The sequence below is a fragment of the Tursiops truncatus genome, chromosome 8 (assembly GCF_011762595.2).
Source record: "Tursiops truncatus isolate mTurTru1 chromosome 8, mTurTru1.mat.Y, whole genome shotgun sequence".
NCBI lineage: Eukaryota > Metazoa > Chordata > Mammalia > Artiodactyla > Delphinidae > Tursiops > Tursiops truncatus.
Window position 1 is genome coordinate 58,488,880 of NC_047041.1, and position 243,793 is coordinate 58,732,672.

At 46.0% G+C, this 243,793-nt stretch overlaps 4 protein-coding genes across 9 annotated transcripts; 2 read left to right on the top strand and 2 right to left on the bottom strand.

Annotated features, from left to right (window-relative positions):
• Window positions 1–32,816: 32,816 nt before the first annotated feature.
• CLPB (ClpB family mitochondrial disaggregase) lies at window positions 32,817–195,934 on the top strand. 3 transcript variants are annotated; one of them, XM_073808531.1, is made up of 18 exons: window positions 32,817–33,287; window positions 36,777–36,828; window positions 68,417–68,503; window positions 89,031–89,134; window positions 95,253–95,342; window positions 109,105–109,233; window positions 138,809–138,906; window positions 151,088–151,202; window positions 161,594–161,671; window positions 162,929–162,984; window positions 170,017–170,061; window positions 170,437–170,598; window positions 176,271–176,427; window positions 177,192–177,265; window positions 177,434–177,553; window positions 177,772–177,876; window positions 178,264–178,494; window positions 195,795–195,934. In XM_073808531.1, exons 1-18 carry the CDS (start codon window positions 32,885–32,887, stop codon window positions 195,867–195,869), a joined length of 2,181 nt encoding a protein of 726 aa, XP_073664632.1. In that variant the 5' UTR covers window positions 32,817–32,884; the 3' UTR covers window positions 195,870–195,934. The 3 variants fall into 3 exon arrangements, with proteins under 3 accessions (XP_073664632.1, XP_033718261.1, XP_033718265.1); XM_033862370.2 differs by lacking the exon at window positions 195,795–195,934 and having other exon boundaries at window positions 32,818–33,287; window positions 178,264–183,445; XM_033862374.2 differs by lacking the exons at window positions 95,253–95,342; window positions 195,795–195,934 and having other exon boundaries at window positions 32,819–33,287; window positions 178,264–183,445.
• A 2,044-nt stretch (window positions 195,935–197,978) lies between these two features.
• On the top strand, window positions 197,979–216,378 carry PHOX2A (paired like homeobox 2A). 2 transcript variants are annotated; one of them, XM_033862385.2, is made up of 8 exons: window positions 197,979–198,008; window positions 202,212–202,263; window positions 202,835–203,118; window positions 203,245–203,414; window positions 206,761–206,818; window positions 209,046–211,853; window positions 214,065–214,252; window positions 215,212–216,378. In XM_033862385.2, exons 6-8 carry the CDS (start codon window positions 211,637–211,639, stop codon window positions 215,662–215,664), a joined length of 858 nt encoding a protein of 285 aa, XP_033718276.1. In that variant the 5' UTR covers window positions 197,979–198,008; window positions 202,212–202,263; window positions 202,835–203,118; window positions 203,245–203,414; window positions 206,761–206,818; window positions 209,046–211,636; the 3' UTR covers window positions 215,665–216,378. The 2 variants fall into 2 exon arrangements, with proteins under 2 accessions (XP_033718276.1, XP_033718277.1); XM_033862386.2 differs by lacking the exons at window positions 197,979–198,008; window positions 202,212–202,263; window positions 202,835–203,118; window positions 203,245–203,414 and adding an exon at window positions 207,214–207,364 and having other exon boundaries at window positions 203,436–206,818.
• Window positions 216,347–230,686, bottom strand: INPPL1 (inositol polyphosphate phosphatase like 1). 3 transcript variants are annotated; one of them, XM_033862381.2, is made up of 28 exons: window positions 230,285–230,578; window positions 227,392–227,455; window positions 227,149–227,299; window positions 226,798–226,918; window positions 226,409–226,549; window positions 226,072–226,165; window positions 225,875–225,964; window positions 225,596–225,694; window positions 225,332–225,482; window positions 225,136–225,242; window positions 224,695–224,797; window positions 224,415–224,611; window positions 223,994–224,111; window positions 223,291–223,387; window positions 222,851–222,989; window positions 222,635–222,734; window positions 222,444–222,532; window positions 222,125–222,206; window positions 221,904–221,993; window positions 221,234–221,347; window positions 221,007–221,095; window positions 220,476–220,563; window positions 220,228–220,383; window positions 219,904–219,982; window positions 219,678–219,818; window positions 217,661–218,333; window positions 217,293–217,426; window positions 216,347–217,171 (listed from the first exon to the last, which is right to left on the bottom strand). In XM_033862381.2, exons 1-28 carry the CDS (start codon window positions 230,479–230,481, stop codon window positions 217,081–217,083), a joined length of 3,795 nt encoding a protein of 1,264 aa, XP_033718272.1. In that variant the 5' UTR covers window positions 230,482–230,578; the 3' UTR covers window positions 216,347–217,080. The 3 variants fall into 3 exon arrangements, with proteins under 3 accessions (XP_033718272.1, XP_073664631.1, XP_033718273.1); XM_073808530.1 differs by lacking the exon at window positions 224,695–224,797 and having other exon boundaries at window positions 224,415–224,495; window positions 230,285–230,686; XM_033862382.2 differs by lacking the exon at window positions 226,409–226,549 and having other exon boundaries at window positions 230,285–230,685.
• A 2,676-nt stretch (window positions 230,687–233,362) lies between these two features.
• FOLR2 (folate receptor beta) lies at window positions 233,363–237,711 on the bottom strand. The gene is made up of 5 exons (XM_019939557.3): window positions 237,592–237,711; window positions 235,665–235,826; window positions 234,419–234,607; window positions 234,171–234,306; window positions 233,363–234,021 (listed from the first exon to the last, which is right to left on the bottom strand). Exons 2-5 carry the CDS (start codon window positions 235,812–235,814, stop codon window positions 233,735–233,737), a joined length of 762 nt encoding a protein of 253 aa, XP_019795116.1. The 5' UTR covers window positions 235,815–235,826; window positions 237,592–237,711; the 3' UTR covers window positions 233,363–233,734.
• Between the last annotated feature and the right edge of the window lie 6,082 nt (window positions 237,712–243,793).

Here is a 243,793-nt window from a genome sequence, read left to right on the forward strand (position 1 = left end):
GAACACCACTGGCAGGAATGTCTGTTTCCCTAGGTACCAGAGTGGGGACCGTAGAAATGCTGCCGACCTCTGGCCAATACCTGCAACAGCACCTTTGAAATCTGTGCTAATGGTCACTTCATATGCACAAGTACTTCAGGGCTGTAAATGAAACCTGCCCTCAAAATGTCTTGATGCAGTTAAAGGCCAAAGAATTTCAAAATGTGGCACATATTTCAAGAAAACAATTTGAAGAAGTAAGCTGTAATAACAGTTTGAAAAATTAAAGGACATGCCTGAAAGCTCAATTTCAAAGGATTATGAGACACATGCAAATCCAACCACAAAGAGATATCAGCTTACACCACTCAGAATAACCATCAGCAAAGAAACTACAAATGATCAATGCTGAAGAGGTTGTGGAGAAATGCATACCCTCAATTTGAAGTGGGATGTAACCTGGTAAGAGCCACTAATGGGAACAGAATGGAAGTGCCTTTAAAAGGTAAACATTGAGCTACTATATGATCCAGCAGGCCCACTCCCCGGCCTATAACCTAAGAAGACAGAATTGGAAAGACACAGGCAAGCAAAACTGCACTGCAGCAGTATTACAATAGCCAAGACATGGAAGCAACCAAAAAGTCCATCAAGAGATGAGTGGACAAAGAAGAACTGGTACATGTAAAGATGGAAGTATTAGCCACGGAAAAAAATGAAACAATGACATTTGAAGCACCATAGATGAGTCCAGAGGTAATCAGCAACTGGTAGTAAGTGAAAAAGCGAAAGACACATATCCTATGATATGACTTATAGGTGTTACCTAAAAATTTATACCAATGAAGATATTTCCACAGAGAAATGCAATCACAGATTCATTAAGCAAACTTATGGGTCACCAAATGGAAAGGTGTGAGGATTGGATACATTAGGATATTGGGTTTAACAGAGGTATGCAAACACATGTGAAATATGTAATCACGAAAGACCTATGGCATACCAAAAGAAGACTACTCAACATTCTGTCATAACCTACATGGGAAAAGGATCCGAAGAAAAATAGATATATGTATATGTGTAAAAGAATCACATCTTGCACAGCCAGAACGCACAAAACATTGTAATCAAATTTGCTCTGATACAAAATAAAAATTAAATTAAAAAAACGAACAGCAAGTAATGAGACATAAACTTAAGGGGCTTTTTCCTGGCACATTCTATTCTAAATTACAACCTACAACACAATTTCCATTATGGCTCTGTTTCCCTAGTAACCAGATTTGGTAAGGAGAAGTGCTGCTGCCTTCTGGCCGTTTCATACAACAGCGCTAATGGTCACTTAATATTCAAAATAATTGCACGCCTGTAAATGACACCTGCCATCAAAAAAAATCCTGGGGTCGTATATTGACCAGAAAATTCAAAAGACGTCAACATTTCAAGAAGCTAATTTTAAGAGGCATATTTTACGCACATTTTGTCTTTTCTCTTTTTTCTTTAAAATAAAAGGGAATTGAAAAATGCTCAACATCTGCAATTAATAAAGCCAGACAAATGCAATCTACAGAAATGTTCCCCTCATAGCCATCAGAATGATCTTCAGCAAAAAGTCTACAAAGAATAAATGCTGAAGGGGTTTCAGAGAACTGTGTACTCTCTAGCTGCTGGGAGGATGTAAACTGGTAACAGCCAGTAGTGAGAACATAATGGAAGTCCCTTTAAGGGTAAAAATTGAGCTACCATGTGATCTGGTAGGTCCTTTGATGCACCTATCACCTGAGCAGAGCAGAATGGAAAAGACACAGGCTGGCAATCCTACACTGCAGGAACATTTACCATAGATAAGACTTGGAAGAATCCAAAATGTCCAGCAACAGAAAAATGTAAAAGAAGTGGTCCATGTACACAATGGAATATTAGCCATGGAAAAGAATGAAACTGTGCCGTTTGCACCACCATAGAAGGACCTAAAGATCATCACCCAACTTGAAGTACGAAAGAAACTGAAAGACAGATATCCTATGACATCACTTATAGGTGTTACCAAAAAATTGATACCCACGAACTTATTTCCAAAACAAGGAAAAGCATGGATTAAGAAAACAAAATTACGTTTAACCAAATGGAAAGGTGTAAGGAATGGATGAATTAGGATATGGGGGTTAAGAGACATGTGCTAATACATATGAACTATATAATCACAAAACACCTATGGAATACCAAGAAAGGTCTACTCAACACTCTGTAATAACCGACATGGGAAAGGATCCAAACATGAATAGACAAGATACATGATATAATGAACCACATTCTGTACACCTAGGAGAAAGAAAATATTTTTTATCAACTTTGCTCTGATAACTAATAAAAATTAAATTTAAAAAACAAACAAGAAGGAGATATAAGCTCTTGGGGGTTTGCCCTGGCACATTCCACTCTAATTCTCAACCTACTAACACGATTTCCAGGGAAGCTCTCTTGCCCAAGAACCCAGAGTTGGAAAGGTAGAAATGCTGCCGCCTTGTGGCCATTTCCCGCAAGAGCGGCTTTAAGCCCACAGCTAATGGTCACTTAACATTCACAAGGACTCAGGGCTGTAAAGGACACCTGCCCTAAAAAACTGTGCTGAGGTAGGGAAAAAAAATTCAAAACAGTCAAATGTTTCAAGAAGATAGTATGAAGAGGTAAGTTTTACTCACTCTCTTTAAAAAAAAAAAGGAAAATGGATAAAAGCTCAATCTCAGGAATTATTACGCTCATGAACATCTAATCTACAAAAAGTTTTCAACTCATAACTGTCAACTAACGATCAGCAAAAAGTCTACAAACAATAAATACTGAAGGGGTTTTAGAGAAATATGTACCCTCTAGCTGCTGGTGAGATGTAAAGTGGTAACAGCCAATAATGAGAACAGAAAGGAGCTGCCTTTAAAAGTAAAAATTGAGGTACCATTCAATCCAGCAGTCACACCACTGGGCCTCTCACCTGAGAAGACCAGAAGCTAGAAGACCCGGGCTGCAAAAGCTACACTGCAGCCTATTCGCAATAGCCAAGACAGTGAAGTTACCAATTTGCATCAACAGATGAATGGATAAAGAAGAAGTGGTCCATGTACACAATGGAATATTAGCCATGGAAAACAATGAAACACTGCTCTTTGAGGCACCATAGATGAGCTTGGAGATAATCACAGAACATGGGGTAAGTCGGAAAGCAAAAGACCTATATCCTATCATATCACTTATAGGCGTTATCTAATAACTGCCACAAATGAACATATTTCCACAGAGAAAGACACGCACAGATGTAGAAAAAAACTATGCTTATCTAAACGGAAAGGTGGGCGGAATGGATAAATTAAGATTAGCATTCCAATACGTATACACATACATATTATATACATATATCAAAAAGACCGACCATATAGCAAGGGAGGTGTACAGGACACTCTGTAATATTTAACACGGGAAGAGGATCTGTACATGAATAGACGTATATAATGTACAAATGAACCAGATTGTGTACACCTAGGACAAACAATATTCTAATCATTACTCCGATTTAAAAAATTTTAGAAACCAAGAAGTAATGAGACAAACTTATGGGCGTTTCTCCTGGCACATTCCATTCTAATTTACAGCCTAGGAACACGACTTCCAGAAAGGCTCTGCTGCCCTAGTACCCAGATTTGGTAATGGAGAAATGCTGCCTCCTTGTAGCCGTTTCCCAAAAAAGCAGCTTTAAACCCATTACTAATGGTCACTAAATATTCACCAAACTCACAGGCCTGTAAATTACACCCGCCCTCCAAAAAAATCCTGGGGGCAAAAATCGACCAAAAATTCAAAAGAGGGCAACCTTCCAAGAAGACAATTTCAAGATGTATATTGTACTCACACTTTTTTCTTTGTTTTTTTAACAGAGAATAAAAAGGTGTGGGAAAATGATGAATTTTGGAATTTTTAAAGACATGCAAACCCAAATTACAAAAACCTATCAGCTCACAGAAGTCAGAATGGCCATTAGCAAAAATGCGGCAAACAAGAAATGCTGAAGGGATTGTGGAGAAATGCGTACCCTCGGTTCTAAGGGGGACGTGGTAAGAGCCACTAATGAAAACACAGTGGAGGTGCTTTGAAAAGGGAAACATTGAGCTACTAGTCAATCAGTCACACCCACTGCTCGGCCTATCACCTGAGAAAATGAGAATCAAAAAGTCACTGGCTGGCAATCCTGCACTCCAGTAATATTTACCATAGCCAACACTTGGAAGCAACGAAAAAGTCCATCAACAGAGGAATGCACCAAGAAGAAGTGGTCCATGTACACAATGGAATATTACTTCAATAAAAAATATAAATTAAATTTCAAAAACAAACATAAGTTAGGAAACATCAGCTTTGGTGGGTTTATCCGGGCACATTCCACTCTAATTTATAACTGAGGAACACCACTGACCGGAAGGTCTGTTTCCCTAGTACCAGCATGGGGAACGTAGAAAGGCTGCCGCCCTCTGGTCATTACCTGCAAAAGCAGCTTTAAAGCCTGTGCTAATGGTCACTTCATGTGTACAAGTACTGCAGGGGTGTAAATGAATCCTGCCCTCAAAATGTCTTGAGGGAGGTAATGGCCAAAAAATTTCAAAATGTGACTCATACTTTAAGAAAACACTTTGAAGAACTAAGCTTTATCAGTTTGAAAAATAAAAAGGACATGCCTTAAAGCTCAATTTCAACGGATTATGAGACACATGCAAATTCAACCACAAAAAGGTATCAGCTCACACCAGTCATAATATCCATCCACAAGAAAACTACAAACAATAAATGCTGAAGGTGTTGTGGAGAAATGCATACCCTCAACTTTAAGTGGGATGTAACCTGCAAAGAGCCACTAATGAGAAGAGAATGGAGATGTCTTTAAAAGGTAAACATTGAGCTAACATATGATACAGGAGGACCACTCCTGAGCCTATAAGCTAAGAAGACAGAATTGGAAAGACACAGGCAGACAAATGTACATTGCAGCAGTATTACAATAGCCAAGACATGGAGGCAACCAAAAAGTTCATCAAGAAGTGAGTGGACAAAGAAGAACTGGTACATGTACAGATGGAATACTAGCTAGGGAAAAAAATAAAACAATGCCATTTGCAGCACCATAGATGAGTCTAGAGGTAATCAGGCAAATCGTACTAAATCAAACAATAAAAGACACATATCCTATTATATCACTTATATGCGTTAGCTAAAAATTGATACCAATGAAGGTATTTCCACAGAGAAAGGCAATCACAGATTCCTTAAACAAACTTATGGTTCACCAAATGGACAGGTGTGAGGATTGGATACATTAGGATATTGTGGTTAACAGAGATATACAAACACATGTGAAATATATAATCACCAAAGACATACGGAATACCAAGAGAAGACTACTCAACATTGTGTCATAACATACATGGGAAAAGGATCTGAAGAAGAATAGATACATGTATATTTGTGAAAGAACCACATCTTGCACACTTAGAACAAACAAAACATTATAATCAAATTTTCTGTGATAAAAAATAAAAATTAAATTAAAAAGAGAACAAGAAGCAATGAGACATAAACTTAAGGGGCTTTTTGCTGGCACACTGCATTCTAATTTACAACCAGAACACAACTTCCATTAAGCCTCTGTCATCACTAATAAAGCAGCTTTATAAGCAATGTTGAAGGTAGCTTAAAAGAAGTCTCACTAACTATTGATAGTAACAAGAAAACAAACAAAAGTAAAAATCTCACTGCAAAAAGTATACATAGAGTAAGGGTAGTAGATCAAACACTTATTAAACTTCTGTAAAGAATAAAAGACAACAGTAGTATGTTTTTTTAAAAAAAGAGAGGGCCCAAATAAATCAGAAATGAAAGAGATGATGTTACAACAGACACCACAGAAATACAAACTATCCTAAGATAAACACAGGTTAACTCAGGGCTCAGATTGGACAGAGCCCTCTCTCCATTCCCCTGTACATGACTTACAAGGAGCCTCAGGAACTGAGGATGGAGTCCCTGACAGGAGGCACAAGAGAGAAGATGTTAGGCATTAACATTACTGCATTCATCTTAAACGTGCCTTAACTACATTCACACGAGATGATTTTGTCCTCTATGTACATCGCACCTCTAGTCGGAACTGCAGATCGTTGGCTTCACCACCTCTACTGACAGTGTTAGCTTCATCTGCTGTGGACCATCTCCTATAGGATATCTAGAACCACAAAGCATCGAAGCTTCACAGGACCCAGAGTCTGTGTGACTCCATTCAGAGTCTCAGAGTCTCAACTGCACTCAGAGACTCAGTCTCAACAGAGACTCCACTCTTGGAGGGCACACACAAAGTAGTGGGCACATCAGGACCCAGGGGAAGGAGCAGTGACCCCGTAGATGAATGACCAGACCTACCTGCTAGTTTTAGAGGGTCTCCTGCAGAGGCGGGGAGTGGCTGTGGCTCACCGTGGGGACAACGACACTGGTAGCAGAAGTTTTGGGAAATACTCCTTGGCGTGAGTCCTCCCAGAGTCTGCCATTAGCCCTTCCAGGAGCAAGGTAGGCTCCAGTGCTGGGTCACCTCAGGCCAAACAACCAACAGGGAAGGAACCCAGCCCCATGCATCAGCAGACAAGCGGATTAAGCTTTTTATTGAACTTTTATTTAATCCACAGACAAGCAGATTAAAGCTCGGCCCACCAGAGCAACACCCAGCTGTACCCACCACCAGTCCCTCCCATAAGGAAGCTTGCACAAGCCTCTAAGATAGACTCAATCACCGGAGAGCAGACAGCAGAAGCAAGAAGAACTACAATTCTGCAGCCTGTGGAATGAAAAACACATTCACAGAAAGATAGAGAAAATGAAAAGGCAGAGGACTTTATACCAGATCAAGGAACAAGATAAATCCCCAGAAAAACAACGAAATGAGGTGGGGATATGCAACCTTCCAGTAAAAGAATTTGGGATAATGATAGGGAAGATGATCCAAGACCTTGGAAAAAGAATGGAGGAAAAGATCGAGAAGATGCAAGAAATGCTTAACAAAGACCTAGAAGAATTAAGGAACAAACACCTATAAGAATTAAATAACAAACAGATGAACAATACAATAACTGAAATGAAAAATACACTAGAAGGAATCAGTAGCAGAATAACTGTGGCAGAAGAACGGATAAGTGACCTGGAAGACAGAAAGGTGGAAATCACTGCCATGGAACAGAATAAAGAAAAAGAATGAAAATAAATGAAGACACCCTAAGAGACCTCTGGGACAACATTAAACACAACAACATTCGCATTATAGGGGTCCCAGATGAAGAAGAGAGAGAGAAAGGACCCAAGAAAATATTTGAAGAGATTATAGTCAAAAAATTCCCTAGTATGGGAAAAGAAATAGCCACCCAAATCCAGGAAGCACAGAGAGTCCCAGGCAGGATAAACCAAAGGAGAAAAATGCCAAGACACAGAGTAATCAAATTGACAAAAATTAGAGACAAAGAAAAATTACTGAAAGCAACAAGGGAAAAATGACAAATCACATACAAGGGAACTCCCGTAAGGTTAACAGCTGATTTCTCCACAGAAAGTCTACAAGCAAGAAGGGAGTGGCATGATAAATTTAAAGTGATGAAAGGGAAGAACCTGCAACCAAGAGTACTCCACCCAGCAAGGATCTCATTCAGATTCAACGGAGAAATCAAAAGTTTTACAGACAAGCAAAAGCTAAGAGAATTCAGCACCACGAAACCAGCTCTAGAACAAATGCTAAAGGAACTTCTCTAAGTGGGAAACACAAGAGAAGAAAAGGACCCACCAAGACAAACCCATAACAATGAAGAAAACAGTAATAAGAACATACATATTGATAATTACCTTAAACGTGAATGGATTAAATGCTCCAACCAAAAGACACAGGCTCACTGAAATGAATACAAAAACAAGACTCATATATATGCTGTCTACAAGAGGCCCATTTCAGACCTAGGGACACATACAGACTGAAAGTGAGGGGATGAAAACATATATTCCATGCAAATGAAAATCAAAAGAAAGCTGGAGTAGCAATACTCATATCAGATAAAATAGATTTTAAAATAAAGAATGTTACAAGAGACAAGGAAGGACACTACATAATGATCAAGGGATCAATCCAAGAAGGTATAACAATTATAAATATATATGTACCCAACATAGGAGCACCTCAATATATAAGGCGACTGCTAACAGCTATAAAAGAGGAAATCGACAGTAACACAATAGTAGCGGGGGACTTTAACACCTCACTTACACCAATGGAGGTCATCCAGACAGAAAATTAATAAGGAAACACAAGCTTTAAATGACACAATAGACCAAATAGATTTAATGGATATTTATAGGACATTCCATACAAAAACAGCAGATTACACGTTCTTCTCAACGGCACACGGAACATTCTCCAGGATAGATCACATCTTAGGTCACAAATAAAGCCTCAGTAAATTTAAGAAAACTTAAATCATATCAAGCAGCTGTTCCGACCAAAATGCTATGAGATTAGAAATCAATTACAGGGAAAAAATTATAAAAAACACAAACACATGGAGGCTAAACAATACGTTACTAAATAACCAAGAGATCACTGAAGAAATAAAAGAGTAAATCAAAAACTACCTAGAGAAATATGACAACAAAAACACGATGATCCAAAACCTATGGGATGCAGCAAAAGCAGTTCTAAGAGGGAAGTTTATAGCAATACAAGCCTACCTCAAGAAACAAGAAAAATCTCAAATAAACAATCTAAACTTACACCTAAAGGAACTAGAGAAAGAAGAACAAAACCCAAAGTTAGTAGCAGGAAAGAAATCATAAAGATCAGAGCAGAAATAAATCAAATAAAAACAATAGCAGAGATCAATAAAACTAAATGCTGGTTCTTTGAGAAGATAAACAAAATGATAAACCTTTAGCCAGACTCAAGAAAAAGAGGGAGAGGACTCAAATCAATAAAATTAGAAATGAAAAAGGAGAAGTTGTAACAGACACTACAGAAATACAAAGCATCCTAAGAGACTACTACAAGCAACTCTATGCCAATAAAATGGACAACTTTGAAGAAATGGACAAATTCTTAGAAAGGTATAACCTTCCAAGACTGAATCAGGAACAAATAGAAAATATGAACAGACCAATCACAAGTAATGCAATTGAAACTGATTAAAAATCTTCCAACAAACAAAAGTCCAGAACCAGATGGCATCAGAGGTGAATTCTATCAAACACTTAGACAAGAGCTAACACCCAACCTTCTCAAACTCTTCAGAAATTTTCAGGGGAAGGAACACTCCCAAACTCATTCTATGAGGCCACCATCACCCTGATGCCAAAACCAGACAAACATTACCACAAAAAAAGAAAATTACAGACCAATATCACTGATGAATATAGATGCAAAAATCCTCAACAAAATCCTAGCGAACAGAATCCAACAACATATTAAAAGGATCATACACCATGAACAGGTGGGGTTTATCCCAGGGATGCAAGGATTCTTCAATATACACAAATCAATCAATGTGATACACCATATTAACAAATTGTAGAATAAAATATGATCATCCCAATAGATGCAGGAAAAGCTGTTGACAAAATTCAACACCCATTTATAATAAAACGTCTCCAGAAGTGGGCATAGAGGGAATCTACCTCAACATAATAAAGGCGGTATATGACAAACCCACAGCAAACATCATTTTCAATGGTGAGAAGCTAAAAGCATTTCCTCTAAGATCAGGAACAAGACAAGAATTTCCACTCTCACCACTATTTCTCAACATAGTTTTGGAAGTCCTAGACACAGCAATCAGAGAAGAAATAAAAGGAATACAAATTGGAAAAGAAGAAGTAAAATTGTCACTGTTTGCAAATGACATGATACTACACATAGTGAATCCTAAAGATGCCACAAGAAAACTACTAGAGCTAATCAATGAATTTGGTAAAGTCGCAGGATACAAAATTAATGCACAGAAATCTCTTGCATTCCTATACACTAACAATGAAAGGTCAGAAAGAGAAATTAAGGAAACAGTCCCATTCACCATTGCAACAAAAAGAATAAAATACGTAGGAATGAACCTACCTAAGGAGGTAAAAGACCTGTACTCAGAAAACTATAAGACACTGCTGAAAGAAATCAAAGATGATATAAACAGATGGAGGTATAAACCATGTTCTTGGATGAGAAGGATCAATATTGTGAAAATGACTATACTACCCAAAGCAATCTACAGATTCAATGCAATCCCTATCAAATTACCAGTGGCATTTTCTACAGAACTAGAACAAAAAAATCTTAAAATTTGTATGGAGACACAAAAGACCCCGAATAGCCAAAGCAGTCTTGGGGGAAATTAAAAGAGCTGGAGGAATGAGACATCCTGACTTCAGACTATACTACAAAGCTACAGTAATCAAGAATATATGGTATTGGCACAAAAACAGAAATATAGATCAATGGAACAGGAAAGAAAGCCCAGAGATAAACCTACGTACCTATGGCTAACTCATCTATGACAAAGGAGGCAAGGATATACAATGGAGAAAAGACAGCCTCTTCAGTAAGTGGTGCTGGGAAAACTGGACAACTACATGTAAAAGAATGAAATTAGAACGCTCCATAACACCATACACAAAAAATAAACCCAAACTGGATTAGAGATCTAAATGTAAGACCAGACACTATAAAACTCTTAGAGGAAAACATAGGAAGAACACTCTATGACATAAATCACAGCAAGATCCTTTTTGACCCACCTCCTAGAGAAGTGGAAATAAAAACAAAAATAAACAAATGGCACCTAATGAAACGTCAAAGCTTTTGCACAGCAAAGGAAATCATAAACAAGACAAAAAGACAACCCTCAGAATGGGAGAAAACGTTTTCAAATGAAGCAAATGACAAAGGATTAATCTCCAAAATTTACAAGCAGCTCATGTAGCTCAATATCACAAAAACAAACAACCCAATCCAAAAATGGGCAGAAGACCTAAATAGACATTTCTCCAAAGAAGATATACAGATTGCCAACAAACACATGAAAGGATGCTGAACATCACTAATCATTAGAGAAATGCAAATCAAAACTACAGTGAGGTATCACCTCACAGCAGTCAGAATGGCAATCATCAAAAAATCTACAAACAATAAATGCTGGAGAGGCATTTATTGGACAAAAGGGAACACTCTTGCACTACTGGTGGGAATGTAACTTGATATAGCCACTAGGGAGAACAGTATAGAGGTCCCTTAAAAAACTAAAAGTAGAAGTACCATACAACCCATCAATCCAACTACTGGGCATTTACCCTGAGAAAACCATAATTCAAAAAGAGTTATGTACAACAATGTTCATTGCAGCTCTATTTACAATAGCCAGGACATGGGAGCAACCTAAATGTCCATGCACAGATGAATGGATAAAGAAGATCTGGCACATATATACAATGGAATATTACTCAGCCATAAAAAGAAACAAAACTGAGTTCTTTGTAGTGAGGTGGATGAACTTAGAGTCTGTCCTACACAGTGAAGTAAGCCAGAAAGAGAAAAACAAATACCATATGCTAACAGAGATATATGGAATCAAAAGAAAGTAAGTTTATGAAGAACCTAGGGGCAGGACAGGATTAAGGACACAGACGTAGAGAAAGGACTTGAGGACACGGGGAGGAGGAAGGTTAACCTGGGACAAAGTGAGAGAGTGGCATGAACATATATACATTACCAAATGTAACATCGATAGCTACTGGGAAGCAGCCACATAGCACAGGGAGATCAGCTCGGTGCTTTGTGACCACCTAAAGGGGTGGGATATGGAGGGTGGGAGGGAGATGCAGGAGGGAGGGGATATGGTGATATATGTATATGTATAGCTGATTCACTTTGTTATGCAGCAGACAATAACATTCCATTGTAAAGCAATTATACTCCAATAAAGGTGTAAAAGAAAAAAAGAAAGAAAGCCCAGAGATAAACCTACACACCTATGGTCAACTAATCTATGACAAAGGAGGCAAGACTATACAATGGAGAAAAGACAGTCTCTTCAATCAGTGGTGCTGGGAAAAATGGACAGCTACATGTAAAAGAATGAAATTAGAACACTCCCTAACACCATACACAAATATAAATTCAAAATGGATTAGAGACCTTAATGTAAGACCGGACACTATAAGACTCTTACAGGAAAACATAGGAAGAATACTCTGACATAAATCACAGCAAGATCTTTTTTGATCCACCTCCTAGAGTAATGCAATAAAAAAGAAAACTAAACAAATGGGACCTAATGAAATGTAAAAGCTTTTGCAAAGCAATGGAAACTACAAACAAGATGAAAAGACAACCCTCAGAATGGGAGAAAGTATTTGCAAATGAATCAATGGACAAAGGATTAATCTCCATGCAGCTCAATATTAAAAAAACAAACAACCCAATACAAAAATGGGCAGCAGATCTAAATAGACATTACTTCCAAGAAGACATAGAGATGGCCAAGACGCACATGAAAAGCTGCTCAACATCACTAATTATTAGAGAAATGCAAATCAAAACTACAATGAGGTATCACCTCACACCTGTTAGAATGGGCATCATCAGAAAATCTACAAACAACAAATGCTGGAGAGGGTGTGGAGAAAAGGAGCCCTCTTCCACTATTGGTGGGAATGTGAATTGAAACAGTCACTATGGAGAACAGTATGGAGGTTCCTTAAAAAACTAAAAATAGAATTACCATATGATCCAGCAAGCCCACTACTGGGCATATACCCAGAGAAAACCATAATTCAGAAAGACACATGCACCCCAGTGTTCACTGCAGCACTATTTACAATAGCCAGGTATTGGAAGCTATCTAAATGCCCACAGACAGACGAATGGAAAAAGATGTGGTACATACATAAAATGGAATATTACTCAGCCATAAAAAGGAATGAAATTGGGTCATTTGTAGAGACGTTGATGGATCTAGAGACTGTCATACAGAGTGAAGTAAGTCAGAAAGAGAAAAACAAATATCGTATATTAATGCATATATGTGGAACCTAGAAAAATGATACAGATGAACCGGTTTTCAGGGCAGAAGTAGAGACACAGATGTAGAGAACAAACGTATGGACACCAAGGGGGGAAAGCCATGGGTGGGGGGGGGAATGAGTTGGGAGATTGGGATTGACATGTATACATTTATATGTATAAAATAGATAACCAATAAGAACCTGCTGTATAAAAAATAAATAAAATTAAATTAAAAAAATTTTAAAAATGAAATTAAAAATAATAAAACAGAAAAAAATTCTTCTCTTCACATACATGTATTTATATGAATGAATGATTTCCATGCTTATATCTATAAATACAAAAGAGAGGAATAAAATCTACCTTGAACCAAAAAAGAAAAAAAAAAACAGAACCCACCAGTTATACAGAGGAAAACCCTATCAGGGCACTTGCTCCAGTGGTAAACAATTCTGAAGTTGGTCAGAGGTGGGGAATCGTCTCCCATGCAGCCAGCAACCCCCCCGCAAGGAGCGTCCTCATTGCAAAGCTGGGGGACTGTGCTGAGACGTCTGTGAGTAAACGTGAGCTGAGCCCCAGGCCAGCTGCTGCTGAACTGTTCCCACCCTTCCCAGGTAAAACACCTGAATAGGTACAAGGACTTGAAAGCCTATAGGAAGGGCCATGCAGCCACACCAGCGACAGCACACAGGCCGACTTGGTGCCTGCAGGCCAGCCAGGATGGTCCTGGCCCCAGGCGCTCTTCTGGAAGGTTTCCATTTCCCTTCCTGAGATACCCCTCCTGTCCCGGCCCCCACTGCTTTTCTCCTTCCTCACCTCTGCCTGGGGAGAAATTCCAGCGGCAGGTATGGGTGACACATCCTCTTCTTTAGCAGGTGGCAGCTTGGCAACTCCTGCAGAAAGTCAAGCAGAGCCCCACTCACACCGGGCCACCCACAAAGCCGTGGCCCCTCACTCCCTCCCACCAGCCCAGCCACGACATTGCTGACAGGGCAGAGAATATGGCGTCAGGCACAGCTGCAGGGGCTCTTGCTTCCTAGAGCAGTGTTTATATTGACCTCAACCCAGGCACACCTGGGGAGGGCTGCCCGGCAGGGTCAGGCTGCCCAGGTCAGCCAATCCTCACCCCTCAGGGGCTCACAGTTGCAGAAAATGGACCTTGCTGAACAGGCCAGGTCCAAGGAACAGGTGTGGGCTCCTGAGAGTCAGGATAGACAAGGGGCTGCAGCTCTGTTCTCTAATCATTTTATCTGGCCCATGAGTGGGAGACAACTTCAAGAAGACCCTCTCCTAATGAGAGGAACCCAAGAGTCAGGGAGAGGAGGGGTGGTGGGTGGAGACAGAGGCCTGGTGCCCCAACTGCAGTGGAAGTCTCTGGAAGACCAAACGGAGGGAGGCCGCACAGAGTGATGCCCAGGGCCACAGACCTGTCAGAGCTGCTGTTTGTTAGTTCAAGTCCTGCTCTGAGGTGCTCTGTGTCAGCTCTGAGCGACAGGTGAGCTGGGGGTGCTCTTCAATGAGGGCTATGTGCACGGTTCCTGTGTGCCCATCCCTGCCAGGGTACCTGCCCAGGGGAGCTCTGTAACCTGGGAGGGGCCTGATCACAAGAGCCCCATGGGCTGCTGGCAACCTGCCCAGGTGAGCTCCATATCCTGGGAGGGGCGTGACCACGAGAGCTCCGTGGGCTAATGGGGACCTGCCCAGGTGAGCTCCATATCCTGGGATTGGCCTGACCACGAGAGCCCCGTGGGCTGCTGGGGATCTTGTAAAGGATTTCAGGAGAGTCAGTGAAGTCACCAAGAATATACATCCAGTAATTCCTAATTCCTACACACTACTGGACATTCTACCATCCACCAGAACATGGTATTCTGTATTAGACTTCAATGATGCCTTCTTCTGTATTCCATTAGTCCCAGAGTCACAAGAAATTTTGGCTTGTGAGTGGCAAGACTCAACATACAACAAAAACAATACTGCTGGGCCGTCCTGCCCCAAGGGTTCAAAAATTCCCACACCATCTTTGGGGAAACGTTAGCTAAAGACCTAGAAGTTCTACCTCTGGAAAAGGGAACCCTTCTTCAATATGCAGATGACATTCTGATCTCCAGCCCTACTAAGGAGGCCTCTGAACTACCTAGCCAATAAAGGATAGAAGGTGTCCAAGAAAAAGTCTCAAATATCACAGACTAACGTGACCTGCCTGGGCTTCATTCTCACAGAAGGTCAGAGAAGCCCATCCCAGGACAGGGAAGAAGCCATTTGCAGCCTTACCCGTCCTAAAACTAGAAGACAGCTTAGGGGTTCCTGGGGAGGCCGGGGTTTGCTGCATCTGGATCCCTAACTACAGTCTAATAGCTGGGCCTCTATATGAAACACTGAAAGGAAAAGATGATGATCCTTTTGAATAGAATCCAGAAGCGGCCTTTCAAGAATGGAAAGAGCAGTCAATTCAGACACTTGCCCTGGACCTCCCTAATTTAGCTAAACCCTTTGACCTTTACATCTCCATAGAAGGTGAATCGCCCTTGGAGTATTAGTGCAAAAACTGGGACCACTTGAAATGGAACAACGCAAGAATGCCCTCCAGGTAGGAGAAGTTACGGTCACCAAGGGCTTGGCCCGCCGCCCCATCCGGCTAGGATACTGGGGGTATCTAAAAACCTGGAAATCAGCAGCCTGCAAGGTCAGCTGCCTCCTAAGGGAAAAGGACCCCACGTGGTGATCCTAACCACCCACCATGCCCTGCAGTTGCAGGGGTCACTCCATGGGCACACTGACCTCGAGTGAGGAGGCCCTCCAGCTCCAACCTCCAGAGACAACCGGGGGCAACGGGCCCCCATGACGACTCGTGTGACCATCACTTGACCTGGAGTTTCTCTCAGAAAACAAGAGTGTGCCCCAAAAGAGCAGACTACTGCTTGCAGGACGTACTGCACCCAGAGGGGAGCTAATAAGCTTGGCGGGGGAACTGTTTATCACGCTGTCACGATAGAAAAACCTACAGACACCGCAGTGACGGCGGCCATTAAGACCGGCTGGACTCCTGGCTACTTCAAAAGGACGTTGATTCAGTGGCCATCATGGTCCTGGATCACCACCGACCCTGGATTGTCTGGGAGTTGAGTAGGCAGGGCTCTGACACCTGGTGCTGTTTGTACGTTAATTCAGGGGCCTAATTGAAGAAAGCACAGACTACAGGTCAGAGCATCTAGGCTGGCAGAAAACGTCAGCCTAAGTAAGGTGGCCGAACAAATGTGGGGCGGGGTAAAACCGCCCCCCCCCCCCCCCAGCGTCTCTGCACATCTCTTTCCTGGACCCTTAAAGGTCATTAGAATTTATAACACTTCCAATGCTGGTGCGCAGGCGGACGAGCAGTGAGGCAGGAGGTCTGGGGACAATCAACCTCACCTGGAGGCTGCTGGGGGAGAAGTTCTGCCCCTCCCCCCCCGGGTATGAGGACTCCCAACTCAGCACGAAGCAGTTACAGAAGAGGGGTCTGCACCCTCAGCACCCCAAGAATGAGGAATGGGACAAAAGGCAGAGGAGGGGTTTGTCACCGGCAAAGCCCATGAAAAATTCCTGGGAGATAAAAATAGAATCTGGGCAATAAAATAAAGTCTAACCTTTTTTTCCTTTGTGTTTTGTCTAATTTCACGTGCTCCTAGGGTTCCGCATGCAGAGGTCCCACACCCGGCACTTCAGACCCAATTTCCTAGTGCAGAGTGGCTGGGCCGACACCTCAGCTCGCGGGGCCCCATGCAGACTCCGCGACATAGAGCCTGAGCTGCAGCCAACCCGGCGCTCGAGAGCTCCGCCCCTTCCCTCCCGCTGACGCTGCCGGGTTCCCTACACAACAGCCCCGCCCACAGCCCGCGGGGAGTGCACGCTCTCACCTCTCCATTTTCTGATCAAAATATAAAGTTTCCTTTGCTTCTGAACCAAACTCAGTCTCGATCTGTTGGCTCCAATGACACTGGGCAGGGGGACCCTTGTTGGGGCCCACTCTGGAGGATCAGTAACAGAAATTGAGAATATTGTAACTTCAATGAACAGATGTGTGAGCCAAACTGTAATTAACATAGAGCAGTGTATAAGGCTCGGGTAAAATAAGATGTTTGTAACACTTCCATTGGCTATTTCCATCACTTTATTATAAGCAAGTTCAAGAGGTTTGTCTTATTTGTCAGGTCAACATTAGAGAAATGAAGTGATTTCTTTCCAAGGATGTACATCTAATAATCTTGGCTAAAGCTTCAATCTTGTTTTGAATGTTTTTCCATTGAAAATGATACCTCTCTTTCAGCTCCCCCATTTTTGAGAAGTATAAAATCTTCTAATTTATTATTACCAAAGGGGAAAGGTGGGAGGAGGGATAAATTAACAGTTTGGGATTAACACATATACACTGCTATGTATAAAATAGATCATCAACAAGGAACTACTGTATAGCACAGGGAATTACACTCAATATTTTTCAATAACCTATAAGGGGAAATAATCTGAAAAAGAATAGATATTTTTATCGACATCATCTATCAACGACAGATAAAATGTAACCTAAGGGAAGCCGATGGTGAGCGCTTCTGACCCTGAAGACTTCAATCATCTAAAGTTTGGACTCTGCCTACTCCCAAGGCTCTTAATGAACATACGTGTAGCCGTAGCTTAAAAAGTTCCCCAGTTTGGGGTTCGGGGAGACACTGATTTGGAAAAATCCCTGGTGTTCTCCTTACATGCACGGGACCCTTCCTACAGCTAAAACATTCCTGTCACACCCAGAGGATGGTACATCATTTGATCGGGAAGAGTTTGGAAAAGGCACCTCATCTCCTCATCTCCTGGTGCTCGGGTTCACCCCTCCAGCATCTTTCCTAACAATCTCCCCACTTGGGGATGTCAGCACCGTCAACATCCTGTTGCACACAGTTTGGAATTTGTCCAGAGGATGAAGCGTAAGGAGAAGAAACAATGAGAGACAAGTCCTAGGTGTTCGGACAGGCACATGTCACTCTAATTTCCAATCAGGAAGATGAATTGACCAAAGGCAGGATTGCCCACGGAAACAGAAAAGGCTTGAGGAAATCCCGCTCTCTTGTGGCCAGTTCCCAAAAACACAAGTTGAAAAATGAAACTCAGGGACACTAAAATTCACGAAACTGCAGAGTGGAAAATATCTATCTCCGAAAAATGTCTTGAAGTAAGTCACCGAAAAGGACTTGTAAGCAAGGGAGAATGGCAGGAAAGGGATTTGAAGAGGTAGAATGGACTCGCCACTAAAGCACAAGAAAAGAGGCTGAACATCGCCTACGATGCAGTTGGCCAAAAAAGGCATATGCATTTTTTCTGAATATATTCAAGAAAAGGGCATACACCCTTTTTAGCCAACAAAACAGGTGGGCACTGGAAATCAATACTACAAAAGGTATCACTTCGCATCAGTCAGAAGAGCCATCCCCATAAAGTGTAAACACCAGAAATGCAGGACAGGGCGAGGAGAAAAGGGAGCCCTGCGAGGCTGATAGTGTAAATATAAATTGCCAACGGCCACACTGGAGAAGTGTATTGTGTTTACTAAAGCATCTAAAAAATGAGCTACAGAGCATAGGGCACTTTCACTCATGGGCATATATCTTGGGGAAAACAGAAATCAACAGGACACAGGCACCCCAACGTTTACCGCCTCTCTGTTTAAAAGAGCCTCGACTTGGATATAACCTAAATGTCCCTGGAAGGAAAAAATGGATAAAAGAGATATGATACTCATGTAGAGTGGAATATTACTCAGTCCGGAAATCAGTGAAATAAGGCCAGTTGCAACAACTCCAGAGGAGTTACGTACGATCATTCTAAGTGACATAAGTCAGAAAGAAAAAGACACATATCATAAGATATCACTTAAGGGTGGAATCAAAAATGGCTACACATGAAATAAATTACAAAACAGAAACATAGTCAAATATGTAGAAAACACGCGTAAGGCTGCTAAAGGGGAAACGTGGGGAGGGGTGAGGCATTATCCAGGAGTTTGAAATTAGCAAAGATACCATTCCAAATACCAAATTGATAATCAACAAGGCCTACACGGTAGCTCAAAGAACTGCACTCAGCACACTCAAGTCACCGGAAAAGAATATATACGACTGGTAAGAATCTGAAAAAGAATTTATTGATGTCTCTCTGCACGTGAATCAAGTGGATGTACAGCAGCAAGAAACAGAGCTTTGAAAATCAGCTGTAACCAATATAATAATAAATTAAAAAAAATAAAAGACGATGAGACACAGAAAACTTCTTACAACTTTTTCTCAGGGGCTGTGATGCAACATGGATTGAACACATCTAGACCCACAGCAGGATGAGACATAAGGCTGGAAACTGTTCGCGCTAAGAAATTAGTGAGGTTGGATGAGGAAATGCAGACCCTTTAAAGTAATACTGCCGGGTACCCATTCCATGGGTCCGAAATCTGCAGGTTCAAGAGAATCTTCCTACAGCTAAAACATGCATGGGAAACCCAGAGGACTGTACACCGTGTGATGGGGAGATGTGTCTAAAATGCACCTCATTTATCCTCTCCTGGTGCTCGGGTTCGCCATTCCAGCCACGTTACTAACAATCTCCCCACTTGAAGAATCAGCATCTTTAAACTTCTGTTTCGCACAGTTTGCAATTTGTCCGGAGGATGAACGGGAAGAGGGAGAACCAATGAGAGACTAGCTGTAGGCGTTTCGACAGGCACATGTCACTCTAATTTCCCATCGGGAAGAGGAATTGACCAAAGGCTCAGCCTGCCGCCCCAGAACAAGAATAGGGCCTGAAGCAATCCTGCGGTTTTGCAGCCAGCTCACAAAAAAGCGAGGTGAAAAATGGAGCTCAGGGGCACTGCAATTCACAAACCTGCAGAGTTATAAATGACAACTATTGTCCAACAATATATTGAGGTAAGGCAACGAAGAGGATTTGAAAGCAAGGCAGAATTGCAAGAAACAGATTTCAAGAGGTAGATTGGACTCGCTTTTAAAGCACAAGAAAACCGGCAGAACTTCGACCATGATGCAGTTGGCCAAAAAGGGCGTATGCATTTTTTCCTGCATATATTCAGGAAAAAACGCATACGCCCTTTTTGGCCAACCAAGCAAGCAGGCAAGGCAAATCTGCACTACAAAGAAGTCTCACTTCCCACCGGTGAAATGTGCCATCCGAACAAACTGTAAAATCCAGAAATGCAGGACAGACCATGGAGAACAGGGAGCCTTGTTGCTGATGTGCGGGGTGTAAATTGCCGAGAGCCACTCTGGAGAAGTGTATGGTGTTTCCTAAAACATCTAAAAAACAGAGCTACAGAGCATAGGGCACTTCCACTCACAGCGCTATATCGTGGGAAGACTAAAAATCAACAAGACAAGGCACCCCAAAGTTTAGGGCTGCTCTGATTCAAGAACCTCGACTTAAATATCCCAGGAAAGAGAAAAATGGATAAAGAAGTTGTGGTACTTATGTACAATGGAATATCACTCAGCCATGAAATCAATGTCATAAGGCTAGTAGCAGCATAAGGAGCGAATTTAGGTACGATGATTCTAAGTGAAATAAGTCACACAGAAAAGGAAACTTATCATAATATATCACTTATAGAGGGAATGTAAACATCGCTACACATGAACTGAATTACAAAACAGACCAGAGTCACACATTTAGAAAACACACTTATGCCTGCTTAAGGGGAAAGATGAGGTGGGGCGGTGCATAAAACAAGAGTTTGAAATTAGCACAGATACCGTTCCATAAACCAAATATGTAATAGACAAGACCTACTCCTTGCTCAATGAACTGGACTCAACACCCCCTATTCACCACAGAAGAACATATCTCACTAGTAAGAATCTTAAAACTTATGTATTGATATCTCTCTGTAAGTGAATCAAGTGTGTGTAAAGTGGCATAAACACAGCAGTGAAACTCAGCTAAACCCCATTATAAAAATAAATTTCAAACACAAAACACAAGGACAGTGAAAGAGAGAGAAATTTTTACAAAATTCGTTCAGGAGCTGTGATGCAACCTGGACTGACATCTATACCCACAGCTGGATGAGATATAAGGCTGGACACTCTTGGGGTTGAGAGGATTGGTGAGGTTGGGTGAGCAAATGCAGACTCTTTACATTAATACTGTGTGCTTCCCATTCCATGGGTCCCAACTCTCCAGGTTCAAGGGAATCTTCCTACAGCTACAAGATGCACAGGAAACCCAGAGGATGGTACACCGTGTGATCGGGAAAGGTCTCTAAAATGCACCTCATTTTTCATCTCCTGCTGCTTGGGTTCGCCATTCCAGCCACTTTACTAACAATCTCCCCACTTGGAGAATCAGCACTTTTAACCTCGTGTTTAGCAGTTTGTAATTTGTCCAGAGGATGAACGGGAAGAGGGGGAACAAATGAGAGACTAGCTGTAGGTGTTTGGACAGGCACATGTCACTCTAATTTCCCATCAGGAAGAAGAATTAACCAAAGACTCAGCCTGCGGCCCCAGAACCAGAATAGGGCCTGAAGCAATCCTGCGGTTTTGCGGCCAGCTCACAAAAAAGCGAGTTGAAAAATGGAGCTCAGGGACACTGCAATTCACAAACCTGCAGAGTTATAAATGACAACTATCGTCCAACAATATATTGAGGTAAGGCAACGAAGAGGATTTGAACGCAAGGCAGAATTGCAGGAAACAGATTTCAAGAGGTAGATTGGACTCGCCTTTAAAGCACATGAAAAGCGGCAGAACTTCGACAATGATGCAGTTGGCCAAAAAGGGCGTATGCGTTTTTTCCTGAATACTCAGGAAAAAACGCATACGCCCTTTTTGGCCAACCAAGCAAGCAGGCAAGGCAAATCTGCACTACAAAGAAGTCTCACTTCCCACCGGTGAAAAGCGCCATCCGAACAAACTGTAAAATCCAGAAATGCAGGACAGACCATGGAGAACAGGGAGCCTTGTTACGCTGATGGGGGATATAAATTGCCAACAACCACTCTGGAGAAGTGTATGTTGTTTCCTAAAACATCTAAAAAAGAGAGCTACAGAGCATAGGGCACTTCCACTCATGGGCATATATCTTGGGAAGACTAAAAATCAACAAGACACAGGCACCCAAAGTTTACGGCTGCTCCATTTATAAGAACCTCGATCTGGTACAGCTTAAATATCCCAGGAAAGAGAAAATAGTATAAAGACGTTGTGGTACTTATGTACAATGGGATATTACACAGCCATGAAATCAATGTCAGAAGGCTAGTAGCAGCATAATGAGTGGATTTAGGTATGATGATTCTAAGTGAAAGAAGTCACACAGAAAATGAGACTTATCATAAGATATCACTTAAAGAGGGAAGGTAAACATCGCTACACATGAACTGAATTACAAAACAGACCACAGTCACACATTTAGAAAACACACTTATGCCTGCTTAAGGGGAAAAGTGAGGTGGGGCGGTGCATAAAACAAGAGTTTGAAATTAGCACAGATACCGTTCCATAAACCAAATATGTAATAGACAAGACCTACTCCTTGCTCAATGAACTGGACTCAACACCCCCTATTCACCACAGAAGAACATATCTCACTAGTAAGAATCTTAAAACTTATGTATTGATATCTCTCTGTAAGTGAATCAACTGTTTGTAAAGCAGCATAAACACAGCAGTGAAACTCAGCTAAAACCCATTTTAAAAATAAATTTCAAAGACAGTGAAAGAGAGAGAAATTTTTACAAAATTCGTTCAGGGGCTGTGATTCAACCTGGACTGACCACATCTACACCCACAGCTGGATGAGATATAAGGCTGGACACTCTTGGGGCTGAGAGGATTGGTGAGGTTGGGTGAGCAAATGCAGACCCTTTAAAGTAATATTGTGTGCTACCCATTCCATGGGTCCCAACTCTCTAGGTTCAAGGGAATCTTCCTACAGCTACAAGATGCACGGGAAACCCAGAAGATGGTACACCGTGTGATCGGGAAAGGTCTCTAAAACGCACCTCATTTTTCCTCTCCTGGTGTTCGGGTTTGCCATTCCAGCCGCTTTACTAACAATCTCCCCACTTGGAGAATCAGCACCTTTAACCTCCTGTTTCGCACAGTTTGCAATTTGTCCGGAGGATGAATGGGAAGAGGGGAACCAATGAGAGACTAGCTGTAGGTGTTTGGACAGGCACATATCACTCTAATTTCCCATCGGGAAGAGGAATTGACCAAAGGCTCAGCCTGCGGCCCCAGAACCAGAATAGGGCCTGAAGCAATCCTGAGGTTTTGCCGCCAGCCCACAAAAAAGCGAGTTGAAAAATGGAGCTCAGGGGCACTGCAATTCACAAACCTGCAGAGTTATAAATGTCACCTATAGTCCAACAATATATTGAGGAAAGGCAAAGAAGAGGATTTGAAAGCAAGGCAGAATTGTAGGAAACCGATTTCAGGAGGTAGATTTGACTCGCCTTTAAAGCACATGAAAACCGGCAGAACTTCGACAATGATGCAGTTGGCCAAAAAGGGCGTATGCGTTTTTTCCTGAATATATTCAGGAAAAAACGCATACGCCCTTTTTGGCCAACCAAGCAAGCAGGCAAGGCAAATCTGCACTACTGCCGAACTCAGCTCAGGTGTCACTTCCTTGAGGTCTTCCCTGACTCACTACTCAGCCTGCTGTGTGCTCCCAGGGACACCTGAGTTGTCTCTGTTAGAGCACTTGCCATTCTGCACTGATGTTTCCTGTTGACTGCAGGCCGTCCAGAGTTCCATACCTTGACTGCCATTTCAGTACCTGGTGCCTCACCGCTGTTCAGTTAAGTGAGGTTGAGTATTATTGAAACTGTGTCAACTTTAAAGGGTTGGTTTGTTGGGTCAGCTTACCCATAAGCATTCAACAAAGAGGAACGGAGGGGGATGGAGTGAAGTTGAATGGAGTGGTGAAAACTCTGATTATGATATTTAGCAGCATTATCTTAAAAGTCCACAAGATGTCAACACAACCTTGTAAAACAACCATACCCCAATTAAAAAAAAAAAAATTGAACAGAAGGTGGAAAAAAAAAATAGTCCACAAGATGTCAGGGTTTCTACCTGAGAAAAAAGAATGCAATAGTCTGAGATAAAGAACACTCTCACTGATGCCAGAAATTAATTTAAAGTGAATATTGGTATAGAAATAATAGATTTATTTAATTGAATAAGCAATATATGTCCATGCTACAAAATTCAAAGTGTATACGTGGAAAGTAAACTCTTCCTCCCTCCCTACTTCTTTCCCTGATCCCCCGCCCCATTTTGTCTACCCCAAGGGCAACTATTTTTATTATCCTTCCAGAGATATCCTAAGTGTATAATCATATAAATGTATTTTTTTCTAAATAACACCAATGATTGTATACAAGTGTTCTGTGCCTTGGTTTTTTCCACTTAAAATACCTCAGAGTTTTCATATTAGAAGAGATAATATTATTTATATCTTATTATTATTTATACTTTATTATTTATATATTAATATTAAAATAATAATATTTTTACCTGTACTAACATATTTACTAAACCTCCTATTATGGATATTCAGGCTGTTACCAATCTCTTGCTATTACAAATATCCCCAAACAACAGGCCTCATCTTACATATGTGCAAGTATATCTATATTTTAAATTCCAATATTGAGATGTTGTCAGCCCTCCATTGAGACTGTACACATTTACACTCCCACCAACAATATGAGTGTCTTTTTCTTCACAAACTTGCCACAGTTATACATAATATATATATAGTTATATATATAAAACTTAATATATAACTTAAGTGTGTGTGTGTGTATATATATATATATATATATATATATACTGTAAAATATATTTAAAATATATTTGCCGATCTGATAGGTGACTCATATCTCATTACAGTTTTAAAAAATGCCTTACTGGAGTGTAATTGACATACAGTAAACTGCACATGTTTAAAACGTAAATTTAGTCAATTTTGACCTGTTTACCCATGTGAAACCATCACCACAATCAAGATAATAAACCTATCCATCACCCTCAAAGGTTTCCTTGTGCTCCTTTGCAATCCCTCCCTCCTACCAGCCTTCCTCACCATTCCCCCATGCAACCACTGGTGTGCTTTGTGTTACTATAGTTTTTATTTTCTAGAATCTTATATAAATAGGGTAATACAGTATGCAGTCTTTTTTTTTAATCTTACTTTCACTCAGCATAATTATTTTGAAATTCATCCATGTCATTGCGTCTATCAGTAGTTCATTCCTTTTTATCAGTGAGTAGTACTAGGTTGTATGGACACACCACAATTTGTTTATCCATTCTTGTGTTGATAGACATTTAGATTGTTTCCAGTTTGTAACTATCACAAATAAGACAGTCACTTAGAAGCCATATGTTTCTGTTTCTCTTAGGTAAATACCTGGAAGTGGAATGGCTGGAACACACAGTGGGTGTATGTTTAACTTTTAAAGAAACTGCCAAACTGTTTTCTAAAGTGATTGTACCATCTTGTGTTCCTATCAACAGTGAATGAGTGTGTGGTTGCTCCATATTGTCACCATATTTGGGGGTCAGCCTTTTTAATTTTAGACATTCTAATAGATGTGTAATGGTAATTCATTGTGATTTTAATTTTCATTTTCCTAATGAGTAATGATGTTGAGGGTCTTTTCATTTCACTCTGATGAAGTGTCTGTTCAAATATTTCTACCATTTTAAAATCGGGTTGTTTTCTTATTATGGAGTCTTGAGAGTTCTTTTTATATTCTGGTACCAGTCTTTGATATATGATTTTCAAATATTTTCTCCCCTTTTGTGGCTTGTCTGTTCATTCTCTCAACAGTGGCTTTTAAGGAGCAAAGTTTCTCAATTTTTTTTTTTTTTAACATCTTTATTGGGGTATAATTACTTTACAATGGTGTGTTAGTTTCTGCTTTATAACAAAGTGAATCAGTTATACATATACATATGTTCCCATATCTCTTCCCTCTTGCGTCTCCCTCCCTCCCACCCTCCCTATCCCACCCCTCCAGGCTGTCACAGAGCACCGAGCCAATATCCCTGTGCCATGCGGCTGCTTCCCACTAGCTATCTACCTTACTACATTTGTTAGTGTGTATATGTCCATGACTCTCTCTCGCCCCGTCACAGCTCACCCTTCCCCCTCCCCATAACCTCAAGTCCGTTCTCTAGGAGGTCTGCGTCTTTATTCCTGCCTTACCCCTAGGTTCTTCATGACATTTTTTTTTTCTTAAATTCCATATATATGTGTTAGCATACTGTATTTGTCTTTTTCTTTCTGACTTACTTCACTGTGTATGACAGACTCTAGGTCTATCCACCTCATTACAAATAGCTCAATTTCGTTTCTTTTTATGGCTGAGTAATATTCCATTGTATATATGTGCCACATCTTCTTTATCCATTCATCCAATGATGGGCACTTAGGTTGTTTCCATCTCCGGGCTATTGTAAATAGAGCTGCGATGAACATTTTGGTACATGACTCTTTTTGAATTTCGGTTTTCTCAGGGTATATGCCCAGTAGTGGGATAGTTTCTCAATTTTGATGAAATCTAATTTATCTCTTTTTTGCAAATGAATGTTTTTTGTGTTTTATCTAAGAAATCTTTGCCTTACTCAAAGTCACAAAGATTTTCTCTCTGTTTTCTTCTAGAGGTTTTAGAGTTTAGGTTTTACCTTAACCCATTTTGAGATCATTTTTGTATATAGTACAGGATGTGGATCATTATAGTTTTGATTTGTATGTTTCTTATCACAGGTATTGATTATATTCTCATATGTTTAAATATAATTTTTTCTTCTTGTGAACTCTTCAGTCAAGTCCTTTGTTCCAGGCTGCCACGATTGGATGTGCAGTTCATGTGCTGCTCAAAAGCCTAAGCCAACAGGACTAATGGAAGCAGAAACCTGGCAGCACACTGCTCACTGAACCCCTTTCCATAATTCACCCCCAGGAAGACCCTGCCTTCACTTTGCACAAGGAGTGGTATAAGCTAGCACAAGCATTGACCCTGTCCATTTATTTATCTCTTGTAGGCGTTCTTTGTATTACTTAGCCCTTCATCACTGTGGTGCAAATATATTTTTCCCAGACTGTCATTTATATTTTTCACTGTTTATGGTATTTTTCCATCAGGATTGCATTTTACAGAGTCAAATGTATCAGTCTTTTCTATTGTGGATTCTGAGTTTTGTGTCATGCTTAGAAAGTTTCTCTACTTCAAATTCATTTCAAAAAAATACTTTATGCTTTTTCTAACATTTTTATGGTTTCTTTTTTCACATTTCAACATTTTGATTCAGTAGGCATTTATTTTGGTGGAAGAGGTTAAGATAGTAATCCAATTTTTTTCCAATTGGCTCCCCAGTTGTCCCAACACCATTTACTAAATAATTCATCTTCAGGTTTTCATAAACAAAATTCTCATCTTTAGTGTAAAAAGTAGCCATGTTACTCTGCCCAGAGGCCACGTACTACACTCTGATTCTGTGGTAAAGAGGCAGATGAGAAGTAAAGGAGGTGATACAAGAGATTTATTCTGCAAAATATTTTCCATGCGTGGTTTGGGTTAATGCTCAAGATTTCTACATTTACAACACGGTACAAAAAAAATCTGTTGTTATAGCAATAACCTTGATCAGGAAAAGGTTAAATTATATTCACTATCTGCTGTTTGTTAATACAGGAAAGTGGGCAATGTATTTTATTTGAGAAAAAAATAATGCAGAATATTTTTCACACACACCCCTACAAACATAGATAGAAAACACACACACAAACACGCTCACACATTTCCTTCCTCAGAATGGTGTAATGGCTAAGAGTTTGGACTCTGAGTCGGGCAAATCTGGGAATATTAATAGTATCTAACTCATAGGGTTAATGCAGGCAATTAAGAGAGTTTGCTCATATAAAGTGTTTATTAGCACTGACTGACTCAGAATAAATCTCAGCATTCAGTACCTATTAACTTCTTCTGTTTTTGTAAGATGCTTAGGTAAGTTTCTCCAAGATTTCTCAGATGTAGTTTACTTGTTATCGTTGGGGTATTGTACCTTCATTGACTAGAGAGATCACATGAAAAAAACATATTCAGCAAAACCTGGGAGAAACGTATCTGAATATTTATATAAATAATAGATGCAGATAGGTTACTTAGCACAGTGGCTGGAACATAGTAAATAGTTAATAAAACTTAGCTTCTATTATTACTAAAAAATCCATTCATATCACTTATTCCAAAGAGCTGTGGGAGAGTGGGCACTGAGGTAGGGGTATGATAGTATCCAGCAGGATCCGCAGGAAGTGAATTCTGTTTCCAGACCCTATTCATTAACCTCTAGGTATGGTGCTAAATATACTTTAAAATATCTTTGAGTAATGAAGGCTAACCAAAATGAACTACTTATCAGCCACTCTTGATACTTGGAAGAATACCTTATTTTAAAATTATATCTTTTGCTTCTATTAACTGACCATATAACTTGTAGAAAAAAGTTGTTTTCAAAGGTTTCCACTGGAATGCCATGAGAGGATCTGGGGCTCTAGCCATCATCTTCCACGCAAGCATGAAGATTCTTTGAGAACTCACATATTTTACCTTCAAAAAAATCATGTAAATTTTGTATTTGAATTCATACCATTGAATGCTCTTTGAACTGAATGATGCCTATCCAAGATGGAGAGCAGCATGATGTGGTGGAAGGAGGCTTTGGAATCACACAGACCTGGGCTGGCGTCCTAGAGCCATTACTCACTAGTTTATGACATGGACAAGTCACTGAACCTGTTTCTCCATCTGAAAAATGGGGGCAAAATCCTACCTCATAGTTATTGTCAGAATTAAATAAGAACATACATGCCTTCTCTGTGCCAGCCACTGTGCAAAGTGCTTGGGATACATAAATGAGTAAGACATGGACCCTATCCTCAAGGAGTTGACTCTAGTAAATCACTTAACATGGTATCCAGCATATATTAGGTGCTCAACAAATACTTTGTTGAAAGGACTAATAAATGAATAGCAGACCCTTAATACATGTCAGTTTCTTCTTTATTTCCCCTGCCTATCCCAACTACCAACTGATTTGAGGGAGAAAATAGACTAAAGTACATTTCCCTTAAAAACATTTTATTTTGAATTAATTTTAGACTTACAGAAAGGTTGCAAAAATAGTACAAAGAGCTTCTTTATATCCCCCACCTCACTTTCTCAATGTTAACATCTTAAATAACCACAGTATAGTGATCAAGAACAGGAAATCAACATTTGTACAATATTACTAACTATAGAATTTACTTGAAATTCACCAGTATTCCCACTAATGTCCTTTTTTTGTCCCCAGATCCTATCCATGATCACACAAGGTATTTAGTTTTCATTTCCTTTCATCTCTTCCAGTCTGTAGCAGCTCCTCAGTCTTTCCTTATCTTTCGTGACCTTGACTTTTTTTTTTTTTTTTTCCGGCTGTGCCGTGTGGCATGTGGGATCTTAGTTCCCCAACCAGGGATCTAACTCGTGCCCCCTGCAGTGGAAGCACAGAGTCTTAACCCCTAGATCACCAGGGAAGTCCCATGACCTTGACACTTTTGAAGAGTACCACAGTAGTCAGAATTCTAAGGTGACCTCTAAGATTCCCACCTCTGGGTGTACAGGCCTTGTGCACACATTGAGAGAAAGAAGAACCTATGAATATGATAAACTATCACTCCTGTGATTATATTACTTATCATTTGACATTGATTTATCAAAAGAGATATTACCTGGGTGGACCTTCACATTGACTCCTGTGTTCTTTTGACAAGCCTGTATCTGGTTTTTCTTTCCTTACTTTCTGGCCCACAAGATAGTCCTGGGTCATCTTGTATTTTCCCTACCTCAGTTCTGAAAATAACCATTTCTCCAAAGAGAACTGGTTCCTTTTATTGGAGGATAGTGTTTAGATCTGGGTGATATGGTGTATTCAGTGTTTAAGGTGTCATTGCTTCTAGACCTTCTCAGGAGACACAGAGAGGGAATATATGGGCTATACTAAACCATACATACTTACATATCTATATTTCTGTATTGATGTATCTGTATATAGTTTATCTATTTATTATTTTTTTTTTATTTTTGGCCGAGCCATGCAGCTAGCAGGATCTTAGTTCCCTGACCAGGGATTGAACCTGCACTCTCAGCAGTGAAAATGCAGAGTCCTAACCACTGGACCGCCAGGGAATTCCCTATCTGTATATATTTTGTTTTATTTTATTTTGTATATATTTTAAAACTATGAGTTTATACTGATACCCCTAATTCCAATCCAATGCCACAAGGTTCATTTTAGCTTTCTCTCTTTCCTTACTTATAACTTCTTTCTCTAACAGTGAAAAATCCAGCTTTCATTATCAACCATATATTTAATTATTTGTTTAAAAATGAGTGTGTGTGTTGTTGTTTTTCAGGAAAAGTTTTTTCTTTAGAAACCTATAGAATGGTCTCCAACTCTACTCCATCAGTAGATGACCCCAGCAACTGCATTGATCTTTCACTTTCCGCCTCCTCCTAAACCCCACTCCAATATCTCTACTAACCTAATTACAAATTAAATGAAACTGGAGTCCTCTGTGCCCCAACCCAAGAGCTAGAAGCTCGGGGCCCAGGTAGGGTAACTAGAACCTGATATAAATCCTTGCTTTCTGAGCAGACCAAAAGGAAGTCTTCCTGAATTGAAGATCTTTTAAAATGTTATCAATGAGACCTAGGGGGGTTTGAATTGGTTATTGGAAGATCTAGAATTCACTGAGTCCTGGCTGATTCTAATGGGTGATTCCATGCTCCCTCACTACTTCTCACTCAGCCAAACATTGATCATTTAACACTCTCAGTACTCCCTACCAAATGCTGATAGTTATTCAACACTGCCTTTTTCCCTTCATAGATGTTATTTGTGAAAATCAAATGAGAGAATCAATGGATATGTGCTTGGAAAGTTATGCAGTTCTAAGTATACTGAAGGGCCCTGGAAAGTGTCTGCAGCAGGGGGGTTGAATTCTGCACACTCAGATGCTCTCCATCTTGTGACCCACCTGGTAATGGGAGCTCAGAGACCGCCCTTCCTGCTGTGACCAACCCTAGTTGGGAGTCAGAAGTCCTCTAAGAAAACAGGGAGGGTGAAGCTGCTATAGTGAATAGAGTGGCTAAAAAGACAGGATATCCTGGGAATCTCTTAAAATAGGGAGGTCAAAATGCTTTGACTATTGTACTTTTAAAACATTCATTCATTCATTCAACAGCTATTTGCTGAGTGCCTTTGCTAAGGGATGGGGAGATGAGAAACCCCATCTCTGCCCACAAGAAGTTTAGAGTAGGGAATCCAATAAACCCCTAGTGCAGGCAATACAAGAGCTGCCATTTCTTGAAGACCTACTGTGAGCCAGGAATGGTGGTGGTCTACATATTATCTCATTTAATACAACTGATTGTCTTGAAGGTAGGTATTATTACCTTTGATAAAAATGAGGAAATTAAATATCAGAGAGGCAAATAAATTTGTCCAAAGTCACACATGTAGTAAATACAAGAGTCATAATTGAAATCCAGGTCTGCCTGGACTCTAAAGCTCATAGTCATTCCCCCACACTAATAAAGTGAGAGTAAGCCATTCACTGAACAAATATTTATTGAGTACCTCTTTTTGTTCCAGATATTGTTCTGGGTGCTAGTGATGTGTGAAAGTGAAAAAAATAATAAAGTCCTTGTGTCGTAGGTCTCACGTCTACTGGAGAAAGACAATAAACAAATAAGTATTTAGTATGTCAGGTGGTAAGTGCTATGAAGAAAATGTAGGCAGGATAAGAAAGACAGGGGAAGGAAGATTATTAATTTAAATAGAGTCATCTGGGAAGGCTCTGATACTGTGAAGTAAGTGCAGGAGCAGGAGCTGGAACTGGCATAAAGAAGAGCTTCCTCCTTTGCCTACCTGTGGGTTCACTCTGGAGAAGAGAGGGCAGGTTGGGGGTGCAGGTGTTAATGGAGAGGATGGGCTTGGAGTCAGAAGACTTGAGCTTTATTTATTGATTTATTGACAAATCATTTCACTTTTGAGCCTAAATTTCCTTCCCTGTATACGGGAATTATAGTCCTTGCCCAGGTTCCCACATGCAGCTACCATGAGGATGAGATGAGATAGCCCATGTGAAAGCCCTTTGAAAATAAGACAAGCAAGATTAGGCGTCAGCTTTTCAACCGAAAGGAAGCCTGTGTAGGAAAAGAAAAGGAATTTCTATTTCAGGTGCACCAGTTACCTAGATATCTTTTTGAAAAGCAGTCCCAGGCTGAAAAGAGATATAGGCTAAAAGAAATAAACATAAGTTTCATAATTGGCCTTCACTGAAGATTCCTGTTTAATTTACAATCGTTAGAAATTGCTTTTTTTTTTTCAACCTTAACTCTCGATCGCTGCGCCCCTACTTGGTTGTTTCCCTCCTTGCCACGCCCCCCCGCCCTATCTCCATTTCCCAACATGCCTCGGGCTCCCGTAAGCCGGCAGTCATTCTGGCGCAAGTTCCAGAGCCTTCTGGGAAGTGTAGTTTATTTTTTCCTCCGCTGCGTCAAGATCTAGGGCTGTGGACTACCACTCCCGTGAAGTAGTGCGTAATTCCACTACGCGGCGTCTTCGAACGCGCCGCGGCAGCCATGTTGGACGTGGCCAGTACAGGGGCCGGCACCAGGGGGTTATCGAAGCAGCTGTCACGATGCTGGGGTCCCTGGTGTTGAGGAGAACAGCGCCGGCGCCGCGGCTGCTCCTCCAGCTGCTTAGGTCCCCATCGCTCCGGAGCCGTGGGAGTGCCACCGACCGGAGTGTGACCACCGGGGGACGCGGGGAGCCTCAGCGGCTGAGGGCAGCCATCGGGGGGCGCCCTGGAACATCGCCGGCCTTACTCACAAGAGAAGGGACAGCCACTGGGGGGCGCCAGAGGGGAGGTACCGAGACCCCCTGCCTCGCAGCCGCCACGTGGGGACGCCTTCCTAGCCCCGAAGACACTCTGCCTGGACAGGACAGCTGGAACGGGGCCCTCAACAGGGCCGGAATGGGCGTGTGGGCGCTGGCAACGGTGCTGGTGGTACACTGTTACAGCAAGAGCCCGTCCAACAAGGGTGATTATCGGGACAGTATGGGTTTGTGGAAGTGAGAGGCCGGAGGAGTGTCCTGACTGCGTATCTTTGGAGGGTGGGAGTTGCATATAGATTTAGACCACCGGAGCCTCAGTCCTTGTAGGACCTAGACATCATCAGGTAATAGAGCAGGCCGAAGAGTTCAGTGTCTCTACGTTGTATAATTTCCCAAATTGTACAACTATTATTGTATAATAATACAGTTATTACAGGTCAGCCTCCCTTCTTTGAGCATCACTTTGTCCATCTGTACGATGGGAGCATTTTCTCTACCGTATCGCCTGGTTCAATTCCTCTTTTAAGAGGTCTCCAAGGAACCGCGCGTGTTTTAAGGGCAACCATTAGATGGTTTAGAGAAGTTGCCCTCCATAAGGTGGCCTGAGAAAGGAAGAGGAGACTTGGTTTCAATGCCAGCTTTGGCCCTGCTCGCCCCTTGCTGCTCTCTAGCTTCAGTTTCCCCATTTATACAGTGAAGGATGACTTCTCAGTACGCTTACAGTGCTGTTATTTTGACTCCTCTTGGAGTTCAGCAGCGTGGGTGTATCCATCAGGGAGACTCCTAAGGTTTTGCTGTGCCTGGTCTCAGGCGTGAGGTGATCTTGCTATGTGGGGCAGTTGGCAGGAGAAGGAAGACAAGGAAGTGGCTCTGTAGAGCCCCAGAGCAACCATGGGGGCTGGCTGACCAAGGTTGGCATCCCCCCTTGGTGCATGGAGCCGAGCAGGGACTGGGAGAGCAGGCAGAGAGCTAGACTTCTGGCCTACGTGAGTCCAGCTACTCAGGTTCTCAGCTTTTCCTCAAGAGAGAAGACTAAGGCATGGTGTTCCTAGATTCCATGCATCCCAAGCTCTGAGATTTTGGACCAAGAGGAGGGACTCCCTTGACATTCATTTGTTTATTCAACAGATGTGACCAGCTATAAAGGAAGGGCCTTGGATGGGGAGTAAGGACACCTGGGATCTTGTTTTGGTTCTGCCTCTAACTCCCATTGTGACTTTGGAGTTTTGTTCCTCCTCAGTGGTCCTCTGTTTTCTCATCTACAAAATGAGGGTGTTGAAATAGAACCCCTAAGGGCTCTTCTAGCTTGGGCATGCTATGATTCTATTACTTCCAATATTTTTATAATATTAAAAATTAAATTATATTTTTATGATTCTATTACTTCCAATGTTTTTATACTCTGTGTGTGCCTACTTTGGAGCTCAATGTAGAACTCCTAACTTAACACAATGCCAGTTAAGGGGACAGTGCAGGCAGTTAGACCTGTAGGTCTGGTGAGTGGTTTGACAGTGTGTTGTTGGGGGATCAGAAGGCCAGCAGGGTCGGGAAAGCCTTCCTGAATGATTGGAGACCTTCCTGGAGGATGGGGAATTTGAACTTGAGTTCCGAAGGATAAGGCAAAGATGAAAAGGAGAGTGAATATTGTGAGTTCCATGAGAGCAGCAAGTGCATCTTGATATTTTCAGGTTGATGCCAGCTCCTTTCCCTAATACTTTCACGTTGTTTGTCCACCATAGTCTCTGGTATTTAGTATAGGTACTTAGTAAATGTACCTTGAGATGGTTTGTATTCTACGCAGAGGTTTCCGGGAACAAAGATAAAGTAGTCGCAGGTCAGCATGGCATGTATAGAGGCTAGCAGAATGTCCAGCCTGGTTAGAGGACAGGGGGTCTTTGGAATGAGGTGAGAGCAGATGGAGTGGGGTCTGGATATCAGGCACAAGGGTTTGGAAAGGTTGGAATTCTCCTGTAGGCAATGGAAAGTTGATGAGCAGGGAATGTTCCGAGGCCAGTATGTTTAGAAGGATTGGGGGAAGGTGTCCAAGGTCTTGCCTTAGAGCTTTTGGGAGGCTCCAGATTGGACTTTGTGGCATATGAACCCTAGCAAAGAGACTAGGGTCTGTTCACCAAAATAGATAATGACCAAAACCATGACCAGTTCAACCTTTCTGACCTGCCAGTTACCCTGTCTCCTTACTTTGAGTTGTAAGCTGAGACCCTCAGTGCAGCACAGTCATTACTGCCCTTTAGGAGCCAGGAGGCCCTGGTTCTAATCTCAGCCCATTCTTCACTCCCTCTGTGACATTGCAGAGGCCACTTCTTTTTGAAGACTGAGGGGAGAGTGGATACAGCAATATCTGAGGAAGGCTTGTTTCCCTTCTAGCTAGGGGCTGCCCAAGCATGCCTGGGTGTGTGTTGGAAGAACAACTGGGGAAGGTAACCAAGGAAGACCTGGCCCTGCAGTCTAGGCCAGGAGGTGAGGTGGAGGCATATGCATAGGTCTGAACCACAGGACTGGTTTGCATATGCATGATAAGGTGGATTTTGTACACATGAGGAAACTGAGGCTCCGGAGGTTAGGTAAGTTAGCCAGCTCATACAGAAAGTAAGTGGCAGAGCTAGGACTGGAGCCCGAGTCTGCTACTTCCACCCGGCTCCAGTGCTTCCTCTCATGTTTTACTGGGTGACTCTCTTGGCTGGACTGAGAGCTCCTTGAGGCAGGGATGGGTATGAGTCTGTCCAGTGCCCATCAATGGAGCTCAGGCAGGACCAGCTGGGCTCAAAGTGTTGCACCGGCCCAGGAAAGAATTGTGCCTCTGCTGACTTTTGAGTTTTTTCGAGCCAGGCAGCTTTTCCTATGGCCACAAGGTGGTGCCAACAGCCTACAGGCTGCCCAGGCCAGGCCAGACTTAACATTGCCTTTCTGCTAGGCCTGGTGATTCCTAAAGGATTGATTGGAACCCTCTGCTTTGGATCTCCCTTTGTTGGGCTTGGCACTTGGGTGTTTGCAGATTTTTCAGCCATTATTTCATTTCTTTAGCATCCTTGTGAGGCCATCAGGGCAGGGATTACTGTCTCTGCTTTATAGTCAGGGAAGCTGGGGTTGAGAGGGAGAGGGGCTGCCATAGCACATGGTGAATAGCGGGCAGAGTGTATTGGAGCCTGGCCTCCTGGTCGAGGCTGTCTCCACTCTCAGAGGGGTCCACATCCCTGCCTGCTCCTCCCTATCCTGTCCCTCTTGCTGGGCTTGTGACCTGTGACATCAAGATTCAAGACTAGGCTGAGAAACTGAAGTGGGGGGAGAAAGTGGGGCAAGGTAGGGGGATGGTTAATAACAACAATGATAATCACATAAACCTGCAGAGCTTTATAGCTAATGAAGAGTGAAGGAGTTCACACACTGAGTGTTTACTGTAGGCCACACGTGGTACTAACACGTTATTTGGATCACCTTTGTGATGAGAGTGAAGCGTTTGGGCTCTAATAGAAAGATGTGGAAGACAAGTTGTTAACAGAGGCTACCACGTAGGCAGGGGATGACTAGCTTTCTCTTTGTATATCTTGGCGCCCTTTCACTTGCTAAAGCCCATGTTTCTGAAGTGCCTCCATTTCCACTGTCTTACTGGGCCCTCCAAGCAGCCCTGAGGGGTAGGTCCTGGCCAGGGATTTGACCAGTGCCCCCTCTCTCTTCAGATGCAGCCCTGGTGGAAGCTGTTCGAGCCAACAATGTCCAAGAAGTCAACAGGTGAGTGTCATACCCCAGGCCTTGCTCTCCCGTGCAGGAGGGCTGAGCGGGATGGGCCCCTTGCTCTGGCGGTGGCTCTGCCTTGGAGGAAATCCTCACAGTGAGCTGGGAACTGAACGCTGTGACTTCCTTGTAGTCACCGAGTCACTTGGGCTCCTTTGGCCCAGGTCAACCCTTAGATATTTTAAGGTAGAGAATCAGTCCCTGTGTCTTCTTTCTGGCCCCAAACATCCCCGGATCCTTTGGCTGTTCTGTTCTTTGAAGGATGTGGTTTGGAGTTCCTCTGCATCCTGTAGGTTCTTCAGTGAATCTTCGAGTTTGTTCTTGTTTCTCTGTGGGATCGGTCACTTGTAATTGCTTGTTGCCTGGATGGGGTGCAGGTGGGCACCAGTGGAGAGGCTTGGAGATTTGAGAGGGAGCTGGAAGAGACCTTTCTGCCAGAGCAGCCTGCCTGCAGGGCTGGGTGCACATGCTGGGCTCCTGCCCAGGGGCTGACTGCATTTCTAGCCTCCCTGGCTCAGCTGTTCCCCTAGTGACCACTGGTCAGTTAGATCTGAGACTTGTTCTTGCTCAGGGACAGGACTTCACTCGGGCCTCCGCCTGGTGCCCAGGGCAGGGCAGAGTCTGTGTCTTGGACGGATGCTCAGACATAGGGCATCAGTATGGGGCTGTTATTCAGGGGCAGAGGCTTCATTCTTGGTGAAACTAGTGGCCCGCATTAGGCCTAACTTCGACCATTTTTTGCCTTTTGTATAGAGCTAGGTGGCCATAGGACATCCTCCCTTCCCTGCCACTATGTCCACATTTTAAACAGGAAGTCAGGTGTTTGGAGAGGCTGTCACTGCGCCCAGCGCTGCACACCCGTTGGTGCGCTCCCTCACTCCAGTTGCCTGAACATACAAGAAAGTGTTGAAAGGCAGTCACAGCCCCCATCAAGACTTACTGCTTTGATTCCCTTGCATTTTATCTGCAGCATTATTATTGATTCTCAAGGGTGCTTTTGAGTATTAATGTTCAAGGCTTAGTTTTTAATAAACCACTTTTGGAAGTATGGGCTGGGAGTTGTTTCGTAGCCAAATAAATATTATGGAGCAATAGTTTAATAAACATGCGATGATGCATCTTTAAAACCAAGCACAGATGTCAGCTTGTTGTTATAAGAGCCATTCATAACTCCAGGCAGTGCGTGGCCAGAAACAGATGAGCCTCATTTCCTTCTGCTGCAGTACGATGGCATGAGGGGGTGGAAGGTGGCTGTGCCCCGTGCTTTAAGGCTTTTGCTGACCCTTTAATCACCTGTTGATGACTGCTGAGGTAACTGCTGCTTTCCTCTGGTGAGCCAGTATAGGCAGTGCATTTACAGAGCAGCAGTGCTGTGAATCCACCTTTCCATCACCTAGGGGAGGCTGAGTTTACCCTGTTCCATTGAGCCCCCAAGGGTTGATTGATTTAGCTCTTTCAAATACACATTTTTCTCATTAGCAGGTAAACCCCTGCCACAAAATTACAGGAAGTGATTGAATTTATGTTGTGTGTGTGATTCACAACATTCATGCTTGCCTGTGTGGATAGGGTCTGTAGGGACTTTCCTGTGTGTCACCAGTCTCTAACCTGCCTTTCTCCTGCCTCCTCTTGTCCTATCTCTCTTGGTCATGATGACTCAATCAGAATCTCCCTTCACCCCTCGTGAGGGGGTCAGAGATGAGCAAGGCACAGACCCTGCCCCTCAGAATTGACAGTCTCCCCTCTCCACCACCACCTGGTCTCAAGGAAACAAACATGTAACCTACCAATCACAGTTCTTCCCACTCAGAGAGCTAGACCTACAGGTAGGAGTGGGGAGAGCCCGACCACCCTTGCTAGAAGGAAGCTTTCTTGAATTCCTACTGCAGGTCCTTGTTTAGCCTTTTTACGCCCTAGACTCTGCACAGGTGCTTAACGCTACCCCTAATTTCTTCCTCTGTGTGTCCTGGCCTTTAGTTCTGCCCAACAGACCTGCCGATACCAGGATAGAATTCCATTCTCAATTTTTAAAAGATATTTACTATAGTTTATACGTGGTTGGGTCACCATGTGTATGATGTGTGATTAAATCAGTATTTGGAATAAAACTCAGACCTGGTAATAATATTGTCCTCTACCCTCCTTTCCTTCTTGCCCTCTCTGGATTCTATGCTGTGTGTGTCTCTGCCTTGATGGCCCCCTACCTTCCGCTGGCCCCAGAGCCTTGGGAGAGCTCTGGATAGTGAAGGGCAGCGATCTGAAGCTCTTCTGCTCAGAGGCGGGAAATTTCATCATCCTCTTTAAGGATACTCTGGAATCTGCAGTTCCTAGGTTCTAGGTGTGGACCCTCCACACAGATGACTCTCTGTACACAGTGCTCATTACCCTCTGCTTAAAGCCTCCCAGCGTCAGCTCAAGTCCTACAGCCCTTGTGAAGACTTCCTTGACTCCTCCCAGCTGAGTGTGATCTGCCCGTTGCCCCACACCTGCCTGCTGGTCTGGGAAGGTACGTGGGTCATCTAGGAAGAGCCGTGTTAGCCATGGCAGGAGAGGAATCCTTTGCTAGAAGAGAGGTTGGAGGTCAGGTGGGAGAAGCAGGACTGAACATCAGGACTGAGGAGGCACTCAGCCCATGAACAGGAAAACCAGTGCGGTTCCCATGCTGCCCAAATCAGGAACAGATGAGGAATCCTCACGCAGCAAGCCAACAGCTCTGGACAGCCACCTGAAGTATGGGCACTGTTGACCTGTTTTATGTAGAGCTGGCTAATCGTTTGTGGTATGGGCCTGCCTGGCTAAAGGGGCAGGGAAGGTTCTGCCACTCGCCACACTCTTTTTTATATTAAGAAGGTTTGGGCTAGACTTCACCTTAAACCACTGGATTGTGTGCCTCCCCAGGGCAGGGACAAGGTCTGGTTTCCCACATGTCTTATCCTCTTCTCCAGCACAGTGAAAGTTGGGGAAAGCTGCTTTTTACTGACTTTTCAGCAAACCTGAAGTAGACAATCCAGAGTCTTATTTCCATACTCCCATTGGCTATATCAGAGGAGGGTTGGGTCCCTTTTTCTTCCCATTGTCCTCTCCTCCTTTCTCCCTGTGTGGCAACTGTTTCCTTCCTCCCCCAAGGCACTTAAACCTTGTTAGCAAGTTCAGGTCTCGCTCTTCAGGAGTGGAAGCCCAGTCCTGAGGCCCCTGTCCCACCTGTCAGCAGCATGAGCAGGTGGCCCTGCTTCTGGGCTTAGCCCAAACCCAAGCCTGGCTTCTGGACTCAGGATCCACTCACCCGAAACCTAGGGCACAGGGCAGTCTGAAGGCACATCTGTCCAACCTCGAGCTGAGCCATGTGAGGAGCTGTCGGGGCTGGCAGAAGTGAGGCCTCCTGTTCTCCCAGTGGAGATCACATTTCCTTTCGAACAAACTTGGGTGAAAGACTATACCCCTACCCACTTCCCTTCTCCCGGCAGGGAGCTGGGCCTTTGCTGAGTGCTTTTTCTGTTAGTTTTTTTTTAATTTATTTATTTTATTTTTGGCTGCGTTGGGTCTTTGTTGCTGCGCGCAGGCTTTTCTCTGGTTGCGGCGAGCGGGGCTACTCTTTGTTGCGGTGCGCTGGCTTCTCATTGCGATGGCTTCTCTTGTTGCGGAGCACAGGCTGTAGACGCGCGGGCTTCAGTAGTTGTGGCTCGCGGGCTCTAGAGCGCAGGCTCAGTAGTTGTGGCACACAGGCTTAGTTGCTCTGCGGCATGTGGGATCTTCCCAGACCAGGGCTTGAACCCATGTCCCCTGCATTGGCAGGCAGATTCTTAACCACTGTGCCACCAGGAAAGCCCTCTGCTGAGTGCTTAACTCAGTTGTTTCCATCCGCCCAAGCGCTTTTTAAAAGAAGGAAGTCTGATGGTGTCAATCTTGGACTGCAGACTGCCTACCCTTTCTCTCCAGGATTCATTTGTTCATTTGACAAAATTTTACTGAGCACCTGTCATATGCTGGGTTGCATACTTGGCACAGGGGACATCTGACCACTCATGATTCCTGCCCTCAGTGAAGGAGTCTGGGGAAGACTGTGGTAACACAGTGTGATCAGTGCTGAGACAGGAGGCCAGGATATACCACTAATCAACCTGGGGGACCAGAGAAGATGTCCTAGAGGAAATGACACCTCTCAGACATTTCCTAGTGAAAAAGATTAGAGTCTTAAAATGTCAGGAGGGCTTAGCAAATAGAAGGAGAAGGCGTTCCAGGCAAAGGGAACAGTGTAAGTGATAGCACTGAGGCAAGAAACAGCCTAGAGTGTGTGGTGAGGAGGGGAAATTACTGTTTGGTGTTGCTGGATCACAGCCTGAGGCCAGGAGAGACTGGAGATAGGAAGGGACCTGGTCGTGGAGGGCATTGTCCATTTGTCCCTCAGTCACTCATCTGTCCAGCCTGTCCATTGTGCCTAGCCCTGAGCTGAATTTGTGTTGATGGCAACAAAATGAGGAAGGGGAAGCAGTCCTCGCTCTGGAGGAGCTCACTGACCCTCTTCTCAGGTGAAGAGGGAGCACATTAAGTCAAAAATCGAGAACCAGCAAAACAAGGCACAAGTTGCCTAACTTCTGTAAGACTAAGTAACATGGAAATGATAGTACCTATAACTTACAGAGTTGTTGAGTGTTCATTATTAATAATAGAATTATTACTTAATTCAACCAATATATATGACTGCTTATTAGGAACTAGGCGTTGGACTGAGTGCTGGAGGTAGAGTGGTGAACAAGATTGGCACAGTTCCTGCCCTCTTGGTACTTACAGTCTAACCGGGAGCCAGGTGACTAATTATGCAATTATAATTATGTACTTCAAAGTGATGAACAGTTTGTCTCTTCAACAGATGGTGCTGGGACAACTGGATATCCACATGCAAAAAAATGCAGTTGGAGTCCTCCCTCACCTATACACAAAAATTAACTCAAAATGGATCATAGACCTAAATGTAAGAGCTAAAACTATAAAACTCTTAGAAGAAAACATAGGATTAAATCTTTGTGACTGTGGGCTAGGCAAAGCCTTCTTAGATATGGCACCAAAAGCATAGGAAACCAAAGAAAAAATTAGGTAAATTGGACTTCATGGAAATTAAAAACATTTGTGTTTAAAGGACACTTTTAAGAAGGTGAAAAGACTCTCCCACAGAAAAGGAGAAAATATTTGCAAATTATATGAGATTTGCATCCAGAATATGTAAAGAACTCTTACAACTCAAGAATAAAAAAGTTAACCCAATTTAAAAATGGACAAAGGATCTGAATAGACATTTTTCTGAAAAAGATTTTCAAATGACCGATAAGCGTGTGAAAAGATGCCAAACATCATTAGCATTAGGGTGATGCTAATCAAAGCCACAATGAGATACTGCTTCTTACCCATTAGGGTGACTGTAATCAGAAAGACATAATAGCAAGTGTTGGTAAGAATGTGGGGAAATTGGAATCCTCATATATTACTGGTGGGAATGTGAAATGGTGTAACTGCTTTGGAAAACAGTTGGCAATTCTTCAAAATATTAAAGATAGAGTTACCTTATGATCCAGCAAGTCTACTCCTAGGTATGTACTGCAGAGAAATGAAAACATGTATATTAATGTACTTGTACATGAACGTTCACAGCAGCATTATTCATAGTAGCCTAAAGAGGGAAACAACTCCAAAGTCTATTAACTGATCAATGGATAAATAAAAATATAGTATCGCCATACAGTGGAATATTATTTATCAGTACAAAGAAATGAAGTACTGCTAGGTATATGCTACAACATGACCTTGGAAGCATTATGCTAAGTGAAAGAAGCCAGACACAAAAGACCACATATTATATGATTCAATTTACATAAAATGTCCAGAACAGACAAATCCATAGAGACAAAGTAGATTGGTGATTGCCAAGGACTGGAGAGGCTGGGGTTGGGAGGGCACAGGGAGTGACTGCTAGTGGGTTCAGAGTTTCTTTCTGGGCTAATGAAAATGTTCTGAGGTTAGTAGTCAAGATCACACAACTCTGAATCTACTAAGAACAATTGAGTTGTGTACTTTTAATGGATGGATTTTATGGTATGTGAATTATATCCTTTTTATTTCTCCTTTTTTTTTATAGAGGAGAGTTTTTATTGTTGTTGTTGTTTTGTTTTGTTTTGTTGCGGTACGCAGGCCTTTCACTGTTATGGCCTCTCCCGTTGCGGAGCACAGGCTCCAGACGCACAGGCTCAGCCGCCATAGCTCACGGGCCCAGGCGCTCCACGGCATGTGGGATCCTCCCGGACTGGGGCACGAACCCGTGTCCCCTGCATTGGCAGGCGGACTCTCAACCACTGCGCCACCAGGGAAGCCCTAAAGGAGAATTTTTTAAATATTTATTTAATTTATTTTTTGGCTGTGCCTCACGGCATGTGGGATCTTAGATTCCCCAACCAGGGATTGAACCTGTGCCCCCTGCAGTGGAAGCACGGAATCCTAACCACTGGACTGCCAGGGAAGTCCTGTGGATTATATCTTAATAAAACTCTTTAAAAAATGAAGTACAAGACACTTGGGAATCTAACCTTGAGTATAGGAGGGGTTAGGGGTGGGGGTATGTGGTCAGTAAGGCAAACCATCTGAGTGAGATTGAAGTGAACTCTGAAGGATGAAGAGAAAACTAGAACATTGTGTTAGAGGGGCAGTAGGTAGAAGGCCTTGAGTCAAGCAGAGATGTGAAGGAATTAGAGAAGGCCAGTATGACTGGACTCTAGAGAGTAAGTGGGAGAGGGTGTGAAGTAAAGTTGGAAAGTTAAGCAACGACCATATCACACTGGATCTGTTGGCCAAGTTAATGATTTTTATTTTTACTAAGAACAGTGGGCAGCCATTGAAGAATTTTAAGGTGTGTGTATGTGAGAGAAAAAGACACATACATGGTGACATGATCTAGATCTGTAATTTTAAAAGATCACTCTGGCTGCTCTGTGGAGAATAGATTGATAGAGCTGTGGTGGATGGAGAAGACCGGTTGAAAGTGACTGGAGTAGTGCAGACCAGAGAGGATGATGGCAGGTGGTGACTTGAAGTAAGATGTCAGTAGCAGAGATGGAGGAGGTAAGCTAGACAGGACTTGGTGTTGTGTAGAACAGTGTCAGTACCTGGTATGTAGTAGGTACTCAATATGTGAATCTTGAATGAATGAATGAATGAATGAATAGAATTGGATATGGTTGATTAAGGAGAAGAAGGTATTAAGAATGAATTTCTGTTTTCTGGCTTGATCCGCTGTGGAGATGCTGTTACCATTCGCTGAGATGAAGATCCTAGAGGAGGACTGGATTGGAAGAAAATGATGAGTTCAGTTTTGAACATGCTGCGTTTAACGTTTCAGTGAGATATTCAAGTGGAGAGGTCAACTAGGCAGTTGAATGGGTCTTTCTGACTCTTCCCGCTATATATAGCATGCTGCCTCAATGATTGGTTTAGAGATTGTTTTGACATCTTGTTTTGATTTCTGGTTTGATGGTTTTAGGCAATAAAGTACTTCATACCAGTTAAAAGTTTTTTACTAGATACCTTTGGGAAAAAGTCTGGTTTGATTTGCAACACAGGAAAGAAGAAAGGGTTGGGTTTTGTTGAAGGCTAAACACATTTATTCTAGCTCTGCATTGATGGCTTGGTTTGGTTCTTGTCCCCAGATGCCCCAGCTTGGGGCTTGAGGCGCTTGCTGTCCACGTGCCAGGATTAAGGTGTCCAGAATGTGCTTAGCTACAGTATAGGTAAATGTTCTGCATATTGATCCAGGGATTTTATCTAATTAACAAAAACCCTGGCTGGTAAATACATTTGGCTGTCTCGGGGCCTCAGGGAGGCTGTCTGTCTATTGATTGTTGTATCATTTTGGCTTGATGGGAAGATATTAATGATGGCATCAGAGCAACCAAAACATCTGACTCTCTTAACCAGTAAATATGTAAATGTTCTTGTGGCTTGCAGTAGGTTGAAACAAAAGCTTTATCCTAGGCCAAAAGTCAAGGCCTAACTGGCATCACTCTTGTAATTTGATGCTTTTTGAGAGCATTTTTTGGATGCCAGGGTATAACCCACACAGGTTGTTTTGAATTCTGGGATGTTGGAAGGCAGCATAATGTTACAGAAAGAATACAAGGTTTTTAGGATTAGAAGACCTGGGTTCCCATAATTCAAAAAGAGTCATGTACCACAATGTTCATTGCAGCACTATTTACAGTAGCCAGGACATGGAAGCAACCTAAGTATCCATCGACAGATGAATGGGTAAAGAAGATGTGGTACATATATACAATGGAATATTACTCAGCCATTAAAAGAAACGAAATTGAGTTATTTGCAGTGAGGTGGATGGACCTAGAGACTGTCATACAGAGTGAAGTCAGAAAGAGAAAAACAAATACCGTATGCTAACACATATATATGGAATCTAAGAAGAAAAAAAAAAGGTTCTGAAGAACCTAGGGACAGGACAGGAATAAAGACGCAGATGTAGAGAATGGACTTGAGGATACAGGGAGGGGGAAGGGTAAGCTGGGACAAAGTGAGAGAGTGGCAGGCATATATATACACTACCAAATATAAAATAGATAGCTAGTGGGAAGCAGCCACATAGCACAGGGAGATCAGCTCTGTGCTTTGTGACCACCTAGAGGGGTGGCATAGGGAGGGTGGGAGGGAGACGCAAGAGGGAGGGGATATGGGGATATATGTATACGTATAGCTGATTCACTTTGTTATGCAGCAGAAACTAACACAACATTGTAAAGCAATTATACTCCAATAAAGATGTTTAAAAAAAATAACAGCTAGCAGTAATTGAATACTTGTAATGTACCAGGCACAATTCTAAGCTTTTTAAGTATATGCTTATAACAATCCCAAGAGATAGATATCATTACCTCCACTTTATAGATAAGGAAACAAGGACAGAGAGTCAGGAAGAAGGCCAGCAGAGACAGGATTTAAACCTAGACCATTCTAGTTGCTGCATTACCCTGGAATTACTAAGTTCATTATTATTCAGGAGACAGAATGAGTCGCTGATAGAAAAGTTACTAAAGTTTGACTGAAGTTATTAAAGTTTGCCACTGAATTTGTCACTAAATACCTGGCTTGGATTTTAGAGAGAAGAGCAGTATGTATTTAAAATATATTACAAACCTCATCTGTTAACGTCGTCACATAACTTTAAAGATGATATTTTTTATTTAAAATAATACTGTCAGAAATTAATTCTCAGTGGTTCTCTTATATAAATAATTGGCATTAAAGTGAAGATTATTAAATAAAGAAAACAAGACCTGGGTTCCACTTCTGTTACAGTAACTGTCTCTATGACCCTTAGTAGGTAATAGACCCTCCCTTTTTGAATCTTAGTTTCCAAATCTTGTTAATGGGCTTCCCACTGAGAACTCTGAAATATAATTCTCAGGGTTAAGCTCTACAGAAAAAAACTGAGCCCTTTGGGGAGGGTCCAAATCACACACTAAAACACCAGGGCTTGCTCAAGTGGACCTTCACCAAACAAGCAATTTTGCAGAGTGGTCCAGGGCCTGGCACCTTTTCTGAGGTGTGGACTTACTGAGTCTCTGGTTGCTTGCTCCCTGGTGATGGAAAGCAACTGGGGAAGATTGGGTTAGCAGCTTTTTATGAACTTCGAGAGTAGGTGAGTTGTGGAAACAGCCAGTCAGCTGCTGAGAACCCCAGCAGAGTCAGGTGGTTGGCCAAGCCGAGGAGCAGAGAACAGCCAGGGCTTACTGGGGTGGCTTGGGGGAAGGAGGGATGCCCCTGAAGGGGAGCCCAGCCCTGGGATTGAGCCTCTAGTGCTGGCCCCACTGGTCCTTGGCTGTATGGCCTTGAGCTGGTAGTCCCTTAACTTCCTCAGTGACTTCGACTGTAAGATAACTTCACAGGCCACCCTCCCAGGATCTCGTGAGAGTTCCAGGCAGGTGAACTCTTGTGGTCTAGAAAATTACCCATCCTTTGGTTCATCAGTGTCACGTCTTCAGGGAAGCCTTCCCTAGCCCTCCAGGTAGCACTTATCACCCTCTTTTGGGATGGGTCATCTGTTTCCTTCTTCCTCTCTCTCTCTGTCTCTCTCTGTCTCTCTCCGTCTCTCTCTGTCTCTCTCTCTCTCTCTCTCTGTGTGTGTCTCTCTCACAGTACTGTGAGTTTTGGAGGTGGGAGACCATTGCTGTGTTGTTCATCTCTGTTCATGTAAACAGTTAACAAATACTTATTGAGAATTGTAAAAGTGTTTGGTGAATGGTAAGAGTTAGGCAGACGTTAACAGTTATTTACAGTCATAATAAACCTGTAAATGGAGGAACTGACATCCCCTAGGAAAAAAATAAAAATGGTGAATTAGTTCAGTCATTTATTCATTCAACAAATAGTGCCTACTGTGTGCTGGCACTGTGCTAGGCCCTGATGGATCAGTGGTAAGCCAAAAATGTACAGACCTCACCTCATGAAACTTAAAGCCTAGTCAGACGTTAATCATGCAAATATGAAATTACAACTGTGACAAATGCTGCAAAGGAATGGTATGGAGAATCCTGAGTGCCTCTGAGAGATTTACTCTGGTCAGGGAAAGCTTCCCAGAGGAAGCTTGAGTCCGAAGTGAAGGAGAGGAAGAATTAACCTAGGTGAAGAAGGATAAAAAGAGCTTTCCTGGCAGAAGGAACTTTTGTTTATAGAGGCCCCGTGGCAGGAGGAACAACAGCAGGTGTGAAGGACTGAAAAAGGCTGATGGGACTGCAGCTCAGAGGGGGGTGCCAGGAGCTTGGAGAATAAGCAGGTCTTGCAAGGCATTGGAGGCTGTCTATAGTAAGGAGCTTTGTCTTATTCTAACAGCAGTGACAGCTGAGTTGGGGCGGGGCAGGGGTGGTTGAGAGGGGATTGATGCGCTCAGCTGCTCAGCAACCATTCTTTTTTTTTTTTTTTTTTAATTCCTAGGTATTTTATTCTTTTTGTTGCAATGGTGAATGGGATTGTTTCCTTAATTTCTCTTTCTGATCTTTCGTTGTTAGTGTATAGGAATGCACGAGATTTTTGTGCATTAATTTTGTGTCCTGCAACTTCACCAAATTCAATGATTAGCTCTAGTAGTTTTCTGCTGTCATCTTTAGGATTCTCTATGTATAGTATCATGTCATCTGCAAACAGTGACAGTTTTACTTCTTTTCCAATTTGTATTCCTTTTATTTCTTTTTCTTCTCTGACTGCCGTGGCTAGGACTTCCAAAACTGTGTTGAGTAATAGTGGTGAGAGTGGACATCCTTGTCTTGTTCCTGATCTTAGAGGAAATGCTTTCAGTTTTTCACCATTGAGAATGATGTTTGCTGTGCGTTTGTCATATATGGCCTTCATTATGTTGAGGTAGGTTCCCTCTATTCCCACTTTCTGGAGAGTTTTTATCATAAATGGGTGTTGAATTTTGTCAAAAGCTTTTTCTGCATCTATTGAGATGATCATATGGTTTTTCTTCTTCAATTTGTTAACATGGTGTATCACATTGATTGATTTGCATATACTGAAGAATCCTTGCATCCCTGGGATAAATCCCACTTGATCGTAGTGTATGATCCTTTTAATGTGTTGCTGGATTCTGTTCGCTAGGATTTTGTTGAGGATTTTTGCATCTATATTCATCAGGGATATTGGTCTGTAATATTTCTTTTTTTGTGGTAATGTTTGTCTGGTTTTGGCATCAGGGTGATGGTGGCCTCATAGAATGAGTTTGGGAGTGTTCCTTCCTCTGCAAATTTTTGGAAGAGTTTGAGAAGGATGGGTGTTAGCTCTTCTCTAAATGTTTGGTAGAATTCACCTGTGAAGCCATCTGGTCCTGGACTTCTGTTTGTTGGAAGATTTTTAATCATTTTCAATTTCATTACTTGTGATTGGTCTGTTCATATTTTCTATTTCTTCCTGCTTCAGTCTTGGAGGGTTATACCTTTCTAAGAATTTGTCCATTTCTTCCAGGTTGTCCATTTTATTGGCATAAAGTTGCTTGTAGTAGTCTCTTATGATGCTTTGTATTTCTGCGGTGTCCGTTGTAACTTCTCCTTTTTCTAATTTTATTGGTTTGAGTCCTCTCCCTCTTTTTCTTGATGAGTCTGGCTAAAGGTTTATCAATTTTGTTTATCTTCTCAAAGAACCAGCTTTTAGTTTTATTGATCTTTGCTGTTGTTTTCTTTGTTTCTATTTCATTTATTTCTGCTCTGATCTTTATTTCTTTCCTTCTACTAACTTTGGGTTTTGTTTGTTCTTCTTTCTCTAGTTCCATTAGGTGTAAGGTTAGGTTGTTTATTTGAGATTTTTCTTGTTTCTTGAGGTAGGATTGTATTGCTATAAACTTCCCTCTTACAAATGCTTTTGCTGCATCCCATAGGTTTTTGGATCGTCATGTTTTTTTTGTAATTTGTCTCTAGGTATTTTTTTATTTCCTCTTTGATTTCTTCAGTGATCTCTTGGTTATTTAGTAACATATTTTTTAGCCTCCATGTGTTTGTGTTTTTTACGTTTTTTTTCCCTGTAATTTCTAATCTCATAGTGTTGTGGTCGGAAAAGATGCTTACTATGATTTCAAGTTTCTTAAATTTACCGAGGCTGGATTTGTGACCCAAGATATGATCTGTCCTGGAGAATGTTCCGTGTGCACTTGAGAAGAAAGTGTAATCTGCTGGTTTTGGATGGAATGTCCTATAAATATCAATTAAATCTATCTCATCCTTTGTGTCATTTAAAGCTTGTGTTTCCTTATTAATTTTCTGTTTGGATGATCTGTCCATTGGTGTAAGTGAGGTGTTAAAGTCCCCCACTATTATTGTGTTACTGTCGATTTCCTCTTTTATAGCTGTTAGCATTTGTCTTATGCATTGAGGTGCTCCTGTGTCGGTTTCCTCTTTTATAGCTGTTAGCATTTGTCTTATGTATTGAGGTGCTCCTTTGTCGGGTGCATATATATTTATAATTGTTATATCTTCTTCCTGGATTGATCCCTTGATCATTATGTAGTGTCCTTCCTTATCGCTTGTAATAGTCTTTATTTTAAAGTCTATTATATCTGATATGAGTATTGCTACTCCAGCTTTCTCTTGATTTCCACTTGCATGGAATACCTTTTTCCTTCCCCTAACTTTCAGTCTGTATATGTCCCTAGGTCTGAAGTGGGTCTCTGGTACACAGCATATTTATGGGTCTTGTTTTTGTATCCATTCAGCGAGCCTTTGTCTTTTGGTTGGAGCATTTAATCCATTCACATTTAAGGTAATTATCGATATGTATGTTCCTATTACCATTTTCTTAATTGTCTTGGGTTTGTTTTTGTAGGTACTTTTCTTCTCTTGTGTTTCCCACTTAGAGAAGTTCCTTTAGCATTTGTTGTAGAGCTGGTTTGGTGGTGCTGAATTCTCTTAGCTTTCGCTTACCTGTAAAGGTTTTGATTTCTCTGTCGAATCTGAATGAGATCTTTGCTGGGTAGAGTAATCTTGGTTGTAGGTTCTTCCCTTTCATCACTTTAAATATATCATGCCATTCCCTTCTGGCTTGTAGAGTTTCTGCTGAGAAATCAGTTGTTAACCTTATGGGAGTTCCCTTGTATATTATTTGTTGTTTTTCCCTTGTTGCTTTTAATAATTTTTCTTTGTCTTTAATTTTGTTCAATTTGATTACTATGTGTCTCGGTGTGTTTCTCCTTGGGTTTATCCTGCCTGGGACTTTCTGTGCTTCCTGGAGTTGGGTGCCCATTTCCTTTCCCATGTTAGGGAAGTTTTCGACCATAATCTCTTCAAATATTTTCTTGGGTTCTTTCTCTCTCTCTTCTCCTTCGGGGACCCCTATAATGCGAATGTTGGTGTGTTTAATGTTGTCCCAGAGGTCTCTTAGGCTGTCTTCATTTCTTTTCATTCTTTTTTCTTTATTCTGTTCTGCAGCAGTGAATTCCACCATTCTGTCTTCCAGGTCACTTATCCATTCTTCTGCCTCAGTTATTCTGCTGTTGATTCTTTCTAGTGTATTTTTCTTTTCAGTTGTTGTGTTGTTCGTCTCTGTTTGTTCTTTAATTCTTCTAGGTGTTTGTTCTTTAATTCTTCTAGGTCTTTGTTAAACATTTCTTGCATCTTCTCGATCTTTGCCTCCATTCTTTTTCCGAGGTCCTGGATCGTCTTCACTACCATTATTCTGAATTCTTTTCCTGGAAGGTTGCCTATCTCCACTTCATTTAGTTGTTTTTCTGGGGTTTTATCTTGTTCCTTCATCTGGTAAATAGTCCTCTGCCTTTTCATTTTGTCTGCCTTTCTGTCAATGTGGTTTTCATTCCACAGGCTGCAGGATTGTAGTTCTTCTTGCTTCTGCTGTCTGCCCTCTTCAGCAACCATTCTGATTGCTGAGAAACATTAGGAGCCAATCTGAGTGCCTACCAGCTTGTGTGTGCCAGCGTCTTCTTGGGCACTGATCTAGCCATGGAGGCAGTGAGACCACAAAACTGCTGTGCCCCAGGGCTCCCCAGCAGGGGCAGCTGTCAGGCTGTATCTCCCCACCACCATTGCTGTGGCCCAAGTGCTTCTTCTCCAAAGTCCCAGCTCAGTCATGGTCATAGCACAAATCCTGTCAGCATGACTGGAACCAGTTGGATTTTTTCCCGTGGAGTTTTCCTGGAAACTGAGGAACATAGAGAAATCTAAGAATATTAAAAATAGTCAAACTAATATGTTACTGGGCTTACCATATTCACTGTAGCAATTTACCTCACAGTTCTGCTCTCTCTGTCCTGTTTGAAAAGCCTCCTCAGAAAATCTGACTTTCGAACTTTAAGGCTCTTCTACATCCTGCTTCCTTCCCTCTCCTCTCTTTGGAGCAGTGGTCCCAGGCCCAAAGTCCTCCTAAGGCCATAAGTGGTTCTCTTCTTGTGACTCTGTCAGTGGGTTTGCTGGAGAGGTTTTCATATCACTGGCAGGAATCCTGTCAGTAAGGAATTCAGAATCTGAGAAAACAAGGTTTGACTCCCAGCTGTCAGTCTGAGAAAACAAGGTTTGGATCCCACCTGTGCCATTTGTTAGCTCTGTGACCTTGGGAAAGTAGCCTAACCTCTCTAGCCTTAGATTTTTCATCTGCAAAGTGGGATGATGATTGACCTACCTCACACCTTTGCTGTGAGTATTAAATGAGAAAATTAAATGAGAAAAACCAGCGAGTGCTGTGCCTGGCACATACCAGGTGCTCAATACATAGTAGGTGTTGTTTTTGAGTGTTGTTAATTACACTAAGTGTTTGCCCCTGAACTAGCAAAATAAATTAAGATAATGGGTAGGATTTTCTGGATAATCTATTTTTACCCTCTTCATTTTTCTTAAGCTCCTAGTGTGCATTCAGAGACCCCAGCGAATGAACACAAGGTAAATGGATATTAAGGTGGAGCAGAAAGGCACCCAGCCTATCATGCTTAGTTTTACTACATTTTTTTAGAACCCATGTATATTCAGAGTTTTGTTTAATGTTTGTAGCATATTACTTTGACAGCATACTTTTGTATATTTTTTACATATATTCATTGTATATGTATATTATAAAGCACATAAAATAATAATATTTTAATAACATTATTAACTATTACTAATAGTGACCAATGTTTATTGAATGCCTTTTTAGAGATAAGCATTACGTGAGACTTAAATCACTAAATCCTTAAAACTGTGTAAGTAGTATAGCCCCATTTCATAGATGATGAAACAGAAATTTGGATTGTTTGAGTAATTTACCCAAAGTCGCCCCCTTGGAAGTGACCCACCACTTCATTTTACAGATGAGGAGGCCATGAGGCCGGAAGCAGAATGGAGCTTGCCTGGGTCACAGTTTCCTCCCAGCACTTTTCCAGGCTCAGGGAGATATTTTGTAGCTCAACGGAGAACCATTTCAGTCTGCCTTACTGGGAGTCTATAAGGTTCCTGAAGATAAATGTCAAATCTAGATCCCTTATCTGTCCTGCCCTCAACTCTGCTCTTCATTGACAGGCCCCACCCCACCCCTGCATTCCTCCCAGCCAAGCCGGCTCCCCTCTGTCCCAAGAACCCCCATTCCAGTCAGAACTGGCTTCTCTAGCCCTAAACACACAGCTTACTTCTTCCTACCTGTGAGCCTTTGTAGCACTTCCAACTCTACCCCTGTTCTCCTCACACCCCTATCTAGATCCTGTTCGTGGTTCATTGCCCCCTTCAAGCCCTTCCTTTTCCAGAAAGCTCACCCTCCCTAATAATAATAGCTGCCATTTATTAGATACCCACTCTATGTGAGGCAGAGTACCAGATACTGTATATGTATTACCTTCATTCTTTGCTGCAGTATTGCAAAACAGATTGCGTTATAATCATTTTCCACTTGAAGCTCAGACAGATTTAGTGCCTACTACCCTACAGCTTGTAAGAAGTAGAGCTGTGATTTAAACCGAGTCCCATGTGAATGCAAAGTATGTGCTTTTCTCACTGCAGTTCACTGCTAGTTCCAGCCCATGTTGATCTTTCTTATCAACATTTCCACAGCCTTAAAGTCTGAGCCAAATGGTATCATGTTTAGTTTTCACCTCATTGTCTTTCTCCTCAGTTGCTTCATGCGTGTGTCTCCTCACCCAGGCCATGCTGTCACAGCCAGGTAGATGGCATCTCCTCCTGCCTTCACCATAGCTAGTCACACAAGGCTGACTGGGCACTCAGAAAGCACACAGTACAGAGTCTGGCCAGTTGATTGACTGGTTGAATAAAACCTTGTTTATTCTCCAGAGTCTACGCAGCAGGAGGGTACAGCAGCTGGGCAGGCTGACTGGTCTCCAGGATCCTCCATTCATGTGGATGGGAGGCCCAGGAAGGCTGCATAAGAATCCCTCTCTGAGGCTGAGCTGAGGCTTCCATCTCAATGCCCTTTTGTTTGCGAGGATAGCACCCAGGCCTCCCGGGAAGTCTGTGTATTTGACCAGCTTTTGCAGATAGTGAGCAGGGACCGAATGTAAAGCACAAACAATTGGAGGAGGCCCCTGAAATTCCCAGGGGTTCAGAGTCCAGCAGGCAGAGCAGTATCCTTCCCAGGGCCAACTGGGACTCAGGTACAGCCCCCGAATGGGTCTGTTAGGACCCAAGGCACTTTTGTCTCCAGCCTCACTTCCTGTCCAGTATTCATGTCTCCTCTTTAGGTTCTCTGATGGGCAACATCCAGCCCTCAGTTAGGCACCTCTAGGTATGAGGCACACTCTCCCTCCTGAATGATAAGCAGACTGATTGGTCAAACATTTACTCATTCATTTTATTTTTCCTTTTGAGATATAATTCGCATATCATAAAATTCACCCTTTTAAAGTATACAGTTCAGTGGTTTTTTAATATAGTTGTAAGATTATGCAACCATCGCTGCTCTCTAATTCCAGAACATTTTCATCACCATTTCCCCCCAAAAAACCCAGTCCCATTAGCAGTCACTCCCCATTCCCCCTTCTCCCAGACCCTGGCAACTGCTAATTGACATTCTGTCTCGATGGATTTCCCTATATGGGTATTTCAAATAAATGGACTCATACAATATATGGCGCCTTGTCACTGGCTTCTTTCACTTAATATGTTTTCAGGGTTCATCTCTGTTGTAGCATGTATCAGTACTTTGTTCCTTTTAATGACTGAATAATATTCCATGTATAGATATACTACATTTTATTTATACATTCATCAGTTGACGGACATTTGTGTTTTCACTTTTTGACTATTATGAATAACACTACTATGAATATTTGTGTACAGTTTTCGTGTGAATGTATGTTTTTATATCTATACCTAGGAGTGGAACTGTCAGGTCATATGGTAACTCTATGTTTAACATTTTGAGAAACTGTCACACTAGTTTCCAAAGTAACTAAACCATTTTAACATTCTCACCAGCAATATAGAATATGAGGGTTCTGATTTCTCCACATCTTTGCCAACATTCGTTGTCATTTTTATTAGAGCCATCTTTAGTATGTGTGTAGTGATATCTAGTTGTGGTTTTGGTTTGCATTTCCTTGGTAGCATCTTTTAATAAGTTTTTTGGCCATTTGTACATTTTCTTTGCCATTTATTCATTCTTAAGGCCCATCATGAGCAGTATGCCCCACTTGGCATTGAGGAGGACCATAAAGATGTATCCTCATGACCTTTGCCTTTCAAAGAACTTTCAGTCTGGTAAGAGAATTGTAATTAGTACATATGAAAAGTTAAGGCTCCATAGACAAGGGGGCATTTAGTCTGGGCCTGGAGATGGGTAGTATTTGGATACAAGGAGCTCAGTGGAAAGACATTCTGGGCAGTTGGAATAATGTAAGCTTAAGCACTTTGTAATTAGAAAAGTATTATATTTTATGTCGTGGTGAATTCTGACGTAATACTGTGAAAGCACCTGGCATAGCACTTGACACGTGGTGGGCTGCTGTTATGGAGTTAGCGCTCTCTACTGCTCCCCTCTTTGGTCCCTGCTTTGTCTTCTAGGACTACACAGCTCCCTTTTCCTGTTCCAGACTTTTAAATATTAAGAGACAGAACTCCAAGCCAAATAACCCTTGGTTCTCTAAATTGTGATTTCAAGTCTTGTCCTCATCCTAGTCATTTTCTAATGAAGTGGCCACAAAGTTTTTGGTGCCCCTTCTGAATTCCAGTGTGGCATGACCATTATTGGGAGGAGCAGGGCAGTGATCCCCTTTTTAGAGATTTTAAGAATCTATTAACATGGCCTGAGCTTGCATTAGCTTTCTTGGCAGCTGCATTATACTCCTAGAGTCTGTTAAGCTTGCAGTCAGCCCAGTCTACAGAAAACTAGGGCTTCCTGTACTTCTTTTTTTTTGTTCTAATATCTTTATTGGAGTATAATTGCTTTACAGTGGTGTGTTAGTTTCTGCTGTATAACAAAGTGAATCAGCTGTACATATACATATATTCCCATTTCTCCTCCCTTTTGCGTCTCCCTCCCACCCTCCCTATCCCACCCCTCTAGGTGGTCACAAAGCACTGAGCTGATCTTCCTGTGCCATGCAGCTGCTTCCCACTAGCTATCTATTTTACATTTGGTAGTGTATATATGTCCATGCCACTCTCACTTCGTCCCAGCTTCCCCTTCCCCTTCCCCGTGTCCTCAAGTCCATTCTCTACATCTGCATTTTTATCGCTGTCCTTCCCCTAGGTTTTTTTTATAGATTCCATATATATGTGTTAGCATACGGTATTTGTTTTTCTCTTTCTGCCTTCACTCTGTATGACAGTCTCTAGGTCCATCCACCTCACTGCAAATAACTCAATTTCGTTTCTTTTTGTGGCTGAGTAATATTCCATTGTATATATGTGCCACATCCTCTTTATCCATTCATCTGTAGATGGAAACTTAGGTTGCTTCCATGTCCTGGCTATTGTAAATAGTGCTGCAATGAACATTGGGGTGCATGTGTCTTTTTGAATTATGGTTTTCTCAGGGTATATCCCCAGTAGTGGGATTGCTAGGTCATATGGTAGTTCTGTTTTTAGTTTTTTAAGGAACTTCCATACTGTTCTCTGTAGTGGCTGTATCAATTTACATTCCCACCAACAGTGCAGGAGGGTTCCCTCTTCTCGACACCCTCTCCAGCATTTATTGTTTGTAGATTTTTTGATGATGGGCATTCTGACCAGTGTGAGGGGATACCTCATTGTAGTTTTGATTTGCATTTCTCTAATGATTAGTGATGTTGGGGCTTCCTGTACTTCTATAACCTACCAATTAGATTTGTTTGCCAAGCTTGTTTTAACCAAGACGACTTTAAAGTATTGTATTGCCATGCAGCTGTGAAAGTGGTGGTGGTAGTATGGAGACTACCACGAAGAAGAAGGGATGGATCTGGCCTTTCTCATCTTCAGTCTAAGAGAAGGGGTCTCTTCCAGGGGAGAAGGTTCTAGACAGCAGAACTAATCAGAGTATCTCTATCCCTCAGATAACCTCCTTTTCACTTAAGGCTTTTCCTACTTTATCATTTTCTGTCAATTGGTTAGTCCCATCAGATACTTGTGCTGGCCCCAGGGTAAATGTGGGAAAAAAGGGAAGAAGATGGAATATGTGCCCTGGAAGGCAGTGTGGTTCAGTAGAGAGAGCATGGGGTCCAGTCCCAAGCTGCCACTTAACTGACCATGTGATCTTAAGCAAGTCAGTTACCCTCTCTCTATATGACTCAGGCTCTTCCTCTAATCACAGGACCAGTTAAGATTATAAATGTCAAGTGCCTGATGCATAGTAGGCTGCTCAAGAAACATGAGCACTTTTGAACTCCACCATTCAAGAGCTTTGCAAGACCGGAAGAGCCAAGCATGCAGTGTGCTCACTGACCCTGTACAAACAGCCCTCAGAACACCTGTGATCCTTTAAGCACTTATTTGTGTACTTACTTGTTCCATTTCCCCACCCCCAGTTCAGACTGCGAGCTCCTTGTGGGCAGGATCCGTGTCTGATTCATCTGTACCCTCAGTGCCCAGCACAGAGCCTGGTTGGAGAAGGGGCTACTTAAGTTTTGTTACTGGGACAAACCTGAATTAATGAAGTCCAGATTTTGTCCCTCCCCATCTAGAGGGCCAGGTACTGTGGTTGGCTTTGCACAGTCCATTCTTTACTGAAAATCTCATAGGGTTCTGGAGCTTAGCAGTAGTGGGCCAAGTGCCAACCCAATTTAAGAAATTTGAGCCACTTCTGTGTCTCGTTGCCATAGTATGACAAGCTTCCTATCAACCAGCCAACTGCCCAGCTGCCCTACTGCCCTCTGTGGCAGCCTAGAGGCCTGCCGTGATGCCAGTAGGTGGCGCTCATGGCCCTTTCCCACACTTCACTGCCTAGACAGACTTTGCCTTCTTGTCACCAAGGCAGCTGCTGACTGGGACATAGCTTAGATCCCAGAGGTACCCAGATGAGAGTGAGGTACCCAGATGAGAGTGCCCTGGACCGCCCCCTCCTCTTTCTGACCTTGTTGGTTTTTCTGTTTATTGAGTCTCAGCCATGGCACACACTGCTTGAGGAAGTACAGATGTTTCCCATAGAAGATCCCAGGAATTCATTAAGGGAATCTGTGCTTCTGCCCATCCTTTGTGGCACAGCTCATGCCTCTGCCTCCAAGAAGTCATCCCTGTGGCTCTTGCTCTGCCCTACACTCACATGGTGCCTTGCTTGTATTTTAGCTGTTTGCCAGGTGTGTAGCTATCCAGTGAACACCTTGAAAACAAGAACACTGCGTAATTCATCAAACTGCCCTCAGTATCCTGCTCAGAGTCCTATAATAACCAGTTTCATGAAAAGTTTGTGGAATGAATAGTTGAATAATAGGCCGTGGTTCCTCAAAAAAATTGTTATCCAAATTGAAGGACAATCTACAAACTAGCCTGACTCTGCAGAAATGTCTATATCATGAATATATATCAAAGAAAAGTTGAGGAACTGTTCTAGATGAAAGGAAACTGAAGGCACATGCAATGCTTGATTCCAGTTTTTTTTTAAAATATATTTATTTATTTATTTATTTATGGCCGCATTGGGTCTTCATTGCTGCACGCAGGCTTTCTCTAGTTGTGGTGAGTGGGGACTACTCTTCGTTGTGGTGCGCGGGCTGCTCATTGCGGTGGCTTCTCTTATTGTGGAGCACGGGCTTTAGACACGTGGGCTTCAGTAGTTGTGGAGCGTGGGCTTCAGTAGTGGTGGCTTGTGGGCTCTAGAGCACAGGCTCAGTAGTTGTGGCGCACGGGCTTAGTTGCTCCACGGCATGTGGGATCTTCCCAGACCAGGGATCGAACCTGTGTCCCCTGCATTGGCAGGCAGGTTCTTAATCACTGCGCCACCAGGGAAGTCCCTGATTCGAGTTTTGATCCTGGATTATAGCTGGATCTGGGGCAGAGAGGGGATTGCTATAAAGCAATCCCCTATAAAATCCCCTATAAAAAAAATTGCTAAAAAAATTATTTGGATAATTGAAGAAATTTGAGTACGGGATATATATTAGATAAAAATATTTTATCAATGCTAAGTGTTCTGAATTCAATCATTATTGGTTAGTGGTTATGTAAGAGAGTGTCCTTATACTAGGAAATATGTGCTGAAGTATTTGGGAATAAAGGGGTATAATGTCTGAAACTAACTCTCACATGGTCTAGGAAAAAAGAGAGAAAGAAAAGGAGTGGAGTGGTAAGGCACATGAGGCAAAATGTAATGAGAATCCAAGTAAAGGATATACCTGAGTTTTGTGCGTTTGTGCTATTTTTTAACTGCTTGGTAAGTTTGAAATCATTTCAAAATAAAAAGTTAAAAATAATAATAATCTATGCACTTTAATGTGTGCCAGGTTCCTCCTAGAAACTGTAAGAAAGATGGGACAAAGAATGGTCCCACCTTTGGCTTTTATTCTGTTTAATCCAGCAGTATTCAGTAAAGTTCTGATACAGTTCCTCCACTGTATGCCTTTTTTTAAAATAATAAATTTATTTATTTTTTGCTGCGTTGGGTATTCGTTGCTGCGGTGCGGGCTTCCTCTAGTTGCAGCGAGCGGGGGCTACTCTTGGTTGTGGTGCGCAGGCTTCTCATTGCGGTGGCTTCTCTTGTGTGGAGCACGGGCTCTAGGCATGCAGGCTTCAGTAGTCGTGGCACTCAGGCTCAGTAGTTGTGGCTCGCGGGCTCTAGAGTGCAGGCTTAGTAGTTGTGGCGCACAGGCTTAGTTGCTCCGCGGCATGTGGGATCTTCCCAGACCAGGGCTTGAACCCTTAGTCCCCAGCATTGACAGGCAGATTCTTAACCACTGTGCCACTAGGGAAGTCCCATCTGCTGTATGCTTTTGAACACATAAAACAATGGTAATGATGATAGCTAACACTTGGAAGTGCTTACGCATACATTATTTCCTTTGGTCATCTCAGCACCCTTGTTAGGTAGGTCTAGCAGACTGATAAAGTAGGATGGCTGAGGTTCAGAGAGGTAAAGATGACCTGCCCAAAGTCACACAGCCTGGAAGAGACAGGTGCAGGCTTATATCCACATCAGTCTGTTCCAAGGCTGGTGCTTTCTGAGCCTCCATATCTGTGTGTATAAAAGGAAGGATTGGACAGATTGATCTCAGTGGATCCTACTTTACATCTGGAAATTTTAAAACTTTATACAATAGGAGGTAACTGGTTATGAAGCATGCAGGCACATTACACAGCACACCTCATTTGTTGTTGGTGCTGCCTAAGTGCCAGTCCTCCTCCCTCACTGCCCACCCACTGCCCCTTGGAGTAGTCCAGATATGGCCGCGCTGGGATGGGCTACCTCACTGGGAATGAGAGCATCTGGAGAGATTCCTAGGGGCAGGGCCCTGAGCCAGCCCTTGAATGAGAGTGCTCAGTCCAAGCAGTGAAAGCAAAAGATGCCAGGGAGGCCTCATGTCTGTGGAGTTGGAGCACCTGGACCTGCCTGAAGTCAGCTGGCCGAGGCTGGGGTCTGAGAGCAGCATTTCCTCCCTTGCCCCACCCTTCCCAGCCCAGACCCACCGGGTAGATAAGGCACAGATGGAGGCAGTGTGTGGATTCTAGCCCCAGGCGCCTTGCCTCTGCTCAGACAGCAGGGCCTGGTGCTGTTATTACTGTAAACAGGACCTTCTGTGAGGCTCCAGCCAGGGCCCTGTTGCCCAGATAGCAATTATGATTGAGTCTGCATGGCTCACTGCTTCCAGGCCTCTGATGCAGGTGGGACAGGGCTCCCACCCTTCAGCCCCCTCCCCAGCTGCAGCTGAGGGCAGTTCATGTGAAGGGTCCGGAAATCAGTTGGAACAATGCACGATTGAAGTTCAGTGGCCGCTTTATATTGATTGGTCATAAAGAAGAAGGAAGAAAAACCAAGTGTTACCTCCCTCCCCTGAGTGGAAGAGCTGTTAGCCATAATAACTCAAAACTGTCCTGTATCCCTGTCTGGGACTCCCTCCCTCCTATAAACAGCAAGCCTGAGGAGTTGACTTTTCTTTGGAAGTCATGCTGGTGCCCGTGTCTGCCAGGAGTTCACTTCTGTTTTGATGCTGTACATATTTAGAATCCTAAGATTTTAGAACTGGCAGGGACTTGAGAAATCATTTAATTCAGTTCCCTTATTTTATTGCAGAGAAAAATGAGACAGATTTATCCAGGTCACACAGCTAGTTACTGAGCGAGCCATGACTAGAACCCATGGCCTTCCAGCCCCAGGCCTGTGTCTAAGCATCCTCAGCCCTGAGAATGAGGACATTTTCCTCACCCACATCTTCCACATATACACAGGAGCCTAAGTTCTTGGAAGAAGACAGGCACATGAGTATAGGTGAGAGATTTGTATAGGGAAGTGCTACAGGCATTCATTTGTTCAACCCCTGAGCCCTCTGGCGTGGGCTGCTGTGCCAGCACCAGAAGTCAAGAAACAAGGCATGTCCTCATTTCTAGGGGGCCATGCTGACTACTGGGAAAGTAGGACAAGGAAACTGTATGACAGCTGTTGACACAGGCTAGCACAGGGCACCATGGCTGCACCAAGGCTGTCTTAGGGAAGGCTTCTGGGAGGAAGAAAGGGTAAGTTTTTCTTTCTCGTTTTTTTTTGTTTTTTTTTTTTAATTGGAGTATAGTGGATTTACAGTGTGTTAGTTTCTGCTGTACAGCAAAGTGAATCAGTTATACGTATACCTATATCCACTCTTTTTTAGATTCTATTCCCATATAGGTCATTACAGAGTATTGAGTAGAGTTCCCTGTGCTATCCAGTAGGTGCTTATTAGTTGTCTCTTTCATATGTAGTAGTGTGTCTCTGTCAAGCCCACTGTCCCAGTTTACCCCTCCCCCGCGCCCCTCCCCACACTGCCTTTCCCCCTTGGTAACGGTAAGTTGTTTTATACATCTGTGACTCAGTTTCTGTTTTGTCAGTTGGTTCATTTGTACCTTGTTTTTAGATTCCACATATAAGCGATATCATATGATATTTGTCTTTCTCTGTCTGACTGACTTCACTCAGTATAAGCTCTAGGTCCAAAGTTCTTCTTTTCCTAAGAAATTTTTTTTTAAGAGTAATAGTATGCTTATTGTTACAAAAAAACAGCAACAGAACTTCAAACAATACAGAAGAGTTCATAGCAGGAAGTGAAAGTTTGAATCCCTTACCCCCACTTCCCCAAAAGAGGTAACCACTGCTGCCTGTTTGGTCCGTAGCCTTCAGGACTCTCCTGGGTCCCTGATAGATGGGAGCAGCTTTTCTTCCCTTGATTAGTTACTCTTATGTGGAAATCTTCAGCTCTTGGGCTGGAGAACCCTTATTCTACCACTGCCCTTGCCTGGGGATTTGAGACCATCCATTTATCAATCCACAGAAAATTTGGAGCACTTATATTCCAAGTTCTGTGTACACCTTGGATATATCATCCTAGTTTGCTCTGTTGCTTCCTTAAAATGAGGTAGACACTCATTGGAAAATGATGATAGTAATGAAATAGACTCTTCCATTTGTATAGCACTTTTATCGCATACCAAGTGCTTTTATATATTTTGTCTCGTTTCTTCATGGTGCCCCTGAATGACATATGGAGTAGGGCTGGTGGAGTCCTCTCCCTTTTTTTAACAGTTTTGGAACAGGCTCTGAGAGCAGGAGCTGTTATTCAGATGAGGAGACCAAGCGAGATTGAGAGAGGTTGAGTCACTGGTTCGTCCATGACTACCCACCCAGTAAGTGCCAGAGCCTGCATTTGAACCAAGGTCTCTCTCGCTTATTTTCCTGCCCCTCTCTACTGCCTGAGAGTTGTACATGAGCTGGGATTCAACTCTGGACTGCTAGTGTGGTCTCCTCTCCATCATCTACCCTGGGTTTAGTGTCACCCACCACTGCCCTGCCAAGCAGGAGACCTAGTTCATTAGGGAAGGGGCTTCCACAAGTCTGGAGTGAGCCCAGAAAGGCCTGCAGTGCCCACCCTCACTTCTCAGCCCCTGGCCACAGGCAGCTCTGCCCTGAGTGGCAACCTGCATTAAGCCTTTCACTCATCATCTCAGGGATGATGGAATCCTAACCTTTTCGGAGACACCATGCTCTGTCACAAGCATTGCTCTTTTTAAAAGAGATTAATTCACTTGCCGCATTTTGTCCATTGGTGAAAATCACAGGGGAGAGCAAGGGTGGCTTTCTCAGGCCTCAGAGGCCCTTTCAGCTGCTCTCAGCAGGCATCCACCCGCCCAGCTGGCCCAGGACTTTGAAATGACTGCCCGCTGGGCATTCACTTGCAAAGCAACAAAATGAAATGGAGGAGACCTGGGTTTGTGAAATCCTAACTTTTGGGACTGCTCTGCACACAGAGCGGAAGTGGGGGAGAGGCCCACCCAGCTCTGAAAGAGGAGAAGTTGTTTGGAGTTGGGATCACTGATGTTTTTGTTTGTTCTGGTCCTTCCTTGATTTACTAGATGCCACCACTCCTTATGGAATTCTGCCATGTGGTGTCTCTTTTAATCCTTACAACTACCTTGCACAATAGGGATTAATAGCCCCCATGTCACAGCTAATAAGTGACAGAGCCAGAATTTGAACTCCAGCCTTTGGACTCCAGGGCCATTGCTTTCTCCTTTACACCTCAGCCCCAGGAGGCTGCAAAGAATGATGGCCAGTATGCTGGGCAGGGCTTAAAAGCTGGTGTCTCACTAAAAAACACTAAGATTTGCCTCCTAGGAATGATCCCTTCAGGTTTGCAGAGCCCTTTCCTTCAGATTTCAGTGTCACCTCTTAAAACCCTAGTGGACCTATAAAGAGACTAAATCTCAGAGAGATAATATACCTTCTGTGGGGTGTCAGAGTAGGAGGTGGCAGAACTGGAACTAGAATGCAGGTCTCTTGCTTCTGCCCTGTGCTCCTTCTACACTGTTCATTGAAAGGATAGCAAGTTTGGAGAAGCCTTCTCTCCCAGCAGTTCCTCCTCTTAAAAGAAAACCCTGCAGTGTACAGAAAAGGAAACCTCAGCATGCTAATGTGCATATAATAAGTAGCTCAAAATTATTAGTAATCAGAGACATGCAAATTAAAACAACAATGTGAGATCCCTTTACACCTATTGAACTTGCAGTGATTAGGAAGTTGGCTACTGCCAAGTGTCCGTGGTACACAGGAACACCCCTGTCCTGCTGGTGGGAGGGTAGATGGAGCAGTTGTCCTGTAGGACCCTGGCACTATTTAGTTAAATCAAGTGATATAAACCCTGTAACCCAGGGATTGCACTCTGAGTACATGCCCTGGGAAAATACTCACACAGGTCCAAAAGGGTATATGTAAGAGGATGTTCTTTGAGCATTGCTTTTGGTGGCTGAGAGATGGAGGTTAGCTGGGTGGGTATCCCTGGGAGAGCAGAGAGGGAAATCTGGTGGATGTGCCATAGAGCATTAAGTAGCAACTTAAAAGTGGAATTATTGTATGAATTAGCAGTATGAACATATCTTAAAATGCAATTATGGACTTCACTGGTGGCGCAGTGGTTAAGAATCCACCTGCCAATGCAGGGGACAGGGGTTCAATCCCTAGTCCGGGAAGATCCCACATGCCGCGGAGTAACTAAGCCTGTGCGCCACAACTACTGAGCCTGCGCTCTAGAGCCCACGAGCCACAACTACTGAGCCCACACACCTAGAGCCCGTGCTCTGAAACAAGAGAAGCCACTGAATGAGAAGCCCGTGCACCACAACCGACAGTAGCCCTTGCTCGCTGCAACTAGAGAAAGCCTGCGCACAGCAGTGAAGACCCAACACAGCCATAAATAAATAAATAAATAAATAAATAATTTTAAAATGCAATTATTTGTGGAAAAAAGTAATAAATACACACACGCACATTTTTTATATATATATAAATAAAGAAAAAATAAAAGAAAACCCTGCTTGGCTTAGGTTCTGGAAAGCAAGAACTTCAGTCGTCTCCTCCTCAGTAGCCAGTATGCGGCCAGGCACAGAGTGAGTGTTTGCATGTTTGTTGAATAAATGAACAAAGGAGTGCGTGAAGCCAGCCTGGCTGAACTACCCAGGTCATCCCATGTGACCCTGTGTTAGAATCCCAGGGTACTTGCCAACCTGCCACTACCAACTTGAGGCCAGATCGCTTTGTTCCTTCAAAGAGATAGAAACAGGGTAGCGTGGCAGGCAAAAACCACTTTGTACTGAGTACTTGCTATGTGCCAGGGACTGGGCTGGGATCCCTGCAAATTAGAGATTACTGTCCCTATTTGATAGGTGAGAAAACTGAGACTCAGAATTGATTTGCTCAGCATTATCTAGCTGAACCAGAATTTGAATCCACGTCTGACTTGCTCCAAAGGCTTTTATTCATCTTTTTCTTTTTATTACACTACCCTCAGCCCTTAAGGGGCAGGAAGAGGAGGCATCTCAATCTTCTTTCTTCAGCACTGCCTCCAGAGGAGTGCTGCTTCTAGAATTCTCAGGGCCCAGGCAGGGGAACACAGGTCACTGACCCACTAAAGGCATAAAGGATTCTGGCTGCACTGCATTTCTTCTGTTCATGCGCACTTTCTCATTTCCCTGCCCTAGCTCATCTCCCTTGGTCTGTGTTACAGCAACCTCCAAATTGGTCTCCTTGTCCCCATTTTCTATTCTGTCTCCTTTCAAATTCAGCCTGCTTAAGCTATTAGGTTAATTCTATAAGTTCTTTTGCCCCAAACCTTCAGTGACAACCCCACTTGCCTATGGTGAGAGTCCAAGGAATGGCAAATAGGTTTCTTCTTATTGATGGTAGCTGATTGAAACCAGTGTTGAGAAGGATTCTGAGGCTCTTTCAAAGGCTCCATAGGAAAGAACTGCTGAGAGAGAGTCATGATTTCTGACTGAGATACAGGAGGGCAGGACCATAGCACACACATGCCAGGCATTTGTCAACCCTTTAGATTGGGTTTTTAACCTAGGGTCCACTATTGATTTCATGGGGACCTACGAACCCCTGGGCATTGTATGTAAAGAAAGATTTTTTTTTTTTTTTTTTTTTGAGTGTGTGTGTGCCTGTGCACTTTTCTGGAAAGAATCATCAGCTTTGATGATTTATCCTCAGAGGAGTCCATGGCTTAAAAAAGGTTTATGCCTACTGCCTTGGCCTCCTAGCTTGGCTTTTGAGGCCCTGTGGTAGGCCCTGCCTACCTTGGCAGCTGCCTGTTTCTGTGCTGCTAACTGTCACACAGATGGATCTACCTGATGGTCTCTGAGTATACTTTCTCATCCCTTCCCTGCTTCTGAATAGTATCTTGTGTCTTTTGTCTTGACTGGCATGCACTTCCTCCCTCTTCTGTAAATTGTTCCTATTCGTCAAGGCATAGTTCAAGTCTTTTCCCTCAGACACCTCTCATCAGCCCTTCCTGATTTTCTGGTCTTACAGACTGAGGGCCAGAGAAGTGAAGCCATCCAACCAGAATCACAGTTAAAATCAGACTCCAGTCTCTCAGTTCTCAGAAACTTGCGCTCTCCACAGCACCACTTGGCCTGCTAAACAAGGGAAGGTTTTGTGCAAAGAGAGATTTCTGTCTCAGAAAATTATCCCCAGGGTTCTTAGCCTCTTTAACACCTTTGGCTATGGACAGTTGTTTCTGCATAAAGGATGCTTAACAGTGTATGTGGTAAGAGGAAGAGGCCCAGGACTTTGACCAGAAGAAACCTTTCAAACTAGAGGTGAGAGAAGAGGGTTTCCCAACCTCCTCTCTCAACACTTTCCCCTCGCACTTCGTGCCTGAGTCGTGCCAGACCTCTTTCAGGGCCTCATATACCCCGTGCTGCCTTCTACTCTGATGAGAGGCTTTACCTCTGCCTGGAACACTCCTTCCCTCCCTTGCCCCCTTTTGTCTTGCTAACTCTCTATCATCACTTCCTCTGAGAGGCCTTCTGGGTCATTAAGGCTAGGTTAGGTTCCCTGGTTGTACATTTGCAACTTGAGGCCCCCTTCCTAGCACTCGTCTGATGTGTAGCGACGTGCTTGCTGGTCTGTCTTCCCCTCAGGCTTTGACAGTGCCTGTCTCATTCCCTGCATCAGCACAGGCTGAGTGAACGAATGAGTACATGATGTGTCTCTTCATCCTCCCAAGCCTTTATCACCTGCTTACCTCAGCAGCACAGAGGTTAGACTTGGCTTGGTCCAGAGGGGCATTTACTACAGATTATGGCATAAGAATGGTGCTAGGACTCAACCCCAAGCCTCTGGACTCTCTGCCAGTGCCCTTTCGTCTAGAACGCACTGAAGAGTAGACAGCTTCCCAGTTCCCCCTAATGCCCATTCCTCATAAGCAGCTCCTGCCTTGTTGGTGAAACACTTGACTTTTGGTCTCCCTGTTTCCTGGCCTCCTACAGCACTTATGGTGGGAAACCACACACGACAGCCTTTGTTTTCCTGCTATCCTGAGTCCTCCCTCCACAACTAAATTCCTTAGGGCAAACCCCATGTCTTCTCCACACTCCCATCCCAGAATTCAGCACAGGGCCAAGCATATGTCATGCTGATTTGCTGGAGTCCATTTAGTCTTTTCTCTTCCATGTTACATGGAGTCAGGTTCAGTATAGAGGAAGGTTGGTGAGGTGAGAAGGATTCAGGCTGCAGAGCCATTATTGACTTGGGTTCCAGTCACTGTACTGCCCCTTAACTAGCTTTGTGACCTTCAGCGAGTCATTTCCCCTCGCTGAACTTACTACCTCATCCATGAAAAGAGGAGATTAATACCAGCTCCTTAAGCTTGTGTGAAGAGTGAATGAGAGCATGTATGTAAAGTTCTGGGGCAGTTCCTGCTTGTAGGAGGTGCTCAGTAAGAGTTGGTTCTCTTCGTTCTCCTCTCTATCCACCCCCACATTATAGGGCCCCCTGCTACTGGGACCCAGAATTCAGGCTTTTAGTGGTATACTTAAAAACTTTTGTTAACAGCTACTGAGCTCCTACTGTGTACTAGGCACTGGCATATAGAGTCAAATAGGCTCATATGGACTTTTCTAGAAACCTAATCTAGCATTTCTAACATTCTTTCCATCTTCCCTTGCATTCAGAGTTCCAATTTCCAGACAGTGACCATACAAATAAACTTGAGAAGTGGAATTCTTCCGTAAACCGGGAGCTACATAGATGAGAAGTGTCATTGGGCATTTGGTGCTAAGCATGGGGGAATTCTAAGGTAGGAGGAGAGATCTGTGGACTGGATGAGTCAGGAAAGCCTACTTGGGAGAGAGTCCTCAAGCCAGGGTTGTATCCCATTATATGAAAGTAGGTTTAGAATAGGCAGAGAGGCAGGAAGAGAGCATTCTGGACAGGGGGGAAGGCACATTCTTTCCTCAGTAGGCTGGGAGGATGACAGCAGAGGCAAACTCATTTAAGGGAAGAGGGAGAGAGGTAGGAGAAGGCTGGGGTCAAGGGAGAGTGGCCAGAGGAGCTGGGATGGGTATTTAGTTCTCAAAGCCCTATAACTATTTCCAAATTCACCTAGCCTCCCTGTTTATTGATTTTTCATTTCTTCCACTCTTATGTCCATGATAAGCCATATACTGAAAATATTTCTGTCTCTTTCTAGGCTGTTGTCGGAAGGTGCTGATGTCAATGCAAGGCACAAACTTGGCTGGACAGCACTCATGGTGGCAGCCATCAACCGAAACGACAGGTGAGAGATCTCCTTCCACATGGGGCTCCCTTTGCCAGAGCTCTGCAGACCACGATCCTGAACACTCTCCCACCCTTGCCTGTCCCCCTGCTGTCTTCTTGAAAGGCAGGGAAATGGACTCAGCCTAAGGAACTGTTCTACACCTGGCGCAGTGGAAAGTATAGGAGATGTGGAGAGGGAAGATGTAGCTCTGGATCGCAGCTCCATCCTTCATTGACTTTGTGACCTTAGGCGAGTCATTTGCTTTATTGAAGCAACAAAATGTTTGAAAGCCTGTTGTAAGTGGTTAAGTGTACCTGTGTAAGTTATCATTATGATTACGTTATCATTGTCCATGTTGAGCAGTCTGCAGTCACTGTCCCCAGCAAGGGCTCCATTGGGCTGTTCCTTTGGAAGTTCTGGTATAAACTAGGGCAGGTGGGGGTGTTCCTTCCCTCTCATTGGAGGCCCTGCTGTTTTCCTATATGCTTCCCCATTCCCCCAGCATGCAGCTGTTGTGTAAAGATTGAAACAGTCTACTTTGTATATAGTTATCTCTACTTCTTACAACCACCCACAAGATATATATTATTATTTTTCATTTTGCAGCTGAGAAAACTGAAGCCCAAAGAGGTAAAGTGATTTGTCTAAGGTCACACAGATAGAATTTAGAACCTGGTGTGACTGCCTGCAGAGTTTGTGTGTTTTACTGTACCTCACTGCTGCCTCCCACTGCCAGATCCAGGGCTTGGGCTGGATGCTGCCATTACGTCGCAGTCTCTAGCTGTGATTATGCAAAAGAATTGATTGAAAAAGAGCAAAAAGAGATGCTTTCAAAGAAGGCAGACTGGGTGCTTTAGTAACAGCCACTGACATTGATGGTGGGAGGTGGAAGTTTTCATTTTCCCTTCAAGCAGATCTTTAAGGATTTTATCTGCCAGTACTGGCCACCTTTGGAAGGGTCATAAATGTGGTGGAAATCAACCAAACAGGTATTTTATAATGTCGGGGAGGCACTGCCTCAGTCTGGCTGAGAGACTTAGCTGTACTGAGAGTTCTCTCGTCTCTGCTGCTCTGTTGTGAACTTGATCTCAGCACTCTTTCTCCTTATTTGCCCCTTTAGCTTTAAGCACATAGTCTTTAAAAGAAAAATTAATGTAAATAGGTTCCACAGTTGAGAGCCTGGAATCCAGTCCTGGCTCTGACCCTTAGCTGAATTTCAAAATTCTATGAACACCTTGTTTCTTCACCTGACATCAACTATTTCTACAAACATTTGGTAGATATCTACTCTGAACCAGGCTTTATGTTAATCACTGGGGAATCAGAGGCCTTGGGAGCTCGTGGTCTAATGTGGAAAAGACAGGCAGGTAGAGAAACAGAGTATAGTGTAATCAGTGGTATCAGAGCAGTGTGGACAGGATAGTATCAAAGCAGAGGGGGTGAGGGGACTGAATCTCACCACAGAGCAGATAGATTCTTACTATATTCTTGTGAGAATCAAATGAGATAATGTATATGCTACAGGTTACAAATGGTGAGATGTTATTCTCTGCTGCTCACATTAGACCTCTACACACAAACACACATGTGCTTATTCTACCACTTATAACCCCCCTCCCCTGCCTCCACCCCCACCCACCAGTCTTTCCCAGCTTGCAGGTATCTCCATCTGCAAGAGGTAACCCGTGGTGGAGAAAAGGGAGGGGGTATGTGCCCTTCTATGTTTGGTTTTATCAGCATTGAGACAGAATAGGAATTAACACTATACTTAAGAGTACTGCCAATCAGTGAGCACATAGCTAGTAGATGTGCTTTGAGGACACTTCTCTCTGAATCTAATGAGTTGTTGGTTTAACTGATTGCTCTGTCTTTATCCAGGGCCATTAGCAAATCAGTGATGCTCATTGAGCAAAGTGAGAGTGTTGGCTTGTATGTACTCGGTTCCTAGAACTAATTATTGGTGTTTTAAGCTTCTATTTTGTGCCCTCCTCTTCCTTCCGGTACCCAGTGAGGACAGATTTTTATAGAAAATAGCATACTCTCAGGTTGGCTTTATTTATTCATATCACAAAAATTGTTTGGCACCTACTGTTTGCCAGGCACTGTTCTTGACAGACAAATATCCCTATCCTCAAAGAGCTTATTTCTGTACAAGTGGTGGTCCCTGGGTAGAGAGAGGCAGGGACAGACAATAAACAATAAATACAATGCATAAGTAAACTATATATTAGAAGATAAGAAGTGCTAATGGAAAAAAAGGAAAAGTAGAATCTGGTAAAAGGGAATGCCAGGGTGGGTAGGCCTCATTGGTAAGGCGCCATGGGAGTGGTCTTGAAGGATTATCGTGTCCATTCCAGCACAATCTGCCAGTAAGTTTTTCTGTATTAGAAGTGTGCTGATTCTCATCTCATCAGTCACCAAACCCTTCTGGAATCATACTGGCCAAGCCTGAAATGCCACCACCTTTGAAATGGGTTGGGTCAAGGGCGAGTAGAGGGACAGCACCCCGTGATTCAAGGCTGAAAGTAGAGAACCTTCACCTCCTTTAGAATGTTGGCAGCCCACAAGCTCAAAGGAGATATCCTGAGAGAAGCCCAGTCATTTCACCCTCAACTGCCTTTAGTGCCTGGCTGCTTAATGTGTTAAGTCCTTGGGGATATGAACACAGTAGTCTCTATACTTAAGGAGATTATCTTCTTGTGAACCTTTATTTATATATGTATTTATTATTTTATTTAATTTTGAATAGTAAAGAGAGTGCTATTTTGTTTAATTTTGAACAGAAAATACAGTGTTATAGAACAAAATGTTAAAAATATGCATGGGAACTTATTTATAATTTATTCCCTCCTTTTATTTACAAAAAGGGTTTAAGGTGACTTAAATCAAAATACAAATATAAATGTACACAGGAGAGTTAAAACTGGATCAAGATCAGAAATCATATTGGTAAAAGGAAAGATAATTCTATCAGGATTGAACTAGAGATTTTCTTTTCCAAAAACAGGTTTATTGTTTTTGTAAAGAAAATATAGAGAAGAAAGTAGCCGTCAACTGAATCCCCTCTACCTAGAGACTGATCACTATATCCATATCTATATCTATGTGTCTAATTTTACATAAATGGGACCAGGCTGTACTCACTGTAAATCAGGTAATTAGTGGAATGGAGTATGAATTTAATTTGAAGTTTCCTGACAAGCAGGGCAAAAAAGGGATACAGAGAGTTTTGGTTCTTCAGGAGAGAGGAACTTTGTGCTGACATACCTTTATGTTATCATGTTATGCATCCAGCAGACTTTTTTAAAAACTAGACTGTGTCAGGTGCTGATATGCTAGGCTAAAGGGGATTCAGATACTAAGTAAGCATCACAGCCTTTGCCTTAAGAAGCTTACTTGGACTGCTGACATCAAGGACTTGAGCATTGTGATGGCCATTGTCTTCAGTAGCCCTCCTGCCAAAGATTTACCAACATTCTGCTAGGACAATCCTTTTGCCAGCCTAGTAACAGCTTGGGTGTAGTGTTGACTTGAGGAGTAGTTGGCGGGGGCTGGCCCCTTCTCCACAGTGAGCCCTCCATAAGCCTCATGCCACAGGCACTTGTTTAGCCTGAGTCTGGGTGCCTCATTCCGTGTTGCACTCTGACCCAGCCCAGATAAACGCTAAGCCACAGGGTCCCAGGATGACCACTGTGACTTAGCACAGCCTCTACTGGCTCGTGCAAATATACCCAGCCTTCAGCTAAATTCAATTAGTTTTTCCTTAAGAAGGGAAAGAAATCCAATTTTACTAAACATGGACAGACGGTGGAAGGCACTTTGATGTTACAACCTCTCAGTGATGCTTTACTTAGTCACAAGTTCATAAGCAAGAAGGCTTAATTACTTGGGAAAACACGGGATTAAAACTGGACACAATGGCTGAGTATCCGCTCTTGGGCAACTTGATTCGAACCCATGCACCCAGTTCGTGTGTGGTGCAAACTTTGATGTGTGCTGTGACAAGCTGAAAGTCATGACCCCCTCAGGGATGCTCCTTCAGATGGCATTTGCAGGATGTGTAGGCGGAGAGGCAGGGCCTGCCGGGCCTGTTTGCTCTACTTTGATGTCCAGGCAGCCACAGGCCGCACTGTTTGCTCTTTCACTGAGGGGTGGATTGGGAGCCTCCTACCTTTCCCAGTGGACAATGGCCAGCAATGGAGTGTGACGACTGTTGACCATTCCAAGAGCCTGGCGGACCAGAACAGGGCTTTGGGAGGTGCAGAGCCTGGGGGGCAAAAGCTATTTATAGGACAGCCATTTCTCCAGATGTAGCTTTCTTTAAAGCCTAATGGTGGTTGGGCGCTCATCATAGAGGTAAAAATAGTCTCATGAGTTTTAACAGGTACTGAGTACTGCTTGACCTTTTGTCCAATGACACTAAGGTATTTGTAAATTGAAAATTTAAGTCTGTCCTGTTTTCTTCATCAGCATGTATATGCAGGGGATAGTGGTTTGGAAGAAAAATGGTATTCTAATTCCTCAAAAAAGAAGCTGTCAAAACACGTCTGATAAAAGAATAGTATCCAGAAGATATAAAGAACTCTTACAAATCAGTAATTAAAAGGTAGCCCAATTTTTTTTTAAATAAATTTATTTATTTATTTTTGGCTGCACTGGGTCTTCGTTGCTGCGCGCAGGTTTCTCTAGTTGCGGCGAGTGGGGGCTACTCTTTGTTGTGGTGCGCGGGCTTCTCATTGTGGTGGCTTCTCTTGTTGTGGAGCATGGGCTCTAGGTGTGTAGGCTTCAGTAGTTGTGGCATGCGGGCTCAGTAGTTGTGGCTCACAGGCTCTAGAGCGCAGGCTCAGTAGTTATGGCGCACGGGCTTAGTTGCTCCACGGCACGTGGGATATTCCCAGACCAGGGATCGAATCCATGTCCCTTACATTGGCAGGTGGATTCTTAACCACTGCGCCACCAGGGAAGTCCCAATAGCCCAATTTTTAAAAAATAGGCAAAAGATTTGAGCAGACACTTCACCAAAGAAGAGATTGATGGCAAATAAGCACATGAAAGATACTCAGCATTTAGGGGAATGCAAGTTAAAATCACAATGAGATACCACTACACACCTATACCAATGGCCAACATTTTTAAAACTGACAATACCAAGTGCTGATAAGGATGCAGAACAGTTGTCATCCCTGCTGATAGGAATTCATAATGGTATAGCCACTTTGGAATATACTTCAGCAGTTTCTTATAAAGGTAAAACATACATTTATCATTGCTGCTACAGCCCAGCAATACCAACTCCTAGATATTTGTCCATGAGAAATAAAAACATACATCTACAAGACCTGTATGCAAATATTTATAGTAGCTTTATTCATAATCACCAAAAACTTGAAATCACCCAAATGTCCATCATCTGGTGAATGGACAAATTATGGTACATCCATACAGTGGACTACTCAGCAGTAAAAAAAGAACAAACTTCTTGTACAGGTAACAATATGGTCAAATCTTTAAAGCCTTATGCTAAGTTAAAGCCAGACATGAAAAGCTACCTGCTGTATAATTCCATTTATATGACAGTCTGGAAAAGGCAGTACTATAGGGACGGAAATCAGGTTAGTGGCTGCTAGGGTTTAGGAGTGGGAGGAAGGGCCCAATGGAACTTTTGGGGTGATGGAAATACTCTAAGTGTTGATTATAGTGGTGGTCATAGAACTCATCAAACTGTACAATTTAAAAGGATGAATTTTAGTATGCATAAATGATACTTCAATAAACAGACTTTTAAAAAGTTTTCAAAAAACCACCATATCTCTCTACATTTTCACTGTTAATTGTGACCTTTGGTGTACTGAGAATTCCTGTTAGTAGAGTTAAAATGAATTCATACTGTTTATAGTCACCTGGAATGTTTTGAATTCTTATAGTTGATGGTATCTTACATTGGAGTACTATATATTCTGATTGTTAGTAGAGAATAAAGATTTGTGGATTCACACGGTTCGTGATGTCATGAAGTACAGTTACTAATGAATAGTGCTAAATTCACCTTATGAGTGGTATACAGTGGGCTCACAAAGTGTCATATGGTTCTTTATGGCGAGGAGAAAGTGCAGGGTTCAGGACTGGGAGCTTGCCTCTCATCCCACATCATTCTTGGTTTCCTTGTCCCTGGACTGCCACGCAGGGAGGACCACCTAAATAGCATGGCCATTGTGGAGCTTCAGGAACCAAAGATCCTGAAACAGTGGGGTCGTGGGTGGAGGTTCAGATTTGAGTCCACTTGGGCTTGCTGGTTGCCTTGAAAGCCCCTGCCTCAGAGAAGTGAGACTGCCAGGCAGAGAAGGAAGCTCCAGCAGAACTGTTTGAAATTCCCCACAAGAGTCTCCCTCCCTCCTTCTGCTTTTTCTCCCGGGGTGCATTTCATCAGCATCGGAAGGACTGCTTCCCGGCACTGCCTTCCCTGCTTGGCTGGAGTCCCTGAGGAGCTGAGCTAATGAGTGGATAACACGCATTTGCCAAGGCCTTCCTGGATGTGGTACCTGGGCTTTGTTAATTTTAAAATGCCGCCATCCTTGGCTGAAGACCATTTAATTCCCTCTCATAGCAGTCATTTATTTTTAGCATTTGCTTATTTTCCCTCCACCTTACTAAGGGGAGGGGGGGCATTAAATCCTATCTTTAAGAACCCAGCAGCCCAAGCCAGATCGCTGACCTGCAGGAGAGGTTTTACAGGCCTCTCTGTGTGGCCGACAGCTCCACAAGTGTTCTTAGAGCAAAGAGCTGATGCTTCTCTTGCAGCTGGACTGGGGCAGCCTCCATGGGAGGCTCTTCTTCCTTGCTGGCTGGCCAGAGGCAGAGCAGGTAGAGAACCCCAGTACCTGTGCTTTAATGTAGGTACCAGGGGACCTGACAACATGGAGGTCTATCCTGCTTTGGAGGCCTACAGTCTCTTCCCAAGGTCCCCAGCCTGTTCTCAGCCTGGCTGCTTGCTGCAGAGTGGTGCTTCCTTTGGCCGGAGGAGGCTGGCTTTGTGCTATCTGATCTCCTGACTATAGTGGTGATGATGGCTGTGGTTGACTGAGTGTCTTCTGTGTGCCAGGCCCATGTCGAATACTTCCCATGTTGGCTCTAATCCTCACTGCAATCCTAAAATGGGGGGATTATTATCCCTATTTTACAGATAGGGAAAATGAAGCTCAGAGTTGCCTAAGATTGTCCAGTAAGTGAAAGGGGGAGCCAGGATTTGAAGTCAGGTCCCTCTGAACCCCAAATCCTTATTCTCTCCACTGGATTATACTACCTGGGTAGGGAAGATGCAGGGAGCAAAGCCATGCAGTGAATCAAGGGGTGCCAAGACCAGGAGTCAAGTCAATTCAGGCAGGGTTTCTTGATGACCCACTATGTGCTGGATGATTTTTTGAGAAATCTAAAAACTGACAAACTACTCTCCTTGTCTTCAAAAAAGCTTTCAGAAAAGGGATAAAACAAGCCTCCTTTTAACGGCAGATTGAGGCAGAATGTGGTCAGTACCCAGAGAAGACCAGCCTAGAGTGCTGGGGTAGGGGTTAATCATGAAAGGAGGCCCTTTCACATGAGGTGGGCCTTGAAAGACGGACAGGATTTTGGTTGGTAGAGGTGGAGAGCAGAAAGACAGCATTTCTGGAATAAGCACCATTGTGAGCATAGGCTCATAAAAGTAAGAAAGTAGGGATGTACCAGAGTTAGTAGGGGGCACTGGCAGGGTCTGGAGACCAGTGAGGGTAAAGGAAAGCCTTATCCAGCATGGACCATGGTCCTCTCAGGCTGTAACTGTCTAGCATGTGGTAGAGCTGTGAGCTCTAGAGCTGGACGACCTGGATTCACATCCAAGCTGTCTCTTCCTCTTACTAGTCATCTACCTTGGCAAGTTCTTTCACTTATCTGTGATTGTTTCCTCAGCCATAAAATGGAGATAATAAGCTGAGCTACTTTAAATGTGTAAATATATGTATAGTGTTTAGAATAATGCCTGCCACATAGTAAGCACTTGATAAGAGTTTGCTACTTTAGTTAATAGTAGTATAGTAGTAGTGGTAGTGTCTTAATTATTATTATGATTAACACTGCTGCTGCTGATTGGTGACCTCAGGAAGTTAGTGAATTTCCTGCAGGTAAGCCTATCTTTGATGGAGGTGGGGGTATTACTTGCCTCTCACCAGTATCTGATGGGTGATGCAGAAGCAGTAGGGCTTTGGAGATTCTTTTTCCACTCCTTTTCATCTAAGAAGCTGGGCCTAGAACATGGGACCCCAAAGCAGGGCACTTTGATGTGGAGCTTGCTCTCATCCCAGGTGGCCGCAGCTGCCTAGTGAAGAGCAGTTCCCAGTATTTCCCAGCAAGAAAGGGCGGGTGAGCGTGCTGGCCAGGTGCCCGGAATGCCAGCACCATGCCCCCAGAAAAGTGTGCCGAGCTTGATGTCTCTCCCACCGCTGCTGTGGTTGATTATCTCTGAGTAACAGAGAGTCATTTCTAATCCCATTTAGAATCATTGCTCAAGATAATCCTGTTTCGTAGTAATGATATTCCAAGCCCAGCATGCACCCGTTTCTAGTTTGGCAGACACATGCCTTGACCTCAGGCCACCCAGACACTGCTCCCTGGAAAGTGATGTCAGCTCATTTGCCTAAACTGACAGTCTCAGGGTACCCACCCCCTTCTCCAGCGCTATATCCCATCCTGGGGTTCTGTGTTCAGTGCTGTCTTCATGGAGAAGATCAGTTCGGATGAAAAGAGCATCCAGTACTCATCCAGTTCAGCAGCCTGGGGAAGGGTGTTCCATTTCTAGGGACTGTGGTATGGTCCACTCCTGCACCTCCTCTTTAAGGACATCAGACCCACTCTGTGCTTATTTAAATAGGGGTGCCACAGGGATATCGGCTCGGTGCTTTGTGACCGCCTGGAGGGGTGGGATAGGGAGGGTGGGAGGGAGGGAGACGCAAGAGGGAAGAGATATGGGAACATATGTATATGTATAACTGATTCACTTTGTTATAAGGCAGAAACTAACACACCATTGTAAAGCAATTATACCCCAATAAAGATGTTTAAAATAAATAAATAAATAGGGGTGCCAGCTTGGTGGGTCAGGAATATACAGTAAATATGGTAGGTGTGTCTGGGTTGCAGCAAGGTATTTGGCTGTCTCTTATAATATCCACATTAATAAAATATGATGTGGCAAATAGTTTGGTCAAACTAATGGATGGTGAATGATCTGGTTCATTGTTTATATGTGAATGGATATCAGACTGGAAAGCAGACTGTACTGGTGAGCCACAGGGGTCTGTCCTATTCACTAGTCATATCACTGATTCTAGTGAGACCATTGATAAATGCCAACCAAATGGGCAGATTAAATGAAGCTTAGAGGTAGTTGATATGTTAGGTGAAAGAGTCAGGGATGTGAAAAAAGAACTCCGTGGGCTAGAGCAATGGTTAAATCTGTGGTGATAAAAATTAATAGGGACAAGTGTTTCAGTCTACAGTTAAAACCAAAAACCAACTGTAAAATCCTAGGAGACCCACTTTAGCAATACTAGCAAGTAAAGCCCAGGAGCTGACTGAAAACTCAATGTGTGCATCAACAGTGCAGTGTTAAGGCCTTAGAAGTGAATTGATTCAACGAATATTTACTGGCCCGTACTGCGGCCTGTGTGCAAGGGAACAGATGGCCAGGCACAGTCCTTACTTTAGGGAGCACAGTCTAGTTGTGTGTGGCAGAGTGGTGAGGAACAAGAGCTCTGGAAAGAGGGCCTGAGTTTAAAACCTAGCTCTACCTCTGAACAGCTGTTTCCTCATCTGCAAAGTAGGAACAACGATAGCATCTGCCTCAGCATAGGGTGGTTGCGAAGATTAACATGCATGTAAGACTGCTTACTGCAATGCCTAGTGCATAGTACGTCTAGGAGATGTACCAGCCTCAACATGCTCTTACGGATCATTTGCCTGGAGAGAGCCTAGTCTAGCTTATACTGTGGAAAGAATCCCTAATAACCAGGGCTTGACCACACTGCCCCATCGGTTTGGCGACTGTGTGTTATGAACCACAGATTGAAAGATATGGAAGTGTATTTAGAACTAGGCTAAGTATATGAAATTGGGATTGTCCTGGAAATCCTGTGATGGGTAATCTCGATTCCTTGGCCCTCTGCTTAACGTGCCATGTCTTCCTTAAGCCTTGCCCAAATTATCTCACCTGGTCTGAGCCCTCTACTGATTTTGACCCTTGTCCCTCTGAATCAGACTCCCTCTTATCCCAGCTAGCTGTTATGACCATCTGAAAATATCACTGTCCCTGGTACATAGTTAGGGCCCAGCGACTATGGGATATTATGACAGACTAATGGATGGTCAGATGGGTGAGAACCAGTGTGGTTTAGGGGAGTGTGCACTGGGTTTGGCCCCAGACAGACACATGGATTTGAATCGTGATTCCTGTGCTTATTTAATGTGTATACTTGGATAACTCATGTTATCTCGCTGAGCCTCAGTTTATTCATTTGTAAAATTGACTAGTACCTCATTGCAAGCGGTTATAAGGATCTGGAATAGTAAATGTAAAGTGCTCAACCCACCGTGGCTGCTTTATTATGATTATTGATCTTTACCTTTTGAGGGAAGTAAACAAAATAACATCCTCATTCGAGGAAACGGGGGCACATTTTCTACACAGGTACCTTCCTTGCTTCCTCCCTAATCTTTAGTTTGTTTCCCAAGGAAGCTGGCTTTAAAAAGAAAACTGCACCCCACCCCCCAAAAAAGAAAAGAAAACTGCCTTCCCATCCTGCCCCCCACCAAGCTCATGCCTCTACACCACAGGACCTCTAGATTCAACACAGGCCAGTTCCTTTGGTCGGGCCTCCCTGCTTTCCTGACCGCCTGTAGACCAACCAGTAGACTGAATGATCCATAGCTCATTTGACTTTCCAGCAAACCTCCTGACCTGTGACCTCTTTGCTTTCTCCCCTCATCGAGGTGTGCTCTGGGTTGAGAATAGGTCAACTCTTTGTCTTTTCCTTGGGACACAGTGACCCTATGCTTGCATGTGGGGGGTAGAGGGGCGGAGGAGTCGGAGGAGCTTCTTCTGAAGCTCCACATTGTGTGGGGACGACCTGGAGCTGGGATCACTGCCCTTCTTGCTTCACCAACTCCAGCTGCTCGCCAGCCGCCTTTGACACGCGCCTCGCCCAGCTTAGGCCTCAGCTCACACCACAGGTTTCCTCCCTCTTTCCTAAACAATGTGATGATCCAAAGCCCCTCCAGCCACTGAGAGCAGAAAGCCAATTGATGTAACTGTCCTCCTGTGCATTGTGACGCCCCACTGTCCTGAAAGCAGGAGCTCATCAAGGTCCACGTGAGCCAACTTCCTACGTGTGCTCCCACATCTAATCTAATTACAAACCTGATCGGAAAGTTAAAACTCGCCTGGTGGGGGCTGTTGCTCCAAAGGGAGTTCTGTGAGTCCCAGGAGCTGCTTCTTAGGGACCACCCTCCCGTTCTTTTCCTCAGCTTTGTTTGGGAACTGCCTAGTGGAGGGCAGGAAGGGCCTAGTGCTCAGGAGAGGAAGATGGAAGTTTTCCACAGCTAAGCTGCCTGCAGCCCAGTTCGGACCCTCAGGTTGGGGAAGGCTGGGCAGGGCTGAGACAGTTGCGTTCCACCTTTCTCCCCCATCTCTCACCAAATAAAATAATTATTTCATTTATTCATTCTTCATTTTTTCGTGCAGTCATTCAGAAATCATCTGTTGACCACTTATTGTGATCCAGGCACTGGGCAAGGAGCTGTGAAAGAAGGTTGAGACATGGCTCTTGCCCCGTGATCTACTGGGAAAGGCAAGTAAAAGTAGACAGGCAATAACGACATAACATGGTGAGGGCCACCTTCCACAGGAGTAAGTACTGGATTCTGTGCAAAGAGGGAGGGTGTGGACCCGGGCTGGGAGTCGGAGAAGCCTCAGTTGAGTCGGTGACTATGTCACTGAGGAGCCCTAAAGGTGAATAAGCACTAACCAGTTGAACCAGTAGGGGGGGCCTGCGTGATGGCCTTTGGTGTACTTCGGGGAGTTAATTGTTTTCACTGGGTCCTTAATTCTTCAGCCCCCAAGATCACTAGATCAGCATGGGAATTAGAGTTCTGCAATTGAGAGACTCCCTGAAGGAATAAATTTTTAGAACAGATGGTCAAGTTCAATTAATGAATAATAGTAGGTGGCAGGGAATCAACCCCTTTTTAAAAATCATCTATTCATGTTGCTGCACGTGTATCCAGCCTGTTGCTTCTGACTGCTGCATCATGTTTCATAGCATGTGTCTACTACATTTAACTTACCTGTTCCCCCAGTGATGGACACTTGATTGCCTCAACTCCCCACTGCCACAAAATATGTGGTGAACATCTCCCATGTTGCCCTCTATAGACCTGTGTAAGAATCTCTCTGAGATACATATCCCCACGAGCAAAGTGCTGGGTCATAGGGTAAGGTACTTTAACATGACAAATATTACAAGATTGGCTTCCAGAATGGCTGCTCCAGTCTGTCCCCTAGCAGTGCATGAAGAATCTGAGATCCGCATGTCTTCACCAACACTGGGCATTTTTCAGCGTTCTCACTTTTTGCCAGTGTGTTAACTTGAAGTTCTATCTCATTTTTTTAAATTAATTAATTAATTTACAGTAAGTCCTTGTTGGTTATCTCTTTTAGATATAGCAGTGTGTACATGTCAGTCCCAAATTCCCAATAAAATGCTATCTCATTTTTAAAAATTTTCCTTTCTCTAATCACACACAAGCTTGAGGATCTCTTCATATACTTAATCATCTTGTTTGTTTGTTTTTTTCCTCCTCTGGGCATTGACTGTTCATATCCTTGCCTCATTTTTCTGTTGGGCTTCCTGATCCTAGCCTTGTTGCTAAAACTTGAGTTGAGGCAAAGTGCTTCTACAGACTGTTAGCTACCTGGGAGTCAACACAGGGAAGTGAGAGGCCATGTAGCAGAGTGATAAGGACATGGGCTTGGTAGCCAGACTGCCCTGGTTTGAATCCCACCTCTGCTCCTTACAGCTGAGTGACCTTGGACAAGTTACTTATCCCTCAGTTTCTGTTTAACCTCCTTCATAGGGTTATTGTGAAGATTAGATGTTAGTATATATAAAGTATTTAAAATAGTGCCTAGCATGTAGGAGGTATATACAAATGCTAACTCTTATTATTAGACTGCTATCTTCCTCCTACTTAGCCCTACTGTACCCTTGAGAAAATAGATACTTGTATCAGCAGGCAGTAAAATAAGCAGAAAGAAAACAGCTCTCAGCCTAGGCTCAGAGCTCACCACTCCTACTCACATGTGTAACTCTTACCAAGGTCTCGGGCTCTGGACCTGCATTCTGCTCCCTATCTAAGGCCAATCTTTAAGACCTGACCATTTCTGATTAGCCAGATTTCCAGGCCTGCAGTGCCCCCCATCCCTGGCCTGGCTAGCTCGGCCCTATTGCTGCTTCTCTGCCAGCCTGTCAGCTGGATACTATCCCTCACAACCTTCACCTTCAGTATTCACAAAGCCCGGTCTTTTTGGTGAGTCAGCTCACTTGGGCAGAGATAAGACCAGAGTAGATTCTGATGGACACACAGGAAGGCAAGTACTGCTACCAGAGCCAAGTCACTAAAGGCCAACTCTAAACCCCCATCCTCCTGGGCTGTAGACATTCTCTGACTCTCCAGATTAGTATTGGAAGTAGGGTATCTGGAGATTATCTCTAGCCTTTGAGGTTGATACTGACATTGGTAGGCATATCTTTCCACAGACCACCAGAGGCCAAGTCCTGAGGTGGCTGGGAGAATTGCTGATGTTTGTAAGCCTTTGTCCGGTGAGAACCTCTGGAGTAGTCAGCATAGTTCCTTTGAGTGTGTTATAGAAAAACATAAGTGAGTGGGATGGTGTACTCTGTCCCCTTTAACCCAGCTATTAAGACCATGAAGGCCTAGTCCATACACTTCACTGCCCATTTAGCACCAGCTACTCCAATTTAAGATAGTGATACCTAAACCCAAACCTCCCAAGTGACAGCCAGTATGCCAATGCCAGAACAGAGGGGCGGCTCTAGTTTTCCTTTGGTGGATCACCTCGGATAGCAGTACCTGCCTCCCTTTGTGCCGTCAGATCCTGTAGTCCCCTTGTCAGCCAGGTGGGCCAACTCACCATCTTGTGTACGTAACCTTCTCCCAGATACAGTTCTGAATTGGGGGATTTGTTTCTGCTTCAGCAAAAAATGTCAAAGAGGCAGAAATCTCTTCATTTGCGAAGTCTCCTCACTGCTGCCCCTGGTGTCTGCTTCTTTTGCCTTGTCTTGACCTCTGATACCAGTGTGTTTCTTCGTTTCTGGTTGCTTACTTGTTTTGTGGTCTGCTGTTTCCCTCTGCCTCTAGTCCTTGACATCTGACCTGGCTTTTTACTCTCTGCCTCACGTCTCTGCTGCCTGGTCTCTGGCCCTTGGCTCTGTTTTGACTATGAACTTCTTGACACTCCCTGGGCCTGGCCTGCTGCTAAGCCTGTTCTCATGAGCCTTGCCTTAGCTTTCTCTTACCTGGCTAGCCTCCTACTCTGTTTCTACCCTCCTACATCCCATTGGTCCACGAAGTTCTTTTCATCATCAGAGCTAACCATAGTCATGTAGTCCTTTAGCCTGATCTGGGCTGGCTTCTCCAAAAAGGGCCTGATCCCTGTGGAACTCTGGGTTAGATGCTTTTTAAGTATGAGATAGCTCTTGGGCAAAAAAAGCTTACTAGCTATCTGGTAAGGTGTTTGGTGCCACTCGGCCTGAGCAGCCACAGTTCCTTTAGTCCTAGGTATACCCCACAGTGGGGCTGCTGCCTTTTGAGTTAATTAAAAGTGAAAGGAGTCTTCTCCAGGATTGCAGAATGAGTCACTAGCTTGGATGCTCACCCTCTTTGTCCTCCAAGTTTGTGAAGTGAATTGCCCATTCCTTTTGATTGGGTTAGCAGCCCCAGGGCTTAGCCTAGTCACTTTCCTCTCCCCATCCTGCCAGACCACTGTCTGCCCTTTGGGGCGAAGGGCAGCATACTTGGTTGCTTGGACACGTCTTGCAGCCTGCAAATTGGACAGATGGAATCAATACTCAGGAACCTGGAGAGGCCCAGGTAGCACAGTTAGTGACACTAGCTGCCTGGAGGGACAGCTTGCCATGGGAGGGGGTGTGATTGAATGGTGATTGGACACAGCAGCTGAGGATTAACCAAATTATGTCCCTTTGAGTTTAGATCGACAAACCCTTCTCACTTAGATTTTAAAACAAGCCAACTTGTGCAGAATATAGAAGAGCTGCCTTATTTTTTTAACATCTTTATTGGAGTATAATTGCTTTACAATGGTGTGTTAGTTTCTGCTGTATCACAAAGTGAATCAGCTTTACGTATACATATATCCCCATATCCCCTCCCTCTTGCGTCTCCCTCCCACCCTCCCTATCCCACCCCTCTAGGTGGTCACAAAGCACTGAGCTGATCTCCCTGTGCCATGCAGCTGCTTCCCACTAGCTATCTATTTTACATTTGGTAGTGTATATATGTCCATGCCACTCTCTCACTTCGTCCCAGCTTACCCTTCCCCCTCCCCGTGTCCTCAAGTCCATTCTCTATGTCTGCGTCTTTATTCCTGTCCTGCCCCTAGGTTCTTCAGAACCTTTTTTTTTTTTTTTAGATTCCATATGTATGTGTTAGCATACAGTATTTGTTTTTCTCTTTCTGACTTACTTCACTCTGTATGACAGACTCTAGGTCCATCCACCTCACTACAAATAACTCAATTTCATTTCTTTTTATGGCTGAGTAATATTCCATTGTATATATGTGCCACATCTTCTTTATCCATTCATCTGTCAATGGACTTTTAGGTTGCTTCCATGTCCTGGCTATTGTAAATAGTGCTGCAATGAACATTTTGGTACATGACTAGAAGAGCTGCCTTTTTTTTTTTTTTTTTTTTTTTTTTGCGGTACGCGGGCCTCTCACTGTTGTGGCCTCTCCCGTTGCGGAGCACAGGCTCCGAACATGCAGGCTCAGTGGCCACGGCTCACAGGCCCAGCCGCTCCACGGCATGTGGGATCTTCCCAGACCAGGGCACGAACCCACGTCCCCTGCATCGGCAGGCGGACTCTCAACCACTGCGCCACCAGGGAAGCCCAAGAGCTGCCTTCTTAACACAGGGCTATGCCAGCATGAGTCCTGGGGGTGATTAGGTATATATCTAGAGCCCACTTCAGCCCAGATTTGTGTTATTATCACTAAGATTATATGGACACAGAGAAGAGAGCTCATATTTGTGGATCTCCTTTGATGTGCCAGGCACTGTGGTTTTACATACTTATAACCTACAAGGGAGGCATCATTATCTGTTATTCCAGTAAGGAAATGGAGTCCCAGAGGTATAGTAACTTGTCCAAGATCACAGTCAGTAAATGATAGAGCTTTGATTTGAACCCACGTCTCCCTATACTTGTTATAAAATTTCATGCTGTCTTCCCAATTTGTGTCTTAGTTCAAACTTCTCTTGACTTTCCCACAGCCCAGCTATGGGGTCAGGTACATAGTAATGATAACTAATGTTCTTTGAGCACTTATTATATGTCAGGCACTGTACAAGCACATTACATACACTAACAGAGTCATATGAGCTAGATACTCCTCCTTTTTTTTTTTTTTTAATTTGGGGGTGCTGCATACCATAACCTTCTTTAGGAGTATCACAGTACTCATTAGCATTTATGTATGTATGTATGTATTTATTTACTTGGGCAGGCTGCGTTGGGTCTCCGTTGCTGCGCACGGGCTTTCTCTCGTTGCAGCAAGTGGGGGCTACCCTTTGTTGCGGCATGTGGTCTTCTCATTGCAGTGGCTTCTCTTGTTACGGAGCACAGGCTCCAGCCGTGCGGGCTTCAGTAGTTGTGGCTTGCAGGCTCCAGAGCACGGGCTCAGTAGTTGTGGTGCACGGGCCCAGTTGCTCCATGGCATGTGGGATCTTCCTGGACCAGGGCTTGAACCCGTGTCCCCTACACTGGCAGGCGGGTTCTCAACCACTGCGCCACCAGGGAAATCTGAGCTACATACTCTTAATATCCCTGATAATTATGATTGCAAAATGATTTTCTAATTTCATCATTTGTTCTACATTTATTATTTGTCATTCTACAATAAAGAAGAGCTTTCCCGTCTCTCCCATTGACTTATTCATTTATTTTCAATACGGACTCTTGGAATCTTAGTGTACCCAATGGGTGATAATCCATTAATGTCTTTATTCATGTTGATGTTCATATTGTCTCCGATTTTAAAGCCAGCGTTCTTAACCTCTGTACCATACTACATCCCTTTCTATCAGATATTTTTCTCACTGCCTGCAGGTAGTTGCCCATCTCTAACAGCCTTTTTGAACCCTCTTTTAATCTTCTGGCAAGCAGGAAGACTAATGCCAGTCTTAATCCAAATTATGTGTAAACTATGAGCAAATAGTCTCCAAGTGAAAACCTGACAGACTCTGCTGTGAGTTAAATATCTGAGTTTTAGACATTGATTTTAGGTGCTTAGAGACCCTTCTTATTTCTCTTTGGGATCATAATTCATATCCTAGATAAATTACCTGTAAAAGGTAATTCTTAAGATCCTTTTAGGTAAGGGGAATAGGCACAGGAGGCTCACTTGACCATGTTAGATCAGATGTAGAAGAACCCCATCTATGTGGGAGATAGATTCTGGTTCTTTGACTTACCTATGAGGACTGTGTGTTTGTGTGCATGGGAGTTATTGAAATTCATTCATCCGTTCAGCAAATAATAGGGCAGGTCCTGTGCCTGTTGAAGGTTATGAAACTCAAACCAGTTGATACAGGGAAAACCAGCAATACTGCTGGCTACAGATATTGAAAAACTAACAAAGGAGAGAAACTAAAATTGTAGGTTGGCTTTTTAATATTTATGATAGAGTGATTTTTAAATTTTTATTTATTTTTGGCTGGGCCACAAGGCTTCCAGAATCTTAGTTCCCCAGCCAGGGATTGAACCCGGGCCCTGACAGTGAAAGTGCCAAGTCCTAACCACTGGACCACCAGCGAATTCCCTAGAGTAATTTTTTTTAATGCTTGCCATTTATGCCTTCAAAAGTATTAATAGTTCTGAAGGCCAGTGAGCAAAAGATGAACATGCTAAGAGAAAAATAGGCAAAGGACATTATGCCTGAAAATAAAAACAAAATTGATAATTGTGATTCATGAAAAAGGAAACACAACTGATTGCTAAACATTTTTTTTAAGTCCAGCCTCACTAGTAATCAAGGAAATGCAAGTTGAAACAGCAGTGTGATTCCATTTTCTGTGTCCAGATTAACACATAATGAAAAAGCTTTGGTGAAAGAAAGGCACAGCGGTTGCTCTCATCCTTCTTCCTTTGATAGTAAAAATAAAAATCGGTACAATCTTTCTGAAAGGTAATTTAGTAACATTTATCAAAATCCTTAAAAATGCTTATACTTTTGATCTAGAAATTCATCTGTTAGGAATTTATGCAAAGGAAATAGAGATTGTTATTGAAATATTAAGAATAATCTAATTGTTTTACCATTGGGGATTAGCTAAATATAGACTAGCCTTTTAGTAGAATACTGTGCAGTCATTAAAAACAATGTGATAGACAGATATTTAAGACATGGAAGGGGGGTGAGGTATGTGTGTGTTTAGGGAGAGTTTATATATGATCCAATTTTTGGTAAATAAAAATGTGCATACATTGAAAAAAATGGAAAGATGTTATATATTCTAAAACTTTTTTCTTTTTGATTAGCTATATCTTCTGAGTTTTTTTTATAGTGAACACGAACCTTTTTTTATTAGGGAAAAAAAAGGAAAGTATTAGCAGGAACATTACATGATAGAAGGGAAGCTAACATATATGGAGTATTCCTGGGTCAGGCACTGTACTTGGTGCTATATAAATTCACCTAATTTAACCTCACTGTGGAGGCTCCTGCCTCTTGTCCTACTCCCTCCAGTTCATTCTCACACAGCTATAGGAGTGATTCTTCTAATAGCAAAGATTTGGAAGGAAACACACCAAACTATAAATAGTGGTTAGTCTTAGAATTTAGATTAAGGAGATGGCTATAAGGGAAGACTTTCATTTTTCAATTTAATATTTCTATATGATTTGTATTTTTTTAATGTATATATCTTGAAGTGGGGAGGAAAAGCATGTGTTGCCACGTCACTTCCCTTTTAATCCCTTCAGTGGCTTATCTCATTCCCCACTTTTCTTCCTCTTACACCCTCTACTCCAATTCTACCTTTTTTTTTTTTTTTAATTTTATTTTTTTTGGCTGCATTGGGTCTTCGTTGCTGCGCGTGGGCTTTCTCTAGTTGCGGCGAGCAGGGAGCTACTCTCCTTTGTTTTTTGGGTTTTTTTTTTTTTTTTGCGGTACGCGGGCCTCTCACCACTGTGGCTTCTCCCGTCATGGAGCACAGGCTCCAGACGCGTGGGCTCAGCAGCCACTGCTCGCGGGCCCAGCTGCTCCGGCATGTGGGATCCTCCCAGACCGGGGCATGAACCCGCGCCCCCTGCATTGGCAGGCGGACTCCTATCCACTGTGCCACCAGGGAATTCCGTGGGGGCTACTCTTTATTGCAGTGCGCGGGCTTCTTATTGCAGTGGCTTCTCTTGTTGCAGAGCACAGGCTCTGGGCGCTCGGGCTCAGTAGTTGTGGCTCACGGGCTCTAGAGCACAGGCTCAGTAGTTTTGGCGCATGGGCTTAGTTGCTCCGTGGAATGTGGGATCTTCCTGGACCAGGGATGGAACCTGTGTCCCCTGCATCAGCAGGTGGATTCTTAACCACTGCACCACCAGGGAAATCCCCAATTCTGCTTTCTTCAGGTGAAGCTTCGTGCTCTTTTGCCTCCGATTTGTAAATGCATTGGGTCCTCCCACTTCACCAACCCAGATCTGGCTTCTCAGCCTTCCAAGTCTTTAACACCTTAAATACCACATCCTCTGGGAGGCCTTTCTTGATCCTCTCCCTTAGTTTCCCACCATACATGGTACTTCTCCCATCGTAGCCTTTATCACACTTCGCTGTAATTTTATGCTAATTTGTTGTCCTTCCCAGAAGAGACTGTAAGCTCCTTGAGGGCATGGACACTAGCACCTAGAACAGTGACTAGAACATAGTAAGCATTTGATAAGTAATTGATGAATAAACACTTCGTATTTTATTGTCTTGGACACTGAGCCTTAGAGAGGCGTTAGATAACGTGTCCAGAGCCTCTCAGCCAGTAAAGTTTCAGAGCCAACTTTCCTACCCTTGTCTTTGATGCTCGTAAAGTTCATGTTCTCTCCACTGTACCACTCACATGAGCAGAGGCAGATCCAGTCCCCAAACATGCCTCAGAATCTGAGTGTCTACTTCCTCAGCCTTTCCTGTTTTTGACACTTGGTGTCTTTTTGATTTCTTCCAGTGTGGTGCAGGTCCTGCTTGCAGCTGGTGCTGACCCAAACCTCGGGGATGATTTCAGCAGTGTTTACAAGACTGCCAAGGAGCAGGGAATCCATTCTTTAGAAGGTAAGTGTGGGCTACCCTGCTGTTCTGAGATCTCTCCTCCCTGTGGCTTCCAGGCAGCCGTGCTCTGTGCCAACTCTACCAGCAACTCAGGGTGAGAGCCTGCAAGTCCCTCATCCTCTAGGAACTCATAGAGAGCGCAGAAGGCTTGGAACAGATGCCCTTCACAGTCCCCTCTGGCTCTATAATTTATGTCACTTCAAGTCTTGGGGAATAAAATAGAGGCCCAATTTCATAACCGGGGTGGAGGGGTAGAAGAACCTTTTAACTGGTGTTCTCCCAAAAGTGCCTCAATCTGTGGAGTCTCAGATGAGTGGACAGTGGAGCAGGTTTCCATAAAATAATTAAGGCAACTGTGTGGAATGTGGATTTATTCTTCCTCTACTTTCTTCAGACTTACCCTGTCCCAGCCCTGCCCCAGAACTAGAAAGCAGCCTCACTGGTTTCCTCAGCCTCAGAAGTCCCTCAACTGTTTTTTTCCCCTCTTCTGTGTGAAATACAATCCTCTCTCTGGACTGGCCCCTCAACTTACTGAATGACCCAGGACAAAGAGTGGACCTTGTCTGTGCTTGTAAAATGGGGTGGTCATCAGTGCCTCCCTGGGGTGTTGTGTGCGTGGTTGCTTGGACTTCTCAGAGGAAGGAGGCGGTGTGCACCTACCAGGGCTTGGTCACGTGTCCGTTGAAGGGTACCTGGGCAAGTTAGTCCGTTATTGCCTCTGGTGAGTTTTTCAAAAGTAGGGTTGAGAAGAGGGTAGGTTGCTTTGACTGCAGACAGAGATGAATATTTTACGTTTGAGCTTTGCTTGTCCAGATTGGCTCTGCTGCCCGCCCATTATCCTGGATTACTCACAGAGGCTGAGATTCCCCTCCCTTTCCAGCAGCAGGGCAGATGAGCAGTGGCTACTTTAGGGTTGGCAGTAATGCCAGGAGGACAGACAGCCTTGCTGATTGCCTAAAGGTCAGAACATTGACCTGAGGGAAGGTTCAGCAGAGGGAAGCAGTGTGCTCAGCCCTCAGAGCTGTCAGCAAGGCTACCAGACTGACGTGGGTGTGGTAGCCTAGGGCAGAGGTGTCATTGCTGCCCCAGCAAGGTTTCTCAAATCAGCAGCCTGAGAGAAATGTCAAGAGCATCAGAGCATTGCTACCCAGTTGCAGTGTGAAGTTGCCCTCCCCCTGCCTCTCCACCTCTCTGAACCTGCTCCTTTTATCAAGCTCGCTTGCTGTGACTAGATCCTCCATGGAACTTTTGCTGCAACCTGCCCTCAGCTGCTCTTTTGAATGTTCTCTAAATCTTGGCCCTTTATGTGGTTATTTGAACTCTGATCTGCTCATATGTCTTTTCTTTCCTCGTCAGCTGACAGTTCCATGTTCAGGCCTTGACCTATGCCTCCTTGGATTCCCCACTGAGCTGGGGGAATCATGTTCACTTTGTTTCCAACAGAGGAGAATTTCATGAGTACCAAACTTGCCCTATATTTGCAGCCTGATGTGTGGGGACTCACCTTATAGGCTGTCCTCTCCTCACTAAGACATAGCATTGCCACCCTCAGCTCTGTCTTCTGTTCAGGTGCTCTCACCAAAAAGCAAGGAGGAGCATTTGCTGAGAGGGCAGGGCCAGGTAGAAGGGAAGGGATTATTTGAGTGCCTTCTTATCTGTTCTTGGGATCCCAACAGGGTCCAGTAAGCATTTTTGATTTCACAGAATCTCAGAACTGTGAAGCCGTCTAATCCAACCTCTGCTGTCACACCAGTCCCCACCCGTGCCTTTCACGTTTTGTACCTTTGTGTTCTAATAGTTCAGCTTTCCAGGTTGATCCTCATATTCCACATTCTAGATCAGTGGTCAGCAAACTTCTTCTGGAAAGTGCCAGATAGTAAACATTTTAAGCCTTGTGGGCCAGTTGGTCTTAGCTGTGACTACTCAGCTTGGCCACTGTAGCGCAGAACACAATACACAAATGAGAGTGTGTGGATGTGTTCCAGTAAAACTTTATTTACAAATATTGGCAGCAGGCTGGATTTCGCCCATAGGCTGTAGTTTGCCAACCATGTTTTAGATATTTCCTTTTTTCTTTCTTTCCTTCCTTTCTTCTTCCCTCCCTCCCTCCCTTCCTCCCTCCTTCCCTCCCTTCCTTGCTTCCTTTCCATTTCTTTGCCTGTTTTCATCAACCTCCTCTGAATTTTTTTTAGCTTTTGCTAGCCAGCCTATATTCTAGGTAGGTAGACAACAAAAATATTGGAATAGGCTAGCGTATCTCTCATGAAATAAAGATAAAAATATTAACTATCTCTTCTTATTTTATATGATCTGCAAAGTTAGCAAATAGGCTTTCTATGGATTCAGTTACTTATTCAGCAACCATTTTACAAAATTTTATTGATCACATTCCTATCTAGCAGGCATTGATCTAGGTACTGGTGAGTTAGACAAGATCCCTGCCATCATGTACTTCATGTGCTAGTCGTTGATTAAAATGTTTACAGGACTCTATTAAGTACAGAGCCCTGGAGCTCATGATCAGGACAATTTAGAAGTATTACTCAACAGTCACAGCTGTAGATCCACCAAACTTCATTCTTTTCTAGCCTCCATTTCTTCATCCTGTCCACAAAATTTTAAGAGATTTTCTCTGATTTATTGCTGAAATAAAAACATGTTTAACATTTGTCTTAATTTGTTGCTCAGTAATCCTTTCCCAAAAGGATATTAGGTTATTCTGGCGTGGTTTTGTCTTATCCTTAGCGAACCCATACTGGTACCCGGTAATCACCTAAGTGTTTCAGAACCATTAAAAATAAATTCTAGATTGAAATAATAAATTTTATCAACAATCATTGATAAACTCACTGCTCTGTGGCTTGTGAGATCTAACTCTCTCTGTAGCTTTTTCTCTTTTTTGAATTTCAGACTACCTTTGCCGGCCACAGTTTTCTGGCAGCTCAGCCAATTTTCCCTGATGTATCAGTGTGGATGTACTCTGCTCTCTGACTTCATACGCTCTGCTTTCTGACTCCGGGCCTGGAGAGTGACAGTTCTTTAAAATCGTCTCAGGGTTCTCCTCTCCTTACCAGTCTAAGCCTTTAACTCCTTCTTAAACATATTTTTCTTTCCTTTTTCCATTTAAAGATACCTCGTTCATTTATCCATTCAACCAGTATTTATTGATGGCCCACTGTATGCAAGTCACTGTACCCAGCTCAGGGTCATTCTCACTGCTGAAGTAGACAGAAACAAAAGAATCCTGTGGTTCTTTTTTTCTTTGGATTGGACTGACTTTTTCATGGGAAGCTACCTGACTTGGGGATGTGTGAGGAGGTTAAGTAGAAGACGAGGTACAAGCCCCTTGTCCAGAGTGTGTCTAGGCAAATTCACAGGAAAGTCACAAGCTCAGCAAAGTTCTTCAAAACACAAGCAAAGCATAAAGTCAGTGCCAAAGTCCATCAAGTTCACTAAATTTCTAATAGATATTTCTGTGGGGTTCAGCCTGTGCTCAGTACTGAAGGGAAGAGTGAGTTGTAGTTTGTGACTTTGGCAAGACCTCCCTAAACCCCCATAATATATCCCTTGTCTACCTTATCAGTATTATGTGAAGATGAAGAGATAAAGTATGTGATGTGTGAATTGTAGAGTACTCTACGGTTGTAATTGCTTATTAGTTTTGTTTATTTATAATTGAGCATGCACTTACTGAGTGTCAGGCACTCTGCCAGATGCTGGGAATAAATAAAAATGGATATATATGATCTAGCCCCTCAATATATATGATCTGCTCCCAGTCGAGTAAGAAGACAGACCTGTGAACAGGCACCACAGTGCAGAATGATAAATGCAAAGGTTGATAGATGTACAAAGGATATAGGTAGCACTGGTATAGGTAGTGATGCCCTCTATCTGAAGGCAGACTGATATCTGGGAAGTGTCACAGGGTAAGTGACTTTGAACTGGGTCTTAAGGATGTGTCAGAGACTGCCAGGCAGACTAAGAGGGGTGGACTTTCCAGGTAGAAGGGATAACACGTGCAGAGACATGGGATAGGTGACAGCCACTGGAATCATCTGCCACAGTACTGAGAATAGCAAGAAGTAAGACCAGAGAGGGAGGCAGGGTTCTATGTGGGAAGGACCCTGAAAGGCAATTCTAGGGAGCTCATAGTGTTTTCTGAAGGCCATCAAAGGATTTTAAGTAGGAGAACGCTCAGTTTACATTAGCATTTTAGACGGACCATTCTGATGGGGTGGGGATGAATTGGAGAGGAGAGATTAGCAATGTTTGGGGGATGATGGATCCCTTTGAGAATTGGATGAGAAGTCATGCTCCTCTCCCTCAAAATGCATTTCTCATTTCTGGGGATTTCTAAAAGAAATCTTTGGGAATGGAGAGAACAGGTATTAGAAAAATATTAGGAGGAGGTGGAATATTCAGTGGAATGTGGGAATTGATGGAAAAGGAGGCACCCATCTGTCACCTCGGGTTCTGCTTTCGGTGAACTGTTAGATGAGTGGGTCTGTAGTTCAAAGAAGTCTGGCAGCATTTGCTTGGTAGTTAAAGCAATGAATGTGACTGAAACTGCCTAAGGAAAAGAGTTAAAGGGAAGGGATAGGAGGACAAGTCCTTCACTCAGGGTATCAGCATTTAAGGTGTGGGGAGGAAAGAGGATCCAGGCAAGGAGACCAAAAGGTATCAGAGAAGTTTCTCTCAGAGAGGCTCTATATCCGTTCTGCCTGCTCAGAATGGGCACAGCCTAGAGAGGAAAGAAACCTCTTTGCTGAGACTTGGCTATCGGTTGCCCCATTTCTAGTGAAACCCTTCTCCTGTTTGACATTTGGCATTGCTCTAGCAAGAAGCCTGCTCAACTGGCACATTACTGTATCTTCAGCTCTTGTCAAGGTTGGTGTTTCTGGGTAGAGAGCAGGTCTGCTGGTGCAGGTGATGTAGGGATGCTTGGCCTTATTGGTCTGACTGTTCTGTCCATTCTCTCCAGTTCTCAGAATGGCATCTTCAGAGGCACAGCGGTATCCTGGAGAAAGGTCAGTCTTCAGTGCCAGGAAGTAATGGGTCCTCTAAGCTCTGTCACCAGCTGTGTGATCTTAAGCAAGTGGCTTAAGGTCCTTGAATTTAGGTTTTCTCATCTGTAACATAGGGATAACAATACCCATCTTAAAGGGTTGTTTGGATGACTAGAAATAAATACATGTAAAGCACAGTAGCATGTGATGAAGAATTTCTGTACAGAGTTGGGTCTTGGATCAGTGTAAGGCAGGAAACCTGCCTTGGAGGTACTGAGCAACTCACCACTCAAGGGGCACTGACAGAGGCTGGCTGTCCGCCCATCAGGGATTTTGTAAAGGGTCATTAGATTATATAGCCTCTAAGGTTCCTGTCAGCCATGTGATTTCTAAGGTTCTAGAAACTTTAGGCTCATCGTCAGAGCAAGTAATGTACTTAGAAGAAGTAGGATTTGAGCTGGACTTTGGAGAGTGAAGAGGAGGGGAAAAAAAAGAAAAGATTTTCTTAGCAGGGAGCACAGCTTGAGCAAGGCACTTAGAGGGGACACGTGGAGGGGAGCTTAAGAGATCACGGCTGCTTCTCTACCAACTCACTCCCTGATCTTGACCACATTCCATTCAGTGCCTTGAGCCCCACCCATGCCCACTCTAGGAGAGTTCCACTTGTGGCTGGCTGATGGGTGGTGGGCCCCAATCCTCAGGTGGAGGAGGCAGTAGATTAGACGTAACAGTAAACAAGTCACCCAGTCAGGGATGCTGCTGGCTGCTTGTAAGTAACTGTTATAAACATTGGGTGTCTGGGGCTGTCAGAAATGCAAGTGAGCCCTCTGAGCTCCTCCCACATAGACAATTAAAACAATAAAACACGGCAGAAACGTGGCCAGAGCAGGCTATAAATCAGCTTCTCTTCTCAGCTCCAAGTGGCGGCTGTATAAAGATGAGTTGTACAGAAGCTGGGTTGGCACAGGGCCCTTCTGGGGGTAGAGGGCCTGACTTTCCTGGCTGAACCTGCCAAGGCCAACCCCACCAGCCCAGTTGGCCCTCTTCCCACAGCTCCAGGGGCTGCAGGTCCTGACCTGCTCCAGCTGACTTCCCCATCTCTGTATCTTCAGATGGGGGACAGGATGATGCAAGCTGGTACATCACAAACCAGTGGACAAGTGCCCTGGAGTTCAGGAGACGGCTAGGAGTCCCCGCCAGCGGTAATGGAACTGCTCTCTATAAAATTTCTCCGTCTCCCCAGGACATGCTAAGGAGTAGTCTTACCCTAGCTCATCTGTTCACTATAAGTTAACACCTAGCACCCACTGCATGTCCAGACCTACCCAGGCAAAGCAGAGAGAATCTGCGCCCTTGGAGACAAACTCAAATGGGAGTAATAAGGCTCCCAAGGACCTACGAATCACCTAGAGAGCTTGTTAAAACACAGATTCCTGCCACACCCCGACTCCCAAGATTCTGATTCAGTATTCCTGAGGTAGGACCTGATATTTTGCATTTCTGCATTTCTAACAGGCTCCCACTCTTGAGTAGATGATCTAGGCTACTTGTGCTTGAACTGCTTTAAAAAAAACTCATCTGGACCTTCTCCTCCCTGGAAGAGACCTTTTTTATTGCCACTTTAAGTTTCATTCCTAGAGCATCTGTGTGCTTAAGCCATGGTATTATGGGTGTACAGAACACTTAGTAGCTATGACACCTGGAACAATTTTCTGTACCTGTCAGAGGCTGCATCTCCTTATTTGTAAAATAAAGGTTATTGGGAGAGTTAGGGGTAGTATATTTATCCCTAGCCTAAAACGTAGAACATAGAAGGAATTCTATTAATGTAAATTTCTGTTTTTATATCATCATCTTTGTCCTCATCATACTCTTATATAAAACTTCATTCAGAGTCTCTGTCACAGCCTTCCAAATGCTTTTCAGCGGTAGCAAACTGTTATCTGCAAAGAACCAAACATTATCTCAGAGTCCAAGGAATGGCTTGGCTATCACCTAACTGTGTGACCTTGGGCAGTTCTCTTTAGCTCTCTAAGCCTTGATTTTCTCATCTGTAGAGAATAATACTTTTTATACCATAGGTTTATTATAAAGATCAAAGTGAAGTACTTATGAAATATTTGCGAAAATACAAGGTATCATGCACATATAAGGTATCAGCAAGAATGATAATTAATAACAATAAAGATTGACGACATGACCAAGACAGTGTTTGACAAGGGTCCAGTCAGAGGTGCAGATAACAAGGACTATCAGAGCTCAGAGAAGAGAATCTCTGTCTGAAACATCAGGAAGTAAAATGATATTTGAGCCTCAAAGTATAAGGTTTTATGGAAGGGCCTGCAACTAAATGTGAATTGGGTGTGATCAGAGAAGGGGTATGTTATGTCCAAAATATTCAGGGGTGGAAAACAGAAAAAACATATTTCAGGGCAGCAACTGGTTAGGGTGAAGCATCTGTACAGCAGAAGATTCATTTTAGAGGGTAATGAGCAGTAAAGGTGCTGCTTTAAAGAGAGTAGGCTGGGGCCAAATCAAGATTCTTGGACCTTATCCTTTAGGCAGAGAGGAGTCTTGAAAGTCCTAGAGGAGAAGGTACTGCAGGAACTGATTCCTTCCAGAGTAGAGAAGCAGGGGGAAGTGGTAATAATAATAGGTAAGATGATGATGATGATGATAGCTACAGCAGCAGGTTATGTTTATTGATACTTACTGTGTGCTCACAGCAACCCTGTGATGTAGGCACTAAAGGAAACTGAGGCAGAGAGATGATGCCAAATGCCAGCAGAACTGTCTCCTGCCCTTGTAGGAACCCAGCAACCATATCAGCTTGTATGTGCCCCACACTTAGCTCAGAACCTCTGACTTGTCCGAAGTCTTGGAAGGCTTGGGGATCTGCCAGGCCAAAAGCTGTTTGGGCAAGCTATTATTTTTAATAATGTCCCTGCCTCTTCCTCATCATTGTCAGAGCCTTGTCACACCTTCAGTGCCAGTGGTTCTACATGTCATTTCTCAGCAGTGTCAGCCACTACAGAGTCACTAAGATGGACAATGCACTGTCTATCCATCAGGCCTTTTGGTCAACTTCAAGATTAAGTGTAGCAGCCAGTTAGGTTAATTGTTTCCATCCTTTTAGCCCTCCAAATCTATATATACATTTAACTAAGAGAGGGAGATAGACTAGTTGACATGTTTTATTAAAAAGAATAAATTCGATACATTTATGAAAATAAGAAAAAAGTGGGATGGGGTGTCAAAGAACTAGTCTTATGATTTTTAACTGATTTACATATTTTGTGTATAAATATTTTTTCATCAAAAGTTCCAAATCAGGGATGGGTCCCACACACCACAAAAAATATATTAGAGACATTTATATGGATAGCAGGAAGGGAGACAGAGGGCTGAAATTTTCCAGGCACCCAGTGATTGATGGGGGCTGAGGCTCCCCCTGACGCTTTATTGAGTTTCCGATGATTATCTCTCACTGAGACATTTTTTACAGATGACGGTCGAGCTGTCACAATGGACCATGGGGGAAAAAAAACCAACAATAATAACACTTTAATCTTTTTACCGCACTGCTCCCTAGTATCTCAGATTCATCTTCCCTGACGCACGCAGTTCATTATTCTGCCCCTCCCTGGATGGGAAATAAAGGAAAATAAATATATACGTAGACACACTTACCCACATACATACACACACACAGAATATATATAAGAGACCACCCCAGAACCAGAGAGGGGCAGAATTTATTGTTCTTTTTGCAAGTGTTGAGGTTTATTAGTAGAGATGCTGGGTTGGCTTGGAATTGGCTATTAATTACAGCATTTTGTATTTGTTTTTTATTGCGGGCTTTTAACATCTTAAAGAAAAGGCAGAGGAGAGGCAAGCAGGTGTAGAGATGGGGAGCACAGAGGGACCAAGTTTAGCCAACCAAGTAGCATGGCTTGCTGAGAGGCAGAGAGGTCAGACTCCTTCCTCTTGTTGCCAGCCCTGCCCAGAGGATCCCTGGACCTGAAAGAATACTGCTTTGGTTAGGATCAGGGTGGGGGCAGGGGAGTAGGAGAAGGTGAGATCAGGGTAATTATAGGACAGATCAAAGGGACTCTAGATACCTGTGAGCATGTTATTCCCCTGAGAGTTAGGAGAGATGGGAAGTAGTGGAAGTTCAAACAGACTGTTGATGGGTCTGTAGATAACAGAGTAAAAGATAACAGAACAAGTTACAGATTCTTAAGAGTTTGCCCAGCTCTTTGATTTTGATGGTGTGCAGGTGAGACATGGGCTCTGGAAAGCTCTACCTGGGTCTGTGGTCAGAGGAGGGTCCTGGGCCAGAGAGGATGCTTCTAGGGCCACAGGCAGGGCGAACAACATATTGTCTTAAGGTTCCAGGCCAGCCTTCCTGCTCTTCCATTTCTCTTTCTTGGAGTGAGAGAAGATGGACTTGGGATCCCAATGGGATGGCTGCCCTTGATGTGTCTCCAGTAGACTAAGTGCTAGCCCAGTCTTCTCTTTAATTCATCAAACCTTTCTGAGCTCCTACTACAGAAAGTGCCAGTGCTCATGCTACACTATGATAAGGTATAATAAGGTGAGCCAGGGTCCTCTTTTTAAGGAGAAACCTTCCAGTCTATGGGCAGAGAGCATGGTGTTTGTGAGAACCATTTTTAAGCGGGGTCTAACCCTCCAGCCATAGGCCAGCCTAGATGACCGTTCTCTACATGAAGGTTAAAGAGATCTATAAGACACAGTATCTGTCCTTCAAGAACCTGTTTTCTGCTTGGAGAGACAAGCGTAACATCCATTCACTAAAGAAGTATTTATGGAACACCTGCAGTGCTCAAGAGTGTATGCATGAAGCAATCTGAGAACACAAAAGACTATGTAAGAGAAAATGTTAACTAATTTGATGTGGACTAGACAGTACTAGAATGCAGAGAGGAAAGGGAGATCAGTGAAAATCAGACTTCTTGAGTTGTAAAGAATGGGTAAAACATAGATAAATAAAAGGAAGAAATAGTGAAGCCATGATATCACATAGAGAAGAGAGTAAAAGCCTTGGAGTTGAACAGACTAGCTCAGTCATTGACTACCAGTATGACCTGAAACAAGCTACATAACCTAAGTGCCAGCTGCTTCATTTAGTAAATAAGAATAATAATAATAACAGCCCTGTATGATTCTTTCAAGGAAAATAATTGTAAAGTTCCTTGCACAGTACCTGGCACATAGTAAGTGCTCAGTAAATGGAAGCCATTATTTTCTTATTACTTAAAGAGTTTTTTATATATATATATGTGTGTATTATATTAATATGTATATAAATATATTTTTTAAATATATTTTTTAATTTTTTGCTGCATTGCACGGCACGTGAGATCATAGTTCCTGAACAAGGGATCGAACCCATGCCCCCTGCAGTGGAAGCACAGAGTCTTAACCACTGTACCCCCAGTGGTTTCTGCTTGGAGAGACAAGTGTAACATCCATTCACTAAAGAACTTCACTCTTGGGAAGTCCCCCAAGAGTTATATATTTATGTAAGACTCTTCGTCCTGGGATATTAGCCTTCAGAACTCACCTGTGACCCTTCACTGAGTATGAAATGGGCTCCTTTCAGTGAGCTAGACATATTCTTCAGTATTAGTGTAAGAGGTGATTCTGGCCTTGGTTAGAGTGGCATCAAGAAGAGGAAAGGGCACAATAATAAATTTATTACCATTTATTGCATCCTTACTACATCAGGCAATGTGCTCAGTTCTTTACATTTTTTAGTGTAACAGTTTTATTGAGATTTAATTTACATACTATATAGTTTACTCATTTAAAGTGCATAATTCAGTGGTTTATAGTATATTCACAAGATTTGTGCCACCATCACCACAATCAATTTTAGAACATTTTCATCACCCTGTAAAGAAACCCCATACCCATTATCAATCATTCTCCACATCTCTCAACTCTCCCTAGCTCTAGACAACCACTAATCTACTACTTTCTGTTTCCATAGGTTTGCCCATTCTGGACACTTCATATAAATGGAATCATACAATATGTGATCTTTTGTGGCTGAATTCTTTTTGACTTAGCATGTTTTCAGGGTTCATTCAAGTTGTAGCATGTATCAATACTTCATTCCTTTTTCTTAGCTGAATAATATTCCATTGATGGCTGTACTACATTTAGTTTATCCGTTCATCAATTGAGAGTCATTTCAGTTGTTTTGACTTTTGCTATCATGAATAATGCTGCTGTGAATGTTTGTGTACAAGTTTTTGTGTGAACATAATGTTTTCAGTTTTCTTGGGTTTATATCTAGGAATAGAATTCCTGGGTCATATAGTAACTCTATGTTTAACCTTTTGAGGAACTACCAGGCTTTTCCAAAGAGGCTGCATCATTTTAAATTCCCACCAGCCATGTATGAGGGTTCCAGGTTCTCTTCATCCTCACCAACACTTATTATTGCCTGTCTTTTTCACTTTAGCCATCCTAGTGGATATGAAGTGGTATCTCATTGTGGTTTTGATTTGCATTTGATGGCTAATGATGTTGGGCATCTTTTCATGTGCTTTTAGGCCATTGTGTGTCTTCTTTGGAGAAATATCTACTCAGATTCTTTGTCCATTTTTTAATTGGATTTGCCATTGAATCTTATGAGATAGGTGATGATATCTATCTTGCAGATGAGAAAAGAGATTCTCAGCGATGTTAATTTGATCAAAGTCATACAGTGAGTTTTGCTTACCAGTCTGACTGGCTCTGACCTTTATGCTCTTCCTAATACACAGTGCTGCCTACTGAGGATTCATGGTAGGATCACCAGGGTCATCTCATGGAGGGGGGTCTCTCCAGCAGGAAGGGAGGAGTTGGAAGTCTATTTGGAGACATTAGGACCAAGTAGGAGAGCCTCTGAAAGTCAAACAGAGGAATATGGATATATTACAAGTTCCAGGACAGCAGAGGACATGTTAATTTAAAAATCACCATTTCCTAGACGCAGCCATTTCCTGTGCCCTTCACTATATCACATCATTTCAATTTTCACAACAACCCAATTCAAAGATATTAATGCTTCTATTTTACCAGTGAGCAATTTGAAGCTCAGAGGGATGAAGTAATTTTCTAGAGTCACCAGGATTAGAATCCAGGTCTTTCCAGCTCAATATTCTGAACTCTTTCCCTTCAGAGATACTTGGTAAAAGATAGATTCTTTTGATGTTATTTGCAGCATTTATAAGATCTTGAGGGCAGAGCCTGTTCATATCGCCATGGCCCAGCCCATGGAAATTACGTAACACTTTGCTGGATAAACAAGGAAAAAGGCTAGAGTATATGCTATAGAAAGACCTAATTCCAGTTGGATTTTGGCAGGGAGAGGAGGTTTGAGTGAGATATTGGATGTCTCCAGTATCCCAAGACTTGGTGTCCTGGGGGCTTTGCTCTAACTTTCTAAACATGGGCCTTGGGAAGAACATTCTGGTGCCTAGACATCCTTGGCTTCCCTAGAGCAGATCAGGCATTTGGAAGTGGGATGGGTTTGGCCAGCCTTGCATCTTTCTTGTGTTCATGACAAGATTAGAATGGGAAGGACCCTCAGAGACCAGACCCTCAGAGACTAGTCCAGTGCTGCTCAGAGTTTTCTGTGAGGAGCAACACAAAGGGCTTTTTCAGCTCTGCATTTCCAGGCCCTGCCTATTGAATCTAAATTGCTGAAACAAGGGCCCAAGAATCAACTGTTTTTTTTTTTTTCTTACAAGTTACCCATGTGATTCTGTTGCCATTAAAGTTTAAGAGCCACTGATGTGAAGAAACTCCTCTACTTTAAAAATAGGGGATCTGAGGGGCTTCCCTGGTGGCGCAGTGGTTGAGAGTCCGCCTGCCGATGCAGAGGACACGTGTTCGTGCCCCGGTCCGGGAAGATCCCACATGCTGCAGAGAGGCTGGGCCCGTGAGCCATGGCCGCTGGGCCTGCGCGTCCAGAGCCTGTGCTCCACAATGGGAGAGCCCACAACAGTGAGAGGCCTATGTACCGCAAAAAAAATAAAAAATAAAAAAATAAGGGATCTGGGACATGGAGGGATTGAGATACATATCAAGTTTAGTGAAAGCCATTTTTGAACCCAGTTCACTTTTCTTCTGGTCTATTGTTTTTGCTGTTCCCCATGCTGCTTAATTCATCAACAAAAACCACTGCCTGCGCATAGCTTTCAGGATACAGTCCAAACCCCTCTCAGGATCAGGCCTCTGCCTGCCTGGGCAACCTCATCTGTGCCCACTGCTCCACCTGCCTTCACTCAGCATTCCAAGTTTGCTGAAGAACTCCCAGTTTCTTGTATGGGCAGGTAATGCAGCCTTCACCCTCTGTCCTTTGCAAGCACCACTTCCTTTCCTGGAACACTCTTCTCTACCTCATCTTCCAGTTAGTTTTTCTGGGAGATTCCTCCCCAAGCCACATGACATGTGCCCTGTCTTTGCTGCCATCAGACAGTTTGCGCACATGCCTTTCATAGCACTCACTGTGCTGAGGTGCTCAGTAGTGGTGTGCTCCAGGGCAGGGGGTGAATGAAGGCTCCTGTGTGCTCATTGCTAAAGATACGTGAAATACTGAAGTGATGCTGGGTGAGATACATACAGAAAATGTTATGAACTAGTTTCTGTCATCCATGAGGAAATTAGGGAGTCAGAAGGGAAATTTTAACACAAGAAAGTATTACAAAAGCTGTTATAAGACGATCAATAAGTAAGTGGTAAATGGATACACACAATCAACATGATAGGCATCCAGGGCAGAGCAGGGAGGAAAGGACTTCCTAGAAGAGGAGGCCTTGAATTGGGCTTTAAAGAACAGTTAGGATTTGGAGAGGAAGGAGGATCATCCAGGCTGTGGAAGGAAATAAAGAGCCTTGCCCTCCCCAGAGACGGTCTCTTGGTGACCCAGCACAGAGAGTCTCCCTCTTGCCCCATTCCTTGGCTGAAGATAAACACAAGAGGCAGAGCCGACAGTGCCCGCAGAAGTTGAGGCAGCTTGCCGATGCTGGCAGTAGGAGTGAGGATTTAGCGAGGTGGTAGATACACAACACCTTGTGGGGAGGGAGCTGTGAGCCCAGAGGCTTCTTCCTGGAGACTCTTGGTAAGAATTTAGCTTAGTCCCTGAGATTCAAGCCAGGTCCGCTGATGCTGGGGTATGTGAGGCTTGAGCCTGTGGGCACTGGCGAAGCTGTGCAATATGGATGATGGAGCCAAATGGGCTCAGGACCTAGTCCTGGTCCACCACCAATTAGCAATCCAAGTTGGGCAGGCCATCCAACCTCTTTACCTCTGTCTCCTCTGTTCAGTGGAATAATATTTGACCTATCTGTCCTAGGTTGACCTGGGGTGAGGAAACAATTGCATTGAAGCGCTCTCTAAACCGTAAAGTGCTGCACAAATGTAAGAGGTTATCCTTGTGTTTGTCAGGTTAGTTCTAAAGGTTCCCTCTCATGGAGACATGCTCATGTTTTTAAAGGCACTGCTACACACTCCATGACATTAGATGGCATAAGTTCCTGGGCGTGGCGGGTAGAGGCTGAGCCTGAAGGAGAGACTTTTAGCTAGGGTTACCTTTCCTCCACACAAGGCAATGATAATAAAGCTTTTGTTATCTGGAGACCACCCATTTTGCCCCACATGCCTTTTTTCAGTCTCCTCCAGTAGTCTTAGCAATATGAGGACAGAAGCCATGTCTGATTCACTTCTGCATCCCCAGTGCCTACCCCAGGGGAGAAAACAGCATTACTAAATGTTTGTGGTAATGTTTTTAAAAATCTGTTATCAGATTTTATTCTCATAATACTTAAATATTTAGTATTCCTTAAATTACTGCTTGTTGTGCCCATTTTACAGATAGAAGAACTTAGTAAGTGGCAGAGCTAAGATTCAGGACTGTGTGACTCCTTTACCTTAAATTACTGTTTCTTATTGTGGGAGGCAGTGGTTTGTTTTGTTTTGTTTAGTTTTGTTCTGCAGTTTCAGCAGTGCTGAGTAGTGGCCTAGCTATAGGAAGGGCTTTGGGGACAACTTTCACCTCTGCTAACTCCTTGGCACTGCTAAGTGCAGGGAATCCTGCAGAGTGTACATCAGGTGCACACCTGCCTCGGCACTCAGACTGACCCTGGCCACGGCACCGTGCCATAGACTTTGCAACATCAAAAGGCAGAGGTGGGAGCAGAAGGATAACAAAGTAATGCTTTGTCATTCTTCCTGTGGCCACAAGGGTGAAGGGACAGGAATGGCTGGCCTGGAGGGGAAGCAGGAGCCTGAGCCCATCTCCCCCTGTGCTGGAGACAGGCTGGTAGATGTCTTTGGGGAGGGGATGGTTCACTGGCTGAGGACCAGCTGTAAACGCCAGGCCTCAAAAGACCACGGTGGTGGCCAGCTGGTGAGCCAGCCTTGGATGAGTCACTTTAGCTTCTGTGGGTTTGCTTCTGCTTTCTCTGTGAGAGCAAGTGAGAACATGAGAGTGCATGCTGCACACACCTCCTTCCCACCTTTAGTCTTTTTTTTTTTTTTTTTTTTTTTAAAGAGAAGAGTATGAGATCTAATGATCTGGGGGGTTCAGCAAGATATCCTGGGTCAGGGCTTCTAAAACTGGGCGATGAGGGGAAAAGAGCTTACTGTTAAGAGCATGAAATGGGCCTAGCTGACCTGGACTGGGTCCTAGCTCCACCGCTGACTGACTGTGGCACCCTGCTGAACTTCAGCTTCCCCATCTATAAAATGGGGAGAGTGAACTTCCACCTCACAGGGCCGTTCTGAAATAAATAAGTAAATGAAGTGCTTTACAGATTGTTATGCACAACCCAGTTCCAAAGAGTGTTCCATGGAACACCAGTACTGCAGGATTTTAACAAGGGTTGGGTGGAAAGAGGCTGTCAGACATAAAACTGCTGAGTAATGCCAAATTAAACAGATGGTTCTTACTCACAACTGTGCCTTTTGGAGGGGAAAAGTGCATGCAGGGTTCCCCAAACCTCTTTTCACAGAGAGAATACACTTTTGGAAGCACAAGACTAGACAGTAAGGATAATAGCCGACATTGACTAAGAGGTACTGTTAGGCCCTGTTCCAAGCCCCTTTACTCACAGTGTCTCATTCAATCCTTACAATATCCCATGAGAGGGCACTGTTACCATCTCTGCATACAGGTAAAGAAACTTGGCATGGAGAGGTTAGGTGAGTTACCCAAGATTACACAGTCAGTAAATTCAGAACTGGGACCCAAACACAAGTGGTCTGGCTCCAGAGCTCACTTTTTTAACAGCTGCACTCTACTTCCTCTACTAAATACTGCTGGCTGGCACTATTATTATTATTCCCAACACAAGGTAATATTAGGGCCTTATTTATGTATTAGGTATGCATTTGCTGATTCAACAAGTATTTGTTAAGCACATATTTATGGTCAGACACTGTACTGGGCACTGGGATACAACTGTGGGGAAGACAGTCACACTTCCTGTCCTTATTGTGCTTTTGGTCTAGTGGGGAATGTAGTCAAGTAAACAGATGATTGCAGTGGAGTGGGTAATAAATACCATAATTGGGAAATGCCTAAAGTGCTAGGGAAGCTCTTGGGAGGAGTAACTACCTCAAACTCAGCAAGAATCACTAGAGGAAATGACTTTTAATCAGAGGCCTAAAAGTGAATTGGAGTTAGTCAGTTGAAGGCATGGGAGAGGGGGAAATGTTCCAGGCTGTGGAATAGTATTTGCAAAATCCAAGAGGCAAGAAAGAGCATTAGGAAGGGGATGGTAAGTGATGAGACCTCAGAGGGGAGCAGGGGCCCTCTTCATGGACATTCCTTATTAGCTGGGCTGTGACACTGCCACTCTGCTGATGTTTGTCCCTGAACCAAATAGACCAGCTGTGTCCCTTGAGTTCATCTACTTTTTTATGGTAGGCACCCTGTGTATAGCTCTGTCTTGCACTCGTGAAACAGTGTTATAATTTGTCCATTCAGTGGTCTGATTCTTGCATTAGACTGTTAACTTCTTAGAGTCAAGAAGTGTGTCTTATTAGTATATCTCCAGAAGCTACCATGCATTGGTGTTCATTAATGATATATTTTGAATGAATGATATATTTTCTTTGTAAAATGGATTATACCCTTTCTGCTTTCTTGAACCAGCTATCACTTTTCGTCAGGTTCATCATTATATCTAGCAGTTAATGATGTCCTACGTGGCAATTCAGTGGTGCCCTAGGGGCTCTTGAGGCACTGTATTCTGTGGCTTCCTCTTTCAGCTTTATATTGTGCTGTTCTTTTCCCTCCCTGCCCGGTCAGCACTTGATTGTAATCAGCGTACTTGATTCTGAAGACTTCTCCCTAACCTTCTAGTTTGCTTCTTCTAATCTGCAGTGGGCTGGAAACAAGATCCCTTACCATGATTTGATGAGACTGTTCGTGACCAAGAGTTAATCTCTGAGTTAGATCCTAAAGGGCTCTTATGAGAAAAATGCAGATGCCATTGCACAACGGACTTACACGTTAGCTAATCAGAGGCCTTCTTCCTGTTTTCCCTGCTCCAGGAAAGGTCAGATAACTCCAGGGGTGGGGGTCATCAGTCAGGAGAGCCTCTGACTGCTACAGAAGAGCTGATGGACCATTGATTCACCATACCACAAGAAAGTGTGGTCTGTTCCCCAGTTACACACTCCAACAACTTCATTTTGACCAAACATTTGAAATGCTTCCACCTAAGTAAGCTTATCCGGTATTAGCTACAAACCTCAGGCTGATCTTTGTTAGGGCAAGTTCCACAGAGAGTGTGCTGGCACCTTCACTTGAGCAGGGAAGGAAGAGGGAGTAGGAGCCAAGGCTGGGACCAGAACATCTGGGATCTGGGCTCTGATTCCCTCATTTGCAAAATGAGAGTGACAGCATGCTGTGATGGGGAAAAAGGGTGAGGACTCAGATTAGACCTGGGTTCTAATCCTCACTTAACCACTTATTAGCTCTATGATCTCTGTGCTTTAGCTTTCATCTATAAAATGGGAATTATAATGCCTACTATATAAGGTAGTTAGGAGAATTAAATAGATTGTGTGAAATGACCATGTCAACCAGAGTAGAGGAAGGTCAGTAAGTGAAATCTATTAGGATTAGGAAAAGGCATGACAGTCTTCTTGCTTTTGGGACTTTAAATAGCAAGTTCAGTTTTGTAGGAGGGGAAAATGCATAGATTCCATTCCAAGACAGCTTGGAAAAGAATGGTTTCAGAATTGTCTGGTGCTTTTGACTACATAGGCAAGGTTATGAATTACACGCCTTTATCCAGTGGGAGGTAGGAGGAGCCTGCCCTCTGCAGGCCCTATGCCCTGGACTCGGGGAGGAGTGGGTACAGGTAGGTAGGAACCAAGTTCCTCCTCCAATGAACTAAGCTCAGGAGGGAACATAAGGCAAGAACTCCAATAATTTCTGCATGAGGCAGAAAGAAACCCCATCACCTAAGCAGCATAGGTATCGTTCCACGGGGGCTCAGTTCCCAAGGGAGGGCCCAGAGGTTGGGTAGCCTTCCAAATATTGTCCAGAGTGGGACCATTCAGGACAAAAAGCAAAAGTCATGACTGTCCCAGGTGAACAAGGACATGTTTGGTCTCCTAACCTAGAGTGATGCAACTGGTTTTAGGTTCTTTTGTATCAATTTGGAGAGAGAGACTCACTAATATTAGCACTAGAGTGAGCCTGGGGGTTTTTGGTTCTTTGACACATGAAATGCTTATTCTTCCTACCTTCAAAAACAATGTTCACAGTACATTTATTAAGGGAAAAAAAGCAGATTACAAAATTGCAATGTAGTAAATTCCAGTTTTGTAGGATATATATGCAGGTATAGCTATACCTATAGATATAGATGTAGATATAGATATCAGAGGACATGTAACAAAATACTAAATGCAGTTTCTCAAGTTGCAGAGATAATGATGCTTTTTCTTCTTTGTACTTTCAAATTTTTAATGGCTTTTATAAATTTTAAAAGTTCTTTACGAAATATTAAATACTCACTAGATTGTAGACGTCTTCAGAGCACAGAGGAGGTATGTTACTGTTCTGCTAAGAACAGCCTCTGTCTCTTTCCTGACTTGTCCCATGTCTTTTTTCTTTTTTTTTTTTAATTTATTTTTGGCTGCATTTGGTCTTTGCTGCTGTGCATGAGCTTTCTCTAGTTGCAGCGAGTGGGGGCTGCTCTTCGTTGTGGTGCACGGGCTTCTCATTGCAGTGGCTTCTCCCGTTGCAGAGCATGGGCTCTAGGCGCGCAGGCTTCAGTAGTTGCAGCACGCGGGCTCAGTACTTGTGGCTCGCGGGCTCCAGAGCCATGGGCTCAGTAGTTGCGGTGCACGGGCCCAGCTGCTCTGCGGCATGTGTGATCTTCCCGGACCAGGGCTCGAACCCGTGTCCCCTGCATTGGTAGGCGGATTCTTAACCACTGTGCCACCAGGGAAGTCCCTTGTCCCGAGTCTTACCCTAGCCTTCTTTTCTTCACCTGGATAACTTCTCTTCACCCTTCAAGACTGTCCTCTTTTGAGATCCTCTCCATGCCCAAATTGAGCTAAGCTCCCTTCTGGCTTTCTATATCATCCCGTTATACCTATAATGGCATTTATCTCAATACTGTAAACATCTGTCTACTGTCTGCCTCCTTTGTCAGATTAGGTCAGGGACCATGTCTGATTCATTTCCGTGTCCCCAAGTGAATCCTATCAACATAATGGATGTCAGTAAACATTTGTGGATGGGCTCTGTTTTACCTCCTCTTTCCCAGCACAGATGGCCAGGCACATAGTAGGTGCCATTATATGTTTAGTAAGTAGGTAGATGAGTGAATGAGGGAATTAAAATGCCAAGAGAAAGAAGACGAGGTTGGCAGCTCATGGCATTTGTTGCTAATGGAAGGATTTGTGTTGCTGTCCCTCTAGTCCTGGTCACCCGAGAGGATGACTTCAGCAACCGGCTGAACAACCGTGCCAGCTTCAAGGGCTGCACAGCCCTGCACTATGCTGTCCTTGCCGACGACTACCGCACCGTCAGGGAGCTGCTTGGTGGAGGTGAGGTCATGGGTGAATGGGGCGGGGCGGGGGGGCAGGGAAAGAGGGTAAGGACTTAGCAACCTTTCTACCCTGGAAATGCCATGCTTCCCCAGAGCCTTGTTACCCTCTTAGAGCTGGAAATGCCTCGAGGGTGCCTGCACTTCATGAGAGTGGCCGTGTGCATGTGTGATATGCCCTCATGTGGCTGGAGTGCATTCTTTGCCTGTGATTGTGTGAGGTACCATGCCATCCTGCCTGTCTGCACATGCTCTGAGAGTTTTCTTGATTGTTGCTCTCCTCCAAAGTGTCCTGTCTTCTTCCCTGTGACCTCCAGAGCAGGGCTGGTGGACCAAGGGGGAGACCCTTCAAATCTCTACTAACCCCAGTCTCAAAGACATCTTCCTTGATCCCACCTCCACCCCAGTCTAAATTAGGCTCCTTCCGTTACTCTGGGTCATGGTACCCTACTCTTTTCTGTCATCGCACTTGCTGCAATCTGGAATTGTTTTTGTGTGTTCAGTAGCCTTTTCTCTAACCTGACTCTGAGCTCCCTGAAAGCAAAGGCAAGAACCATGGCTGATTCATTCCCAGCACCTGGTAAAGTACCTGGCACACAGTAAGCACTCAGTAACTCTTTGTTGAATGATTGAATACCCTTCCTTTAGAGAGCATTGATTTAATTGGAGGGTTAATACATACCATCCCCAGACTCAGGCTAGTCTGGTCCTGTCCAGGCCCGCTACAGAGTTACCTGCCACCCTGTCAGATGCCTCCCCCGCAGTCACTTTCCCTCATCCCACTCCAGCCTCTCCTTGGAATAGGGAGGGAAGCATCTTGCCAGGATGTGTGGTGCCCAGGCCCCAGAGTGAGTAAGGCATTGACTGCCTTTTTATGCCCTCACTTACACTTCTTAAAGGTTTAGGGACCTTCTCTTGGGCCTGGACGCCAGGGTATTCCTTGTCAGTGGTCATTCTTCATAGAACCTGGGAGCTAGAAGGATCCTCAGAAGTCCTCTGGGTTACCCTGATTGCCTGACTGCTCTTCTCCTGGCAGAAACCTCTCCAACAGCTGGCTGACTGGCATTTCCTTGGATTCTCTCAGGGACTCAGGGAATCCTACTTCTTCCCTAGGAGTCCATTCCATTTTAGTTCTTCTCTGACTGGTTGAAATAGATTCTTTTAAATGAGGTGTGATTTTCTTCTCTGTATCTTCTGCCACCTGTCCTTTGCAGCCAATCACTTTTTCAAAACCCAGTCTTCAACGAAAGTTCTTTAAGTCCCAGAGCCTTTGCCTCCCTGGCCCAACCTCCCCAGATCATTTTCTAGTCCTTGTCATGTGATTGGACTGGAAGGATTTCTCAGTAACCCTCAAATCCTGCCACCTTCCATCAGCCCCAGCCGTACTCACTTAAGACTCAGGCCTGGCCCATATCCCCAGCCTACAAGGGACCTACCTGCCCCAGAGCAGCCAGAGTGTGCCTTGATCTGGGGCATGTACATTGTGAGGCGCAGGACTGCTCACAGATGTGGTGACGGCGCCTGGGATGACTGATGCTTTTGGAGCAAGAACTCATTGCTCTCAGAAGCAGAGACTTAGAAAATGTCCCCAAGCAAGATGCTACTCACTTTGTACTTTGGAAAGCTCTCCAACGAGACATCTGTAGCTAGGAGTTGCAGTGTTCACCATGGAGCTTCTCTCTGCCATGCCTTAAAATCAATCAATACCCCCAGCTATTGTCCAGTGGTTTACATTCCCTGCTTCCCCTCAGCCCCTAAGCAGACAGGGAATTCACTCTAAAAAGAGTCCTTCTCCCCAGCCTTCCAGATCGAACACCTTTGAAATGAAGAAACACAGGCCTTTTATGAAGCACCCCTCCACCCTCACCCCCCAGGCCAAGGCTGGCCCTTTGAGCAATTCCAGGGGCATGGTTCTTGCTTGTTGACTTGGAACAGATGCCCTTAGCCCCCACCTTTACAGTTCACCCACCTGCCTTTTTACCCAGAATCCATTTACACCCCCTGCCCTAGCCTCCCAGCCTCAAGGGCCAAAACCATTAACCCACTTATTTCTCCCTTCCTGACCTGAACAAGTGGCCATCACTCAGGGCCTGCAGGCTTGCCAACTTCTGACCTCCCTCCCCCCTTGACCTCTCTTGGTCTGCTTGTGTGTGTGACCAGCCAACCGAGAGGCAGGATCCTGCTCCCTTGTCCTAGGGGCTCTTGTCAGTGACATTTCCGAAGTTTTCTGACCTCAGCTGACCTCCTCCAGAAGGTTTCAGGGAATACAGGCCCTGCCTTCCTGACCATCCAGCTTTTTTAGCCTATATTTGCCACCGGCTTTGCTACAGCACCTTAGAGGCTTTCTCTGTGAGATCCAAGGCAGGTTTAGACACAGGGCCAGCCTGTGCTCACGAGGTCAACACCGAACCCTTGTCCTTGAAATTGCTTAGTCCACAGGGATTTAGGGCCCCCAGATCTTAGAGGGTTAGAGCTAGAGGGGGCAACCGCGCTTGCCCTCTGATCAGCAGTCCCCACGTGAGAGCTGGGGGTGGGGGGTGGTCCAGGCAGCAGCATCAGTCTGGTAATGTGGGAAGTTCTCTGACCTCTTAAGAGGCAGCATGGAGTAATAAAAAGGACTTTAGGCTTCAGAGTCAGACCAACCTGGGTTTGAATCCCAGCTTCCCCAGCTACTAGCTCTGTTGGCTTGGACATGTTACTTTAACTCTCTAAGCCTCAGTTTTCTTGTCTGTAAAGTAACACCTGGGAAATATCACAGTGATTAGTGGGCATAAGGATTAGTGATGACATCTATAAAAGCTCCTAGTACAGGTAGGTGCTCCACGATTGTATAAAGAAATCAAACTCTCACCTGGCAGCTGTAATCCCATTCCTCCCCCATGAAACCTGTACTCCTACCTAATGGCTTCTTAATTCTGTTTCTGCCCCTCAGCTTCCCCACCTTGCCTAAAACACCATCGTGTTCCCTCTCTTCTCAGCTAGATCCTCAGACTCTTCAAGGATCTACCTCTAAGGAAGCCTCTCCAGGTGGTCTGGTCTACTCTGATAGCACCGCCTCTGAACTCTTCAGTGTTGGGCTGGGTGCTTAGCACAGAAAGGCCCTTCTTCATCTTTGGGAGACCCTGAAACATAGTGAAAAGAACACAGTCTTGGGGATCAGACAGACCTGTAGTGTGTCTGATCTCAGCTCTGTAGTGTGACTCTGGGTAAGCCAGTTGCCATCTTTGAGATGGACCTCAGGGCATCCTAAGATGGATCTGGCAAACTGTCCCTGACCCTGAGAGAGGCTCAGACTGGTAGAGGAGACAGACATGGAAACAGGCAGTGACAGCAGGCAGATGCTCGAGCAGGGTCCTGGACAAGGGGCTGTGGGGATACCGAGGAGGAAATACCTGCTTCTGCCTGGTGAGCAGGGAGGTGGAATCAGTTACAGAAAGCTTCCCAGAGGATGGTGTGCTTCAGCCTTATCAGGGAGAGTAATAGGAGTTTGCCAGATGGATTTCTGTGGAAGAGTTCTGAGTTCAGTAGTGCCAGTTTTCTACCCCCAGCCTCCACAGAAAAGTGGGTGCACTGGCTTCTGTGGTTTTCATCTCTGAAGATGCTGCTTCTGCCTGGGTTGCTGGCTTATGAGCAGGAAGGCTCTGCTTCAGTACTTGACTGCCAAGTACAAGAAAAGGTTGGAGGAATGAAGGAAGGGCAGGACAACTGAGAAGACAAGTAATTAGAGAAGATGGGGGCCTCCTTCCTCAAGCCCCCGGAGCTGACTCATCCCAGTAGTTCCGAGGCTGTTTAGGTGCTTTTGCAGCTTTTTCCTCCCAGGGATGTGATCCCACTGCCAGATTGATTTTCCTAAAACATATCTCTTGTCACGCAGCCTTTCTCAACGAGGGTTCCTTGGAAAATTAAGCTTTAATGTTTTAAGGCGTCTGTTGCACACAAGGAATTAATTTCTCTCCCAGGCATCTAAAGTGGTACGAGTTATGTACCATTCTTGAGAGAATTGAGAAAATCATTACTCAAATAATTTCCCAGTTGTGGTTCAAAGGAGAAACCCCAGGTGAGAAAGACCACAAAGAGGGAGCATAAACTGTGGAGTTAGGATCTGAATCCAGCCCTGCCCTTAATAGCTGTGTGTCCTGGCTAAGCTGTGACTGCTCTGCAGTTCTCTTTCCTCGTATGGAAATAGGAGCATGCCACCTACCATCTAAGGTTTTGTAGGATTGGGCGTGGGTAGGTTCTACAGAGTAAGCACTCTACATATAATATCTGTTATTAACTTGAAAAGCACCCAGTGCTCATGTATTTTTTTAAAAAAAAAGGAATCCTACTCATCCTAATTTGTTAACCTGGTTTTAGAGTTGTTCTAGTCTGACCCTCACTTAGCTTTTTTTCCCACTGCTGCCCTAATACTCCAGCTACAGCGTAACGTCGCTTCTGTGTTCCTACCTCAGTGCCTTTACTCATGCAGGTCTTTCTGCCTCTCATTTCCCTTCAAGACTTTGTTTCTCAGCCTAGTGGAATGCTTTCTACCAGCCAGTCTGCAGCTCTCATGCCACCTCCCTTCTAAAGTCTTCCCTGTTCCCTGTGATTTGGGTCCAGTCCCCGCTGCTAGACTGAGGTCATTTGAGGGCCTTACTTTCCCTGCCTCCTTTGCCACAATGCCCTGCACATAGTTTAGTACATATTTGGATGTGCCGGAATCTCCAGAGCCACTGTAAATTTGGATGCCACTGGAGATGTGGTGTCTTTGCTTCCTGGCCCACTTGCTCTGAGTGTCATAATATATCTGGCTTTTTAGAGCTTCATGTATGAAGCTATTTTCCTTCTTTTAGTCACAGTGCCCCTGCCTTTTCAGCCACTAGTGCTCATCACCTCAGAAACACTGGGCTTTATGAAACCTAATAGCATCTTCCCCAGGGCTTCCCTTAGCCTCTTTCCTACCTACTTTCTTGCCCTTCCATGTCCCTCTGCCCAAGTACAGGGCTCAGTTGTCAGTGTTAACCAGCTGTCCTTAAATTCCCAACCATTGCCGCCTGAGGCAAGGAAGCTTTCCAGTGCTGATATCTTCCCTTTAACAGCCTGTTATTTTGTTGTCGGGGCTAGAAACTTAGAGCTCCATTCCTTGTTCCACTTCACTGTCTACCCATCTGGCTGCAGTGCCAGATGTTAAGGGGATTGGTTTTGCCCCAGGCTGTCCTCTATGGAAATGTCACCCTCTGATTCTTGCCAGCAGTGCAGGGAAGGGGGATGAGCCCTGGGCTGAAGATCAGACCTTCTGGCTCTGCCACCAGCAAACCCTATCTGCTTTAGGCAAAACCTTTCTCCTCCATAGTAAAATGGAGAAATTAGTGTGGCTGATTCCAAGGACCCCTTACAGCTCCCGCATACGGTACTATGTAACCCTGGGCAAGTCTTCTTACTTATTTTTCAAGCACTTATTGAGCATCTCTCCTGTCATAGGCACCCATGTGCCTAGGCACCTGGGTAATAAAAGATGATCCAGACATGGTCTTTACCCTTAAGGAACTCATAGGTCAGTGAGGAAATCAGACATTTTAGCAAAAAATTGCTATCTGATGTATTAATGGAGATGTATAGAAGGTGCTGATGGATCACAAAGAAAAGACCTTTTAAATCTCTGGGGAGAGCAGGGAAAGCATGGTATAGGAGATGGTGTTTACACTAAGTCTTAAAGGATGCATGTGAGTTTACTGGGTGGATGAGGAAGAAAGTCAGAGGAAACAGCATGTTCAGAGGTATGGAGTAGAAAGCAGCATACTTTATTCAGTACACGGCAGGTAGTTCAGAAGAGCTGAATTTATGGGGTATGAATTGAAGGATGGAAAGCAGGAACCAATAATGAAGGCCTGTAACATAAGATCTGCTAAGGACATAAAACTTTATCCTCCAGTGAGAAACCATTAAGATTAAGGGTTGGGAAGGATCAGATTTATGTTTAATGTGAAAGATGGTTTAGAAGTTTCAAAAATGTGTATCAGTAGTTGAATGGATAAATAAATTATGGACACGCAATGGAATAATAGAATGAACAAACGAACGAATGAACTCTTGCTATATACAAGACTTGGATGAATCTCAACAACCTAACATTTCTGGACACAAGCCAGACATGGAAGAGTACTAACTATATGACTGGACTGTAATATATAAAGTTCAAAATAGACAAATCACCCAATGTGTAAGAAGTCAGGATGGTGGTTACCCTCAAGAGGGTAGGTAGTGACTGGGGAAGGGCACATGAGGGCTTCAGAGGTGCATAATGTTCTGCTTCTTTATCTAGGTGCTAGTTATGCATCCACCTTGTGAAAATTCTTTGAGCTGTATCCTTATGCCTTCTTTGTACTTTTCTGTATATATGTTATACTTGAAAGAAACATTAGAGAAAATAGGGGAAAAATATATTAGGAGGGGCATGATTGGAGAAAGGGAAAATATTTCATTTGAAAGCTATTTTAATTGTCTAGGTGAGACCTACAGCAAGGCAGTTGCAGTGAGAAAGGAGAGAAAGATTGATCCCAGAAAGATTTAGGAGTAGAATCATTAGGATCAGATGGTGAGAGAGAAGGAGTAGTCAAGATCAGGTCCAGATCCTGGACTGGATGGCCGAGTAGATGGTATGTGCTTGTACTGAGGTAAGGAATACTGGAAGGAGGTATGGGTGGATTGGATGTGCAGAGGAATGACCAGTTCGGTTTTGAACATTTTCTTCCTCCCTCCTTCCCACTTTTAGATTCCATGGTCCAGTGTTCTAACTATTCCCTTGCTTCTCTCTCCCTTCTTTGTAACCACCTGATGAAACACTAGCCCTAGTTAAACCCAATTTCTTTTTACTTCATGTCTGTATCTGAAGAGCTGAGTATTGCTGGAGGAAAAAATATCACACAACCATGCTAACTTGACTCACTTTACATTTATGTCCGTGAATTTCAGACACTCAATACTGCCAGCCACCCCACTACACTTCTTGAGTAAAATCATAGTCTTGTTCTGGATCACGAACACTTTTATATACCTTCTTTCTCCTCAAACCTCCAGCACTCGCCTTCCCCAACTCCCAAACTAATGATCTCACTTCACACTTCATAGAGAAAATAAATTGCAGTCATAAGGAAACTACCTTATCTTCCCACCACCACTTCCACCAGCCTACCTGCATCTATACTCCTGTATGCTGCCTTCCTTCTCTGCAATGGAAGAAGTTCCTAAGATCACCTCTGCTTTTGGTCTCAGACTCCTATTTCCTCTCTCTTTCTCAATTACTTTGCTCCTCCGGTGATCCCCTGTCTTTCCTACATTATCCTTTTTCTCCTTTCTGCTGGCTCATTCCCATCGGCATAAAAATATGCCTTAATATCACCCATCTTAAACAACAAAGCAAACTAAAAACTTCCCTTGACCCCCATATCTACCTCCAGCTGCCACCTCATTTCTCTGCATCCCTTCATGGTTAAAAGTCCTCAAAAAGAAATGATAGCTAGCCACTTAATTCACTTCTCCGACTCCAGTTGTTTCCTCAGTCTCAGTGCCATCATGGCCAAAATACACTTCTATTTTTCTCCCAAAATTGGTATCCCCCAAGTCTTCTCCATCTCAATAAATGATAACTGTCATTTACCTAGTTTTCGGGCCACAAATCTTAGAGTTATCCTTGAATTCTCTTTCTCCCTTACACTGCCTATCAAGTCCTTCAGTAAGTCCTGTCAGCTGTACCTCTAAAGTACATCTTGAACCATCCCTTTTTTGCCTCTAGTCAAACTCTAGTCCCAGTTCAGGACCACGATGCAGTTCTCCTGGATGATCACCACAGCTTCCTGGCTAGTCTCACCATTTCCACTTGTGTCTCCATGAATCCATCCTCCACAAAACTGCCAGGAGGATCTTTTTAAAATATAAACCCTGTCTTTCTGCTATTTAAAATCTTCTGTTGGCATACCAGTGAAATCAAAATGAAATCCAAATCCTTTACCAGAGCCTACAAGGCTCTATGTTATCTAGACCCTTCCTGTCTCTGTGACCTCATCTCTAGCCACTCCCTCACCCCGCTTGTTCACGGTTCTTCAGTGACACTGACCTTCTTTCGCCCTTCAGGCACACTGAGCTCCTTTCCATCTCGGGGCCTCTGTACCAACCTCTCCCAGTGATGGGAACACTCTCCCCCTTGGGAATTCAGATCTCAACTCAAATGCCCCTTCCTCAGAGAGGCCTTCCTGACCACCCTAGTAAAATAGCTCCCCCGGTCACTTTTTTTTTTTTAATTAATTTATTTTATTTTTGGCTGCGTTGGGTCTTTGTTGCTGTGCACGAGCTTTCTCTAGCTGCAGCGAGCGGGGGCTCCTCTTCGTTGTGGTGTGCGGGCTTTTCATTGCGGTGACTTCTCTTGTTGCGGAGTACGGGCTCTAGGCGCCCGGGCTTCAGTTGTTGTGACACGTAGGCTCAGTAGTTGTGGCGCACGGGCTTAGTTGCTCTGCAGCATGTGGGATCTTCCCGGACCAGGGCTCGAACCCGTGTCCCCTGCATTGGCAGGAGGATTCTTAACCACTGCACCACCAGGGAAGCCCCCCAGTCACTTTCTGTCATATTACCTTATTTTATCTTCTTCATGGTACTTATCAGTCCCTAAAATGATCATGTTTGTTTGCATGTTTATCATCTGTCTCTCCCCACCACTAGGATGTAAGCCTTGTAATCACAAAGACCTTGTCTCTTTATTTCACTGCCATATTCACGGCTCCTAGGAAAAAACCTCACAGCTGGCATATAGTAGGTGACTAATAAATAGCTGTTGACCAGCCGGGGAACCTGTGGGACACTCTTGTAGAGATGTGAGGCAGGCAGTTGGACAATGAGTCTGAAGCTCAGGAGAGAAAGGTCTGTAAGTTGGGCGTGAAGATTCGAGAGTTGTCAGTCTCTTGGGGGTGGTAGAAGCTGGCTTAGTCTGAGTTGTCCATGGAAAGTTGTAGAGCTAAAGAGGCCCAAGGACACAACTGAGAGAACCTACATTTCAGATGTGAGCATGAGAAGAGGAGCCAGTGCAAGAGATTCAAGGAAACAGGGAAAAGGAGAAGCAGAAGAGAGTGGGGAAGGCGTTGCTTTAAGGCAGTGCTTCTCAAACTATCTGAAAAACCTGTCTTCTGCAGGTTTTCTTTTTTGTAAAATATGATTAAAACAAATTATTAGAAAAAATATATTTTGAAAGGGCATATAAAATACAGGCCCAAATTTGTCATTAGGTTCAACAGACAAAATTACTCTTAAGTTGCTATAAAAGTTTCCAGACACTTACTCTCATTTACTGTGCTTGTCTCACCGATGACTAATAACCAAGTTCACAGACCAGCACAAGTATGTGGACTACACTTTAAGCATCATTGCTCTAATGGTACTCCTGGGCAAGAGGGGAAGACAAATGAGCAGAACATAGCCTCTGCCCTCAAGTAGCTTAAAGTCCAGTGGGGTAAACAGTTTGGGATAGACAGACACACTGCATGGCAGAGATATCAAAGCAATGCCATTAGGATGCAGGCACTGGGGACCATGATCTGCCCCAGCTCTGCCACCATCTCACCCTTGTAGGGCCTCTGGCAGATCACAGCCCCTCTGTGGCATCACTTTTTTCATCTGTATGGTGAAGAAATCATGTCAGATGATTGGATGATAAGTTTTCTTCTGGTGGTTTGGACACAGAGCTAAAAACCCTCCATGCCAGCAGTTTTCTGTGGGAGCATTGGGGAGTGACTTCTAATGGGTGCAGGGTTTCTTTTGGGGGTGATGAAGGTATTCTAAAATCAGATTATGGTGATGGTCGCACAACTCTGTAAACATACTTTAAAAAAAAACCATTAAATTGTATACTTTAAATAGGTGAGCTTTATAGTATATAACGCTATTTTAAACAAAAAGAAAGAAAATCCTCCATGCCACTCAAAACCAGAAAAGATTGGCTTAGATGGGTAACTGGTTGCAGGCTGTAAAGCCAGTTGGTCCCATAGCTAATGTGGTGTATAGGAGGGGCCCCTCTGTTGTATATAAAAGTTTCTTTTTAAAGAATACTATTAAAAACTTACCTGTAGGGCTTCCCTGGTGGCGCAGTGGTTGAGAGTCCGCCTGCCGATGCAGGGGACACAGGTTCGTGCTCCGGTCCGGGAAGATCCCACATGCCACGGAGCGGCTAGGCCCGTGAGCCATGGCTGCTGAGCCTGCGCATCCGGAGCCTGTGCTCCGCAACGGGAGAGGCCACAACAGTGAGAGGCCCGTGTACCGCAAAAAAAATAATAATAATAAATACAAAAAAAAAAAACTTACCTGTAAAACTTTCTCTTGCCCGTACTGGTCTTTTTTATTGATTTCCAGTATTACCTTAACAAGTATAGCACTCCCCCTTTTTTTTTTTTGGCCGCTTCACGCAGCTTGCGAGATCTTAGTTCCCTGACAAGGGATCGAACCTGCGCCCTTGGCAGTGAAAGTGTGGAATCCTAACCACTGGACTGCCAGGGAATTCCTGCACTCCCCATTCTTATGAAGCTTTAAGTCTGGCAGGGTATAGACATTAGGCAAATAATCACAAAATTATTAGGTAATTACCATGGAGAGAAGTAGTATTAATGAAAAGTAAAGGGTACTAGGAGAGTGTAATGGAGACCTAATCTAGTCTGAAGAAGGTGAGGGAGGTCTTCCCTGAGCAAATAGCATATACATGGAGACCTGAAGTGTAGATGTTAGCCTGTCACTTGACTTGAGAAAAGCCTGTGGAGAGTGATGGCCGTTAGTCATCCAGAAGGACCCAGCAGTCCAGTCAGGAGCATTTTGGGGAATGGAGGAATTCTGTGGTATTACTGCAGTTCATATGGTAGGTCAGGGCTAAAAGGGGCCCTCAGTGACCCTGAGTCCTGTCCTCTGCCCTTGGCCTATTCAGTGCAGAATGATGAACTGTCCTTGCTGTCCCCAGGGAAAGGTGTTTCTGTATCCCAGATCCTATGGACATAGAGGAGTCACTGCATAGTTGAGTTAGAGATGAGAGCGCCTGGGCACCAGAGCCCCAAGCTCTCCAGAGCCACCTGCCATCCAGGCACCCGCATTTCATCAAGGCTTTAATCGGCTCCAAGCAGTCCTCAGATGAGCCTGGCTGGTATCCGGCATGAGCTCATCACCGCCAACAGTGGCAGCTGGAGGCCAAGACTCCCTTGGGTGAGGGAGAGGTCAGCGTCAGTTGGGCCAGGTCTGTTCTGCGTTCTGTGCTTTCCTCCACCTGCACTGGGCCTGGAAACATCTGAGTAGGATTCCGATTTCCCAAGGCAGGGCCAACTGCCCTTTGCCAGCCCACTCGTGCCCCTCCAGTGAATGTGCTCTTGGGCAGGATGCACAGAGAAAGGGCAGCACTGTGTTTTAAGAAGGGGAACATCAGTCTGAAGGTCAGAGCCTGCAAAATAGCAACAGAGGCCCATCCCAGGGTCAGATGGGTCAGAACTGAGGTCCCCTTCCCAAAAAGAGTTTGCTTCTAGTATTCACATGCCCTCTTCCTCTACACAGAGGCCTAGAAGTGTCCCAGGGAGAACACAGCAGAGGTGCTCTCTGTAGGTTGATCCTACAGACTCCTTCCTGAACATCATTTTGGAAATGAATTCTTTTAAGTGTAGCAGAAGAAAGGAGCCTGCTACTTCAGGAATCCTTCAGAAACTCCCTTTGAAGTAATGAACCCTGTGCAGTGGGAAGTGCTGACTGGGCGTCCGGTGACCTGCACTAACTTGACCTTGTGGTGGGCCCTTGAATAAGTCCCTTTCCCCTCACTGGGCCTCATTATCCCCATCTATAAAATTAGTTGGTCTAAGTTGGTGATTATTAGTTGGCGATCTCAAAGCTCCCTTCCGTTTTCAAATTTTGTGATTCTGATGAATAATTGCTCTTTGATTTATCTAACTGCAAATCTAAGTATTCATATTTATTCAGCAACTATTAATTATTTTCCTGCAGCTGACCACTGGCATCCCTCTTCTAGGTTCCTCTGCTCTTAAAGCAGCCTGTATAATTTCTTTATCTCACTTACCACAGCATGTAGCTATTCAGTTATCTGATTAATAGATCTCACCTTCATTACACAAGGTAGGGTCTGGATCTGCAGGGCTTACATCCCCAGCACCTCGCACTATCCTTAGCACATGTAGATGCTCACTGAATGTTTGCTAAGTTCATGTATAAATGGGCACTAGGCATTACAGGAATAGAAAGAAAAGATACAGGCCCTTCCTTCAGACTACACCCTGTAGAGTGCTGGTTTGGTGAAAAGGCCCGGACACAAAGCACACTGAAAACACCATGACAGTAGGTAACAGGACTAAAGTAAATGTAAGCAAAGGTCAGAAAAAACAGTATAATGAATGAGGTGAGGAGGGGAATGATGAGTGTTGGCATTGTAGAAAGCTTCATGGAGGAGGGCGCCTAGAGGCAGATCCTGAAGGACAGGCAGAATTCAAACCAGCGGGGGGAGGAGGGAAGCTTGTCAGGTGTGGGAGGTGCAGAGATGAGCCTTGCATGTTCAAGACCTGGAAGAAACTGGCCACCTATCGGATGGTGGGTAGGGAGGCCTGAGTGTGGAGGGCCTTGCGGGTGAGCCAGAGGACTTGTACTCAACTTTGAAGTCAGTAGATAGCCCCTGAAGTGATTGTCTATTGTTGGCTTGTTTAGCAACTGTAGTGATTTTTACTTCAAAAAAAGGTAGAAAATAAAAATTTCAAGAAGTACCAGAGGATGTATAGTGAGAAGGAAGTCTGCCTTCCACATGCCTGGTCTTCCTCCTCAGAGGCAACCACTGTAGCTTTTCCTATGTATCCTCCTTAATGCTGCTGTAAACAGATTATCACAAATTTAGCAGCTTAAAACAAACCAAATTTATTATCTTATAGTCCTGGAGATAAGTCTGAAATGAATCTCACTGGACGAAAATCAAGGTGTCAGCAGAGTTGCGTTCCTTTTTGGAGACTCAGAATCTGTTTTCTTGCCTTTTCCAGCTTCTTGAGGCAGCCTACATTCCTTGTCTCAGTCCCCTTCCATCCTCAAGCCAGCCACAGTCCCTCGAGTCTTTCTCACATTTCATCACGCTGACAGTGACTCTTCTGCTTCCCTCTTTTACTTGTAAAGGACCCTTGTGATTACATTGGGCCCACCTGGATAATCCAGGATACTCTTTCCATCTCAAAGTCACTGATAAGAAACCTTAATTCCCCGTTGCCAAGTTAACTTTATATATTCACAGGTTCCAGGGATTAGAACGTGGACATAATTGGGGGCCATTATTTTACCTACCACACTATCAGAGATATTTTATAAATGTTTTATTTTTCTTCCTGTTTTTGAATAGTTAATAGTTTTGAATAGTTAACTTGTACACAGTACAAAATTCAAAAGGGTTTTCAGTGAAAAGTCTTATTCCCACCCCATCTCTAACCCAAGTATTGTCCAGTTTCTCCACTGTATCATTATTAGTTTTTCCCTTGAAATTAATAGTCTATGGGGAGACATTTTGAAGGCCATGCAACTATCCTTTTCATCAAAATTTCCCCCCTAGACTTAGCATCCACTGATGGTTCTTTCCTGAATAAATCTTTATATGATGGTTGCAAAATGAATATTTTACATCTTTCCCAACTCCAGTGCTCACTCCACAATTGACCAGTCAGCACCTGGCATTCTATGGTCAACAAGAACCCCTTTTCTCCCATTTATCTCTTTATTGTCAAAATGTGCTTGTGGATACTCTTGCTTTAATGTTCTAGAATTAATTACTGACCTTAGTTGTTACATTGGTGCTAAAATTGTCTCAGATTTGGCCAGGGTGCCATACCCCGATCTTTTTTTTTTTAATTTCCATATTTTCTGGCATAGCAAGATGTTTCAGTCTTACCTTGGATCCACCTTGCCATTGCCCTGGAATCAGCCATTTCTCTGAAAGCTCTACAACTTTTTAGTGGGCAGTTGTATTAGAGACTGAAACATGAGTAATAGGTGTGCTTATTACACACATGCATATACATATACACACATATATGCATATGCACATACCTGTTTTAGAGGTCCTGAGAACACTGATACCTCCCATTCCAGTCCATTGTTACAGCATTCTTCCTTGTCTTCACACATTTCATATTTCTATGCCCCTTCTTCTGTAGTGAGAATTCTGGCTGCAAACAGCACTGGTACCTGTACTCATTTGCTTAATCCTATAATACATCTAAAACAATCTTTAGACCTACTTCAGCTAAACCACTATAGGAAACAAACTACTAAAAGAGTTCAGGTCAGAATTTGTTTACAGTTCTCACAGCTACTCCATCCAAGGCTAAGGGTATATAGTCAAATACTGGTTCCTCAGTTACTTAGGTGGGTGTTTTAACCCTTCAGGGTGTTTATGTTGTTCGTTTGAAATACAGTTGGGTTAATTTTTTCAATATTCTTTCAGTTTTAGGATTTTTCTCCTCTACCTCTCCTTGTTTTAATTTTGTTGTTTGAACATGTAGAACATTAACGTTTTTCTAAAAACTGTACAAAAAGGTATACTCAGAGAAGTAAAACTCCCTCCTGCGTCCCTTTCAACTTTTTTCTGCTCTCCTTAGTAAGCCCTGAGCCCTTGTAGATAACCAGTTTTGATTGTTTTCTGGTTTATTCTTCCTGTATTTCTTCGTATAAGCAAATATATGTGTGTTTTCTTATTTCTCCTTTTTCCTACATAAAAGCATACTATATATGCTCTTCTGAAGTTTGCTTTTTTTTACTTAACCATATTTCCTAAAATTCACTCGGTATCATTTCACAGAAATCTTCCTTATTTTTTACAGCTGCATAGTAACCCATTGTGTGTATGTGCTATATATCCTATGCTTGATTTCCATTATTTTACAATTACAAATAATGCTATGTGAATAACCTCTTGCCACATACATTTGGGGACTGTGGGAGGTGCGTCTCTACAGTAAAGTTCTAGAAGTGGTATTGCTGGGTCAAAGGATAAATGTATGCCCTTGGTTAATATTGCAAATTTCTCCTCCATAGAAGTTGTGCCATTTTGCATTCCCACTAGTAATGTATGAAAGTGGCTGTTTTCTCACAGCCTTGTCAACATCGTATATTGCCAAGCTTTTGAATTTTTGCCAGTCTAATAGGTGAGATACAGTATTTTGGTATAGTTTTAGTTTGATTCTCTTATTATGACTGAAGTGAGCATCATTTCAAATGTTTAAGAGTCATTTTTTCTCCATTTGTCAATTGCCTATTCATGTCTTTTGCCCATTTTTCTCTAGGACTTTTGGTCTTTGTTTTCCTCTTGATTTTTAAAAGTTCTTTGTATGTTAAGAATATTAGCTATTTATCTGTGATATATATTGCAGATATTTTCTCCCATTTTGGATTGATATGGTTTTAATACTTCTCATATAGTCCTAAATGCACAGCCAGGACTGAGAACCACTGGGATAGTTTGTGCAAATTGGAACTATTTCTTTTTAAAGGAGAATGGATACAGAGAGAAAGGGACAGGGGCTGAGGACTCAGCCTTGGGTGTCACCCATGACTTGGGATAGAAGAATGGACAGGAACCTGCAAAGGAGACAAAGATTTAGGTATTGTGTATCATATAAATCAAAGTAGAAAAGAATCCAAAGGGGGCAGGATTGGTCAGCATCATTGGTTACTACAGCCATGGGCAGAGGAAGAAGAGGTTTCTGGGTGTGGGTGGTAATGAGGTCCATACCCTTACCTCCCAATACCACTTCATCCCTTCTCGTTCAGGCTGAGAGAAGATGCCCCGGATCTCTGTGAGTGATTTTGTTCAGCATTATTACCAGGGACTACAGGAGGCCTCTCCTGACAAACACATTGAAGGAACATAGCTCAGTTGCATCATAACTAGGGCATAATTATTCAGTCAGCAAATATTTATTAAATTCCCACTGAGTGCCAGGTACTGTTCTGGGCATGGGCTATCACAATAAACCCTCATTTTTAATGTGCTTCTCTCTCACCACTTTCTAAAAAGTTGGAGGTTTCCTTTACCCAAGTCCATCCATCTGGTTTGTCATGAAGCTTCAACTCTGAGACAGACTTGGTAAAGTCCTTAGAATTAATTAGGGAAAAGCACTTTTGAGAAACAGTGGAATCATTAGCACCAGCAAGAAGCTCTGGGTTGAAAATGGTCCTCTTGGTATAGATTTCAAGTCTATTCCCCGTCTTCTCCTTTTCCTAATCTCCCCACTACCCTTCCACTTATACTTTCAGTGACTATTGCCTGGTGACTGTGGTTGGGTATGAAGGAAGGAGTATTAACTGGAAGAGTCCGTTTGGCAGTGGCTCCTGGTTTTTTGTTTGTTTGTTTCAGATTTTTTTGGCAACAGTTTTATGAGGGAGATGAGTAATTCCTTTCAACCTTGATGGGGGGTTGAAAAATAGACATCAGTGGTGAACAGTTCCTGTGCCCAGAACTGCAGCCTGTGGCATTTAATATCATAGTTAAAGATACTTGCCTCTGTATTCCTGATTCTCTCCATTCTGGGAAGTGCAGTTAGCAAAACTATTTCATCGGTTTCTGTTTCTGTCGCTCTTCTCAAAGACAACTGTAAATAGGGCCTCCTGTCTTCCTTTAAGGTCAGAGTGAAAGTCTGTATATTTGAGTGTACTTCATTCCAGTTAGCCTGGCTCAGCCACCACTCTGACGTGCTGGTACTTCTCATTCAAGCAGAAGGCTTTACTTAGCTTTGGGAATAGACATGTGAGTGGAAGCCTAAGCCATCTCTTGATAACCCCCTCTTCCCTGCTATGGACATTAGGCTGGGATTGGTCAACAGAAGCTTAAACATCTGGTCAGCTCAGTCCTTTGGGGTGGTTGGTATTTTATAGACAACCCATCAAGATTGATTGGCCTCGTAACTGAATTAGCCAGATGTGTGGGCATTGTGTGCCCTTTCCTCAGCCTCCTTCAGTGTTGTTAGATGGAAGCAGACATGCGATTAGCATGTTTGAAGATGGTGTGCTTTTAGCGCACGAACAAAAGCTGCTGCCTTCTGCAGAGACTGTGGCTCTGCCCCAGACGTCAGCAGTATAATTATGACTGCTAAATTCAGCCCAGACCCCAGGCTTGGCTGCCTTGGTCTCAGCTGTCATTTGCAGGAAGGGGAGGAGGGGCGCTGAAGCCCGGGGACCCAGGCTCTTATTATAGTTCACTTTGAACTCTGCTTTATCCAGAGTCTCTCCCTCCTTACTGACAATTGCTCCCAGCTGCTTTCTGGTCACAGAGCCTGCTGCCACTTCTGAGCATAGTCTGTGCTGGATTGTAGGGAGCACAGGGGCTGGCCTACTGAAAGCCCACAACATACAGGAAACTTGCCCCAAATGAAAATGAACTAAGGATCCCCATACTTCCAACGTATATGTCACATGCTATTCAGAGCATTATCCCTCATCTAGAAAACCCCTACCTTAGGTTTGCCTTGAACAGAAATCTTTGGCAGGAGTTTTTGCTTTTGCCCTTTTCCTCACCTAACTCTGTATGTGAAATATTCGATATGTTTGAAGTTCATTTCCATGCTCTTGTATCACCTCTTTTCTAACCAGACCAACCTGCATATTTGCCTTCCTTAGAACACATCAGGCATTTTCATGTCTCTAGTAGCTCTGCTGATGCTTCATATTCTGTAGACATCTCATGCTCAATGTATCCAAACGCAGCCCTCCTCATACTTTCTTCTGTATTCCCTAGTTGGTGAATGGCATCATCATTACTGGTCACCCAAACAAGAAAGTGTTTATAAGTGTCTGATGACTTCACCCTCACTTTCCACCAAGCCCATCTTTCTTAGAGTTTTCTCTCAAGTTTATCCTCTCTCCTCTGTCCCCACTATCCTAGTTCAGACTTCATCACTCTCACCTGGACTATTGTAAGAGACTTTTTGTTGGTCTCCCTACCTCTAGGCTCCTTTCCAAACCTGTACCCTGCAAAACCCTACCACTCCCCTGTTTTGAAACCTTCAGTAATTTCTAATGTTTGTGAGTTAAGCTCACATGCCTAACCCAGCCTGCAAGTCTTTCTGCAGTCCACCAGGAATCTTCTACCACCCTATCTCCAAGCGGGGCAGGGGACAGTTGTTTGCTTCAGGATTGGGACCAGAGCTTGATAGGCTTACCAGGGGCATGCCTGCAGCCAGGTGGGCCTGGGGACACAGGAACTGTCTCTGCCATAGGCCCATTCAACTACTCATTCCCTGGCATGGAGTCTTTCCTGCCTCCAAACCTTTGCTCATTCACTTTTCTGTGCCTGGGATGCCCTTTCCCCACTTCACCACCTATCAAACCCCTACTTAGCCTTCAAGAGCCAACTCATTTATGTCTCGTCTTTTCACTTTTCCTGGTTTGCCTACCTGAAGTGAATCACTTCTCACTCTGTTACCCCACAGCAATTTTAGGAAGCTTATTTTTGGCCGAGCCGCGTGGCATGTGGGGTCTTAGTTCCCCAACCAGGGATTGAACCCCTGCCCCCTGCATTGGAAGCATGGAGCCCCTACCGCTGGACCGCCAGGGAATTTTATTGCTTTAAAGATTACAACTGAAGTTTGAAAAAACAGAGCTTAGCATGTGTCTCCTCATATATCCTCTTCCTTCTGTTCCTCTGATTCTGCTGCCAGTAGCCCTGAGTAGGTCTCTAACCTGTGGAAGGCCACTCAGTCTCCCTTCCATCTGCTAAAGAGTTGGGGTGGCTGGCTCCCTCCTCGACACCTCCATCTCTACACATACACCATTAGTGAGAAATATTATAGGAAGGAATGCTTAATAATGGTAATTGTAGTAAAAATAACAATAGCTGTCATTTATTGAGTTCTTACTTTGTACCAAGCTCTAGACTAAGGCTTTTCTCTCTTTCAGTACTTAAAATATCTTTGCAAGTTTAATACTCTTATTACCTACATTTTCCATATGCATACTCAAAGGCATTAGGCTGTTAAGTAACTTGCCCAAGCTCCACCACTAGTAAGTGGCAGAGCCACTGTGGTATCTGTGATTATGATCTCAAGAGCAGAGCTTCAGTTATGTTCCTGGAGAGTATACAGGGTTCAGCATAAAATAGGTGCTCTGGAATGTTGGTTGGTTGATCACATGAATGAATGGATCAGTGTTCTTCCCATTGAACTTGTCTTCAGGCTTTTAGAGACTGGCTGAGCATCTGTAGCTTATGCCAAGAAGTATGGATTTTGTCTCATTTCCTAATGCCCAGCTATACACAGACGTGTTCCCTCCCATTCAGTAACAAACTGCCTGGAACTCTTTCCTGGCTCATATTTACAAGAGAATGTGATAAATTCAGTATTGATCCCTCCTGTTCCACTGTAAATTTTGCAAAAGATGATTAAATAGAGAAATAGAGTCTTCAGGCATTGTGGCTCAATATGTTGTGGAGTGGCGTATCGACCTCCTCCATCCAAAGGCAGCCAGTGCCTAGCCCTGCTGCCCCAGACCAGTAATTAAAATCCTGGGAGACTGGGATTTAAAATCCAATCATATCCCTGAATCAAGCCTTCTAGCCTCCCCATGTGATGAGTGCAATAAGGTAACAGCAGGAGCATGTTTATGTCTGTGCTGAAGCAGTCCCCATAGGGTGGGTAAGAAATGGAAAGTTGGGTAGCCCCGCTGGCTAAATCACTTTGCCCTGACACCACAGCCACTTGTAAGACAATCTGTAGATACATAAACAAGTCCCAGCCAAAGACCAATTTGGACTGTAAGAGCAAAATACCATGCACAAAAATTCACAAATTGTGCTTCAGTGTACACTTCTATTCCCACAGCCAGTAGTTGGTTTACACAAATGATTTGGCCTTGATTAAACTATGACCTTTAGTAACCAAACGTGTGTTTGAATTTCCATAGGAACTCTTTGAATTAACCTGAGCTGAAGTCAGCCTTCCCTGTCCTGAGGCCTGTAATCAAGGCATAAGATACTATTGAAATAAACTTGTCCATCTGCTTTCAGCAGGATCAAGAGCTCCCTGAGAGCAAGGACAGTGTCTTCTTATTCACCTTTCTGTCCCTGGCACCGGCATGGTGCCAGATGCATAGAAGGCTCTCCAAAGATATCTCTGAATGAATGAATAAACACAAATTAACAATCTCGAAAAAAAAAACCTCTGTCAACTGATGTGTAGGTAGCAGACCTACCACATTGTTACCCATTCAGAGCTTGAACACTTCCAGTGCTGGGGAACTCATTTGTTCCTGAGGCTGCTCACATTCTATCTTTGGATTTTCTGATGGTTAGAATTTTCTAATATTGAGCCAAAATCTGCTTCCAAGGGTCTTAATTTTACTGTTGGGTTCATGTAGAATAAATCTAATTCCTGTTCCACATGATGGCCCTTCAAATACCTGAAAATTCAGGCATGTTCTCCTGAGCTATCTTTCCTCCAGCCTAAACCTCCAATTCCTTAAACCGTGTTTCTCACTTGGCTTCTAAACCCTTTCTTATCTTGATCACTCTTCCCAGAACAGTCTCCACTTTGTCTGTCATCCAAAACCCATGACTTCCCATTTATCTCCATTAATTTTCATCTCATGTGTTTTAGCTCTTAATGTCCATCTTCCACACATGTATTTGGTACTCTTCCCACCCTAATCTGACATCCATAGATATGATGAACAGGCCATCCCCATGTCAGGGGTCAACATGCTGAACCAGGACCAAGCCTTTTTGCTGCCACTGGAAACTTGCTTTTTCTTCACCTCTGATCTGTCAGTCACTCCACCCTGCCGCTTGGGTCTGGTTAGTCCACCAGTCACTGACTAACCCTCCACCCTGTAGTGACATGGAGCACACATTTCTGCATTGTGTCCTCAGTGTTGTCCTGAGACACCCCAACACATGTCTGAAGAAGTCTACATATGCCCTAACTGTACCTGCTTAAGCAAACACATGTAATCCTGGTGAAGAAAGGAAATGAGGTTAGTCTGGCATGACTGGGTTTCTGTGAACCCATCCTGATGCCTAGGGATCATCACCATTTCCTTTTCTAGGCCTTCACAAAGCATCCCTTTAGTAATGCATCTGCTTCTGGAGACAAGACACATATGGGTGAAAAGTGTGTGATCAGATAAGTACTCTAGGGCTTCAAAGGAGGAAGTTGTCCATGTAGGCTGCAGTGGTCTGAGAAGGCTTCAAGGCAGGGGAGATGGAGCTGGTCTTTGCAGAATGTTGGGTCTGAGTGGTAGGCAAAGAGGCGTTTGACACACTGAAGAGAATGGTGAAAACCCAGTGTAGTCTAGTCCCTCTGGTCAGTGCTGGAACTGAAAGCTCATGGGGTAGGGCTCGAGGCAAGCAGAAAGAGCCCTGGACTGGAAGGCCTGGGTTCTAGCTTACACTCTCCCACTCATTCTCCATGACCTTGAGCTCTGACTTACCCCTCTCCAGGCTTTCTCCAGTCTTTTTTCCCCTTAGTTCTTATTATAGCACCTTCTGCTCTAAAGCTGGTGCTCTTTTTTCCATCTCCCCAGCTACACTGTGTATGGCTCCCTCTGAGTCGGGGGAGGGATTCATCATCCTCTTCTCATCCTGACACCACACTATATTGTCATTGTTTCTGTACCTGTCTGTCTCCTACCAGTCTGGGTTCTCCCCCAGGGCAAGAACAAGTTTGATTCCACTGCGTGCCCAGCTCCTGGCCCAAAGTCAGTACTCAGTGAATTTTAATGATGGAGCCATGAGGCAGTAGCTCTCTGTTCCATGAATTTTAGAAATCCACCTCCCTGAAGGTAAGGGTTCCCAACCAGACTGTGTGTGTCAGAGAATTAGGACTTCCAAATGACATTCTGGGGGCCAGCTAGGACTTCTAAATGACCTGTTTGGGGGCTCCCCTGTCACCCCAGACAGGGGAGCCCTGAATGGGAGGAAAAGGAGTTCCATTTCATACCCTTCTACAAAGCTGTCTGTCCCAAACCTGCCTGTCCCAAACCTGCCTCTGGAGACCCGCCCCACCCCCATCTTGGTTTTGGATCATCTGAGCACATTGGAAGGGAAGAGGAAAGATGATTTTTAGCTCTTTTTGAGTCATCAGGCCTTTGGAAGGTAGCACTGTGTGGTGGAAAACCAGACCTGTCTTCTTTAAAAAAAAATTTTTTTTATTATGGAAAATTTCAAACATATACAAAAGAGAAAAATAGTATAATAAGTCCCATGACTGTGGGCAGATTATTTCAGTTCTCCCCGCTTCTGTTTTCTCAGTCTTTGTATGATGAAAACTGTATATAAAGGCCGTAACACCCAACAAATGTTAGCCGGTCTCCTTTCACCTTGCTCTTCCACTGGACTCAGTTATCTGTGAAATGGAAAAAAATTATACCTCTCCTGCTTTCTTCATCAAATTCTTATTAAGAATTAAATAGAAGGAAGTAGTTGGCACAGGGTATGGCACATAATAAGAACTCAGTAAATGTTCTCGGTTACCAGGGAGGCTGATCTGCAGGTGCACATGTACGCGGGTGTATGCATTCTGTTGAGAATGCTCAGTGGTTGGTTTAGGGGAAAAGCTCAGGAACCTCAGCTCTGTTCCCAGTGCTGCTGTGCTGCCTGCAGCATTCTGGACAGGGCTCCTCTCTCTCACCTTCAGCCTCTGGGAACACACAGAAGAATCAGTCCATCTCTGACCTGAGGAGCTACACACAGACTAACTCTGAAGATTAAACAGAGATGGACTCCCAGAAAAGGGAGGAGTGGGAGGATAATAGGAGCGCATAGATGATGAGCATTGAGAACTGGAAGGGCGAGGAGGCTTCCCAGAGAAGGGCCCTTGAAAAGGGGGTAGGGTCTGGATAGTCAGGGAGACAAGGAGTGGGGTTCCAGGCATGAGGAGTGTCCCAGACAACAGTGTGGAGGTGAGTGAAGGTGAGTGTGGAGATGGGACAGGTGCACGGCATCTCTCATGTGGTCGTCCTGTCTCTCTTGGAGCGCTTCCTTGATGGGGAGCTCGCAACCAAAAAGAATGGATGGCTCCATATTGATGTCTCTGATCATGAGAAAGATTTCCCTTATATTCAACAAAACCTTCTAATTGGAAATAGTAAACAGACTGTTAAAATAGTGAAAATCAGGATGAAGGTGCTAAAGGAGCCAGCAGTAAAAATGGAAAGGAAGAGTGAATGCAGAAGTTATTACAAAGAGCATTGTACAGCCAGTACAATCTTTCTCCCCACCAATAGTTTTCAAGCTTTTTATCTTATTTAGTTCAAACAGAACCCCTAGAGGTAGGCAGGGCAGCAGTCATTACCACCAGAGAAATGAAGCAGGACCCCAGTCATACAGCCAGGGAGTGGTGATCCCCATCCCTACTGGCTCCCAGGCTGTGTGCCCTTTTAGGGGGCAGGGAGCCAGCTGCAGTTAGGGGAAGGGGTGAATCATGGAAACTGCAGTGGTGGTAGATCTGGGTCACTAGAAGGCCCCAACGGCTGATAGAACTGTGGGGGGTGGGAGGGAGTGGGTGAGCATGTCAATATTATTGATAATATAGCCTCACACATTTGTATAGGACAGTTACTGGGGTTTTTTTAAGCTGTCTCATACGCATCATCTTCTTAGATAGTCACAGAGATAGCAGAGGGCCAGAACAGAGTGGTGTCAAGGGAGGAGGGAGTAACATGCCTCCTCCCCTCCCCACCTTAGGCTTGCTGTCAGCACGGAGAAGATCTGAATCCCATCTCCCACTCTGATTTTAGCACTCTCCCCAGGAAGGGCAAGTGGGCCTCTCTCCAACCACTTCCTCACCACTTCCCACCCACAGAGCACTGAGGGTGTCGGAGCCTGACCTGACCTGATCTGTCACCCAGACAAAGAGGTGTCTAGAACCAGCAAAGAGACTGGGGGCTTTGGCCCACAGGAGCAAAGAACATGGTCACACACTTGCTGTGAGAAGGGCTTTTCTGGGTCAGGAAGAACAGCCATGTTGTGTGTGCCCTCAGAAGATAGCACATGGAAAGAAGTCCGTTCATTTGGTAAATCTCATTGAACACCTGTTCTGTGCTGGGTAGTCAGGATATAGCAGTGGATCAGCCATGGTCCCTGACTTCTGAGGGTTCTCAGTCTTGGATGGAGACAGACTGTTTTAACACAGGGATCAGTGTAGTAAGATAGAAGCAGATGGGCCTGTGGGAGCACAAAGGATGGTACCAAGCCTGGGGTGGTAGGGAAACAAGGAAGATTTCCTGGAGAAGAAGCCTGAACTGAGTCTTAAAAGATGAACAGGTGTTTACAGGAAGTCCAAGGTGGGAGTGAGGTTGGAGAGAGAGGTTGGGGCTCATGTGAAAAGAATCTTCCCTCAGTTTAGTGGCAGGAACCCCTTGGTAGGCCATGAGCTTGGGACTGGGTTCTGGGCATGTTCATGGAAGCCAGAATGACCCACCTGTTTCGAATGTAGTAGAGGAGAGTCTCTTCTTAAGGAATTGGAAGAGCTCATCATTAAGGTCTTTTTCCACTCAGAAAGCCTATGATTATGTCAAACCTAAAGCAGGTGCTGTACCAGAGAAGAGCAGCAGGCTCCCTGAGCCCCCGTGGGCCAGGCCTCCTCTCCCATGAATACCATTTCCACTGCCTTATCCTGCCCTGGGTGTTGAGACCCAAGCCTGTCACTGGCACCAGCCAGGACCGGTCCAGGACCATCCACCCCCATCCTACTTTCCTGGCCCGAGCCCTATTGACAGATCCCCCAGAATCTGAAGGAATTCAAGACAAATGGTTAAGTGGATGGAGTTAATAAAATTTGAAAAATTGAGGCCTGTCACTCCACTAAACTTTTTTCAATACCACTGACAGAAACATATTTCCCCAATGAGTGACCTTCCACAGCTGTAGGGGGCAGGCGCAGCCGCAGCAGTGCTGCCAGGGAGCCAATCTGCTGTTTATCAAATATTATAAGCTGGGACACACTAATCTGAAGCAGGAAGAGGAGGGGAGGGGTCCTGCACTATACTGCCTGGGGTGCTCCAGGTGTTGGCCTGAGCCCCAGACAGCCAGTGGGAGGTGACGGATGGCCTGCGATTAGCGCTCCCCACCTCCGCCCAGCCCTCTGACTTACTTCCAGAAGCCTGACCCTCTAGACCAGCTGCTTGGCCCGGAGGGGCCCTGGGTGGGAGGCAAGGGGAGGTCAGGCCAGGGCATGGGCCATCCTGATGCCCCTGGAGAGGGCAGGCGGGTGAGGCCCAACGTGGTTATTTATTGGAGTGTAATGGTTTGTGGCCGTTGGTCGTGGAGGTGAAATCGATCAGTTGTGGAAGTCAGGTTCCATCAATTATTACAGCAATTAGTCAAGCCAGAGCATCAGAGCGAGGGTGCAGGGGCTGGGGGACTAATATTAGATGGACATTATCCATGATGCCCCTGCCTCAGCCTTCCTAAAGTGGGAGCAGCCGTGCTGCCCTGAGGCTCCAGAACCTTGGGGAGCCTGGCTGGCTTTCCCGCTCGGGGTGGCTGGGGTGGGGCCTAGCTGAGAGCCTCCTGGGCTGGTGACAGGCCCAGCCCTGCTTTAAAAGGCATCCCTGTGCTGGCTGGCCCCGGTGCAGAGATGCCCTACCTATCCCCATCCCATCCTTTATGAGAAGTGACATGACTCCTACTAGAAACTACTCAGTGGCCCATGTTTATGGCACACATTTTTCATTCTGTAAGCAAATATAGATCACTGACAGCACTTGTTTGAAGCTTCTAATCTCACCCTCTGGTCTTCCACTATCTTCTTCTCTCACCTCTCTTCCTCTCCCCCTCCCCTTCTCTCTCCCAATTTTTTTTTCCTCTCTTAACCATTTATCTTTTCTCTTTGTTCTCTTCTTTCCCTTCCAGAGGTCTCTCCCTCATCCCCCTTCCACTCTAGCCCATATTTAGTGACAGAGCTCCCCCTGAGGCTACCTGAGAAAGGAGAGGCCTTTCCACTGCATGACTGTAGCTCTCTTTCGGCCCTCCCTAACTGTGGTCCAGGAGCTTTGGGAAAGAGGAAGATGATGTCTGCCACTGCCTGTCGAGTTCTCAGTGCTGAGCACCAGAGAGAACAGGGCTGGGCTGGGAAAACTGGGCCAGGCGAACAAGCCCCTTAGCGCTGTGTTCCTTCCTGAGCCTCCACAGTCCTGCTGTCCCTCCTTCAGCACACTGATCACACTTGGCCTGAGTTGTAGTTGCATGGTCACCTCTGGTCCCCGTTAGCTTCTGGAGAGCTGGAATTGTGCCTAGACTCGAACTCTAGATGGCACCTAATCTTTTTTTTTTTTTTTTTTTTTTTAATTTTTGGCTGTGTTGGGTCTTCGTTGCTGAGCGCGGGCTTTCTCTAGTTGCAGCGAGCGGGGGCTACTCTGTTGCAGTGCACAGGCTTCTCATTGCGGTGTCTTCCCTTGTTGTGGAGCATGGGCTCTAGGCGTGCGGGCTTCAGTAGTTGTGGATTGCGAACTCTAGAGTGCAGGCTCAGTAGTTGTGGCGCACGGGCTTAGTTGCTCCACAGCATGTGGGATCTTCCCAGACCAGGGATCGAACCCGTGTCCCCTGCATTGGCAGGCAGATTCTTATCCACCGCGCCACCAGGGAAGCCCGACCTCATCTTAAAGACAGGAAGAGGAGCCTGCAGAAGAGAGAAGGAACAGTCACAGGGTGTGAGGAAAACCTGAAAAGTGGTTTTTAGAACTCAAAGGAGAGAGTGGCCAAGGTATCAGTTTCTACAGAGTGGTCAAGAAATGTAAAAAAGAAAACTCTTCATTGGCTTTGGCAGTCCCCCATCTTCCTATATACAGGGCCCTGATACACAGTGCCCAGTAAGCACCAACAGAATTGAAAGAAAAAATGAGGCTCCAGCTGAGCATCTGAGGACTTGCCTGCTAGTTAGGAAGAACCCAGGCACCCTCCTTATTAGGAAGGTTGTATTTTATCCTGTAAACAGTAAAAAACCACAGAATGATTTTTCACCAGTGGTGTGTCATGGCTGTCCTGGTGGGAGTGTGGAGAATTGTAGTCGACCAGAGTTCGACTCCTGCTCCAAACAAATGACTTTGTGACCTTGGCTAGTTGTCTCACTCCTCTGAGCCCAGTTTCCATGTCTGTAGCATGGTAATTTAATTCCTGCCCCTCAGGATGGTTGTAAGGATTTAATGATATAACGTATATAAAGTACAGAGCGCCGTGCCTAGCACATAGTAAGTAAATACCCGTGGCTATTATTCTTATTATCATCACCACTTCTAGATATATACCCGAGACATGAAAACATACGTCCATGCAAAGACTTGTACACAGATGTTCGTAGCAGCATATTCATAATAGCCAAAAGGGGGGAACAACTCAAATGTTCATCAGCTGGTGAATAGGTAAACAAAATGGGGTACGTCCATAGAATGGAATATTATTCAACCATAAAAGAAAGAAGTACGTGCTATATTCCTACATTCATGTTGTAGCATGAAGGACATGTGCTGCAACATGGATGAACCTTGAAAACATGCTAAATTTAAAAAGCCAGACTGAAAAGACCACATGTTGTATGATGCCATTTATATGAAATGTCAAGTGTAGGCAAATACAGGAACAGAAAGTAGGCTAATGGTTGCTGGGGTTGAGGGCAATGAGGAGTGTCTCTGATAATGGTGACGGGGTTTCCTTTCAGGATGATGAAAGTGATCTGGAATTAGATAGTGCTGATGATGTGTGATGTTGTAAGTGCATTTAAAACCACTGAATTGTATATTTATTTTTTTGAATTGTATACTTTAAATGGTATGTGAATTATATTGTAGTAAAGATTATTTATATTAATATTTTATACCAGATTTCTATTAGAAAATAGGATCGTATATAAAAGTATTAATTTTTCTTATTGACAGTAAGTTTCCTTGGCCTGGATCATACTTTCTGCTCTCTGTTCCTTTCCCCTCATCCTCCCACACCTCTTCTTTGCAGCCCAGGCAGACAGCCACTTGTAAATGCTTAATGAATGTTTGCCATTGTCGGTAAGTATATAGTCCTTTAAGAAGCAGAGAGTTGGGCTTCCCTGGTGGCGCAGTGGTTGAGAGTCCGCCTGCTGATGCAGGGGACACGGGTTCGTGCCCTGGTCCGGGAAGATCCCACATGCCACGGAGCGGCTGGGCCCGTGAGCCATGGCCGCTGAGCCTGCGCATCCGGAGCCTGTGCTCCGCAACGGGAGAGGCCACAACAGTGAGAGGCCCGCATACCGCAAAAAAAAAAAAAAAAAGAAGCAGAGAGTTTCAATAGGAATGATTTTATATCATGATATAAATGTTTCCTCAGCCTGGGATTGAGAAACACTGATTTTTACTGTCCATCAACAAACAGTGGCTGGACATCCCCCCGAGCCAGGCCTCGTGGTGACACAGCCTTACCTGTGTATTTAGTGTCCCCAGCCAACTTATTATATCCTGTGGCAGGGACTGTGTCTTAACCCTTCTTTACTTCTAGACAACACTTCCCTAGCAAAAAAGAAGATCAAGGAATACTAGTTGACCACTACCTTAATGTTCCATTTAACACATAGTTCTTGAGAGAAGTGCTTTTAGAGCAGGACCAGATCTGAGTCTTCCATGTTCCCAGGCCCCACTCATTCAAGATTTGGCAAATTGAATGGACAGTTTTTGAAGAGGAGAGTGAGGTGCTCAGACCTAGGCTTTGGGAAGGAGATTCTGATAGCATGGGGGTTAGAGTAGCCTTTCCTCCACGACTGCCTGTCCACAAGGCTTTGCACCAAGTGGACACTTTATTCAGGGCTCATCAGCTGCCGGCACTTAAAAGTGAAAGAAGGTAGATGCATGGCCCCCAGCAAGCCTCTTCTTTTTGTTATACTTAAAGTTCTTTGTATTCAAATCATAGGAACTAATGATTGGAGGACATGCCTGCCTGAGTGCACAAACTCACCAACAAGTAGCACCGGTGAGGGCTGGCACAGCCAGGTTGCTGATGATGACCAGAGGACTCAGCTGACTCTGGTAGGCAGGAAGTGTCCAGAAGGAAGAGAGCATTAAAGGAGAGGGAGAGGCAGAGAGCAGAAAGAAGGGGGCCTTTTCACGGTTATTTCGTATATTCTGTGCTTTAGATTTTTATATGATTTTGATGAATGAATATTCATCTGTGTACAAACGAATTTGATAATGCGGGCATTTTAATGAATAACGCATTGGTGTTGGGGTGTATTAATCTATGTGCGTGTTTGGTGTATTTTTTAGCATGTTTGGCTGTGTGTATTTTTGTATGCACAGCACACCTGTGTGTGTGTATAGCATATCTGTGTGCCATAGGTGGCACCTCTCTGCATGGGTGGTGTGTTTCTGCACGTGTGCATGCCCATGTAGGAGCCTCAGTACCCTGACCACTGTGTCGGAGAGGACTGAGAACTCCTCTCTCAGAGTAGCTTAACATGTATTTCAATCTCTTAGGTTTCTGTTGCTCCATATTTCTGTGGGCATTCCTTACACTGAAATCAAGGCACAAGCCACCTCTGAGGGAAGGCTGAGAGCCCACTGATCACTCATAGAGGCTCTATTTCTCCTTCTCCTCCTGCCAGGAGCTAACCCCCTGCAGAGGAATGAAATGGGACACACACCCTTGGATTATGCTCGAGAAGGGGAGGTGATGAAGCTCTTAAGGACTTCTGAGGCCAAGGTAAGTCTCAAAGAAAGGAGAAGGCCTGTGGGCACTCCATGCTGCATTTGGTCTTTCACTCATTAAATTGTGTCAGGCTCCACACTAAGGGCCACTTCTCCTTAGGGGATTCTTGTCTATTTAAATTGAAATCCAACCCCCACTCTCATCAAGAATAGGAAGCCGCCCCTCTTCCTGACCAGGAAGAGGCCTGGGCCACTTCTGTCTTCTGAGGACTTTCAAATTCAGTTTTTGAGGTAATGAACCTTCCAGCTCCTTTTCATAGGAGGAAGGACAGCGAGACATAAATCTCAGCCTAAGTACTATTTCCTCAGGCCTCATGTATTCTTTAGCCTCATCAAGTAATCCTTTCCCATCATCACTCCTTCTAGAGCTATTCCCTGACCTCTTCCCTCCACACACACTCCAGAGAGCCTTGTATGGAATCTGAGCCAAAACAATCTCCATCTTCATTTGATCTTCTCAACCAGACTTTTGAACCTTCTGAAAACAGGCTGCCTTCTGCTCCTCTCAGCCACCCAATTATATCTCAGAAAGTGCTTGGCAGAATCCAAGAACTAGAATCACAAATCTCAGAGCTGGCAGGGACCTGAGAAGTCATCAAGTCTGGTGATGGGAAATCTTATCGAAGTCTAAACAAATAAGTCAGAGGAAAAGAGAGCTGTTCTTGTTGAAGGAGAGGTGGCCCAGTGCCCCGCCCACCGGACTGTCCCTACCCCCCAGGTAACCTCCCTGAAGGCTGTGCTGTGGGCACAGCACATTTTAAATCTCTGAAACCTAAATCAAATGACTTCTTTTCCTTCTGGGGAGACTGGACTCCAGGGATGTGGTGTGACTTGCATTTGGTCCCAGAGTGAGTTACTGTCAAAACTGTAACTAAGACTTGGACAGGGGGTCATATAGTAGGTTCACTGGCAGGACTGGAACTGGAAGGCTTGGTTTCTGACTCTCAGTCTTGAGCTCTTTCCAGCATCGTGGAGTCTCTCATTGGCAAACTGGCCGAAGTGCTTTGAGATGATTAAGAGTGACATGTCCCACCTAGTGGCACATATTCTCTGTGTCTTGAGTAAGAGCACTTAGGTCACCGGACTAAGACAGACAAGACAGGGGTTGTGATCCCAGCTCCCCCACTCACTGACTGGGTGACCTCGGGTGAGCGCTTCCCCTCTTGAAGATCAGTTTACCTTTATGAAAACATTGTGACTAAGTGGTTTCTAAGGTTCCATTCAAAATACCATTGTCTGTGTAGCAGTCAGGATAAACTAGGTCATGGTATTGTAACAACCCAAAATTTCGGAGGCTTAAAACAGCAAAGATTCATTTTTACCTCATGCTACACATGAACGTCAGCAGAGGGGGGTTGTGCTCATCCTAGGTCCTCAGGGACCTGACTGGCAGAGCAGCCACCCTCTGAAATACTGCTGCTTGCTTACAGAGAGGAGAGAGTGCTCTGAAGGGCCTTGCATCTGCAGCTAACTGCTCAGCCTGGAAGTAGGACCCTTTACTTCCACTCACAACTCACTGGAACTAATCCCATGTTCCTGTCCTGTAGTTGGGTCAGCTTCCCCCATGCCATAAGGAAATCCCTGAGCACTGTTTCAAGTCACCTCAGGGACTGCCTCCCCATTATTATCTCCCTTTTCAGGCCAAACCACTGTCCCCTGAGAGCAAGCGCTGCACTTGGCCAAAAGTACCCATATTTGTCAGGTGGTGTGACATAGGGCAGGCCCTGGTCTAGTCATGTAAAGCAGGAGAACAGGCCACTTAGTGCCAGAGAGGGTGGAAGGGTTAGGGCTGCAGAGGGACCCTTAACAAAATTTGGCTGCCCAAGAAATGGCCTGATGTCAGCCACATCAGTACAAAGCTGGTGTCCCAAGTGAATACGTGGCAGTTGCGTCCTCTGTGCCAGTCAGATCCTTCTGGACCACAGAGGGCAATTGCAGATGCTACCTTCTGAGTAGACTGAGCTCTTAGAATCTGTGCAGAGGGGGGCAGTAAGGAGGCAAGCAGAACTGTGCCATGAGAAAAGGCCGAAGGCAATGGGGCGTCTGGCCCGGAAAGGAGAGATGCACGTAGACACAGGGACGACTGGGGGGGGGATGGGAGGAGAGGAAATTAATTCAGTATTAGGACTAGGACAGAGCCAGGCCTAACGGATGGCTGCTGCAGGAGGAGCTCCCTCACAGAGCTGTGACCCCAGGCAGGGACTGCCTTTAGAGGCTAGAAGACCACTCAGAGCCAGCCCAGGGGTTCTGTCACCTCTCAGCTGGAAGACTTTCTCTGTCGTCACCTCTCTGCACTTGATCCCTTTACCCAGTCTGGATTACCTCCTTCCGAAATGTTCACCTGTCTGCTGAGCACTTCCACTTGATTGCTCTGCAGTCCCCTCAAATTCTACCCACGTGAACCACCCTCACCTCTCCCTGGATGTCAGCAGCGTTGTCTTTCTCTTAGTTGCTCAGCATCTCCATGGTCACCCATTCTTTCCGCTCTGCTTTTTTCCTCCAAGCTGCAAAAAACTGCCTTTTCAAAATTGTGCGGAAGAGTTTTGTGGAAGAGTTTCAGGGGAAGAACACTGCTTTAGACTGGGTTCTGTCTCCCTCTGCCAGTAAGTAAGCAGCAGCTGCTCCTTTCTGAGTTCAGGCCCCATGTCAGTAACATAATGATTCAGGCCTGGAGGGTGCTGAGGCTCCAACCTGAGACCTCATCTCCTGGCTCTTTGTCTAGATATAGGTTACCACCACTCTGATCTTATCTTCCTCCCCTGCTTTCCATCCGGCATCCCCCTGCCACCCAGCTCAGCCTCTTCCACCTTCACCTACCTCTATAGTCAGTTATGGGCTCTTTATAGAAAATTTGTAATTATAAAAGTCATCTTTCCCATTATGGAAAATTTGGAGAGTAAAATGAAGAGAATTAAATAAGTCAGTACATATTTATGAATGACATCTGTGTGCCAGGCTCTCAGCTAGATGGGAAGAAGACAGCTGGGTGAAACCCTCAAGGAAGTCCCAATCTGGTGAGGAGACAGGCAAGTAAAGCATGATACCACCAACTCATCAGTCCCAGGGAAGGCCAGGGACAGGGACTATGGAAAGCCAAGGTGGCTTCTAATACTGCCTGGGAGATCAAGGAAGGCTTCCTGGAAGAGATGTCAACTGAACTGAATCTCAGTTAAAAACGTTTTAGCCTGATAGCTTGACTACCTGTACATAACTGCTATTAATGTTTTTAATTATTTATAATAATTGTAGGTACCATTTATCAAGTGCATCTAGGCACTCTGCCAGGTGTTCTAATATATATTTTTTCTGATCCTGTAACAAAGCCATGAAGTAGCTCTTATTCCCCACATTTTACAAATGAGAAATCTGAAGCTGAAATAAAGCATGTGACTTTAGAAAATCAAGCTATTATTAGCAACTATTGGGATAGGAATCAGAGATTTCTTCTTATGATACTACATTTGCCTTTTCTGAACCATATCTATATATATTTATATAAGTGGTCTTTTTTTTTTTAACCTGGTTAGTAGCCTACTGTATAAACCCCAGGGGTCTCAAACTGGCAGCCATGTTTTATTTTGCCAACTTTTTTTCTTTTTAAATGTGAGTATAATGCCTTAGAGGTTGGAGCGTGGACTCTCCAGCCACAGGCACCTATTTCCTATTGTATTATGTGCTTGCCTGTCAGACATTTGTATTTCCTACTTGGTCCTGAAGGTGTTATGAGTTATGATCCTAGTTCCATATTTGGAATCTGCTTTTTTCACTTATTATTTCTTGATGATTTTCTCATTTTAGAATTATCCATAAGCCTAATTTTTAATTTTCTTCTGCCTTTTAAAATGTGTCACTCACTTATCTAAGAATCTCTGTCACCTTAGGTGGCTTAAATAAGTTTCTCCTCATGGCTGGTTTGCTCAGTTCTCTCAGCATTCTCTGTGTGCAGAAGCCCCCTTGGGCCCCCTGAGAAGATCCAGAGGTGGATGAAGCCCAGCTCCTGTCTCCTGAGCTGGCTGTTGGGAGAGGAAGATGGGGAGAGGCAGGCGCTCTTAGCTCTGATACGCGCAGACTGACTTGTGCCTTAGGAGGGGTCCATACAGAGTTTGTGGGGGCCCCAGGAAAGCATGGATCACCTCCAGACAGAATAAGCAGGGCAGGCTTCATAGAGAAGATAACTGTGATCTCACTTTGAAGGATTTCAGTAGCTGGAGAGTTTAATACTTAAAGCTTAGACCATTTCCACATCTTAACTAAGAGATGAAGGAGAGGTAGAAATCTATCTCTGTGCACACGATGGCAGATAAAACAAAAATATAGGGAGCTATTCCATGATGAATATTCAGCTGAGGGGGACGTGCTTGTGCCAGCCCGCATCTCCACTCCCAGATCCTCACTCCACCGAGACTCACGAGGAATTTATTGCTCATTTTAATCACATCCAGAGAATGAATTGGCAGGAATATTAGGCAGATAGGCCTATCATATATATTTTATTTGCATATCCCAGTGACAGAATCACAAGCACATTTCCTATCTCTGTATTTTTTCATTTGCTTCAGGGGTAGCTGGGGATGCAGTGCTCCCCTGAGCCCCTCATTCTGGGCTGCAAGCCTGGGTGCTCCCATCAGATCTGAAGGAAGCTATCAGGAGAGAACAGGTGAGGTATACAGGAGGGTAAGAGAGTTATGTTCCTCCTGGCTTAGGGTGAAGAGCTATCCCTTCCCTGCCTTGCCCAACCTGCTCCCTGCTTCGCATCTCATTTCGAGAGCCACTGTGCCGCATGCCTGGCTCTGTGCTTGGCCCAGATGGCCCAGACAGCACCATCTGACCTTCGTTACAGGTTCTCCATGGGCCAAGAACAGCACTCCATGCTTTACAGGGACAGGCTTTTGCTTTCTTTCTTTTTCTTTTTGCTTCTTTTGTGTGTGTGTGTGGCTGCGTTGGGTCTTCATTGCTGCGCGCAGGCTTTCTCTAGTTGTGGTGAGCAGGGGCTACTCTTCATTGCGGTGCACGGGCTTCTCATTACGGTGGCTTCTCTTGTTGCAGAGCACAGGCTTTAGGTGCACGGGCTTCAGTAGTTGTGGCACGTGGGCTCAGTAGTTGTGGCTCGCGGGCTCTAGAGCGCAGGCGCACATTGTGGCACACAGGGCTTAGTTGCTCTGCTGCATATGGGATCTTCCCGAACCAGGGCTCGAACCCGTGTCGCCTGCATTGGCAGGCGGATTCTTAACAACTGCGCCACCAGGGAAGTCCCTTCTTTTAACTTCTCAAAAACTGTTTGTTGAAACATATTTGTATAAAGTACGCATAAGTATACAGCTCACTGTATTTTTACAAGCTGAATATACCTGATCAAGAAATAGACTATTACAAGTACTCATTTGCATCATACTCCCCTCCAGTCACTACCCATCCCTAAGGGTAAGCATTGTCCTGATTTGTTTCACTTTTACTTTTACATAATTTCAAAGATAGTACAGCAAATTCCCATAAACCTTCACCCATAATACCAATTGTTAACATTTTATTGCACTTGCTTTATTACTTATGTATATATAAATAATACATAGAGAGAGATATGTATAATTTTTTCTGAACCATTTGAGGGTTAAGTTATATACTCGATACCCCTTTACCCCTAAATACTTGTATGAATTTCCTAAAAAATAAAGGGCAATTTTCTTATATAATCTCAGTACAATCCTTAAAATCAGAGCATTAATATTGATATTAACTAGTCTATAGATGTTATTCAGATTTCACCAGTTGTCCCAATAATTCTCTTTACAAGAAAAGAAAATTCTGGATCTGAAGCTGGATTCAGTTTTCATGTCTCTTTGGTCTCCTTTATTTTTTAATTATTTTTAATTTTTTTTTTTTTTTTTTTTTTTTTGGCTGTGTTGGGTCTTCGTTGTCGCACGTGGCTTTCTCTAGTTACAGCGAGCGGGAGCTACTCTTCGTTGCGGTGCGCGGGGCTTCTCATTGCGGTGGCTTCTCTTGCTGTGGAGCACGGGCTCTAGGTGGGCTAGCTACAGTAGTTGTGGCACACAGCCTCAGTAGTTTTGCGGTTCACGGGCTCTAGAGCGCAGGCTCAGTAGTTGTGGCACACAGGCTTCATTGGTCCGCGGCATGTGGGATCTTCCCGGACCAGGGCTCGAACCCGTGTCCCCTGCATTGGCAGGCAGATTCTTAACAACTGCGCCACCAGGGAAGCCCTGATCTCCTTTAATCTGGAACAGTTCCTCAGTCTGTCTTTCATGACCTTGACATTCTAATGAGTACAAGCTGGTTATTTTGTAGACCGTCCTCAATTTGGGTTTGTCTAATGTTTCCTATGATTCAACTCAGATTATGCATTTCTGACAAGAACACCCTCTGGTGCTTATTTTCAATAAATTCATTAGGTAACCCCATGCTAAAAGTAGGAATATGAAATTTGTGTTTTAAGTCTCATCTTCCTAAACAGGCTCTGAACTTCCTGAAGGCAAGAACAGGTCTTTTCTTATCTCCAGGGTGGAAAGTGCAGGCACTGGAGTTAGACTACAAGGGTTAGTGTTCTGCCTTTATTACTTGCTACCAGTGGGACCCTGCTTTAATTACTTCATCTCTGGACAGTGAGGGAGGAGGAGATCCTCTGAACTCCACAGGGCTGTGAGACTTAGAACAGTTGGTTCTAAATCAAGCAAGACTCATCAGTCCGTGTTCAAACTAGTGAGTGGAAGTTTGAGGAGTAACAGGATATTTTCACAGTCACTGAGTCCCACCCCACAAGGTACTTATTAATTACAAAGGGAAAAATTTTGGAGAAACTTAGCACAGACCACCTTAACCAAGTGATCAAAATTAACATCCCCAGCCACAGGTACAGGAGCATCACGTGCCTCCTGATGTGATGGACTGAGGAGAACATAACCCATTTTCTCACCTTAGCCACTCCTTGCGCCTCTTAACCTTCTCTCACCACTCTTGTCTCTGGATTAACCCAGCTATTTGCAAAGGAATGACATGATCTGATTTACATGTTAAAAATATGGCTCTGGCAGCAAAAGGAGGATTGACTGGAGGAGAGGAGAATGGAATCTGGGATGCTGACATAGTGGTTCTCAAGTCTGATGGGACTGATGCCTGCTCTGTACCCAGCTTTCCTCTACAAGGATGTGGATTCTGAGCTAGTTCAAGAGACTTTGAAGTCCCTTAGGTGCCCCTCTTGTCCCCCAGTCTCCTCTCCTGTCTGCGCTGTATTTCCCAGGCTCCTTTGTTGGACCCCTAGCCTCCTCTTGTCATCACCCCCCTTCTCAGGACTCTTTCCATCATCCCACACCCCTCCAGTCTCATCTGTTGCCCCATGGTCCCCTTTGTTGGCCTCTGCACCCAGTCCTCTCTGTCCCCCACAGCTTCAGGGCATGGTAGAAGCCCTGACTGTGATGTAAGTTGGGGTTGGATCAGGGAGTCAGGAGGATGGGGCATATCTGAGTGTGTGAGCAGCCAGTGGGCTCTGCCCTGACCTCCCACAAGAGACAAACTGCAGCTTGGCCTCTCTTCTCTTCCCTCCTCCATGCTTATCCTGTTCTTGTCCAGGGTCTCATTCTGCCTACCACCCCTAACCTAGCTCCTCTCTCAGTGAATGTACTACCAGGTTTATTATCAGACCTGTTCCTGAGGAATGCCCAACAGTAGGTGTGCTGCCATACCCCTTCTCCCTGTAACCCTCCTCCGCAGATCCTCTCTGCCCAGCCACCCACTTCCTACCGAGAGCCCAGCTAGGCTTCGCCTCGGCCTCCCAGGCCTTTCCTGTAAATGCACTCAGAGCCAGGAGGGGTGCCATATTAAATCAAGAATGATGGAAACCAGTGGCCATGATTATCCAGCCGAGATGAAGCATTGGGAGCTGGTTGCTGCTAGCTCCAGGTGAGGGCTTCTGAAGCTAATTGCATGTGGCTTTTATTAAGAAGATGATCACTCCCCCGCTCTTGCTCTCCTGGGTAGCTTCTTGGGCCTCTCAGCCCAGTGCCCCCTACTTTTGCAGGCTGGGTCATCTAACCTGTCTTCTCCTCCAGTGGAATCCTGTCAAAGCAGGGCCTTGACCTCAGTCCCTGTAGCCTTCCTCCCCATTTCCTCAGAAAGCCGGGAACAGCAGTAGCCCACATTCATAGACCCTTACCAAGTGCCTTCTCCCATCCTTCTCTCTCCTCTCCCCCAAATAGAATATATACAGACCAAATGTTTTCCTTTCCTAGGTTCTTCCCCTGGTTAGTTTTCCACAAGCCTGAACTCATAGCTCATGCCTTAAAAAAGTCATTCATTCATTCAGCATATTTTTTAATATAAACTCTGTGCTAATAAGCATTAGGAAAAGAGCATGAAGCAGTAACCTTCTACCTGGTTTAATCCCATTGTCCTGTACATTTTTATCAAAAAGTCTGATCCAGTTTCAGAAGTTTCTCTGAGGAGATATATAGGGCTTCAGGCTGGGAGGGAGTATGCTAGAATCAGGATGTGCTCAGATTTAAGCCATAGGGTGAATCTTTCCCAGTACCATCTAGAAAGCTCCTGAGAAACCAGCCAGATCACAGTGCAACCTTTCCCCCATGCTCACCCCCATAAAAGTCAAGAACCCTTTCCCGTTGCCCAAGAAAATAATAGGAATACTAAGATAACCTAAAATCATGACAGTGAAGTCGAGTTATAGGAGGTAGAAATATTTCCCTGAAAAAGACTTAAGGAGGCCATGGTGGCCGTACCCAAACCAACAAAGTGGCGGGAAATGTCATGTTAGGCTTTGCCTGTAGCAAAGGAAAGAAGATATGTTTTGTGAGGCCCCACAAACTAATAGATGAAAAGTACCTAGATATGGAGTTCTCTACCGCGTAAGGAAAATTGACAGGCAGAGCTGAGCCACCCCAGACAGTAGAGGCGTCCTGAGAACTCAGTTGGTGTTGAGACTGTACCCTGCAGACCCAGGGTTCCTAGGGGGAGAAGCCTCAGGAGCCACACTGGGGCAAGTGGGGGCATCCACGTGGACTTGGCCTCTGGCTTCTGCTTAAGCCGGAGCAACTGTTCCCCTTATCTGTGGGCTCCGTGCAGATTAAATTAGTTAAAAGGGTTCCAGCACCAAAACAAAAACAAACAAACAAAAAAGGCACTGGTTTAGATAATCAGTTATCAAAATGCAGCAAAGGAGAAGTTACATTTATCAGAGGCCTGCCACGGGCCAGGTACTATGCTGGCCACTTGAGTCTCTCACATAGCGACTTCTACATACACATTTGTTGTATGCCAGAGACCTATCAGTTGTTTCATATACATCACCTCACTTAATCCTCACAAGGATCCTGCAAGGTAGGTGTGAGTACCATCACCGTGTTAGAGATGCGGAAACTGAAATTCAGGGAGGTGAATTAACTTCCCCAAGGTCAGCTAACTAGTAACTGGATTAGGCGAGGTCTAAATTCACATCTTTGTGGAGCAAAGCTGCTTCTTTCTGCCACACTGTGTGCCCCACTGTGAGCCAGAAGAGGAGTCAAACTCCAGATGGGGACTACTATAAGAATTCAGTGAGACACTACATATAAAGTGCTGAGTACCTTTCACACAGCAGCTGTTCCACAAACGGTAGTTGCCTCATTCGGTTGGCACATGTATTGACTTCTTCTGTGAGTAGGGCCCTATGCTAGGCGCTGGAGCTATAGCAATGAATAAAACATGGGCTTTGTCACTACGGACCTCATGTGTGGAGTAAGGAGACATAAACAGTCAGTTAAATAAGTGCTCTGGAGGTCCCGGGGCCAGGGCAACAGGCTCCTTAGGCAATTTGGTATTTAAACTGAGATCACTTAGAGGTAGGTGGGAATAGAGAAGACTTTTGTGCTGAGGGAGCAGTGTGAGCAAAAGGCCCAGAGGCAGGAATACCCATCCCTGAGGGGAAGTGACGAAACAGACCTAACAAACCCTCCGAGGCCAGCTTCCTTCTGCAGCCAGACTGACTGTGAGCTGGCCAGGCCGCTGGCCAGTGCTGTACCAGCAGGTATGTGTGCATCTCACCATCAGAGCCTTCCACCCCAGTGGACTCGAGTGCTGAGAGGGGCTGAGTGGACAGGGAGGAGGAAGCAGATATATGCCTGGAGTCGGCAGAGCCAGGTGATGTATGTGGCGCCTGAGGGAGCTGCACGATGACACGCTGGATTCCAACCAGCAAGTGTTGCTCCGCTGGGATCAGCGCCGAATTATTGCTCCGTATGAAACCCCGGAACTGATGGGAGCTTTCAGTTACAGACTGATAGCAACAGCCGAAATTGGATTGTTTGCTATTTATTTTTTTTAACTTCTGTCAAGGTCACTACCTTAACAGGAAAACACTGCCCAAGCAGCAGGTATTTTTCATCCACTCTCCCTGCAAGAGCAATCTGCAGCCACAACTTTTGTGACAGGGCCATACCTTGGCAGCTCGCTTTCTAGAAAGCTGTCAGTATTACAGGGGCCCTAGGGGAAAGAAGCCTCCTGAAGACCCAGGTCTTTCCATCCCACTTCAAGACCTGTTTCCTTCCCCCACCCTCCATCCCCTGGCCTCCATAAATGCTTTATCATCAGACCCACACACTCACCCCTCCTTGCCCAGTCTCCAGATAGTCCCACAGCTCCCACCTAGCCCAGTATTCCAGCTCTTTCAAGCCTCCTGTCTCCCAGAATTGTTCCGTGCTTTATGTATCCTTCCCTTCTCTGTACTCCTACATCACCCAGTCTAGCTGTTAATTTCTCTTTATATCTGTCATCAACTTCATTTTTGCAAATATTCACCAGATGCTTCCACTGTGCCAGGACCCGTGCCGGGAATAGCAGTGAGTAAAAGGCAGTGCCTACCCTCAGGGGGCTCATAATTGATTTGGAAGACAGAATCACACACATGCAAAAAACTGGTTTTCAAGTAATTTTTTTTTTTAGTGATAGGTACAAGGCTAGAAATAGGCACACATGCTTTGGAACCATGAGGGAAATGGCTAATTCTGCCTGAGTAGTATTTGTGTACAGACCCTGCCTCTCCTCCCCTGCGCAACTTTGAGCTTCCTGAGAGCAAGGCCTGGCTCTTCTCTTCTCCCTCGCAGCAGGACCAAGCTCGGGCCTCCTCCGTCTGCCTTTTCTGAAATGGACCAAGCCGGAGGCCAGACACATGCCAGGCACTCAGCATCATCTAAACCTCCCAGGGGGCAGGGTATAATCCTCCTTCTTCCCCCTGCCCCACCTTTCCATCATTGCATGCACAGGGCCAGGCACACAGCAATTGCTGAATAGTTGTGTTTAATTGAAATGCAGTGTCATTGAAGTAGAGGGTGTTCATAGCTCTGGTTTAAAAACCAAAATGGTTTTCAAGAGGTTAAGTGGAGGACTTCCCTGGTGGTGCAGTGGTTAAGAATCCGCCTGCCAATGCAGGAGACACAGGTCAATCCGTGGTCTGGAAAGATCCCACATGTCGTGGAACAACTAAGCCTGTGCGCCACCACTACTGAGCCTGCACTCTAGAGCCCATGGACCACAACTACTGAAGCCCGCACGCCTAGAGCCCGTGCTCTGCAACAAGAGAAGCCCACGCACCGCAACAAAGAGTAGCCCTCACTCACCACAACTAAAAGAAAGCCCGCGTGCGGCAACAAGGACCCAACACAGCCAAAAATAAAATAAATAAATAAATAAATTTATAGAAAAAGAGGATAAGTGGAAAAGGAAAGGAACCTATATTTGTAAGCACTCAGTGCACATCAGCCATGATGCTAGGCACATTCTATATACATTATCATATTTAATCCCCAATTTACGGAGGAGAAAACTGGGGCAAAGTAACTTGCTCCAGGTAATGAGCACATCTTGTAAGTGATAGAGCTGAGATTCGAACCAAATCTTCTGTCAGATGCCAGAGTCAAGGGTTAATTTACTAGCAGTACTTACTAGCAGGGTGAGGCAGGACCCCTGAGCAGTGGCCACCCGAGGTAGGGAGATGAGGTGAGGCCTAGGTCGAGGGGCAGGGGGAGGACTGGGCCAGCCTCCAGTGGTCATGAGCCAGAGCTGTGCATCAGGACCCTCAGAGAAAAAACCCTGTGTTTTTCCCTCCTGGGTTGGGGGATAGAATGAAACTAGGATCCTCCTGGGCCCAGCACTCCTGAGCCAGCCTCCCTCTCTCCCCACAGTACCAAGAGAAGCAGCGGAAACGTGAGGCCGAGGAACGGCGCCGCTTTCCCCTGGAGCAGCGGCTGAAGGAGCACATCATTGGCCAGGAGAGTGCCATCGCCACAGTAGGTGCTGGTGAGTATGCGAGATGCTGGCCTGCACCAAAAAGGGCAAGGAAGCTCGCAGTCTGCCCTAGTGAGCTGTAGTCCTGCTGTCTCCATGCTGGGGAGAAGTGGCTAATAATATTACAACATAACATTTGTTGAATACTTCCTATGTTCCAGGCAGTGTTCTAAACTCTTTGCATATGTTGTGTCATTTAATCTTTACAGCAACCCTATGAGGTTGGTGCCATTAAATTCCTCTTTTACAGATGAGGAAGCTGAGACAGAGCACTTCAGTAATTTGCTCAAGGCTGCCTTTGTATGCTTTGAATTTAACTTTAACTTCATCTGGTCTACTGCCCCCACCCCACCCCCGTTTTTCAGGTAGGGAAACTGAGACCCAGAGAGGAACAAGAGTTTGTCCATCACTAGTAATGTAGCAGTTGAGCCAGAACTAGAACTTTTATCTTCTGTCTCCCAGCACAGGACTCTGCCACACTTCAGTATAATTTGTCAGCAGCTGGTTCAATTTTGGGGAAAATATTCTGAACAAGTCTTGAGTGCCTTCTTCTCCACCTCAGAAGTTCTTTATGTCCGATACTTTGACCCCTGGGAGCTAGACTGCCTGCTGGTGTAACTCCTAATCTAATGGCCCTCCTCCCCATGCAGATCCCACTAGAGAGATATATCAAACTGAGATTCTGCTCAGGATGGTGGCCTCACTATTGTTCCTCTACTCAGGTGCATGACTCCTTGAGGGTGACCTCAGACAGGTGAGGTAAGGTCAGTGGAACTCTATGCCTGGCCTAGACAAGGGATATCCCCCAGGGCAGTGGTTCTCAAAGTGGTCTCTGGACCAGCAGCACCAGCATCCTCTGGGAACTCGTTGGAAATGTAGATCTGAGGCCTCAGCCCAGACCTGTGGAATAAGAAGTTCTCGCAGGGGGCCCCAGAAATCTGTGGGTTTTGTTTTTGGGGGTTATTTTTTAATTTATTTTTTTGGCCATGCCATGCAGCTTATGGGATCTTAGTTCTCCGACCAAGGATTGAACCCAGGCCCTCGGCAGTGAAAGCAGAGTCCTAACCACTGGGCCCCCAGGGAATTCCCCAGAAATCTGTGTTTTAACAGGCCCTGCAGGCAATCTGATGCTCAGCTCAAGTTTAAAAACTTCTTTCCGGTACTTCCCTGGAGGTCCAGTGGTTAGGACTCTGTGCTTCCACTGCAGAGGGTGCAGGTTCAATCCCTGGTCAGGGACTGGGATCCCGCGTGCCACGTGGCTTGGCCAAAAAAAAAAAAAAAGAAAATTAAAAACCTCTTCCTTGTGATGTCGTGGTCAGTCCCACTCACATGTTGCATCTGGTGCTGCATCTAGTCCCACCAGATGCAGCCCAGCGACTGCCAAGGCCAGCACCAGTTCTCGCCAGTAAAAGGAGAAATGAGTCTGAAATTGTGGTGCCCCTCTGGAACATTCTGGAGTGGCCTTGTCAGCCCTAGGAAACCTATTAGAGGAGTCATTGAACAATGAAGGCAGTCACCCCTGTGACACACTAAGCCCAGCCCAGTCTCCATCATCCTCACACACCAGTGGGACTGTTAATTTCTCATTATATCTGTCATCAACGTCGTTTTTGCAAGTATTCACCAGATGCCTCACACACCAGTAGGCTCGTGAGCCCCTCATCAGGGGCCTGACCATCAGTGAATAAGAGGAGCCCATAGGGACTTCCCTGGTGGCACAGTGGGTAAGACTCCACGCTCCCAATGCAGGGGGCCCAGGTTCAATCCCTGGTCAGGGAACTAGAGCCCACATGCATGCCACAACTAAGAATTCACATGCCGCAACTAAGGAGCACACTTGCCACAACTAAGGAGCCAGCAAGCTGCAACTAAGGAGCCCTGGAGCTGCAACTAAGGAGCACGCCTGCCACAACTAAGGAGTCCACATGCTGCAACTAAGGAGCTGGCGAGCTGCAACTAAGGAGCCCACCTGCCGCAACTAAGAAGACCCAGTACAACGAAAATTAATTAATTAATTTAAAAAAAAAAAAAAAAAAGAGGAGCCCATAGACCAGAGCTGCCTCACCAGCTAGAGGTCAGAAGGCTGCCTGCAGGCACACACAGGAGCCAGGGAAAGCTTTTATGAATACACAAGTTCCTGCTACTCAGGCCCAGACCACACCAGGCTGCCCTTTTGGGTCTGGATACAGACAGCCACCCTCAGCCACCACCTTGGAGGTGGCAACACCGCACTCTGTGTCTGAGGTAGAGGGGAAGGAGACCTGGGAACTCTTGAGTTGAAGAAGAGAGGAGGAGGAGCCCATGGGAGAGACAGGTGACCTAGCAGAGATCTGAGAAAGCATATCCTGCTGGAGTCCCATGTCCACTTGGGCCAGAACTGCAGCTGCCATCATGATATTTTCCCCCCACTTCTTACACAGCCCTTTCCCAGCAGGTTGCCTGCTCCTCTTACCTCCTGCTACTCACCAGCTTCTCAAGCCCATAAGCTATGAAGCTCCCAGAAGTAGCTGAGGGGAGAGGGAGGATCAACCAGGGCTCAAATCGAAGGTGGGCCACTTACCAGCTGTGCAGCTCAGGCTGGTCATTCAGCTTCTTTGAGCATCAGTTTCCTCATCTCTGCACCGAGGAGCCAAATCCAGGACTGTCGGACTGTAAAGCACATGCTTCTTCCAGCGTGTACCAGATAGCACTCAACAAAATCTAGTCCCCTTCCTCAAGATGTTTACCACCTAGGGTTGGGTACTGTGCTCTACAGGTCAGGCCCACAGTTATTTCCTTCAACCCGGGACTTATCCCTAGTCCCAGCCCCAGACTGGTCTCTTCCCCAGGTCCTACATCACCTTGTCTGTCCCTGCCCTTGGCCCAGAGCAGGAGTAGATGATTCCACTCCCCACCTCCTAGGACCTGTCAGAATGTCTGCCCCGAGTGCTTCCTTCTATCCAAAGCTCCATTCTGTCACCCGAACTGCCTCAGATCTGGAGGCAGATCTTTGTCCTGTGGTATGTAGGTTGACCCTGCTATGGCTCCAGTGATGCTGGAAAAGATACAGAGGCCGTGGATGGCCTGGGCTGAGGGGTTGGTATGTTCTCTTCCATTTGTAAAGCAGTAACTGTGCACCCACCTTGCTAGAGGCCCTGCAGCCAGGATCACACTGATAATAGATTGTGTTCAGCTACAAACTCAGGTGAAGCATGAGGCACTCTGTGGGTTGGAATTTGTGGCAGGTAAGCAGCAGCCAGTGCCTCAGGACCTCAAGACTGAAGTAGGTGCAGGAGAGGGAGGCGGATCTAGAGGGTAGGCCAGACCTCCCTGAGTCCTCTAGGCTAGTGTCAGATATGTGCTGGGGGCTGGCTGGGTGGAGCCTGGCACCCCAGGGGTACCACGAGGATGGGCAGGCAGAGAAGTGCCGCAGAATGAATTGATTTGATAAATGGCCATTTATTACCCTCACGAATTGACTGAAACCAATTTCGGTCACATCAACCCCTGGTAAGTGCTGGGATATTGATTTGTGCAAAGTAATACAGTGAATTTATCAGTGTGATCCCCAGCTGCAGGGCTTCTAGCAAGGCTGGCGCACAGTTACCACCTTACAAATGGAGGAGATAAAGCACCAGCCCCACAGCCCAGACCCCCATGGCCTCTCTGGTCTTCTGGGGTCACTGGAGCCAAAGCAGGACCAACCTACAGACCACAAGCCAGAGCACTGACATTGAAAGTGAGGCTCTCCATCCAGAATGCAGAGCCGTTCTTGAACATGGGGAAGGGGAGGATGCCTGTTCTACTGGGCAGACCTCCTGGGAGCTCAGAGCCTCTGTGCCCCACCATCCTCAGAAACGCAAGCAGTTGTCTATTCAGCCCATTCAGAGCTAGACTCCGCCCTCCTCCTCCAACCCACCCTCCTCCCATGTTCCTGTCTCAGTAAAGGCACTACCGTTCCCTGGTCTCCTAAATAGAAACTTAGGTGTTTCCTTGGTCCTTCCCTCCCCCTCACCCCTCACAGCCCATCAAGTTCTATCATTGTAACTCTCTGTTCTTCTCCCCTCTGTTCCTAATACCGCTGCCCCAGCTCAGGACCTCAGTATCTCCCATGTGAACCAAGCAGTGGCCTCCTCACTGGTGTCTCTGCCTCCTTTTCTTTCCCTGTAATCACTTCTCCCCAGCTAGAGTGAGCTTTGTAAAGTGTAGGGGGGAAAAAAAAAAAACCTGTTTAAAATCTTTGAGTGGCTGCCCTAGCCTGGCACACAGGGCCCACCCCTGCTGCTCCCCCTCCTCGGTTGCCCCCACCCGTCCCCACCTGGCACTGCACAAAACGGCTGCTTCTGCTACCCCGCATGTGCTGTGTTGATCTCCTGCCTGCATTTGTTGATGCTGCCCCCTCTGCTTGTAATTCCCTTTCTTCTGGCCCCTTCCCCACCCCAGCCCTGCCCACCTCCCAAACTCGGGCTGGTTTTTACTTAGCCTAACTCAGTTCAGGAGCAATAGACTGTAGACTCCTGAGGGCAGAGACCATGACTGAATCATTTTTGTTTTCCCATGTCCTGGCACAGCGCTCTGCTCGAAGTAGATGCTTAGTGAAGTTTGTCAGATTAATTATTTTGGTATGGCCCTTTGTCCATCTCTGATGTGCTCTGAGGAAAGAAGAGAAGCTGTAAGCCTGCTTTCTAGTTGTTCACAAGCATACTAGGAATGTGACTGTAGCGAAATAGTTAATTACAACACCCATACTACTCAGCCTTTGACCCTTTTTCCCCAGACCTGCTCCAAGAAGCTTTTTCTGGGCAGCAGGTCATCCTACACACCCTGTCGCTCCCTCTGACCAGGGGCCTGTCCCCAGAACCCATTGCATCTGGTCCCAGTTGACTCAAGCCCATGAACTCCCCCAGGAAGCTCTACCACCTTGACTGCTCTTCCAAGGTCTGGCCCGAATTCAGAATCTCAACATCAGCCATGTGCACACAGTAGGCGCACCATCCTGTCTTGTGCTCCACGTCCCTCTTTGACAAATCCAAAAATGTAACCTTCCTAAGCACTGCACCTTTCTGGACCCTCCCTTGGAGTCCTGTTTCTAATCTGAGAAATACATCCAGGTCATCCCTGAGTTGTAGAGAGGCAGTGACTGATTTAGAAACTTCTTACAGTTCCACTTCCCCACCTCACCACTTCAGGTGTCCCTCCTGTGCGCCTGCCATTCTTATTGTCTGGACTGCCCTGCCCTTCCACTCACCTGCCGGGACCCTCAACACCGAGGCCTCCTCCAGGAAGCCTTCCTTAGCCCTCCACCTGGGTGCAGGGCCCTTTCTCTGGGCTTCCCGTGGACATCTTTTAAAACTGAACTTACCACATGGCATCAGTGGTCTTTCTCCCTCCCAAGGTCAGGAACTACCTCTCATTCAGGTCTGTTTCCCCAGGGTTGGTACACAGGTGTGTAAAAGGTTGAACTCAAGTGAACTCAAATGAACAAAGTCTGAGACCATCTTGACGTTCTGCCTCTCCTCAGCACAAATTCTGATCTCAGCCTCTTTCTGGAAGGATGTCAATCTTCCCTTCAGGGATCCCTTACCTCACAGCATGCACATAGGCACATATAATGGGTGGGCTCAACAAAAGCTGTTTTTTGCAATTTTAATACGTAACCCCTTAGTAGCAATAGTTTGTCTTCAGAAAGACTAATCCTTACAGACTAAGAAGAGAACTCACTCTCATCATCCACCAAACCCAAGGCACCAGTATCCACTCAGTCAGCAGATACTTCTTGAGCTGTGCTCCTCGAACCTATAAGCTTAGATAGGAAATTGCTAATAGACATTTAGATGACTCAGCCATGGAGTCCCTCTGAAGGACAGGTTTCCCTAGGAGGTGGCACAAGCATGGAACAAACATGTTCCAGTTAGGTTAAAAAAATCTCTCCCACTGCATCACCAGAACTTATCAGGAAAGAAGAGTCAGCCTGCCCAGACTCCCCCGGAACCTTGAGCTAGATGGAGGCAAAGGCCTGGCATGGGAGGAGGAGGCAGTACTTTTGTCTCACTTTGGTTTTGCACACACCAGGGCTTTCCTCTGGAATGTCCCTTCATACCCAGACTGCCTGGCCATCTCTCCCTCATACTTCAGGCACAAATGGCTCTTCCCACACTTCTCCCAGTTGCTCCCATCCCACTTGGAACCCACAGTTTTCATAGCAGCGTTCAACCAAAAGGCACAAACCTTGTTTTAGGCTTCTTTGTAGGTGCCCCAGCACTCAACACAGAGCTTTTTTGCTGAGCAAATGAATAAGGCTCCCTGGAGAGAGGTTAAGAAGAGAGTGGAAACCTTATTCACCCAAGGGTAGTAGTAGTAGTAGTAGTAGTAGTAGTAACCAGTTGAAGCCATAAGAGACTCTTGGGTCCAGGCCTCACTCTTCTCTGTAAAATGGGAGTTGAAGTGTCTGTTCTTTTCCCCTTGTGATTCCAGAAAAACCAAGAATTCATTCATTTAGTCAGCACACATTAAACCAGTGATGGGCAAGAGTCCCTCAGGAAGTAGAATGCCTAGCACATGCACCCACGGAATATACAGGTTGAGGCACACCCTCCCCCTGATACGAGGGCAGAGACAGATGAAACCTGTTCCACTGCCCCCCTTTGAGCCTCAGTCTCTTCTTCTGTAAAATGGAGGTAATGTCTACTTCTCTGAATTATTGTAAGGATGAAAGAGAGATCTGTAAAATAGCAAAGCTAATGGCAGCTGCCACTACTGCTGCTATGACTACCATTATTTTTATTATTATTCCATTCTTTGCAACTTATAGCCATTAACTATACTATACTATAGCCATTAACTCATTTTAATCTTCATGTGGGGCTGACTGAGCATGTATGGCTCTTCCCATTTTATAGATGAAGAAACCAAACCTCTAAATCAGTAAGTGTTTTACTCAAAGTCAATCAACTAATAAGTGGCAGAGCCAGGACTCCAAACTAGGTCCTGTAACTCCTGCCCTCTCCATCATACTGCCCCATAGATGAACATAGGAGTTAATGGAGCAGATGTGATGTGGTGGAATAAACAGGAAAGAGTTGTTGCAGGTGAGACTTAGGATGGTCTGGTAGTGGTTGACATGGTCAGGAGAAGACGTTCTGGTAAGGGGAAGAACCCAGCAAGGAGGCCCTGGAGCTGGCTCAGCATGTGGAGAGGCTGCCAAACCTGTTGGAGCTTTCAGAGATGGGACTGGCCAGAGAAGGGGCTGAGCTGCCTGCTCAGGGAACCTGACACCATCTCAAGCCCAGAGAGCTGTGGTCAGGATATGGTCAGGGGCAGGGGCTCCTGAGACCATGTATGGAATGGCTGAGCCAGCCAGACTGGAAGACTGCAGTGCGGTGGCTTTCCAGGTGAGGCGAGGGAATGAGGAGATGTTGTGGTAGGGGAGAGCCAACTCCTTTCTCTAAACTCCTGAAGCACCAGTTCATGCTCAGGAGCTAGCCAGAGCCAGGGTTAAAGCCCAGGTTCATTTATTTACCTGTGTAGTCTTGAGCAGGTCACCTAACTTCTTTATATATATTTCCTCGTCTGTAAAATGGGAATCAGGTTACCTGCCCTGCCAACCTCATGGGTTCATAACCAGCCTCAAATGAAGTTATGTCTACAGAAGTTCTTTACAGACTCTGAAGTGCTAGCAGAGGAAGTTGCTGCATTTGCTTGTCCACAGAGCACCAATACCTGTGGCCACATCCCAAATGGGCCTATCCAGGTCTCTGTCTGTCCCAGCCTCTGCCCCAGCCTGACAGAACCCTGAGGCACCCAGCCTTGGTCCTCAGCCACCCTGCCAACCACACACCCCAGGGCCCGCCTTCCCCGGTCTTTCGTAGCTGCTTCCATTTTTCATTCTGTCAGACGCCATCTGCTTGGCCATTTTTCTCTTCAGATATTATTAGAAATATCCAGAGTTGTAATTGTTTAATGGTTGGCATTTTGCCTGTTTCACGGGGAGCCCAGATCAAGCCCACCCCAGACTCATGCCCTGGGTCTGGCAGAATTGACCAGGGACAGCTGTGCAGTGGAGTCTGCTTGGCATTATAAAGAGCTCTCTCCCAGGTGCATTATTAGAAAAGAAGGGGGAAAAGATGGCCCCTGGCGTAATCCAATTCCGCATTCTCCATGGTGTTTTTGAACTGCATAGCCCAGAGGCATGCAGCTCTTGGTGGGCTGGGAAGCTTCCTGAAAGAGAAGTCAAGATCAGAACCTCAGGTTCATGACACCTGGGGAACCCTGGTTCCCCAGGCCACCTGTCCGAGTGATGCCTGGATACTTTTGCCTCCCCAAATACCCCCATGAAGCCTGAATCCAGTTTTTGCTCAGCTTCTTTCCAGCCTAGATTCTCAACTTAGCCAACTTTTGGAAGAGTGTGACTCCTTTCATATAACCCCTTCTGTCACCCTTGCCTCAACACACATCCACACATAATGTTCACAGAAGTCTAGCCTTTGCCATTTTACAGTATCTCCACCTCCCCAAATACCCCCACCCACAGGGTCTTGTTTCTGTCAGGACACTGGGGGCTCCCTCTCACCAGGCTGGGACTTCTCCGTCTTCATCCCCAGCCTTCAGATACCTATGAGGTCTGTGGATTCCCATCATGGCCAGGCCTTCCAGAGGACCAAGCCAGTCAGTTTAGAGATGATCTGAGACCTAGCCCAAGGGAGAGGTTAGACAGTGTTTTCTCAGGCCCCTCTCAGGAGTCTCAGGGAGTATCTCCCAAGCAGGCAGAGTGGCTAGTCTGGTGTCCATGAGGTTGCACAGTTTTTTTTTTTCTGCTGAGGCCAGAACTAGAAAGTATCTTAGGTAGAAGCATTAGAGATTGAGGTGACAAAGTCCACAGTGTGGACCTGAGCTCCTAAGACAGGGATTCGAGACCTCTTTGATCTGATCCCACCCACAAGTACTCATGTTCATTCCTGTCTCTCCACCTCTGTCATGCTGCTGCATTTGCCCCCTCCAGATCCCACCCAGTCTCTGTGATCTGTCATCAGTCCCACTTCTTCCAAAAGCCTTCCCTGATCTCTCCAGCCGCTTCTTTGAAACCCAGCCACACAGATTATACCACACAGTACAGCATTCAGGATCTTTGCACCTCAAGAATGGACGATGCTTCCCTAAGACTGTCAACTCTTCCTCCATTGACTTGGTTTCCATGCCTTGTCCTCTGACATATATCCTTTTGCTCATCTCCCCTTAACGCTCTGGGGACCAGACCATATATGCTGTTCCATCTGCAGGATGACCTTGACATTGCACAATGGTCTCTCCCCTTCCTTCTTCTGACGGCCGTGTTTCCGTTTATGGCAACCCAAATTGATACTAGCTTTTGTAAGTAACCATATGTGACAAAAAAAGAAGACAGGTTTAGAGATGCAACTCTAACATCTCCACCAGTCAGCTGGTAATCTACTAGTTGTGTGACTTGGGCAGATCTCTTTATCTCTTGTTTCAGTTTCCTGTTCACTATGATGGAGTTGAAAATAATATTTTCCACTCAGGGTATGGATCTTGAGTAATAAAATGTTGGCGATTTTTCCATTGGGCCTAGCAGATAGCATGTTTAATAAATGATTCTTCTGATTGTTCTGCCTCATTCTGTTCCTACTCTTATACTTGAGTGATGCTTCTGAGCCTGACTCTCCCACTCTGTGGTTGGGCACTTAATTTCCTCATCTTGCACATAGAACCCTTGAAGAGGACAGGTTAGCACTCACTCTAGCAGAGCTGAGCCCTGGGGAACCTAGTACGTGTTTATTCCCGTTCCCCTACCTCTGCCCAGTGGAGGCCATGTTGGTGGAGGTGCTAACCAGGTGGCTCACCCTTCCATGCCCTGAGCTCCACACTACCCTTCATTGGCTTCCAGAAAGTGCATTTGGCTGTATTTCCTAACGGCAGATGAGACCTTAGTTCCCTCAAATGGGAAAGAGTTCAGAGCTCACACCCCAGATCCCCAAGGGCCTGCCATGGGCTTCTGCCTCTCCCATTTGCATAGGGGCAGGCTCAGACTCCTGCCAGTGGTGAGTGGATGGGTTACCAGTGGAGAGCTAAAGTTCCTCTCGAATTCTCCTTCACCAGCCCCCCACCCCCTTCACCTCCATTCACCATCCACCCGCCTTTCAGTTTCCTTGGCAACGCTGAGTGCTCATCCTGGAAAACTTTATCCGAAATCTGCTCTGGGCAGCTTTCCAAATCCATGCTAACCTGATTAGGTGTCTCTAGGGGCCTTGCCAGCTAATCAGATTAGGCAGCACTAATGGTAGTGAGGACTTTGAGTGGGCGCAGAGCAGTAAAACATATTGTATACTTAGTGATAATTATCCTGCCTTTTGTGTCATTGATTTATCTGCCTCCCTCCCTGTCCTCCCGTCTTATGTGTTTGGCCATAGCGATCCGGAGGAAGGAGAATGGCTGGTACGACGAAGAACACCCTCTGGTCTTCCTCTTCCTGGGATCATCTGGAATAGGTAACTGGAAGTAGATCAGCCTGTGGGGAAGGAGAGCTGGGGGAGCCCCAGCTGCTATGGGCCAGAGTCACACGACCCACCTCTCATTCAAATCTAGCTCCCAGAACAACTTCCTCCAAATTACAGAGCCAGCAAGAGGATCATCTGTCACATTAGGAACAGCTGGAATTATGCCCCTCTCTCTGGAAGCTGTGGTGCAGGACCTACTTCACCTGGAAGGCCAGGCCCTTGGGGTCCTGTGAGTCCTGGTCCAGCCACTCTGCAACCCCAGAGGCTGCCCTTTAGGAACTGAACCACCTCCACTGCCCAGTGCACCAGCCTTATCTAGTGTAGCCTGGGACATAACCCTCTAGGAAGCTAAAGAAAGCCCCTGATGGCCAGCACAGTGCTAAGTGCATAGCAAAATTGGTTGCAGTGAAATGGGTCGGGGATTTTTATAGCCATTTGGGCTGGGTTATCTGAGGCATTCTCACCCCCTCACTCTCTGCCCTCACAGATACTTCCCACTGCCACCACCACACCACCACCACCTCCCGTTGTCTTTTTGTTTTTCTCTCTCCCATTGTCTTGATAGGGAATTTCATGCATCTGTTGCCTCCTCTTCCCCTCTCAGCATCTTCATGGGTGCTCCCTCAGATGTAGGGTCCCAAAGGGTTAACATTACCTCACATGATACTATAGAACTTGACCCATACCAGATAGTGACTTCCAAAGCCTTGACCATCATGCCAAATGGCCCTTCAGAGCCACCACTTTGGTATTATCATTCCTTCTTTATGTTGCAAAGCAAGGCTGTGAAGCCAAGGAGAGGTGCTTTTTATCCTCTCCCAGCCTCTATTTGGCCTGTGGCTCCAGGGCCTGGCTGGATGGCAAGACCGTGGGTGTCCAGAGAGATACAGTGCAGTGAGCCAGGAAGTCAGGGTGCTCCTAGGACAGGCAAGGTTTATGCTGGGCTTCAAAGGACAGGATGGCTCTGGATTGTAAGAGTCAACCTCTCACTCTTAGGATGCTGCTGTAGAGAAAAGGCTTCAATCCCCATCCACAAAAAATCAAGATGCAATGCAGACTTTGATTCTGGTCCCAGTTTTACCATTAATTCCCTTGGTGACTTTGAGAGAGTCACTGACCCTCTCTGAGCCTCAACATTCCCATCCATAACATACATTATTTCCAGCATCCATGCATTTCTAATATGCTTCCATCACAGGAGATAGTCATCTGGTCCTAACCCAACACTTCTCTTTTCCTTCTTATTAGGAAAAACAGAACTGGCCAAGCAGACAGCCAAATATATGCACAAAGATGCCAAAAAGGTAAGGGCTGGGATCTACGCCCAATTGGCAGGCCGTGGAGAGCTCACCACTCCTGCTAGCCCAAAAAATCCTAGGCTCCCTGAATCTGGCAATAGCCAATCAAAAAGATGGGCCCTGGCCCAGGAAGCAGGCCTCAGCTGTGGCCCCAACTTGGCCACCAATTGCTCCAGGAATTTGGGCAAGTTATTCAACCTCTTTGTGCCTCAATTTCTTCATCTGTGAAATAGGATGAATAATCCTTGCCCTGCCTGACTCTTGAGGCACTTGGGAGAACCCAGTGAGATTCATTTATACAACATTTCTAAGCATCTACTCTGTGCCGGGTATTGTACTAGATTCTGATAATACAGCGTTCATTAAGACACTCCCCTGCCCTGAGGAGCTCAGTCTTGAGGGGGAGACAGCTTTAGAAACATATCACTACTGTCCAGTGCCATCAAGGCCATGCTAGAGGGAGTCTCAGACCTGTAGGAGAAAAGTAGAAATAAGAGGATTTGCTTTTCTACATGAGCTTTTTTTTTTTTTTTTTGCGGTATGCGGCCCTCTCACTGCTGGGGCCTCTCCCGTTGTGGAGCACAGGCTCCGGACGCGCAGGCCCAGCAGCCATGGCTCACGGGCCCAGCCGCTCCGCGGCATGTGGGATCCTCCCGGACCGGGACACAAACCCGCGTCCCCCACATCGGCATGCGGACTCTCAACCACTGCGCCACCAGGGAAGCCCCATTCTACATGAGCTTTTAAACATGATTTCTTAATGCCCTAAGCTATGAGGTGGTCAGTCTCCTTTTTCCCATGACCCAGAGGCCTGGATTCTCCATAGGACAGGGCTGTGCCCATCCCCTTATTCAGACTCTGGCTTTCCAAGGCCTGCTCAGTTTGACTTTCTAGACTGACAGGAAATACTTTCACACAAACAGAAATGTCAGAGCAGTCCTTGGAGATTGCAGAAACATTTCAACTTAAAGCCACACATTCTTCTTCCTACTGGCCTTCCCAGTGTGGAGGCATCACAGGTTGCCCATGACCCTGGATGCCCTTGTCTACTTTCTGTGGAAAGCCTCCCCAGCTGAGGTGATGAGGAATTGCCCAGGCCTCCGCCAGCCAAACTGCTAGCAACAGAGTCCTGGCCACCTCCTTTCCTGCTTTTGCCTAGCTCCCCCTTCACCACCTCCCTGAGGGCCTGGCAGCCACAGAAACAAGGTAGCTCAGGCTGTGTCCTTCTGAGCTGCATTCATAGCCCCCTTCTACTGACTCGGCCAGTAGCTGTCTGTGAGCTGTCTCAACCAAAACTAGAGCAGACCCACTCAACAGGCAGGCAGGCAGGCAGGCAAGAAGCAGCGCATGGCATGCTAATATGCTCCAACTGAAATAGCATTTTTAAGACAATTCATCAGGTTGGCAGCGATTGAAACAATTAGCACTCTGGAAAGGGCCATAAACTAGCAAGACTATTAGGGAAGATGCAGTTATGGGCAGGAACCACCTGATTAGGGATGAAGAATTCCGAGTGGTTTAATTTTAATACTGTCAGAAAGGTTAATATTTAATTACAAATCATAATCTCCTTATCCAAGCTGTCTTAATATGTCTTCATACACAGTGGAAGTAGAAGGAAGGTATCTGCTGACTTGCTGGTGTAGAAAGGAGAAGGGGCTTGATAAAAGACTGATGATGCAGGTCATTTTTCAGTTGGAGCATCTAAACAAGAGGCAGATTTCCATCAGTGCAGTGTGTCCTGAAAGCTGATGATGGCATCCTTCAGTACATGCCTCACCTAGGAGACGGAGTTAACACCGTCACCACTTGGAGTCAGTGGCCTGGGTGATCCAGGCTCTGGAGTCAGCCATTCCTTGGCACAGGTTCTACTGGTCCTAGACGGGTTGCTTTACCCCTCTTAAGTTTCAGCTCTTGCCTCAAAGTGAAGCTAATCAGTCCTGTGTCTAAGGTTGTCGTGAGCATCAAGTGAGATACTATGAATCACAGAGAACACAGGTTCTAGCACCCAGTAAGTGCCTGATCCCTTGTCTTATATTTAATTCATCACTCTGTACTTTCCACAGCAGTACTCCCATCCATTGTCTTATTTGATCCTATAAGGAAGATAGCATAAATGCTAAATTAGACCCACTTTTTAGATGAGAGAACTGAGACCCTACAGCGTTAAGCATCCAGAGTCACCTGTTAGGGGAAGAAGTAAAATCAGAATCCAGTCTCTCAACTCTTCTCTCAGAACTGTTGTTCTCAGCCACAGGAGGAGGCTAGATTATAAACTTGTCCATTTGTCCCCATGTCACATAGGGAGATGAGAGGCATGAGAAGCCCATTATAACCATGTATTTTATTTTTAAATCATAATTGTTGCTTCTATAAAACTTCTACCTTCACCAGCCCTGAGGACCAACTCATTACAGCATCTGTGTCTAGCATAGACATTCTCTGGACATGTAACAGGCATGTTTGAAACCTGCCTTCAAAATCTTAGGGTTCTGGACTTCCCTGGTGGCACAGTGGTTGGGGATCCGCCTGCCAATGCAGGAGACAAGGGTTCAAGCCCTGGTCCGGGAGCTTCCCACACGCTGCAGAGCAGCGACGCCCGTGCGCCACAACTACTGGTCCTGCACTCTGGAGCCCACGAGCCACAACTACGGAAGCCCACGTGCCTGGAGCCTGTGCTCCGCAACAAGAGAAGCCACCGCAATGAGAAGCCCACGTACCGCAACCAAGAGTAGCCCCCGCTCACGGCAACTAGAGAAAGCATGCACGCAGCAGGGAAGACCCAACGCAGCCAAAAATAAATAAATAAATAAATAAAATTGAAAAATAAAACAAAATCTGAGGGTTCTGGACTGTAAGCTGTCTAACCAGGGTACCTGATATCACCAGGACCCACGGAGTGATGTGTGGGAAGTGTCATGTACAGGGCCCAGTGTAAAGGAGGACTGAGCACTGACCTGGGAGTTGGTGACTTGAATTCAAGTTCTGGCTCTCTGATCCTTAGTTTCCTCATTTGTAAAGAGTCACAATACCTCCAGACCTGGCTGCCTCTCAAGGACTTGTTTGCACATTTTCATAATTTCTTTTTTATTATTAATTTATTTATGTTTGGCTGTGTTGGGTCTTCATTGCTGCGTGCGGGGGCTACTCTTCGTTGCAGTGTGCGGGCTTCTCATTGCGGTGGCTTCTCTTGTTGCGGAGCACGGGCTCTAGGCACGCGGGCTTCAGTAGTTGTGGCACACGGGCTCAGTAGTTGTGGCTCGAAGGCTCAGTAGTTGTGGCATATGGGCTCAGTTGCTCCATGGCATGTGAGATCTTCCCAGACCAGGGCTCAAACCTGTGTCCCCTGCCTTGGCAGGTGGATTCTTAACCACTGCGCCACCAGGGAAGTCCTATAATTTGTTTACCAGACTTGTGAGCTTATTATTTTTCTCTCATTAACCTCTACTATTTCTCCCAAATTGAGCAGCTTTGTTAACTCCCATTATTAGGGTTAATAATCCTTGAGAAGAAACCTTAATGGCATTCCGTGATTTCATCCTGAAGTAGGATGGTGAAGCCCTAACGACTGCAGTTATAGTGGCAGTATGATGAAGGGATCAAGAGCAGGGCTCTGGGTCCAATGCTAAACTACTCTGTGGAGTTGGCTGAGATCTCTGTTTACATCAGTTTTCTCATCTGTAAAATGGATTCAGTAATGGTGCCTGTCTCATTGGATTGTTATGAAGGTTAAGTGAGATAATGATATAAAATGCTAAACACCATTCTTGGCACATAGTAAGCAATCAGTACATGTTAGATATAATTGTTATTATTGTTGCCTCACTTCTAGATAACCCTAAGGTAAGATCATTTGAAACCAAAATTATTCTAGCCAAGAAAATCAAGCCCTTAGATTTGTTGAGAGTTACTCAGCAAATCAGTAGGACTAGGATAAGAACCCAGGTAATTTGACATAAGCGTAAGTGAGCACTGAAGTCTGTACTCCCTGTTATCTTGGGGCATTGATTGGCACTGGTTCTGGACACAAAGCTCAGAACCCTTCAAATGAAGATGCCAAGAGCCCAGCTGATTGATGGAGTGGGAAATATGAGGCAGGAGGGTAGAGTGGCTAAGAGCACAGGCTTGGAGCCAGATTGTCAAGCTTGAGTGACCTTGGGCAAGTTACTTTAATCTGTGGCTCGGTTTTCTCATCTGTAAGGTGGGAATGATACTACTACTTTTATCTCATAGACTTACACACGTTCTAAGCCCTTTATAGCTTGCTTATTTAGAACATCGCCAGACACATAGTAAGCGCCCAGTGAGTGTCACCTATTATCCAGATACCCATCTCGTGGCTTCCAGCTCATTGCTCCCTCTGGGCAGCACTCCCAGCTTCCCCATGTCTATCTTCCCACACTTCCTGAAGCCAGTGTTTCTCTTGGCCGAGCTGCCTGGGTCCCTCTGAAGATGCTTGCTGGCTAATGCTCCATGTCCTCTGATAACACACCCTCATGACCTTAAGAACTTCTCCAAGGCCTTTCCAACCTCTTGGATTAGGTCCTCTCCTCAGGCCATGACATAAAGGAGAAACAGCGAGAGGGCATAAGGGCCTGAGTATATAGGAAGAAACTGCAGCTCCAAAAGGGAAAGCAGCCAAGGCCACACAGATAGTGGAGAACTGGGGCTGGAAGCCAAGCCTTGGGCTCTTTCTGCCACCCTATACCTCACGTACAGAGTGACAGGACAGAGAAAAAAATAGAATACATCACAGACTGAATTTCTGGCCAGCAACTGAACTAGAGTATAGCCTGGATTTCAGACATAGCTACCTCCCTCTCAGGGTCTTGGCGCGCCCTCCCTCATCCCCAGCTCTCAGGAGAAGCATAGGCAGTGGGTGCATTCTCTTAGCTGGAAGCATGTGCCAGTAGGAGAGGAGCCTGAGGAGTCTCTGGGGAACCCTGATCTGGGTGGAGAGACAGGGCCTCTGAATGCCCTTATAATGCCCTAAATCCCTAAATTCTTCATGAAAAGTCATGGGCATTCTGCTTGTTTTAACTCGCAAATCCCACTCCAGAGGGTGTGCTCTTCCCCTGGGGCTAATTATGGTCGGGCCTCACCCCAGGGGGCCGGTTCCCTGGAAATCAGCCCTAGGCCCAACCATGGAGAGAGAAGGGCTGCAAGCTACATTCTAGATAGCTCTTAAGTGAAAACATGTAAATAAATGAGAAAGATTTATTAGTTTAAAAGAAAAGCAGGGGGCTTCCCTGGTGGCGCAGTGGTTGAGAGTCTGCCTGCCAATGCAGGGGACACGGGTTCGTGCCCCGGTCCGGGAAGATCCCACATGCCACGGAGCGGCTGGGCCCATGAGCCATGGCCGCTGAGCCTGCGCGTCCGGAGCCTGTGCTCCGCAACAGGAGAGGCCACAACACTGAAAGGCCCGCATACCGCGAAAAAAAGAAAAGTAGGGACTTCCCTGGTGGCACAGTGGTTAAGAATCCGCCTGCCAATGCAGGGGACACGGGTTCGATCCCTGGCCTGGGAAGATCCCACATGCCGCAGAGCACCTGGGCCCGTGTGCCACAATTAGCCTGCACTCTAGAGGCCACGAGCCACAACTACTGAAGCCCACGTGCCTAGAGCCCATGCTCCACAACAAGAGAAGCCACTGCAATAAGAAACCTGCACACCGCAACAGAGTAGCCCCTGCTCGCTGCAACTAGAGAAAGCCTGCGCACAGCAACGAAGGCCCAACGCAGCCAAAAAATAAATAAAATAAATTTATTTTTTTTAAAAAACTGTGATAAAAAAATTTTTTAATAAATAATATAAAAATAAATTGGTGCAGCCACTGTGGAGAGCAGTATGGAGGTTCCTTAAAAAACTAAAAATAGAGTTACCGTATGTCGCAGCAATCCCTCTCCTGGGCATATATCCAGAAAAGACGAAAACTCCAATTTGAAAAGATACATGCAGCCCAGTGATCATTGCAGCACTATTTACAATAGCCAGGACATGGAAACAACCTAAATGTCCATCGACAGACGAATGGATAAAGAAGATGTGGTACATATATACAATGGAATACTACTCAGCCATAAAAAAAGAATGAAATAATGCCATTTGCAGCAACATGGATGGACCTAGAGATTATCATACTAAGTGAAGTAAGTCAGACAGAGAAAGACAAATATTGTATCGTACACTTATATGTGGACACTAAAAGAATGATACAGATGAACTTATTTATGAAACAGAAATAGACTCTCAGACATAGAAAACAAACTCATGGTTAGCAAAGGGAGAAGGGGGAGAGGATAAGTTAGTAGTTTGGGATTAACATATACACACTACTATATATAAAAAAGGTAAGTAATAAGGACCTACTTATAGCACGGGGAACTGTATTCAATATCTTGTAATAATCTATAATGGAAAAGAATCTGAAAAAGAATATATATATGTATATATGTGGGTGTGTGTATGTATAACTGAATCACTTTGCTGTACACCTGAAACTAACACAACTTTGTAAATCAACTATACTTAAAAAAAAAGAAAAAGGGGCATGTGCCCACATAGACTTGCAAGGTTGAGGGCACCATGGAGCTGTCTGGGTGCTTGTTGCTCCCCTCCATCTCATCATGATCCCACGCTGATGGTGACTGACTTTGTCCATGTCAGCCTGCCCCACTCAGGTGCTGCTAGAGACCAGAGACATAGCTCCAGTGCTTGGCACACACAGTATGCCCTCAGGAAATGTGGGATGAGTGGATGATGTGGTGATCAGACCCAGTAGAAGCCTGAAAAAAGAGACATTCCAAGCCAGATTTAAGGCAGGAACACGACTTGGGTTTATTAAGGTAGGGCATGAGGGAATCGTGGGGGATGAGTGGACAGAAAAAGGAGGCAAGGAGCCAGAAAAAACTATATCATGAAAATGGGATAGAAAATCTTGGCTTGGTGTGGCTTAAAAGCCGAAATATATTTGAGATCTCTCCTCCTTAACCCTTCCCCCTGCCTTCTTCAAATGGACTCCTGCTTGTTTCCACACAGGGTTTCATCAGGCTTGACATGTCTGAGTTCCAGGAGCGGCATGAGGTGAGTGAGAGTCCTTGGTGAAGTGTGGTTTGGAGAGCCTGTCAACAGGGCTCTGCCTGGCTATTTTGATGTGACTTGTCGATTAGGCCTGAGATAATTCCAGCAGCCTTGGGATTTGTCCTTTGCGGGGAGCATATGTACACAGCAGGGTCACTGATCTGTTTTGCATACGATTTGCTCTGAAGAGTAAACACAGAAAAGATCATCTGCTCTCCCATCACAGCAGGATTCCTTCCACCCAAAGAGACAACCTGATTGTCCTTGTTGAGACAGGCAATCTTAACAGTATATAAAGCCATCTTACCGTTGCATGTCCCATATTGGAAACTAAAAGCATAGAAAGGCCTTCCTAACTTATTTCCTTCCTTCCATCAGGTGGCCAAATTTATTGGGTCCCCACCAGGCTACATCGGCCATGAGGAGGGTGGCCAGCTGACCAAGAAGCTGAAGCAGTGCCCCAACGCTGTGGTGCTCTTCGATGAGGTGGACAAAGCCCATCCAGATGTGCTCACCATCATGCTGCAGCTGTTTGATGAGGTGCCAGTCAGCTTGGGCCGGGATGGAGTTGGGGACACCTGTAGGTATGGGGGGCTGTGAACAGCAGGACCCAGGGGCCCAGAATTGATCATTCCTCAAGTTGCTGCTTCCTTGTGTGTACGTTCAGTCACTTAGCAGGTGTGGCTTCACCCCCTCTCTGGACCGGGGCCCAGACTGGGCACCCAAGGAAGACCAGCACTGCCCAACAGTTGAAATGTTGTGGCTGCCCAGACTACCTTCGAAAGAGACAGAATGGGACAGGGGTGCCAGGGGAGAGAGAGAGAGAGCTGAATTTTTAGTTCTAGCTCTGCCCCATCTCTCGGCATCAGGGACCTCGTTTGACAAACAAGGAGGCTGGATCCAATAAGCTCCAAGAACCTTTCTGGCTCAGACAGCTCCTGCTCCTCCCCATGTCAGCCATCATTTTCACCAGTCCTTTAAAACGCCAGGGACGTTGCTGCTGTCTGTGATGGTGACCATGATGATGGAATGGTGGTGCCCTGGTTCATGGAACCGTCTTCTCCTGAGGAGCTCCAGGCTGGTCGCAAGCAAGGACAGTCTCCCTCTTAACTGGTGAAATGAGCTCTAAATGAGAACAACTTCCTCTTTTTCAGCACAGTCTATGTAATAGGCCTGTGCTAAAGACTTTACAGACGTTCTTGCTAATCATCACAATAGCCAGGCAAGGTACCAATCATTTGTTACAGATGAAGAAACTGAGGTTCAGCAAGGTTATAAATGACTTGCCCAAGGCCACAGAGCTACTGTGTGGAAGAGCCAGAAATGGGCTGCAGATACATCTGGTCCCAGAGCCCCAGTTCTCCCCATCTGTACCAGTCCTTATCTTGAGCAGCGGAGGGAGAGCTTATGATCGTGGGAGGGGCTGCCATCCACCTTTTCCAGGGGTCCTGCAGAACTGGGGATGAGGCCTCCCATCTGCTCCCATGCAGGGACTATATTAGCCAGCACATGGCCGGATGGAGTCCAGTCCAGGGAAAATGTCCAGCCCCATTTTCCCTCCAGCCCTGGGAAAATGGAAAGAGGTTTGCTGCCCATGTCAAAGTGCACTAACAAAATGCAGGAATGGATACCCGTGGACCAAATAGCACATCAGGTACCAAGCCAGGAAGAACCAGATCCAAATGTCCCCACAGCTGCCCACTGCCTGTCCCACCTGGCCCAGCATCCTTGCCCCTGCCCCAGTTTATTGCTCTCTTCCTAGGCTCTCATCTGCTCCCTGTCTCGAGACCCACCCCCCACCCCCACTGAGGAATGAAGGCCAAGCCTTCAAAGGTCACATATTCTGTTTCCCGCACCTGTGCTCTGAGACCACCCCGACCCCGACCCCCGCTGCCGCCTTCTAGCCTCTTGGTGGGATTCAGGTACACAGCTGTGGACCAGACCCAAACCTGCCCTCTGGGAACTCCCTACCTAGTAGACAGCAGAAAGGAGATATGATAAAGTTGACATTTTTGTACTTTGTGTGCAGGGCACTGTTATTGCATGTATGAACTCCTTTAATCCTTCCAGAAGGAGGATTGGTTCCCAGAAGATGGTTATTATTACTGACTCCATGTAACAAATGTAGAAACTGAAGTAAAGTGAGACGATTTATTCACCCATGGTCACACAGTTGGGAAGAGGAAATCCAGGATTTGAACCCAGGCAGTCCAGTTCCAGAGCCTGCAGCTAAAATAGTAACTACCATGCAGCCAAGGCCAAAAGAGAACAGTAGATCTGGAATGAAGCATTCACAGGAAGGGAGAGCCCGGCTTAGGGAAGGTGAGCACAGCAGCCTGGTTGGCCTCTCACTTCCCTGGAGAGGTTCCTGGTCCAGAAAGAGGGAAGGCAACTGCTGACTGAAATACAACCAACCCCACCTGGAAAATGCTTACCACTCCCGTGTGTAAGCCCTGTCCACCCCACCCACTGCTGCTGTCACTCCACTGACTACCTTGGGGAGTTGATAATAACTCCTTCCTACAGCTCCCGACAACCTGCTACAGTTTCTGATGTTTATGCCCTTGCTTCCATTGACCAAAGCTGCCATCTGAGCTTACTTAGCCAGATTTATGCATGTTTGCTTCTTGAGGACAGAGACCTTGTCTCACTCCAACCATTCCCAGAACCCACAGCGCCAGGAGAAATGCCCTGTTGACTAACTTAATTCAGTAGTAATTCAGCAAACCTTCCAAGGATGAATAAGTATTTGCCAGGTGAACAGAGTGGAGAAGGGCTGGCAGTAGACACCCAGTGTGCAGAAGCACAGGGGCATGAGGCAGCCTGGTATATGAAGAGAACTACAGCTGTTCAGTATTGATCGACTGCAGAGGGAAAGGGAGAATAGAATGGTGGAGATAGGTGGATAAGGTAGACAGGGGCAGGTTAGAATGCCAGGCAGAGGAGTGTGGACTTTTTTGGTGAAAAGTAAAGACTTTAGGCAAGAGAGAAATATGATCAGGTTTTCACTTTATAAAGATCCTATAGGCAGCAGTGAGCAAATGGACTAGAAGGAAGAAGAGAGTCCAGTGAGGAGACTGTTGAAGAGTCCAGGCGAGAGCTTGGGAGGCCTGCTCTCAAGCAGGGCTGTGAGATGGGGAGAGCTCCCGGGAAGTCCGCTGTGCAGGGCTCGGTGGTTGGATGTGAGGAGAGAGGGAGGGACCAAGGATGACCAGCGGCAGGATTTCTGGCCTGGGTGACCCATGGGTGCTGCTGCCATCAACCTGCGGCAGGGAACACAAGGGGATGAGCAACAGATTGGTGAGGAAGGTAAGGAGCTAAGGTTTGAAATTGTTGAAAATGAAATGCCACAGCCAGATGGGTATGTCCAAGAAGTCGCTCATCAGTTTGAGCGGTGTGGAGTGTAAGAGAGGCCTGCACCGGAAGCAGAGACTCAGGAATGCTTCAGCACAGAGAGAGTACCAGAAGCCACAGGAAGGGGTGAGATCTCTGACCTAGTGAGAGTATGGTGTGCAGAGAAGAGAGGTAAGAACAGCCTTGCAACCTCTCCAAAAAGAGTCAAAGGCAGAATTGCCAGAGAGTAAGAGGCAAACCAGGAGAAGGTGGTTCAGTGCGGGGCAGAGAGGACAGAGGGAGAACAGACAGTCCCTGCCTCAGTGTTTCTGAGCGAGGGGGAGACAGGCAGCAAAGAGCAGTCCAGCCACTGTGGTGAGTGGTGTGCTAGGATAAGTAGGAGTTATAAGGGCACCTGATCCAGTCTGGGGGAATAGGGAAGCCCCCCGCCCCATATCCACCCAGCCCAGACCTCCCAAGCTTGGACCCAGAAAAGCAGAAGCCCTAATGCTCTCACCAAAACATCAAGCAGAGCTAATGCAGGTCACTTCTCTGTTGACCCCAGAGTCTGTAGCACAGGGCAGAAGTCCTAGGAAGCCCACCCACTGCTCCTCCCTTCAAGGACAGAAACGGGGGAAAGCAGCCCCTATAACCCTGAGGTGAGCATTCACGCGCCACCCAGGATGCGTGCACTCCAGTCGTTGCTGAGAGGCAGAACAGCAACAGCTCCCTCTTTGGGACACATTTTCTTGCCAGGGACTCTGAGGAGAAGGAGACGTGAACAGTGTGAAGGTCACCCTTTGGGTCAGTAATACACTGCACCTGCTCCCCTCACCCACCTGGGACCCATCCTCAGGCCCAGTTATGAGCAGAGCTTTGATCTCTCTGAAAGAAATGGCCACTGGTTATTGCTCTGGCCAGTACAGCAGTGTGTGTGCTCAGTCCTCAGGGATGAGCTCTGCGAACACACAGAGGGTCATCTGCACGCACTTGGGCACATCACACATGCACGCAGACATGGTCCCCAAAACTAGAGTTGCCCTTAGTGGATTCTGTCGTTTTGTAACCCATAAGCAGGGGGTGAAGTAGGAAGCTAATGGCCAAGCTCAGGAACATCTGCTTGCACTCTTGCCTTCTCTTCGTCCCTCCCAAGGCTGGGACGGGAGAGTGACCAGGATTTGGATCTCGAGGGCCCTGTTGAATAGACCCCCTTGGAACTAACACTTTATGAGGCCTGTGCCAAGGTCCCATGTAAAGTGAGGCAGAAAAGCACTTGGTACTGTGCCCAGTACACAGTAGGCACTCAGTTAATGCACATTCCTTTTTTACCTCTGAGGGCCAGGGCTGGTCTGTCTTTGCATTGGCTTTAGAACCAAGGGCTGACCTTGAGTGAGGCCCTCGCCACCAGGGAAAGGGGAACACTTGAGGAGGATTGGTTACCTGAGGCTGGGGCAGGGCCCAGCATCACTGGCTTGGGCAGGTGCCAACAGGCTGAGGTCAGTGACCTTTCCCCAAAGCCATGTTCTCAAACTTGGCAGGAGTTATGCTTTTGCCTGCAACCCAGATGAGTTCCCAGGAAGGTCTGCCTCTCCCCACACCTGTCCCGGTAGCTTGTTTCCTGTCAGGATCAAAGGATGCAAACTGAATTTGGCAGAATTCTGAGAAATTTTTATTTAGGGAAAGAAAATTGCATGAGGCCTCATTTTATCCCACACTGTTGGTATGACCCCAGTAGCCTGGTGTACAGTGAAGGATATGGGTTCTGGGGTCAGACAGTTCAATAGAGCCTCAGCTGTACTGTATTCTAGCTGTGAGACCTTGTACAAATTACTTAATCTCTCTGAGCCTCAGCTTCTTTGTAGGGGTGGTGAGGATTCAAGCATTCAGCAAGCAAGTGTTGAGCACATGCTATATGCCAGACACTGTTCTAGGACCCAGTGAGAGCAAGACCCAGCCTCTGCCCTCATAAAGCGACCTTCTAGTGGGCAGAGTGCAACAGTGCACGGAAAGCACTAAGCAGGGCACCGGCAGTGGAAGTAGATGTGCCCATCAAAGTCAGACTCCATCAGTTCCTCTCAATGGGGCCCTGATTAGTGCTTTTTTATAAATGACTGCAAAGTGCTGTTGTACCATGCTAGCCTTGAGGTTTGCTGAGTGGGCAGAGTTCCTTGCCCTTGAACTGAATGGCCCTGGACAGCTACAATTTTCTCATTCTTCTGTCTCCTCCCTCTACTGTTGCCCCTTTTCTCTTTCCTTGTGCATCTGTTTCTAGTAAAGATGCTTTCTTCTGTGTCACCTCTAGAAAAAGCTAAAGATTCCAAGGCAATTTCCCAAGTTGGTTAAAGGAGGGACATTAACCAGGCCAGAGGATGGCTCTAAAGATGCAGAGATTATACCTGTTTCAGTTCATTTACCTGGTCCTCACAATGACCCTGTAGAATACCCTCCTCTGACCTCCTACAGCAGCGTGGCCTTCCCTTTATCATAACATTTAACCACTGAATTGTGACTGCTTGTTTCCTGACCTCACTCCTTCTCTAGACTGGGAGCATGTCAGAGGCTCAGTGAGTCCCCAGTGCCCCAACACAGAGCCTGGCCCAGACTGGGCCTCCAGAAGAGTGTGTTGGATGGATGCATGTACAGTCAGGCTGGCTTCTGGGTGCCCTCAGAGATGCCAGACAGCAGGTTCAGTCTCAACCTGGGGCACTCCCAGCAGGTGAGCACTGTAGCTGAGGTGTGAGAACAGTGCTCAGAGACCCCAGAGGAGGGAATGCTGACTCTGCTGGAGGAGGGGGAGGCACAGGGGTTCTGGAGAGAGCTCCTGGGAGAGGGGCCCAGCCTTACCACTCCCTGACCATGCAGTCACGGTTCCTTCCCAGGGCCGGCTGACAGATGGAAAAGGGAAGACCATCGACTGCAAGGACGCCATCTTCATCATGACCTCCAACGTGGGCAGTGACGAGATAGCACAGCACGCGCTGCAGCTGAGGCAGGAAGCTTTGGAGATGAGCCATAACCGGATCGCCGAGAACCTTGGTACAGCACGTGGCCCGAGCTCTCTGGGCAACTGGTCAAGTGACCAGGCCGCCAGCACATCTCCTGAGGTCAAGGATGGCAGGATGGCATTGGTGTCCTGGGGCCAGATGAGGGCCCTGGTAGCATCTTTGTTCCTAGCTGGTCCTGACCAGACACCAAGCACCCTACTAGATAGTGGAGGGAGGCAGACAGACGGTGCCCCTACTTCCTCAAGAAATCCCCAAGTCTCTTGGGTGACAGGAGGGCTCCAGACAGAGTAATGGACAGAGCCACACCAGGGCATGGGGCCAGGAAGAGGCCAGGGCCTAAGGGGACTGAAGGGATGCACACTCAACAGATGGAGACACCTCGGTGCAATGAGGGGATAGCAGATCAGAAACCGTATGGAGGTGACACAGCCTTTTTCAGCCAGGGAGCCTTCCTGCATAGGAGGAAAGGAGGAGCATGTCAGGCAGGAGGCCACATCTGTCACCTTTCTATTTAGGATTGAACTCTCCAGCCCAGTCTTGGTCCTGACTCTTCTCCTCTCCCCTCCCCTCCTTCATACAGTTCCTACCAGTACATGAGCAGTGGAAGGGCCTAGGAGGTACCCAGTCCAGGCCTCTCATTGTGCAGGTGAGGAGAAGGCTGAGGCCCAGACAGCCTGAGACCTTGACCAGGAACACACAGACCATAAGGGTCAGGACCAGGGCTTTTTTCATGGATAGAGTGAAGGAGCAGGCACAGCTCCCAAAGGTCCTGGGTTTATGATTCTGTCTCTACAGGGGATGTCCAGACTAGTGACAAGATCACCATCTCTAAGAACTTCAAGGAAAATGTGATTCGCCCCATCCTAAAAGTAAGAGCTCTTTGTCATTCCTGCTGGAGCCTCGGGTCGGGGGGGATCCCCTTAGCCATCGTGAAGATACGGAAACCCTCCCACACCCATCTTCCCCAATAGGGTCCAGTAATTCCTTTATACCCTCTGGGTCACTGAGTTCACCCCATCCCTAACCTGGCCCTATAGGCTCACTTCAGGAGAGATGAGTTTCTGGGACGAATCAATGAGATCGTCTACTTCCTCCCCTTCTGCCACTCGGAGCTCATCCAACTCGTCAACAAGGAGCTGAATTTCTGGGCCAAGAGAGTAAGAGCGGGGACTGCCTGTGGGTGGGGGTGGGATATATGCCCACTGGAAGTCAGGGAACACTGGGCTGGGAGCGCCACCCCCAGAAGAAGGAGCACAGAGGGGTCCAGTGGCTATAGGGCACACAGTCTCTCACAGGCCCAGGCCTCAGGCCAGAGCGCTGAGAGATAGAAAGCCCTGGCCCACATTCAGGCATGCTCCTATCTGACCTGTCCCAGGCCAAGCAAAGGCACAACATCACACTGCTCTGGGACCGTGAGGTGGCAGACGTGTTGGTTGACGGCTACAACGTGCACTATGGCGCCCGCTCCATTAAGCATGAGGTGAGCACAGGAGCCTGAGAGAAGTGAGGCATCTCCACACCTCCCTCCCTGGTGCCCCCAGACGCATTCCCTGGGCTCCCAGTCTGTCCAGACAGGCAGGAATTGTTCTTAGAGCAGATGCCTCTTCAGAACCAAAAACAATATAATCAAGTAAAACCCCTATCCTAAAGGGTAACTGAGTTTGAACCCCTACCAGTGTGAGAAACTGGGCTGAGAACCTCAGAAACTGACATTAATGTGTCATTAGCACTGTCGTGCAAGCTTGCGTTGTTAGCCTTTTGCAGATGAAAAAGCTGAAGCTTTGAGTAAGTACTTGCCTGAGCAGTAAGTGATAGAGCCAGGCCTCCAGGCTTTGGCAGTGAAGACCACTTCACCTACCACCTGCAGGTGGAGCGCCGTGTGGTAAACCAGCTGGCGGCCGCCTACGAGCAGGACCTGCTGCCAGGGGGCTGCACTCTGCGCATCACTGTGGAGGACTCAGACAAGCAGCTACTCAAGAGTCCTGAACTGCCCTCACCCCAGGCTGAGAAGCGTCCACCCAAGCTGCGGCTGGAGATCATCGATAAGGACAGCAAGACCCACAGATTGGACATCCAGGCACCACTAAACCCTGAGAAGGTGTGCCACACCCTCTAGTGTCTACCTACCTGCCTATACGTGCCCTGAACACCTAATAAAGCCCCCTTGGCTGTGGCATGGTAACGACCTACCTTCTCCTCCTGCCTCTCACTCCTCTCCAAAGTCAAAAGCAGGAATTTTGCCCTACCCTGATCCCTTCCTGTGGGCCCCACATGTGCTAACAGGTCTCTGGGAGAGGAGCTGCTCCTCCATCCCCTTCAAGCCAGGGGGAAGAGGGAGGTCTCTTATCTCTGTCCTTCAGCATGATCCCCATGTCCCAGCGTCTCTGGAACTTTATCATGTTTCCTGGAAGCTCAGAAGTATGGCAGCTGAGAACAGATCTGGCTGGAAAGAGACAGGGACCAGGCTGTGACCTGCCACCCTTTACTGGCTCTCATGCAACTGAGTCCCCAGAATGTCTCCACTGGGAATGGAGAAGAATGCAGAGGCCCAGGCACAGAGGTTCTGCATTTAGGCCGTAGCTTCCTCTTTCCCAAGCTCTAAAATTCCAAGGGAAAGGGACTCTCAGGGACACTACTGTGTCATAGCTACTGTTGCTCCCCACCCCATGTTCAGAGGTCAGACCAGAGCATGTCTCTCCAGCCTTGGAACTAAGCCAGCATAGGGCATCTTTAGGAGGAAGGCTGACTGGGCACTACCCTGCCCTACACGGAGACTGGACAGAAGTTACCAAATGACCAAGCAAGGTCAGCTCTACAGGGCCTCCTTGAGGAGACCAACTACGTAGACATTGGGGAACTGCAGGAGGAGGAATCATGGGGTCGGGCTCTGCCCAGATGGCCATGGAGCCTGCCTCAGCCCCGTCTATACTATGATCCCAGCTAAGTGAACCTGGAATAAACAGCTCCCCTGTGCAGTCTGCATGTTAGTCACTAAGCAGAGGGACTGCACACCATCCCCCAAGGCATTCCACAGACCAGACATGTTCCAGCCTCAGCTTAGCAGGGCACAGCAAGGCTTGGTACACCTTGGGAACCATCTGCAATAGCCACCATCGATGACCATGTCATCACCCTCCCCCTGCGGGGCCATTTTGGAACCTTCCTTTGGTGTTACAAAGTCTCTTTCAGGAAGCAGAAAATGGGGACAGGAATCAAAATCCCTTGGGTGATGACAACATGGCAGGTGTGAGGCAATCAGAAGCCAGAACGTGGGCTCCAGCAGATGCTCCAGCAATCACTGTCCAGCCCCTCAAGGAGTTGTCTGCTGCTTCTTAACCTCAGTGACTGCCATTCTTTTTTTTTTTAATTTATTTTATTTACTTATTTTTGGCTGCGTTGGGTCTTTGTTGCTGCACGCGGGCTTTCTGTAGTTGCAGCGAGTGGGGGCTACTCTTCGTTGCGATGTGTGGGCTTCTCATTGCTGTGGCTTCTCTTGTTGCAGAGCATGAGCTCTAGGTGCACAGGTTTCAGTAGTTGTGGCACGTGGGCTCAGTAGTTGTAGCTCACGTGCCATTTTTTTTTGTGTGTTATTATTATTATTATTATTATTTTACTTCTTGCTCTGAAATAATTTTAGACTTACAGGTAGTTGCCAAAATAATAGAGTTCCCATGCACCCTTCACCAGCTTCTCCTAATATTAACATCTTTAAAAATTATTAAATTACAGTAGAATTAGTAAAACCAGGAAATTAACATGATACAGTACTACTAACTAATCTGTAGACATTCAAATTTTGCCATGTTCCCCACTGATGTCCTTTTTCTGGTCCAGAATCCAATCGAGGAGCCCACATTGCATTTTGTTATGTTTTCTTCATCTCCTTCAGCCTGTGACAGTTCCTCTGGCTTTCTTTGCCTTTTATGACCTTGACACTTTTGAAATGTCCAGATCAGTTAATTTGTAGAATGTCCCTTAATTTGGATTTGCCTGCTGTTTTCACATGATTAGATCGAGGCTCTACATTTTGGGCAAGACTAACCCACAAGTGATGCTGTGCCCTTCTTAGTGCCTCATAGTGGCAGCACATGGCTGAGGTTGTGTGTGCCAGTTTCTCCACTGTAGGTTTACTAATTTCCCTTTTGAAATTAATAAGAATCTCATGGAAAGATAGGAGCTGTATAGATGTCTTATTTATCCTTAGAATTTTGCCTATTGATTTTTAGCATCCATCAATGGTTCTTACTTATAACAAGCATTAATATTGTATTTGCCTAATGATGACTTTCTCTTTTCTTATTCCATCTATGTTTATTAATTGGTATTCTACTGTAAGGAACAGCTGTCTCTTTTCCCCCATTTATTTATTCAGTAATTTATTTATATTAGTATAAACTAATGGATATTTGTTTTAGTCTATGGGTTATAACCTAATACTAACATAGTTTTTTTTGGCTCATTTGGCCTAGATTTGGCCATTGGGAGCTCCTAAATTGGCTCCTGTGTTGTTTCAACATTGCCCCATCATTTTTTTTAGTATTGCCTTACTTTCTGGTACCACAGGATATTCCAGGCTCACTCATACTTTTCTTGTCCCAGCCCTGGCATCAGACATTTCTCTAAGCAGCTCCTGGTTCCTTTTATTTGAGAATGGTACTTAGAAACTAAGGTGGTATATTCATTGCTACTGGAGTGTTGTTGCTTCTAAGCCTTTTCAGCACACAAAGCTAGGAAATATATGTGTGTATGTTAACACATGTATCACACACAACTGAATTTATTACTGTATCTGTCTATCTGTATATTATTAAAAACTATGAGTCCGTATTGATGCCTACAGTTCTAATCCAACACCACAAGGTTTGCAATTTGCCCTTATTATTATGACTTTACTATTCTTTTTCTGCTTCTTCCTCTCCTGCTATCTCTGTTTCTTCTCCTCTCACTCTGTTTTTTGTTCAGACTTCCCTTAGAGGCTCTAATTAAGTCAGTCGGTGACCATCCTATATGGAACATTCCTATTGGATAAAGTTCTTATGCTTGACTGTCAGTCCCTTGGTTTAGTCAGCTGCGGCCAGGAGCAGCAGACATATAACTCAAAACCAGATAATTTTTGTACAAGAAAACCCAATGGCCACCTTTCTGAGAAGACGGTAGGGGACAGGGTAGACCCTCAGATTCTGAGGAACTTAAGTATCACTTGTAGGGAATCTTAGCTAGACCTCCTAGGTGATGTTGGACCATAGCATCCTAGGCAGTATTCAGCTCACTTGCATTATTTGTTCTATGTAAGAACAAATAGAGTGTAAGATCCAAGAGGGCAGATACCCAGTTATTCCACTCACTATCCTATTCATAGAAGCTGGCACAGAGCCATCACATGATGGCTGCTCCAGGTATTTGGATGGATGGGTGGGCCCTGCAGCAAGCATAGACCTTCATAGTGAGTCCCAGGACAGAACAGTATCATATGTTCATGGAGCACACATTTGTCATGTGTTTGTGGCCAGGCAGTAGAACCTGCTAGACCCTTAGTGAATGGGGCAAAGTAAGACCCCAGATACTTACTGAGTATCCAGAAATACATGAGGCTGGACTTGCAAATGAAAATGTAATATCTTTATTGTTCAAAAGGAAAAATTCAAAGATATGTAGTGATGGTTTTAGGAATTTAGAAAAAAACACATTTAAAGCATAGGAAAATAGAAAATGGATCAATTAAAGATAAAACCTGAAGTTAAGTAGGAATTCAAAAAACAAAAAAGGAGAAAGGATAAGAAAACTATTCTTTTTGAAAACACCAATAAAATAGATAAAATCTCCTCAGCCTGATATAGGGGAAAAGCAAAAAAAAACCAAGATTAGGAATGAGAAATCAGACATAACCACATATATGAAAGTATTTAAAATAATTTTAGGAGAAGTCTGTGGCCACAATTTTGAAAACAGAGCAGATAGATCATTTCCTAGCAAACACTGACCCAAGTCAGTGGTTTGAATACGCCAATTAGTTACCAAAAGAAGAGATTGGAAAGGTCATTAAAATTTTATCTTTTTAAAAGATTGTTTTCTTTGAACTTTTTAAATTGACATATACATGGAAAAGTACACAAATCACAAGTATACAATTCAATGAGTTATCCACAAAGTGAATACCACTGTAGCCATCATCCAGCCCAAAAAATAGATCAGAGTAATTTTTAATTACTATAAAAACTGATTCAGATCATGGGAAAAATGGGAAGATGCTCAGTTGATTTTTTAAAGGCCAGCGTAAGATTAATACTCAAACCCGCAAAACTGCCAAAAAGAATGCCATAGCTTAATCTCATCTACGACTATAGAGGCAAAACTTCCAAATAAAACTAAGTTGAATTATACAACATAATTACGTAAGTTTTATTTCAGCAATACAAGCCTCAGTATCAGGAAATTTATTAATATAATCCATTACATCAAGAACTTGAAGATTATTTAAATGTCTGTAGATTAATATTAATTTTCTTATTTTGATAATAGTTCTTATGATTATGTAAGAGAATATCCTTGTTTTTAGAAAATATACATTGAAATATTTAAAGATAAAGACAGTTGGCAAATGTTTCAGGAAGCTAAATTATACATACACACACATACAAAAGTATACATACAGAATGATAAAACAAAAGTAAAGTATTTACATGGAGGAAATCTGAGTGAAGGGTATACAGGAACTCTTTGTATTGTTTTTGCAACTTTTCTGTAAGTCTAAAATTATTTCAGAATAAAGTTTTTTTAATGAAAGGAGATGAACATTTTATCAGTATATGCTGAAAAAGCATTTGATAAAATATTACAGCTTTAAGTATGATTTGATAAACTCCAAGTAAAAGAAACCATCAAAAGCCAATAGCAAACATTTTTAATTATAAATACTAAAGCTACTTCTGTTAAAGTCTGAAATAAGACAAGCGTCAACACTGCTTTGAAAATTTAGGTGTAAATAATTAGGCAAGAAAAGTGAGTAATTGGTATCTATTGGAAAATAATAAATGATTTTGTTTTGTTGATATGTGACTGTGCTTTTAGGAGATCTAAGAGGCTATAAGTAAAACCTATTAGCATTAATAAGGACATTTGGTAAGTGAGTAAAAGATAAATGTACAAAAATCAATTGCTTTTTTCTATTCCAGCAATAATCAACTAGAAACAATAACAAAAGTATTCCATTCACAATTGAAATAAATAGGTGTATGTATTTGCTCATATAAATATAAAATATCTCTGGAAAAGAGAAGAATTGGGCAGAGAGGAGACTGCAATGGAAGGGTAAATTCACTGTATTCATTTCTATAATTTAAAGTTTTGAACCATATTAATGTGATACCTATTCAAAATTATAAAATACTAAGAATAAACAAAAAATCATATTGAAGGGCATAGAACAAGATCTGACAAGTGAAAAGACATACCAGGTTCTTGGAAGGGTGACTTGATATCATTAAAGTGTCAATTCTTTAATATACAATTCAGTGCAAGCATAGTTAGACTCGAACATCTTTAATTTAATAAAATTAAAATCATGTTATACTGAAGTGTCTAGTAGCTTCACCATATGGAGCTACTATTTTCTGGGTTAGGGAGATAATGAGTTACTACTGCTGTCAGTTACTACAATTCCATCTTGATAGCACGCAAACTAGAGAATAAGTAAATGTAACTACTATCAATGTACACCCTAAATAAAATTATGAGAGAATAGAAAGAGAAGAATTAATGTCTGTGACTGGAGTGTAGAGAGTGTATGTGAGTGTGAAGAAGAGGAGAAAGTGGTGGGAAATGAAGCTAGAGAGGTGAGTTTCTGTACTTCATAGTGTCTTGAATGCCATGCTGAGAGGATGAAATGGCCATATTTGTGTCTTTAAAAGACCCTTTGGGGCTTCCCTGGTGGCACAGTGGTTGAGAGTCTGCCTGCTGATGCAGGGGACACGGGTTCGTGCCCCGGTCCAGGAAGATCCCATATGCCGCAGAGCGGCTGGGCCCGTGAGCCATGACCGCTGAGCCTGTGCGTCCGGAGCCTGTGCTCCGCAACAGGAGAGGCCAGAACAGTGAGAGGCCCGCGTACCGCAAAAAAAAAAAAAAAAAAAAGCCCCTTGATTACAATATGCAGAATGTTTGGGGGTGACTTCTGACCAATATATCAATACAACAGACAGTAGTTCCAGGCAAACTCACTTCCTACCTCAAATATAGAAATATTGAATATTATGTAGCCAAAAAAAAAAGTTTGACACACAACTGGACTTAAACCTAAAAATGGGAAATCCCAGGGTTCCAGAAATGAATGGGAACCCAAAAGTCAGAGGGTTTGTGAGAGTGGAGGTCAAAGAGTTCGTGGAGACTTGGGACTCAGATATAGGCCTAATGGCTGAGTGCTAGGCCTTCAACACTGAAACAGGAGTCTCAAAGGACTACTTCCTTGTGCAATGAAGACTAGAAAAACACTGCTCCTTAACCTGGGAATCAGTAGGGAAATACAAAAAAGTCTAACATCACTCAGAGATGTAAGTAGAAAGAGTCAGCTACAAAGAAACTAAGACATTTGCTGTTTGTGAGAGTGTGGTCTAAATTCACAGTACCCAAATGTTACTGGAATGTCAAGATGAAAAACTAACAAAAAACTGGTCCTGGGCCGTAGGATCCCTTAGAAGCAAACGCAAAACTGTTCTGTAAGGATATTCTTGTAACCAAGTTTTCACAAAGGAACCTTTGGAAAAACAAGTCCTATTGAAATGAGCTTACAGGAAAACTTACCCCAAATAAAGGAGGAGAAGAGAAAACGAAAGAAGCAGCAGCAAACCACCATGAAGGAGAGCAAACTCAGCAGATGCAACAAGTGGGAGAATTTGCACTCCAAGAATTGTAGTAGAAGAATCTGAATTTAAAAGAAGTATGTTGGCACTTCCCTGGTGGTGCAGTGGTTAAGAATCCGCCTGCCAGATCGGGTTCGATCCCTGGTCCGGGAAGATCCCACATGCCGTGCAGCAACTAAGCCCGTGCACCACAACTACTGAGCCTGTGCTCTGGAGCCCGTGAGCCACAACTACTGAGCCCACGTGCCACAACTACTGAAGCCTGTGCACCTAGAGCCTGTGCTCCGCAACAAGAGAAGCCACTGCAATGAGAAGCCCACGTACTGCAACGAAGAGAAGCCCACGTACTGCAACGAAGAGTAGCCCCCACTCGCCGCAACTAAAGAAAGCCCACACACAGCAGCGAAGACCAAATGCAGCCGTAAATAAATAAATAATTTTTTTAAAAATTAAAAATAAAAGTATGTTTAGGGACTTACCTGGTGGTGCAGTGGTTAAGAATCTGCCTGCCAATGCAGGGGACATGGGTTCGAGCCCTGGTCTGGGAGGATCCTGCATGCCGCGGAGCAAGTAATCCTGTGCACCACAACTACTGAGCCTGTGCTCTAGAGCCCGTGAGCCACAACTACTGAGCCCACATGCTAAAACTACTGAAGCCCACGTGCCTAGAGCCTGTGCTCTGCAACAAGAGAAGCCCATGTACCACAAGGAAGAGTAGCCCCCACTCGGCACAACTAGAGAAAGCCCGCACGCAGCAGCAAAGACCCAACACAGCCAAAAATAAATAAATTTTAATAAATAAAAAATAAAGTATGTTTAAAATATTCAGAGAAATAAAGGGAGGACTAGAAACCATAAGGCAAGAAAGGACAGTATGAAAAAAGAATAGGTGAACTTGAAAAAAGAACCTTTGTTCTAGGTGGTTTCTTTAGATTTATTTCCTTTTTTTTTTTTTTTCCCCTGAACAATTTTCTCTACTGTGGTCTTAACTGATTTAGGTATTAAATAACAGAACCACTAAGTACTCGTATTCTTTAAAGGATAAAGATTTGGGTCACCCACTGGGCTCCAAGGAGCTGACCTAGGACAAGGGAAATAACCCCTAGGGTTGGGGGAAGAGGGCAGTCACCAGTGTGCCACCCCTAGGGCCATGATCAGTTGTAGAAATAAGGAATGTACCTGCCAGCACAATCCTGGAACTCTTTGCCCACCATCCTGCAAGAGTCGTTCCAGTCTAGCATTCCTCACAGGTTTGTCAAAGTAATTTCAAGAGGTCTGAACGTCAGTGGTCATCTACCATCACCTCATCACATAGTGTTCCCAACACTTCCCTGTGCCCTCAGTTCTTCCTTCAATAATCAACAAATTTTTCTATATAAGCATCTTGTTGGAATGTTTGCTCCATCTCTTCACCATTTTTTTCTTTTTTTTTTCTGTTACTGAAGTATAGTTGATTTACAATATTGTGTTAGTTTCAGGTGTACAGCAAAGTGATCCGGTTATATGTGTAGATGTGTATATTCTTATTTTCCAATTCTTTTCCATTATAGTTTATTACAAGATTTTGAATATAGTTCTCTGTGCTATACAGTAAATCCTTGTTGTTTATTTTATATATGGTAGTATGCATCTGTTAATCCCATACTCCCCAATTTATCCCTCCCCACCTCTTACCTTTTGGTAACCATGAGTTTATTTTCTATGTCCATGAGCCTGTTTTTGTTTTGTAAATTCGTTTGTACTGCTTTTTAGATTACACATATGAGTGATATAATATTTGTCTTTCTCTTTCTAACTTAGTATGATGATCTCTAGGTCCATCCATGTTGCTGCAAATGACATTACTTCATTTTTTTTATGGCTGAGTAATATTTCATTGTGTATGTATACCACATCTTCTTTATCCATTCATCTGTTCATGGACCCTTAGGTTTCTTCCATGTCTTGGCTATTGTAAATAATGCTGCTATGAACATTGGGGTGCATGTGTCTTTTGGAATTAGAGCTTTCGTCTTTTTTGCATATATGCCCAGTAGTGGGATTGATGGATCATATGGTAGTTCTATTTTTAGTTTTTTAAGGAACCTCCATACTGTTCTCCATAGTGGCTGTACCAATTTACGTTCCCCCCAGCAGTGTAGGAGGGATCCCTTTTCTCCACACCCTCTCCAACGTTTGTTATTTGTAGACTTTTTGATGTTGCCCATTGTGACTGGTGTGAGGTGATACCTTATTGTAGTTTTGATTTGCTTTTCTCTAATAATTAGTGATGTTGAGCATCTTTTCATGTGCTTGTTGGCCATCTGTATGTCTTTGGAGGAATATCTATTTCAGTCTTCTGCCCATTTTTTGATTTTTTTTTTGTTATTGCATTATATGAGCCGTTTGTATATTTTGGAAGTTAAGCCCTTGTCGGTCACATGATTTGCAAATATTTTCTCCCAGTCCATAGGTTGTCTTTTCATTTTGTTTATAGTTTCCTTTGCTGTGCAAAAGCTTATAAGTTTGATTAGGTCCCATTTGTTTATTTTTGCTTTTATTTCTATTGTGTTGGGAGACTGACCTAAGAAAACATTGCTATGATTTATGTCAGAGAATATTTTTCACCTTAACTGTCTCCTGAAGGTATCGTTTACTCTGGCTGTCCCTTAAGATGCTTCTTCCCCTGTAGTCCTCTTAGGTGGCAGCTGCTTTTATTGTCAGACCCAGGAAGTGAGCCCCACTGCTTTTCTGTGATTATTGCTCATCTTTCCTCCTAGCTTCTTTAAGTTCAGCAGTTTGACTATTCCAGCCCTCTGTCATTGCCCTATCTACTGATCTCTCAACAACTTCCCTCACACAAGGAAGATCTTAGGCCCCATATCACTTTCTCCCTTCCCCAACACATGCCATCATTCTTGGTGGCTTCAACTTCCCATGAATGACTTATCCAATACCCTACTTTGCTTACATTTAGTGAACTTTTTATGCCCCTGCCCACCTTAGCCACCTGTATCATGGTCACATCTAAATTTTATCAACAATAACTGTACTTCCTCCAAAACCCCGATCCTTCTCTGGCCAGTCTAGTATACTGAGTAAATGAAAAACTTTTACAACTCAACAAGAAAAAGACAATTTAAATAGGAAAAGCATCTGAGTAAACATATCTCCAAAGAAGGTATACAAATGGCCAATAAGCACATCCTTAGCCATCAGGGAAATGCAAACCAAAACTGCACACCCACTAGAATGGCTATAATCAAAAAGATAGACAATAGCAAGTGTTGGTGAGGATGCTGAGAAACTGGGAATGTAAAATGATACAACCACTTTGGAAAAGAGTCTAGCAGTCCCTTAAAAGATTAAACATAGCATTTCCGTGTCCCGGCAATTCCATTCCTAAGTATACCTAAGAGACATGAAAACATACACCCACACAAAAACTTGTTGCACAAATGTTCAGAAAGTAGAAACAACCCAAATGCCCATCAAACTAATGAATGAATAAACAAAACTTGGTATATCCATACAATAGAATATTATTTATCCATAAAAAGAATGAAGTAATGACTCATGCTACAACATGGATGAACCTTGAAAACATGCTAAATGAAAGAAGCCAGTTACAAAAGAATACATATTATGATTCCTTTTATATGGAAATGTCTAGATAGGCAAATCAATAGAGACAGAAAGTAGATTAGTGGTTGTCAGCGGCTGAGGGAAGAGGGGAATGGGAACAACTGATAATGGGCTTCTTTTGGAATGATGAAAATGTTATAGAATTACATAGTGGTGACAGTTGCACAACTTTGCGCAGTCACGCAATTGTACACTTCAAAGGGTAAATTTTATGATGTGAGTTACCTCAATTTTTTATATCAAAAAATTATACATCAAATGTAAGAAAATTTTCTTTAAAAATAAGGCTTTTTTTTTAATGTATCGAAGTTAAATATCAAGAGAATGGGAAGACAAGCCATAGACTGAGAGAAAATATTTGCAAAACATAGTATCTGATGAAGGACTGATAGCCAAAATATACGAAGAACTCTTAAAACTCAACAATAACAAAATGAACAACCAGATTACAAACTGGGCAAAAGATCTGAACAGATAACTTCTCCAAAGAAGACCTACAGATGGCAAATAAGCATATGAAAAGATGTTCAACATCATATGTCATCAGGGAAATACAGATTAACAAACGAGATACCACTACACAGCTATTAGAATGGCCAAAATCTGGAACACTGACAGCAAGAAATGCTGACACAGAGCAACAGGCACTTTCATTCATTGCTGGTGGGAATGCACAAACTGGAAGACAATTTGACGGTTTCTTAAAAAACTAAATATACTCTTACCATGCAATCCTGTAATCGTACTCATTGGCATTTGCCCAAAGAAGCTGAAAATGGATGTCCACACAAAAACCTATACACAAATGTTTGTAGCAGCTTTATTCATATTCAAGTTGCCAAAACTTGGAAACAACCAAGATATTCTTTGATTGGCAAGTGCATAAGCAAACTCTGGTACATCCAGACAATGGAATATTATTTAGCACTAAAAAGAAATAAGCTATCAAGCTAGAAAAAGACATGGAGAAACCATAAGTGAAAGAAACCAATCTACAAAGGCTACATACTATATGATTCCATTCTGGAAAAGGCAAAACTATGGAGAGAGTAAGAAACATCAGTGGTTGCTAGGAACTTGAGTGGGGGGCAGAGATGAACAGGTAGAGAACAGGGGATTTTTAGAACAGTGAAACTATTCTGTATGATAATGGTGGGTATGTGACATTATACATTTGTCAAAACCCATGGAATGGACAACAGTGAACCCTAATGTAAACTATGGAATTCGGTTGATAATGATGTGTCAATATTGGTTCATCAGTTGTAATAAAGGTGCCATTCCGATGCTGATGTTGATAGTGGGGAGACTTTGGGGCAGGTGTGAAATACGGGAACTCTATTTTCCACCCAGTTTTGCTGTGAACCTAAAGCTGCTCTAAAAAAGTCTTATCAATTTTAAAAAGTAAAACTACATTTTAATAGAGCTGTATCAAAGAAGTCAAGGTTCATATTTTAACAGGTTAAAATTACAAAACTGTCTTAGGGTCTTCCTCTGCTTGATTTCTGTGGCTTCTCTGGGCATACTCAGACACAGAGTAGATGCTTACCTAGTGCTTGTTGGAAGAGCAAATTCCTCAATATGCTTTCTATGGCATAATTTCATGATTTGGAATTTTATCTTTGACAGTTTCTTCCCATTACAGTAACTCCTCATCCAGCTGCCTTTTTCTGACAATTAAATATATAAAATAATTATAATTTCCTGATGACTAAAGCATACCAGCTTAAAGTCCTCACAATGTGGCAGTTAGCATTCCCAGAGCAATCTTAGAGTCAGGCAGAAGCAGCACTGTCTTGTATGATCTAGGTCTCAGAGGTACCACACCATTATTCCCACCATAGTCTCCCCATTAAAAGTGAGTTTCCTATGGAAAACAATATGGAGTTTCCTGAAAAAATTAAAAATAGAACTACCTATGATCCAGCAGTTCCATTTCTGGGTATTTATCCGAAGAAAATGAAAACACTAACTCAGAAAGATATATGCATCCCCATGTTGATTGCAACATTTACAATAGCCAAAGTTTGGAAACAACCTAAGAGTCCATTGATGGATGAATGGGTAAAGAAAATGTGAGATATAAACACACACTGGAATATTATTCAGCCATTAAAAAAATGAAATCTTGCCGTTTGGGACATGGATGGACCTTGAGGATCACACTTATATGTGGAATCTTAAAAAAAAAAAAAAAAGCTATAGCTACAGAAAACAATTTGGTTGTTGCCAGAGGCAGGGCCAGGTGGGGAGGTGGGTGAAATGGGTTAAGGGGGTCAAAAGGAACAAAGTAAGGTTCAGGTTATAAAATAAGTCATAGGGATGTAATATGAAAAAAAAATTGGAACTATGTATGGTGACAATTAACTAGACATTGATCACTTCTGCAATACATACAATTGAATCATGTTGCACACCTGAAACTAACACAATGTTATATGTCAAATCTCAATCAAAAAAAAATCAAGGGCTTCCCTGGTGGCGCAGTGGTTGAGAGTCCGCCTGCCGATGCAGGGGACATGGGTTCGTGCCCTGGTCCGGGAAGATCCCACATGCCGCGGAGCGGCTGGGCCCGTGAGCCACGGCCGCTGAGCCTGCGCGTCTGGAGCCTGTGCTCCGCAATGGGAGAGGCCACAGCAGTGAGAGGACCGCGTACCGCAAAAAAAAAAAAAAAAAAATCAAGACAGAAATTTTAAAAATTCCACCTTATACCTGGAAAAAAAGAAGCAAGTCTCTAAGTCTATCCCAAACTTAAGAGGAGGGGAATTAAGCTCCACCTTCTAAAACATCAAAGACTTTGTATGCATATTTTTATTTATTTATTTATTTATTTATTTATTTATTTTTGGCTGTGTTGGGTCTTCGTTTCTGTGCGTGGGCTTTCTCTAGTTGCGGCGAGCGGGGGCCACTCTTCATCGCGGTGCGCGGGCCTCTCACTGTCGTGGCCTCTCTTGTTGCGTACCACAAGCTCCAGACGCGCAGGCTCAGTAGTTGTGGCTCATGGGCCTAGTTGCTCCGCGGCATGTGGGATCTTCCCAGACCAGGGCTCGAACCCGTGTCCCCTGCATTGGCAGGCAGATTCTCAACCACTGCGCCACCAGGGAAGACCTGTATGCATATTTTTAAACTACTACACACGCCTGGACTTATATTTAGATTCCAAAAACCAAAGATAAAGAGACAATCTTGAAAGCAGCCAGAGAAAAAAGACATTATACAGAGGAAAAAAGCACACTTCTCACCAGAAACTCTGTAAGCTAGAAGACAGTAGAGTGACATCTTTGAAGTGCTAAAGGAAGAAACAGTCAACTCAGCATTCTAAACCCAATGAAAATGTTTCAAAAATAAAAATTAAGTACTTTTTCAGACAAATCCAAGTTGAGAGAATTCATTTTCATCAGACATGCATTACAAGAAATATTACAGAAACTCCTTCAGGATAATGGAATGTGATATCAGAGAGAAACTTGGATCTACATAAAGAAATGTAGATCTCCATAAATGGTTAAAATGAAGACTTTTGTAGGCAAGTCCTGGCCTTGTTTGAACAATAATTCCTACCGCTTTTCACCTTCGCTTGAAAGGACCACACAGCTTTGGAGGCCCAAAGAGAAGGTTGTGCTGATGGGTTCCAAACTGGTAAAGGCATCTTTGATTGGGTAGGATCTCTTCTCTGTGACCCAGGGAACCTTTGGCATGGTCATTATAAAAGCTTCTCTAAGGACTTGAATTCCCTTTGAATGACGGTATCACTGAAATCTTACCCCTTCCAGGAAGTCTCATCAAAGAATTAAAAGATTCAGTAATGGCAGACCCCTAGAAGAAGCAGAAGCAATACAGGAAAACTTCCCCCCAAATCTATGATATCCATAGAGAAAAAAGAGAAAATAATATAGCCATGAAAGAAAAACAAGATCCTTCTTTTAAAAGTAATAACAGAGGGGCTTCCCTGGTGGAGCAGGGGTTAAGAATCTGCCTACCAGTGCAGGGGACATAGGTTCGAGCCCTGGTCCGGGAAGATCCCACATGCTGCGGAGTAACTAAGCCTGTGTGCCACAACTACTGAAGCCCGCGCACTCTAGAGCCCTCGAGCCACAACTAGTGAGCCCACGTCCCTAGAGCCCATGCTCCACAAGAGAAGCCACCACAATGAGAAGCCTGTGCACCGCAACGAAGAGTAGCCCCCGCTCGCCACAAGCAGAGAAAGCCTGCACGCAGCAACGAAGACCCAATGCAGCCAAAGATAAATAAATTTATATTAAAAAAAGTAATAACAGAAGAGAATAACTTTTAGAATTTTAAGATATGGTAGTTAATTTTTTTAATCCATAAAATAATTGGAAGATAAACTTGAGAAAATCTCCCAAGAAGTAAAACAAAAAGAAATGAAAAATGTGAGAGACCAGATAAAGTTAGAAAAATCAATTAAGAATGCCCAACATCCACCTAGTAGGGGTTTTTAAAAGAAAGAAGAGGTAACTCCCTGGGTTGTCCAGTGGTTAGGACTCCACGCTTTCACTGCTGAGGGCCCGGGTTCAATCCCTGGTCAGGGAGCTAAGATCCTGCAAGCCATGCAGCCAGAAAAAAAAAAAAAAAGGATTAAGTGAGGCAGAAAATATTATCAAATAATTAGTATAGAAGAAATTTTCCATCGCTAAAGGACATGAATTTTTCAGACTGAAAGGACCCACCAAATGCCCATTGGTTGAAAGCAGATTCCTACCCAGTCATATCATATTGAAATATCAAAACCCTCAGGATGTAAAGAAGATTCTAAAAGCTTCCAAAGGAAAACTAAAGTCATGTACAAAGAATAAGGAGTCATAATGATATCCCTCAAAAGCAACATAGGAAGCTGAAAGAAAATGGTGAAATTATGAGAGAAAATTATTTTCAACCTAGAAATACAAACCTAGCCAAATTATTAATCAAATGTAATGGCCCAATAAATGTGTTCAGATATGCATGGGTCTCAAAAGATATTCCTATCTTGCACCCATTCTCAGGTAGCTACTTGAGGATGTGCTCCTTTAAAACAAGGAAATAAACCAAGAAAAAGAAAGTCACAGAATTCAATGAATGGGGTATCTGTCCCAATAGATACGCAAAGGCATATCCCAGGACAATAGCTCTATAGAGCAACAGCTAGTCCAGATTCATGAAGGAGGACAGAAGGTATATTAGTCAGTATTTTCTGTGTAATAAAATCTCAAAACCTCGGGAGCTTACAACAATATTTTTCATGTTCGTGGGTCTGCATACGGGCTAGAGTTCAATCAATACAACTGCACTCAGCTGGACTTGCCTCTAGACTGAGGTTTCAGTTCAGGTCTTCTCCCCATGTTTTCTCGTTCTCCTTGAACCAACAGCTATCCAAGCCATGTCCTTTTCACGGTGGATTGCAGAGGCTCAAGAAGCAAGCCAGATTACACAAGCACATTGAAATCTCTTTTCCTCTCACGTCTGTTAAAATTCTTGAGCCAAAGCAGGTCACAGGGCCATGCTCAATGTCAGTGGGACAGGAAAATATACTCCCCCTACTCTAGGGAGAGATACTGCAAAGTCACATGGCAAAAATCAGGGGTGTATAATTCTCTTAACTGGAAAGAAGTGAAGCACTGGGAACAATAATCCAATCTACCCCAGAAAGCTCCAGGAAAGATGTCTCCAGGAAAAAAAATATGGGACTGATAGAAGACTTGATATATCCGACTGTGTGGAAAAGACTATCTCCAAGAATTTTACAGTTCCTTAGGAGAGTGACAGTGATAGAGGCTTAGGAAACTAAGCAAATGAAAAACAGGTAATTATTACTTCTATGAAAATTCATACAAGGAAATTAAGGACTTCCCTGGTGGCACAGTGGTTAAGAATCCGCCTGGCAAGGCAGGGGACACGGGTGCGAGCCCTGGTCCGGGAAGATCCCACATGCCACGGAGCAACTAAGCCCGTGCGCCACAACTACTGAGCCTGCACTCTAGAGCCCATGAGCCACAACTACTGAGCCCACGCACCACAACTACTGAAGCCCGCTCGCCTAGAGCCCGTGTTCTGCAAAAGAGAAGCCACCACAATGAGAAGCCCGTGCACCGCAAAGAGGAATAGCCCCCATTCGATGCAACTAGAGAAAGCCCACGTGCAAAAACGAAGACCCGGGCTTCCCTGGTGGCGCAGTGGTTGAGAGTTCGCCTGCTGATGCAGGGGACGCGGGTTCGTGCCCCGGTCCGGGAAGATCCCACATGCCGCGGAGCGGCTGGGCCCGTAAGCCATGGCCGCTGAGCCTGCGCCTCCAGAGCCTGTGCTCTGCAGCGGGAGAGGCCACAGCAGTGAGAGGCCTGCGTACCACAAAAAAAAAAAAAAAAAAACGAAGACCCAACACAGCCAAAAAAAAAAAAACTGGAATCTGAAAATCTGAAATCAAGATCCATTACAATCATCGTCAGCCAGGCAATGGTTGTGACATAGATGCAACTGCCATGTGCAAACATGATTGCTATTTCTATTGGCATGACTAGATAACTGCCACTCCTGGAGATTTCAGTCCACAAACCATTTAAGTGTCATTTGAGGAATGAATATAAGTCCAGGTTTTGTCTAAGAAGTTTTCATTTATACTTTCTGGAAAAAACAAGGAAGTGCCAGTATCAAAACTCGCAGAATGAATATCAATGGTTTGGAAGAAAATTCTATGCATGATTGCAGATCAGATCCCTCTTTTTTAAAATGCTGTATCACCAATACTTTTGAAGTTTCAGAGTATGATATTGTGTTTAAATTAATTAAATGTGGGCATTGACATCTTTGAGGCAAAAAATGATTCAAAAAATGGGACTCTGAATATAAAGAAGTTTTAGAAATACTTAAACCAACTTATTTGCTTATATTTTTCTTTTTCTTTCTTTTGAATTTTTTGGCCGCTCAGCACTGCATGCGGGATCTTAGCTCTCCAACCAGGGATCGAACCCATGCCCCTTGCAGTGGAAGTGCGGAGTCTTAACCACTGGACAGCCAGGGAAGTCCCTTATATTTTTCTTTTTATTGCTTGCAAGCACCAAAGTATATAATAAATTATACATCTAAAGTATAAAGGATCTATTTCAATAAATATAAAAATGCTAAGGGATAAGAAAGCATTGTGGTTATTTTTTTCTTTTTTAGCGGTATACAGAAGTGTGGCTTACAATCAGTGATGTCTTAGATCAATGAAATGTGGAATATTGAGATAATAGAGACACAGCGGGGCCTTGGGTGGTGTGAGTTATAATTATTCATATTAGGATGCCAGGAGTCTAAAATCAGTCAATCAAGAAATCACAGGGTAAACATTGTACTGGAAGAACACACTGCCTGAGATTAAATCCCAGCTCTGCCATTTGCTAACAATGTGACTTTACGTAATTACTTGATCCCTCTGTGACTCGATTTTTCTCATCTCTAAAATAGGAATAGAAATAGTGCCTACAATATAAGGTGATTGAGAGGATTAGACAATGCATGCAAAGCACTTAGGATAGAGCCTGACACATTGTAAATGTTACCTAAAATTATGATTTATCTAAATGTATGGAGATAAATACCAAAAGAAACAGCTAGAATGGTTTAGAGAGTAGGTTCTGGGTTCTGAGAATAAAAGTGGGGAGAGAAGAGGACTGATGTTTTTCATTATGTCTTAATTGTTTTTAAATTCTGTACTTTTAATTTGATTTAAAATTTTTCTTTTTTTATTTGTTTCTTTTTGATAAAATAATTATTTAAAATACACACGTAGGGACTTCCCTGGTGGTGCAGTGGTTAAGAATCTACCTGCCAGTGCAGGAGACACAGATTCGAGTCCTGGTCCGGGAAGATCCCACATGCTGCAGAGCAACTAAGCCCGTGCACCACAACTACTGAGCCCGCGTGCCACAACTACTGAAGCCCGCGCGCCTAGAGCCCGTGCTCCACAACAAGAGAAGCCACCACATGAGAAGCCCACGCACCACAATGAAGAGTAGCCCCCACTCGCCACAACTAGAGAAAGCCCACACACAGCAATGAAGACCCGACACAGCCAAAAATTAATTAATTTAAAATAATAATAATAAAATACACATGTTAGTGGGTCATAGACCTAAATGTAAAATGCAAAACTATAAAACTCATAGAAGATAACATAGGAGAAAACTGAGGTGATCTTTGGTTTAGCAATGGCTGTTTGTCTGTTTCTGGCCATGCTGCAGGGCTTGCGGGATCTTAGTTTTCTGACCAGGGATTGAACCTGGGCCCCGGCAGTGAAAGTGCCGAGTCCTAACCACTGGACCACCAGGGAACTCCCAAATAGCTCTTTAGATATAACACCAAAAGCAAGATCCATGAAAGAAGAAACAGATAAGTAGGACTTGATTAAAATTAGAAACTTCTGTTCTGCAAAAGACACTGTTAAGAGAATGGAAGAACAAGCCACAGCCTGGGAGAAAATATTTGTGAAACACATATCTGACTAGTATTCAACATACACAAAGAACCCTTAAAACTCAACAATAAAAAAAAAAAAACACCTCATTTTAAAATAGGCAAAAGATCTGAACAGCACCTCACCAAAATGATATACAGATATCAAATAAGCACATGAAAAAATGTTCCACATAATATGTTATCAGAGAATTGCAAAGTAAAACGATGAGACACCACTACACACTTACTAGAATGACTAAAATTCCAAACACTGACAACACCAACTCACTAAGACATGCAGGGTACCTGATACTTCCTGCTATTTAGGTTTTATCAGCATTTTGTCATAATCATAGAGGACCAATGTGTTGTCTTATGGGATGCTAAGGAGATCAAAGTCCCTGTGGACTAAATTGTGGCCCAGAGGCAAAGTTAACTTGGTCCTGAAGCAAAATGGTGAAGATGTACTTCTGCCCTTGACAGGTTAAACAAAACTACTTTTGGCCTTCTTTGCTATTGAAATAGAGAAAAAACAGTCACAAGTTAATAACTTTATTATAGGTGGCAGAGGCTCTATTGTTTTGCTCTAGTAAAGAAACCATATCTGGAACAGCAGTACAATTGGAGTCATCACCTGTCTTAACCTTTCAATAATCCACTGTCATTCTCCAAGGCTCTTCTGACTTCATCATGAGCCAGAGAGGTGAGTCAAGTGGGTAGGTAACAGGAATCACCACCTCTGAATTTTCAGGTCTTTGATGGTTACCAAGTCTTGCATTTCCCCCCAATGATGTGTTATTATTTGTTGTTTATAATTTTGATAGGAAGGAAGCCCTAGGGCTTCCACTTAGCCCTTTCAACCATAATAGCTGTATTCCCTGTATTAGAGAGACATATTCTGCCAACTGCTTACTGTCCCTAGTCTATACACTCTGGAACTAGAGAAATCATGGGGAAAGGGGTTTAAGGACTGGACTGATGTTGAAGTAGATTAGAATCAAGTCAATTTATCACTTGACTCCACTCTGAATGGTGGACCACTGTGCCAACTACAGCCCCAATTAGCATTACAGCCAGTGTCAACAATCCCAGTATCACAGTTATTCTATTCATTTTCCAGGGCTGCCATAACAAAGTACCACAAACTGGGTGACTTAAAACAACAGAAGTTTATTCTCTTGCGGTTCTGGAGAACAGAAGTCCAAAGTCAAAGTGTTGCCACGGCTGGTTCCTTCTGAGGCTTCGAGGGGCATCTATTCCATGCCTCTCTCCTAGCTTCTGGTGGTTACCAGCAGACCTTGGCATTCCTCGCCTTGCAGTTGCATCACTCCAACCTCTGCCTCCATCCTCACATGGTGTTCTCTGTGTGTGTGTCCAAAATTCCCTCTTCTTATAAGGACATCAGTCATTGGATTAGGGCCCACACTAATTCCATATGACCTCATCTTAACTTGATTACATCTGTAAAGAACATATTTCCAAATAAGGTCACCTATTCCAAAGGTACCTGGGTGAGGACTTCAACATATCTTTTTGGGAGACATAATTCAACCCATAATTTACCCTGAGAAATGACTACAGGTCCCATCAGGGAAATCTACAAGGAATATATAGACAGATATTTATATACATCTTCCATAAGTGTACTTGCTTTCACTTCATTCAAGGTACTCGAAATCTGTGAACTAACCCAGGCCTGGAAATTGGGTTAAATATCATAACTATCTTGTCTTAAGTTCACCCTCTGTTCACCAGTTCCAGAGGACTTTGGTTTTACAAATTAGGATATTAGTGAACTACCCATATTCTTTAGTCCCATCTGTAGTGTCTTCCTCCAGCATCACTGGCCTGCAGAAACCAGTTGCTACAGCACTTTCCAAAGATGCCATCACCCTCTCACAAATGTATTTCTCAACACCTTGGTGAAGAGAATGTCATCTGGGCCCTCTCAGGGGGTGGAATGGGGTGTAGATGAATCACACTTATAAACCTAGAAGGAGAGGTTTATAAACCAACATTCTCATCTCCTTAAGTGTTTTAATTATTTCTTCTTCATTATACCAAAGGATTCTCAATTTCATTTAACTTCATCAGTGAATCCAGGTGTCAGTCAACCAACTGAAAAAAAAGGCAATTAAATCTATTATACACCCACCAGGATGGAAAATATTAAAAAGACTGACACTATTTGACTTTCAAGAGTATGTGGAACAACCAGAGTTCACATACGTTATTGGTGAGAGTGTAAAATGGCACAACTACTTTAGGAAAAGCTCTGGCAGTTTCTTAGAAAACTAAATACACATCTACCCTATGACCCAAGAGAAATGAAAACATATAACCACAAAAAAAGTCTTGTACATAAATGTTCATAGCAGCATGATTGATAATAGTCTAAAACTAGAAATAACCCATATGTCCATCAAAAGAGAATGGCTAAGCAAACTGCGGTATTATATTAGTTTGTTATTGCTGTGTAACAAATAACCCCACAACTTAGCAGCTGAAAACAATGTTCATTTCAGCTCACAAGTTTGTATTTCAAAGTCTGGCACAGTTCTCATCTACTCAGAACATGGCTGGACTATCATCTGCTCTGGATCTCAGGGTGTCAGTTGAGCTGCATTCCTTTCTGGGGGCTCTGAGGAAGAATCCACTCTTAGGTTTATTCAGGTTCTTAGCTGACTTCAGATCCTTGTGGCTGTAGGACTGAGGTCCTGTTTTCTTACTGGCTGTCAGCTGGAAATCACTTTCAACTCCTAGAGGTCACCCACATTCTTTGCAATGTGGCCTCTCCATCCAGCAATGAAGAATCATCCTCCTGTTGAGTGTCTCTCATGCTTCACATCTCTCTGACTTCACTGTTTAAGACCTCTTGAACCAAATGTAAACGGTTCATGTCATTAGGTTAGATCCACCCAGATAATCCCCCTTTCTAAAAGTCAAATGTGCGGGACTTCCCTGGTGGCGCTGTGGTTAAGAATCCGCCTGCCGAGTCAGGGGATGCGGGTTCAAGCCCTGGTCCGGGAAGTTCCCACCTGCCGCGGAGCAACGAAGCCCATGTGCCACAACTACCGAGCCTGCGCTCTAGAGCCTGTGAGCCACAACTACTGAGCCCACATGCCACAACTACTGAAGCCCGCGCACCTAGAGCCTGTGCTCCGCAACAAGAGAAGCCACCACAATGAGAAGCCCGAGCACCACAATGAAGAGTAGCCCCTGCTCGCTGCAACTAGAGAAAGCCCGTGCCCAGCAACAAAGACCCAGTGCAGCCAAAAAATAATTAAAAAACAGAAAAAAAAATTTTTTTTAAAGTCAAATGTGCTATATAAGTGGTCCCCAACTTTTTGACACCAGGGACTAGTTTCATGGAAGACAATTTTTCCACGGACTGGAGGCAGGGAGGATGGTTTGGGGATGATTCAAGCGCATTGATTTATTATGGTTTCTGTGCAGTCAAACCTCTCTGCTAATAATAATCTGTATTTGCAGCCGCTCCCCAGCGCTGGCATCACCACCTCAGCTCCACCTCAGATCATCCAGCATTAGATTCTCATAAGGAGTGCACAACCTGGATCCCTCGCATGCACAGTTCACAGTAAGGTTCGCACTCCTATGAGAATCTAATGCCACCGCTGATCTGACAGAAGGCAGAGCTCAGGCAGTAATGCAAGTGATGGGGAGTGGCTGTAAATACAGATGAAACTTCGCTCCCTCACCTGCCTCTCACCTCCTGCTGTGTGGCCCAGTTGCTAACAGGCCACAGACCGGTACCAGTCTGTGGCCTGGGGACTGGGGACCCCTGTGCTATATGACATAACCTAATCATGGAGTGCTATCCCATCGTATTCACAGAATTGGGGATTGTACAGGCCATGTGCACCAGGAAGCAGGAATCTTGGGGGACATCTTAGAATTCTGCCTACACAGGTATATTCATTCAATGAAACACTACTCAGCAATAAAAAGTAGTGAACTATTGATACACACAACATGGATGAATCTCAAAAATATTATGCTGAGTAAAAAAGAAGGCTTACACAAAGAGTACTCAGAGGAATTCAAGAACGGGCAACATTAGTCTGTAGTGGAAAAGAATCAGAAGAGTGGTTGCCTCTGAGGGAGCGGGCTTGGGATTGATTGGGAAGAGGCATGAAAGAACTTTCTGGGGTGATGGTAAGGGGTAGGGTTGCACAGATATATGCATGTGTCAAACTCATTGAATGGTACACTTAGATTTATTCATTTCACTATATAAAAATTTTACCTGAAAAATTAACAATAATTTTCTCTACTTAATGATATGCACACTGAAGTGTTAGGGGCCAAGTGTATGGATGTCTGCAACTTACTGTGAATGCATAAAAAATACAGTCTGAAAAATCTACATGCTCGCTCTGTGATTCTATTCTGGAAAAGGCAAAAATATAGAGACAGTATTGGAAAGGGGAGAGGGATTAATAGTTGAAACACAGGGGCAGTGAAACTATTCTGTATGACACTGTAATGGTGAATAAAGACATGTATTTGTCAAAAACTATAGAAACATATAACACAAAGAGTAAACCTTAATGTAAACTATGGACTTTAGTTAATAATAATATATCAATACTGGTTCATTAATAGTAACAGATATACAACACTAATGTAAGATGTTGATAATAGGAGAAACTAGGGTGGGGGAGGGGAGTATATGAGAACTTTCTCTATTATCTGCTCATTTTCTATGTTAATCCAAAATTGTCCTAAATACTAAAATCTATTAATTAAAAAAAAATCTGAAAAAAAATACAATGAATTGACAGAAAAATGCATAGATGGGTGGATATGTGATCAAGTGAATATGTGAATATAGTAAGATGTTAGACTCTAAGAAAAAATAAACTCATCTCTTTTGTACAAAAAGGTGATTAGAACTCCCAGCTCTTAAAATCGGCACGTGGAATCCAGGCTCTCTGGTAAGTGCACTCATATTGGTCATTTCATTCTAATTTTAAATTATGTTCCTCCTCCTTAGTCCTGAACCCTCAGAATCCATTCCCACATATATTTGCCAAATTTTATTGATATAAAAGATTGAAAAATCTTTTAATTCTTTTAGTGAGAAGGCCTTCTTGTGAATTTGAGCTCCTATTTGACCCTGATGCATGTTGGGGTCTGATTTTGATAATGAGTATGGAGACGATTAAGTCAGTGGGATGGGGCATGAGGAGACTTGGCTTCCTCTTGCCACATAATTCCCCATGGGAAGTCTACATATAGTCTTCACACCAGAGGGAAGCAACCCCATTGGACAGGGAGAGGGTGCTATAGTCTCTGGCTATTTTCAGTGGTAGGTTGGGGTTGTAAGAGAGATCACCAATTGCCTGCTGTGGTAGACAGCTTCTGACATGACTCCCAGAGATCCCTGCCTCCTGATGCTCATGCCCTGTGTAATCCCCTCTCCCTGGGTGTGAGCAGGAAGACATAGTAACTTGCTTCTAAGGAATAGAAATGGCAAAAGTGACAGAATGTCATTTCCAAGGATAGGTTATAAAAGGCTGACTTCAGTCTTGCTGGCATTCTCTCTGGCTCTTCCTACATGCTTGCCCTGATGGAGAGGCCCATAGGCCAAGGGAATGAGGGTAACCACTGGCAAACATCTGACAAGGACTGAGCCTTTCAGACTAACAGCCCTGGAGGAACTGAGTCCTGGCAACAACCATGTGAGTGAGCTTGGGGGAAATCATTCCTTAGTCAAGCCTTCATTTGAGACTGCAGAACTAGCACCTCGATTGCATCCTTGGGCGAGGCCCTTGAAGCAGAAGACTCAGGTTAGCCACACCCAGATTTCTTACCCACAGAAACTGTGACTTTATAAGTATGTGGTTTCTTTGGGGTTTTTTTGTTTTGCTTTGCGGTACGCGGGCCTCTCACTGTTGTGGCCTCTCCCGTTGCAGAGCACAGGCTCCGGACGCGCAAGCTCAGCGGCCATGGCTCACGGGCCTAGCCGCTCCGCGGCATGTGGGATCCTCCCGGACCTGGGCACGAACCCATGTCCCATGCATCGGCAGGCGGACTCTCAACCACTGCGCCACCAGGGAAGCCAAGTGTGTGTTGTTTTAAGCTAGTAAGTTTGGGGTAATTTGTTATGCAGCAATGGATAACTAATACACTTGCCTAATATCCATTCTCTCCTTATTCCTCAGCAACAGAGACTCTATTTTATTTGGGATACTTACATGCCCAGCTAAAATCATGCTGTTTCTAATCTCTCATTAAGTCTGATGTGACCATATGACTGAGTTCAGACAGAAAAGAAGTAAGCAGAAGTGTTGCATGGAACTTCTGGAACGTTCCTTATAGGGAGATATCTCACTGAGAAATGTACCTTTTGTTTTCCTTCTTCCTCATTCTTGCCGCCTAGAAGGTGGATGTGATGACTGGAATTCCTGCAGCCATCTTAGAACATGAAGTAACTTTGAGGTTAGAAATCATACTCTAGGAAACAGAAAGGAAGAAGGAATATGAGTCCCTGATGTGCACTCAGCAGCCATACCAACACTGGACTCCTTACCTCCAGACTTACTTTAAGTGAAGAAGAAATAATCTGTTATCTTGTTTACACTATTGTTATTTTGGATTTTCCCTTATGTGCACCCAAAATAACCCTAACTCATAGAGGACTCAGGGCTCTCTTAGCCATGCACATCCTCTCATTTATCACCAACCCATGTCCCTCTTCCAAACAATACTCAAATTCTCACACAGGAGCAATCTTTGAGTTTGATTTTTACATTTTTCAATCTCTTTAAGCTTTCCACACCTCCTCACAATCCTTGCATTCCTCATTCTCTTTATACTGATCTCTGACAGTCCCCCAAGTCTGTGCTCTCAATGGACACTTCATTCCAGGTGCCACTAGTAATAAACTGATGAGCTGTTTTGCCCCTGAATGCCACTCCATCTCTGGATTTCCACTAACTCTAGTCCCAACAAAGCCACACAACTATTCCCAGATTCCAACTAGTACCCTGGGAGTTTGATGCCCTCAGCCAATCTAGTACCAATTTCTTTATCAATCAGTCATTAGTTACAAGCAACAGAAACTAACTTCATCTTATTTAAGCAAAATAAAATTTTATGTTAAACATATTACATTTATAAAACATATCTCAGGGGATTGCTGAAATGACTGGAGGACCAAATACAGAGCCACACAACTAGAAACAATGCCCTAAATTAAGCTGCATTGTTGTCTCCATGAGGACAGCCCCATCACCACTGCCCCTTGCACAGCTGGCATGGTTGGCACTGAACCCTCAATGCTGCCCAAAACAAGCTATGTCGGGGCCCTGCTGCACCTAGAACTAGATCTTGCTGTAAAGCCATTTCCCCTGGAGAGAATTCTTATGGTCACTGAGTGCTCACTTCCTTAGCTACAGAGTCATTAGCTTAGGCTGTGATCAAGGTACATGCTTGGCTGAGAATAGGTCAGGTGTCTGCACTCTGGTTTTAAGGGAAGTTCAGAGAGTATCTGGCATCTATTAGGTAGGGAATTCCCCTAACATAGGAAGTGGTTTCAGATGCCAGATGTCAAAAAAAATGCCAACTTTTTCCTACGCTCAGGCCAGGGTGCCAAGAAGGACTGGGAGAATCACACTTCCCTAATTTCTCTAGATCTTCCCAAATATTCCCATTATCACCTGTCAAACAGTCAATGTTTCCTAATCAATGCATTCACTCTAGAATGTGGCAGAGAACTTGGCTATAACCAATCTGCAGATCACATGGCTATCCTCCTGCGGCAGCCTCAGATTGCTGACCGTGGGCAGAGGCTTCCTTACCAGAGTTACAAATTGTCATGCTGTTCCTCATCTGCTTGTCCCCTCTTAAACCCCTTCCCAAGGTTGCCAGATGTGAATTATTTTACCACTTTTCTACTTAATCCTCTGCAGTTACAACCACAGGGCAATGGGGAAAGTTGAGGTCAAGCTCTAAGAGACAACATGCAGTAGTTTTCCCAGTTACTTCATTATCACCTAACAAGGACATCTCATTTCCAGGCTCAGAATGGAGGGATTCTCACTGCATCCCACCCTATATCAACAAGGCCAGTTCCTTTTTTAGGGTCTGCTGTTTGCATCACTGCATACCTTATACCTATTTTTTATTTGAATCTCTTTGTTTGGAAGTGACAGAAATCCAACTTGAAATAGATTAAACATAAAGAAGACTGTATTGGGTAACAAAATTCAATAAAGGGCTGAAGAACTAATTTGCAAAAAGAGTAAGGATGTCTCAGGAATAACTGGAACTAGGCTCTGAAATTCTAACATAAGTCTCTATATCTTTTGCCTCAGCTTCTTATTTATTCTTTCTTCACTCCAACCACCTTCCTTCTCTTCATGTTGGGGAACATGGCTGCAAACATTTCCTGAGCTTTACATTTATAGTTTTCACCATTCAAAAGAGAATGACTGGTTTCTCAATTCAAATAAGAAAAAAATGATGAGAAAGGGGTTTATTGACCCATCTTCACACAGGTACCCACACCTGGACCAGTTATGGCTGAGGGTAGGATTATGTAAGAACAATGGTTCCGTGGGTAGCCATGTTTGGAGGAGGATGTTTGGATGGAGGAGACAGTTCCCAAGAGAAAAGTTGTGCTGGGCTAACCACACTACAGATGTCCATGATGGTGGCCCTGAGGCAAGTCCTTTCTCATGCACAAAAGCTTGAATAAGCTTATCAATGTATGGCATGTTTGGTAGGATCAAACCCTTTTTTCCCCCTTCCCTTTTTAAAAAAAGAGCCATCTTGTGTCACCTTCTATGTACCATTCTCTTGCCCAGACAACTAAAACATTCTAAGGAGAGCCTCCCCATAAGTTAAGTGCCTATGTGCCCACCAGATCGGAAGATCCTTAAAGAAAGCAACCAGGATTAATTTATCCCCATGTGTCGACTGCCCCATGATTCCGTCATAGATCAGACACTCAAGAAATAGTTGTAGAACTGAGTTAAGATCTCTTCTCACTCTTCAGCGATCTCTGAGAACTGAACATTTTAGATGTTTAGGATCCCTGGAAAGGCCTAATGCTAGAAGCTAAAAATAAAAGTGGAAATTAATAGAAGACCGGGTAACTTAAGGTAGTGGTGGAAGAAAAAAATAGTCAGTAAGGGTTGTCCCCATAACAGAGAGATGAACAAGAGACTACAGGTTATGATAGACAGGTTGGGAATATACAGTTAATATATTTGCCTCCAACCTTCCCTGGGCCCAAAATTATAGCAGGAGAGAAGAGCGATTGGGAAGAACATTGCTGATGGAGTTGGTAGGTATATGGGGGTGAAAGGAATTTTAAGGTCCTTAAGCAGGACCAGAAATGTGCTAACTTTTCACTAATAGATAAGCTCCATCCTTTATTAGAAGGTCGACATGGATGTCTAATCAAGCTTGGCTTCTAATCATAGTTGTACAGTGATGACACTGAGGACATTGCTTCAGAGAGTGAGAAGATGCATTTCAAAGGTAAGGAGGCGCCATCACTTTCTGTTCTCCCCCTAGAGAGAGAAGGACTGACAGGAGTGCACTGGGTTAGTAAATCAGCCTGGTGCCCACATTCTGAGCCCTGGAGATCCTTGCTCAGAGTTCTGAGGGAGGCTAAGATCTGTGGCTGCTCTAGAAGTAGCCTGGGAATTCTCCAAGTGACCACAGGCAGGGAGAGTTCTCCAAGGCATGGGTCCTTTCTCCTCTGTTCTCAAGGTAATTCCACTATCCAGGCTCGCAGAGTTGGGATCAGAGCAGCAGAAAAAGGACAGTCCCCACTGTACCCTCTCCCCAGGTTCCTTTTTGCATGCTGCTCCCTCTCTGGAAGGAATCCTCCCCACCATGACACACTCTCGCTGTTTTCACTTTTCCTCCAGGACTCCTCTCTGGGCATCAGTTTCTTCATCTGCAAAAATTAAGGGGTCAGGCTGGGTAACTCTGCAGGGCCCTGATATCTTCTGAAATCTCGAAGGTAGAAGTGATGCTGGGATGCAAAGACAGGAGTCCATGCCCAGATTATACGTCCAGGTATCAGGTGCAACAGATCAGAGGAGCTTGACTAGAGTGTGGTCTGGGTCTGTCAGTCACAGGCCTCAATCACTTGGTGAGAGAGAGAAGGGGTGGTGGTGGGAGCTAATTTATTTAATGTTTACTATGTGCCAGACACTGTTCAAACACTTCATATATATATTTTTTTTTTAATAAATTTATATTTTTTGGCTGCGCTCGGTCTTGGTTGCTGTGCGCGGGCTTTCTCTAGTTGTGGCGAGCAGGGGCTACTCTTTGTTGTGGTGCGTGGGCTTCTTGTTGCAGTGGCTTCTCTTGTTGCAGAGCATGGGCTCTAGGCGCGCGGGCTTCAGTAGTTGCGGCACGCGGGCTTGGTAATTGTGGTTTGTGGGCTGTAGAGCACAGGCTCAGTAGTTGTGGCACATGGGCTTAGTTGCTCCGTGGCATGTGGGATCTTCCTGGACCAGGGCTTGAACCTTTGTCCCCTGCATCGGCAGGTGGATTCTTAACCACTGTGCCACCAGGGGAGTCCTACTTCATATATTTTAATTCACCTAATCATTAAAATAAACCAGGTTACAGGTGAAAAAGGTGAGGCACAGAGAGGTTGAATAACTTACCCTAAGTCATCCAGCTTGGAAGTGGCAGTGTCAGAGCCAGAACCCAGCAATCAGGCTCCAGAATCTGTCATCAGTTATGGAAGTGAGGACATGCTTAGCAAGGAGGCTTCACAGCAGGATTGCTGTGACAGTGTTTCATGTCAGAGCATTTTTAGTTCCCCAGGAGTGCACGCATTTGGGAGGGGTTCTCAGTCAGGATGAGCTCCCACATCAGATCACAGCCACTAGCCTCTCTGGTATGAGGCCCTTGCAAAGCCCAGCCCACTCTGCCTGTCTCCTTCTTTTATGGTGAGTTCTCAGGAAGCCCTCTTGGGTGTCCGCATATCACACACACACACACACATGCACACAGCCTGGCCTCCAAAGTCCCCCCACCTCCACCACCTGAAACACCTGAACCCAACAGTGGACAGGGTTCAAAGCATTTTCTTGGGCTTCATCTCAGTTTCAGTGCCAATCAGCAGATACAAATGGCTCCTTGCAGAGAGAGGAGGCTCGAACTTCACAGTCCTGAGTCAGGGGAAGGGCAGCTCCTGCCCAGCCGACCCTGAAACATGCATGTTACCATAAAACTTCCAATCACAGCCATTTGTTTGATTATCTGTAAAGGTGTCAAGTATTTATAGGTTATACTGCTCAGAGCTCTTGGTTTTAAGTGTCAGAAGCCCAACTTAAAGCAGTTTAGACAGAACGAGGAACTTAATGGCTCAATGACCAAACTGTAGAAATGACAGGGATGGCTCATGGAAACAGAGACAGGTGGAACCAGGGCCTCATATCTCTGCTGGTCCCTGCATGAAAGCTTCAGTTGCTCCTTTGCTTCAGCTTTGTCCCTGTGGAAGGGATATGGCCCCTTGAAAATTCCTCAGATGAGGAAGGACTTTCTCCCAGGCAGAAGGTTGGCCCAGATGGAGGAAGTTTCCTGTCCTTGGGGACCGAGGGAATGAAGATGGGAGTATGATCCCTTTTCAGAGAGTGGGGAGTGGGAGGCTGGGGATGGGGATTCCTTCCCTAGAAACAAGGGCAGGATTCCCCAACACAAGGAGTTCAGCCTAGCCTTCACTAATTCATTCAACAAACAGATATGGGAAGGCCTATGATGTGCAGTGATGCCATAGACATCGTGGGTAGGCTGCAGAGAAAGTGATCAACATGAGGACACAGCTCTGCCCTGAGACCTTGCACTTCATTGCAAATACTTCAACAAGGTGAGTAACCAAAAGAGAGGGAGGTACTGTGGGACACCCAACCTAGTCTAGGGGTATCAGGGAAGGCTTCCAGGAAGCAGTGACTTCCAAGTTGATACCCAGTGGACAAACAAGCGTCAACCAGGTTTTGGCTGGCTTTTTGGCGGGGGATGGGGGGAGTGTGGTGGGATGGAGACTGGAATGAACATTCCAGCCAGAGAGAACAGCTCTGAACTAAAAGATCAATGTGTGAGGGCTGCAAAGAAAACCACGGTGAGGAGGAAGCAGACTGGAGCACTGGCATGGAGGACATTGTGGGCCAGAATGGATTTGATCCTGAGGGCAATGGAGAGCCATGGGAGGTCTAAGGAAGAGAGCAGTGGCACTGTCTGATTTCCCAATTGTGAGATCACTTGGGTCCCTGGGTCAAGGTAGAGAGGTGCACCTCCCACACCAGTGGAGAGAACATTTTGAATCAGTTTTGCTCTCAGTTTTAGAAGCTTAGACCTAAAAATAATTAGAGAAAATACCTCAAAGAAACACCCTGAAAAGGAGTGGTTACAGAAAGGGGGATAGGTGTCCTTGTGTTAAGCAAAGAATGAGTGGCCAGGGAAGTGAATCACCTGAGGGTGGGCATGCTCCCCACTGTGCTGGTAAGCTGGGGGGAGGGATTCCAGGAGCCGTCTCTCAACCCCCGAGGACTCTGGTTGGTGACAAGGGGGCCCCCCTGCCTTCTTGCTGGGTCTCCACTTCTCCACCTGCAGAACTTGCCAAGATTGGGTGCAGGAGGCTGGGGGTTGGGTGGGAAAGCTGCTAAATCCTCCTTAGGTGAGCTGCAGGGGTGGAAGAGTTCTCTAGTCTCTTCTCCTGGAAAGGATTCTGTATCCTGTGGCCCCACAGTATGGAGGCCAATGGCTAAGTCCGTGGAGCGCGTCTGTGGCCAAGTCCAGACTGAGTCTAGGTGGTTTTCCTGAAGAAGAAAAAGGCCTCTGCAGGAGGGGGTGGAAGCTGAGAAAGAGTGAAGGGGTCATTTGGTTACTCCCCAGTCTTGACATTCATCACACACACACACTCTGTGCCGAGGGTGCTGGGGACCAGAGACTCACACCCAGCAGCAGCGGGGAGAGGGGCTGAACTGTGGGACCTGGGGGAGGGGAGAGGCAGGCTGGGCCTTGAAGGTGCAGGGCAGGGTCGTGTGGCCTTCAGGACAAGTTAGGAGAGAGGCAACCCTCCCCCTCTGCAGCTTCACACCGCGCCTCCACTACAGTCCTTCTACCCGCTGGGCACTCCAGCTGGTGGGTCTCGGCTCTCCAAAGGCTCTTTCTCTCCGCCCCTTAGCCTCTGTTCCTCTGTTGTGTCTGTCCCTGGCCTTGTCTCACTGAGTGTGTGTCTGTCTCACTATCACTGCCCTGTTTTGTCTCATCTCTCTCTTCATCTCCATCACAATCCGTCTTTCCAACCGTGTCTCTTCCCTGTGTTTTCTGTCTCCATGCCTGCCTCACTTGCTTTCTCTGTCCCCCTCTCGTCTCTCTCTTATCTTTGTCTCCTCTATCTCTGCCTTGTCCCACCTCCTTCCCTTCCTTCCTCTTGTACATGTTTCACCTTTGTCGCCACCTCTGTCCCTGTCTCCCTCTTGCCGCCCACCCCCCCCCCGCCCACGTCTCCAATCTATCTCTCTCGTCCATGTCTCATCCTTATCTCCATCTGTGTACCTGTATCTCTCTTGTCCCTTTCTCCATCTTTCTCCATCACTGTTTCTGTCCCTTTCTCTCCCTGTCTCCGTCTCTGTCTCCTCTTTTCATCCACATCCTCTGTCCCCATCTCAGGCCCCGTCTCTTCCTCGTCCTTGTCTTCATTCCCCCTCCTGAGCCATCTCCGTGGTCCCTTCCGGGATGGGACCTCGCTGGGGGCGGGGCCGAGGGACTGGATCGGAATAACTCGGTTATCAGGACGAATTGAATTAACTTCTTCACACGAGCGCCGCCGGGCCTGTTTCCCCTCCCTTCTGCGGGGCCGCAGGTGGAGAGGCCAGGGAGAGGGGTCGGGACCCTACGGCTGGGCACGATGCATAGACTGAAGGTCTGGTCCGGATTGGGGCGGGATGGGGGACTCTAGGGATGGGGCCCCGCGCAGCCTGCCCTGCACATCCCGAGCTCTAAGAGGGCGGCGGCGACCCTTTGGGGTGGGGGTCGGGGGCGGCTGGGGGCGGGGCCTTGGCCGTCCAGGCCCCGCCCCAACGAGCTCGCCCCGCCCCGCCCCCTCCTCGGGGTCCTACGCGTTAAAAGGCGCGCGGGCCGGGTTGGGCTGCACTTGCGTTGCACCGGGGCGGAGCGCGGCCGCGACGGGGCGGGCGGACTCGCGAGCTCTGAGAGCCGGCCTCGGGTCCTCGGCCCCTGGCGCTCCAACCCCCATCTTGACCCCCACCCGGCCCGGGACACCAACTCCGACCCGGCCCGGCCCGGCCCCCGCCCCCGCCCCCCGGGCCGATGGACTACTCCTACCTCAATTCGTACGACTCGTGCGTGGCGGCCATGGAGGCGTCCGCCTACGGCGACTTCGGCGCCTGCAGCCAGCCCGGCGGCTTCCAGTACAGTCCCCTGCGGCCCGCCTTCCCCGCGGCCGGGCCTCCCTGCCCCGCGCTCGGCTCCTCCAACTGCGCGCTTGGCGCTCTACGCGACCATCAGCCTGCGCCCTACTCGGCAGGTGAGCCCATCCCCGGTACCACCCTCCTTCCAAATCCTACAGCACCCCTAGCCCCTGCCCTACTCGGCTAGTGGTTGCGACTGTCCCCCACAGCCGCCACAATCCCTGCCCTAGTCAGACCCTCCAACTCCCCGCGGGATCCACAGTCCCTCGTGTAAGACGGGATTCCCTAGTCAGAGTTGAGCCCCACCCTCTCCTCCTTCCCGTTCCTCTTCTCGCTGCCGTATCCCTATCCCGTGCTCTTTAGGTCAAGGAAATAGATCCCCAGTGTAGCCCCAGGCTCCTCACCAGGCCCTCCCCTGCCCATCTGCAAAAACTGACCACTAAACCTCTCTATGCCCTGTATCCTTGGAAAATGCTCTCGGCTCAGGCCAATAAGACCTCCCATCCTTATCATTCCCACCCCGCTTCATGCCCGACCCCCAGCATGGACCCCTGCGGCAGATGAGCTGCCCAGCTGGGAGCCTTCCCAGAGCCCCAGCACCATCAAGCCCCTACTGCCTGGTTTTGAACCCATCAGAGCCCCAGCACCATTAAGCCCCTACTGCCTGGTTTTGAACCCATCCTACCTGTGCCCAAACCCTCTTGCGCTACTGAAACCCATTCTGTGGCCAGAAGAAAAGGATGCTCAGGTCATTGAGCAACTTTCATTTCCCCATGCCTCCTGGAGATTCTCCCAGCTAGAGTACTGCAGAACCCAGAAGCAGCCCCATGCAATACCCAAGCCCCCTGATCCAAGACCCCATCTGAACCTTCAACCTCGTGGAGCCTCTTAGCCACCCCCATTGCTCCAGTTAGAGTTCAAGCTGCCCCACCCATTCTCCTTATCTTCTTCCTTCCTGGGAAGACCACCGGGACCCAGTAGAAGATTGGGACCTGTGTGGTGGGGAGGGATGGTGAGAGAGACCTGGATTTGGAGAAGTGAGAACCAAAGAGATGGAGTCAGAAACTGGAACGGGAATGGGGAGATTGGGTACTCTGGGTCATATGCAGATGGGGACTGGGGAGCTGGAAACAGGAAATGGGGAGATGGGCCCTAGAAAGATGGAGGTCTGAGATGGAGAAGATAGGGACAGATACAGAGAGATGTGAGCAGAGATGGGAAGATTGGGGTACTTGGAAGAAATGGGGAACCAGGGTTGGGGAGATGGAGATAAAAACCAGGTGATGGGAACAGGAATTATGGGAGATGGGGACCAAGGAAGATTGAAAACAGAGATGAGAAAGATGGGGATAGGAATGGGGTGTTGGAGACAGGAGTAGGGGAGATAGAGAACTAGGGAGATATGACAAAGATAAGGATATTGGGGATCCCTGGACAACAGGGAGAACTAAACGGGGGCTGGAGACAAGGATGGGGAGATAGTGTCAGAAATACTGTCCGTGGGACAATGGGTACTGGGAAGGGGTAGATGGGAGACAGGGATGGGAAGAGTGAAGGGAAGGGTTGGGGCTGGTTTTTGGAGGAGTTGGGAGACAGAGAGAGATGTCTGGGAGGAAGAAGAAGGGCAAAGAGAAGATGGAGGAACCTGGGAGGGGAGAAATAAGAACCCTTCTCAATGGGCACAAAGAGAAGAATGGTCCAGGAGGGGAAAGTTGCAGATAGATATGGTTGGAGAGAGATGAAAAAGAAAGGGGGACACCTGGAAGAGAATGCAATATGAGATCGGGCTGAGGAAATGAGGCCTAGGAAGGAGAGGGATGCAGGGTAGAGGCGGCCAAATTTTTACATGTCAGAGAGTCCGTGGCAGGCCTGAAAGTAGACCCGCGGTCCATGACTGGTTACTGGGGAGACACAGGATGTTGATGAGACCTGACAGACAGCTAAGGCTAGAGTGGATATAGCAGGACCTGAAGTCAGGCCGACTGAGGGAGAAACACACTGAGGGTCGGGTCCGGTAGACTGGCGGGAGATAGAGGGAACACTGCGGAGGGCCAACGACAGGCCAGCAGCCTGGATCCGAGGATCAGATTTTGGTTCCCTCTCTGCGGCTCTTGGGCCCCAGGCCTCCCCGCGCTCCGTCCGCTTTCACCCCTGCCGGCTCCATCCAGCGATAGGGAAGCCGATCCGTACTGAGAGGACCAAGCCGAGGGGCCAGGTCAGGGGCGGGGGATGGTGAGCGATCCCTCAGGGGCAGAACACAGCGGGCCGGGATCGGCCCCTCACATCCCCACCCTTGTTGATTTCCCCCCTCCTGCACACACCCGTAGTGCCCTACAAATTCTTCCCGGAGCCGTCGGGCCTGCACGAGAAGCGCAAGCAGCGGCGCATCCGCACCACGTTTACCAGCGCGCAGCTGAAGGAGCTGGAACGCGTCTTCGCCGAGACTCACTACCCCGACATTTACACGCGCGAGGAGCTGGCGCTCAAGATCGACCTTACCGAGGCTCGCGTGCAGGTGCGTGTTTGCGCGGAAGTGTGTGCGCGCGGAGCGGGGCCGGGAAGTTAGTGCCTGACACCTGGGGGGTCCGAAGGACAGAGGGGCCTCACTCGGGCAGCGGGCGGGTACAGCCCGGGGGCGGCGAACTAGGACCAGGGGCCAGGGTGCAGTCTGGAGGTGATTGGGCAGGGGAGGACCGGCAGCCCCGGGAGGCGGTGGGGCCAGGCGGGTCCTGAGGCCTTCGGAAGAACTGAGCTGTTCAGCCCCACGATTTCTCCTCAGTCTCCCGGGTAGGGCTGGGCACGCAGAGTGATGCTTGGGAAGCCAGGACGGAGGCCGAGTGGATAGAGGGTCAGCTCCAGGTGGCCTCGGGGCCAAACAAGGCCGAGCAGTGGGGGAAAGCCAGTCAGCGCCTCCAGGTCCCCTCTTCGGCTCTGCAACGGTGAAACTTCTGATTCTGGAAAGCCCGGGTTCAGGGTAGGCGCAGGAGCTGGGTCGGGACGGACTTTTCGTCGATCTTACAAATCTGAGTACAGATGTTCAGCTGGCATGCCTTTACTGGAGACCCTGCACAAAAGGCTTCCCGAGTGCACTAACCCTCTCTCCACTGCCGTGGGACGCTCCGGGGGGACTCCCGGAGCTCCTTGTAGGAAAGAACTGGGGCGAGGGCTTTGGGTGATGAGGAGAGCGAAGGCGGAGTTCCCTCCGGGAGACAGAGAACACTGGGAGGCAGTGGGATCCGCGGGTGAGCAGATCCCAAGGGGAAGAGCCTAAGGACCTGGAGGAAGGGGCTAGTGGAAGAGGGGAGGGAGGCGAGAGACAAGGAGGGGAGGGAGGCGAGAGACGAGGAGGGCAACGAGCAGAGTGGTGGAGGGGGTCAAGACTCAGAAGGCTGGTAATAATCCTGACCAGCCCCCTCCGGAAGGAGGTCTCACCGCGCCCGCCGGCCCCGGGCTGACCGGCCCCTGTGCCCGCAGGTCTGGTTCCAGAACCGCCGGGCCAAGTTCCGCAAACAGGAGCGTGCGGCCAGCGCCAAGGGTGCGGCGGGCGCGGCGGGCGCCAAAAAGGGTGAGGCGCGCTGCTCGTCTGAGGACGACGACTCCAAGGAGTCCACGTGCAGCCCCACGCCCGACAGCACCGCGTCGCTGCCGCCGCCGCCGCCTGCGCCCGGCCTGGCCAGCCCGCGCCTGAGCCCCAGCCCGCTGCCCGCCGCCCTGGGGTCCGGACCTGGAGCCGGGCCGGGGCCACAGCCGCTCAAGGGCCCGTTGTGGGCCGGCGTGGCGGGCGGTGGGGGCGGCGGACCGGGCGCGGGCGCGGCGGAGCTGCTTAAGGCTTGGCAGCCGGCAGAACCCGGGCCAGGGCCCTTCTCGGGGGTTCTGTCTTCCTTCCACCGGAAGCCCGGCCCCTCCCTGAAGACCAATCTCTTCTAGCTGCCGGCCTCTAGAGGCTCCGGGCCTGCCGCCTGAGACGTCCCTGCCCCTCCAGGATCTGACAGAGTCCCTCCTCATCCTGGCCACCTGCCTGATGTCCCCATCTGTCCCACCCCCCACCGTGTCTGACACCTATGTGTGCCCTCCCCAGCTTTGGAGACCAAGTCAGGGCCACTCTCATCCTCACCCACCCCTACTCAGTGGGGGGGGGGTACTTTTCACTGGGATGCCCTCCAGGAGAGCCCAGAACCCCTTCTAGCCTGGTTTTCTTCAGAACCGGAATCAAACAACACCTGCCCCTAACACAGTGCCCAAAGGTGACTCCTCAAACGGGGACAGCCTGGCTTCCTCCCCTGCCCCTGTAGCTGGCTGGGTCACTCAGCTTGGAGAGCAGTCTGCTGCTGCAGCCCTTGGGCCCACCCACACTGACCCCACCCGTGCAAAGGCTGGTCGTCATTGGGATAACGAGTGGCCTGAAGGGTCCCACCACCAATTTCACCCTCATGCATCCCCTCCCATCCCCAGCCAGTCTGGCACAGAGGGCAGGCCCGTTAGATGAGTGGAGGAGCTGCCAGGGCAACGGGATGGAGGGGCTTCCTCGTTCCTGTTTTTTTGTCGTTGTTGCTGTTGTTGCTCTTTTCCTTTGAAAAACCTGTAATTTATTGAGGTGAGTTTTGCTCAATCCAAATAAAACTTAATTTATTGAAGACAGCACACCGGCAACCCTTCTGAGTACCCACGATGGGGACAGGCTACCTGCAAGAGACCGGTTCCCCTTGTGACCAGCGAGGAACCCTGAGCTGCCACACAGCCCCAGGGCAGGGCGGTACAGACCAGGAGACAAATCTAAGCAAACTGGCGCTTTATGGCCAAAATTATTCCCCCCCACCTAAACCGGCCCCCATAACATTAAAGTGCCCGCCCTCCCTAAGCCCATACAGAAAAGCTTAAATAAACCCTAGCCCAGTTCTCGGGCTATTCCTTCATTTCCGGACGGACACCCCCCAGAATGGGGGTTGGGAGAGGTCCTAGCCGAGCCCCTCCACCTGTGGTTCAGGCCAGGTGGAGGGCAGCAGGAACAACGGTGAGAGTGGGGGCCCACGACGTACCCATATGGACCCCATGGCCTCCCTGGGGCTGGAGAAGGGGTCCAGAAAGGGAGGACAGCACCAGAATAACCAAGATCCTCGGTAACCACGGCAACTGACCTCCTGGGCCCTGACTCTAAAAGGTGAGGGGCAGGATGTCCTAACTAGGGCATTCCAAATGATTGGGCAGTAGGGAACGCAGATCCCCAATAAATAGGCAGAGAAGTACTGCCCCGCCCGCTCGTAACTTTTTCAACTCCGGAGCTCTGGCTGGGCCTTCAAGGGCAGGTTGAGGCGCTCAGTTCTTAGCTTCGCAGTGCCACCGCGATCACTTGCTGAGCTGCAGGGTGTCCAGAAGGAGGCGCTTGTGAGCCGGGTCCTGCACCCCAGCTTCCTCCAGATCTTCTTCGGTGATGTCGCTGTAGGGGTAAAAGACGCTGGGAGAAGGGCGAGGTGGTCCAGAGAGCCCGTAGCTCCGCCCCCGAGGCCAGCCCCACCCCCACCCCCCCCACCCCCGTCCACCTCCAGCCCCGCCCCCACCTGAGAAACTCCAGGTCGTCCCAGCCATTGTGCACCAGGCCCTCCTCATAGCGCTCCAAGCCGATGGCCCGCAGCCAGGCTCCCATGCCTGCCTCGCCCAGCCCACCAGACCGCCCGACCTGCGGGCACGGAGCCTGAGGGAATAGGGCACGTCAGAGAGAGCACTGAGGGTGCCTCACACAGCAACATTCTACCGCTTGCTCTGGGGTGGGGAGAGAGGCCAGGAGCGGGGCTGATTCATATGACCTCCGACTCCTCCCCAGTGCCCAGCTCAGGGCAGAGGCAACACCACTGAGTGCTGAATGAAGTAAAAGTATACCACGACCCATGGACAAGCACACACCGACAGCCACCCCTGGTGCACATACCTCTTCTGCCAGGTCCTCCTGAATGCTCTCTCGGATGCGAGGTGGAGGGAAGCTGAGAGGCCGGCCATAGTCCGAGGGCAGTCCCCGGGGCGGCTGCAGCTCCAGGGGTCCTGGCAGGAGCACGGAGCGGCCAGGCCCAGCAGGAGCGTAGTCCACCTCACTCAATGTCTTGGCCATCTGCAGCACTGAGCAGGAGCGGTCATCCCCACTGGCTGCCTCCCCCAGGAAAGTGCTGGTGGGTGAGGGGCCTGGGGGCAGTGGGGGTCTTGGATGGGCCTTGGGAGGTGGTGGGCCACGGGCCTCACCCGCACTGCGGCCCCGGATCACTGGCCCTGGCAAAGGATCCAGGCTGGGGGGCAGGAAGATGGCCGAATCCGGCAGAGGTGGGGGTGGAAAGTCTGGAGGGGGCAGTGTGCCCCCAGACTCTTCATCTGATGAGCTTCCCTCTCCCACACGGGGAGGCCGGTGGCGCCCAAGCTGCGGAGCAGGCACTGTGATGGCCACTTTGTTCTTGGTGGCAGGTGGGACAGGGGCCCTGGCAGGTGAGGGTGGCTCCGGGGGCAGCAGCTGGTGTGGGACCCCTTCAAGGACGTAGTAAGCAGGGTTATTGAAGCTGTTCTTAGGAGAGGGCGCCACCACCCCTTCCAGCTCTGGAGCGCCCTCTGGCTTCAACCTGGGTTTGGGAGCAGAATAACTAAATCAGGACCCAGCAACCCAAAGGGAAGGCGGTGGGTGGGTGCAGTGGAAGGAGAACTGGACTGCGAGTCAGGAGACGTAAGCCCTGGTCCTAGACTTGCACGTGACCTTGAGCACATCACTTTCCCTCTCTGTCCCTTGGGGTCCTCATCTCTAAAACTGGGGAGACAGGGGAGTTGAATGGATAACCCCTAAACTTCCTTGCCTTACTCGCTAAGATTCTGCAATCTTTTTTGATTTTGTAACGGTGAAAGCTGAGCGTAAATGGGTGAAAACAGAGGCCAGAAGGAAGGACAATAAAAGCCTTCAATGAGAATGACCAGCCAGATTCGGAAAGCCTCTGGAGGCATCTGAGGCCGATCTACTGGGGAATCTTACTCAGGGATTCAGGTTAGTTTTACTCAAGCCTAGAGATAAAACCAAGGTGACTGATAACAGCTGAAGATGACTGAAAACACACCAGCAGTTTTTATTTACATTCAAGTAACAATTGGATATAATTAAAAAGCAAGCCTCACTTTCCCAAAGTATGATCCACAGAATACTACAGTTGACCATTGAACAACACGGGCTTGAACTGCACGGGTCCACTCACACGCAGATTTTTTTCAGTATTGCAACACTACATGATCTACAAGCCACAATGGTTGAACCCGTGGATGTGGAACTGCAGATATGGAAGAACTGGGGATACAGAGGGATGACTCTAAGTTATACACCCCTAACCCCTGCCATGTTCAAGGGTCAACTGTAGTGCCCCAGGATATTAATAGTTATTGCATGGAAAAGTTTCCTGGCCCATTAAGTTTGGGAAACTATATTCAACAGAGTTGAAAAAGGATTTCCTTCCTGTCCACATGCTCAGAGCTTTTGCTGATACTATTGTGCACTGGGAATATCTAAGAAAAGAATCTAGCAACAACCATTTCCCAAACTCATTTGACAACAAACCAGTTACCAGCGGGGGCATCTTGTAGGACAGTGGTCCATAGAACACCCCTAGGGAAATCCGTGCTGAGATGAAGGCCTATCCCCAAACAGAAGGCTCAAGTTAAGTGTTTACACAGAGGGAGCTGTTGCAGAAACAATTTCTAATTCTATTTTTTAAGGCAGGATTGAGAGGAAAGGCTGACTGTGCTCCCTTTGACCAGAGAGCCACACCTTCAGGAGGCCTGGCTGGCCAGTGGCCACGAGCGTAGGGCCCTGGCACCTCCGGCCATGCGGCAGCAGAGCAGCCAAGCAGCAGGTGATCCCCAAGCTGGCCCTGAGAGCCACGCACAGCGATGGATAAAGTCAGGGGGTGACAGTTTCCTTCTCTCACCTGGGGGTCAAGGGCTCCTCCCGGGGAGCAGCTCGAGGTGGGGCTGGGGGCCTCCCAGTTGGTGGTGGTTTCTCTGGTTCTTCAAATAACTTGGAGAGTGGACAGGAGGCCTCTCCGGAGGCTGGCTTGCGGCTCCCTGACCTGCCAGGGGTGCACAGGGGAGGAGAGGTGAAGTAGGGGCTGACCGGGCACCCCTCACGTAGCACACCACACAGCCCCAGCTCACCTGGGCTCCTGGCTGCCTCGGGACACAGAGGGGGCTTTGCTCTTTGCTCCTGCCTCATCCTTATCAATGCTGATCCACTCTGGGGGAGGAAGGGAAAGGAGACTCAGAGGAGACTTGGGGTCCTGCATCCCACAGACACCCCAGTGGGCTGCTAGCCCCTTCCCAGCTACTCCTTAGGGCAGGCCCACCCCCAGACCTGGCTGCAGAACTGCCAAATGTTCCAGGGATTCCAACATGCCCTCCCTGCAGCCCTGGTCCTCCCCTCCTAGACCCGCCCACACCACCCCGTCTTATGCCCCACACCCCTCCCAATGGGGCCCCCACCATAGAGTCGCTCACGGGTGCCCAGGCGCTCTGTGGGCACCCGCACCTTCATGGAGCCACGGATGTTGCCTGTCTCTTCGCCGCGGTGGGACAGGAAGGTCAGGAACTGCTGGGCCGTGCTGCCAATCATGGACTTGAGCGCCACCACGCACTCCCCTGAAGGGCAGATGGAGCAGACCAGCAGACTGCCAAGCCTTTCTAGGGCCCTGCCCGGCTTTCTGTGCCCCTTGGCCCCCCTCGACCCTCACCATAGGATTCGTAGCCGTCCATGGACTTGACTGTGAGCAGGAGGTGCTGGTCCTGCAGGTACTCGATGTCAGCCAGAATGGGCTTGAGCTGGGGCACAGAGAGGCCCAGTGAGGAACAAAGGCCCACCCACCCCCTCCTGCCACACCGCCACTCACCCCACCCTCAAGCTCGTCCATGCTCACTCCCATCCACTCTTAGGAAAGATCCTAATCCATAAGGTAGAAGACACAATCCTGCATGGGCCTCTCAGAGCACTTAACAGCCCTGTAATTAATTAATTTTCTGCATCAGCAATGACCAACACAGGACCTGATGTTTAGCAAAGGCTCAAGAGCTATTCATTGAATGAATGAATGAACCAGCTGCAACTTGGCTCCCCCCGCTCCCCCAAACAGAGCACGTGCCCTCATCCTCACTCACGCCCACCCCACACACAAGCCTGTGCTGCCGGCTCTGCCCGCCCTCCCAGGCAGGCTCCAGGTGGCGCTCTGCTGCACCTCCCTCTCTGTGTCCTCACCCACAAGCCTCACCGTGGGCAGCTGGCGTGAGGACCACTGCACCTTGAGGAAGTTGATGTTGTCACTGCTCTGGGCATCATTTTCGAAGCTCTTCTTGTACTCTGGGTGGGGGTGGGGGACACCCAACTGAGCGCCACCTCTCAGCTTCCCTTCTCTCTAACTAGAGGGCTGACCACTCTGGGCACCTCGGGCCTCCCATACCCTGTGGCCCACACCCAGCCCTGGGCCCCGCCTCTGACCCTCCAGGCAGGTGGAGTAGAACTCAATGAAGAACTTGGTGCGGCTGGCCGTCTTCACAATGGCCTCGATGCTCTCAAACTCGATGTAGGCCTGGTCTGAAGTCTTTGAGAGCCCTGAGGGGCAAAGGGAGGAATATAGACAGGAGGGCTGAGAGGGTGGCAGAAGGAATGGGATAGAGAGACTGAGTGCTGGGACAGGGAATCAGCAGCCCTGGCAGAGCAGGAGGGAAGGCCAGGAGGGGCCTCCTCCATCCCAAGCAACCAGTAGCGAGACCCCAAAGCCCAGACCTGGGACTGGGACAAACAGACAACCCAAGATGAGAGACTGAGAGAGGACCAGGGACCAGAATGCCTGCAGGATATGCCTGCTGACAACCCACCACACCACCAGGCACACTCGGGTACTCAAGTGGCCCCAGGCAGATAGACACACGTACATGTTTACGTTCACGCTCTTGGGCATGTACCTCCTGTGATGACCCAGGCAACACAGACACCCTCACACATCACATATTCAGAAACATTCCTACATGTACATGTAAACACCCAAACACACACACACACACACACACACACATTTAGATGTATTCAAACCTATGCACATCCCCAGGCCAGCACCTGCAGCCACCCAGATGGACGCCACACCCACAAGCACATCCAGAATAGCCACCTTTCTTGGAGATGAACTGAGAGGTAACTCCAACCTCAAATGTCCCAAACACGGGGGAGTGGTCGCTGGTGACGATGTCATCTGTGCAGCCTGGGGAGGGGAGTAGGAATGAGGGCTCAGGGGAAAGCTCCTTATTCTCTGCTGGCACTTCCCAAAGCTGAGGCAGAGTTGGGTCAGTGACCACCCAGGACCACCCATCACCCTGTCTGGGAGGCTCTGACCATAGGAATTGCAGATGATGTGGGTCTCGGGATAGGACTTCCAGAGAATCCGGTCACACCATGAAGGCACGTTGGTCCGGACCTGGGGCAGGGGATGGCAGCATGGTCAGAGGTCAGCTGGGGCCCCACCACAGTGGCCCCAGCGCCCACCTCCTTCCTTGGATCCTCACAACATGCAGGAGCACCCCAGAGGCCCCAAAAGGGGCCACGGAAGCTGGAGCGGTAAGTGCAGAGGCCTGGACCCTTGACCCCACACACACTCTTGATTCACTGCAGCCCTGGGGGGTCTCCCCAGGCCCAGCTCCTTCTCTTCACTCACCCCAGTTGGCTTCTGCTTGTGCCAGGCGTATGTGTCCCGGGAACCCCGCTCATAGCGGTAGGTGGGTGGGAAGGAGATCTCCTCCTCACCTAGGGAAGGCAGGGGGGGGATGGAGGAGTCAGGGCCCAGAAGACCCAGGGATACCACAAGGATCCTGGCCCTCAGGGACCCCCTGCCGGGCCCACACTCACTGAATCGAAGGAAAACCTTGTGCTTTTCCCGCTCCAGGTTGAGCTGGTCCACCCTGAGCAGGGGCTCAAACTCCTTCCTGCTGATGTAGTTCAGGATCTCCTGGGGTGGGGACACAAAGGCTGGAGACTTTCCCCCTCGAGCCAAAGCCAGAGGTGAGAGCCCACCTGGCCCCAGCCCAGCCTCCCTACCAGCCACCTGCCGGGCCCTGCTCACACCTGTATATCCATGTCAAGGCGGTAGTTGAGGTCCCCGAACCAGAAGAGGTGAGTGAAACGCAGAGAGATGTCAAAGGCACTGAGCTGCCGGTCACCCAGCGAGAGCAGCCGCAGGATGTCCAGGTAGTTCTGGTTCCGTCTACAGTGGGGGGTGGGGGGAGGCCTCCAGGGTCAGGTGTCAGGGACAGGCATGAAGGTAAGACATCTCTGGCTGGGGTCAGGGATGGGCCAGGGATCAGGGTCCCTGGGGACAGAGGAAGGAACTGGGGACAAGGTCAAAGTCAGGGAGAGACAGAGGGGTCCTGAGTTGAGGTAAGGAAGAAGGGGGCCTTGGGGACAGGGATGTAGGATGTACTGTAGACTAGGATATGGGAGAGGGAATAGGTCTTTGGCAAAGAGAGGATGAGGCTAAAGAGACAGTTGAGAAGGTGCCCCCTCACCGGGCAGTCTTCTCATTTCCCGAGGTGAGGTGGCAATTCACAAAGCCAAACGAGGTGCCATTGAACATGAAGGAGACACCCACGGCCCCCTTGTTTCCTGTCAGGGCAACAGAAGAAGGCCTGAGTCACCCCCGGTGGGCTCCCGACTCCCCTCTGCCTGTCTAAGCAGCAGTGGGAAGATCCTCCCGACTTCCCCACATACCATGAGGCAGGCAGGCCCCTGCACACACACCCACGCCTTCCTGGGGGTCCACACGGGGCACATGCAGCCCCATCTGGATGGCCTGGGTCTGTCGGCATGTGTGAACAGAGAGCCCCTGGAGGTCACAGGGGACCCCAATGGTGAAGCTGCAAGAACCTGCAGATTCTGAGCAGAATATCCTGAGGGACCACTGGACGGCAAACAGGGAGACCTGGGCACTATGCCAGGTGCCGGGCTCTACCACGTACTAGCTGTGTGACCTTGGACAGCTCACTTGACCACTCTGGGCCTGAGTTTTATCATCTAAGAAATGGAGGTAATTATCCTGGCCCTGCCTTCCTGGTGGGGCTGGAAGAGATTTAGAATACGAACATGCTTTGCAAAGTTCAAAGCGTTCTATAGATGGGAAAGCTGAGACTACCCAAAAGGGGGAGACCCTGGACCCTGGGCTGGAGAGGAAGCAAGAAGCGTGGACAGAGGGACCCCACCCTCCCTACTCACCCAGGGTATTGGCGATGCCAGTCTTCACGCTGGATGTACTGACATGGCTGATGCGGTTCTCATGCTCTGGCTTGACCAGCACAGCCACCTTGATGTTCCACAGTGACTGCATGGCAATCTGGGGAAGGGGTGCGGGGTCACCCCTGCCCTGAGCTGGGCCACTGTCCACATCTCCCCCACCCCGCCCAGCCCATACTACAGACTGTTCTGGAAGTCACAAAATAGGAAGGGCTGCCACCCCTTTTTCCTGAGGGACCAGAGAGAAAGAGCCCTTCCCATAGCATAAAGGACTCCAGTTAAACTTCCTAAAGGATATGCCCAGGGACCAGAGGGAGCGCTCTCCAGGGTTGTGCATGAGGTCAAGCAGGATAGTTGGGGGCAGTGTGTGAGGAGGCGGGCTGGACAAGAGGATGACCCTCACCGGGCGGTAATCCAGATCTGTGAGCTCCTTGAGGCTCCCGCGGAGCAGGTCCAGCCACTCGCGGTCGCCCACCGAGTTCTCCTGGGTCCCAAAAACATAGATGTCATGGGGTATGGTCACCGTGACCTCATCCAGGGTCTTCCCCAGACCCTTCGATGTGAACCAAGATGTCACATTTTTTGGAGGCGGCACACTTCCTGGAGGGGGAGTGGATGCAGGTGGTCAGGCCCCTGCATGGGGCCCTTCCTCTCTCCCACCCCAGCCCCTGCACGGGCCTGACCCATGTTCCAGGTGCCTATGAAGACGGAGATCATGTCGGGCTCGTCCTGCTTGGAGTGCTTATTCTTCATGAGCTGCAGCAGCTGGCAGAAGGCCTCCCGCTTCTGGGGGGACAGCAGCCAGTCAGGGGCAGGTGGGTGGCCAGGAAACCCCCTTCCACGGGGACACCCTGCTAGGTGGCAGGTCCAGGAGGAGACGGACATACTTCTCTGGCTCACCACCATACACCCACTCCTCAAGCATACAACAGGTGCTCAGTAAACGTTCACTGAATGAATATTTGAATCCACCCTCAGGCTGCCCACTCTCAGTATACACACTCTCTGCTCCGTCAGAACTGCCCCCACCACGAGGGATGGCATGCCTACATCACGTGTTCCCTCTCTTCCCATCCAGCAGGGACTCCTGCAGCCCCCAGTGGCCTGGCCCACCCGCTGCTCACCCGGGCGCTGACAAAGATGAAGTCCTTGCGCTGTGTCCGGTCCTTCTCTTTCTCAAACACGACGCCCAACTTGTTCTGGACCCGCTGGGACTTAATGAGCTGGCGGACTAGGGGATGGAGGATGGGTCACACCAGCCTGTGCCCTGAGGCCCAGGGGCCCACCCCACCCCCCATCCCAGGGTGGGCCCTGGCTCACTGCGGTCATGCGTGAAGGTCGTCCAGTCCTCCTGTGAGTCCCGCTGTCTCCGCAGTAGCACCAGCCGCCCACCCTCCACGTCCACACTCAGCGTGAACTTCTGTGACTTCCCAATCTTGGTCAGGTCACCCAGGGTCACATCCAGCTTCACCTACAGGCCAGGAGGTGGAGGGGCTGCTGAAAAGACCTGGGGGCAGGCAGCACCCCCTTCACCTCCACCCACTCTTTGCCCTGTGAGGTTCCCCCCCGCCCCCCACCATGTACCTCAAAGGCCTGCACGGGGATGGTCTTGGCCTTACGTGTGGATGGCTGCAGCGGGGTCGGGGGTGCTGTGGAACTCATGTCCTGTAGGGCCTTCAGGGCCTGGAGGGGGCAAGGACAGGGCAAGGTTAGGAGCCTTGCTGAGGGCTGGGGCGGGGAGGGACACAGCTGATGTGGGGCTCAGTGCTAAACTACAGATTCAGGGTTCAGATCAGTTAGAGCAACGCAAGTGGCCAGGGACTGGTGAGTGGGTCAGGGATCAGAGGTCAGGGGTCGGGGCACCTTCTTCTGGATGCCTGACAGGAAGTCCTTTAGCACTGACAGCTTTAGCACCAGGCTCTCTAGCTCCTGCTCCCCAGTCTGTGGTGGGTTCTGCGGGGAGAAAGAATGAGGCTCGTCCGTGAGGCCACCAAGCAGGAGGCACCCCACTCAGCGCCAGAACATGAACCCACTCCCCAGAGGTCTCTCCACAATCCCACCTGCTGCTGCAAAAGGCGGGTCACCATGGGCGAGCTCTGCTGGTCAAACACCTTGGACAGGATCTCCAGGCCCGACAGGACCTTGTCCACCTCACTATGGGAAACATCAGGTCAGAACTCCCCACCCCGACCCAAGTATAGGGAAGAGGGGCTGAGTGTGTAGCTTCAGCTGCCACCGAGAGGATACAAGGGTTCAGGCGAGGAAAAGTCAGGAGGCAATAGCTGGTTCGTGGTTCAGGGCCAGAGGTCAAAGGTCAGGGCATTTGTGTAGCAAGGCAGCAGGAGAGGACAGGTGAGAGGTAAGGGTGCAGCGCGTGGAGCTGGATGTCCCAGGTACCTGTGCAGCCTCCGGCATGAGGTGGCAAGGGTGCGGGTGAGGTGCGGCAGGTTGCTGGCTCCACCCCGCACAGCCTCCAGATCCAGCCCGTAGCTACCCTTCAGGTACTCGTGCGAGACAGTGCTCAGCCCATTGGGAGCACTTCAGGAGGGGTTAAGAAGTCAGTGGAGGCCCCGCTGACCCTGTCCCAGCAACCCCACCCCATTCCTAGAGGAGATGGTACAGGTGGCAGTCAGAGTACAACAGGCCAGGGTGTCTGCCTCTGGGGCTGAGACAGGGCGGGGGTCCCTGGGGAGGGCTGGGGGCTTAAAGGTCTTCCCACCTTCGGTGAGGACACAGTTCTCAGAGAAGAAAGGGACTTCCTGCTCAGGAGGGGGTTGGCGTCTCACCTCTCAGCAGCCGGAGTCGTGGGGGTCTCAGGGGCTGGCAGGGGGCTGCTGGGCCCGAGGGGGGCAGAAATGCTGGTAGAGCCAGAGCGCGGGGGCAGTGGGGGCTTCTCATCCTCCCCATCTGTGGACAGGGGCCAGTGGGCAGCGGTGTGAGCCCCCTGCCCTCATTGAAGTACGGGGGACACGATGGCTGTCAGAGACTTGCGTGGAAAGGGGTAAAGGGCCCAGGCACCACGGAGAGTGGCAGCGGGCTTCAGGGGAGTCAGGCTGAGAAGATGGGTTGGGAAGTCGCAGGTAATGGCCGGGGATGGGCGCAGGGAAGGCATTCGTACATCGCACCCCGGGCAGCACCTGAGGCATCGCGGTCATCCGGCAGGTCTGGCTCTCGCTCCCGCTCCACAGGCAGAAGCAGGGCACACACCAGGCCCTGGTTGGGCTGGGCGTACAGGCCGATGAGCTCCCCCAGGGTCTGGAAGCGGCGCACAGGCACACCCTGCGAGGTCTGCAGGCCAGCAAGAGTGGGAGAAGCGTCAATCAGCTGGTCCCAAACCTTAGGCTGGAATCAAGGTCAGGGGTCAGGGTCTAAGCTCCTACCTGTACGGCCAGGAAATCTTCTCCATCAGGGAGAATTCGATATGTGTGCACATGCTTCTGATACCTGACAGCAGAGCAGGGGATCAGAATCTGTCACCCCCAGGCTGGGGTCTAAGTCCCAAGACCCCGTTTCCTCCTACCAGCGGGCTCAGCCCCCAGGCCCCTCGTCTAGGTTTCCTTAAAGCTGTTTGCCCAGGCTGCACAGGGTTAATGATGGGGCCAGTCCCCTCTATCCTGCTAGTGCCAAGCAGAACAGGAATGCCCAGACCCACCCACCCCCACCCCAGGCCTACATACACTCCACACCCACTGTAGGGCCCCGGAAGCATCAGGCAGCTCTTTTGTGGCCTCCACAGCTGTCTAAACAGACCCTCTGGGCTTTGGTACCAGTCTGGGCCCCCCGCCAGAGTAAGAGTCCTCAGAGGCCTGGGTAACCCGTCTGCGCGCATGGGTGACGTGCTATCACACGTGTGCCTGCTGCCTGTGTTTACACTGGTGTCTGGCTCTGCTGGAGTCAGGTGTGTCTGGAGTAGTTTTGCTGGGGGGGTGTGAGGATATCATTCTAGGGCTTTCTCCCCCCTTCCCCAGACACCAGGAAATTGGGATGACCCATGGGGGCCCTCTATGGGAGAGGTGGGCCTCTAGGAGCCCCAAGCTAAGGAGGGGCAAGAGGGGTGCTGACAGATGGTAGCAACAGCTGAGCAGGTGACAGCTGAGCCTGGCCTGGATGGTACAGGCTGCACTCAGTGGGGGTGGAGGATCCCTCTGCAGCCGCACCTCAGGGCAGGCTTGCAAAGGGGGTCACCTAGGCCGTGTGTGTTGGAGGTGGGTATTACTAGAGAGGACCAAATGCCTATTTGAGGAGACTCTACACCCTAGCCACAGGGCCATCCTCTCCCCTCAGGTAAGCCCCGTCCAGGGGCTCTCCTGACCACTGGGCACAAACTGTGTGGCTATCTGTGTGTGACTGGGTGTGTTGGTTTTTGGACTGTGGGTCTGTGTTTGTAAGAGTAATAGCATCCCATTAACTGAGTCCTGTCTCTGTGACAAGTCAGGTACTCAACGTCCTACAGACGTGATCTCATTTAATCCTCACGTTTTAAGGCAGATATTATTATTATCCCTCTTCTCCAGAAGAGGAAACAGGCGCAAGGAAGAAAAGTGATTTGCCTAAGGTCACAGAGCAAGTAAAAGGTAAGTAAAAGGCAGAGCTGGCATTTAAAGTCAGGACGGAGGCCAGGACCTGTATCCGGGCCTGCTGGTTGGATTGACTGCGCCTGCTGGGGCAGGGCTGTGTCCTGAATGTTTCCCCTGTATGCGTGGGTGGCATATACAGGTAAGCAAGTATGTTTCTGATCACCCACTCCCAGGTTCCTGAGATGCAGGGAGTAACCAGAGTCAGCCGGTAAAGCTGAAGTCCTCACACACAGACAGCCCCTCACCCCACCCGTCCCCTCCCTGGCAATGGAGCCAGGACTTTTCCCTCCTGGGACAATAATGTTCCCATCCAGACACAGGCCCAGCTGTCCCCCTCCCACTCAACAGCTGATCTAGCACCTGCCTCCCTCCCCTCCCTAATTAGGGGGTACGCCTCAGAGAGGGTTGGCATGCAGGACTCTAGGTTATTCATCTGCCTAGGCTGTCCCTCTTCAGTCCCCTATTGGGCCTCAGATATGGGACATAAGCTGAAACTTGAGGGACCCCTTCCTCTTCAGGTCCACTGCCTAGGCCAGGGTTGTTCAACCCTCAGCACCACTGACATTTTGGACTACATAATTCTTTGTGGTGAGGGACAGTACTGTGCATTGTCGGATGTTTAGCAGCAACCCTGGCTTCTACCCACTAGGAGCCAGTAGTACGATCCCAGTTGTGACAACCAAAAATGTCTCCAGACATTGCCAAACGTCCCCTGAGGGGTAAAATCAACCCCAATTGAGAACCACTGGCCTAGGCCAGTGTACACCTAAAGATGTGAGGAGAACAGAAGGGAAAGAGACACAGGGATAGGGACTTGGGAGGGCTCACGGGCCTGAGGAGGAACATAACTAGGTCCAAACAAAGCAGCTCCACCACTTCCCACTCACCACCTCCACTCCAGAGGCCTACAGGAGCCCACCCAATGTCAGATTCTGGGGCTCAGGGGGGCAGCTCAGGAAGAAGACTCCAAAACTGAGAGTGCAAACTCACCCAACACCACTGCCATGCACGGCAGATGAGTACAAGCACAAAACCAGGCCCACTCAGAGAGCTGCCAAGCCTAGCCCCACGCTCAGCACCCACAGCTCAGGGCTAGGGCAGCAGGATCCCAGAGCCAGGGCACACACACTCACTCACTGATTCATGAAATAATGACAGGGAGCCATACTGCCTCACTCCCCTTCTCAACACCACCCTGTCCCCAGCCGCAGTCATACATACCCAGGCAGGCCCCAGCCTCAGTCCCGGGAAACAGAAAGCCCCCTAAGGAAGCTGCTGGGCATCTTCCTTAGTTCCTCTGGCCCCAACTCCCACTCAGACATTAGTTCCTCTGGCCCCAACTCCCACTCAGACACCCAATCCCTACATAAACAGAAGTGCACACAACCGTGGGATGCACATCCTCACCCCTGCCTGGAGGATGCCTGAGGGGGTCTGCCAGAGACTCCCTACACTTTCCCCAATTACAGCGACCCTGGGCCGCAGGACCCCGCATACTCTGCCCTCAGTGCCGCAGCAAGTGCCCCCAGACACACAGCAGGAAGGAAGTGCTCCCGGCATCCTTCCTCAGGCCCAGCAGAGAGCCAAGGCCCCCACTGTGGCGGGCGCAGGCGTCCCACTGTCCCGGGCCCTCCCCACAGCACTCAACGAAGCCCGGGCCGTGCCCCCGCCCGCCGGGAGCCTCAGCCCCACTCACAGGACGCAGAGCGCGAAGGCTCCCGCCACGCTCTCGCTGTCTCGGACCAGGAAGCTGCCATCGCGGCCTGCCCGGGCCAGCAGCTCCTCGGCGGCGGCGCGGCTCAGGTCGCGGTGGTACCAGGCGGGGGCCGGGCTGCCCAGAGCGGCCCCAGGCCCGGCGCCCCCTGGGCCCGGCGCCCCGCACGCCGAGGCCATGGCCAGGGCAGGGTTCAGCGCCGCCCGCGCCCACCGCCCCGCGCCATCCGCCCTGGGACGCTCGGCGCTGACGCTGGGACCGGGACCGGGCCCGGGTACCGGGGCTGGGGACCGAGCCTGATGATCCGCTGGCGGGACCGAGCCGGGGATCGGGGTTCCGTGCTCCGCCGCGCTTGCCGCCCGGTTTGCCGCGCAGCCGCCGCCGCCAGCAGCGCCGGCCTCAACTTGAAGAGAAAGAAAAGTTTGTTCAGAGGCGGCGGGGGAGGGGCAGGAGCGGAGCGCAGTGCCGGGCGGCCGGCCCCCACCCCCACCGCTCGGCCCAAGGCCCGTCCCGCCCCTGCCCTCACCCTCTTCCCCGCGGGGAAGCTGCCCTCTGCATTCCCGCAGGAGCCGGGACCCACCAAACCCCAGGGGACGCCGGCCTCCCAAACCCCACAATGATCCTGCCCAGCCATCACCACCTGGAGAAGATCCAGCTCCTAACGCCCGCCTCCAAGCCCAAGTCAACCCATCCTGCGCCCCGACACTTTGGGATTCCCGATCCCCTCCCCCTCCTTTCAATACTCACAATTATATGACCCCCAACTCCCATAAACGTCTGATTCCACCCCCAAATCCTTTCCATTCGGCCCCCCTACGGACTCGTAGGATCGAGTTACCAAAATCCCCGAAGGATCCCATGATGAACCAACCTCCTGCCGTCTCTCTCCCCATCACCCCCAACTCCCGTGAAATCCAGCCCCTACTTAGACCTGAACCCCCAAACTCCACTGGGTCCCAGTCCCGCGTGGGGGATCCCCCACAAACCCCCAGAGGAGGTCCAGTGTCCTCGAATCCCCATGCACCGTCCCTGGCAGCCCCTCTCAGCCCAGGCAGAGCCCTTCCCCCCTCTCGGCCAAGTTCCCTGGCACCATCCCCCATACCCGCAGGCCCCGGCCTTGAGGGGTTCAGCAGCCCGAGATCAGGCCTTTCCTTGCCCATCTAGAAGAAAGTTCCCTCAAACCCCCGGGCTCCCGACCTCTCCCCAGAGCCCCGGCCGCCGTACTCAGACCCCCACCTCCTGGGCTGCTCCGATGCCCCCTTCCCCGGGGAAGCAGCCCTGGACTCCCAGCGGCCACTTAAGATGGCCATCCTCTGCCGCCGCACCCCCCCACCTCGCCTTCCGCCCCGCCCGCCGCCCCGCCCCCGCGGCTCTCCGCCGAGCCGGGGGTAGAACCCGCGCCCCGCCTCGCCCGGCCCAGTGCCTTGATTCCGGAGCCGCTAACCAGCCGATTGACCTCGGGCGAGTCACGGCGCCTCTCAGAGCCTCGCCTTCCGGCTCTGTAAAATGGGGATAACTTTATGAGGGCAGACTCAATAGGACCGTTCTTGTAAAGCTCTCCGCACGGGGCCTGGCATTCAGTGGGCGCTCCCGAACAGCGGCTATTCTTATTATTAATTAAGGAGTAACGAAGGTGACAGCTGTGTAAACTGTAAAGCGAGGCAATGGAACGAACGAGTATTATTAGCACCCGCCCCCATCCCAGCTACTCCCTCCAAGTCAACAAACTCGAGCCTCTGTGGGCGGGACGCGGAGCCAGGAGCGCCCTAGACCAGGCTCGCTCCGACAACCCCCGGCCCCTTCCCCTCCCACAAGGGGCGGTAGGGCCCCCTGGGCCTCCCGGAAAGGGGGCGGGGTCCTTAGGAGGGTCTGGCCCGCCCCTCCCCACAAAAAGACCTAGCCGGTGGCGGCGTCTCCTGGGAGTCCGCTTCCTGCCCCGCCCCTCCGCCCCCTGGATCCTTAAAGGCGCAGGCCTCCAGCCTGGCTCCCATTGCTGCCAACTCTTAGGCCGCTGTCGGAGGATCCCCTTTAACCTGCGAGAGAACTTTCACTTTGCTAAATTGAACCTGTGTCTGGGTCAGTTCCGACGAGCTCCTTTCTCTGTTTCAAATGTGCATTGACTTCACCCAGCTGGAGCAAAGCCTGGGACGTGGAGCGGGGTCCGTGGGGCCTTCCAGACTAGGTAAATGTAGTGACTGAGACTCACCCACACGGTAAACAGCGTCTCAGGACCCCTCCAGCAACCCAATAACTCGTCCTCCAATCTGTGGCCAGCTTCCCCTATCAGTCACCTCTTGGTATGAGGCGGCGGGAGAGACCGGGACTACGAGTCTTCACTTCTGGGTTCTCGTCCTAGCTTGATGACACCTCCTGCCTGGCGTTCTCACACAGGTACCTGCGCCTCTCTGACGATAACTGCGGTTGGGATGTGGAGACAAAGGCTTCCCCAGGGGGAAAGGGGAAGGGGGAGACCCTGAGATATAAACTCAGGCCCAGTTCCTGGGGGCTGTGCAACGACAGAGCAGTCCTCTAGGAGAGGCATATCTACCAACCCTGGAGGGGACAAAGGTGCCAGAGAACTTCCTGCCCCTGGGAAGCCCCTAAGGGTTTCCGCCGCTTTTCCAGCCACGCTTCCAGGATACAGCAGGGCTGAACCAGTGCAAGGCTCCGGAGTATTTCCTCCCCAGGAACCTCACAGATGCTCTCCCCAATCTGCTGTCTTCCTCCTCTGAGGCTCCCAAGCCCCAACTCTGCCCCTTCAATCCACATGGGTGAATTTATTTTCACACCAGACCCGCTGCACCCCCTGCCCCGGGAATCCAAAGCCTTCCCTGGCTCCCATCCCCAGCTTTCCCAGAGCAGCAGAGCTGAGCACAGAGCCAGGCAGACAAGGCCTGGGGGAAAGGAAGGGTATTTGGGGCCCAGTATAAATAATGAAGTTCTGGACTTGGCGCTCTCATTTGGGGCTACAAGGGCAACAGGATCCCTGAGGACTATTAATGTGCAGGCACTAGGCACACATGGTTTTTAGGCAACATTTAACAACCATGAGAGAAGGAAGGATTATTATCTTCATTTTATTGAGGAGGTATGGTTTAGAGCAGTCAAGCAACTGCTTCACTTTCACATAGTAGCAGAGCTGGGTTTCAAACCCATGTCTCATTTCTCTAATCTGAAGGAATCCAAAAACTATGGAATCTGCCCTCTACCACCCACAAACTCACAACCAAAATAATTCATCAGACACGGATGTGTTGGTCTGTTTTTTAGAACTGGCTGTCAGAGAAACCACAGGCCCCACCATGGAGCAGGAACTAGATGACAGAGGGATGGGTAATGGATGGAGGCATGCTTATGGCTTCCTCATTTGTGGGAGCTGAGCTGAGCCCAGCCTGGTCATCAAACCTGAGGACTGTCTGGGGATGGCTGGACTCATTCATGGAGCCAGAGTGGCAAAATCAGGGCCAGGCAGAGCAGGAGAGGTCTAATCCCCTGGGGCATGGCCCCAGCACTCATGGCCAAGGCATAGAACCTCGCCACCTCCTCGTTGGGGTTGCCCTGGGCGGGGTCGAACCACATCTGGATGCAGCGGCCACTGCCCCGGCTGTAGTTGCTGAGCTTGTAGGAGTTACTCCAGAGGCCCTCACACAGGGCTGCTGGCGTGGGGAAGTAGAACTCAAATGTGCCACAGGTGGTCCCAGTTGGGCACTTGTTAGATCCTGCAGGGGGAGAGAGGGTAGGCACGGACATTCAGCCCCTGGGCCCAAAACTCATTTCTGGCCCCCCTTAGAAATACTTGCCCAACCCCAAATCCTCAAACCCCCTTTCTCCATTCTCCACCTCCATCTCCCCACCCTCAGGCCCTCACCTGAGGTCCAGTTCCAGCCTTTGTGCCAGTCGGCCTTGCAGGTGTAGGAGGTGCGGCAGTCTTCCCACCAGATCTGACAGTCCTCTTTGCAGAGGGGCACGTTCAGGAACCGTTCTTTGCGCCAGCTCTGGTTCACCTGGGGGGAGCCGGGGGAGGGAGGGCTCCAGTCAGCCTGAGATGTTGGTAGGAACAGCCTTGACTGAGTTGGGCGACAGCCTGCTGGGGTGGGGTGAGGGAGACACCAATACCTCCTGGATCCAGGGCCCCAGGTTAGGTGAGCACTCGTAGAGGCAGTTGTCCTGAATGAAGTGGCGCTTGCAGGCGGGCTTCATCTTGCCACAGTGCTCCCAGTTAAAGTTATACAGGGAGGAGGTGTCCCTGTGCAGCTCCTGGCTGACTTTGGCAGAGCAGCAGGCATTCTTCTTCCAGGGGATGCACTGCGGGGGGGCGGGGGGGGAAGACATGAGACTAACTGCCTCCCCGACCACAAGCTCTGCCACCTCCAGCCTCTTCCCATTTGGCTCTTGCCCTCCTGCCCCAGGTAGGTTGTCCTAGGAACGCTCGCTGTTAGGACCTCTCTGTCCTTGGCCTCCAGAAACTCTGGTCTTGGAAGAGACTCAATTACAACAGTGTGATGGGGAGGCAGGGGTGGTGAGAGCCTGGGAGAGACCCTGCCTTGGGGAGACAATAGTTTTCATTTATACAGCGCTTGATACTTTATACAAAGTATTTTATTTTTTCACTAAAAAATAATTACTGAGTACTTGTTTTATACCAGTTGCTGTTCTAGATGCTGGGAATATAGAAGAGAACAAAACAGAAATATGTGTTCTGGTGAGGGGAGACAGTAAGAACTAAAAGAGAAAAAATATATATCAAGATCCGATCAGTTATATGGAGGAAATTACAGCAGGGAATGGAAATATGGAGTATGGGATGACTGTTGAAATTTTCTGGCTGGTTGTGAACAGCCTCACTGGAAGGTGGCATTCTGAGCAAAGGAGGAAAGGGGATACGCTATGCAGTAATATACGCTGAAGTCTCTCACCCTTTAAACCCCTGGAGTTGCCCACCTCAGTCCTACCCCTACCCCACCACAAGGGCAAGTCCTGTCCCATTCCTTTGTGTGTCTGTGTGCTTCTCTGGGCCTCAGTTTCCTAATTTGTGTCATGTGGAGGAGAACATCATCTACCCACATCACAGGACCCCTGGGAATATGAAATCACACACGGAAAACACATGACACCTGGTAGGTGCTCAGTAAACGATCATTCCGCCTTATTGCCGACACGGTATCCTATCCTGAGCAGGCCACCCCTAGAATCACGCCAGCCACTCCCCCGCATCCTACTTTCACCTTCTCCCACAGTGATAATTCAGGATGTGTGTGTGTGGTGAAGGGGCTGACCCCGTGACCCCTCCCTCGCCACCCTGACTTCCTCTTCCTTGTCTGAACAAGCCCCCTCCCTGCCCAGAGCCACAGTCCATCCTCACCTGGTCATGTAGCTTGTCCTCAGGGCCTGGCTTTACCTTGTGGTGCTTGGCATCCATGCAGACGTTGAGCAGGTCTGTCCTGGGCTGGGCACTGCACTGGTAGGCCATCCAGGCCAGAAACAGCAGAAGGGGTGTTAATTTCCAGGGCATGCCTTTCTTTTCCTGCAGAGGCAGCTGTGGTTAGGGAGACCAAAGCCTGAGGGGAGAGAGTCCCATGCAGCGTGCCCCCTTCACCTCTTGCCTCAGTCTCCCCAGCTCCACACTGAAGGATGGGGTCAGACCCTGTTCCTTCAGTGTTGGGGTCCTGAGGCTCCTTGAGACTGAAGTAGAGAAGATCGGCAAAAGGGGTGGCTCCCTCACCTCAGGCTCGAAGCGCTCAGAAGGGGATCTGGGATTAGAGGGTGAGCCCTGGGGGAATCTTCCCAAGGTGGAGGAGATGCCTTGTGCTCTCACCTTCTCTCTGGACTTGATCTAAGAAAAGTAACTAAATAATTCAGGTCCATGCTCTGCTCCCCTGAAAGGGGCCAGGGACACACAGTGCCCTCATCCTGTGTCCAGCAAGTGCCCTGCCTTTACACCCTGGATCACCTGGGTTCCCATGCCAGGTTAGAAACCCTGTTACCCTTGGGGTGACAGCGACCCAGCTCTGCTGAGTTCTCCGGATCAGCACAAGGATCAAGTGAGGTAACACGCAGGATGGTGTTTGGTTAAATGATACAGAAATGACAAGCATGGTTTTTTTTGTTTGTTTTTTTAAAGATTCCACATATAAGCAGTATCATATGATACTTGTCTTTCTCTGTCTGGTTCATTTCACTTAGTATGATAATCTCTAGGTCCATCCATGTTGTTGCAAATGGCATCATTTCATTGTTTTTTATGGCTGAGTAATATTCCATTGTATATATGTACCACATCTTCTTTATCCACTCAGTCTGTTGATGGACATTTAGGTTGCTACTGGGACTCTACTTTTTTTTTTTTAATTTATTTTTGGCTGCATTAGGTCTTTGTTGCTGCACGAGGGCTTTCTTTAGTTGTGTCTAGTGGGGGCTACTCTGCGTTGCAGTGTGCAGGCTTCTCATTGCAGTGGCTTCTCTTGTTGCGGAGCACGGGCTCTAGGCACGTGGGCTTCAGTAGTTGTGGCACGCGGGCTCGGTAGTTGTGGCACGTGGGCTCTAGAGCGCAGGCTCCGTAGTCGTAGCACACGGGCTTAGTTGCTCCGCAGCATGTGGGATCTTCCTGGACCAGCTCGAACCCGTGTCCCCTGCCTTGGCAGGCAGATTCTTAACCACTGCACCACAAGGGAAGCCCCTGGGGTGGTTGTTTTTAAACAGCTTTGCTTTCTCAGACTTTTTCCTTCCCTATTCTCTGAAAGCCATTTCCTCCTGTCCACCCCCCACATTGTGACTCTGGCCTCCTCAGCTCTTTCTGGACAGATGCACCAGATCCCTACCTTATCCCTCAAAACACAAATGCAGGACCCTAGGACCTGAGGACCTCACATTGGAGCTGCTAACCAGACAAGCACTTAGAGTCGTGGGAGACCCCCAGCAAAAGTGACGGCCCACTACTCTGTCCATGACTGCCTCCACCTTTCACCCCGCCCATGACAGATCTTTTCCTTTAGGCTCTGTCACCGAGGAACCTAAGAGTTGATAATAGAGACTTTCCTCTCCCTCCCCATCCTCCATGCAGTTGATCACCAAGCCCTGGCAAGGTCTCTCCGAAAACGTTTCTGGAATTCACTTCCCTTGGCTCTGTGTTTGGGGTAAGGTCTTTCCTCCTCCAGTTTCTTCCCCTTCAAGTCACCTTCCCCGCAGGAGCCAGAGTGATCTTTCTAAAGAGAGGTATGCCCCGCCCCTATGCGCCAACCTGCCAAGTCTCCCCAGTGTCCTGTCACCATCCCCTCCTTAGGGCAACTTGCCTGAGCCTCCTTTGCTGCTGGGCGCACACACAACTCTGGATTGGCCTGTCTTCAGGTTGGCAGCAGCTCCAAGCCGCAGCACTGCCCTCTGTGTTCTCTGTCCTCAGCGCCGGATAGACTGACTAGGAGGTCTGGGAAGCATAGATACAATTTCCTCTTTCAGCTTTCCTCCTGCTCTTCCTTCTCTTCCGATCCCACCCTCTTCAGGATTGCTTTAGTCTGTCAAATGATCCATTCCTGTTTTCATTCATCTCTTTATTTGTTAATTTCTTCATTCCAGGGTCTACACATTCAACATGCATCAAAATCTAGATGATTGCTCATCTCCAAGGGGGATCTGAATTTTTGACCCCAAGCGGTTGTTAGGATAAGGCTAACTTGAGGGGAATGGGACCTAGTGAGAAAGAACCCAGGCTTTGGGGCCAGGTCATGGGACCCAGTGATAGCTCCATCCCTCCCACAACTGTGGGAAATATCACTGAATCTTTCTCAGCTTCAGTTTGCTCACAAGAAGATTGTTGAGAATTATATGATTCTTTTCCATTATAGGTTATTACAAGATATTGAATATAGTTCCCTATGCTATACAGTAAATCCCTGTTGTTCATCTATTTTATATATAGTGGTGTGTATCTGTTAATTCCATACTCCTAATTTATCCTTCTCCCTCCCCTTTCCTGTTAGGTAACCATAAGTTTGTTTTCTATGTCTGTGACTCTGTTTCTATTTTGTAAATAAGTTGATTTGTATTATTATTATTTTGGCCACACCACATGGCAATGTATTATTTTTTTAGATTCCACATATAAGTGATATCATGTAATATTTGTCTTTTTCTGCCTGACATTTCACTTAGTATCATAATCTGTACATCCATTCATATGCTGCAAATGGCAATATTTCATTTGTTTTTATGGCTGAGTAATATTCCATTGTGTGTATATACCACATTTTATCCATTCATCCATCCATGGACATTTGAGCTGCTTCCACCTTTTTTTTTTTTGCTGTACGTGGGCCTCTCACTGTTGTGGCCTCTCCCGTTTTGGAGCACGGGCTCTGGACGCGCAGGCTCAGCGGCCATGGCTCACGGGCCCAGCCACTCCACGGCATGTGGGATCTTCCTGGACCAGGGCACGAACCCGCGTCTCCTGCATCGGCAGGCGGACTCTCAACCACTGCGCCACCAGGGAAGCCCTGCTTCCACCTTTTGACTACTGTAAAGAATACTACTATGAACACATCTTCTTTTTCCATTCATCTATTGATGGACATTTAGGTTGCTTGAGTAGGCTTAAATGGCAGCTATCAGATTAATTTATGAGCAGCCAGATGGACACAGGTAGAAGATGAGGTACAGAAGTCCAGGGTCACAGAGAAAAATTGTCTCAAATCTGATAAATGAGAATACCTCAATTAAACAATATTTTAGCCTTTTAAAAAATTGTGGTAAAATACAGACTATATAAAATTTACTGCCTTAACCATTTTAAGTATACAATTCAGTAGTGTTAAGTATATTCATATTGTTGTGCAACAAATCTCTAGGACATTTTCGTCCTGTAAAACTGAAACTCTATTTCCATTAGTCAGCAGCTCCCCATTTCCTTCTCTCCCCAGTCCTCAGTAACCACCATTCAACCTTCTGTCTCTAAGAATTTGACTGCTCTAGATAGCTCATATAATTGGGGTCATACATTATTTGTCCTTTTGTGACTGGCTTATTACACTTAGCATAATGTCCTCAAGGTTCATCCATGTGTCAGAATTTCATTCCTTTTTATAGTTGAATAATATTCCATTGTGTGTATATACCACATTTTATCCATTCATCCATCCATGGACACTTGAGCTGCTTCCACCTTCTGACTATTGTGAAGAATGCTACTATGAACACAGGTATACAACTATCTCTTTGGGACCCTGCTTTCAATTCTTTTGGATATATAACCAGAAGTGGAATAGCTGGATCATATGGTAATTCTATTTTTAATTTTTGAGGAACTGTCATACTGTTTTCCAAAATGGTTGCACAATTTTACATTTCCACCAGCAGTGTACAAGGATTTCAATTTCTCCACATCCTGGCTACACTTGTTATTTTCTGTTGGTTTGTTTGTTTCTTTAATTGTAGCCATCCTAGTGGATATGAGGTGGTATGTCACTGTGGTTTTGATTTGCATTTCTCTAATGATTAGTAATGTTGAGCCTATTTTTGTATGCTTGTTGGTAATTTGTATATCTTCTTTGGAGAAATGTTTATTCATGTTATTTGCCCATTTTTTAATCAGGTTATTTTGTTTTTGTTAAATTATAGGAGTTCTTTATATATTCTGGATTAATCCCTTATCAGATACATGATTTGCAAATATTTTCTCCCATTCTGTATGTTGCCTTTCATTCTATTAATTGTCTTTTGCTGGACAGAAGTTTTAAATTTTGATGTAGTCCAATTTGTCTTTTTTTTCTTTTGTTACCTGTGCTTTTGCTATCATATCCAAGAAATCACTGCCTAATGTAATATTATGAAGCTCTTCCCCTACGTTTTCTTACAGTTTTATAGTTTTAGCTCTTATGGTTAGGCCTTTGATCCATTTTGAGTTAGTTTTTGTGTGTGGTGTAAAATAGAGTCCAGCTTAATTTTTTTGCATGTGAATATTCAGTTGTGAATGTGCACCATATTTTGAAAAGATTATGCTTTCCCCTCTTGCATTGTCTTAGCACTGTTGTCAAAAATCTGGACTCTCAGCTCCATCCTGCTACTGTACTGTCTTACAGTTTTGTAGTAAGTTTCAAAATCAGGAAGTGTGAGTCCTCTAATTTTGTTCTTTTTCAAGATTGTTTTGGCTATTGTAGGTCTCTTTCATGTCCATGTGGATTTTAGGATCAGGTTGTCAGTTACTCCAAAATAGCCAGCTGAGATTTTGATAAGAATTGAGTTCAATCTGTAGATCAATTTGGGAAGTATTGTCCTCATAACACTATCAAGTCTTCTCATTGATGAACATGGAATTTCTTTCCATTTATTTAGGTTTTGCATTTCTTTCAACAATGTTTTGTAATTTTCAGTGTACAAGTTTTTTTGTTGTTGTTTTTTAATTTGGCCTCGCCATGTGGCATGTGGGATCTTATTTCCCTGTCTAGGGATTGAACCCACGCCCCTTGCAGTGGAAGCACAGAGTCTTTTTTTTTTTTTTTTAATTCTTTATTGGAGTATAATTGCTTTACAATGGTGTGTTAGTTTCTGCTTTATAACAAAGTGAATCAGTTATACATATATCCCCATATCTCTTCCCTCTTTCGTCTCCCTCCCTCCCACCCTCCCTATCCCACCCCTCTAGGTGGTCACAAAGCACCGAGCTGATCTCCCTGTGCTATGCGGCTGGGAAGCACGGAGTCTTAACCACTGGACTGCCAGGGAAGTCCCCTGTGCAAGTCTTTTACTTCGTTTGTTAAATTTTTTCCTGTGTATTTGATTCTTTTTTAAGCTATTGTGAATGGAACTGTATTTTTCTTTTTTTTTTTTTATCCTGGGCCACACATTTTATTTTATTTTTTTTAAATAAATTTATTTATTTATTTAATTTATTTTTGGCTGCGTTGGGTCTTCGTTGCTGTGCACGGGCTTTCTCTAGCTGCGGCAAGCGGGGGCTACTCTTTATTGTGGTGCGCAGGCTTCTCATTGCGGTGACTTCTCTTGTTGCGGAGCACGGGCTCTAGGCACAAGGGCTTCAGTAGTTGTGGCACGCGGGCTCAGTAGTTGTGGCTTGTGGGCTCTAGGACGCAGGCTCAGTAGTTGTGGCGCACGGGCTTAGTTGCTCCGCGGCATGTGGGATTTTCCCGGACCAGGGCTTGAACCCGTGTACCCTGCATTGGCAGACAGATTCTCAACCACAGCGCCACCAGGGAAGCCTGGAACTGTATTCTTAAATTTATTTTTGTATTGTTCATTGCTAGTGTATAGAAATACAAATGATTTTTGCATATTGATCTGGTATCCTACAAAGTTGCTGAACTCATTTGTTAGTAATCATGTGTTTGAGGATTCCTTAGGATTTTCTATATAGAATATCACATCATTTGTGAATAGAAATTGTTTTACTTCTAACATTCCAATTTGTATGGATCTTATTTCTTTTTCTTCACTAATAGCCCTAGCTACAACTTTTATACAGTGTTGAGTAGACATGATGAGAGTGGATATACCTGTCTTATTGCTGATCTTAGGGGTAAAGCCTTTTGGCATAGAACAGGATGTTAGCTGTGGGTTTTTCATAGATGTCCTTTATCACATTGGGGAAAATCCCTTCTATTCCTTGTTTGTTCAGTGCTTTATTTTTTTTATTTTTATTTTTTTTGCGGTACGCGGGCCTCTCACTGTTGTGGCCTCTCCCGTTGCGGAGCACAGGCTCCAGACGCGCAGGCTCAGTGGCCATGGCTCACGGGCCCAGCCGCTCCGCGGCATGTGGGATCTTCCCGGACCGGGGCACGAACCCGTGTCCCCTGCATCGGCAGGCGGACTCTCAACAACTGCGCCACCAGGGAAGCCCAGGATAATGATTTTTTTATCTGCTAATCTCTGCACTTTTATTGGGAGTATTTAATCCATTTATATAAAATGTAATTACTAATGATATGTTTTACATCTTTAATTTTATTTGCTTTATATATGTTGTTTGTCTTTTTTGTCCCTCCGTTTCTCTATTACTGCCGTCTTTGTGTTTAATTCATATTTTGTAGTGTACCATTTTAATGCCTTTGTTGTTTCTTTTACTATAATTTTTGAGTTTTTTCTTACTAGTTGCTCCGAGATTACAACTAACATCATAATTTATAACAATCTAGTTGATGTTAATACAGAGTTTCAATAGTATTCAAAACTTTGCTCCAATATAGCTTCATTCCCTCCCCCACTCCTTTGTACTATTATTGTCATACAAAGTATAATTTTACACATTATGAACATATCAACAGACTTTTAATAAGTATTATTTTACACAGCTGTCTTTTTCCATTAGATAGGATAAGTGTTACAACATAAATACATTTATACCATATTTTATATTTCTTTGTATATTAACTTTTACTTATGCTCTTGATTTCTTCATGGGGATTCACATACTGTCTGGTGGCCTTTCATTTCAGCTTGAAGAACAACCTTTAGTATTTCTTGTAAAGAAAGTCTGCTAGCAACAAATTCTCTCACTTTTGGTTTATTTGGGTATGTCTTAATTTTGCCTTCCTTTTTTTTTTAAATATTCATTTATTTGGTTGCACTGGGTCTTAGTTGCAGCATGTGGGCTCCTTAATTGCAGCACACGGGCTCCTTAGTTGTGGCATGTGAACTCTTAGTCGTGGCACGCATGTGGGATCTAGTTCCCTGACCAGGGATTGAACCCAGGCCCCCTGCATTGGGAGCGCAGAGTCTTAACCACTGTGCCACCAGGGAAAGTCCCTCTCCTTCATTTTTGAAGGATAGTTTTTCTGGCTATAGAATTCTTTTTTTTTTTCTTTTTCTTTTTTTTTTTTTTGGATGAACTGTGCAGCTTGCGGGGTTTTAGTTCCCTGACCAGGGATTAAACCCATACCCTTGGCAGTGAAAGCAGGGAGTCCTAACCACTGGACCGCCAGGGAATTCCCCTTGGTTATAGAATTCTTGATTGAGCTTTTTCACTTCAGCACTTTGAATATATTATCCCACTGCCTCCTGGCCTTCATCGTTGCTGATGAAACATTAGCAGTTACTCTTATTGAGGGTACTTTGTACATGATAAGTTGTTTTTCTATTGCTGCTTGTAGGATTCTCTCTTTGTCTTCCAGTAGTTTGACTCTGATGTGTTTAAGTGTGTATTTCTTTGAGTTTATATTATCTTGACGTCATTGAGCTTCTCAGATGTGTAGATTAATTTTTTTTATAAAATCTGAGATTAGGCCATGATTCCTCCAATACTATAATATTTATATCTTCCCCCCCCTTATAGAACTCCCATTGTGCATATTTTGGTATGCATGATGGTTACCACAAGTCCCTGAGGCTGTGTTCATTTTTCCCTTTTTTTTTTTTTGTTCTTAAGAATGGACAATTTCTGTTTTTCATCTTCACATTTATAGATTCTTCAAACCTGAAGCCACTTCAAACCTGCTTTTGAGCACCTCTAATAAAAAAAACTTTTATTCAGGCTTTCGTTTTTTAGAGCAGCTT

Bases quoted from the DNA above. Each gene is read 5' to 3' on its own strand.
- CLPB (XM_073808531.1), top strand. From the start codon at position 32,885: ATGCTGGGGTCCCTGGTGTTGAGGAGAACAGCGCCGGCGCCGCGGCTG. The intron at 68,504-89,030 runs GTGAGAGATCTC...GATTTCTTCCAG, and splicing joins GCCATCAACCGAAACGACAG to TGTGGTGCAGGTCCTGCTTG. The intron at 177,266-177,433 runs GTAAGAGCTCTT...CTGGCCCTATAG, and splicing joins TGATTCGCCCCATCCTAAAA to GCTCACTTCAGGAGAGATGA.
- PHOX2A (XM_033862385.2), top strand. From the start codon at position 211,637: ATGGACTACTCCTACCTCAATTCGTACGACTCGTGCGTGGCGGCCATG. The intron at 211,854-214,064 runs GTGAGCCCATCC...ACACACCCGTAG, and splicing joins GCCTGCGCCCTACTCGGCAG to TGCCCTACAAATTCTTCCCG. The intron at 214,253-215,211 runs GTGCGTGTTTGC...CTGTGCCCGCAG, and splicing joins TTACCGAGGCTCGCGTGCAG to GTCTGGTTCCAGAACCGCCG.
- INPPL1 (XM_033862381.2), bottom strand. From the start codon at position 230,481: ATGGCCTCGGCGTGCGGGGCGCCGGGCCCAGGGGGCGCCGGGCCTGGG. The intron at 226,550-226,797 runs GTGAGACGCCAA...CCCCTCCTGAAG, and splicing joins ACGACTCCGGCTGCTGAGAG to TGCTCCCAATGGGCTGAGCA. The intron at 218,334-219,677 runs GTGAGAGAAGGA...TCCCAAACCCAG, and splicing joins GAGGAGCCCTTGACCCCCAG to GTTGAAGCCAGAGGGCGCTC.
- FOLR2 (XM_019939557.3), bottom strand. From the start codon at position 235,814: ATGCCCTGGAAATTAACACCCCTTCTGCTGTTTCTGGCCTGGATGGCC. The intron at 234,608-235,664 runs GTGAGGATGGAC...GCCCCCCCGCAG, and splicing joins AGGACAAGCTACATGACCAG to TGCATCCCCTGGAAGAAGAA. The intron at 234,307-234,418 runs GTATTGGTGTCT...GGCTCCCCCCAG, and splicing joins TGGGGCCCTGGATCCAGGAG to GTGAACCAGAGCTGGCGCAA.